This window comes from Ictidomys tridecemlineatus, chromosome 14 (genome assembly GCF_052094955.1).
Source record: "Ictidomys tridecemlineatus isolate mIctTri1 chromosome 14, mIctTri1.hap1, whole genome shotgun sequence".
In the NCBI taxonomy this organism is placed as follows: domain Eukaryota; kingdom Metazoa; phylum Chordata; class Mammalia; order Rodentia; family Sciuridae; genus Ictidomys; species Ictidomys tridecemlineatus.
The window spans coordinates 51,930,024-52,218,381 of NC_135490.1; the positions used below are offsets into that span (position 1 = coordinate 51,930,024).

A 288,358-nucleotide genomic window follows, 5' to 3' on the forward strand; every position below is an offset into this window, starting at 1 on the left:
TGGGGTTGGGGTTAGGGTTTGGGGTTTAGGGTTAGGATTAGGGTGAGGGTAGGGTTTAGAGTTTAGGGTTAGGGGTTGGTGTTAGGGTTAGGGTTGGGTTAGGGTTAGGGTTTAGGGTTTTGGGTTAGTGTTGGGGGTTAGGGTTAGGGTTAGCATGTATTATGATTTTATTCCTTTTTATTGGTGAATTTACAGTATTACATTGTATGGCTGTCTCATGTTTTATGTGCCTATTCACTCATTAGTTGGTTGACATTTGAATTTTGGTTATTATCAATAAAACTGCATTGAACATTCATGTCAATATTTTATGTGGACACATTCTTCATTTCTCTTGAATAAATACCTATAAGTAGAATTGCTGAGTCATATGTTCAGTTTGTAACTTTTTACAGTAGCTGTCAAATTTTCCAAATTGGGTGTACCATTTTATATCTCTACCAGCAGTATGAAGGGGTTTTCTGTTTCTCTGTATAGCAGCATTTATTATTATTTTTTTGATTGTAGCTATTATCAGTATACTTAACTATAGGTTTAATTTACATTTTTCTAATGTCTAATAATGTTGAATGTCTTTTCATATGCTTATTTTTCCCTCTGTAAATCTTCTTTGTGAAATGTCTGTTCAAATCTTTTACCTATTTTTTAAATTGAATTATCTCTTACCTATTGAGTTGTAGGTGTTCTTTACATTTATGTGGTGCTGAGGATCGAACTCAGTGCCTTGTGCATGCTAGGCGAGCACTCTACCACTGAGCCACAACCCCAGCCCTGATTATTAGTATTTAAACAGGAGTTGAAAGCTATACTTTTTTTTTCCTGACAAGAATCCTGCTTAGGGGCTGGGGCTGGAGCTTGGGCTTATTGGTAGAGTACTTGCCTAGCATGTGCAAGGCACTGGGTTCCATCCTCAGCACCACATAAAATAAATACATAAAATAAAAGGTATTGGTTCCAACTACAACTAAAAAAATAACAAAACAAAACTATTTAAAGAAAAAAAAGAATCCTGCTTAGGTTGATAGCCACACTAAGCAAATTATATGTAGAAATATTCAAATAAAGAAACTATTACACTATAACTTCCCTGAACTCAGGGATGTATAGTTGACATTGCTAAGGGTGTATAGACCATGAATTCCTTTAAGAGTCCACATAGGTCAGCAAGAGTTTAAAAAAAAAGAAAGCAAATCCAGAAAAAGGACAATGGGCCATATTTATTTGTACCTTCTCCTGCATAAGAATTCATAAAACTGTGAGACTGTGAGTAAGTGAATGACATTTTAGGAAAATATATTGTGTGGTTTCCAGCTTTGGAAGCAAGTAAGTAAATGGATGAAAATTTGACTAAGTAACATGGTGGAGCTATCTTAGCAAATGTTAAGATTTCTTGTAAGAATTTATTGCTTAATGATAAAGGATGCAGACTTTTCATAAAGAGGATAGAGACCATTGAGAATACTACTTGATCTTTAAGGATATGATTGCATAGAGTAGAACTCTTATCTAGTACTTGTTTTTTGGAACTGTGATGAACTCTCTTTTTTAATTGCCTTTTTCTAGCTAGCACTTGCTGCCATTCCTACTCCTATACCTCAACCAAAATAGCAATCTTATTTTCAAAATCTTTTGCTAGCTTTTTTCTTGCATTTTTTTAGCATATACCATAAAACTCACTATTTTAATGTGTACAGTGAAGTGGTCTTTAATGTATTCACAGTGTGTTATAACCATCACTATTGTAATTCCTAAAAATTTCTCCTACTCCCAGAAGAAAATTCATACCTGGTGTCAATCATTCTAAATTTCTCCATATCCTGGCAACCACTCATCTGCTTTCTTTCTCTATGAATTTACCTTTCCTGGACATTTCATGTAAATGGAATCATATAACATGACCATTTACATCTGACTTCTTTTATATAGCATAATCTTTTTGAAGTTCATTCATACTGTAGCTAGCATATTATCTGAGTTTCATTCCTTTTTAGGACCAAATAATATTCTACTGAATATATGTACCACGTTTTGTTCATCCATTAATTGATGGACAATTTGGTTGTATGACTTTTTGATTATTACAAATAATGCTGCTATAAACATTTGTGTACATGTGCTTTGTGCGAACATTTATTTTTAGTTTTTTGGATATATCCATCTAGGAGTTGATGGAGCATACAGTTCCTCTGTATTTAACTATATTAAACTTTTCCACAACGGCTGGCACCAATTTACATTCCCATCAGCAATGCATGAGGGTTCCACTTTTTTCTGTACTCTCCCTACGCCTATTATTTTCTTCATCTCTTTTTTTTTTAAATTATATCCATCTGCATGGGTGCTAAGTAATTATTTTATGATTCTGATATGCATTTCCCTGATGTCTAATGATACTGAATATCTTTTCATGTGTTTATTGGCCATTTTTATATCTTGTTTAGAAACATGTCTAATCAAATACTGTGTCTAAAATTTGTCTTTTTTTCCCCTCTTTCTTCATAAGAGTAAATTTTTGCCTTTTACTGTCTCAGAAATAGCTTTGGATCTTCACTGTTGAGCTTGGACTAGCATCATAAATTAATCCTGGAAAACTCACTCAAGGCCTACCTGCCATTTTTAGATATGATGATAACTGGGCAAGCAGTATTTTCTGTTTTTGATTGGTGGACGGCTTTTCTTTATTTTCCATTAAAAATGTTTCAAAAGCATATTTTGATGGAGTTATTGTCATGGCTGTAATTTGGATTTGGGCAAATCTTATTGGGAAATTAATTATGATAGAATGATAACGTATCTATGGTTGATACTCTTATCGGTGCTCACTGGAAGTATTAAAGTAGAATCTAGAAAACTATTTATTGGTTGTTTATAGAAAAAATTAGTGCATAATAAAGAAAGTTGAATTATGTGCTTTTTGAGATTCTTTTCAGCTTTAAGATTCTGAAATTTGTCCCAGTGAAATGGTATGAAAAGTATCTTATTGCATCATTATTTTGTACAAACTTTTTTTTGTAAAAAGTTTGATTCTCAGGGTAATGTAGATTTGCCTTGAAAATGTGGAATTACTTCAAAAACAGAACGAAGTATTATGTACTTTATTGTTTTTAAGAGATTTAATTTGTTTTACTTTGTTGCAGTTGAGATAGTTTGCTTTCAGTCCTTAAAAAAAAATGTTTTCTTACAGATTAGCAAGACATCTACAAAAAGAGGCCCAAGCTCAACACAACAATTCTGAATTCACAGAAGAGCAAAAGGTACCATCAAATAATATCTAGATATATTCAATTCCAAATGAAATTGCTCTTGAGTCCATTAAGCAGAAAAATAAACAAAAAACTGTTATATTTAAGTAAAAAAAAATCAGATTGATCATGCTTTGCCTAACATTAAGTGAACATTTATACAGATATATAACTTATCACTTAATGAATTTCTTAACTATTTAGGCCTTATTTAACTCTAACGGAAGTCATCCACACTTTAGTTGAAAAGCATGGGTAACCCAAAGACTGGAGTTTGTTCCGAGTCACTTGAAAAAACAGAAGGATTGGGAATAAGTGCATTCCACCTCAATGCTTAACTCTGAATTTTCATAACTCTTTATGTATCACCTCTCAAAGCAAAAAAGAAAACACACACAAAACCCCCCAAACCAAAAAACAAATGGAAAAAAAATTAGGTCAAGTCAAGAACTTGGCATACAGACCTGTCAGCTAAATAAACATATAAGATTGCAAAATGTTTCACTACTGTTCTTTCTTCCTTGAATTAAAATTTTTGTATGTCAAGTTGATTCCCTGATAGAGATTATGTAAAAGGGGATACTTTAAAGTAACTTATTCTAAAAGAAGAGAAGAAATGGGAGGAAACAACACCCATTTTCTCCTGGCTCAGAGTAAGTAGTGTTAAGTCAATTTTTAATCTTGTAGATAGTGAAAAGTATGTGTTAGTCTTTTCTTCATCTCTTGTTTTTGAATAAATTTTATTTTATTTTTATTTATTTATTTATTTATTATTGGTTGTTCAAAACATTACAAAGCTCTTGACATTTCATATTTCATACATTAGATTCAAGTGGGTTATGAACTCCCATTTTTACCCCAAATACAGATTGCAGAATCACATTGGTTACACAGCCACAATTTTACATAATGCCCTATTAGTAACTGTTGTATTCTGCTACCTTTCCTATCCTCTACTATCCCCCTTTTCCTCATCTCTTAAGAAAAGGCAGTGTGAAAACCCTGGTGACCTAATTCAGTCTTATTAATACTTTTCTTTTTTTGCACAAGGGGAAATGGGAGTAATTTTTTGCATAACTTTTTAATTAAACTTAAGCAAGTTTTTAATCCATAGGCCTGTGTTTATTGATTCTTAGTTCCAGGAGTTTGGGGAGAAAAAGCCCCCAGAGGGTTAGCCGTATTTCTTGCCCAAATATATTTGTATTTTTAAAATATTTAAAATCTACTTAAAAAAATTATGTTACTACAATTTGAAAGGGTGTTTTTCGTCTTTCCTTAGTAAGTGCTAATATCCACAATAGATTTAAGAGACTTAGGATGTTAGTCCTGGAAAATAATTATCACAAAGGAAATAGCTGATATGCTTAAGGAAAGGAACAAAGACTATACACTATCCCACTTCTGTAAGATTTGTGAAATCTATCTAGGAACTGATTAGGAAGTGATCAGCTGGCATCATTGAATTAAGACTTAAAATATCTAAATCTTGATGAATAGAATCTTAGATATCCAGGTACATAAATTAATAGTTAATGAAGTATGTTATGAATATGAAGACAATAAAAAATGTAAAAAAGTTTTAATGATCCCATATTTTAGTCACCTATTTGCCTTCAATTAGTTAGATTTCTCCAGCATTTGTTGCTCAGGAGTAGAACCTGTGAGCCACATGGCCTGAGATTAAAGTCTTTTGACCTCCTAAAACATTTTAAAATTACAAAACAAACAGGTTAATATCAAAAAATGAACCTTGTTAAGTGATGAGGAAAAAATTAACTTTTTCTTTATTTTCTTTATTATTCTGAGACTAGAGTTGTTGTTGAGAATGCTATTGATTCTTTAATTTATAGCTGTCCAGCTTGTCTTTGGTTATAAAGACCCCCAGATCTTGTACTCCAAAAGATCCAGGAGGCTGCAGGACCTAGGGGAGAAAGCTGAGACCTAGAGTCAGAAGACTTAAGTCTTGCATCCTGGCTTTGGCTCTGGGCCTGGTTTTCCTTATATAAGAAATGAGGGATTAGAGAACTCTTAAGTGACTTTAAAAGGTCTTTCCTTCCTAAAACTCCAGTGACCTCTACCTGTGAAGTGGTCTGTACCTCCTCCTTTCCTGGAAGCCTGATTTCTGAGGAACATATTATTTATAATACCTGCCCAGGAGGCATTTCTGGCTGCCAGGTGTAACTGCAGACCATATCTAATTAAATTATATATAATTAAATTATATATAATTAAAATAATATATAATTAAATTATATATAATTAAATCATATCTAGACCTATCACCAAACCAAACTTGATTTAGAATTGGTTGTGGCATATTAGTTTAGAAGAGAATATATACTCATCTCTCTCCCACTTCTCAGCCCTTTGTCTTCTGATTCTCTTCTCTAAAACCTGCAAGGTGCTAGAAAAGGAATAATAATTTATTTAAAGAAGTATAGATCTCTTTTGTAAATTTTTTAAATTGTAGATGGACACTATATCTTTGTTTTATTTATTTTTTTATGTGGTACTGAGGATCGAGCCCAGTGCCTCACACATGTGAGGCAAGTGTTCAACCACTGAGCTAAAATCCCAGTCCCTATAGATCTCTTATAAATAAAAATTCTTGATTTTAGTAACTGACAGTTAAAATTATCTTGGGATTTATAGCATTTTTTTTCCTACAGAAAACCATAGGCAAAATTGCAACATGCTTGGAATTGCAAAGTGCAGCTTTACAGATAAATGGATTTTTTTTAATGAATTATTCTAAATTGTTCTGATAAAATATTAGACATTCATGCCCAAAGCAATATTATCTCAGAAGGGTTTTATAACAATTGGAATTGATCAGTTGAACTCACACTTAAATGATTTAGTTCATACTTTGTAAACGGTAGAAATAAAAGATATGATTCTAATTTTTTCTGTTTCTATTAGCTTGAATATTCCAAAAATCAGTTTGGAACTTTTCATTTTCTACCTTTAAAACAAGAAATATATTTATTTTAAATATTTTATTCTTGCCATTTAAAAGACATAGGGTGCAGTGAAATCTTTGTAATGAAAAGATATAATATGCATATTTTAAATTTAGTCCACACAGTCCCAGGAAGAATTTAAACTGGAGGACCTGAAGAAGCTAGAACCAAGTAAGTTTTGTTTTATATTTTTTAGTGATATTCCTTTAGGAAGAGAGTTTTATCTGTTGTGAATATTAAGATTGTTTAGCACAGAAAGTGATTGGATTTATTTCTCTTATTTTTTGGTGCTTTTAAAATTCCTACAATATTTGTATTTTTAATTACCATTTGGATTTAATCTTTATTATAGAATATATATGTTGTACTTCATCTAAATATCCAAATTAACCTTTAATTTGTCTTAATGGCTTTAATAAGATTATAATTATTTTGATAAACATTTTCAGTAGAGTCCAGTAGAGAATATAAGGTTACAGTCATTAATGCCCATTCACATTACATGTTATTGAAAACTACAGTCTGAATGTTGGGAATGCATTACAAAGTGTTTTTTTTTGTTGTTGTTGTCTCCATTTTTTTCCCTTTTTCAAAATTTTAAAAAGTAAACAATTCCTTCAGTTATCTTGTTGGTTAGGATATTCCCAAATAAAGCCTTTCTGCTGTTTCAAATGATTGCTCTCTTAGAACTGTCTGCAGTATGGGCAAAGGCACAGTGTGAATAACTGAATGAATGTAAGTTAATGTAGCCTTTTTAAAAAACTTTTTAGTTGTAGACAGATACAATACCTTTATTTTATTTATTTGTTTTTATGTGGTGTTGAGGATCGAATCCAGTGCCTCACACATGCAAAGCAAATGCTCTACCAACTGAACTATAACCCAGCTCCTGTACTCTTTTTTATTGAGATAAGATTGCACATCGCAGTGCATTTATGTGACTAGGGAATAGTAGATTTTATTTATCCAACTAAGTAAGATTTTTAAGTAGGGAATCATAAAATCAAAGCATTTTCAAACAGAAAGGAGTCTCAGACTTGTGATCACATTCTCTATTGAGGAAAGAAATGAAATGATTTGTTTGTCCTGTTTCACTTCAATCTCCAGTAACTGAGCAGGGCCTAAATCTCAGAACATTTGTCAGTGTATCTCAGTTCACACTAGTGCAATCCTTTTAATGTAAACATGCTTTGAGTAAGAGGTAAAAAATTAATTTAAGAACTAAAGAGAGCCTTGCACAGTGGCACATGCCTGTAATCACAGCCGCTCAGGGGAGGCTGAGGCAGAAGGATATCAAATTCAAAGCCAACCCTAGCAAATCAAGGCACTAAGCAACTTAGTGAGACCCTGTCTCTAAATAAAATACCAAATAGGGCTGGGGATGTGGCTCAGTGGTCAAGTGCCCCTGAGTTTAATCCCAGTAACTCCTGCCAAAAAAGAACTAAATAGAATGTTCCTATAAATTCCACAAACTGCCAATATCTAACTAATTATAACAATTCTAACAAAGACATATATTATTGAGATAGCTGAAATGTGATTGTATTGCAGATCCAGGATAGAAAAAGGATTCTCAGAGTATACTGAAGGGGATCTGATTTTCTGTTGTTTGGGTTGGAAAAGAGAAGTTAACAACAACAACAGACAACAACAAAGGAATGCATAGCAGATTTGTTGTGATTCTGGTGGCTTTTCCACAGTTTTAGATGATCATATTTCATTTCTTCAGAACACCATCCTTCTGAATATGGCAAGAATTCTGATGAACTCTGTCATTTTAATAGTTTTGGTTTCTTTATGTAATCCAGATCATAAAGTTTTGTTTTCTTTGTGGTTCTGGGGATCAAACCTATAACCTCACACATGCTAGGCAAGCGTTTTACCACTGAGCTACATCTCCAGCCCTAGATCATAAGAGTTGGAGATGTTATAAGAGACACAACTTATATTCAGAAATAGTTCTTATGCCTATATCCAATGTATATAAGGATACTAATCAATGTAATATTTCTCACAAATTTTGGGGGTTTTTTGTACCTAAAACTTTATTTTTCAAAAGCATTAATAAATACTTTGTATAAGATTGAGATATAATTTATATAAAGCACAATTCACCAATTTAATGTATCATTCAATTTTTTTAGTAAATTGGAAGAGTTATGCAGACATCACCACAATCAATTTTAGGACATTTTCATCACCACAAGAAGAAACCCTATTCCCATGAGCAGTCATTCACTTCTTGCCATCCCCCTAAAATCCCTTCCAATTCCCAGCCCTAGGAAACCATTAGTTTGATTTCTGTCTATAAATTGTCCTATTGTAGACATTTTATTTAAATGGACTCATATGATATATGATCTTTTATGACTGACTACATATAAGATTATTTTGAGAAAAACACATTGATGGCTTTAAATAAAAGATTGCAAAAGTTGTTTATACGGTGGTTATACTGAAAATTATGTTTGTGTGTGAGTGTGTGTGTGTGTGTGTGTGTGTGTGAGAGAGAGAGAGAGAGAGAGAGAGAGAGAGAGAGAGAGAGAGAGAGAGAGAGAGAGAGAGAGAGATATGATGCTGGGGATTGAACCAAGGGCTTTGGGCATGTTAGACAAGTGCTTTACCATAAACTATGTCACCAGCCCTCAGTTTTTTATGATAAAAATTATTAGGATTTTGGCTTCTTATTCAGTCACTATTTCCTATTAGTTGTTTGTTTCCAAACAAAATTTAAGAATCTTATAGATACACAGAGTGGCCGTAAAGACTGTGGATGTTTATTTCATATATTTATTATCTCTTCTCTTCCTCTGAGCATGCTCAAGTACTTCTATTGCCTCACAAGATCTTTCATTAATTGCCCTTTTTTTTTTTTTTTTTTTTTTAGAATAGCATCTATATGCTAAGCACTCGAATCCTCTCAGTAACATTCTGCTAAGGACAACACTGACACTAGCTTGTAAATCCCAGCAATGAGTTTTAGGGTCACCAGGATTGGTTCTTTCACTATGCTGTTAGTAATACCTGTAGTGGTGCTGTACTACATCATTCCTAAGTACAGCTCTCCAGTTCAAATTCCTGAGAAATTATTGACCCATGTATTAGTTGAAGATCAGGTTAAAATCTATTACTTTTTTGGCTTTTTAAAAAAGATTTGGAATAGAAATGGAAAGAGTATTTTGGAGATTCACTTTATTATACTTTATATAATGTTTTTCATTTGTACTTTTCCCTTCTTGATAGTTATCTTTTTAGATGATTTTAATTTGCTGTTGCTTCTCAAAGAAACATAAGTGAGTATTCTGAATTTCAGTAGGGTAGACTCTGTAATTTGGAATTTATCCAAGCAGGGCACTTGTTGTGAGTTAATTATTGAGTTGGAATTAAATATTTTCTACAAATTGGTATTTAGTAATATTTCAGATTAAGTATACTTATTCAAGCTTTCTTTTTAAAATGTTAAGCCTCTTCTAAGGAAAATAGTGAATTCTAACTTTTAATATGTTGAACTTAACTGGTTTCCTTTCTTTTAAAAAAAAGTTTTTTTTTTAAATTTAATGCGTGTGTGTGGTGCTGGGGATCGAACCCAGGGCATTTCCCATATAAGGCAAATCCTCTACCACTGAGCTACATCACTAGCTCTTGGCTGGTTTATTAGGCTGATGTATTCTTTACTTGAACATTTTGAAATCTTTTAAATTCTGCTGAAAATACTAAAACTATGATTGTGAAAGTCTGAGCCATTTTTTCTTATGTTAATTGCAGTAATGTACTGCTGCTTACTCAAGCATATCTCCCCACCGCCACCCTGCAAAATTCCCTTCTGTTAAGCCACCCTTCAAGGCTTCACAGAAATCCCACCTCTCCCTGAAAGCTTTCTCTGCTGTCTCTATAGAGGCATAATTAAACTCTGCCTCCTCTCCTGTATAGAATCATTTTAACTATCCATTGTCAGATTCTCACATGTGTTATTTTCACTTGTATTTGTTTTAGTCCTCAAAGAGATTTGAATGAACTCTTCCCCCACCCCAGAGCCTATTGAATGCTTTAAGTGTAGTATGAACTTGGCAAGATTGTGTTGAGTTAAATAGATTTGAATGTTTTGAAGGAATCTTTTCCTATAATTTAAAAAATAACCTTTCAAAATTGAGGCAGCTGCCCATTTTCCTACCACAAAAATGAAACACGTCAGTCACCAAAAGCAAAATGCATTTTGATATTTGCCTGTGTGTCATCTTTTGAGGGTTAGCTTCAGGAGGTTGGTAGGTCTGTGCTCCAAGAGAAAGGCAGGGAGTGCTGAATTTTCCATGGTGGAGTAGCATCAGATGTCTGCCATGTAGTGATCCAAAGTGTGTAAGTCCTACCAAATCAGCCAATGAATCTCCAACCCATGACATGCTTCATACTTATGATAATGTCTTTTGTAAAATTCAAGCTCCTCTTCAATTCCTCCTAAGACATCATTGCTAGTATTGGTAGAAAGAAAACTCTATGTAAAGTTTAAGCTATTTTAAAAGAACAATAGAATCTGTTATTCCATAGTTGTTGAAAATGTAAACCTATAATACAGTTATAGAAAGTAAAACAGAATTTGTTTTAAAGCTATTTAAATTTGTTCTAAAGCTATTCACATAAATTAAATGTTTCATAGTACTTTAACTTGTAAAAATAATATAACAAAGCTATTATTCTAAAGCAAATACTTCCTCTTCAGAGCTTTGATACCAAAGAAATGAAAATACTATTTAATTATTCTGTTACAATACAAATGCAAGATAACCACTGAGCCACATCCCCAGCCCTATTTTGTATTTTATTTAGAGACAGGGTCTCACTGAGTTGCTTATGCCTCACTTTTGCTGAGGATGGCTTTGAATTCTTAATCCTCCTAAGCCTCTGGGATTACAGGTGTGCACTACCACACTCAGCCAAGATATTCTTAATAACCAAGATATTTTTCAACTTTTTTGTTTGTTTTTGACGTACTGGGGATTGAACCCAGGGGTGCTCTACCACTGAGCTATATTTCCAGTCCTTTTTATTTTTATTTTTTAAAACATTTTTAGTTGTAGATGGACACAATACCTTTATTTTATTTATTCATTTCATGTAGTGCTAAGGATTGAACCCATTGCCACATGTGCAAGGCAAGCACTCTACCACTGAACTACAACCCCAGCCCTTTTATTGTTTTATTTTTATTTTGAGACAGGGTCTCCCTACATTGCTTAGGCAGATGAACTTCTAGTCCTCCTGACTCAGGCTTTTGGTACCTGGGATTACAGACACATGCCACCATAACAGGATCAGCTTTTAAAAATTATTGTTATATACATTTTTAATGGTTGATTTTTTTGCTCATTTCATTAAATTCTTATTACAATATGATCATTTCTGTGTGTTTGTTTCTGGTATGAGTGAGACATGATCTTTTTGTTACCTGCTCCCCATTCTTGGTATCTATTCCATTGTTGTGTAAGTGATCAATATTTATTAATATTACTTATTAATATTGAGTTGATTTAATAGTTTAGTAACAATGATCATGCAGAAGTATAGAAAAGATGTTCTTGTATTAAAAAATAAACAGTACTTCTTAGTGAGATAAGAAATATTAGGATTCTAGTCAACTAGATCAAAAAGGTCATGGAGAGAGTGAATGTCCATTTTAGATTTTCCCTTGCCATTTTGTATACATTTATTTAGGCTGTAATTCTCTCAATAGCCTGTAAAGGAAGTAGCATTCTCATTTTAGAACTGGGGAGATTAGAGTATTTATGTAAATGTTCAAGTTATTGTTGTAATTGTAGGGCTAGGTTTTGGTTTAAACCTTCTACTTTGATCTCCTGCTGCTTCCCCTTTGCTTGTCAGACTTAAGTTCCCACAGTCCTTTCTGTGCCTTGAATAAGGCAAACTGTTTCCTACTTGGAACCTTTGTTGTTGCTCCAGCCTGTTCTTTAATACCTGGGAAGCCTTATGCTAGAGCCACTTATGGATGATTCCTCTCATCTCAGGTCTTGGCTCAAATGTCTTCTTACAGTTTAGTTTTGAAAGGCACCCTGTCTACCTTAGCTACTCTACCAGGTTCTCTCTGCTTTTACACAGCATCCTGCTTGTATCCTTCATACCACTAATCACATCTTACATTATCTTGTTTATTTGTTGGCATATTTATTGTCTACTTTTCCTTAGTAAGGTCTAAGGTCCAAATATGAGTTCTGATTACTGTGTATCTTTAGCACCTAAAACAGTGATTGGAACATTGTGAGTACTCGGTATGCATTTGTTGAGAAGAAGAAAGAGATAAAGGATGAAGAAGAGCTAAAGGGAGAGAGAATAAGAGTGAGTAATGAGAATCTGGGTACAAGTTTCCAACTTCTTTCTCACTGTATGATTGACTCCTATTGGAATAAGTTATGTAATTACAACCTGTTCTTTTTGAATTTCCTTATTTAGGAACCCAATATGCCATACTCTTTTTAACTGAAATCTGCAAGACTCCAAAATTAAAGTCTGAGTAATTAGAGTAAAAACCATGGGTTGCCCAATTAATAATGCTAAATATTCACCTTGAAATAATTGCAGGTAGTCACTAGGAACCCATAAATTGGGAAATGAAACAATAAATTTCATAAAATACTTTTCCAGATACAGATAGAATTGTAGAACATCTGTCTGTAGGCTTACATGCCAGAAAGTAATCAACCAGGACACAAGAGGTGATAGCATTATGTTGTTTGATGACTTCCCTGAGGAGAAAGTCTGCTGTGTGTGTGTGTGTGTATGTGTATGTGTGTGTACACACGTGTAAATATATATATATATATATATATATATATATATATATATATATATACACAAACACATATATATATATATATATATATATGCATGTATATATGTGTGCACACATATACAATAAATTTCATCATAAAAGGAATATTGGAATTATAACCTTGCTGCTACAAACCTTACCAGTGTGATAAGTATTGAGGGAAATCTATTTAGGATAAAGAATAAGATGTGATTATCTATTTCTCTTTAATTAGTCATCTTCAGTATCAATCTTTTAATTAAAATACTTCAGGAGAAGAGGTATTCTCTTTCACTGGTACCCCATATCACCTAGGACCTTGTACATTGGAGAACTATTTTATGGTTCATTTTCTATGAGGGCTCTGAGACTTTCCTTGGAGATCTTACAGTACTCTGAAAATACTGGTACCTGCAGTCCACTATGGACATTTTTATTTTGCTAAGACACTCAGTAGTCAATTGCAGAGTCTTAAAATGATAGTGAAGCTCGGAATTTAAAATACATATATTAATGTGTGGTTAATACACTATAAAATATGATTAAAAGTATCAATTTAAGATATAACATATAAGACTAACTAATATGTAAGACTTACATAACATGTAAGACTAAGATATAAGACTAATGTTTGTCTATGTCTTTATTCTAGTCCTAAAAAATATTCTCACATATAATAAAGAATTTCCATTTGATGTTCAGCCTAGCCCATTAAGGTAAATAAATAAGCATCCATATTTTGTCTTCTGATTTTATTATCTATTTTATGCCTGTTTTTCAAATATTTCTGTATTTTTTTCCCTATCAAATTTGGTATTGGTGATATGACTGGTAGCAATGAGATGATTGACATTGACATTTATATCAACATCAACCTAATAATCAGCATCTTATCTGGGAAGTTAGTGGCTATGAGGGTTAGCTGGTGTATTAAGTGGAGTAGCTCACTAATTTTTCTGTCCTTTTTTATATAGGAGAATTTTAGCCCCTCGTGAGGAAGAGCATTTGGAATTTGAAGAAGATGAAGAAGAAGGTGGTGCTGGAGCAGGGTCTCCTAATTCTTTTCCTGCTAGAATGCCTGGTGGGTACAAAAAATGTACATTATATAATTCAAGGTCAGGTGTTTGGAACTTACTTTTGTACTTGTTAGTGGCGGGTAAAACATCTCCAGGTTTGCCAATCTTAAGCAAATTATCATGGCCATTCTGTTAGCGGTAGCTATCGGTTTATTGTGAAAGTATCTTACTATTTGTGTCAGGGATCCTCAAAACATCCCATGCTTAGTGATTGGCTAGGAAGACCCACAGGACTCAGCATATAGCTGTACTCATAGTTGTATTCTGAGTCATTACAACAAGAAAACACAAGAACAAAATCAGCAAAGGGTAAAGGCACACAGGCAAATTCCAGAGGAAACCAAACTTCTAAGAGTCCTCTCCCAGCAGAGTCAAATATGTATTTGATTCTCTCAACATTCTTTCACACCTGTGAAATGAAAAAATATTGTCTATTGGGGAAGCACTGTAGAGATTCAGTGCACAAGACACTTATTGGGGTTAGCATGAACCAAAACTACAGACTCCAGGAAGAAAGCAAGTGTTCAGCACAAACCATATTTTTTGCATGGACGGTTTAGGCACAGTGATCTTCTTAACAGGGCATCATGGGAATCCTGCTGAAATCCAGGTTCCCAGATTCTAGCCATAGACCAACATTGTAAGTAGGCTTTCTAGAGTAACTGTTTGCTATGTTAATTCTTTTCTTTATATATCTAGCTGTTCTTTAAATAATCATATATGATTGTGAAACCTGGACCTGGAGGAATAGATACTAAAGAGTTGCCCTTAACAGGGAAATAAAGAATACATAGCAAGTCCTTTTTATTTTTGGAAGATCTTGACAAGGTTGTAAAATACCCTAGTCAAGCACCCTGAGTAAATTATTTGCCTCTTCTACTTCTATACTTTCTTCTGTTCTTATACAGTTCACAGTTTTTACTTCTGATGAATTAGTTCATTTTTGGAAGTGTAGAAATAGCACTGTACTATTGTGATGCATTTTTTTAAAAGACTCTATGCTTTATGGTATAATTAAATATAATATACATATCATCCAGAAAACTTCATAATTAAAGTCATATTCCAGTAATTTAAATACTCTTTGGTAGAAGACGTTTGAAATATAAACAGTATAGGCTTAGACCAATAAGATACCTGCGCTTTTGAGTCTAACATCTGCCAATCAGTAGTTAAGTGACTGTACTTAATTCTTTATAAAAGGAGATGTTGACAATGTCTAATTCATAGGGTTACAATGAAAATTAGGCACCACATACAAATCATTTGGCATTATACTTTTCATTTGCTGGGGTAGTGGTGGCTACTGTATTTTCATTATCACCTATAAATGATGCTAACAGTCCTACACCATAGGATTATTAGAAAAATTACAATCACTATAAAATGTTATTGTTAGTGTTTCTTTGGTACAAGGTAATTATTTCCAATCTGCTTGTCTTTATGAATAAAGAGCTATATTTTACTTGTTATATTTGTAGGAAATTCAAGATTGCTGAGATGATGAGGTAAATAAATTTGCTAAAATTTTTCTGCATTTTTTATTTCCTTTTCAAACCACATGCTGTAATTGAAATAGATTCCAGTTCTATAAATTTCTGGGTTTGGTTATTTGTTCACTAGTTATACTTCTGTAGCAAACAAGATCCTTAAAGCAGATGATGTAAGTCATGAAATGGACAGGTCTTTATGGGGTTCAGGTTGCTGAGTTGAAAAGAAACTCTGTAAATTAAGTCTATTTGCTATGAAAGATTAAGCCCAAAGTAATTAGATTTTTTTATTCTGATATAGCATTTTGGTATTTTATTTCAGAGATACAGAAAGCTCACTAAACCTTTCTATTCCATGAATTATTTTCCTCAAAGTAAGAAAGAGTACATATAGTTCAATTGGCTATATTTGATTTTTGATCATATTTTCCAGGGCCTGTGTCATTATAAAATTGAAAATGTCATTGAAGGACAATTTGACCTTTAACTTAATTGTAGAATGGGGAAAAAATTGTTATACTGTGGACATCCAAGATTTCATTCGTGATAAGGCTGTTGTGTCTACATTATCATGGCAGGGTGCTTCTAAGAATTATAACATTTTTATTACCTTTATTTTATGTAATTTATATAATTGTAAGTTTGTTGTACTTTTTTTTTTTTGGTACTGAGGATTTAACACAGGGGTACTTTACCAGTGAGCCACATCCTCAGCCCTTTTTATTTTTTATTTTGAGACAGGATTTCACTTAGTTGCTTAGGGCCTCACTTACTTGCTGAGATTAGTCTTAAACTTGGGATCCTCCTGCCTCAGCCTCCCAAGTCACCTGGATTCCAGGCTTGTGCTATAGCATCTAGCTTATTGTGATCTTTTTAAAAAAAGATTTATTAAGGTGTCCCTTACATATATAAAAGGCATCTTTTTTAATGTACAACTTTATAAGTTTTGACAAACACACATGGTAAACACTACTACTGTTAAGCTAATGAGATAAAGTATAATATATGAATATGGTATGATCAAGAGTAGTTTATTCCCATTTAAAATCAAAAATGGATTTTTATCCAACCTTTCTTGAAAAGAATAAAAAATTGTTGAACCTTTCTTTGACATTATTATCATTTTCAAAGCCTTCAATTCTCATAAGACAGCAACTTTTTTGTACTGCTTTAAACACTAACTGGCTTAAGTCCAAATAGTAGTTTAATTTTCTTAAGGTAATCTCAGTAGATTTCATTTAAATAGAGGATAAAAATTTATAACCTATTATTTATTACCTGAAAATTTATTTATCATGTTGAATATTAAAGCTTCTAAATGATAAACCAAAGTAATACAAATTTAAAAAAAACAGCTGGCCAGGATTATATGCTTATAATCCTAGCTACTTGAGAAATTGAGGCAGGAGGATTGCAAGTTTGAGGCCAGTGGGGGCAACTTAGAGAGACTTTGTCTCAAAATAGAAAGAACTAGGGATGTAGCTCAGTGGTAGGGTGCTTGCCTCACCTGTGTGAAGCCCTACATTCATTTCCTAGTACCACGTGCACAAATAGCCATGTCACAATTTTAGACAAAATTTAAAAAAACGTTTCTGAGTGACCTAAACATAAGCCTAGCAATCTCAACATTATTCTAGATTTGTATTGGTTATTCATCTTTTATATAGTCTTAGATATGTACAAAAAATGTTTTTTTGAAACTCAAAATGAAGAGTGAATCTTACTTCTTTAATATCAAACCTGTACTTGTTTCTTTCCTGCATAAATATTCAATTCTGAGTTGAACTTGAGAGTTAAGCAAATATGTATTTCATTTTCAGCTAAAGTGCAGTTTTTTTCTTACCCATGCATATAGGAAGTTGAAAACTGCAACAAAATATTCATTGCTGTTCCATGAATATTAGGGCATCCTTATTTCACAGAATTTCAGAATATATTTAGGGTTAAACAGTAAATACCACCAAAGTGTGCAGATAGACTCTGGCTCTCTGAGCACATCCTTTCTCTCAAAGTCTCAAATTCTCAGACTGAGCCAAACAATCAGAGCCAGAGTCCCTCATCCAGTCATGTACTTATATTGAAAGGAAAGGAAAATACCATTCAATGTTATCTGGTAGTTCTCCTAGCTGTTTTTCAATAGTTTTAAGGCTTGTTAATATTCTATTACTCTCAAGCAGTTTTGAAAGATTTCTTTTTTATAATTTGTTTCTACATGTTTGTTTGTAGTACTGGGGATTGAAGTCAGGGATGCTCTACCACCTAACTACATCCCCAGCTCTTTGATTTATTTTTTTATTTTGAAACAGGGTTTTGCTAAGTTGCCCACGCTGGCCTCTCTTGCCTTAACTTGCCAAGTTGTTGGGATTACAGGCATGCAGCACTATGTCTGGCTCAGTTTGTTTTGTTTTGTTTGTTTTGTTTTTTAATCCATGAATCTTGTCACTTGAAGTCAAAAGGTTTTCTCCAGAGCTTTGCAGAAATTGGTTCATAGGAAATGTCTATTGAGTAGGCTCTTCATCAAGGCTCTAAGCAACATCTGGCCTGCTTTTTCTTTCTTTTTTTTTAAAGAGAGAGTGAGAGAGGAGAGAGAGAGAATTTTAATATTTATTTTTCAGTTATTGGCGGACACAACATCTTTGTTTGTATGTGGTGCTGAGGATCGAACCCGGGCCGCAGGCATGCCAGGTGAGCGCGCTACCGCTTGAGCCACATCCCCAGCCCCAGGCCTGCTTTTTCTTGAAAGTCCTCTGGCCACTCAAATTTTTAACCCAACACCTGTAGTAACTCTTCCTTGCATGCTAAATGGCATCTGTGTATGAAGCATATACCCACTGATTCATCTTAGGTTTTGTGAGAGTATTTATTATTTTTTTCCAGATATGATGGTGACAGTTAAGAATTCAGCCATTATCCAAATCACATATTTCTGAACACAGAAAAATACATATTTCTAGTACCAGTCAATAAAGAAAATAAAAACAAGAATATACTCATATAACCTATATACAAACAACTTTAATAAAGTATAATTTTTGGCAGACCTAGAAATATTATTGTTTGAATGCTAATGACCCCTAAGATTTTTATCAAACTTTTAATATAATTTCAAAGTGAATAAACTTCTTATGATTTTACTCTTTATCTTGAAAGGTTGGAGCAGTTCCTCAACTACTAATCAGTTACCAACCAAAAGAAATTGTGCATGTGTTTTCATATTTTCACACAATTTGTATGTGTGTACAAATTGCAGATGTGCAGTACAAATTGCAAAATTTTTCTCTTGCTAGATTTTTAAGACCCATTTCATGTTTTGTGCCATTTACAAAATGTTATGACCAAATAATGATTTGACAATACCATTATTTTAAATTATGTTAAAATTATCCCAAAATAATAGAAAATATTATTTTATATATATCCTTTTTATTGGATTTTAAAATTACAAAGAAATGTGCACTTAAAAAATGTGTGTGACAGACTTTGAATTGGTAGTATCAAACATCTGAATTTAATTGCAAGTATGATAAATCTAAAACAAAGAAGACATAAATATATAATCACACACATATGATAATGCTTAGTTTACATTTTAGATATCAGGTCCATCTCTGTCCTAAAAGTATGGACAACAAATTTTGTACTCCTTATTCATGACATTTAATTCACCAAGCACCAAGGCAAAATGAAGACTGACTCACCTCTTATTGAAGTAAATGCCTGTGACAAACATTTGTACAATATCATGTAAAAAGCAAATTCAAATCAGTGTTTTAAAAATAATATAATCTTTGGTAATTTTCCTCTTTTAATGTTCTTACCTAGACAATAATGTACTATTTTGGAACAAAGACTGTCATGCCATTTCCAATTTTGGACTAGAAATTGTCCTTATGGTATGATATGAGATATAAACAATAGAAATTTTTAAAAAGCAAAAATAAAAAGTTGAAAGAAAAGAATGACTTCCTCTTCTGCATGTGAGGACAGGGCCTTAAGGATCCCACTGACCTTCATATCCATGTCACTCCAGACTCATCCTCGGGTTGGTGGTCCTTTTATTGTCTGATTCTCCATGATCTCTATGGCTACACAGAGACTATTGAATGTGAGGCCATCCTACTTGATACTTAGACCTTCATTTTTCTCAGCACCCTCTTGGAACAAAGACGTTATGGGCGGGGGGGGGGGGTGAGGGGCTTCAGATGTTCTCCCATTGTTTTTCTGTACCTGTTGCAGGTACAGTGGTGTTTCATTGCTTGGTCTGTGTCAGTGCTGTTGGGTGCCCAGCAGAGGCAGAGGCCTTACTTGCACAATTCCCTTTCCTCTCCACAGTGGCAGTGGCTGTAACATTCTTGGCTAGGTCAGATGCTTTTACACAGTTTTTAAAACATTCTTAAGCAAACTTGTCTATGTTTAACAAACAGCCATTTGGGGGATCCATAGCTACCTTCATAAATTGTTTTCCACAGATGAAGCACAATGAAATAGAGCAACTTAAGTTTTTACCCAAGTACCACCTGTTAATAAACAGTTTCCATCAACAAGATGGACTTTTTGGTATCCCCTATTACAGTAGTGTGGTTAAATGGTTCCAAACCTTCCAATTCATTGTCATTATTTTATCAGAGTTGTCTTTAGGTTTAGGCTTAGAATCTTCCTCTCACAGAAAATCACACTGAATTCAGTAATTCCTTCCAACTCTTTTTGACACCAGTGAGAGCATGCTTGCTCTGGTTGGTGCATAAGAGGTGGTTGGGGGCAGATAAGTCAGAAAAAGACGTGCTTTCTGTGTTCAGTACAACTTGGGGCTCACCAGCTACCAATGGCTTCCTTTGTCTTGCAGTAAAAACTGAAAGTGGAATTAACCAAATGAACACAGTCCTGCTGCTCACTGCTATATGAGTGTTAAAGACCTATCATATTGCTATCTGGGCTACTCAGTCTCTGTCCATTTCTGTGAATGTGCACTGCTCAGTGTACAAAGTTCAAATGTTACTATTTTTTAATCAATCCCTTACTTGGGAGTTCTTAGTGACAGCTCAATAACATCCCTGGGATGTTATTGAAAACTTGGTTTGGACAGCTGTAGCCATTTAGAGTTTTCCATATTTAAAAGTATGAGGCACAAATAGTGGCCTCACAAAAATGTCTATATTCTAATCCTGGGAACCTGTGACTGTTATGTTTACATGGCAAAAGGAACTTTGCAGAAGCTTGAGATGGGGAGGTTCTCCTGCAGTTCCTTTTAAGGCTTTAGGGACAATTAAAATAAAAATGTTAAAATGAGACATGATGGTTAAAAGCATGGACTCTGTAGCCAAACTGCTGTGTGATTATGGATAATTTGTTTTTCTATTCCTCACTTTTCACCTCTGAAAAATAGAACTAAACTATTGTTGTGAGGATTAGATGAGAGGAGTAGGATAGTATGTGGCACAACACAAATACTCACAAGTGTTAGCTATTTCTTATTTACATAGCAGTTCCATGTGGAAGAACATTTCTTCTGATCTTTGCTCTAGATCTGAGAGCAGATGATCTAGCTGGAATAGCACAGTTTACACTGGATTGTGTGTAGTGATTTCTTTCTTATCCTTGTTAGTCTTCGAATTTTATGAATGTAGTTGACTTGTTCTCATATTACACTATGTAATTGGATATGTTAATTCTTCACTTAGAATCTTCCTTTTAATGCATTGGCTCAATTTACAACTATCATGGTTCTATCTTTGATGCAAAAACATGCACCCTTTTTCATCTACCTGGGAGCTATAGATGGTATGGTATTATTCTAGTATTTGATCTTCTTTTATGTTTATTATTTCTTCACTCATTGATATAGATTCTCTAGTCATTTGTTTACTAGAGCATGATAACCTCTAGAACTGGAAATTCAGTCATTCATTCAATAAAATATTTCTTCAACAAAGATCTGTTTATTCCTTGTGCATACCACAAAAGGAACAGTTCCCACACCTTTCAGGATGCTTATTGTGTAGTCAGCAAGACAGAGCCAAAAGCACATGATTATGATTAGAGATGTGCACCAATGTCGTAGGTTGGCAAAAAAGAAGGGCTGAGGGAGTTCAATAAATCTGGCCAGATTTAGGACTCACTGAGTATGTAGGAGTTGACCATGTAGAGAGAGCACATCATAGAGCATTCTGAAACACCTTAAATAGGCACCTTTCTATGTAATCTATGATCTTAATTACAGTCAGCTTCCTTCATTATGGAACACAATGTTTGACATTCTACCTTGAATTAAACAAGAAATTCAGACTTGAAATCACTGCCTCCATATTAAATTATCTGAAGCATAATGATTACATTAAACCTTACTGTGTAGTCTCAGGCAAAAAGATTGTTGGTAAGGAATGTAGCATCAGCCCTACCATTTCAACTGAAAGATCTAGATAATGACAGCTTATAAAATTGACTCACCCCAAAGTAACAACAAGTTTAATATCAACTTGGCAAAAAATAATCTTAACATCAAAAAGACTTTTTGAAAGTTGTAAAGCAATCATCTTTTGAATGTCAAAACAGGTAGTAAAGAGGTAATACATAAAAGAGGTAACATTCTTGGGGGTTTTTGGGGGTGGGGTGGGGTGGGTTCTTTTTTGTCTTTTTTAGAACTGGGGTTCGATTCCAGGATTTTGCAAATGCAAGGCAGACACTTTGCCACTGAGCTACATCCCAACCCAACATTCTTAATGTATAAAGAAAAATTTTAATTGTAATAACCAAAGCAGAATACATGAGAGGAACAGACAATATGAGCAAGCGCGTGAGCGTGCACACACACACACACACACACACACACACACACACACACACACATTTTAAAAATACCCGTTAAACATATAAAAAGATACTCAACTTTATTTTTAATAAAAACATAAATTAAAGCTACTATTGGAGAGTCTTAGGGGAAATAGATACTTATTAATCACTGGTGGGAATAGAAAAATGGTACAGTTTCTTTGGAGGGGAATTGAGCATTCTCTAACAACATATAAGTACATATTTTTTCCTTAGCAATCCCATTCCTGAGAATTTACTCTGAAGATGCACCCCCAAAATACAGGAAAAAGAGGGGAAAACATATGCATATACACAAGATTCTCTGTTTAGGTGTTTTTTATAATGATAAAAAGTTAGAAATAATGTAACTGCCAAATGAAGATTGACTGAATAAACATAGGATGCTGTGGAAAATAATTCAGAAAATCTCCCTGAACTAATGAGTGATTTTTCAAATTATTGTTAGCAGAATTTATCAAGGTAGTTCACATTAGCAGATTAAGGGGAAAGATTTCATAAAGTTGTCAACAATGCAGAAAAAGTTTTCAGTTAAATTTGAAATACAGCCTTGATTTTAAACAATTCTTGGCAAAGAACAGAAAAACATCCTTAACTTGATAAAACATGGCTACATGACATTTACAGCCCAAAATCATTTAATGATGAATTTGAACAAAACAAGATTATCTATTACTTCTTTTCATCAGCATTGTTTTGGAAGCCCTAGCTACTGCACTAGGACAAGAAAATGAAATATAAAAGGGGGGATGTTCTTTATTTGCATATTTATGAATATATAGAGAATATATGCAAAAACCTATTCATAACTCATTAATAAGATAATGCAGTTCCTGGATATAAAATCTGTACAGACAAATCAATTCTATCTCAAACAAGTAATAGTTGCTTAGAAAATGAACTATTATAATATTTATAGTAGTATTAAATAATATCAAGGACCTTATTATAAATTCAACAAAAGAAATATAAGAATTTTATGTAGAAAATAAACCTTTGTTGAAAAAATAAAAGAATATCAAAAGAAAATGAAACTGGAGCCATCTTGAAATTAGAGAAAAAGATGGAAGAGTGACTTAATAATTGTTATGGTTTGTGAAATGTTGAATTATACATTCTCTCTTACTTTTTTCATTTCTCTCAGTTGAATTGTTTATGAGAATGCATTTTATAAAAACAGTGAAGTCATTATTCTTTTTTTCATTTGTTCATAATAGTTATTCTTGACATTAGATTCATTTGGACTAATTATAAATGCATGGAATATAATTTGCTCCAGTTCAGTCCCTTCACCCTCCTCATCCTCCTTCCCACTGTTCCCTTTCATCCACTTTACTGATCTATTTATTTACATTTTTTAAAATTAGTATCTTATAGATATTCAAAATGATGAGTTTCATTATAGTATATTCACATATGTGCATTGGAAAGTTAGTTTGGGTTCATTCCACAGTTTTTCCCTACCCACTCCCCATTCCCTTCTTTTTCTTTTATTGATTTTATTTTTTTTAATACACGACAATGGACAATTCTTATTACACATATAGAGCACAATTTTTTTATCTTTGTATAAAGTATGTTCACGCCAATTCACGTTATTCATGTACTTGTTTTTTTTTGCATTACAATTCTTATTACACATATATACCACAATTTTTCGTATCTCTCTATATAAAGTAGGTTGACACCCAATTTGTGTCTTCAGACATGTTCTTTGGATAATGATGTCCATCACATTCATTAGGAGGCTAATCCCCTGCCTCCTTCCTTTCCCTCACTCCCCTCTTCCCTATCTAGAATCCATCTATTCATCCCATGCTCCTCCTCCCTACCCTATTATGAGTCAGCCTCCTTATATCAGAGAAAACATTTGGCATTTGTTTTGGGGGGATTGACTAACTTCACTTAGCATTATCTTCTCCAATGCCATCCATTTACCTGCAAATGCCATGATTTTATTCTCTTTTAAAAACATTCATAGTGTATATATGCCACATTTTTTAAAATCCATTCATCCACTTAAGGGCATGTAGGTTGGCTCCACAGTTTAGCTATTGTGAATTGTGCTGCTATAAACATTGATGTGGCTGTGTCCCTGTAGTATGTTGTTTTTAAGTCCTTTGGGTATAGTCCAAGGAGAGGAATAGCTTGGTCAAATGGTGGTTCCATTCCCAGATTTTCAAAGAATCTCCATACTGCTTTCCAGATTGGCTGCACCAATTTGCAGTCCCACCAGCAATGTATGAGTGTGCCTTTTCCCCCACATCCTCTCCAATACTTATTGTTGCTTGTCTTCATAATAGCTGCCATTCTGACTGGAGTTGTATCTTAGTTTTGATTTGCATTTCTCTGATTGCTAGAGATTTTGAAAATTTTTTCATATATTTGTTGATTGATTGTATATCCTCTTCTGAGAAGTGTTTGTTCAAGTCCTTGGCCCATTTTTTGATTGGGTTACTTGTTTTTTCAGTGCTTAGCTTTTGAGTTCTTTATATACCCTAGAGATTAGTGCTCTATCTGATGTGTGAGGGGTAAAAATTTTCTCCCAGGATGTAGGCTCTCTGTTCACCTCACGGATTGTTTTCTTTTGCTGACAAAAAAACTTTTTAGTTTGAATCCATCCCATTTATTGATTCCTGGTTTTAATTCTTGTGCCATAGGGGTCTTATTAAGGAAGTTGTGGTCTAACCCACATGATGAAGTTTAGGGCCTACTTTTTTCTTCTATTAGACAAAGAGTCTCTGGCTTAATTCCTAGGTCCTTGATCCATTTTGAGTTAAGTTTTGTGCATGGTGAGAGTTATGAGTTTAATTTCATTTTGTTGCATATGGATTTCCAGTTTTCCCAGCACCATTTGTTGAAAATGCTATCTTTTCTCCAGTGCATGTTTTTGGCACCTTTGTCTAAAATAAGATGATTGTAATTTTGTGGGTTAGTCTCTGTGTCCTCTATTCTGTACCATTGGCCTACCAGTCTGTTTTAGTGCTGAAACCATGCTGTTTTTGTTACTATTTCTGTGTAGTATAGTTTAAGGTCTCATATAGCAATACTCCCTGCTTCACTCTTCCTGCTAAGGATTTCTTTAGCTATTCTTGGTCTCTTATTTTTCCAGATGAATTTCATGATTGCTTTTTCTATTTCTATGAGGAATGCCATTGAGATTTTGATTGGAATTGCATTAAATCTATATAGCACTTTTGGTAGTATGGTCATTTTGATAATATTAATTCTGCCTATCCAAGAGCAAGGTCGATCTTTCCAGAAATAGTAAATGAATTCAGCAAAGGAGCAGGATATAAATCAATACCCATAAATCAAAGGCATTTCTGTATATCAGTGACAAAGCCTCTGAGAAGGAAATGAGGAAAACTACTCCATTCACAATAACCTCAAAAAAAATGATACTTGAGAATCAATGAAAGAAGTCAAAGATCTATACAATGAAAACTACAGAACCCTAAAGAGAGAAATCAAAGAAGATCTTAGAAGATGGAAAGATCTACACATTCCCTTCTTAAAAGGAGAAAGGGAGGAGGAGGGAGAGAGAGAGGGGGAAGGTGGGCAGGGTCAGATCAGAATATGATAGCCCAAAGGGTGAGGTTTTGGCCTGCTGAGAACTTCTAACTGAAGGAGATTGGAATCCCAAAAGCAACCTCAGCAGCAAAGCCTCTGCTCTCCTCCTGCCCTCCTGTCCATTCACCCTTCTCTCCCAAATCCAGTCATAAAACCTAGAAAGTGCTCTCTCTCTCTCTTTCTCTTTCTCTTTCCTTCCCTCCCTGCTATTCCCTTACTGTCCCCCTACCCTCCCTTACCCCTCCCTTACAAACCCTCATTCCAGACAGGACCTGCCTTAGGTCCAGAAGGAAAGAAAGCTATACAGAGAGGCCAAGAAGAGGCCACCCTGGCAGCCTTTTACCATTAGCTCACACCCCCTTTTCCAGTCATTTCTACATGGCCATACATTCTTCATGGAACATAAACAAAAAAACAGGAGTTTTCCCTGGATCTGTAGGTCTTTATTTATGAAGGCTTTTAGGTCAAATAGAATTCTATTAAATAATTGTTATGATTTTTAAAATGTAAAGATATATACTAGTTCATAAATTAGAAGAAGCAGTTTATAAGATAGACTCTTTCTGAAACTCATCTGAATTTTTATTGCAGTTCCTGGACCTTTTATACAGCTGTAGAATTAAGATACTGTATTAGTGGTAAGAGGATAAACAGTCCGGTAAGACAGAATAGAAAACTCAGAAAGTGATTGCCACATGATTTATGATTGAGGTGGGACTGCAGATCAGTGGTGGAAAATGTCAGTCTTTTTAATGAGTAGTGCTGAGACAATTGAGTATTTATGTGAAATTGAATAAAATTAAAGCTCCTACTATACACCGTAGTCAATAATTCTATGTGACATATAGAATTAAGTGTGAATGGCAAAACTATGCTTTCAAGATAATACCTTTATGATTTTGGAGTGGGGTAAGTTTTCTTAAATATGACATAAAAAGCACTGATTGTAAAGGAAGATATTAAGAAATTTGAATATTACTAGCAGTAAGTATTTATCATAATCAGAAGACACCATGGCAGAGAAAAGTCATTCTTAACATTCAAAACTAACACTTGGTGTTAGAAGTTAGCAATGGTTGCTATCTTTTGGAAGAGTGAATTGGATAGGGTGGGGGGAAGGACACTCCCAGGAGGCTGATCATATCTTTCCTAGATCTGATACTAGTTATACAGGTGTATTCACTTTGTGGAAGTTCAGCAAACTGTACTAACAATTTGTGCATTTTAAAATGTATATGCTCTACTTCAACAAAAAGTCTTTATAAAGGAAAACTACTAAGAAGCTATTTGTAAAACATTTGTCCAGCAAAATAATAGAGACCTCCTACAGCTCAATAAGATAGACATCTCAATAGAAAATCGAGCAAAATAATTGAACACACTTCAGAAAAGAGGAAATCATACATTTGATTTATTCTAAAAGGTGCTCAACCTTATTAATCTTCAGAGGAATGCAAATTAAAATGATTGATCTCTTTATACCAAAATTGGCTAACATGAAGAATCTGAGAAAACAGTACCTAGTGAGGATGTGGAGCAATGGGAACACTACTGCACTTGGGCTAGGAATAAAAGTTGGCACAACCACCTTGGGAAATGGATTGTCATTACATAGTAGGTATGGAGGTAACATGCCAGGTGACTTAGTGATTCCCCTGTTTCAGAAATGGGTGCTTATGGGCACTAGAAGATGTTAGAAGAGTATTTATAATAGCCTGTTAACTATATCCAAACACTTGAAGTAATTCAAATGTCTATCAACACAAGAATGTGTACATAAACTGTAGCATATTTATACAGCCATGTACTACATAATAGAATGAACTTTTCTGCAGAAAAATTCATATATGATATACATACATATGAATATGTATGTATATATATAAATATAAATGTATACATATTCACATTTTTCATAAAATTTCAGAAGTGTTTCTTAACTTTCTGAAGTTCATCCCAGATGTCCAGGTACAAGCCCCTCTTCTAAAAGTACCCTCATTTGTCAATCAAAGAAGATGCATAAAAGGTATTATGTATATATTTAATGATATCAGCCTGATCCCATTTAGGTTTGTTAATGCAACAGTGGAATGCAGCCTCCAGGCCTTCCTATTATTGCATTTGTCTGTATTGTCTTCATATTTGTTTAAATTAGAAAGTAATACATTTTTAACAGCACTGTTGAGGTACAATTTGCATTTCATAACATTTCCCTTCTGTAAGTATAAAATTCATCGATTTTTGACAGCTCTATAGAGTTTTGCATCTGCCATCACTATACAAGTTCAGAACATTCCCATCACCTCCCAAAATTTCCTCAAGCCACATTTGCCATCAATCAAATGTGTATTTTCAAATGTAGTGTGTTGATTACTTCATGTATTTCAAATAACTCATCATTAAAAGTAGCATAACACATTGTTGAATAGAAACTTGAAAAACATCAACCAAAATCTTTTGTTAAGTGTATTTTGAGGTTCTGTATACATACTTGATTAAAATCAGCTTATTTGCATCTGTTCTCTATTGGTAGTTTCAAAAAAGGGAACATACTGAACAGTTGATTTCTTCCTTCATATGTTCTTGGTGGGTGAATGTTGTCATGTTGTTCTGGGTGGGTTTTAGTTTTAAAAATTTTAGTTGGTTTTGGAAAAAATGTTCAGTTATACAAATGGCCATTTTATATGTCAGTCTGTATAGTACTAATTTCTGAGGGAATAAATCATACAAAATAGAATGAAGAATAGAAGTTAGACTATATAGTTAAATTAAAACATAAATATCAAATTGTAAATTATTTTCTTTATTAGGAGTAACTAAAGAGAAGAATGTATTGATCAACTGTGATATTAAATGTCTCAGACTTTAGAACAGTATAACAAGTATTTTAAAAGCTTTTCTTGTCTTTGTTCTACCACTTCATATTAAGATGCTGAATATAATATAGAAGTACATATTGAATATAAATATTATGTGAGCATATTATACTATTAGGTATCATTGGGCTTCCTCAAGTGATGTTTTTAACATACTTTTATTATACATACTATATACTATTATTATAGAAATTATTATTTCTGCTTATAGGTGATTGTATGGTTGGGAAATGCAGATATATTATGTGTAAATTTAAATATTTTTCTAAAAATGTATAACATCAGATGTTCATGAATTTTGGAAATAAAAATACATAATGCCTAGCTAGTTCCTAAGAGGTAGGCTATATCTTCTGTTTGTCAAAGTATTTACTCTGCATTATTGGTGGAGCTAACTTTTATTGAGGTTTCTCTGTTGCCAGGTACTTTATTACCAAGGTTGCCATCAGAACCGGGAATGACATTACTCACTATCAGGATTGAGAAAATTGGTCTGAAAGACGCTGGACAGTGCATCGATCCCTATATTACAGTTAGTGTAAAGGGTAAATAACTGGCAAATTGCATTATGTTTTTTCTCATATGGGACAAAGTTTTTGACAGGGGATGATCTTGTATATGTGACAACTTACTTTAATGCATTCTATAATGAGGCAAAATCCTAGAAGAGATCATAACAGAACATAGTTCGAAAGACTTACAAAAAATATTTCCTACTTATACACTCACTTTTGCTTTTGAGTTTGTATAGATTTTTGCTCTTTAGATTCCATCTAACGTGCAGACTAAACATACACATTGTCCTTAAAAGCAGCTACAGCCTTCAGGATGTAGATTAACAATAGCACCCCTCACCTTCTCCTACCCAGTCTATATTCATTTCTCTCCACAAAGCCCCATGTCCTATTTTCCCATCTCTCCTGCTTCAACCCCTTCTTCTTCCTGTGCTACTGAGGTATCTACTTAGGTGAGTCCTACAGAGGCAGATGAAAATCAGGGGACAGGGAAGTAGGGTGCATCCATAACACCCATGCCCTGAAAGCAATCCCGTGGGATGATGATGTGATTAAGGAACAAATTATACCATTTTACAGAAATAACTATAGTTAGTACAAACGGCTTATTTTAATCTATAGTTTTGCACCAAAGGAACAGATTGGTGCTGAAATTAAATGGAGGAACTTTTATCAATTGACCACAAAGAAAAACATTTATTTAAAGAACAGAATCCACAGCACTAATACTGGTACACTTTTAAATTCCGATGTTACCAGTTATCAAATATATAGTATACTGGAAAATATTTACATTGTTTGATAGGCCATTTGTAAAACTGCATACTCATTCAGAAAGTATACTTAAAACACAAAAATATTTAATGATGTTGTAAATGTTAAATTACCTTTGCATATGTTAAACTGAAATATTTTTATGTAAATATTTTTTAATTATTAAATGTACTAAATTGTTTTTGAGCTTTTTGAGACACATAAATGAATAACACATAAACACTGAGGAGTTATTAAATGAGTCCATGTTGCATTTGACTAAACTGAGATTTTAAAAACCAGAAAATTAAAACTATATATAACGTACCATCTGGTTGTTGTAAATTCAGGGTATGTTTTAAACAGTATAACCAGAATTTAGATAATATATATGAAAAATTATTCATTAACAAAAGGGTTTTTGTTTGCTGTTCTCATCCATTTTTGGTTCTTAACAGGGAAATTATGATAAGGTTAGGTTTAAAGGCTTTTCTAAATAAGTCATACTTGATCAAATTAGAAATTGGTGGCAGAGCTCCATTGTGGCAAATTAAATACTCCAGATTTTTTTTTTTTTGCATAGAAAAATATAGTGGGCTATTCCCTAAGAAAAACATGTTTGTTCTTTTTACCACTTCACTATGAAGATCAAGTTTTGTCCACTTGGCCATGTAAAGGCTTCCTTGTCCCCTTCATGAGGTCTCCTATCCAGTCTATATTCATTTCTCTCCACATACCCCATGAACTTCAACAACTGTCACATACTTGCTCACACCAAATAGGAATCTCTTAACCTGAGAATCTCCTCTCAGCTCTTTCCATGCCTCTTTAGGAACTGTAACCTTTGCAGTTTCTATATTTTCCGTCTGTATATGTGAATGCTCATAAGCAGAAACTTTTCTCCAGATCTGAGTGGCATAGATTTAACTCCTGTGCAAGATACTCCTGTGGCTTCAAGAAAAGAAGATACATATGTTCATTTTAATGTGGACATTGAGCTCCAGAAGCATATTGAAAAATTAACCAAAGGTTTGTAATTATCAGTTACTGACTTCTTAAGGACACAGTACTTATCTGGGTTTGTGTTCATAGTGTACTTAACACAAGATCTTATGTCACATAGTTATGAATATTGACTTAAAGTCAAATCAATTTTTTTAAAATATGAGAATTAGCAGTTGCATTATCTAGTTGTGTAATAATGTGGTTAAATATATTATTTGATAGGGAAGTTTTTCTCATAATACAGAGTTAAGGAAGCAGGTTCCCTAATAATTACCTTAAGTCCTTTTAGGAACCTAATGATTACTTTCTAACAGTTAAATTATTTTTTTTCTTTCAATAAGATGCATTGGGTAAAAAGATAGTATAACTGGCAGTTAGTTTGTAAGAATATGGAAAGGACAATCTGGGCGTGGTTGTTTCAGGAGGGAGAGAAATGCTATAAGGTAGAAATTTTTTTAAAGGAACTCTTAAATTTCTATTCTATCTAATATAGGTGCTTATTGAAACCATTTTTATAGGTACTGCTGATACTTAAGTAACTTCTGTTTTTCTTGTGGTATTTAATATTTTATATTCTTTGGTAGTTTATGATTCTACCTGTGTACATAACTTACATTCTTGCTATACAATTTTGTTGTACTTTGTAGAATTAAATGATATGGAGAAATGTCACTCAGACATGCTAGTACCAGAGCTTGGAGTGACAGCCACAGTGAGTTATCAACAGTTGTGTCATCAGACTGTTTGACACATTACTTTGTAAAATCATAGGCTTCTGGTGACACATAAGAAATGTGTGGTCTCTGGCTTATGTTGTTTGTTTTAATTCCTTAGGTGCAGCTATCTTCTTTGAATTCAAACACTATAAGCTTACAAAAAGGTTTACCAGCACCAAATGTTTTGCTTTCATGGAGATGAATGAGATTAAACCTGGGCCAACTGTAATAGAACTGTAAGTGATATACATATAGGATTCATACTGTTCTAATGGTTACTAGTTCATGTTTCTTCTTAGTCCCTCTTATCGAGAATGTAACATTGGAGTAGATCAATCATCAAAGTATTTAAAATCTATTGTGGTTACAGATACAAGAAACCCACTGACTTTAAAAGAAATTGCAGTTATTGACCAAGAAACCACTTTATCTTCATCTACATCAAACTTTGCACAAGGAATGATTCTGACATGAGTAATGTCTAATTTCTGTGAATTTTACCACTCAGTAGAAACCATCATAGCTCTGTGTAGCATATTCATCCTTCAGGAGGCAGGAAGTGAGCCGTACCTATAGGCCAGTGAGTCCATTGCAAAGCTGTACCACAGAACTAAAGTCCAGCACCTCATTGTTATGACTCCTTTGGATACAGGTTTATTGTAGATTTTGAAACTTGTTTTTACTTTCCTATTAATTGTGCAATTAATAGTCTGTTTCCTAATTTACCACTGTTCCTACCCTGCTTCCTGGAACAATACTGCTGTGGTAGGTATGCTCATCTTCAAACTTAATACAGCAATAAGAATGTGCTAGGATTTACACATTTGCTCACTTTTGCTCCAATATGGTCTTTTGATTTGAATTAACTTCAAACTTTTGAATTGAAGTGGGTAGGATAGTACCAGATTGCTTTGAAAGGAAATTGGATTAGTTATGGTCTGTCTTATAGGCTGTTCCTTAGAGCTGGCCTAAATTCACCCTCATCTGATAGTTCTACTTAGAAATAGTGTGCCTTGATCAGATCAATATCCTATATGGGAGTGTTCCCCAGATTGTAGCTGTGATTTTTTTTTCCAGATGACCAGATTGTTTTTCTGAAAGTGAGCACATTTTTAGTCATGTTGATTAGTTGTTCTACATCACATTGCTATTGTTTCTAGGGTTAACATTAATGATTCTAGGGTTAACATTAAAACCATCTCAGAATAATTACAAATTTGGGGGTGGGTTTACGTCTTCTAAATCATGTCATCTAAAAAATTGAGTCAGATGCTAATGAGATACTTTAGGAACAACTGCTGTTTTTCTGACAACTGATTGTGAAACCTTAAAACCTGCATACCTTGTCTTTATAAAGTGATGAGTATGTGTTGAGAGCCACAGCCAAAGGGGCCCCAGCAAACTTCCAGCTGCCAGCAAGCTTCAGACTGCCAGCTGATGATTGGCTCACAGTGGCCCCAGCAACATCTAGCTGATTGGCTCCTCTGCGGTGATGTTCATTGGGCTGTTTCCCTGCCCGTCAGACTGCCAGCTGATGATTGGCTCACAGCGGCCCCAGCAACATCTAGCTGATTGGCTCCTCCACGGAGCTGCTCATTGGGTGACTTCTTTGGCTCTGCCCACGCAACCCAGCCAATCGGCCTCAAGAGCAGGAGGATTGTGGGAGGCTGAGAGGCTGGTGTGGGGGTGAGAGGCTTGTGGAAGCCGGTGGTGGCAGTTGGGCTCTGAGGGTTTTTTCCCTGAGGAGCTGTTTTGTTTGGGGTTTGTAGTTCTAAAAATAAAGTTAGTTTCTTTTTGACAAGTGGCTCCTGATTTGTGCCAAGCCAGACTTCAGCAAGTATGAAAAATCTGGAAAGATATTTTATTTTTTTTAATATAGGTAGATATGACTGCCATTTATTTCCTATTTACATATATTGACATTCATATAAAAATATGCAGGTCATTAGCCTATTATAATTTCACTATTTACATTACTTTTAACTTGATGAGACATAAATAAAACTTTCATAGTACACAAGGTGCATATTTGATACACAGAACATAAAGATTTGTGAGGAGCTTTTTTTTGGGTTACATGTAGAACCCACGTATTTTAATATTCACTATTTTAAATGAACAATGCATGAAGGGAATGCAATACTTGGCCTATTTTTAAACTAGTGTAAACCCTAATCATACCATCCGTTTGCTTTTTAAAACAAATAACAGTTGTTTTAGCCCTTGCACTTCAAGAGATCTAGTCTTTAATTTTTCAGTTGTCTGTTAGGTCAGTTTTGTTTACTAGACTCATAAAACTATATGAGCCTGAAAGAATTATCAACCAAATTTAGTCTTTTCTTTCATCTGGATTGGGTTAATTTCACAAGTGCAAAAATAGTTCAGTCTACAGTAGTTCTAGGAAATGAAGAATTTGCCTTAATAAAATGTTCACTCAACTGAAACTCTGAGTAGTCAAAATTTCCAGACTGTAAACTTCTCAAGAGAAGGGCCTCATCTTCTCCATGTCATGTAAACTTTCCAAGGTGCTTGGCAGCAGTCTGTACCCTGTGGAGTACTCAGTACCTTTTTGTTTGATGTTACTGATGTTTGATATTGCTCCCTTAAAATCTGCTATTAAAATGTAGCAAAACGGATACATTGTTCTTTCTGTTCTCTCATACTATAAAACATGTATATCAAAGTGATAATTTAAAAAAAAACAAACTTTTTTTTTGGTTGTAGATGGACACAGTACCTTTATATTTATATGTGGTGCTGAGGATCAAACCCAGTGCCTCACATGCAACCCCAGCCCCTCAAAGTGATAATTTATATGAAGAAGCATTTAGCATCCTTCACATAAGAATGCTTTTTTTAACCTCTATTTATTTATGTGGTGCTGAGGATTAAACCCAGGGCCTTGCCTGTGCTAGGCAAGTACTCTACCACTGAGCCACAACCCCAGCTTCCACCAAAGAATGGGGTTATATGAAAAAAAAAAAGAGGATGCTTTGTATGAATGTCTTTCATCAGCATTAAACAAACTTAAATTGAACATTGTCATCAGCTTAGCTTTAATTCAGACCTGAATGACCAAACCTCCCCCCCCCAAAAAAGGTGATTTTATCTTGAAGCAGTTAACACAAAGCAATCTGTATCTCACAAATTAGTTGTTTAAATTTACTTTCTAGTGTGGGAGGAGATGAGTTACTGGACAATAATTACAACTATAGCAATAATACTTTCAGGTTGAAACACTACTGCTTCACAAATGAAATGATTTTAGTAACTAAATTCAAACACAACTTGCTGGAGAGGACTTCTAAAACTTTTGAGATACAAAAGTATACTTGAATCAAGGGACAGTATTCTCTACACAACCTGTATATGGGCAGCTACCTTGGGCTTTGCTACAGAAGTGGTACAATCAATCAGATGGATGTAAGGAGAGGCAACTATGGGTGGGTTCAGAACTGCTCAGATAAACTACGTAGAACGCATTATAACTTACTAATAGAATAAATACAAAAAAGGCTTTAGAGGGAAAACTACTGTTGCTTTGAATAAAATAATAAATCTGCCTTTTCTTGAAAATCTATCTTCCTAGCTGACATCACCTTTATTTAAATGCTATTTTAAAATTAGAAGTAACTTCAGCATTGCCTTGTGTCCTGTAGAGGTTGAAAGATACATTCAAAATGTGTTTGTGACTTAAATTTTATTTTACATGGTTAAAAATGGCATAAGCTATTATATGGTTTTCCTCTTACACACAGCTGCTGCTTCTAATATTAAATGGAGGTTATGTAGATAGAATTCGAGTCCTTTAGGAAGAATTCATTTTTATTCTGAGTTATCTTCAGTAGTTTAGAGATTTTGTTTCACAGAGATTTTGTTTCACACTGAAGCTTTTGCCCCTATTTTGAGAATACTTAGGGGACATAAAAAAACAATGATATGTTATGTTCTAGGTTTCAACAATCCTATTACTTTCTAGAATTTAAAAGAATGGAAGAATATGGTCTAGCAGTAAACAAAAGTATCAGGCTTTTATAATTTTATTTAAATCTTAAACCTCTTAAAATGTACTGTTAAAATTGCCGTAATTAAAATTACAGTTCTGGAGAGCTAGTTCTTAGAAACATTGTTTTAAAGACAGTAGTTACAGATTCAGGACTTGCTTTAATTGTTTTTTAAATAAAATATGTTTGAGTATCTATCAAAAAAAAAGAATTTAATTCAGCCCGTAGTTGCTGAGTAAAGACATTATAAGCCTTGGAGTTTCATTCATTCTTAGAGGATTATACTTTTCTAATTTTTTTATCATATTCCTTGAAAATCAGTGGGAAGGTATGGGAAAGAGAAGAGTGTGTTGTGTACATTTTTAAAAAGAAATTTCCATATTTTTTATAGACACAACATACCACCTTATATTTTACTGTTACAATGCAATAATGGCAAAAGCAGTAGCTCTTGCTACTAATGTAAACTCATTCTCAGAAAAGCATTCTCACATGGACAGTGGTTAGAAAAAAGTACATGAATGTGCTACAAAAATAGAGCCACAAGACTTCTCACAAGTAAAAGAAATCCTCTGTAGAAGTCCACAGTTGACCAAGGTCCAGCCTCCTTAACAGTGAGCAACAGGGAATATGCTGCCAAGTCACTATCTTCAGTTCTGAGAGTGCGTTTACATGCTTCCCCAATGGCACAAAATCTCATGACGATCCAATGAATCAACAGACACTTGGGAAATATTAATAAACAATTTTTATGAACTATTACAACAAAGAACTTCAGCAAGAAGGAAAATGATGTTTATGATCTTTGAGTAAACATTTTTAGCCCAACAGTCTCTGCGACCAGATATTGAAAGAGAAAAAAAAAATCAAGCTTATAAAACACCATTTCTCTGTTATCAACTGGAATACACTAATAATAGGATAATGGAAATACATGTTCTTAAAGCATTTCCACAGGAAATGTCCATAATTATGACATTCTAAATCATTTAGCAATTGTATATGCTACATTAACTAAAACAAAGGTATTCCTTATTGCACATTTTTAAATTGGAAGGATACTCTAGCTTAAGTGGGGGATATTTAGGGGGAAAATATTTTGGCTCAAAATGTATACTGCACCAAGGCAGCTTCATTCTGAAAACATAAACCATTTAAAATAAACTTTTATATTTTGAAGCCAATAATCCTTTAACTCTGATTAAGTGTCAGAGGTTAATTTTATGGGCCCTGTTTTTAAGGCCTGTGAACAGCCCTCACTACTCTTGAGAATTAGGTGGAGTTTCATCTTTAAAGCCTGAAGGCATTAAGTCTTTTGCAGCAGGTGGTGGCCCATAGTCTTGGGGACCATGAGTTGGAGGTGGTAATGGGGCACCAGGAATGAAGTACTCTCTTGGGCCAAATGAGCCTAAAGGTCTAAATGGTGCTGGTGCAGGTCCTGGAAAAAAATCACGAGGGTCAAAAGGCAAATCCCATTTTCCAGGTGTAACACCTGGTGCATATTCTCTGAAGCCTATTGGTGGACGCATACCAGGACCTGGAAAATAAAAAGGAAGTTATGTAAATACCAGAATTTTCTGAACTAGGGTGATTTCAAGTATGTTAATATAGTCTTTAATTTCTCCCAAGCCTAGAACATCAGCTGGTGAACATCCTGACTTGCCAGATGAGGCAAACTGAGATGGAACAAGTTTAGGTTATAGCCTTTGACCAACCAGCCATGAAGCAACATATTAAGGATTTAACATGGCTCTACCTAGCTCCAGGCTTGTCTTTTTTCTTTCCCTACTATATAATTGCAGAATTATTTCTATCTCACAAGAGCTCCATTTATATTTGGAAGTATTACCATGACAAGATGATAGATTATGAAATAAGAACTTTACTACATCAAAGAAATTTTGATAAAAGAAAATCTCACTATCTATTACTGTATCCATTAAAAATTCATGAAGTATTTCAGCATGGACTTTACACATGCCATCAGAATCAAGGTGCACGCATGCCCTCCTGGAAAAGGCCTTCCACAGCCACCTAATTAAACCAGGAACATTTATTAGGTAACTGTTAAATCCTCTTTAACACTTCCCTCTGACTTTTTTCAAGGTAAGGAGGGTTTGACTTTTCCTTTTCTATATTCTATAACCTACTGCTTATGCTTCCATTATGGGTGATTACAAACTTTATGTTATAGGATTTTCATATCTGTGACAAAATTTTAAGTTATGGCATGCGTCTCATCCACCTTTCCATCTATTGCAGTGCATATCAACAGATTTTCAACAAACATCTGCAGAAGTAATATTTCTGGCTTTTCTGTATATAGCCCCTTATCCTTGTCTATGAGAGATAGCTATTGCCTATCTCAGTATAAGATTATGTAGTGTCCCATATGTCCCAGAAAACTGGAGGAAAAGTTAAAATGTACTCAGCTTTATCCTTTCATTGTTAAGACCCGAGATAGCAACCAACTGTTTTAGCAAGCAATAGAAGTGGAAGATGAATGTGATTTATAAGTCAATCACTACTGTTCAGATCATCATACCAAATGGTGGAGGAATTGGCCGAGGCCCAAAAGGCCCACCGAGCTGAAGTGGCGGTCCATACCAAATGGGAGGTGGTGGAGGCCGTCCCATCGGGGGTCCCATGAAGGGTACCCCTGAGAAAGGAGGGGGCCCTTTCATAGCCATATGAACCTGCAATTTAAGATTTGAAAGCAGTTAAAAGTTTTAAAATTCCTATGTATTAAGAAAAAGTACCAATACCTATAAAAGCTAAAACCCAAAACCTGTCCAGAGAACACCATCAGTGCAACAAAACTCTACCCACCCCTCCTGTGTATTCCCACTGACAGCTTACAGAAGTTGGAAGGATGCCACAAGAGGGAGCAGTTTGTTACTGATTATATCTGCACAGGAAAGGGAAAGGCAAGAGGACTGGCAGGGGTTATTAACAGAGGTGATTTCTGACCAGTATGTCATGCTGTATTCACTACAATCTATTTCAAAGGGAGTCCCCCCATCCCCATCACTTCCCTTTCATCACAATAGCTCATTACTTCCATAATAAGAATGAACAGAATAAAATGAAAAATCCATTCTCTACTCATGTAATAATAGCTACTATTCTACTATATCTTCAGTAAGTCTTTCATATATTATTCAACCTCTGAGATCTTTAAGTAGACTGTCTTGTTTTAAATAAGAGGGAACAAAAGCAAATGGGATATCATAATTTGTTGAAGGCCACACTGCATATTAAAGAACTCAATCCCAGGTTTGCCTCCAAGCCATGCTTTTCCCACCTCTATTCCTCTCTAACAATGGGTCTTTGCTCTCTTTTAAATCTTCTACTACAAAGGGGTTTGGGGTCTTATCTAAGCTGCCCTTAGATTTCTCCAGAGATGTATATTCCTGGAATATATATACACTGGAACTTGAGAAGTATTTTCCATCACAGTGCTATATACACAAATTAGGAAGACAAGCCTTTAATATTTACTTTCATTTACTGTACACCATTTGAGATATTGATTTATCATTTCCTATGAGTAGTAGGTTTGAAACTAAACAATTAAAAATTTATTTTATTATAGAGCTGCAGAAGACCTACTAGATATAATAGCAACACAGTTACAAGAGAATACACTTATGTGAACAAATGAGACCATTTCTTGGGAGTGGCTCAAGAGGTCATTTCAGATGATCATTGTTTCACAGAAAATCTGATACCAATCTAATTCAAATCACTCAAAATAGGGTTTGCACAAATGGAGGAATTCTTAAATAACATTCTTCCAAACAAAAATAAAAATGATGAATTATATAATTTATAATGAATTTACTTTGCCTTAGAACATTCAACACAAAACACCATATAAAGTTAGAGTGATAACTTTTCACATTCTGTAGTTCATTATAGTTGTACACACTTAAGCAACATTCCCAAGTTAAAGAGAAAAGTAAGCTCAATATTGCATGCAGTTTAAAGCAAACAAGATCAGTGTCATGCTCTGAATATCCTTCCCATAAATGCACAGAATAAAACCCAATTCAGTTCTCAACCTCTAAGTACTTACTCCAACTGGATGCTCAGTCAAAGAAGTAAGGGTGGAGACTGAGGGGGTCTCAGGTTCTTGGGGAACAGTTTGCTTTTTAAAAAACAAATGGGATAGTACAAATAGAACACAAAGAAGGATAAAGCAAAGAGCAAGTACTGTAGGAAAGCTACATGTTCCTGCATGACCACATGATTCACAGTAACTACAGAACTTACCTTGCCCTCATTCGTCACCTTAGCTGGAGAAGAACTTCTGGAGCTGCTGTTCATGTGAGCTGGACCACATCCTGAGTCTGTTAGAGATCAAAGAATGGATTCAGACTATTCTAACATGAAAAGAATAAAAATCCTCCATCCACAATTACAGATTCTTTGAAATTACTTGGTCCCTTTACCAGAGGCAACGGGTTTCCCAGATGCCTCAGAAGACCAGTACGAGGTAAAGGTCCATCCATTGACCTTGGGAAAGAAAGATCAGAGCCCTTGTATGTATTTTTTAGAAGAAATAAACCACTGGTGGACAGGTCAGGGTTCAACAATAACTAGAAAGCAACATGAAAAATGGGTTGCCCAGGGGTTGGTGTCATAGCTCAGTTGTAGAGTGTTTGCCTAGCATGTGTGAGGCACTGGGTTTGATTCTCAGCACACATTTAAAAAATAAATAAAGATATCATGTCCATCTACAATTAAAAATATTTTTTAAATGGGTTGCCCAATACATAAATCACAATTTATGAAGAGACTTAAGTAAAATAAAGAACTGCCTTGGGTTGATAGAACAGGAGATTAATAAGTACTGGTCCTAAACTTTAAGCTATAGACTTAAAGTATGTGTAGGCTGGCTTTTCTTTAGTCTGTATAACCTGACTTCCAATCTTACCAAGACTACAGTCCTATTTAGAATTTGAAATAAGATTCAGTATTTCATGTTGGAAATATGAATGCTACATAAAGTTTAAGGCTACTTTTATAATATTTGGGAAAGGAACACCATAGAGATTTAATTTAAAGATAAAGGTTTACACTTCGCAGTGTAAAATTTAAAAGAAAAAAACAATACAGGGACCTCCAGGGGGAAAAAAAAATGTTTTCTATTCTAGAACAGATTTTCCAGAAAACATTCACTAAGATAAAGTAAGAAACTATCTTCTATATATTGTACAGGCCCAAATTCAATGTTTTCATTAGAATATTCAAAAGGGGAAAAAAAAACCTTGAAGCAGTTTACTATAAAGCAACATGTGAATGCTCACCAAATCCGTTTCTAGGCATATCTTTTTGATTAAGAGTAGCAGAAGGAGGTCTCCCAGCTGGCTCTGCTGTCAGTGGAGGGGAACATTCTCCACCACTCATGGGGGATGGACCAAAAGAGCCATTATGGCTCAGTGGACCTAAAGACCTTACTACTTTAAGGCAGCCTTCTCCCTGACACCAACCCTCACCTCCTGCTTTAGCAAATCATTCAGATTATTTCATAACCATTACACACAGAAATAAAAAGTAATTTACATACATTCTGCACCAAGAAATAAAATAGCTCCTTTTACAAAGTGCCCCCTACCTCTCTGAGGAGGATTTTGTAAATCTGGTCTTCCCAGCATAGGTTTTACAATCCCGGGTTCATCTTGACGCACTGCGATCTTTTGGGTCATTTCCAATAGTCTTGAATATTGAGAAAGAATGGACTGAATTATGAAACAGCAATCTATTCCTTCATAGATAATATCTAGCATAACCTTAAAACACTATAAAACATATAGGAAGATACCAAAATCACATACTTCTGTCTCAAATTAGCAACTTCCCTTTTCTCTTCAGCTATAGCTCTTTCTGCAGAACGAGCTTTGAGCTATTAAAGAGAAAATATTCAAATTCAGTAGCAGTAGGCTATGCACAAAATAAAGAAAAGGGGGAAAAAATCTTACCCAATTATCATGAGCTTTCTTCTCATGCATAGCAATCTGAAAAAGACAATACATTAAAAAATATGTTTTTAGGGACTCATTATAATAGCCTATAATTGTCTGTATTAGATATCAAGAAATTCTGCAACTACAGGACAGTATTAATTACTACCTGGTTTTTAAACGAGTGCTTGGTTTTCTGTAATGCTTCTTCCATCTCTTCAATTCTCCGACTAAGAATTACAACAATTGAATAACATTTGAAACATTTCTGACCATTTTCCCTTTATTCCATCAGCTATACTTTTAAAGACTTTATCATACATAAGAAAAACATTTCTATAGTTATATGAATCCAGTGTGATCAAAACTAATACTACAGGCCAGGTGCAATGCCACATGCCAGTAATCCCAATGATTAGGAAGCTGAGGCAGGAGGATCACAAGTTCGAGGTCAGTCTCAGCAATTAAGTGGGAACCTATGCAACTGAGACCCTGTCTCAAAGTAAAAAAAAAAAAAAGGTCTAAGGATGTAGCTTAGTAGTAAAGCACCAAAAATAAATAAATAAATAAATAAAATAAAATAAAGACCCAATACTAATAACTTCTTTATCATTTAATTGCTAGAGATTCTGAATGATAAATTATAATTTCCTTAACTGTTCATCAGTGTGTTCTCAAGTAATTCTGCTAGAAATATCTTCCTCCTTAAAACTTTTTTTCTTTTTTTCAAATTATATCCATAAAAGATTTCCAAGGTCTATCAAATGCCACACTTTTGTGGGTCTTGATACATCACACAGCAAACTGATTTCTTAAAGAATTACTACAACATACAAAACCCCCAGAACTGTTTGCATTGACCAAGTTCCCTATGGTCTTGCCCATTGGGTATAAGTAAATTTTTGTTAACATTTTTCATTTGTAAAGTTGAAATTTATTTTTTCTCCTGTGTGAATTGAATGTATTCATATCCTCTCGTTATTTATACTTCCATGCTATTTTCTTCTATCTACATAATGTAAAAAAAGATTAAAAAAGAAAGCCACCACTAGTTTATTAGACATTGACACCCTCCTTTAGAAACTGAACTCACTTGTAATTTTTAACTTCCTGTACAGCGGAAACCACCTTTTCATCTGCAGCTGACAGCTGCTGCTCTTTTTCTAGTCTCTCATATTCTTCTTGGCTCACTTTCCTAAAATAAAGCCAGTTATCAAATCAAAAGTTTCTCTCTGTGAATATCACTTCCCACAATTCTATAAAATGCTTAGGCACATAAAATAGGAATTCAAACCTGCAATTTCGTAAATCAAACTCTGGCAAATCACTTACATTTTCTAATTTTTCCTCTTAATTCTCTATTTACCAGTAAATAAAATAAATGTGAAAACAACATGTGCCCCAAGGGCAAGTCTCCTGTGTGTAAGATAATAAAAACTCACTTTACTTCAATGTGGAAGATCAGGACTGATAAACCTAACATAATTAAACATATTAGGATAAAGCAAGGGATAATTCTTTTCTCGTTTCTGCCATGGGTAGGACACTAAGTATATCTTTGTCATGGAGGAACTCTTTTCTCAATCCAAGACTGGTACCATAATAAAGATATAGTCAATCAAAGAAAAAATCTTCTAGAATATGTCTTTTAGCTATGCAATTAGCCACAGAACATTTTTCACACTTTAGATATATATTTCAAAAGAATTGCAATTAAGCAAAAAGACAAATCTGAGTTTTGATAATGTCTGTCAACCAGAAAAAGAAGCCAAACTGACCCACGATCAGAGTATTATCTACTGACAAGTTTTAACTCTGATCATGAAACTCAAGATGTTCATCTACTGAGACAAAGGTAGCCACATTTAATGATTTTAAAAATACTATTTTCTGCTATCCTTGTACTACTTTAGCCATAGTTCCAATTCAAAAGATAATTAACTTGAAACTTAATTTTCCATAAATCAGAAGAACTATAGTAAAAAAGGATTATTGATACCAAATAGAAAAAGGGGATTATATATTCTTATATAGCTTCTCATTTAATTCTTCAGCAAGTATTTTATGAGTGGCTATAATATACTAGTTACCTTGTAAGATGCTAAAGAATAAAAGAGCTCACTGTTTCAGGTATAAATGACGCCTAAAGGAATATAATAATTTTCCCCACTGGCTTAAGAAGGAATATGGAGAAAACTGAATCTTGAAGGACAGAGAGAATTTTGTTTCCAATTACCAAAGAGTTAGTCTGAGAGCACTAAGAACAATCAAAACATCTTTATAAGAATATAAAATTGTGTTTGAAAGGATACAAGCTAAAAAGGCAGTGAAGATATATGTATGTGTCCAAGATCCATTAGAAAAAGGAATCTCAGAATTACAAGTAAAGCTGGCACTTTAAGGTACTTTTCTCCTAGGTTTACCCACATATTGAAGATAACACAAAGATATAATGAGTCTGAACTAAGCCTTCATCAAATTCCTGGGCTTAGAGGAAAAAAGAAGTGTTTGGGGCTACAAATAAAGGGACCCTTAATAAAAGCCCTAGCCTTTGAGTTTAGATTAGAAAGTACTGCACACTTAAGTGATGAACAGGCAAAAAATCCAAAAGGAACAATACTGAAACATTGAAAAGACAAGTCATTTTTGAATTATCTTAATTGCTGACTAAGTTTGAAGTGACAATCTTACTCAAGTAACCTCAACACTTTTCTATAAGAAGATAACTTCATCTTAGTCCTCAAATTTCATGTATAATTATCACAACAATGTTAGCCAATCAAAACTGACCAGGCACTCCATAAGACAAAATTCTGTGAGAAAAAATCCCACAGAAAAGGAAACCACCTAATGGGGTTAACCGCACATGTTTTAAAATCACTGTGCTTTATATAGTCAAAAAAGTAAAGTCAAGATTATGAATTTCAGGTCTGGGAATATAGTTTAGTTGGTAGAGTGCTGCCTTGCATGCACAAGGCTCTGAGTTCAAACCCCAGCACCACAAAAGAGGAAAAAAAAGATTATGAATTTTGTCAAAGGATTAGAAACTATAAAACCAAGAAATAGTTGGGTGTGGTGACCTACATACAGTCGAAGATACTTGGAGGCAGAGGCAGAATGATGAGATTAAAGATAGCTTGGAAAGCAGTAAGACACTAGTCCCTTATGAGAAAAAGCAAGGAGTCTGGGGAGGTAGCTCAATAGTAGAGCACATGGCTCAAGGTCCTGGGTTTGAGCTGTAGTACTGAAATAGGACTGGGGTTGTGGCTCAGTGGTGAAGCACATGCCCCACATGTGTGGGGCACTGGGATCAGTCCTCAACACCACATAAAATAAATAAAATATTGTGTCGGGCTGGGGATGTGGCTCAAGCAGTAAGGCACTCGTCTGGCATGTGTGCAGCCCGGGTTCAATCCTCAGCACCACATACAAACAAAGATGTTGTGTCCGCCAAAAACTAAAAAATAAATATTAAAATTATCTTTCTCTCTCTCTTAAAAAAATCCTATAAAAAATAAAATAAAATATTATGTCCATCTACAACTAAAATAATATTTTAAACCCTGAACTTTTTAAAATCCTAAACTCAATGAATGATTTTAACATCAGATTTGGGAAGTAAAATAAATCCTACCGCTTTTAAGACAGGTCAGAAGAAAATATCCAGAAGAAGTAAATCCAGAATGTAGGAGGCAGGGGAAATCAAATTCTAATATGCATTATTATAATCAGAAGAGAGAATGAGGTAAAATCAACATTTAGAAAAAGACTCGAAAATTCAAGAAATGTTTAATGGTCCCAAGCAACATAACTGCAAGAGGAAAAAGTGGGTGGGGTGGGGAAAACTACACCTAGGCACTTCCCAATACAACTGTTAAAAAAAGAGAGAAATGACTACAGGAACTAGGGGAGGGAGATAAGACCAAACAACAATGATAATGGACTCTTTAAAGAAAAAAAATTAAAACAGATGGTAATTAATTGGATATTTTCAAATTGCTAAAACTAAGTAACAGTCAAAATTCAGTAGCCAAAAGAAATATCCTTTAAAAATGGAAACTGGTTTTAACTCTAATCATGAAGTTCATGTCAACCTAATACAGACTATAAAGGTAGCAATATTTAGTGGATAAAATACTATTCTCTGTTTATCCTTGTACTACTTTGATACACTAATCAAATCTATCATTAAAGGACAATGTTCAAATAGAATGAAAATAATTTCAAATAAGAAACCAACAGTGTAGAATGCAGAACTACAGAAACTTTAAATATGTGTATAAATTGAATGAATGTCTTGTGGAGTTCAAAGTATATGAAGTACTAACATACGATACCACAACAGTTATCTGATTCAGGAGCTACTTAAAGCGCATAAAAACAAGTAATAAGCCTATTAATCTATGTCAGGTTTTTATTAAATCCAGAATATATACCAAGGCCTTTAAATTATGAGAAGATGAATAAAATTATAATTATAATTATATAATTATAATTCCATTATAATTTATAATTACATCAAGCTTATACAGGTGATGAGGAAAATAATTAAAAATATTTAAACTATTAAAAAGATACAAGGAAGAAAAAAGAACAGGTCATCAAATAGAAAGCAAATTCTTCATAAACCACAGGCACATATTGACATGGACAGACTTATATTTTAGAAAGTCCACTCAAGCGGCTATAGAGAAAATTACTAAGAATTTGAAATAAATTATATAAAAATATAAATAATGGAGAATGAAGACAGATGACCTAGGTTAGAAACAGAAAATATGACACAGGCATGAACTAACATAGTACCTGGGGATGAGAAAAAAAGAGTACAAACCACAGATGATGACTGAATTAATTTTGGAGGAGTTGAGGAAAATAGTGCTACAATTTAACTGCATTACAAAGAAAATTAATTGCCATTTAGGTCATTCATATTACTAGTAGGGACAGAGAAAACAAGTGTTCTTTTGAAAAAAAAAGTGATAAAATGAGAAATGTTTCTTTGAAACAGGCCAGGCATTTAGAACTGGCCTGAACAAAAATTTGAGATTCTAAAAAGGTCACTTGGAGATCACAGAATTTTAGAAAAGTTAATGGAAAGGTTTCAATATTTAATGCATTAATTAGGCAACAGAAGTCAAAATACCTAAAAATAGTTAGGTCTATAAGAAGGTCTGTATATATATATCTTGTTAATAAATCAGGTGCAAACAAATAAAATCTGACACAAAAAAACTATTTTTAGAGAATTCAAGTATTTTTGTGGATTAAAAACTTCAAATGAACTTCCAAAAAATAACTAGCTCCACATTGAGAAGATTAATATATAAATATATACTACAAACAAGTACTTCTGTAATCGTAACTCCTAAAATCCTTGCCACAGTTCAATTTTTAGTGTGAACATCTGAGATACTCAAGTCCAAAACTTGTACCATCAATAAGTAAATATTATTCCTTTTTGAAGTTTTTATTCTACTAAAACATGTCATTCCAAAACACTCAGTATTTTTAAAGGTCCAGAGTTAGAGATACAAGTTCAAAATATTAGAATTACATAACTGATCACAATGAAAGGAAATTAAAATAAATAGTGGGATCATAGAAAGGGTCTAGATCTTTGAGAGGTATTTCCACATCAGTGACTGTTAATACCAGTTTACCACTTCTTGCCTTCATATGAATTTGACAATTGATTACGATGTCCTCACAGCCTTAGTTTATGGTTCCAACTACCTCAGGACTCTTAAGACTGATGATGGAAAGAAAAATGCAACTTATAGGAAACAAAACACAAAGGAAAAAAGACAAATCTCTACTAGATAAAATTATCTGTTAGTTCACACAATGATAACAATAACAAACAATGGAAATCTTACTTTTTTAGTGCTATCTCATTTTGCTGGTAGAGTTCATTTAAAATCTCCACTTTCTGCCTAAGAGTTTTGCATTCCTCTTCCAGTCCAACTTTAGAAGACCGCAGTGAATTGCAGTCACTTTCTAATTTCTTTATTTGGTCTGTAAAGGATAAAACAGCTTATCTCTATATGTGTACAAGGACTTAAGAACTTGTTTGAGGGAGTAGTGCCAAGAAAAGTAAAAAGCATGAAAGCAAGAAGCCATTCTTTATCTTTCCAATAAATTTTTAAGTCTTTCCAACATGGCAATTTCTTCTCAAGAAGAACCCACCTTCTAGATTACATTTTGTGGACATTGAGGCTCTTAGCTTAAGTTGTAAAAGTTTTAGATCCTCTTCAACTACTGATATTGTAGTTTTTGTCTAAAAATTGCAGAAAAGAGAGGTATTCTTAAAAGTGAGGCACAGGAAGAATTCACAGGTACTATGGGACTCTTACAAAGAACTATACCTGAGAGACATCCATCATCTGCTTAATTTGATCTTTGATCTTCTCGTTCCGATCACCTAAAAAACAAAAGACTTTAGCTTTTTCTTTCCTTACTTTTAACTCTATATTCTCCTAACTTCCCTAAACTAAAGAATGATTGTGTTCAAACACTGGAAGAAAAAAATCAATTAAATAATTATACTGATTAGACTAATGACTTTTAAGAGAATTGCAAGCTTAGATTTAAAAAAAAAAAAGAGAGAGAGGTGAATTTCAGACTGGGGTTGTGGCTCAGTGGTAGAGTGCTCACCTAGCATGTGTGAGGCACTGAGTTTGATCCTCAGCATAAAAATAAATAAAAGTACTGTGTCTGTCTTAAAAAAAAAAGGTGAATTTCTAGTTTGCACAACTAAAATGTTATCTATGCTATTCTTGTAAGATAAAAAGCTTTTCTTCTCTCTCAGATCTATCTTCACCTGGGCAATAAGTGTCTTGTTTAGAAAGATTCAATCCTCTATTTTCTCCCTGAATCTACTACCAGGTGTGGTTTGAAATACTTGCTATGTAAGCAATATCCAACTTGGGAGAAAACATCTGGAAATATTTTCCTCATCAGTAAACACTGTTACACTCCCTCTCTAGCTTTCTGATAGTCTCTAGCCTCTGTTCTCACAGCCTTAGTTTATGGTTCCAACTGTCTCCGGACTGACTGTGGACCTTAAAACCACAGAGCCATAGAGATGATGAGTATCAAAATCAAGTATCATCTGCATAAGTTAAGAAATAAATTTCTCTTACTGTACAATGTTCAATACTTAGAGGTATAGGATATGACTATTGTAGCTGCAGTGTACTTACTAGTTTTCAATAGGATAGAAAAAGTCAGTGTTCTTCACATGCCTATTGCTACATTATACCCCAACAACCCACCTCTGCCAATGCAACAGACATATCTATAGATCCAGTGATATGTGTCTACAACCCTGAAGCTTAAGAAGAAATTAAGCCAGCTGAAAAGTGGCATCTGTATACTTAATTAAAGACAGGAAAGCAAAAAAGGATTCAACCTCCCTGAGACTGATCTTACCTGCTAACTCTCCATTGGTTAATTCATCTGACTCATCTCGACTTTGATCCTCAGATTCAGATTCACATTGAAACCGATTCAACTGTGTGATGTGATTAGTCAAAGCCTAGAAAAGAAGCAAAAGGTTGGAAGACTCTCGATTTTAATTCAGAAGATTTCAGGAGAATTCATGAGATGAAACATGTATTTGGAGTATAAACTTACTTTAATAGTATCATCTTTTTGACTAAGAGCTACTTGTAAATCTTTCTGGGTCTTCTCAAATGATTTCATTTGTTCACTGAGCTCAGCGTGTGATGTACTCCAGTCTTTTACTTCCTGCTGCAACTGAAAAGTCAAAACACATGAATTCCTATGGGTTAGGGAGGGGTTTCTGCACTGGATATATCAGGACTACAAGACTTAGACAAAGAAATAGAGAGCCATACTCCTCGGTGGCCTGCCTCAATCGAGGGGGTTGAGACCTTGGTTAAGGAAGAGGGCAGAGTGGCCCCAACTCTCACAGCTGCAGTAAGAACATCAGAGCTATCAGGAAGTTGAGCCTGTTTATTGCATTCCCCAGAAAATTGCTGCCAATTCAAATAATTTATCTCCAGCAGGAATGGCTGGGCACATATGACTGTCTCCTAAATTTAGATTCCTTATCATGTAATCTTCCCTTGGCCGGTGAATCAGTAACTATTCAAAAGAGGATCATAAAATACTTAATTTTCTGGTTTAAAAAGTTTCTTTGAGGCTATGCAAGTTAATAACTGATTGACATTTGATAAGAAAAGCAATAATCCAAAAATCCAAAACAGATGGAGACCATATATATGCACTCAATTTGGGGAGCATTGTTTAAACTTTGCATATCTAGAAAAGGTCCTACATGAAAATTCCTTACCTCAGAAACAGATCCAAGAAAGATACAAGATAATGATATTCACTTCTCTAGTTTACATTATGTATGACATCAAATTTTCTTTACCTGCTCTTTCTCCTTCTTAAGCATGGTATTTTCTTTCTGAAGCTGACAGCATTTCAACTTCACCTTCTCTTCACGAAGCTTAGCTTCAGTAAGGAGAATTTGAAGCTAATGAAAAACACTACAGTAAGTGAATTAATTCCAAAGAAGAAACAAAGTTATACTTTCCCAAACAAGACATCATATAGTTCTCATTTTTTGCACATTTTAGCACACCTCAAATTTTTGGTCCGCAACAAAACTAAGATGTAGTACTAATATCCGTTAGCAATAGTTGGCAGCTTTACCTCTGAAAGTTCAGAAGTATTTACTGAAATGACATCTTTAAGCTTCTCTATAGATTTCTTATTTTCCATTATCTGCCAGGTAAAAACAGAACACAAAATATGCATTAGGATTTCAGTAGAAATACTGATATGTGTGTGTGTGTGTGTGTGTGTGTGTGTGTGTGTGTACGTACACATACATATATATACTAAAAAAGATAAACACAACAAAATTTTTGTCAAGCCATCCCATTACATTTCAGGTAAATGCAGGGGATCCAGCTTTGGACTAAGCAAAAAATCAAAAACTGAAAGAGATGAGGGAAAATGAAGTCATAAATATTTCATGGCATCCACAACCTTACTGTTTATGAGATAACCAGAAAAAAAGTTCAAAGTATAGAAAATCATAATGCAATAAGTAAATAAAATGTTTTAAAGCATAGAAAATTAACTAATTAATTACTGTTTCAAGTAAACCAGTTCAAATTAGTATTTTTTTTTCTAGTGATAGAGAAAAAAATTTCCCAAGATCATTTTTAAAATTTTCTTATCATAAGTAAAAAATGATAAAAATTTAAGGAAGAATAGACTAATCTCACATACAGAAGAATTCCAAAAAAATTATAAAGATACTTGCTCCTTAAGGAAGTGGACATAAATCTGCAATCTTTGTTTGCAATGCCTGGGATTGAATCCTGGGCCTCATGCATGCTAGGCAAGTGCTCTACCATGAGCTGCATCCTGAGCTTGTAACTCTTCATACTTTAACTGTGGGCTGTGCATGGTAACTTCCAAAGAATACAATATGAAAAGGATTGGAAAGAATTTTTACAGTGGAGAAATCTGATAAATACTACCTCAGCTAGGTGATCAAGCTTACTTGGGGGTAGGATATTTCAGAACACACTCTCTACCATCTTTTGCAACTTTTATGTAATTACAGAAACTTATAGAAATTGAAAATGAAATATGTAAGTAAAAATTTTTTAAGTTGTTGTATCAGTACTTAAAAGTTCCACAAAATGGGCAGAAGTGGGTTCAACTTCCTTGACTCCTAATCTTACTTTAGTTAACAGCTGGACTAAGTTCAACTTAACCAATTTTACAAAATATTTCAAAAGCCAAATTGCAGTAATACTTAGCAGCAAAACTCTTACCAAGTCCTGATTCTTAGCTTTCTGTTCTCTCTCAGATTCTAACATAACATGAAGACTTTTAGCTCCCTCATCCAGAAGTTCTTTAGCTTTTTCAAGAAGCTTCATTTTATCCTGGAAAAAAAAGGTGTCAAGATTACTCACTCATTACATTTACTTTTGAGTTTAGAATGTAATTCCCCCCAAAGAAGGGATTTTTACCTTATAATTAGTTGCTTCATCAGAAAGAATCATATTTTGTTTCATGGTCTCTTGAACCTGTTTCTTTGATTCCTTCATCTATGTAAATAAAGCATTCAGAATTAAGATACACAAATTATAGTGCTACCATACAAGTTACTTCCAGACAAGTGACCCTTTCCAGAAGAAAGCAGTACTTAATACATATGACTGTTTAGAATTTGGATGATTTGTAGGAAATAATGAAACAAAAATTTTAAAATATGATTTTTAAATTAAAACAGGTAGGAATGATTCAAGCTAGAACCAAGGGAGAAGAAAAAAATAATTATACCTTCTGTTCATAATTTGACAATTTCTGCATTAGTTCTTCATTTTCTTTCATGAAATTGTTCACCTTTTTGGAAATTTGCTGTTCATTGACTAAAAGGGGGAAATACACAAGATTATTACAATCACTAAATGAAATTCAATTACTCAATCTACTAAAAGCAAAGACATGTTATATGATACTATGAGGAAATACTTCTTAGCATAACTATTCTGCTTTTAAAAAGCAATCTATGCTTATTAGCAATAAGAGTATAAAAATTATTAGAATTTAAGAAAAATATAAGAACAATGATATTTTGCTGGGTGCAGTGGTGCACACCTGTAATCCCAGTGGCTCAGGAGGCTGAGCTAGAAGGATTCCAAGTTCAAAGCCAGCCTCAGCAAGAGCGAGACACTAAGCAACTAAGTGAGACTTGGTCTCTAAATATAGGGGGTTGGCGATGTGGCTCAGTAGAGTGCCCCAGAGTTCAATCCCAGGAACCCCTCCCATCCAAAATGATATTTCAATTTAAGCTTATTTCACAGATGGGAAATACAGTAAAGTGTTGTAGCTTGATATTCCCCCCTTCTCAAAACACTTTCTTTTCCGAAAATGGAATCATTTAATTCTTTGCAAAGAAAAACAGAAATGAAAACATACTGATTCACATTACCATTCTTCAAATTATCTACTCAATTACTTAATGCATGATTAAATCATTAGCATAGAAATACTCTTCAAATGTAATACATCTGCATTACATCAATACTCAAAGTTAATCTGCCCCAAATTAAAACTTATCATCATCTCCCTATCCACAATTTGTTCCTCCTCTTTATCTCCTATCTCACAGTTGGAACCATCATCATCTACTCTATTATACATGCTAGCAACCTAGGAATAGTAAAATTTTCAGGAGGTTAAAAAGATAATAGACATTAAAAGTCACTGTATCTACTTCTAACATACATAAAACACACATCAAACACCAATACAAAGGGTTATTACAAGTTTAAGAAACCTAAAAATTTACCTTGATATGCTCTATCTTTTACCTAGAAGAGAGAAAAAAGATTAAATTTGATGTCAAACATCTGCTCAATAGAAACAGCATTCCTAAAACAACAGTCAGAATCATAACCAAGTGAGAATTTAATAACATTCTGGTTCAGGATAATAATTTATAGGATTAAAAATAAGTAAAGGTTAACAAGCCTTTTAAATTTAATTGGTAGTGATATTTCATAAATAGCCTCTGACATAAAAACACTAAGATATGTACCTTATTTCACAGCAAAGATGTGTGTATGTGTGTGTATGTGTGTGTGTGTGTGTGTGTGTGTATACTCAAAATCATTTACTTGACAATTCTAAATAACCAGGATAAAGTCTAGAAACAATGACTATTCAAAAGAAATCTGAGGAAACAATATTAAATGCATAATCTTTGTACTAAGATATGCCACTTTCACTCACCAGAAAACATCTTAGAACTCCAATTTAAATTTGGCTATTGGCTGAATTTAGAAACTAAGAGGCTACATCATCTTATTTCTGCAAACCACTAAATATATAGCAAGAAATCTGAAAGGAAAGACTGCTTGAAGAAAATGCACAAGCAATAAGAGAAATGACAATTAACATATTCTGGAAAGGACAAAAACAATCGTTTCCAAAAAACAGCAATAAACTACCTGATAATAAAACCTAAGCAGAAATTTTTTTAAAACATCACTAAATTTCTTTGTAACTTAGCATATTACTTGTCCTTTCAAATGTTATAAATGGTGATGGGATATTCAGATGTGTCCACGGATCATCCAGGGGATCTTCGTAACAGGAAATTGCATTCAGAAAACTCCAACACAGAAAAAAATGAACATTTCTTTAATGTCATAGCCTTGCTAACCTTTTACTCAAAATGACAACAGAGGAAAATGGGAAGTAGCATAAAAGCAGTCATCTAAGGTAGGGAGACTAAAGTTTTAAAGTCAAATGCTGAAACTGAGGAGCAACAAGCTAGGAACCACATCCCACATAACCTAGTGAAAAGAGAAACAGGTACCAGGGTTCTTGAAATGAAAGAAACAAGAGAGAGAAATATAAAATGTTTTCATGTTTTTCCCTTCTCTTTATCCTTCTATTTCCTTTTTACTTTTAGCTGAGAAAAAGTTCAATGAGATTAGAAAATTCCTCACAGGAATCCAGGCAAACAATTCTTCTATTTAAGAAGGGAATACTTTTTAAGAGATTTTACACTCAATTGTACAAGGAGAGGAAACTTATCTTAACAATGATGTGTCTGAAATAATTAAGAAATCAGAAAAAGAACACTCAGATTTGAAAAGATTTGTATCCAATGTTTTTGGCCTCTTTAACTGTTAGGCTTTTCATATGCAAAGTCCATTTACCTAAAATAATTTTCTTCCAATTATGTTAAATAACTATGAAACAGAATGACCTACAGTACAAACATAAGTATGTATAAGCGCATATATATATATGTGTGTGTATATATATATATACACACATATATATATATATATATACACACACACACACACACACTTATACATATATTACACACATACACAGAGATAGACTAATTCTGCTCAGGAAAAAAAAAAAAAACCTTAATGAACAAAACATTTAATGGATTTTTGGACAACACATAATCTATACTTCCAAATAAAAAGGTATTTTCTGTACATATGATCAAATCATAAAATCTGGGAAAAATTTATATAAAAGACTGGAAAAATTATATCATCTCCTTTTTCTCATTTTACTGTATTTCTTTGCAGCATTTCCCCCTGTTTGTATGTTTATATTAACATAGAGTTCATCAACATTTAAATCTTAGTTTCTGCTTTTTTTTCCCACTTCACATTTAATTGTGAGCATTTTCTGTACCTCAAAGCTTTGAAATAAATAAATCTGCCTACTATTCCACTAATCGAACATACAATAACCCCTAAATGAATTATGTTGTGCTAAGTCTTCAATCTAATACACTGTTCCATTGAAAAACATTACCAAAATCTTCAAAGCATAGTTATTTCTTTAAGATAGATTACTAGACATATATGCTACATAAAAGGATATTTATCTAACCTATCCCATCTTTTATCCCACTTTTAAGACTTCTGATACATATGAAACTACTGGTCAGGATGGCTGTAAGAATTACCAGTTCTACCAACTGCACCCACACTAAATTATTTTATAATTTTAGTTTGACTTAAACCACTATTTTGTGTTTTAGCAATTGAAAAAGAAAAAAAGGGGGGGCAGTGACTATATAAAATAATCCTTGTGCTTATGTGCTAAGGTATAAGTAAGTTAATTTACTCACAAAAGCAGTTCTCCAAGAGAAAATGACAAAGGATACAATCCCAAAGAAAACAGTGAATACTACAGGCTTCCATGGTAGTCCATAAAAATCAGGCACAGGTTGAGTATCATCAGGCAATGTAGTAAACAGCTTAAACAGACAAATTAGAAGAAATGGGAAACCTTAAATTTATAACAAAACAGTCACAAAGAATCATGGCAATTCTAAACCAACTTCCTCATCAGAAATCCACCTCCTCAATATTTTCCAATAGCTTCTTCAAGAGAGAGGATACTGGCAGTCTCATATTTTTTGTTCGCTTCCAGTGTTTTCAAGTATAATGAATCTAAATACTTTTTAAAAATATTTATTTATGTATCTTTAGTTTTAGGGTGGACACATTGTTTTGTTTTTATATGGTGCTGAGGATCGAACCCAGTGCCTCATGTATGCTAGGCAAGCGCTTTACTGAACCACAACCCCAGCCCGAATCTAAATACTTTAAATTGAGCATACATTTCCTGTTTGTAATAGGCCCTATATCATCACATTGTCTAACACCTGGCTAGAATCCCTCTGGATCATTCTTTTCTCTTAGATAACCTGGTTTTTATAATTTAAAATATTCATTTAAGACAAAACTTAAATATATGAAAGAACTAATTAATTTTATGGCAACAAATAAAAACAATGACGATATATGTATAAGATTTTAAATCTTACTTCCATTCCACTCTTATATACAGATACGTGACATGTAATTTCAGACAACTCTTGAAAACTGGCTTAGATAAACTTCTCTGAATTTAACATCCTTCTATAAAATTCAGAGCCTAATTTTAAATGGTTGCTCAAAGGCAGTGCAGTAAACACCTGCCTACTCTTCCCTGTTTTCACCGCCCTCTACACGTAATAGGAGATAACTGTCACTTGGGCCCAATTCCCCAGCAGTCTCCTTAGGGAAAAGACCTGTAGTAACATTAGCTGTTTGGATTGTTGGCTGCATTTCAGAACATACCATGAGGTTGTCACCTCTATTCCGTCAAAAAAAAAGTGCAAGTGGGGAAAGCTCAAGTACACTCTCACCGGCCTCGCTTAACCATACAGTCACGTCCTGCCTGCCTTGGGCCTGACACACTCCATTTCTCCGTTGCCACGACAGTCAGTGCACCCACTCTGCCAGAACTCAGCCACCCGACAGGGGTCCCAGGAGCTCTGGGTCCCCCAGAGAAACAGTGACAGAAGGCACAGTGGCAGGTACTCAGTCCATGGTGTAGGGACAGCTGAGTGGAAGCGACGCTTCCCTGCAGAACAGCACAGGACCCTCTCTTTCACCGCAGGGGGCGGGTACTGGGAGTGAACTTTGCCTTCCTCCACCACAGGCGCTTTCCGCCCAAGGCACGTGAAACCCGTCATCAGAGGAAGCCCCTGGGTGAACTGCAAGTGAGCAGACAGAGGATGCTAAGGGGCGTGGCGGGGAGCGGGAAGAACCAACTGCGGAGCCTGGTGGGGGACAGCGCCAGTAGAGCCAAGCGGAAGAGTCCAAATGAAAGGACTCCAGAAGGAAAGAGGCTCACCTGTCCCCGGAACTAGGAGAGGACCGGCGATTTAGAAGGCCCTGGAGGAAGCCATGGAACTAGCAGAAGGGGATTATAGGCAGAGACTAGGAAAAAGGAGAAAGTCAGGCCTCCCAGCCCCTCCCAGAGCAAAACCCTTTTGTCAACGTGTTGAGACACCAGGTACCTACCTGCCCCAAAAGTGCAGACAGAAGAGGAGAAGCTTCTCCTGCTCCCTTCTAAAAGACTACTGCTGGGCTTTCCTTCCCTGCTCACTCTAGTCCTGTTACTTTCTCCAATTGTGGATGACACTCTTTTTAAAAAAGCCTAACCCTAAGGAATCATGTTATTATCACCCCACGCCGGTGGCTTCATTTCTGGATGCCACATTTTAGGGTTGCATGACTTGTGGAAAAAAACAGAATCATGAATAGCCCGAAAAGCACGTGCTAAAAATTGAAGAAACTGGGGACATTTAACTTGGGGAGAAAATGAACATCTGTGGATCTTTAAAAATCTGTCGTCAAATTGAATGTAGTCAATTCAAAAGAACAAGAATAAGCAGGAAAGCACTGAAAAAGAAGAGCAATGAAGGGTACAGGGAGGGCAGACTATATAATTAATTCATGTACCCTCGTCCAAGCCCAGGAATACATAGAGATTGTGGGACAGAATAGAGAATCCAGAAACAGAACCAACTGGACATTTGGGGTACAATAAAAGTTAGTTTGGGGAAAATAGACTTTCTAATAAGTAGCGTTACCACATGGAAAATTATAAAATTGGATTTTTCTCTACTTATTCAAAAGATAAACTACAAATGGATAAGAAACATGAATGTAAAAATAGAAAATAAACAAGTACTAGAAAATATTAAGTGAAATTTTCTATGTATTATGAGTGGGCAAAACCTGCCTCATTGAAAAAATCTTTCCTGGCTGTATCTAAACCTGCTACACACACACACACACACACACACACACACACAGTTTGACAATGACAAACTGAGAAAAAATATTTGCAGCATATTATTGTCCAAAGAATCATGTTCCTGAAATATAAAGAACATTATAAATAAAATGGCCAGCAAACCTATACAAAAATGGGCTGAAGAAATAAACAGATCTCAGGAAAAGAAATGCAAATAGTTATAACATATGGAAACATGCTCTGCTTAGCTCATAATGAACAAAATACAAATTAAACCACACCAAGACACCATTTCTCACTTGCATTGGCAAGATCCAAACGTTTGACAACATACTCAGTAGGTGAGAGAATGTGGGGGAATACAAATTCTCAGACACTGCTAATAAGTATACAAAATGATACAACCCTTATGAATGAGATTTGGCAACATCTCCCAAAACTGCTTATATATTTACCTATTAACTCAACAATCCCACTTTTTTTTTTAACTTTTTTAGTGCTGGGGAAGGGTATCTTGGGCAAGTGCTCTACTGCTGAGCTATAGTCCACCAGCCCTAATTTCTAAAGATACTGGGAATACAACAACAAATGTTTAAAACTTGTATTTACAAAACTATGTTATTCAAGCATTAATTATAACAATACAAGATGGTCACAAAAGGCTGAAACTACAAAACCGTCATCAATGAAAGTTGTTGAATAAACCAAAGAAGAAAGAAAATAATTTTAAATACTGCTAAGAGCTGGTTTCCGGAATACATTTTTTAAAAATGAAGTAGAGAAAAATATTTATAGAATACTATTTGTATCTTAGAAAGTGAAAAAAGATGAATATATTATTTCTTATAGCTTTGAGGTAAAACTGACATGCAATAAATTACATGTATTTAAAGTGTGCAATTTGATGAATTTTAACATGAAATTATGAAATCACCATTATAATCAAGATAATATACACATCCTTTACTTCCAAAAATATTCTCATTCTCTAGGTAATTTTGCCCTTTGTCACCCTTCTTTCTTGCCCCCCACTTTCCCATTCCTCCAGCAAAATGTCTTATCTTAATAGATTGCTTTGTATTCCTCAAGTTTTATGTGTATGGGATAATATATTGTATTTTCTATGGCTTCTCTTATTCAGCATAATTTGAGATTCATCTACATCAGTTTATCTATCATCTATTTTTATTGCTGAGTAGCATTTCATTACATGTACATACCACAATTTGTCTATCATCTATTGATAGACATTTGGATTTTTTTCCAGTTTGGGGCTTTTACAAATAAAATAGCCAAGAACACTGATATAAAATTCCTCCTATTGCTATATAACTTATCTTTTCTTTGGAAAAGAATGGTTGGATATGACTGGTGTATGTTTACCTTTTTAAGAAGGTGATTCTACCACTTTATATCCCCACCAGATGTGTACCCATCCAGTTCCTCCATCTCTTCTCCAACCACTCAGCACAATTGTCTTTAATATTAGATATTTAATAAGTGTGTAGTGGTAACTCTTATGCTTCAAAATTGCATTTCCCTGATAATTATGTCAAGCATTTTTAATGTATTTACTATCTGTTTATCTTCTTTGATGAAGTGTTATTTTACAGGACTATATTTTTTTCTAATGCGTTCTAAGAGTTCTTCATATATCCTTGATGCAAGTCTTGATAAATGCTTTACAGTAATTTCCTCCCAGCTTGTGTTTTGTCTATTTCATTGACTTCAAAGTGTATTTTGAATTACAGAGGTTTCAGTTTGATGAATCCCACATTGTCAAATCCTTTTTAATGCTTTTGTTGTCAAATTTAAGAAATCTTTGCCAAACCTAAGTTCAACAAAAATTTTTCTCTTATTTTTTTTCCTAGAGGTTTTGTAGTTTTGAGTTTAATATTTAAGTCTGTGAGTTAATTCAGGTGTCTAATGCAAGGCATGGATCAATATTTTGCATATAAATATGCAGTAATTTCAGTACCATTTGCTGAAAAAACTTTCCATTCTCTACTTGTCTTTCCATCTTTGTCAATGACTGTTGCCATATATATTGTGTATCTATCTCTGAATTCTTGGCTCTGTTTCAATATGTTTTGTCTGCAATCCTGATTACTGTAGCTTTAGAATATTTTTTTCTTTTTTTCCTCTTCGTATGGTACTAGGGTTTGAACACAGGACCTTGCATATGCTAGGCAAGTCCTCTACCACTGAGCTACATCCCCAGCCCTAGATTAAGTCTTGAAGCCACGTTGCAATCAGCTTGTCATTTTCTACAAAACTCTGCAGGGATTTTGATTGGAATAATGTTGACTCTGGTGATTAAACTGGGATGAATGGACACCTTAGTCTTCTGACTCATAAATTAGGTATATCTCTCCATTTAGGTTCTCTTTAAATTCTATCAGCAATATTTTATAGTTTTTAATATATACATTTTAGTTTTTGCCACGTTTATGTTTAAATACTTCATATTTTTATTCTATTGTACATGGAAATCTTTAAAATTTCAATTTCTAATTATTCATTGTTAATATATAGAAAATATAATTGCTTTTAGATGTAAATTTTATCTGTCAACCTTACAATAGCTTTTTTCTAGATTATACCAGATTGTATCTATATATATTCATGTTATCTGAAAAGAAAGAGAATTTTATTTCTTCCTTTCCAATCTGAGTGCATTTTATTTCTTTTTCTTGCCTTAGTATACTAGCTATTTCCTTACTGCACCCCAGTACAATGCTGAATAGATGTAATGAGAGTAGACATCTCTGTTTGGTTTCTGATCTTGGGGAAAAGTATTCAATTATCAACCATTAAGTATGAGGTTAGCTGCATTTTTTCAGAGGATGTTTTAAGCTCCCTTCTATTCCTAGTTTGTTGTTTGTTTTTCTACATCAATAATCAATGCTGAGGGGCTGGGGTTGATACTCAGTGGTAGAGCACTTGCCTAGCATGTGTGAGGCAATGGGTTCAAATCTCAGCACCGCATATAAATAAGTGAATAAAATAAAAGTTAATCAACATCTAAAAAATTTTTTTAAATAATAATCAGGGCTTATTTTTTTTTACATGTCGATGCGATTTATTGTCACCTACTTGTACATGCACACAAAATAACAATATAATTTGGCCAATATTACTCCCCAACATTTCCCCCCTCTGCTATATTTTTTAAATGCTTGTTTTGTATCTCTCGAGCTAAACACAAAGATTGTGCTTTTAGGTACATCAATGTGGTAAATTTCATTGATTTTCAAATGTTAAATAAATTTTGGATTCTTGACATAAATCCCCATCATCCGTCTAGTTTTTGTCTATGATGTATTTTCCTTTTACATATTGTTGTATTTGACTTAAATTTTTGTTTAGAATTTCTGTACAGATTCATTGGAGATCCCATGAGAGGTATGTGGTTTTCTTTTCTTATTATATCTTTGTCTTGGTTTGGTGTAGTGATAACACTGGATTCATAGGAGAAATATTTCCTTGCTTTAATATTCTACAAGGGTTTAGTATTACTACTACTATTAGGAATTAGTATCATTTCTTCCTTACAGGTTTAATTGGATCACCAATAAAGCTATCTTGGTCTTATATTTTTTTCTTTGTAGAAAGGTTTTTACCTATACCTTCAATTTCTTTAATAGTCAACAAGGTTTATGAAATTGTCTGTTTTTCTTGAGTGAACTTTTGCAATTTGTGGCTTAAATAGAATTTCTTCATTTCATCTAAATTGTCAAGTTAATTAACATAAACTGTTCATAATATCCCCATTATCAGTCTAGTATCTGTGAAATCTGTAGTGATATCCCTTCTCTGATTGCGAATATTGGTAACCCGTGTCTCCTCTTTTATTTCCCTCACTAGATGTTGATCAATTTTATTCATCTTAAAGAACTAGCTTTGGGTTTCATTGATTTTCTCTTATTTTCCTTTTTTAAAAATTTTACTGACTTATGGTCTTTATTATATCTTTTTTTCTTGCTTACTTGGAGATTAACTTATTTTTCCTTTTCTAGTTTCTCATAGTAGGAACTAAGTCAATGACTGGAGACTTATTTTTTAATAAAGCTATCTTGGGCCTGGTAGTGCTATAAGTTTTCCAATAACACTTTAGTGACATTGCACAAATGGATATGTTGTTTTCAGTTTTATTCAACTCAAAATATGAATTTCTTCTCTGATTTATTTGACTCAAAAATTATTTAGCAGTGGGGGCTAAGGTTGTAGCTCAGTGGTAAAGTGCTTGCCTCACATGTGTGAGGCACTGGGTTCGATCCCCAACACCACATAAAAATAAATATACTGTGTTGTTCATTTATACCAAATATATAAATATGATAGATAGATACAGATATACATATAGATATAGATAGATAGCAGATAGCAGCCTGGCACTTAAGTTTTCAAATATTTGAGAATTTTCCAGATTTTTCCATTATTGATTTCTCATTTTATTGTGTTCAGAGAATAAGCTTTGCCTGACTTTGAATACTTTTATATTTACTGATAATTTTTTTAAGATCCAGAATATAGTTTATCTTGGTAAATGTTCCATGTGCACTAAGCTCCTTGGGGGTTTTCTATAAATGTCAATTAATTTCAAATGGATGGATTGATTATGTCATTCACACTTTCTACAACCTTACTTTTATTTTTCGTTTTCTGCCAATTGCTGAGGAGAGGATATTGAAATCTCTAAATGTAATCTATAGGATTCATCATTTTCCTCATAATTCTATCAATTTTGATACTTCATGTATTTTGAAGGTCTAATATTAAAAGTACAAGCATTTAGGTTTATTATATAATCTTGACTGATTCGTTTATCATTAGGAAATAACTTTCTTTAGTCCTGATGATATATTTTGCCCCACAACCTCTTTTTGTTTAATGTAGCTACTCCAGATTTCCTTTGACTAGTGTTTAACATGAGATACCTTTTTCAATCATTTTAATTTTGACTTCTTTGTGTCTTTCTATTTACAGTGTTATTCCCTTAGACATCTATTTGGGTCTTGCTTCTTTAGGCAATATGACAATCTCTGTTTTTAACTGATGTATTTAGATACTTTCCACTTAATAGGATTACTGCCGTGCATAGGTGTAAGCTTAATATAATCTTCTATTTGTTCCTTCTGTTCTTTGTTCTTTTTCTTTTCTTTCTGTCTTCTTTTGCAGAAATACCACTATCAGTATTTTTAGTGATTCCTCTATTGGCTTATTAAGCTATAACTCTGTTTTCTAATCTTAGTGCTTCAGGGTTTAGAATATACATCTTTTATTTGTCACAATCTACCTTCAGATGATACTATATTACTTCACATATTCAATAAGAACATTACAATAGTTACTACCCTTCTGAGATTTATACTGTTGTCATGTATTTTACTTTACATGTTTTCTAAGTCCCATACTACACTGATATTTGTCTTTAAACAGTCAATGACTTTTTAAAATGTTCAAATAAGAAAAATTATTTTAAATATTTATGCACACAGTCACCATTTTCAGTGTTCTTTACTCCTTTATTCCATTATTTCCATCTGCTGTCTTGGTGCAAGTGTAGGTGAATTCTTTCAGCTTGTATGTCAGTACAAGTCTTCATTTTAGAAAGATATTTCACTGGGCATGATATTATCGGCCAACATTATTACTCTTCAAATATATTAAAGGTATCACTCCACTATATTCTCTTATGCCTAATTTCTGACAAGAAATCTGATGTCATCCTTAGTTCTTCTCTACATAAATGTCTTCTCTAACTGCTAAGATTGCTCTTTATCACTGGTTTTGAGCAATTTATTTATGATATAATATACCTTGATATAGCTTTATTCATGCTTTTTGTACTCTAGTCCCATTTAATATCTTGGATCTGCAGATGTACAGTTTTCACAAATTTTTGGCCATCATTTCTTAAAATATTTTTCTGAATACCTCTCATAGCTCAACTTGAAACTGTCCCACAGCTCACTGATGCTCTGGTTCACTTTTCTTTAACAGAAGAAATTTTCCCTGTTTCATTTGGGGTACTTCTCCTGCTATGTCCTCAAGTTCACTAACAATTTCATCACAATGCTTATTCTGGCATTAATCCCATCCACTGTGTTTATCATATATTTTCAACTCTAGAAGTCTGATTTTCTTAAAATATATCTTCTATATCTCTTTTTACCTTTTTAACACACGAAATATAGTAGTAATGACTTTTTAAAAAATGCCATTACCTCATTCTAACATCTCCGATAGTTCTCAGTTGGCTTTGATTGGATGATTCTTCTCCTCATCATTGTGGAATGTATTTTTCTTGCTTCTTTGCATGCCTGGTAAGCTTTGAATCGATGCCATACATTACGAATTACTATTCTTAATATTTCGTATACAATTAAATTACTGGAAACAATTTGATTCTCTTGGGTCTGAATATTTGTTAGGTATGACATAAATTGTAATAGTCAGTCCGAGGTAACACCCTTCTGATTATTCTACCCAACTTCCTTAGATAGTTTTTTCCAGGTGCTATTCTGGTCCCTGTGTTAAGACCTGTTCCTTCTAATCACTTAAGATGGTTTCTCTGACTTGCTAAGCAGTTTCATCACACTTATGTGCAGATCAATACCCTGCTGAACACTCAGAGAGCCTTTCACAGATTTCCAGAATTGTCTCTCAATGTAGCAACCTTCTTTTGGTACTCCACCCTGTGAATTCTAGTCACTTTGGTTTTCCTGGAATCTCAGCACCATCTCTCAATTCATGGTATCCTCTGGTTCTGCCTGACTTCCCCTTCTTTGTCATGGCTTGGGAATCTCTTAACATAGTAAAAGCTGGGGCAACTAAAGAGCTCATAGCATTTGTTCTTTATGTTTCCAGAATCATTCTTTGTTGCTTGATCTTCAATGTTACTGGATCTTAAAATTTTATATGTTTGTGGGTTTTTTTTCATATTTATTTTAGTTGTTTCAGTTGGGAAGGTGAAGCCAGTACCTATATAAATCTATCATAGCTAGATGTAAAAATCATTTGCTTTTCTTTTTCTTTTTATGGTGCTGGGGATTGAACACATGGCCTCCTGTGTGGTAGGCAAGTGCTCTACCACTGAGCTGCATATCCCTTTTCTCATTTGCTTATTTTTTTAATAGCAGAATGCATAATGAAATAAATTTTAAAAGTTAACTATAAAAGAGAGTAATATCAGGGTAGACAGAACTGGGACAAAAGCTAGAGTTCTTTCAAAATCAGGCAGGAGAATCACAAGTTCAAAGCTAGCCTCAGCAACTTAGCAAGTCCCTACGCAACTTAGTGAGAACTATCTCTAAATAAAAAATAAAGAGCCTAGGTATGTGGCTCAGTGGATAGGAGCCCTGGGTTCAATCACCAGTACCAGAAAACAGAAACAACTTATTTTCACAAATTAACTTTGGCTCTTCTAAATATTTAAATAATTGTAAAATAAATAAAAAAATCTTTAAAAATTAACACCTAAATATTGAAAGCAAAAATGAAACAACCTGTGATATCATGTTGGTGACAAACCACAGAAATGAATTATTTCAAACATACCTTAGTGGGATATAGCTTAAAGACAAGAGAATTTCATTTCATTTCAGGAATACATTCCTGAAAGTATTTTAAACAACATAAATATAGTCGTGTGTTGCTTAATAATGGGAATAAATTCTGAGAAACACATCTTAGGCAATTTCAGTGTGTAAACATCATTGAGTATACTTATACAAACCTAGAAAATATAGCCATTTCCACACGTAGGTATTCATATATGGTATATCATCGCTTTGGGGATAAAAACCTATAAGATATTATTATACTGAATTCTGTAGACAATTGTAACATTGTAAATGTTTATATATCTAAACATATCAAAACACAAAAAAGATTAAAAATACTAGGTGTCAAGAATTTTTTAGCTCCATTATTATGCACTAATGACCAAAATGTCATTAAGTGGCACAAGACTGTAAACAATTATATTTATGTCATTGAAAACTGGAACTCCAACATCAGAGAAAGAAAACACAAATCTAAGATAGATGAAGTGAAGTAAAATCTCTCTAACATCCTGAATTTTCATGGGAATTATCTAAATGACATGATCAAAAATCCCCACATATTTCTGAGCTTTGTTCACTAAAAAGGCTTACAAATGACAGTCAATTTGAGCAATAAGCAATCCTAGTACTTGGAATGTATCCTCTAAATACCATTTCCTATTGAAAGAAACCAAAGTTCTTTTAGAGAAATAGTTCCTTCAAGGTCTGGACAGGGAATGTTTAAGATGAACTTGGAACATTTCATAGTTCAAAAGCAAGGGAAACAGGTAACAATGACCACTAGGTGGTGGCAAAGGGTCCCAGGAGCCAAGATAAAGAGGCTTCTACAAGGCAAAAGGGGGAGAAATTGAGCATCAGATAAGAACAATTACTATTCCTAACTGGATTAAACACACCAAATATTTTTAAATGCATGACATCATATTGACTCTTAAATAAAAGTTAAAAAGATTTCAAAAGCCCCTTTGGGTATCATTTGATAATGCTAGAATAATACCTTACTATTCTGAAAAGTGTTTAAATGAAGAAAAGGAATCAAATGTTTATCTCCTGCCTTAACTATACAAACCGAATATCTGTGTAAAGAATAATCAATCATAGCCAGGCGCTGTGGCACACACTTGCAATCCCAGTAGCTTGGGAGGCTGAGGAGGGAAGATAGCAAGTTCAAAGTCAGCCTCAGCAAAAGTGAATTGCTAAAGCAACTCAGTGAGACCCTGTATATAAATAAAATACAAAATAGGGCTGAGGATATGGCTCACTAGCCAAGTGCCCCTGAGTTTAATCCCTAGTACCAAAAAAAAGAAAGAATAATCAATCATAAATTTTTATTTGTATAGGCATCCCAGCCTTTAAATGAAGAAAGAAAAATCCCAGCAATTCAGACCATTGCTATTTTGCAACCTGTAATATATTAGCAAATCTCACCAAGGTCACTGTTGACTAGTAGTCAACATCAAAGGAGAGGACATGCAGATGTCAATGCAATAATTTCCTATTAAATTTTCATAAGAAACAGAATTGAACCTAAACCTGACTACCAATTTCCAAGAAATATAAAGCAACAGAGAGAGGCTGAGGTTGTTAGCTCAGCACTTGCCTAGAATGCATGGAGCCCGAGGTTCAATCCCCAGCACCACCAAAAAAAAAGGCAATAGAGAAAACAGGTTAAATTGTTGTACCAGGGGGATGTCATTTATTCACCCAAACTACAATATATCCTAGAAGTCCCACAAACATATTTTTTTCAATTATTGCAAAAAGTTACAACAAAAGGAGTAATCAATAGAGAGTAACTTATATGAGACTTGTTCTCCCACTGAAAGCAACCAGAAAGTTGGAATATATATATATTGGTACCAGGGATTGAACTCAGGAGCACTTGATCACTGAGCCACATCCCCAGTCTCAGCCCCATTTTGTATTTTATTTAGAGACAGGGTCTCACTGAGTTACTTAGCACCTCACTTTTGGCTTTGAACTTGTGATCCTCCTGTCTCAGCCTCCCGAGCCACTAGGATTAAGGCATGTGCCATAATGCCCAAAAGATTTTTAAAGAGCTATTTTTCAGATAGAAAGCCACAAGGAACATGCAACTGTCACCCCTAAGAGCAGGAGAACAAATAGGTGAGCATTCTACCTGGAGGCACCCTCTAGACCTCAGTTTGAAAAGGGGAACACAAATGGGGCACAACAGTCTCACTGAGGAGAGAGAGACCAGAGTTCCAGGAGATTAAGCAGCCAAAAATATGTAGAGAAAACTACCAGAAACATGGGAGCCACAAAGAAAAAGAGTTCCAGAAATCTGCATGGAGGTGGTCTTCAGTTTGGGGCTACATTCTAAGCAGTACCTGTGAGGGCCAAGAACAACTATAAGCTAACCAATCCCACAGTTGGCACTGAGCTGGGAGAAGTCTGGATTCCAGCTAGCCAGAGAGAGTTGACGTACAAAAACAGTATGGTCAACAAGCTCATGAAGATTTATTTGATCCTGGCATCATGGCACATATCTGTAATCCCAGCAATCAATCCCAGGTTGAGGCAGGAAGATCCCAAGTGTGAGGCTGGCAACTTATCAAGGGCCTAAGGAAGTTAGTGAGACCCTATCTCAAAAGAAAAAAAATGTTCACTCAATATCATTAATTATCAGGAAATAAACTCACAAAGACATACCCACTAGAATGGCCCAAGTGCTAGTGAAGATGAAGTCAAGTGGAAGTCTCCTAAATTGCTGGTGGAAGTATAAAATGATTGTGGTCATTTTTTAGCATGGCTTGACAGTATCACATAAGACAAAAACATACATTAAACGTAGGAGGCAATTGCACTCCTAGATATGAGTCCACTTATAGTGGCATATATATGAAACAATACTGTAGGAAAAATGAATCTATAGTTTAAAAAAAAAGTTATCAATGGTTGCCTGGAACAGGTGGTGAAGGCACTCACTGGGAAGGATCCCAAGGAAACCCCTTTTCTAGTGAGAAAAAAAAACTGTTCTATATCTTTATTATGGTAGTTTTTACATGGGTATCTACATTTGTTAAAACTCAGAGTGTGCTTGCTTTGGCAGCACATATACTAAAATTGGAACAATACAGAAAAAATCAGCATAGTCCCCGAGCAAGGATGACACCCACATTTGTGAAGTATTCCATAGTTTTGTGGAACCAACCCTTCAGCAGATGAATGGATAAAGAAACTGTGGTACATATATGAAATGGAATATTACTTATAGCATTAAAAGAGAAAAAATTATGGCATCTGCGGGTGAATGGGAATATCAGGTTAAGGGAAGTAAGCCAATCCCCAAAACCAAAAGCTGTATGTTCTCTCTGAAAGTGGATGCTGACCCATAATGGGGGTGAGGTGGGTGGTAAGGGGCATGGAAAGAATGGAGGAACTTTGGGCAAAGAGGAGGTAGGACAGGTGAGGGGGCAGAGGGATAGGAAAGATGGTGGAATGAGATGAACCACATTACCCGAGGTACATGTAGGACTACACGTGTTGTGTACAACTAGGAAAAGTTTTGTTCCATTTATATACAATGAATTGAAATGCATTCTGCTATCATGTATAACCAATTAGAACAAATTTAAAAAACTCACTGATATTGGCTCTCAAGGAATTACTGTTAAGTTGTGTGATGGCCCATGGGTTCATTATACTATTCTCTATGCTTTTCTTTAAAGCTTTTCTAATTAAATTTATTTTTAACTAGTACATAGAAACAAACATTATAATTATTGAAGTAGGTAACATGACATTTTGATGCATGTATACACTATGTAACGTTTAAATCAGTTAAATATATCTACCTCCTCAAACATCATTTCTTTATGGTAAAACTTTCACAATCTTTTTTTCTAGTATTCTAAAATATACAGTATGTTATGGTTACCTATAGTCCCCTACTATTCTCTCTGCTCTTATTTGAAAGTTTCCATGATAAAAATACTAAAAATAATTTTTAAATTAAGATATAACTTCAAATATTTAAAGGATTTCTATGTAGAAAAGAATTCAATTTTATAGAGGAAATCATGTGGAGGAAAATTTGGAGTCAATACAAGGATGAACTAGACAACAGAAGAACATATAGCCTTGTAAGAGAGTGACTCATGCTAGGAAATACTGGTGTACAGGCCTCATAACTATTCGTCAGGGCCACAGTAAAGAAAATAACAGCAATGAGTGAGAAACTAGACTAACAGCCTTCCAAGGTTTCTTCTAACACTAAGATTCTGCTAAGATTCCATTGATCAATGAATCTGATTGGTGCACATCTCCCAAACACATCAGAGCCTATTACTCTCCAGTCCTATCAGATATCATACTACTTGTTTAAGATTTTACATTGACTTGTTCATAATTTTTGCATATATTTGTTAAGTCCTTTTCTTAAGGCTTTCAAAAATCACAATCATACCTTACACCTGTTAGACTCTTTTAGTCCTCGCACAATGTCCTGTACATACTGGGCCATCAAAATGCCTTTTTGAAATCTCCTTTCAAATCAGTCTCCTAACATTGTGCCTCTTCTTTGCCACTCACGTCTATGTCTTACCTATCACCGTACAATCACTGACCATACCTGCACCACATTCATGTCCCCTGACCTAGACCTAGAGGAGGGCTCTGTGCATACCTAAAAAATATGAATAAAGAAATCCTTCCCATATCATGAGGCTGTTAACTTTCCAAGTGATGCTGATTCATTCTGATAATCAAATTATGACTGTAGAAGACTGCTTTAATCACTGGAAATATAATTATTCTAACTGCCTGGCTCGTACATACCCCTTACCCAGGTGGCTGCCACCATCATGAACAAACATGGAGCCAACTGAAAAATGATTTGTTTCTCCCCACCACATCTTTTCCACCCTGGTGGTCTTTCCTCCCCAGGTATTCATTGTCTTTATACCACCTTCTGACTGTCTACATGAGAATTAGGGCGTGTGTAGGGGTAAAACCCTTCAAAATGCCAGACACCTCACCAGACATTTTACCTTGTCAAATCATTTAATTCTTATGATTGGAGTAAGCATTATCTACATTTTTCAGATGAGGAAAACTTTTTTCAAAAGTTTAGTTATTTGCCCAAACGTCTAAATGATAACCTTGGGATTTGAAACCAGATCTACCTGGCTTCAAAATCTACACATTTTACAAGGAAAACAACAACATCATCTTTCTTACACAAGCTCTGAAATAACACAACCTACAGGAAATAACTTCAGTTGAGGAGGATTACTGTCACAATGGCCCTAGGACCATCTTATCCTCCAACCTCTAAAAGCTTTCTCATTCCTATAATTAAACTCTTAAAAGTCCAATATCAACAAATACCAATAGGGGGGAGGTAAGTCCTAAAATGCTTAGATAAGCTTCTAGACAGATTAAATGTCTTGTTTGGATCATGATTTTCTTTAGAAAGATCAGCCTTAAGTGACTCTTTCTAAGAAACAGATCTAACCTAATTCCTTTCATTCTTAAAACTTTCTAAGGATCCCCACTATTAATGGTCTAATGCTACTTTGGCTCATGACTTCCTTTAAGATTTGCTGGCCTCTCCAACAGGCCCATCCCCCTCCAACTTCACACTTTACAATACCAACTATTCACATTCTCCTGCCCTCCCCAAATATCCTTTCTTCATGTTTCCATTTCTCTGAACACATTTCTGACTGCCAGCTTCCCCCACCACCCCAGCCTGTCTAATCAACAACAAACCACATGTCAGACTCCTGTTTGCCCTTTGCCTGTGCTTCAAACACATCTCAACCACTTTCTGACCTTACTGATCACCCTTCCAACCATAATAAATGCATTTATGGACAATAATGTTCTACCATCGAATAAATACCACTCTTTCTGCCATTATCTTACTGTGTTTCAAGTGAATGCTGTTATCTCCCTGCCAGAATGAAAGGTTCTGAGGGGAAGAACCAAGTTTTTACAGGTGTGCAAATGTCTAGCCTTGGTAGACAGCAAATCTTCCTCATGTGCTAAACCAAGTAGCCATTAAAGCCACACCCCTATGGCTTTTGTTTCAGGAGCTATCTACTCAAAGGGTCAAGAGTCATTTTCATAAAGACATTTTAAGTTTTTCACTTCATGACCAGAAGCCACTTAAAAACTAATAAATAATCAACATTCTAATTGAAGAAACTATGTCAAACTTACCATCTTAGACAAATAAAGCAAGAATGAATATAACAAGAAAAGTATGTTGTCCAAAAGGGTGGCATCTGCTGGCTCTTCGACCTTTATCTCTAGTTGGTTTTCTGTATCAGCAGCATCAACAGGAGTACCTTCTGTTATAAGTAGCTCTAAAATTGAAAGGGGAAATTGCTATTTTATTTTATGCTATAGAATAAGAATTGTCTCTCTTCAGTTTCAATATTCATCGAGTGTTTCACTAAATATATGAGTCACAGTGCTTGGAATATGTGGCTCTCCTAAAGACAATTAACACAACAGAGAAGAAAACTTCAAAATCCTAATTAGAGCTGTCAAACCCTTCAATTATAAAATGAACAATCTCCAGTCTACTCTCCACTACTTCCATGGCCATACAACTGCTACCAGAACAATATTTACTCAAGGAAAAATTTTAAAACCAGAGATATATAGACAGGGTCACATTCAAAAAACATGGATTTAGTGCTGGTGAAACTTTGTGTTTAAAATTTTAGGAAAGCTGAAAGAGAGGGAGTCTTGGTTTGCAGATTTGCAGGTGGAATGGGCCAAGGCTTAACACAGTATCTGGCACCTGGCAGAGATACTCAACAATTATTTATTGAATGGACAGATGACAACTATTTAAAAAGAACACAGTAGTACCAAGAGAGACTAAAGGGAATTGGGTACAGACCTGCATTGAGGCTCTGTGAATGAGGTAGAATTCCAGTTAGACCTGAGAGCTTGTAGGGGTGGAATTTCAGTATGAGTTACATGAGTCTGGGGTATGTTTGATTAAACAGCAGGAGTCCAGCATGCAGTTATTAAGAAGTTGGACCAGTTGCCTCTAAGGTCTTTCTCAACCCTGAGATTCTATTCACTACTATTTTTTTAAGCTTTTGCCTAATTTTTTTTTTTTAGTTTTTGATGGACCTTTATTTTATTTATTTGTATGCAGTGCTGAGAATCAAACTCAGTGCCTCATATGTTAGACAAGCGCTCTACCACTGAGCTACAACCCCAGGCCCTCCATTCACTATTGGTCTATGAATTTGACTGCTGGTGAAGTCTGCCCCATTGGCTCAGCATCTCAGCACCTGAGACACATTAAATGACATTTGGGAAGATTTTACCTATTAAAGGTCATTGACATCATTTTGTGGTGGAACTTAAAAGGCCAGGGAACTAATTCATTCTTAATTTTGTAAGTCAAGTTTTCCCTATTCTTGAAAGTTTTGGAGCATGAAAATAACAAATCGTAATGGTGCGTGATTCATTTTCATAACCTTATAGAGTTAAAGACAGTTCAGAAGTCAGTAGTGTTCATATATGGATGCAATGTCTTCTGGAAAATGGGAGAACTCATATGTTATTCCTTCTCAAATTAACTGAATCCCCCCTTGCTATGAGTTCTCCTACACTCTGTGTGTGCAGATGGTGGGGGGGAGGTTCAGATCAGTGCTGCCAAGCCCTGCACTGGTGCAGGATAATGCTTATAGCTATGCTTACAGACCAGAACCTTTAAAAACACAAAATACAGTAATTATGGCTTCATAGCACCACACTGGATGGATTAAAATAAACAATTAGTCATCATCTAATTTACTGATAAAATGAGAGTGAGCAACACAAAAGTAGAATGCTGTTGATGCCATTATTGGGGATTTTTTTGAAAAATTGTTTCTCATCTCCCACTGGATACTGTGCACTATGATGAAGTATTCGTAAGTGTCAATCTAAAATCGATTGCAGTTCTGTACTGTTTGCTGTAAGTATATAGTATAAAGATCTGGACCATTGACTGCATTTGAAAAAGTTTAATTACCATGTCCAGGAAGCAAGTCAAAACAGGACTTGAGCTATATTATATTCCATTTAGAAGAAAAGGGAAGAAAAACACAGAATTTATGAGACTATGAACAGTGATTATTCAAGCTAACTTGTACTAGGCCAGACTTTCCTGGAAGGCCTGCTAAACACAGATTGTGGGTCCCACCCCTAGAGTTTCTGGTGCTGTTGGTCTGGTTGAAAACTACAGTTTTAGAGCATAAGGCCTTTGAAGAAAAATATTTTAGTTGTAAATGGTTTACACAAGCTAGTCATACCTAAACATTTGCTTTTAGGTGAGTTACAGTCTCTGGCCTATTTTTGATTTCTAGTCATCTTTATTCTTGCTTTTCTCTCACTTAAGATTTTTTTTTTTTGAACTCACATGTACCTATATCACTCTCTGCTCTATTTCGTACCTTTGGCAACAAATATCCTTGAAAGCCTTCATTATGGTAATGCCTCTACTTTGTAGAGAAAAATTGGCAAGCTTTACCTGGGTCTACTTTCTCAGTATTTGGGATCTGAGACACTTCTGAAACACCCATGTCCTCAGTCACAGGTTGATTCAAGAGGCTGGGCTCTTCAGGATGGTTCATATTAAAATGATGACGCAGGAGGTTTGGCTCTTCATGAAGATTTCTATTAAGACGATTTGTGTTCTCTTTAGGAAAATCATCTTCATGGGGTGGCTGCATCTCTACAAGGGAGAAGAATGCATTGAGCCAGATGGATGACACTATCTACCCCCACTTAAGCCCAATGATCAGCACTCCCTCTCAGCACACAGTTCCAGATACCTCAACACTGCCCTCCATGTCCTGGCATGAGCCCATGAGAACAACTGGGCAAGGATACGGGAGGGTTAATTGTTTTCATCCCATTTAAAGGATGACTGAACTATACAGTCAAATTTATAAAGAAGCCTCATCTGCCAGAGGACTTTCCACCTTTCCCATTTCCATATCACCTTGTTCCTTGTCCATCATGTCTACCCTTTTGGCTGTGGTTTCAGTTTTCTTTAAAATCTTCCAAATTATACTCGTTTCTTGTTTGTTTTCTTTGGTTTCTAGATAAGGATTGATTTCTTTTTTCAAAAGTTTATAAGCATCAGTCTTCTCCTGTTCGTTTGAGACCTGAGAAATGTCTACCCTTTTGGCTGTGGTTTCAGTTTTCTTTAAAATCTTCCAAATTATACTCATTTCTTGTTTGTTTTCTTTGGTTTCTAGATAAGGATTGATTTCTTTTTTCAAAAGTTTATAAGCATCAGTCTTCTCCTGTTCGTTTGAGGCCTGAGAAATGTTGCTGGTTTTGTTTTTTTCACTTTCTGGCACTTTCAATTTATCTGGTAGTATTTCTTCAAAAAGTTCAAGTGAAGTTTGTTCACCCTGAGCATTATCTGTTTGACTATCTGCATGAGGATGGTTCTTCTGAGCCAAAAATTGTTCCTCAAGATCCACAGTGTTTTCTGAGAATGCACTTTCAATTTGTTGTGAGTTTGCTACTACTGGTTTAGGTTCAGGTTCAACATCCTGGGAGACTTCAGGAAATTGTCCCACTTTTTCTATAGCTTTCTCAGAATCTTCATTTGCAGAATCATACAATTCCAAAAATCCTAGAAGTTCTTCTACGTTATAATTATCAAAATCATCTCCTCCAACATCAAAACAAACAAAATCTGTCTCCTGTAAGGAAAAGAAAACCATTAATGTGTCAATAACAAAGTATCACAAAAGCAAACTCATCCACGCTCCCAAATTCAGGATTGGTTCTAAAGAATCTTTGAGGTCAACCAGATTACCCTCCTCCAACCCCCACTGCCTAACTCCATCTATGGCTGAGTAAATCTGTCTTTTTCTAGACTACAGTGTTAGAAAGTCTATTCTTTCTTTCTTTCTTTTTTTAACATGGGTCATATTCTTTAAAAAGCATAATGAGTAAAAATGGTGACAATTTGGTCTCCAACTGCCTGACTCTTGGGTCTCTCTCAATTTGCTCTGAACATAAGTAGGGAAAGGCAAGGTATCACTTATAGGATCCTCCAGCTCTTAATATCTACACCTATGTTTCAGAAATTTAACTCTTAATCATTTGCTCAGGAGAAGCTGGAAGATCCTGCAGCATTGAGAAAAATGAATCAGTTTTAAAGTATCTTACTGAGATACAAGTACATTGGATGGAATAAAGAATGATATTAAGGAGGCTCCTCACATTATTATTACCACAAGAACAAACTGAAAACAAGATTCAACAAGGTATACACCTTTCTCTTCATCAGGGTTTCACAGTCACTAAGATCTCTCTCAGGATTATGTGTATATTATCTAGTCTTCCTTCTTGCTACTAGTAAGCAAATTGATATAAAAGGAGCCATAGTATGAATGGACATGTTTTTAAAAAATTTCCATTCCTAATTAAATCTTCATAATATTCTGCGGGGGTTCCGGGGGTGGGGGAGGCAGTTCAATGTAGTAGGGATGAGTGATTTCCTCTCCTCATCACATGCATTTCTAAGCCATGAGGGATGCATGTAATGGGAAATACAATGAGAAGGCAGAGTTCAAAACAAATGAGTTCTCTGTAATCAGTGAACTGCTGTCACAGCTTAAATCCCAAGAACTCTCTTTACCAACAATGAAGTCCAACAAGCAACAGAACTGATTTTATGGCCCCTGAGATTATAAAGAAATTTTAGGAACAGCAACAACAAACAGGATGACTTTATCCATTCAGTCCATCTAATCTAAGAACTGTCCTAGCCTAGCAGTTTGCATATTCTACAGCCACTACAAAGAGCTGCCCAAAGATGTTTCAGTGTTGGTGGGCATCAATTACTATACAATTTAAAACTCTAGAAAATAATCAGCTGAAGTGAGAATTCTAGAACACGAAATCCTTTCAGTCACAAAATCAATTTAAGTCAGAGCACCATACAGGAATGTTGTATAAAGGGAGCAGTTGGGGCCTTAAAAGATCTGAGACTGAACATCACCTGAAATGCTCAGGTCCCCTTTTCCAAATCTATAACATGACTATGATCCCGTATATGACTAAGAATAAGAAAACCTTTGTAAGTACATATTTCTAGCCTAGTATAAAAGTTAGAGTTTATTAATTTAACCTAAATATACTTAAAATGTCTAATAACTATCCAATGAGTTTTGCCTGTAAAATGAAATTATTTGCCTCTTAGAATATCTGTTTCAATATATTAGACAAATCTCAGATTATAATATAATCACCCTAGAATGCCTTTCAAACTTTTTTTTTTACAGGTAGTCTGATTTCAAATGAAAATCTGACACACAAATGTTAGATTGCCCCCCAAACACATTATAAAACATTCAGAAGCAGTTAACTGAATATAACTGATGGATTTATAAGCCAGTTTACAATTGAGAACAAAAAAGAAATCCATAACTTACATCTGTTGGAATTTGTAGCTCTTCTTTAGTATGTTCACGAACTACCTTGATGAAATCTTTTGGAAAGTATCCAAACATATGGCCAACCTATAGTGCAAAAGAGACAAATATCAAATAAATTCTGTACAAGGAATATAAATAAGAGATTTCTCAGAAGTGGCAGGAAATATACACATAATAGATAGATATATGGTATAACCAAGAAAGAAAGTTGCTATAACAATTACACTGAGTTTATTATTTCAAATAAAAATTAAGTACAGAACTATTAAAGCAACATTTCCAACCACTGAAGTTTTCTTTTTTACATTTAGCTTAATTCTCAACACAGAGCATATAAAGTTAAGACTTCTGAAGTAAATAAAAGATCTGCATAGAAGATTATTGGATACTATATGGTTAAAACTATGTAAATCAAAGCTGGTTATAAATGCAATTCCAAATAACCTCTAGCAAGAATTTACCTGTACATTTTGTAGCATTGCTCATAAACCAATATTTATGTCTTTCTTAACCAATACACAACAGTCATAAAAATTAATAAGTAAAAACAATACAAAAATCTCTAAAATGTATTACCACTATAGCAGATGTATTCATAGTATATGCTTTCCTAGCTTTGTCCAAATCTACTTTTACAAGCACTTGGGGAGTGCTGAGGGCCATTGTCAAGTAGGAATGAAGCTTCAAAATTTCCTTGCCAGCGTACCCCATGTTAAATGGATTTTGCTGTTGACATTGCATGTAAGATGACCTTGCTCAAGGACCAAGGCAGATCCGGGTTTAGAGCTGATCAGGTTTGAGGAAGTGTCCCACTCCTTAGGGTGTTCCCGGTTTAAGACAAAAGGAGTTTTAGGGAAGTTGGAGGTTGAAGATTATTGCTGCTGGGAGTAGGGCGTGCCTGCAGCCTGAGTTCCCACTGAGTTCTCCTGGAGAAAAAGTTTTTAGGAGGTGAATTGTTTGGGAGATTGGATTGCCCCTGAACCTGTGTGGAGGTGGTGTGAGTCGGGAATAAAGAATTGCTGTTTCAATTTACAAGGCTGTGAGTGCCTCCTGATTCTGTGCCCAGCCAAGACTGCGGCATTATGGTGGCCCGTACGTGGGATGTCTGAAGCTTGGGGGTAAGTGAATTTGCTCGCTCCTGAAGGAGAGCAAAAAAATGGGTGACCATTTCAAAAAACAATGTGTTCTTGTTTTGATTTATTTTTTTTTTTTCATTTCAAGTGGCCTGTTCCTAGAACTTTCTCAGGCAAACTAAGGAAAATGGTTGACTCAAGGTTTGAAGTTGTTCGCCTCCGAGGAAGAAAAATTGTTAGAGGAAGGAGATACCCCAGTAAGACCAAGAAAAACTATGGCATATGTTGATACAATACAAAAATGTAGCCCATGGCTTTATAAAGATGAGTTATTAAGTGTATCAATGGGACCATTATGGTATCCTGTAGAAGGATTTTTCTTCAACAAGAAAGAGATGGCTAGTTCTGTTCACTATACTTGTCTTGGTTTTTACAGACAGCTAATTCATTTACAAAGCTAAAATGTTAAAATATCAACCACTAAATATGAAATCAAGTACTCTTTACTTATTAAGTTCCATAAGGTAATATATTTAAACATTATGTGTGTTTTCATAAATTGGCAAATGGAAAAATGTTTAATATTGCTTTGGTCTGTGTCTTTGCTGAAACAAGGTTACTAAGTGTTAAGATTCTATCATGTGTAATTTATATACAGAGAGTATAAGAAGTTTCAGCTGGGTTTCAATTACAGTATAACAGTACCTTAAAAAACATGAAAGTATTTCATCTTATTAAAGTGGAGTAATTTTATAAGGGTTGTTTTAGAATGTGAATTTATAAAAAGGGTTAATGGTTAAAAAAGAGATATAAAAAGATTCAAGATGTGGAAATATATTTTAATATAAAAGGTTAAAGGAAAAAGAAATGTTTCTAGTTGAGATAATCTCTGTGTGTTAAAGTGAAAAGTTGTAAAATGCCATTTAAAAAGATTTTGAGGAAACTAGATTTAATTTAAAAGCTTGAGAAAGGTAGAAAGAAAAAAAGGTATTTGTACATGGCAGATTGAGACAAAGCTTCTTAATGGAGTAAAAAAGAGCCTTTGGTTGAAGGGCAGCCATATAAACTAATATTAAGCGATTTAAACAAAATCTAAGCCTCGTTTAAAAGAGTGAAGCTGTAGGTGGTGAAAAAGTACATTTAAAAGTACAGTATAGATGATAAAGGAAATGCTTTAAAAGGTTAAATTGAAGGTTGTTGAGATACCTTCATGGCGGGAAAAAAGATTGCTTTACTCATCAAACTATTAAAATGTACTTATTAAACTAAAAAGAGGGAGATGAGATAATCTTTGTTTGGTAAAGTAAAATGTTGTAAAATGTCTAAGTACATTGCAAAAAGCTTTAAAAGGTTAAATTGAAGGTGGTTAAGATGCCTTCATGATGGAGTAAAAAAAAAATATAACCCATGAAAATGGGAAGATAATAAAAGATTTAGATAAAGAAGATTAAAAATTTGAAGTGGAAAACTTCAAAAACAGAAGTACAAAAAGGTAAAAAAAGAGAGAGAAGATGTAGAAAGATAAAGATATAGGAAGATAAAAAGATGTAGAAAGACAAGAATTTTATACCCACAAAATAGGAAACGAAAGAAAACTAGGAGAGAAGAAAGCAACTAAGGGTAAATATAAAAACCTTAGAAGAAAACTAGAAGATAGAAATAAGATAGAAAATGGTTAAAAATGTCAAGTAAAGGTATATCAGATAGAAAATACAAAGGGCTAAGACAACTATGGTTTCAAACCACATCTAAAAATTAAAAGGACTAAAGTAATTCTAAAAACTAAGGCAAAATGCTTTTGAAAGACTTAAATTTAAAAGGATCTTAAAGGGGTATATATCCCCCAAAGATAAACTTAAAATAACCCTTTTTTTACTCTAAACTTTTTAAATTTGGATTCATCAGGACTTAATGCTGCGGAAAGACATATGTATCCAAAAAATGTACATAAGCCTAAGGTACTTTGGAAAGATATTCTAACAGGACATTGGAAAGCTCCTGACCCAGTGTTTGTCTGGAGTCGGGGTTCTGTTTTTGTGTTTCCACAGCGAGAACAGCAGCCGATTTAGATTCCAGAGACACTAACTAAAACAATTTCTACAGACCAAAAAGAAGATAATTTGACTCAAATCCATAACAGCTGATATCCAGAGCTCCAGCCTGGCTATTCTTACATCTGCGACAGTGATTAACCACGGTGCCTTTTTTCAATATCTATTTTATTATTGCATTTTTCCCACATCATAAAGTTCTATTTTATTTTTTGAGCTCATACAAACCTAGGTTAATGTTTTTCTGATCAGCTTTGTTTTTTGACTGTGTTTTATTTTTTGACTGTGGAGTTTTTAAACATTGCAATGGAGATTTTACCTAGGTAAAGCTACAAGGCTGTTATTATTGTCTTATGTGTTGTATGTTATGAGTGCACTGTTTTGTGTTGCATGTCAGTATGTGTGTATGTCCATATTTTTATATGAGGAGCGCTCATGAAAAAATGGATCCGAATTTTCTTTTTTTTTTATTCACGTGATTTAAGTGGTTTAATCTAAATTAGGTAAACAGCTGTTAATGATTGTTTTCAAAGGTGGTTAACAGATCTGTTTGCTTACTATTGTTTTTAAAGGTGATTAACAGATCTGTTTGTTTACTTTCACTTTTCGTTTTCATTATATTTAATAATTCTGTTCAGGATAATGTCTCTTTAACATCATTGCCAGAATTCCCATCTCCATCCCAGTGCCAGTGAAGACTAAGAAAACCAAACTACAGCTTCTATGATAGCTATCACAGTAAACTGTATAAACTGATGCATCAATGAATATAACTCAACAAGTAATGCTCAATCAAGGACTTGATTTACTTTGGGAGGAAATGGACATATTGATAGATTCCTCCGATTTGAACTGCTTGCAGAACTTGCTTGGACTATATATGAGTTGCATGCATTGTGAACTATCGTCTGGTACAGCGAATTGTGGTACTGCTGGCATATCCTTGCTGATGGTGTCACCAGTGATGCAATTTCCTTGCCAGCGCACCCCATGTTAATTGTGGTAATGCTGGCATCTTTGCTGATGGTGTCACCAGTGACATAATTTTTCCAAAGGAGCCGTCAATTGGCTTGGTGTCGTGGCATTTCTGTATCCTCCTCCCTTCTACTAGTGATGGTCTAAAATTTGGGGGCCAATAGAGGTGAGGCAAGAACCTCACCCCCCCACTGGCACCAAGGTTAAATTTGGGGGCCAACAGAGGTGAGGCAAGAACCTCACCCCCCCACACACACTGGTGCTTAAGGCCTATCCACAAGCATGGCTGAATGCTGGACCGGTAGTCAGTGACGGGTTGATCTGGTTGCAGTGGATTCAACCCAAGACAGGAAACTGACGTCTAAAGGTCAGTTCTCCCATGACAGGTAAGAACCATATGTTGAATTGGACAACCTACCAGGCACGGTCCTTTAGCCACATTGCTTGTTGTTTAATTAATCAGAAGGGGGGAGAAAATTAATGCTGCAGTCTTGGCTGGGCACAGAATCAGGAGGCACTCATAGCCTTGTAGATTCAAACAGCAATTCTTTATTCCCGACTCACACCGCCTCCACACAGGTTCAGGGGCAATCCAATCTCCCAAACAATTCACCTCCTAAAAACTTTTTCTCCAGGAGAACTCAGCGGGAACTCAGGCTGCAGGCACGCCCTACTCCCAGCAGCAATAATCTTCAACCTCCAACTTCCCTAAAACTCCTTTTGTCTTAAACCGGAAACACCCTAAGGAGTGGGATACTTCCTCAAACCTGATCAGCTCTAAACCAGGATCCGCCTTGGTCCTTGAGCAAGGTCATCTTACATGCAATGTCAACAGCGAAATCCATTTAACATGGGGTACGCTGGCAAGGAAAATTTGAAGCGTCATTCCTACTTGACAATGGCACTCAACAGGGAAGAAAATAAAATTACAATATAATGCATATGAAACCACATATCAAGCTTCAGTTTCACCCAAAATAAATCCTCTGCAGAAAAGAACCCCATTTATTTTCAGCACCAACATTTAAATTATATGAAGTTACATAAAGTGTACAAAAGGTATATAAAGTTCCCCTTGAGAAAGACACTCCTATTACTAACTACTGACTAAAAGGAACAGAAGATTCTTGCCAATAATTAAAGGAAACTGATAGGCAAATCAAATGCCCAAAAAAGAAAATTAAAAAAGGCATCTTATCACTACCTCTAAAATATCCCCATTCATGAATGTTCTTGTTATATCTAGAAACCATCTGAGAACCAGTATTAGTGGTAGAATACTGCCATGAAGATTAGATAAGACGGAGCAATTAAAAGTTTCATCACTGCAGATAAAGTCTGAGACTCTAGAAAACCAACAACATTGCAGAATGAAAACTGAAAACTCAAAAGGAGAATCATTTTGAAAACTAAAGAGTTTTTAATTTCTTAAGTATAACACTTATGACATGAGAGGTGAGTCTGAGGGGAAATACACTTTTCCCTTCTGATGAAAATTCTATTAAGGTTAAATTTGGAAAAGGGAAAGAAACCAGAGATGTATGGAGAAAGGGAACACATTTATCTCTTCTTAATCTGTGTCAAATGAGACCATAGATTATATAAAGCTCCATAATTACACACTGGGTGGTATCCCATTTCTTGTGATATGAAAAAAAAAATGATGCAGAATCATGGAGGCTCATGACTGGAAATAATTTTTATATCTAATTTTGCTTCCATACATCATCCCTGCCAAGGTGCTATTGATTTGATTTGTGGGTGGGGAGCCAAGAACTGCCACAAGAGAACAAATTCTGCATAAGCTACTATCAGAACAAATGTACTTAAGTGCCACTGCCCTGAAAGGAAATGTTCGAAAGGAAGATGGATTAGACAGGGGTCCTTTCCTAACTGAGTTTTTCATTTTATATGGAGCTAAGATAAAACACAACCTGACTGAAGGCAAAGAAGACAAATGAATGCCAGAGGAGCAATGCAAACAAGGTGCCACCCAAACACTCATCAGTCGGCAAAGATCCTTTCTGGTCAGGTGCTGAAAGCAGGGCTCCTCAGGAAGACAGGATGAGTGCTGCCACCCAGAATGGCAAGAGTCCTAGGGATGAACAGAGTTAACAGGCTACAATGTGAGAGGAGACAATGCAAATCAAGCCCATTTATCCAAAAGCTCAAAGAAGGAAAGAAAGACGACTACTACATGAAAAATGCCACTTAGGTACATGGAAAAACAGTTCCAAGTTTAAAGGTTACCAATCCTATTTGGTATACTTGAAAGAAACAATAGATGGTTCTTTATATGGAGTACTGCAACTGGGACTCTGTCTAAATATAAAGTTTGTACCTAGAGGCACCATGTTTCAAGATCATTCCCTAAGAGTCAGAAATGGCAACAAAATGAAACTAGTTTTCCATAGGGATTACTCTTATTTTCTGTCTTATTTTCTGCTGTGTGGTGTTTTATTTACGGTGAGAACTTTCAAGGATGCAACCCGGAATGTCTCTAAACTGGAACATTCCTACAGTCATCAAAGACCCTTGCTACTATTTTACGTAAACAATCCACATATCACATTTTTTTAAATGAAAAGGACAATACTCATAAGCCACTAGGAGGACACTCCTAGTGAATCTCCCCATTTAAAATATCAAAGCATGATATAAACAATGTCATGTTTTCATCAGAAGATCCATACAACTGGCTGGAAGTAGAACCCCTGGGGGAACCTTCAGGCATAGAATATAGGAAAAGCAGGAAATGGATGACCCAGAAGTTGCAAAAAAGAAAAAAAGGGGGGAAAAAAGCACACAATGAACATAGTATTCTGCTTTTTTAGAGTAAAAACAGCACAAATGATTAGGTAAAATACACAAAAAAATCAACTTTAAATATGCATGCCTGAGTTACTATCTCAGACTTAATTTACAGGATTAACTCTAATGTCCATGAATCCTTCACTTTTGAAGCAGCAAAGCTAAGAATTGTCAGGTTTTCACCATGACGACCTTTATGATGTGTAGAGCCTTCTGGAACTTGATGTGAGGGGTAGCAACCACAACCAGTTCAGTTCTGTTTCAGAAAGTCTCCTGACTTTCTATGCTGTGCCAGGCCTAAGGTGTGTTAGGAGCACAGGGCCTGGCAAAGAGGTCAGGTTAACTCTACAAAGACCCCAAGAAATCAGTCATTTAAATCTACACTGCTACCCATCAAAAGTAAGAATATAACACCTGTCAAACTTTTACTTACACTTCCGGCCCAAAGTTCTGGTGATACCTCTGCAAGTTTATAGTAGACAAATACAGGGTCACCTTTTTTAAAATTTACAAAACGACAATCTGGTCCTGTGAAATCTTCAACAGCTTCACCTCGATACATTAACACTGTATATGAACATTGAAAAAAGAAAAAACAAACATTAGGATTTGATTTTTCACAGTCCATATTGACTCATCAGGAAATATGAATCCCACTATGAACAAAAATCAAGTTTTTCCAGTACTCTCTGGAATCACTTTTAATTCACCTGCTCAAAGTATCTAAAATCCTTAGATTTTATTGCTATAAAATACAATATTCCCTGCAATTAGACGAGGGAAAAGGAAGCTTCTCTATTTTTCTCTGTGCTGAGAAATAAAAAGCAAAGTGGCTACCACCAACCATAGCTGGTTTCAGTGAAACTCTTGGTTCTTGCAGGCCTCAATTTTTTTCTGTTTCATAATCATAGAAAGCTTCATTTTGCAAATATGTAAATCCAAGTGTAGACATGGACAGGCTTAAGTATGGCTTCATGCAGAGGTAATAGGGAAGAGGTTAGAATATCCAGGAACCCCCAAGGGGTTAATTAACTTGAACTAACTGCTAAAAGACATTACCTTTAAGTGGCTGCAAGTGCTACCATGCAGCCGTAAACACTGTCAATTTCATTTGCAGCAGAGTTGCTGTCTCTGAGTTCAGGATCTGGGTAAATAACCAGGAAATATATTTTCTCTGAGCAAATATTGTTGACTATATCCAACATTAAGATTGTTTCAAAACATCCTCATTCGTATTTTTTTTAATAAACAAAATCAAAAGTGGGTATCCTATCTGACAAGGAACAAGTTTAACCATGAGAAAAGGTCAGGCAATACCTTCATGCTTAAAATGCAGGACTAGGATCACAATTGATCTAGAAACTGGTAGAAGCAACATTTTTCTTTTGGTTGACCAAATAGACAGTTTCTGATTTAAGATGAAATGGACAATAGATGTATGTAAAAAGCACAAAGAAATGGAAATAACACTTTTTCTAAAAGCCAATTAGCAGTAAAATACACAAGAATGTTTGTTTTATAAAAATATATGTCTGAGGAACAAACACAGATTTGGAGAGGGTAACTTGTTTTTTTGAAGCTAAAATAGGACTATTTTCAGAACTGTCAGCATCCTAATTCATATATAATTAAGAGGCCAAGTTGAAGGTGAGAGACACTTTAAGGTGGGGAATTCTCATCACAAGTGGAAATGGCAATGTTTCTCTTGTTCCCCCTTAGGTCATAGAGGATTTATAAATCAGTAATATATTAGGTGACAACATAATGCATACTATGGAGCACCTATTAAGTTTTTTTTTTTTTTTGGAGCACTTATTTGGAAGGCACACAAGGACACCTTACATACACACCTCACTACTTCCTACAACACAACACAGACCCACCTGTTGTTTTTGGTCACATCTGTTTGGACACAGGCCATTTCTCAAGTTATGTTACCCCACTGAACCTAACCAACACCATGTCTTAGTACTGACGAAGCATCAGTGATGAGATTGTCCAGGTATCCCACGTAGGATAGCGCTCAATAGCAAAGAATAGCAAAAATGAAAGAAAATATCATGGCAGCTGCTTTGCTTCTCTGAGTGTTTATTTATTCCAGCCTTAGGGTTACCTCTAGGAACTTCTTAACATATATTGGAGACATCTTTTTTCTTTATTGGAGTGGAACAAACAATTCAAATTACAAAATTTGGTTTTGGTAACACCAATTTAGGCATAAAGAGCTCAATGGTAAACTTCTTGGCCTTTTTAGCATGAATATTTTAAAATATGTACTGCTTACAATCTATGGACAACACGGTCATCAAGTTGCAAGGTTACTAGAAACCAAGCGGGAGTCCATAAGAAGTATTCTGGGCCAGTAAATATATAGAGGAAAGAGGTTCCAACAACACTAGTGACTGAGTCTAAAACTGAATTGGCTTATAAAAATCTTGGAGTATTTATTATTGTTATTGCAACAAACCTCTTCATCTGAATCTGAATGGCTACATCCTCCCCACTGCCCACCTCCAATCCAGGACTGGGAAGCAATTCTGTCCGATTCCTGCGCACAGAAGAGGCTGCAGTTCCCAGGTGGCTGGTGCAGATCCTTGGCCTCTTTCAAAAGCAAAAGATTATTGGCCCACCTGCTACCCTACCTCAAATATGAAGGGAGGCTTCTATGCACAGAAATGACAGGATTGAAGCAGAGTCGGGGCCGAGACCTCGGAACACATTGCGTGCCTGGACTCGGTGCTCTTCCCAAGCCTAAACTCTAGTCCCTGTTAAAAGGCAAAACCAGCCCAATCCCCAGTGCAGCAAAAGGACAAAGGGGCCAGTGAGCCTTTCCCAAGGAGCCCCACCATCAACCTGCCGCGGGAATTAGGGCCACCGAGCCCTGGAGAGCATCTGCCCTGATACTGCACCGGCCCAGGTCCCTGTAGAGGGGGCAGAAAAGCGCTCTGCTACAGCGTGGGCACAACCCCATCACCCACTGAGATCCTAGTCGAATCCTGGAAGGGAATAAACTGAGAGCTGTCCCTGGGGAATCGTGTTTCCCAACCCCCGCCTCAGTCAGTAGAGAAAAATAAAACGCTGGCAACAAGTGGGAGTCGAAGCCCCCCACAACCCGAGCAGGCTGGCTGGGGCGCCAGCAGAGCCAGAGGGGACACACGCAGGGTCCCGAGGCTCTATCACTCCTGCTCCCCACCCGTCATCCTGCGACCCCCCTCACCCAGCCCTCGGGGCTGGGGACCGGGAGATCGGAGCCCCATGTGGCCCCAAAGAGCCACAGTGGAGACCCTGGGCTGCCCACCCGCCTGCGCACTCACTGCTGCATTTGTCGTCTGCACAGAGTTTGTGTTTCGACCAGCGCTGGCCGGTGTTTGGGTCCAGTTGGCCCGGCACTCGCCAGTTCGGCCGCAGCACGAACAGCCAGAAGAGCACCATGAACAGCCAGAAGACCAGCACCTGCGCCACAGCCATGTTGTGGTCACCTGGGTGAGCCGGTGAAGTAGGCTGCGGCGGGCATCTGTGGGCGCGTAGGAGGTGGGGCTCAGGGGGCGTGTGGGTAGCCAAGCGCAGAGGGGTGGCGCCCGGGAAGGCTTAAGCCTTTCCCGGGTGACACTTCAGCAGGGATATCTGGGGGTCGGTCCACAGACTCTACTGGAGAACACACGGAGCTGGAGCTCCGTCCTTCTCTAGTCCAGACCTTCTCCTCAACTGAAGACCTTCTCCTCTAGTCGCTGCCTTGGCAACTAGGACTCTCCTTCTCGTCCAATCACCTGCCTTTGCTTCTGTGCCCTCACAAGCGACCCTCCACATGATTCTAGTAGTCACCCACCCATCCCCCCCCTGCCAACTGGTCCTTTCTGGCTTTCCTCAACGTCTCATTTCTGGTTCATCCTGAACTAGCCCACTCCACCATCACTCCCATCCCCCATTCCTGGTCTGGTACCTCCTTTTCTGAACTACCAAATCCCACCCCTGACTTGTCACAGCTAGTCTATGGTTCCAGGCTCCCTCCCCTTCAAACTCCTAGAGGTTCCTTGAAGCCCCACCCCAAGATCCCTCTGATTAGGAAAGGGGAAGGTGAATGGAACTGTGAGTGAGGGTGTAAACTGGAGACAGTGGCCTGCTTTTTTTTAAGGCGGGGACAGGTGGGGGCAGAGAGATGGACATTAGTCTTCAGGCTAAGATCTTGAGATTCTTATCTTTATCCGTAAGGGAAGAAATTATTTAATTCAAAAGCATATTTTTAACTCTCATTTTGTGCTACCATTCATGCCAGACGCTGGACAAAGCCCTAGCATGGTGTGGGAGTGAATGAAAATCAAAAGACAAGATATCTGGTCCTGGTCCAAAAAACTCCACAACTTAGTGGGAACCAACTGACAAAACCGATTGTCAGAGAAGAAAGCTAGTAGCTAACATTTCTTGAATGCTTTCTTTATGTCCAGTTGTTATTCTGAAGGTTTTATACATATCAATTCATTTAATCTTCATAACAATAGTACCTTACAGTAGTAGTAGGTCCTATTCCAATCCTTATTTTAGAGTAAATTGAGGCAGTCACACATCCAGTGAGTAATGGAGCTAAGTATCAAGCCCAAGGAGTAGAATCCTTTTCATCACAACCTATCAACTAACAAGCAATTGTACTTTCTGACAAGAGGAGCAAAATCTGATTTAAATCATAATATAGCTGAATTACTGATATGTACAGTTAAGGGGGGAAAGGCACAAGCTAGCCAGCCCAAGGAAGAGTGTCTGCAATGCTCCCATCCTGGGTGGAGCCATTCTCGTTTGTCTGTGACCAAGGGCTTGTTACTATAGTCTCTGCTAAGGTTATTCATCAACCTCCAACAATGAACCCATCAGTTGTTTCTCCAAATTAACTGAATCTTTAAAACTTAGAAAAAAGAATGTATTCCACCATGTTCATAATGTTAAATAAAGAAAACGATGGGAAAAAAAGGTGTACACAAACATTTGTCTACAGGGGCCATGAGAGGTCCCCGTTGGTCCAGTGTACTTCTGCACTTTCTGGAGAACCAGTGGATCATACAGAGAAACTGTCTATCTGAGTCATTCTTCATTTCTTTTCTACCATGTATTTATTATGTTATAAAATGTATCTAGTAGGCATCTCTAACAACATGTTGAAAACTGAACTCATTTTTCTCTCAAAATCTGCTTTCAGTCTTCCCTATCTCAGAAATAAGAATGACAATTTAATTCCCATTATCCAGGTGCTCAAAGCCCAAAACTTACAAACCACCTTTGATCTCTTTTCTCTCACATTCCAACTCCAGTCCATTAGACAATATTATGTCTTTATTTTTATAATTTTATTGAGATATAGTTGACCTACAATAAATTGCACATTTAAGGTGTACGATTTGATAAGTTTTGACATGAATATACCCATGAGACTATCACCAAAATCAAAAAAGTATTTCATCCTTCTTTGTAATCCCTCCCCTCTCCTTTTCTGGGCTGTCTCCAAACATCTCCTGTCATCATAGATTGTTTTGCATTTTCTAGAATTTGATATAAATTATAAAGCATTTTATTTATTTATTTTTCTGACTTCCTTCTTTCCAAATAAGCATTTGAAACATGTCCAGAATCTGACCACTCCTCTGCATCTGCTAAGCCAATATACAGGCCAAACCCACATCATAAGTCAACTGAATGATTCCCATAGCCTTCTTCTGTCCTTGCTTCTGCCCTCATTTTCCCCAATATCTATTGTCCTGATGGCAACTAGAGTGATATTCTTCAATATAAATTTGATTGTGTCTCTCTGCTCAAAATCTTCCTATAGCTTCCCATTTCCAAATAAAAGGCAATGACTTTAGCCAGGCCTGGTCGTACTCATCTGTAATCCCAGCAGCTCAGGAGGCTGTCAGGAGGATCCTGAGTTCAAAGCCAGCCTCAGAAATGTAGTGAGTCCCTAAGAAACTCAGTGAGACCCTATCTCTAAATAAAATATTTTAAAAAGGACTGTGGGTATTGCTCAGTGTTTAAGTGCCCCTGGGGGTTCAATCTCTGGTATCAGGAAAAAAAAAAAGCCATGACTTTATTATGGATTGCCCTGCCTTATTATGGACTGTTCTTATTCAATGTGACTCCTCTCATCTTCTTCTCCCCATTTCCTAACATTCTTCTCTTGTCTGTTAGTTCCATTTAAATACACCAATCCCACCCCTGCTTCAGAGCATTTACACTTGCAACTTTGCCTCAACCTTAACTGCCCAAATCATCTAACTAGCTAACTACCCCCTCACTTTATCATGTCTCTGTAACAGTGGCATTTCATGTGATAAAGACTTTTCCTGGCCATCCTACACAAAATATAGCCTCTTGTCATGACTATCAAGCCCATTACCCTGCCTTTCTTTCTCTTCAGACTTGCCTTACCACTTTAGACTTCTCTTACCACTTGCCTTACATTTGTTTATCTACTTGACTGCTCTGACCCAACCTCAAACACAATTTCCAACAGGAGCAGGAAATTAGTTATTTTGTTCACTACTGTTACATCAGTGACTAGGGAAATGCCTAGAATGTATGAGAGAGTTAACAAATGATTTGATGGATAAACTCATGGTTCCAATAATATTATAAATATACTACACTATTAACCTAAACACATATATTAACTATTAAGCCCCCATATATAAATAGTACTGAGAGGAAATAAGCTATGAGAACAAGGCATTTAAGGTCCACCTCTCAGCAGCATGCATCCTCAACTCCAGGAATGTACCCCTGAATGTGTTTGTTGAATAAAAACATACTTGTGTGGAGAGTAGTTGTTTGGTTACATGATACTGGAATATTTAAGTAGATCTTTTAAAACTAGTTTTAATTTTTTCTTATTTTTCTTATTATAGAATATGGTATGTTTTAGATTTTTTCTTATTGTAGAATAGAAATTAATGATAATTCATTGGTGGAAAAATCAGAAGAGCAAAATGATCTAATTGCATATTACCTTCTTGATATTTACTTTGACTCATAATCAGATATACTTTTATATGCATAGTCAGTGCTTCCAGTTACTGAAGAACTAGCTGCTTAGTTTGTAGAGTTTTCAATATTTTGATTTATCAGTATTATTTTTTAAACTTATTGCCTTAAAGACATATTAACTAGTCTGGTGGATAATGAGAAGAAAATTTCTCAACTGGCCACAATAAGGTAGTGGTAGTTCTTTCTACCAGGATACATACAATTAGTGGATGAATCAGCATTCACTTTTACTCATAGCATTTAAATATGTGGCATTGATGTTTAACATGTTTAATATAAGGTTATATTAAAAACCTTCAGAAAAGGAACAGGATAGAATGTGGTGGTGATTGTTGGCATGGAGATAAATAATCTCAAGTGAATTATTCTTTAATACCTCAAAGGGAATTCTTACGGGGTAAGGGTTGAGTAATTGTTAAAGATAAATGTGACCAGTTTGGGTTGAGGGGACATAAAATTTTAAGATATGAAGGGTTCCTAATGTCAGAGTACAATCTAAATGAGACAAGAAAAACATATCTGAAACAAATAATTGGCAGCATAATAACATATACCATTGGAAATTTGTGAAGGCACTTGCCTAGGAGCATTCAGTAGGCCTACCGCTGCTGTTACCAGGAAGAACCTCATCTATTGTAAATGATGTGCCAGAGAATAGTGTTAAACATTTATGGAAGACTAAATCTCTCCAAGAGGGGCAACATATTTACCCTCGCATATGAAACATTGGAAAAAAAAGTGGACAAAATACAAACAACAGTTCTCAGATATTAGATAATAAGCAGCATAAGAGTGACCTCTAAGATAAAGTTAGGCATGAGAGATGAGTGCTAGGATTATCCCAATTTACTCCCTGGAAAGAATTTTTCAGGCCACACCCAGAGAAGGGAAACTCAAATAGAAAATCTCCTGAGTTGAAGAGATGGATTTTAAAGTCTGAAAAGACCGATGCAGCTAGAAGTCCCAGAGCAGAATAAAGGAGACAGTAGAGAACTGCAGAGGCAGGGAGAGTGTATACATGCACTAGCTCTCTAGACATCTATGGAGGGTTCCCCTGAAGTCTGCGGCTATGTAACAGTGGGCTCACATGTAAGGCCAGAGAAAGAACCTTCAGAAAGGAACAGAATGGAAGGTGGTGGTGATTGTTGGCATGCAGATCAATTTTTGTAATCACCAGCTAGAATGGAAAATCTATAATAAAAGGGCATCAAGTAACATAGTCAGTAAAAGGGACAAAATAGCCCAAGATTTAAGGTAACTCCTGTCTAGCAGAATCTTAAAAAGATAAAAATGTTTCCAAGATAGTTCAGAAAAAAAGCTGTACACAGCTCAAGAATATTTAAAAGAATACAAAATGTTTCCAAGATAGTTCAGCAAAAAGCTGTACACAGCTCAAGAATATTTAAAAGAATACAAAATATCCAGTACTGAACAAGGTAAATTCACAATGTTTGGAATCCAATAAAAATGTATGAGGCATGCAAAGAGCGAGGAAAATATAACCCATGTTGAAAAGAAAATTAATAAAAATGATCACTAATTACACTGTGATAGAGTTATTATACAAGGAAATTAATACAGTTGTATACCATATGTTCAAGATGCTATGGAAAAGCATAAGCATGTAAAGGAGAAAAAGAAGATATAAAAATGTCTGAATTAGATAAAATTAGATAAAATCAGATAAAACAATGGCTAAGGTGAAAATTACACTGAATGAGATTAACAGCAGATTCAACATTGAAGAAGTCAATATCAGCAAACTGAATATGCAGTGATAAAGACTCCAAAATCAAACACGGAGAAAGAGACTGAATTGAACAAAGCATCAGTATGCACAGCTTCAACCAGTCCAATATATATGTTACGGTAGTTCCTAAAAGAGGTGGGAAAAACACATTTGAAGAAATAATAAATAAAAATGTTCTATATCTGATGAACACTCAGATTCAAAAAGCTCAATGAATAAGAAAAATGATAAAGATGACACAAATTTACACTAAATGCTTAAAACCAGTGCTAAGAAAAAAATTGAAAAGCATCTACAGAAAACAGATACCATTATGTACAAAGGAGTGAAACTAAAATGTCAAAATTCATTCAAGAACCATGCAAACCAGAAAACAGTACATCAACATTTTCAAGTTCTGAAAGAAAAAAAACTGATATCCTAGAATTGCATTCCAAATGAAAATATATTTCAAAATGATATAGTCTTTAATGCAAAAGAATTAAGTTAAGCCCTACCCCACATAAAAATTACCTCAAAATGGACCACAGACATAAATGTAAGAATTCAAAATGGACAACACATATATATGTAAGAACCAAAACTAAATGTAAGAAAGCATAGGTAAGTCTTGGGGTAGACAATGACTTTGTATTTAAGACACCAAAGGCCCAAGCACCAAAAGAAAAAATAATAAAGTAATGAACTTCATCAAATTTAAAACTTTTAAAGGCTACCATCGAAGAAAGTGAAAACACAATCATAGAAGAAAACATTTACAATTCATGTAGTTAGAATATAACTACCTAGAATATACAAGCAATTCTTATTGTTCAATATGAAAAGACAAATGGCAAGAAATTAGAATAGACATTTCTCCAAAGAAAATATTCAAAAGCAAATAAGCAAATGAAAGTATACCCAGCACCATTAGGGAAATGTACAACCTCAGTGAGATACTACTTCACATCTATCAAGATGGTTATAATCAAAAAGATAATAATAAGTTGGCAAGGATGTGGATCAATGGGAGCCCTCACACACTACTGGTAGGAATAGACTACAGACCTAAATGTAGCAGCTAAACCTATACAACTTCTGGAAGAAAATATAAAAAGCTGCTTGGCAGAGGCTTTTAAAACTAACTAGCTCTCTCTGCCTCATGCTCTCTTTTTTCCTCTCTCTCCTCAAAAACTTTGTCTCATGCTGGGCGTGGTGGTGCATACCTGTAATACCAGTGGCTCAAAAGGCTGAGGCAGGGGGATTGCAAGTTCAAAGCCAGCCTCAGCAAAAGTGAGGCACTAAGCAACTCAGTGAGACCCTGTCTCTAAATAAAATACTAAATAGGACTGGGGATGTGGCTCAGTGGTGGTATGACCCTGAGTTCAATCCCCAGTACCAAAAACAACAACAACAACAAACTTTGTCTATTGTATATTCATTGTTATGGAAATGGAAAGGTAAGCTGACAGACTAGGAAAAAGTATTGGCAAAACATATCTCTCTCAAGAGAATGATATCTAGGATATACAAATGATTCTTATATCTTATTAATAAGAAAAATCACCCAATTTGAAAAGATGGGCAGAAGACTTTTTTTCTTCACCAAAGTAGACACAAATATGGTGAATGTGCACATGAAAGGATATCCAACATAAGTTGAAATGTAAATCAAAACTGCAATGTTATTACACATACAGTAGGATGGACAAAATTTAAGACTCATCATAACAAATGTTGACAAAGATGAAGACTATGGTATCTCTCTTAGAACTGCAGACTATAACATGTAGTATAAACAATGGCACAAACTGTTAGAAAACTGTTTGGCAGTTGCTTTAAAAATTAAATCACATCTGTCGAGATATTTACTCCAGAGAAATAAAAGCATACATCCACACTGAGACTTGTGCACAACTATTCATGGTGGTTTTATTTGTAATAGTCAAAAAATCCCCAATGTTGGACTGTGGGAACATGTCTGTCTTACATGCCTCAGAACCCTTATACTCATATTAACCATATAGTAGACATTTGATTACTAACTATTACATGAATGTAGAGATTGATTTTTTTACTGTTAATAGAGCTTCTCTTTTATTAAATATAACAGACAAAAGAAAATCACGTATAGCACAATGAATTATCACAAAGTAAACATATCCACTGAACCCTAACCCAGGTCAAGAAATTGGACATCAAATGCACTTTCATGAGCCCTTTCTCATTGCTCCCCTAATTATTCCCTCCACTCCCCCAGAGGTAGGCACTATTTTAACTTCTAATAACAAGGATTAGTTTTGGCTGTTTTGTTACTTTATACAGTGTAATCATACACATGTGTTCTTTGGTATGTGGCTTTTTTAGCTCCATATGTATTTTTATAAGATTTATCCAAGTTGTTGAATGTGAATGTACTTCTTATTTTCATTGCTTAATAATTTTCCACTGTATAAATATAACCTGGTTTACTTAAAAAAAAATCCCCAATGTATATCAATAGGAAAATAGATAATAAATTTTGGAAACATACTTAGCAAGAATAAAGAACTATTGATAATAGCAAAAACAGGGAGATTCTGAATGAAATAAACTAGACAAAAAGTAATATGTATTGAAAAATCTTTTTTTTTTTGTACTCCCTAGTACAAATATCCAGGGGTGCTCTACTGCTGAGCTACATCCCCAGCCCTTTTTATTTTATTTATTCATTTATTATTAATTTTTTTTTGCTATCAGAGATGAAACTCTTGGGAACTAAACCACTGAGCCACATCCCCAGCCCTCTTTTGTATTTTATTTAGAGATAGGTCCCAATGAGTTACTCAGGGCTTCATTAAGTTGCTAAGGTTGGCTTTGAAATCCCAATTCTCCTGTTTCACAATTCTGAGCCACTGGGATTACAGATGTGTGCCACCATGCCCAGTTTAGTTTTTATTTTGAAACAGAGTCTGGCTCAGTTCCCCAAGTTTACCTCAAACTTGCGATCCTCCAGCCTCAGCCTCCTGAATATCTGGGATTACAGACTCTGCCACCACCTTCCAGCAGATTCAGTTATATTTAAAGGTAGAAAGTTATAAACCAGGTGAATCCTAGTAAAGGTCTTAGTAGAAAAATAAAATAATAGCACTATGCTTGGTCACAATATGGTAAGTCAGAAAATGACAAGAAATATCCATTTTCTGTGAGGTTGACCAGAACAGTATCATTTCTCAATGGATTTCAAAGGGTCTCCTTCCTTCTTCCCCCCCCCGCCCGCCCACCTTTCTTTCTTTCCTTCCTTCCCGCCCTCCCTTCCTTCCTTCCTTCCTTCCTTCCTTCCTGAGTTTTGGCGTGTGTGTGTATGTGTGTGTGTGTGTACATCATCCTCTGTGCCAATGTAAGAGATTTAGGCAATGGATCAACCTTTACACCTGTGCCGAAGGACCCCAATCTTGGATCTATCTCCAAGGGTGGAGGTGACTCTAGATCCTCATTATAATCTCGAGAATGGGAACTCCTAAATTATAAACAGGTCTTTCTTGGTAACACCAGTTTCCTCCTTGGTAAAAGTTAGTGTAGTGGGAGGGTGGCAAGGGCCCTACCCTGCCACAAAATAAATACTAAAATGTATTTTGGTACAAATTGTAAACACTAAAGAGTTAAAAGTAAGGGATGAGTCTTGGGATTTGAGCTAGACCTGGATAAGTACATAGGATTCAGATTCTAAAAAGAGAATAAAAGGCAAGTGAATTAAACAGCATAAAAGACTCAGCAGAAAGAAGTATGTTTAAAGGACAGTAAGGACACCTCATTTTGCTAAGAGGAAAGGATTCTATAAAGGATGACATATTTGTGTGCTTATGTCAGACTATGAAATTCCTTGAAAATCAAGCATAAGGATTTAGACTTAATAGAATAAAAATGCATAAAATATTAGACTTTAAGTAAAGGGATCATATAACTTAAGTGGAATTTAAACAAGTATCTTGTCCTTAAATCCAGGGAAGATGGAGGTTTAGGCTGGGCATGATGAGTAGGGCTGAGGCACTCCCCACAATTAAAAAGTCATGTCGAACTGTACTGTACTAATGGAAGTGAGTCATATACAAGGCAAGGTCTTCTGCCAGCATCTACTGTTTGTCTAGCCCTGACAAATATTATTCCACTTTCAACTGTACAAAGAAAGAAACTCAAACATCTGAAATTGCCACTAATATATGGCATGTATATGAGTTCCTGTTTCTGGTTCTGCCTAATTTACCTTGGCATTCTTTTCACGGAGGTCAAATATTTGGTGTGTTGAAATAAATGCAGAACAGACATTGGTGACTTGTGGCCTGCACATCTCAATTTCCACAGTGCACTGTTGGGATTTATCCATTTAGTTTTCAGAAATATAAATTACTTCCTTACCAGAACAACAGCAGAAGTAAGGAATACAGCCAAAAGGATTGTAGTCAGAAGTCTAATTGTGTGACTATAGGCAAATCATTAACTTTTCTGAGTCTCAGATATTTCATCTATACAAATATGGGTCAAAGTTAAAATTTTATAATTCATTTTTAAAGAAGAAATAGAGATAATATATGAAAGATTGCCCATTTATGTGGTTTAAATAATTAAACAGCAAAATCCTGGCGGTTACAGCCAATATAGACAATTGACAAAGCAACAAAAGTCTTGGCAATAAATGCTTTCATTACTAAGGAGACATTTTTAGATAGTTCCTACTGTGGAAACTGTTCTCTTCTCACTGAAACAAAGTAAGGCTGATAACATCCTCCCAAAGTGTGCTTGGAAGATCACAAGCACCTCTTGGAGGAGACAGGGAGAGTGGAGGAGAAAATATGTTCTTCGGGATAACATATAGTCTACCAGAGCATACACCGAAGCAAAGCAAACCCTCCTGAATCTTCAGCATTTTAACTGATGCATGCAGTATAAAATTAGAAACAGGACCATAAACACTATTATGAAGACTATACTCAGTGGGGGACACTGAACAAACATATATGGGAAAGTAAGTTCTCTGTGATTAGTATGAAAGCTCAGTCTTACCCAAATCCACATGAAATTTGAAATGGTTTGGAATACATAAGAAGATCAGTGAATGACATCAAACCCAAATGATGAAATAGAGAATCTGAACATGATCTTTCTCTTATTTCTCACTGATCCCTTAGAACCACCAATAGAAATATAATATTAACTCTACATGTAAATTAAATTTTCTAGAAGTCATATTTTAAAAAATAAGACAGATGAGCTTCATTTAATAACACATTTTACATAATTCAATATATTTAAAATGTCATCCTTTTAACTTGTAATCAAAATAAAAATATAACTGTTATTTTACATTCTTCATAATAAGTCTTTGATATCTGACTTATGGCACATCTCAGTTCAAACTGGGCACATTTAAAGACAGTCGCAGCATAAGAAAGTAGGGATTGTAAATTAACACCAGGCCATATCATATACTTGCACTTATTTTAAAGAAAAGCCACGTTTAATAGTATGTTTTAGGTTTTAAAATATTTTTGGCCAACCTCTCTTGGTACTTACGCAGAAGTGAGAAAAGATGATTGAAGGTATCTCAACATCCCTCTTTTTTTTTCACTCAGAGGTTAAGATTTCTGTTGCAATAGCTAGGGATTGCATTGTCATTTTAGATGAATCTCAAGTCTATAATCAAAAAGTGTAAGTCATCATTAGGTTCCTATACTTGTCATTCTTTTATTATTTTTCATTGTTATCTTAAATATATTTACTTCTTGACAAACATAAAGAAATAAAGAATTATATTTAAATGGATAATAAAAAAATTTGACTGCATAAAATCCCTTTTCGTTTTAGGTAGACCTACTGGTACAAACAAGTCACCTGGGTGGTCTATTTTTCTTTGGTAACAGGGATTGAACTCAAGGGCTCTAGACCACTGAGTCACATCTCCAGCCCTATTTTGTATTTTATTTAGAGATAAGGTCTCACTGAATTGTTTAGGGCCTTACTTTTGCTGAAGCTGGCTTTGAACTCATGATCCTCCTGCCTCAGCCTCCAGAGCCACTGGGATTACAGGCATGCAGCACTGCACCCGGCACCTGCTCTGTTCTCTTACTTAACTGCAACTGTGGTTTCCTTGGTAGATTACTTCTTTGCACCAGGGTTTCTTGATAGAACTCTATTGGTACTTTGGTTTGGACTGTTCCTACTAGCTGAAGGTTATATACTATCTATGGGCCTGGCCAAAAAATGTTAGTAGTTTCCTCAGTGATGGTGAAACAACAACAAAATGCCCCCAGGCATTTCTAAACTTCTCTTGATAAGACTAGTATTACTCTCCCAGTTTGAGAGTCACTGCTTGAGAGTCACTTGCAGAGTTAGTTAAACTCTGATCATTTAACAAAGCACCTTTAGTTGTAAGTATCCTATATTTTGTAGTTTGCAAGTATTCTGTATTTTGTAATTTCTCTTATCAGCTAAAAAGAAAGGATTATAAAATCAACATTTAAGGCCGGGCTTCATGATGCACATTGTAATCCCAGTGGCTCTGGAGGCTGAGGCAGGAGGATATTGAGTTCAAAGTCACCCTCAGCAAGTTAGCAAGGCCTTAAGTAATTTATGGATTTCCTACGTCAAAATAAAGAAAAATGTAAAAAAAGGGCTGGTGATGTGGATCAGTGGTTAAGCACCTAGATTCAATCCCCTGTGCCCATCCTCCACAAATCAACATTTTAAAAACCAGAATCACTAAAACATCAAAGAAACTCAAAGGTCCTTGTAAACACAACTGACTTTGCTTCAAAGGATTTTTGCTTTTTGTTTTCCACTTCAAGTTAACACTACCTTTAAAAAAAAAATCACATTTTTTAATTTATTTTTTTCTGACCTCTAAGAGGAATCTTACATTTTTCTACTTCCCTTTCCAAGACTATTCCCTCTTTTGCACTGTGTAATCTTGAATTTAAATCTGAATTAGTTGCATTGATTTTCCCTTGTGTTAATAGTCAAATTATAATACAATTTGAATTATTGAAATGCATATGGAGGGGTTTCTTTTCTTATTTTTAATGAAAACTCATATCTTTAAAATTAGCACCTAGGGGACTATAGGTGGAGACTTAATATGTAGAGTCATCAGCATGATAATTGTAATTAAATAAACACAAATCAGTTCATGATAGCTGATTTCATTTACTATTATAATCAGCTTTCTCCTCTATAAAACAGCACAATTAGTCCTAAATTGACATTCACTAATTGTATATTAGAGTTTCAAGGAAAACAATGAAGAGTTAGTGACTATCATAATGATTGAGATGTGTTTTGACATCAGTAATTATTATTATTTTTAAGATGGGGGTCTTGCTATTTTGCCTAACCTGATCTCCAACTCCTGGACTCAAGCAATCCTCCTGGCTTGGCCTTCTGAGTAGTTAGGACTACAAGTCACCATACCAGCCCAGTAATTATTGTTTAGTAGATCTCTTTCTGGACACTAAAATCACTACTAATATGATTGTATATGTTTGAAATTGGTTTTATGAGCAACATACAGATTTGATGCAATTCCCATCAAAATACCCACGAATTGGTGTGAATATACTTTGTATACAAAGAGAAATATGAAAAATTGTGCTCTATATATGTAATATAAATTATAATGCACTCTGTTGTCATATATAAATTTAAAATAATAATAATAATAATAAATGTCATTTTTCCAGACCTAGAAAAAACAGTCCTGAAATCCATTTGGAAGAATAAAATATTCAGAATAGCCAAAACAATTCTAATTCAATAAGCAAGCTGGAGGCATCATCACAATACCTGACTTCAAATTATAGTACAAAGCTATTGAAATAACCACTGCATGGCTCTGTCATAAAACCAGATACATAGACCAATGGGAAAGAAGAGAAGACACAGAAAAAGATCCAACACAGTTAACAGTCATCTGATTCTTGACAAAGATGCCAAAAATATATTGGGAGAAAAGACAGGCTTTAAACAAATGGTGCCAGGAAAATTGGTTATCTATATGTAGACAAATAAGACTAGACCCTGTACAAACTTGAAAGAGATCAAAAGCCCAGGAATCAGACCAGAAACTATGCAAATCCTTGGAAGAAAATATAGGTTTGAGACTCCAGCATATAGGTACAGGCAATGACTTTCTTATTAGAACTCCTAAAGCTCAGAAAATAATGAAAAGTTAATAAACAGAATGGCATCAAATTAAAAAGCTTCTGCACAGCAAAGGAAACAATTAGTAACATGAAGAAAGAACCTACGGAATGGGAGAAAATATATTTGCTAACTACTCTTTTTTTTAAAAAAGAGAGAGAGACAATTTTTTAATATTTATTTTTTAGTTTTCGGCGGACACAACATCTTTGTTTGTATGTAGTGCTGAGGGTTGAACCTGCACTGCATGCATGCCAGGCGAGCGTGTTACCGCTTGAGCCACATCCCCAGCCCTGCTAACTACTCTTTGACACAGGATTAATATCCAGACTATATAAGAAACTTTAAAAAACTTAATACCAAAACCTCAAATAACCTAGCTTAATTGGGCAAATGAATTAAACAGATTCTTCTCAAAAGAAGAAATAAAAATGGACAACAAATCTATGAAAATGTTCAACATCATTAGCAATTAGGGAAATGCAAATCAAAACTACAGTGAGCTTTCATCTCACTCTAGTCAGAATAGCAGCCACCAAGAATATGAACAATATGGGGCTGGGGTTATGGCTCAACAGCAGATTGCTGGGGCTGGGGATGTGGCTCAGGTGGTAGCGCGCCCGTCTGGCATGCGCGCGGCCCAGGTTCGATCCTCAGCACCACATACAAACAAAGATGTTGTGTCTGCCGAAAACTAAGAAATAAAAAAAATGTTAAAATTCTCTCTCTCTCTCTCTCTCTCTCTCTTTCTCTCTCTCTCTCCCCACCCTTAAAAACAAACAAACAAAAAAAACCCCAGCAGATTGCTTGTCTAGCACGTTCGAGGCCCTGGGTTCAATCCTCAGCACCACATTAAAAATAAATAAATAAAAATAAAGGTATTGTGTCCAACTACTTAAAAAAAAGAATATAAACAATAATAAATGCTAAAGAGAATGTGGAGAAGAAGGGACACTTTTTTCTCTGTTGATAGGATTGTAAATGAATATAACCACTATTGAAATCAGTATGGAGGTTCCTCAAAAGACTAGGCAGGAAACCACCATATAACCCAGCTATACAACTACTCAATGTTTATCCTAAAGAATTAAAGTCATAATACTAGAGTAGTACATGCATACCCATGTTTATAGCAGCACAATTCACAGTTGCCAAACTATGGAACCAAACTAGGTGCTTATCAAGGATGAATAAATAAAGAAAATGTGGCATATACACACAATGGAGCTTTATTCAGTCATAAAGATGAATTATGTCATTTGCTGGAAAACGGATGAAACTTGAGAACATTCTGTTACACAAAATAAGCTAAACTCATAAGATCCAGGGAGCATATGTTTTCTCTCGGATGTGGAAGCAAGAGAGGAAAAAGGAAAAGAAAGTGAATATCAAAAGGAGATCAGTAGAGTGTAGGAAAGGGACCAGGAGATGGAGGAGTGAAGGGAAAATACTGGGGAATGATATAGGCCAAACTGGAGTGTTATATTGCGCATGTGGAAATATGTAACAACAAATACTGCCATGATTTACAACTATAATGTATCAACAAAAAAATGGAAAAAATAAAAGAAAGCAAACAAAAGAACAGAATTGCTTTCATGTATGCATGTATGTATGTATGTATACAGCCTAGCCAAACATCTATTGTGAGCATAAACATTAATACTTTGGAACAGTGATGAGCCTGACACTGGTTTTTTTTAATTGTTCTCTTTATTCCTTTTTTCCCTCCCTCCCTCCCTCCCTTCCTTCCTTCTTTCATTCTTTCCCCTCTCTCTCTCTCTCCCTCCCTCTCTCTCCTCTCTCTTCTCTCCCCTCCCTCCCCCCCTCTCTCTTATTTCCCAGGCTGGCCTAAACTCCTAGGCTCAAGTAATCTTCCTGCCTCAGCTTTCTGAGTAGTTGTGACTGTTGGAGCACACCACGATGTCCAACAATAACACTTGCTTTTGTAAACAAAGTTTTATTAGAACACAGAAACTTATATTATTTACCCACAGTCTAGGCTGTTTTGTGCTACACTGGCACTTGAGTGGCAATGAAGACTTGCCTACAAAGTCTAATATATTTATTATCAGTCTCTTTTCAGGAAAAGTTTGTTGATCCCTGATTAGATTATAGATTAAAGTCAGCAGAATAAATACATAAACATTTCTTTTCTTACGACTAAAATTGGCTGTATGAAATGAGATAAATGATCTATTAATTGCCAAGATAAAAGTCTCTTCCCTATAGAAAGTGTGTATTCAGAACTAGAAATCTTGGCACTGTGTCATGTCAATGTAGGAAAAAACCTGGCAGTTCATTTTGATGAGACTTAAGAAATTTCTTTTCCAGGGCATTTTGAGGTTTATCTAAACTTTGTAGATAATACAGGGAAGAACATTTTAATCTTCAAATAGATTATGTTCATTATTAGTTTGTAATCATTTCACAACTATCATATAATATTAAAGCATCATAAGAGACTGCCTATCATAATAGAAATTTTATGACTCTAGCCATTAACATGTATTTTTCTAGTTATTGTAGACTCATACTTTTAAGCTAGTGCTATTGGTAAAATATATGATTATTTAAGTCTGATTGTCTTACTAATTTTGACCAGTTTATTTTTCAGATATCCATTTTGGGTTTACTCTTTCAATTAATTTTTCGTTCCATGGACAATGAAATTGTTGTTGAGTATATAAGATGTTGCAGTTTCTATGTAAGTTGACCTAAGTGTCTCTACCACTATTGATGGGCAAAGATATAAGTAAGTTAGTATTTTTACTTGAAACTGTTATAGATCTAATGTACTTGATTTGTTTTCCTGACACAAAAGAGTATAAAACTAGAAAAACTAAACATTTTCAGGTATTAATTTCAGACATGACTGTAGGCCTGGTGCACAAAACACAATTAGGGAGATGAAGCTCAAGTAAGATGGTGGTCATACTTAGTTAAGGAGAAAATTATCAAAGTGCAAGATTATCATAGTGGTTGGAATTTTGTGGACAAGAATGTCTGAGCTATTTATGGTGGGTGCAATGTAATTATGTGTGTGTTAGAGAGAGAATACTAAAAGCCTGGAGGAAATTCATTTTTGATAGGAATGTACCAGATGAGACTCTTTAAGGCTTAGCAGAGTTTGACTGCTATAAAGGAGACTGAAGATGATGCTAAATGGCAATGTTGGAAGAAATGGTTTCCAGCAGAGTCAGGTTGCAACAGCTTCACTAATATATCAGGTACTTAATTAAGAGTTCAGGAATAAGCCTTAGCAAAAAGAACCACACACAAAAGAGTAAAGGGAAAATGGTAGACCTAAATTTGAAATCAAAATTGATTCATGCTGAAAATGTATGTGGCAGCCAGAAAGGAAAAAAGAAAAGAAAGGTGTGTGTGTGTGTGAAAGGAATCTGATGACAATCAAAGGGAGATCAGTAGAATAGAGGAAAGGGATCAGGGGAGAGAGGAAAGCAGGTAAAAGAGAAATACTCGAGAATGATATTGGCTAAGTTTTATCACTATATTGTACATATGTATGAAAACATAACAACAAATCCCACCATTATGTACAAGTATAATGCACCATGAAATATGGAAATAAAGAAAAATACCAAACCTAGTGAGGCGAGGTGGAATATGCTTATAATCCCAGTGACTCAGGTGGATGAAGCAAGAGGATCACGAGCTCAAAGCCAGCCTTAGTAAATCGAGGTGCTAAAGCAGCTCAGCAAGACCCTGTCTCTCAATAAAATACAAAACATGTCTGGGGATGTGGCTCAGTAATTGAGTACCCTGAGTTCAATCTCTGGTACCAAATAATAATAAAAATAATAATAATAATAATAATAATAATAATAATAATAATAATAATACCAAATCTAATATGATCAAAACAATTCACCAGTAATTAGCCTGCATGACACATAAAACAGAATATCCTTTATAGGAAGACAATATAATCCAGACTTCCTATGATGTATCATCTATAAATGACCAGAATATAATTTAAAATTTTTTTTGGTACCATGGATTGAACCCAGGTGTGCTTAACCATTGAGCCACAACCTCAGCCCTATTTTTGCATTTTATTTAGATACAGGGTCTCATTGAGTTGCTAAGTGCATCCCTTAGTTGCTGAGGCTAGCTTTGAACTCTTTTTTTTTAACAATTTCAATTTTTAATAATGGAAACATTTTGCTATACCAGAAAAAATTTCAGGGGAGAAAAATCTTCCCTATAAAAATAAACTCATCAAAATTATAAATATTATAACTTTTTTACTTCTTCAATATAAAATGCTCCCCTGCAATACCACCCCTTCATATAACACCTTTCCTGTACCATCACATTTTGAAGAGAAAACAGTATTACAGCAAAGCTCAGTTTTAATTTAACGTAACATTTGTAAAATGACTTTTTAAAATCTTTGGCCTTCAGAGCCTTTATTCTTATTTTACAACATTAAAAATGCTGCTGTAGTAACCAGTGTTTGGGAGAGAACATCACTCTTCTAGAACCATGAACAGACAGAATTTTAATACAGTAACTTCCAAATTGTAACTTGTAGTGCACATGACAGGGAGGTTTGGATAAACACAGAGGAGAATATGCCTGTTTCAGACAATCTACTACAAGTAAAAAAAAAAAAAAAAAGAATTCACAGATACCCATCAGCTACTACTTCAGGTTCTAACAGTGTCATGAATCTGAGAAACAAATGCTTCACAAACTATAAGTTTACTGGGATGAGTAATTAAAAGACCAGGTGGTTGATAACAGTATATTCAAACCCAATCCACAGTCTGAATAGGAAAACCAGTATTAAAATCATGAAGGCATTCCCTGAACAACAAAGGCCAAGTGTTGGATGACAATGTCACTAAAACCTCATTGATGCACTAAAAAGAAGTTACATGCAAAATTAAACAATGTGTGCCATGCATAATTTATTAGCTTTGAACTCTTGATCCTCCTGCCTTAGCCTCCTGATGAGATGGGATTATAGGCATGTAGAATATCATTAAATTTTGCCAGAATGCAAAGAAGATAGAAAAATGAGAACCACAAGAGAAAATGTTACATATAAAAAAAGTTCCGTGAGCTGACCCAGATGTTAGGATTAGCAGAAAAAAAATTTATAAAGTTTTTATAACTAATTTCAAGGAATTAAAGAAAAGCTTAATCATAATGAATAAGTAGATATGGGTGTCAACATATAAATGAAAAATTTCTTTTAAAAGAAATAAAGAGTATAGTATTTGAAATGAAAAATTCATGAAACAAATCTATCATCAGATTATATAGTGCAAAAACAGCAAAAAGTTAACTTGGAGATAGACCAATAAAAATTATCTGGTCTAAAAATCAGAAAGAAAAAAATAGAGACTTGGTTACTATCAGGACAAAGTGACCTAACATACATATAATTAGATTTCTAGAAGAATAGAGGCATAAATTGTAAAGAAAAAATATTTAAGACAATGATGGCTAAAATTATCTCAAATTAACAAAAAAGATGTTAACAGATTTAGGAAACTCAGTGAATACTAAAGTTAGTTACAAAGCAAATCACATCTAGATGCATCAGAGTCAACTGTAAATAATCAATTAGGAAGAAAAAGGTCTTGAAGGCAATTAGAAAAAAGTGGTGTGTTACACATAGGTAAAAATGACTAAAATGATAGCTGACTTCTTATCAGAAATGAGAGATTAAAGTTAACGGAAAGGTTTAAGGTGCTAGAAGACAAAAACTGCTAATCCAGGATAAATACTCTTCAAAACTGAAAGCAGAATAGACATTTTTAAATAAATAAAAAGTAAGAAAATTCAATACCAATAGATCTCTACTATTAACAATGCTAAAAGAACCTCTTCAGGATAAAAGGAGATGATCCATCAGGTAGAAACAGATGCACTGTGTGTTTTAGTTCACTGTGTAATAAACTTAATGGTTTAAAATAAAAATTCTTTGTTATGTCTCCTTATTCTATGATTTGGCTTTACATAATTTTCTGATGGGTCCTTTGCTCTAGGTATTTATTAGTGCTTATGTGGTTTCCTTTAGCAGGGATTGTTTAACCAAAGGTAGAACTGACAAAATAGCTTTGTTTACATGTCTGCTAGCTCAACTGGTTGGGTCAGGCTTATCTCCTCAAATGCTTTTAGTCATTCAGTCATTCTAAAATTTTTTATTTGTTGATTAGATTTCTAGAGGATAAAAGTAGAAGGTATATACCTTCCCAAGGTGTTAGGTCTAGGATTGGCATGGCATCACTTTCACCAAAAATATATTTTGTTCATTAAAACAAGACAAAAGACCAGCCCAGACTCAGCGGGTGGGAAATAGATATTACTTCATAATGAGAGAAGCAACATGATACAGGAATGTGGAGAATTTGGGGTAGATATTTTTAAAGACAATGCACCATAAACAGAAATGAAAAGTACTAGAAATACTAAAATGTAGGTAAATATAAAAGGAAATATGTATACATATTTATTCTTTTAATTTCTTGGAAACATGACTAAGGTAAAAAACATAGGGTATACAGCTGTAATATGTATGACGACAAAGCACAAAGGACTTGGGGAGATGTGAGAAAGTATCACAATTTAAATTATGAAAACTGTGATAAATTAAAGAATGCATTTCATAATTCCTGGAAACATTGCTAAAACAATAATGAAAAGCAATAAAGCTAAACGCTCATGGATAAATTAAATAAAATTTAATTTTTATTTAATGTAATTTTATTTAATTACATTAAATAAAAATATGAATAGAACGAAAACAAGAAATAGATAAAAATACATCATGAATAGTAAGCCAAGAAGAATGCAGAGGCTATACTAACATCAGATGAATTTAATTCAAGATAAAGAGTATTATAAGAGATAAGAAAGACATTTCATAATACTATAATGTGTTTTTAAGAACACAGAAACATGACACCATACAACCAAACATTTATATGCCCCAAATATATGAAAGCTGACAAATCTGAAGAGACAAATCTATACTTTGAATTTTTAACACCCTTTTAACAACTGATAGTAACACTATAAAAAAAAATCACTAATGATACACAATAGTCTGAACAAAACTATCAACCACCTTAACCTTATTGACATTGACTGACAATGCCCAACAACTCCAGAATATATATTCTTTTCTAGTCCTCATGGAAACTTGCAAGATAGGTTATATTCTTGGCAAAAAGTTTTAAATATTGAATTTCAGTTTGTTTGCTGATCACAGTAGAAATAAATGGGGTATTCTTTAATAAAACTGGTCATTAAATAAAAGCACTACAAATCATCAATAAACAGCGTTTTAGTTATCTATTGTTATATTTTTAAAAATTCCAAAATTTAGTGGCTTTAAAAAATAACCATTTGCCGGGAGTGGTGGTGCACACCTGTAATTCCAGTGGCTCAGGAGACTGAGGTAGGAGGATCGAGAGTTCAAAGCCAGCCTCAGTAATGGCGAGGCACTAAGCAACTCAGTGACACCCTGTCTCTAAATAAAATACAAAATAGGGCTAGGGATGTGGCTCAGTGGTCGAGAGCCTCTGAATTCAATCCCCACTACCAAACAAACAACCATTTTATTTCTCATACTTTTGTAAGTCAAGACTTTAACCAAGGTTCTGCTCCAGTGTCACCTAGGCTCACCCATACAGCACATGCCTGATTTAGACTACAAGGTCTGAGATGGCTTTGTATGTCCGGAACTAAGGTGCTGACTGTTGGCTTTATGTAGTCTCCCTTTCCATGTGGTCTTTCATATGTCAGGGGCTTTCTTCAAATGAACTCTCCCTCCAGCAAGATAGCCTGGGCTTCTTTACAGTGTGGCACAGGGTACCACAGAGAAGAAAAAATGAGTTTGTGCCTTTAAAGGATACAGTCAGTCCTTCCTCAAGTCTCAATCTTGGGTAGGATCTTGGTCTATGCATTTTAGGGGAATTTATTGTTGTATGACATTTTAATCTACATTACTATGTGAAATCTCTTTGTTTTTATGATTTCATTTTTGCTACATTGTTTCTTTTCCATACAATTAACTACAATATAGGATAATCTATTAACAATAATGTCTCTTCAATTGGTTGTGTGAAGCTTGCTCTATAATAATTTATATAGAAAGAACTTATGGGAATAATATTCTCTAAATGACAATTTCCTGATTTAAAAACATATAATTTGTAGCCAGTACAATAGTGCATGCCTATAATCCTAGCTACTCAGGAGGTTGACAAGTAGGAGAATGGTAAGTTTGAGGAGAGCCTGGGCAACTTGGTGAGACTCTGTCTCAAGAAAAATAAAAACAAAACAAACATTAATGACTGCAGATGTAGCTCAGTGGTAGAGCACTCCTCAGTTCAATCCTCAGTGCTGGGGGTTAAAAAAGGTCATTCATCAGCATACTAAGACACTCCTTAGAGAAAAGTAATTGCAAGAACATTGTTCTCCTTCCTTGGGATATGTTTTTTTTTTTTTCTAGATTGGAATCTAGAAAGCCTTTTGTGTGCTTTGTGCTCTCATTATGGTTATGTGGCTTTTTAAATCTTGTTCATGCCATTGGATGTAATATCAGATTTTGGGTTTTTTTTGGTGGTGCTGGGGATTGAACCCAGAGCCTTGTGCGTGTGAGGCAAGTACTCTTCCAACTAAGCTATATCCCCAGCCCCAGTGGATTTTTTTTTTTTTTTTTGGAGGGGAATCTCTTCTCAACACATTTTGTGCCAGATTGTACTTGAGAAAGGGAAGTGATATGTACAGCATGGAACGATATTAGTTTCTGATTTTCCCACTTTTTAAAATCTTTTTTAAAAAATTATTTATTTTTAATTCTAATTTGTTATATATGACAGCAGAATGCATTATAATTCATATTACACATATGGTACACAATTTTTCATATCTCTGGTTGTATACAGAGTCACATCAGTTGTGTCTTTTTTTAAGAGAGAGAGAGAGGGGGGGAAGGGAGGAAGGGGAGAGAGAGATTTTTAAATATTTATTTTTTAGTTCTCGGCGGACACAACATCTTTTTTTGTATGTGGTGCTGAGCATCGAACCCGGGCTGCATGCATGCCAGGCAAGCGCACTACTGCTTGAGCCACATCCCCAGCCCCTAGTTGTGTCTTTATATGTGTACTTAGGGTAATGACGGTAATCTCATTCCACTGTCTTTTCTATCTACTATTTAGATGTATTTGAAAACTTTAAGAAAAATCAGAAATACTCTTTCCTATTTTCATGAAAGCATGAATTTTTAGCCATATAAAATCTGTCCTGATGGGTTTTGATTATATTTTTATACCTCATGAAAAGAGAAGAAATGTTCGCCAGGACAAGCCTCTAAACTGGAAGCTAATAGCCATGTTATCTTGTGTGCTCTCTTCCTCCACATCATCACTTAGGTTTGAGTGAGGCCAAGAACTAATGACACAAAGAACAGAAGGAACTTTTCTTGTGATTACTGTATATTGTTTAAAGACAGCAAAGAATCAACTATTTGTAGCATTTTGAAAAATCCACATATAAATTTTTACTAGACTTTAAAATTTCTTCTTTGATACTCTGGTTCTACTCAAATGGTCCACTCTCAGAGGGGAAATTCAGAGAATCCTGGGAGAGTCATTATTTGTGAAGTCATAGTTATGAACAAAATCCTTTCTTGCAAAGACTTTCAAGCTGCCTCCCTTTAGCTTTCACTCATTAGTGCTGGTTGATACCTGATGCTATTAAAAAAAATCTGATCCTTATCTCACACATCCCTCTCACAAATATTGTAGAAGTACATTGTGATCCCACTAATCTTTGTCCATTGCCATCTTTCCCAGAATTCCCCAACTGTCTCTCATTTCACAGGGTTTAATCAACCTCCTTCCATCCTATTTCATATAAAGTAATCAACATTCCTTATAAAAGCTGACAGCACTTGGGTCCCCAGAACAATCCTTGTTGAGAAGGAAAAAAAGAAATTCATGACCAAATAGTAGAGAAGGCAGCCGAGTCACTTAAAAGCTAAAATTGTAATAAAAGAGAAAAGAATGATCAAGGAACCAATTAAAAGACTATTCATGTATTTTTCTCCTAAGAACCATCAGCCATGCTTCCGTTTGCACAGGGCGTTGGAAAGCGAAGCAAAATCCAAAGGACCACCAGGAAAAGTAACATCTTACTCCTCTAGTCCAGCTGCTGACCCCTCTCCACAATCTCTATTTGCAATGGAAATCTTACACCTTCTGGATGAGACAGAATGATGTAAATCGCTGGCCAAACAAATGGGAAGGCAGTAGCCTATTGTCAGTTCCTGGTTCACTTCCATTAACCAGTACCGGCTCAAGGGGAGGGCAACTCCATTTCCACCTTCAAAGGAGGAGTTGGGCGGGGCTAGGTTTTGCACATGCTCCCAAGGCAGGTTTCTGGGCATGCTCAGCTTACCATATAACTGTGCTTTTTAAAAAACTTGGCATTAAAGATAAAGCAACCTTACTTTATACTTAATTGTGAATGGGCTGCTCTAACTACTCCTCTTTTATATTCATTTGTTATTTTTAACCATGCTTTATGTCTTCACTCTGTTTCGAAGAGGCAGCTGGATCCCACAGGTCTAGACCCTCATCTGGGTCCTGCCAGAGGAACCATCTACCACAAAGAGAATCAAGACAGTCATCGAAGACAACATTCCAAATTTTTATCCAAGTAGAGAATCCAACAGTTAAACTGTCTGCAAAAATGTAACTTTTTTGTAGGTAGACTGAGATATATAATTATCTTTCTGAAAACACTGCAATTTTATTTTGTTCTAGTAAATAAAGTCAATCTAGATGAGTACAGAAAAGGGTGGAAACTTGGTACTAAGGTAATCAAATATAACTTAAAAATATGACCACACACATCTATTTTTTCTCTCACCCGAAACAGCTAAAGGACAATACACAGATTTCTAAAAAGATATATGAGGCAATGGTAGATGAAACAGTGCACGAATTCTTTGGAAGATAAAAAGTGGATAAGAAGAGGACAACAGATTCAAAAGAGCTGTGGAACCAAAACACTGGTATCTAGCTGGGGCTGACTGCAGGAACGGAAACCCTTTCAGTCCTCCAAAAACTCAGATGCACAAGCACAGGCACCACAGTATGGAGGAACTGAGAGGATCAGCACACCAAACACCAAGAGCACCATGTGCCCTCAGCTCCCTGTCTTTCCAATTTAAACCACCAATTTCACTGTAATGGTATAGGACTCGTCTTAGGATACAATGAGTTGTCCAGTGAAATCTTCAAATCTGACTCCCCCAGTGCAAGAGCTGGCTTGCCAACCAGTGCTGTTGGCATGAGGCCCAAAGGCCACCCACCTGTTCACAACAGAGCTGCCTGTCAGCTTTGGGGAATTTCACCAGCACGATGATCAGAGGACACCAGATGTTTCAGATAAACTGCTAACAAGAACGAGAGACTCCAAAACAAAACTTTTTAAAAGAGGAGGAAGAAGGAAAAGCAAATAGAGGAAAAAGAGATAATACAGTGGGCAGGGTAACACTTTCTGAAAAGATATAATAAATATCCTCCCTGAGATATATTTTAAAAAGCTATAATAAATGTCCTCGGGGAGGATATTATATCCTTGAAATGGGAATAGGATACGATTAAAACAACAAGCTGAGAACAAGAAAGAGTTCTTGAAGAATATAAATGTGATAGTATCATAACAAATTTTAAAGATAAAACACAAGAAAAGTCCAAGAACTGTGTTCTGTAAAATAATGCCAATTGCCTAGATTTTGAATTCTCCATATATTCCATAAAAACCACACCAGTCAACAAGGATAATGAAACCACCCCTAATCTAAGCCTACCACAAAATTAGGAGTCGGGAACTACTATAAACTTCCACTTGAGGTAAACAGAGAATGAACATCCCAAACCAGCTGAGCTCTGAAGCCCTCACTGGTCTGGGGAGGCAGACAGAGACTGCACAGGAGCAGGACAGTGGGGCTCTAGCAGTGCCAGACAGATGAAGTTCATCTTCCAGAATGAGGTCACCCCAGGATGACTGAGATTGGTAGTTCAGAGCAGTGGCTGCTTAGGAATTCAAAGGAAGGGCTGGAAGGAGACGCAGTCAGACATCTAGGGACGCTCTGCCCTCGGGTGAGAAAGGGGTAATGCAGACAGCCTTCGACAGTCTATGGCAGGGAGAAAGAGAGAAGCAATGGGAGAAAATTCAGAAGGACAAAACCAAAAGCCTCACCCAGCCCTTTCCCTACCAGTAAAGGAAGCACCCTACTGAAGCCACTGTGCTTCTCTGTATTGATGAGAGAAAGAACTCTTTTTTGTGGTGGGTGGGATGGGGTGGGGAGGGAGGTACTGGGAATTGAACTCAGGGGCATGAACTACTGAGCCACATCCCCAGCCCTATTTTGTATTTAATAGAGACAGGTTCTCACTGAGTGCCTCGCTTTTGCTGAGGCTGGCTTTGAACTCATGATCCTCAGCTTCTGGAGTCACCGGGATTACAGGTGTGCACCACTGTGCCAGGCTAGAAGGAACTCTTGAATTAAGAATCTCAGTAAGGGTGAAAGATCTATATAATGAAAATTACAGAACCTTAAAGAAAGAAATCAAAAAAAGACCTTAGAAGATAGAAAGATCTACCTTGCTCTTGGATAGGCAGAATTAATATTATCAAAATGACCATACTTCCAAAAGCACTATACAGATTTAATGCAATTCCAATCAAAATCCCAATGACATTCCTCATAGAAATAGAAAAACAATCATGAAATTCATCTGGAAAAATAAGAGACCCAGAATAGCTAAAGCAATCCTTAGCAAGAAGAGTGAAGCAGGGGGCATCACTATATCAGACCTTAAACTATACTACAGAGCAACAGTAACAAAACAGCATGGTATTGGCACCAAAACAGACTGGTAGAGCAATGGTACAGAACAGAGGATACAGAGACTAACCCACAAAACTACAATTATCTTATATTAGACAAAGGTACCAAAAACATGCACTAGAGAAAAGATTGCATCTTCAACAAATGGTGCTGGGAGAACTGGAAATCCATATGCAACAAAATGAAATTAAACCCCTATCTCTCACCATGCACAGAACTCGAGTCAAAATGTATCAAGGACCTGGGAATAAAACCAGAGACTCTGCATTTAATAGAAAAAAAAGTAGACCCTAATCTCCATCATGTGGGATTAGGCTCCAACTTCCTTAATAAGACTCTTTTGGTGCCAAAATTAAAATCAAGAATCAATAAATGGGATGGACTCAAACTAAAAAGTTTCTTTCTTCTCAGCAAAAGAAACAAATCTGTGAGGTGAATAGAAAGCCTACATCTTGGGAGCAAATCTTTACCCCTCACACATCAGATATAGCACTAATCTCTAGGGTATATAAAGAACCTCAAAAGCTAAACACCAAAAAAAAAAAAAAAAACAAATAACCCAATCAATAAATGGGCCAAGGACCTGAACAGACACTTCTCAGAAGATAATATACAATCAGTCAACAAATACATGAAAAATGTTCATCATTACTAGCTATTAGAGAAGTGCAAATCAAAACCACTCTAAGATTTCATCTCACTCGTCAGAATGGCAGCTATTATGGATACAAACCACAATAAGTGTTGGCGAGGATGTGGGAGAAAAAGGCACACTCATACACTGCTGATAGGACTGCAAATTGGTGCAGCCAATATGGAAAGCAGTATGGAGATTCCTTGGAAAATTGAGAATGGAACCACCATCTGACCCAGCTGTCCATCTCCTCAATCTATATCCAAAGGACTTAAAAACAGTATACTACAGGACACAGATGCATCAATGTTTACAGCAGCACAATTCACAATAGCTAAACTGTGGGACCAACCTAGATGCCCTTCAATAGATGAATGGATTAAAAACTGTGGGGTGTGTGTGTGTGTGTGTATGTGTGTATACACACACATACACACACATACAATGGAATATTACTCAGCAATAGAAGAAAATAAAATCATGGCATTTGCAGGTAAATGGATGGAGTTAGAAAAGATAATGCTAAGTTAGCCAATCCCAAAAAACCAAATGCTGAATGTTTTCTTTGATATAAGGAGGCTGATTCATAGTGGGATAGAGAGTGGGAGATGGGAGGAACAACAAGCTCTAGATAGGGCAGAGGGGTTGGAGGGGAAGGGAGGAGGCATGAGGTTATTAATGATGGTGGAATGTGATAATTATTATCCAAAGTACAGGTATGAATACAGGAACTGGGTGTGAATATACTGTGTATACAATCAGAGATATGGAAAATTGTGCTCTATATGTATAAGAATTATAATGCTTTCTGCTGTCATATATGAATAAAAATGTTTTAAAAGGTCCGTAAAACCCTCTCACACCAGCCCATACTGACTCCCTCTTGCTGATACAGGAGAACAGTCATTTTAAAAATAATCATGAGAAACAAAAAAAACCCTTTCAAGTCTGAAATTCAAATATTTCAGAACAGAAAATGGACAAAAAGATAAATATTGGGGCTAGGGTTGTAGTTCAGTGGCAGAGTGCTTACTCAGCATGTGTGAGGCACTGGGCTCGATCCTTAGCCACCACATTAAAAAAATAAAATAAGGGCATGCTGTCTATCTACAACTAAATTATATATATATATATATGAGAGAGAGAGAGAGAGAGAGAGAGAGAGAGAGAGAGAGAGAGAGAGAGAGAGAGAAGGGGGGGACACCAAATTTGAGAAAAAAGAAAAAGGAAGACAAAATGATCTCCTACACCTCATGGGTCTTTTTTTTTTTAATATGTATTTTTTTAGTTGAAGTTGGACACAATGCCTTTATTTTTACTTTTGTTTTTATGTGGTGCTGAGGATTGAACCCAGGCCCTTGCACGTGCGAGGTGAGTGCTCTACCGCTGAGCCACCACCCCAGCCCCCCACCTCATGGGTCTTAAACGACCTAAAGCACATGACATAGTCAGTACTGTTGATGAACACAATAAATGTCCATAAATATCAGTTGCAATTTAAAATACATTCTACTATTGAGAAGAGGAATCACTGTGCAAAGCACCATCATAAAGATAGGAGGTTTACCAAATAAACTCCAGAGAAGATGTCTGCGTCAAGGGAGAAAAGGTTCAAATTTAATCCTTGAGACTGACAGGACCATAAACATTAATATCATCACTTGGATTCAAAGTCCAGCTTCAAGGGAACAAGGATTACTCTGGCAGTTCTTGGACCAGGAAGCCTTAAGAATGTCATCAGATGACTACAGGGCTGGGTAGGAAAGAAAGGTCCCAGAGCAGGACACAGGACTTCCCGTGGGGACGCATCTCACTCACACCCTACCTTGAGGTGATGGAGTCACTGGCTCACCTAACCCCAACTCACTTCCTTCCTCCTGCTCTCTGATCCCTCCTCCAGCTGAAGGCAGGGCATCAGAGGCCCACTGGCTATTCTCTGTCTCTCCCAGGATGGACTCCAGGTCTACCTCCTCCAGGGTGCTCCCCTCAGAGGACAGCAGTTTATCCAAGCCAAATTTCAGTATGTCACTCAACTTGAATGAAGAAAACGAGAGACCCAGTTAGTTCTCATGAAAACACAGATGAGGATGTGTGACTTGCTAAGTGTCTAAATGATACCAGGTAATTCTTTCCCTGATGGACTTTCTTCTCTTCCATCACAAATGACACCTGCCAGGCTGTTTTGAAGTTGGATGAGGAATAAGCAGAGAGGTGATAAATGATGATCAGAGATGTTGACTTTGACAATTATTTACAATACCAAAAAAAATTTGGGCCTCCAATTTTTTTGAGGAGTGGGGGCAGATAAAATGATTCCAGCATCTTCTATAGCACTTCTCACCAGCAATTTTTACAGGCACTTCCAGCAGTCCTAAGAGAACTCAGAGAACCTGTTGGCTACCTTCTTACCTCTCCCACTGCCAAACTCTTATAAAGAGAAGGTGCCACTGAATACCTCATCTCACCATGAGCTGCCACCTGTCCTTGCCAAGCCGCTTTGATACTACAGTGGTTTATGGGACCCACTTTGGCAAAACCATAACCACCCTGATCACCAGACCCAAAAGCCCTTTCTCAATTTCAATCTCCCTGGATAATCCTGCGGCACTCCCCATCCTGCCCTCTTGCTCCCCCTAGGGAGCCTACTTCCTATGGCTACAGGAACCAGAATCTTAGATAGTGTTACCTGGCTTTCATTTGCTACTTGCAACTCTCCACCTCCCTAAGTACTATCTCTTAGGAATTCTGAACCAATTGGGATCCACATCATGGGACTTCATTTTCATTTTGCCCTTTTAGATTTGGTTAATTATCTCTAGATTGCCTATTCTGTAACTTGGAAACTTTAGCTTGAAAATACCCGAGATGAAAACTATGACAAAAACTAAGCAAAACCATACCTGTTATATTTATATTTAACTTTGGTGTACATATATATAACCAAGCCAAATGGCTTTGGCATTTAGTACCCAAAACAGAAGAAAGCCAAGTATTTATGATGAGGCTCAGTCCATACTGGGACCCTTCCCTCTTCCACTCCTTGGACTATGTCTCCTGGCTTCCCTCGCTACTGCTCACTCACAACATGTCTTTAAGGAACTACCCATTTTTTAAATGAAAACCACTTTATTATAGTAACTAAGAGCATGTAGTTGGAAGTTAAAGAGTGCTCGGATTAGAGTCATGAATCTGATGTTTGGAAAATTTCTTAAGATGGAGGTAAAGACAACGTCTATCTCATTTTTTTGTTATTCTTCTTCTAAAACAACTGGAAAAAGTGCACGTCACACAATGCTTAGCACACAGTACGCATTCAATAAGTGTTCACCGCATCTTTATCTGTTCTCTGTTTCTGTTGTGTTCTCCTTCTAAAACAAGGAACCTGCTTTCCTTTTTCAGGACTTCACTGCTCTATACTGCTTAGATTTATCAAACCAGAACCACGTCTTTTACTATTAGATTCTTTTAATAACTTAAAAAATGTCCTGCTGTATTTTGAGACAAGGCAGTGACAAGTTATTTATGGTTCCTGGCAACCATAAATAACTCACAGTCTGGTGGGGAGGAAAGAATCAAGACAGAACCAGAGTGTGATTTCTTGCCATGGCTTGGGCAGAAAGTCCCACCGAGGTCCTCTCCACCAGCCCATAGTTTGTACTGGCCCCAGGATCTGGTCCCATGGCAGAGTTTGTGCCTGTGCATTTCACAATGATGTGCTAGCAGCTAATGCCACAGGGAAACCCCTGACTGAATGCCTGGAGCTCCCTCCACTGGGGAAGCATCTCCTCTAACTCCTGACGCCTGTGCCTTCACAACAGCCCATGATGAGCTCCTCTCCCAAGGTCCTGTAAAGAAGTATATTTAGACACCTACAGTGTACACGCACCTCTCTCTCAAGCTTTCACCTTCCATTTGAAATTGCCTCTTCAATAGTGTGAAAATAAAATGCACAGCCTGCCCGGCCACCATGACAGATGAGCATGCAGAAGACTCAAAACACAAAAGGCCAAAGACTCCAGTTACTCTCTAAGATAAACTAAAGTCAAGCAAACAAACAAAACCTAGGGTTCTTCTTTCGGGTTCTAGTACCCCCAAATCTGTGACCCTTTCCTGCAGGTGAGTGACTCCCTAACAAAAATAGCGCTTTCCCTGTCTGCAATGCTGATGTGTAAAGATACAGATGTGAGAAAACTGCCATTTTTAAACTCATGCTTGGGCTAGTTGTAAATTTGATGATTCTGCTTGTAATACTGTGTAATTTTTTCCCTTTCATATACCTCTTGAATTTTTTGTTTGATAAGCTGATCCTTTTAAAGCCTGGTTTTTCTTGCAAATTTTTCTAATTCCTTTCTTTTCTGAGTCTCCCTCTAACAATAATGTATATTGATTTTTACTACAAATTCTGTTGACTAAAGCCTACATTATCTTCATCTTTCTAATTTCTATCCCTATCTTCCTACTTTCTACTCTCATCTTTCAGGCTTAAAGGCTTAAAGCCATCTTGGAACTTGCTCTCTCTCACTGCCTGCCTCAAAACAATAGCCAACTCCTGTCATTTCTCTGCAGTTTCCTACAGCAGACTTTCCCACAGCTACTACCTTTTCTCAGACATTTATTACTCTCTTCATGCTTGAATCATACTAGATACTAGGGGTTGATCTCTCTGCATCTAATCCCTCAGAAGGACTTGGGGTATATTATAATATAGGTTCAATTTTATCTCAAAGGCTGCTGCTAAGGAATAACTCTAAACCTCCTACCAAAAGAGAGTTCTCTAGGATATTCTAAGACAGCATTTGACTCCCATCTAATTTTTCCTTCTTCAACAAATTAACTCTAGTGCTTTCATCCCTATATCCTATGGCATAATTTTGAATTCCTAATCTTGTTCACTCATCTCTGAGTATGGAATGAGTACTGTAAGTCACTACTCAAAGCGTCTGGGATTAAAGAGGAGCTATGGAACTAATCATCACTGATTGAAAAAAAAAGGAAGAAAAAAAAAGAACTTAAACAAATTCTCTCTGAGGTAACTCGTGGCACACTCATCTTTAGAAGCCATAAAGAGATTAGATCCTTGATGTTCAGTTACATGCTCAAAGTCATACATCCAATAAGGGATAAGATGTGAATTTCAATCCAAGTTAGATGGTTCAAAGCTCATTCTCTTTATTGTATTTTCTCCACCTTTAAATGCCACCCTCATTTTTAGCTTGTATGGCACCTTGCATGTAGTTAGGTAAGAATTAGGCCAATGAAAAAAATGTGTAATTTGCAACAATGGGTGGTTAATGCTGGTCCTTTTTATTTGCATTCTCATCCAAAGATAGTACTGGTTATAAATCATGAGACTCTAAAAAGAACACATTTTACCTGGAGGTCAGGATCAGCCAAAGGTTTCTGGGCTCCCAGAGTAAAATGGTCTCTTTCTATGATCGTGTTGGTGAGCTGCAGTTTGGAGGCTGCTTTCCTATAAACTATTTCTTCCACAGTGTCTCGGCCAATCAGCCGGATCACTTTCACAGCCCTGTACGGGAGTCAAATGAAAGCAGTGTTTGAAGTCTGCAAAGCTGGGGAAAAAAGCATGCCAGGAAAATACACCCAAAAGGAAGCAAAACCAAATGCCACATTCAGGGAACAATGAAAAGGACACTGCTCATTGGGACCTGAGCATTTGTTAGAGAAATCTGGCCTCAACTTCTTCCTGAACTTTTCCCCAAAAGAGGAAGAGGAAGGAAGATGAAGTGACCACTATTGGGCCTTCATCTGTAGCCAGGATAACCCCTGGCAGGCATGTTACCTCAAGTCAAAGGGTAGCTGAACACAACTTTGTTTCCTCTTTGTGATACTGTGAATCAAACCCAGGAGAGCTTTACCATGAAGTTATAATCCTAGCCTTAAAAAAAAAAAGTTTTGAGACAGGGTTTAGGTAAGTTGCAAGGTTGGCTTTAAACTTGATCTTCCTGCTTGAGTCTCCCATGCTGATAATGATTACAGGCATGTGCACCCACTGGCTTTAACTTCATTTTTAAACTGAAATTTAGTTCATGAGAAACTTGAACTAAATAAATTCTAAGTTTCTTCTAATCATTTTGGAATTTAACTGTTCTTTTCAACAAAGTGAGTCTGAACTGATCATGGGACCACTGATCCCCCAACATAACTCTACAAGCCAGCAGCACAACGGGGTTCAAACCCAGTGGACTCTAACTCCAACGTGGCACTGTTGTCAGGACTACACGGTCCACCTTCCTCCCCAATCCACAGCTGCAAGCCAACAGAGCAGAAAGGTGCCAATGACTAACTCACTCACTTGTTCTGGCCAATTCGGTGAGCTCTGGCAGCTGCCCGCAAGTCATTTTGAGGATTAAAATCACTGTCAGAAAAAATAACAGTATCTGCTGCTTTTAAGTTCATGCCAACTCCACCTGAAAACCATACAAAAAAGGAGCATGATCAGCAACACACAAATAAGGAACTAGAAAACACACAAGGCAGGACTGGGTCCTACTGAAAATCTGAAATCAGTCCACTTGACTGGTTTCATCCTTCAAACTGAAATTTCTGCCCCAAACTTCAGGTTTTGACCACCTTACAGTGGTCAAAAGTGCTACCTCACCTTTCATTGCGTGAACTGGGAAAATTTAATTATCAAATATAACAGAATGAGAGGTAAGCAGAAGAAAAGGATGCTTAAGTTAATTGCACGAAGACATTTAATATTTGTTTGAAAACCTTGATTGGATTTTGCTTCAAACAGTCTGTGAATAAGGACACAAGTTCTTTCAGAAAACAGCTCCAAAAATAAGAGGTCTGGGGGCTGCAGTTGTAGCTCATACAATATGATAGGTCCTAGCTTAAGTAAGTTCTCTCGACTTTGTGATCTTTCATCCAATTTTTAAAAAATTACAGAAATGTCTTAGATGCCAAGGGCAAGGGTGGGAAAAAACAGAAGGTGGTAGACTCTACGGGGGAAAGGGGTAGATTCTCGACTTTCTTCAAAGGAATTCTCAAGAAATTTTATTCTAAGAAGAAACTAGGAAGAAAGGAGAAAGAGGCACAGGTGGAAAACAGTTTGATTTTTTTCCTGAAAGGGTAGGTGTATCAGGAAGCCCACGGGCACACAGTTTCAGGGAAGGGAAGAACCAGTCTCACATCATACCATGGGAAGACGCTGAGAGCTAAGGTTCTAGAAGAAAACTAGAGAGTTCCCACTGGTCTTTGACTAGGTTCTGAACACACACGCATTTTCTCCTTATTTTTCCATTAAAATGGTGAAATGTTTCATTTGTAAATGGCAAACACATTAAAATGTTTGCTTTGGCCTATGGGGGAAGAAAACTTCATTTGACAAAGAAAAGAAAATACTCTGAAAATGCTTTGAGATTTAATTAGCAAGTGACCTCACTCAGCACAGCACAGTCATTTGTCAGAAGCTTCTCTGGCTGTCCTTCCCCACCCCATCGCCACCCCTCCAATGCACACACTCTGTGTTATAGTGTGTTTTATGTTACCGAAAGGGCTCTTATATATAAATGTTTCCTTTCAAATACAAATAACTCTGACATGGTTACAGATGTTTAGCTTCCAATTAGCAGTAACCCTACACTCAAGAATGCCCCTCCTTTTGCTCCTGACCTTTTGCAAATGATGATTTCCCAAAGGAATCTGGCATCCATACAGGAGAAAGAATGGAAAGTGGGAAAAGTGCCAGAACTTTCTGCTTTCAGATACCCTATACTAGGGTACTCTCTAAACCCCATAACCTGGTTAAAAAGCAAAACAGAACTGCTCAAAAGGTAATGTAATTGCCAAAGAAGAAAGAAGCCATTTTTTAAAGTAATATTTAATTAAATGACATTAATTATAAAGCAATGATTAAATGTAATTTCAAATTTCCTTCTAGTACAAATTGTTTAAATGGAAGGTTAGATGATAGTTGGATTTACATATATATATATATATATATATATATATATATATATATATATATATATATATATACACTAAGCAAAAACACATTTCCAGGTTACCATTTTGCAAGCTATTGAGAGGAGGGAGCTGGAGTAGTGAGAAAATTTAGAACCTAGTGACTACCAGGATAAAAAATTGGAACATCTGGGTTTTCACTCTGCTTTGGACACTGAGTTTTTTGAGTTGGCAAGTCCCAGTAACCTCTGAGTCTCAGTCCAGTTGAGAGGCGTGCAGTAATCTACATCCAGCCCTTTGATGTGCTCTCCAGGAAGCACTCCAAGAAGGTACTTTGAAAACACAAAGTTGTTTCGATGCACTGTGCCCATGGCTTGCAAAGTGCTAACACACTGCTGAACTGCTGGCCTCTAGGTAGCCCCAAAGAGAGATTTAAAATCATGGGGTAATTCTACATTGTTTTAAAAAGATATGATAATAAACTGATGACATGAAGACAAACAGATTCTTTTTTTGTCCTCTATTAACAATGATGAGGAAGAGTTTCCAGCCTCTGTTTGTGCTGCACTGCTGGGGGTTGAACTCAGGACCTCACACCTGCCAGGCAAGTACCACTGAGCTATATCCCCTGCCCATCTACAGCCTTTCTGAAAAAAAGAATACCTTCCATCTCCCAGACTCCACTTCTTCTGTAAAGTAAAGCAAACAAATTGAGGTCTTGAAGGTCTTATAAACTTTTATCATTGTCTGAAAATCATTTCCTCAATAGCCCTGTGTGTACTCTAAGACCGTTCTGGGCATCTACAAAGCCTACAAGACATGCAGATACTAATGCCTTTCAACTTCTAGTCTCTCACTCCAATAAATTCATTCCATGTTCACTTTATGTATTTATTTAAGATGTGGTTTTGCTATGTTGCCCAGTTTGGCCTTGACTTTCTGGGCTCAAGTGATCCTCTTGCCTCTAGCCGGGAACACAGGCCTGTGTAACCACACCTGGCCCAATGTTCATTTTAATCACATATTTGTTATCCTGGCATTGTGTGACAAGAAAAATGATGTATTTTTAATTACAATACTTGTATTCTGCAATTGTATAGTTCTTGGCAGTTTATGAGATGCCTGTATACCTGTAATCTCTTTACTATGCAACATTCCTGTAGGACAAGAGGGAATTAACAGGTGAAAAATAAGATAAAAATCAGGAAGGTTAGGTAGACCCCCTGCCAGGATGTGTAAGCAGCAGTGCCCAGGACAGAATTGTGATCCATGGCTCCAAGGGAGAGTTCCTTGGCTACCCCAAGCTGTTGCTCACAACAGGAAGTTAAGAAAGCATAAAAGTATCTACCAGATATAAAAACACACGCTCATGCCAGGGGCAGTGGCACTCATCTATAATCCCAGCAGCTTGGGAGGCTGAGGCAGGAGGATCCAAGTTCAAAGCCAGCCTCAGCAACAGCAAGGGACTAAGCAACTCAGTGAGACCCTGTCTCTAAATAAAATACAAAATAGGGCTGGGGATGTGACTCAGTGGTCGAGTGCCCCTGAGTTCAATCCACCTTCCCAAACACATACACACACATTCATTTACAAGAATATGGAAAATCTCCAAATAAGTTCAGTTTTTTATAAACATTTTCAGGATTATGAAAACACACTGGAGCCTAATATAAACTATGGACTTCCTCAAAAGAGAGACTTATGAACATGTATATGTACACACACACACACACACACACACACACACACTTTCCCATATAGTTTATCCAGGTCAAGAATCCCCAGATTCTTTAGCACACACTGGATGGCCACACAGTGTGGCAGTCAGGTGTGTGCTCTATTTCATGTGATATAACAATGGAATTAGGACACTGCTCACGGGGAACCACTAGCTCAGGGAATACATGCTGGTCACAAATCTGTGGTACCCACAGAGACACACATGCTATGGAGAAGGATAACAAAGGGAAGTGGGAGAGAGAGTTGGAATGGCTTTCTGGAGGAGAGAGTACCAAGGTATATATCATCCTTCCAACCTTTGTACCTAACACTTCAGATACCAGGCAAGTTTAGAATGCAGTATTCTGAGCACAGGAAAACTATTCTGCCGAGACCATTCTAATTTCCCCTTTCACAGGGCGCAGCGGAGTACTTATAAGGTGTTTCCCCTTGTACATTCACCCTTTGAATTGTTCCTTTCCTAAAGAATTCAAAGGTTAAGTGGCTGCAGAGCACCAAAAGTGTTTCTGCCCACCCAACCTATAGGGAGATCCGCTAAGTACCCACAGGAACCTCAGTCTTTGAAAGTCTTAGTTGGTTTCAGGCTCTAGCCAATATCCTCTTCGACTCTTCCTCACTAACATAATTATTAATGCTCCCCTGGTTCCTCCTTAATCCAAGACCCTACCTCCAGTGCTGAGCTTTGATTTTTAGGCTATACTCTCTATATAGTAGAGGTCCCCAAAGTTCAGATGATGATGGACAGGAGCCTCGACTTAATGAAAGTTAGCACTTTGGGAGCTGAGCTGAGTTCAAATAAGCTGTGTCTGACTACCCTCACGATACCTACTGAGGGAATTCAAGAATGCCTGATCATTAATATTTCTCATATGGTATGGCTGCCTGGTTTTGGGAAATGGTCACCCACTGGCAACCCACAATTGGGATGACCCTTTTGCTGAAGGTAGGGTAAGACTAAGCAGCCTCCTGGTCATACTGCTCATTTTGGTTTTTGTTTGTTTTTTAAAAAAACTTTCTTCCTATATTTATTTTGTCAAGCCAACTACCGTTTAATCTGTAATTCCCTGAACACTTGCAATGAATGTCCTTTCACCCTTGCATCCTTGGGAAACATCTCATCTGAACTCTGCTAAGGAATGACCTCAGAGTCAATTACTGTGCAGGTACTGCACTTGAACAGTTGGCTTTCAGAGCAGGGGAGGACTCATCTACCTTTCCCACAGTATCCCTCGGGCCATCATGTCTACTAGAATGAAATAATCTTGAGAGCAGAAACAGGATCTTCATAGAGCACACAGGACAGGAGTCAAGAACATGTTCTGGAATCCAGCAGACCTAAGTTTAAATCCAAGTCCTACCACTTACTACTGTGTGACCCTGTACAAGCGAGTAAACTTTCTAAATTCTTTATATACCACATAGGGCCTTGTAAAAATTAAATGAGATAAAGCATGTAAAACACAATGCCTATCAGACAGTGATCAAAAAGTGGTAGCTATTATCAAATCTAGTAAGTGGAATAATGTGAAAACTTAAAACCTCCATTAACATATATACACTCTCTCTATTTTTCTCCAGTGTTCTGTCTCAACAACTGTCCAGGAAACAGCCCTGCCTGTACCAAAGAGGCTCTTCATGCTTACTACACCTACCCTTCTCCCTCCTCACCAAATGAGCTGCAACAAGGGGCAGGAAGCTGGGGTTTCTTTGGCACCTACTGACTATTCTCTGGGTTCAGAGTCCAAATCTATTTTCTGTTGATTCTGGTGATATTCCACCAGACTTCTTTTTCATGTGGTTTAAATCTTGTATTGAGGAAAGCATGTGCTTTTAAAAGCATGTGTATATACATATACATGTATAAAAAAGAGAAATACTAAAAAAAATGTTTGTATCTAGTGAATGTGAAAAGGCAGTCATTCTCTGTGTTTTGGTACTATTAACCATGTTGCAATTCCGGGCATCCCTAAAACCATTCTCTGCATTCTTGGAGAATACAGCAATGGTCAAGGTTGCTAGATTCTCTACTTGTCCTTCCTAGACCCATTTTCAAGTCATCAAAAGATCTACCACCACCTGAACTAATTGCTCCTTTCCTGTAACTCAAAAAAGTTGCATTTACTGTAATTGTGCACTCTGCACAGCTCATGAATTTCCTTATTTAAATATATTTCTTAGAAAAGCAGTGGGTTCAGGACTTTTCAAGTTTGATTTTCTAAAGCCCTTCATTTGGGTATTAAGGGGAAAGTAAGAACAGTAGAGAGTACTGAGCTAAAAACTGTACATCTCCAGAAGTCTGGGTGGAAAGCCTTCTAGATCTAACAAACAAAATAAAGCAAAAATTATTATGCTTTTGGGGCTGGGATTGTGTCTCAGTGGTAGAGCGCTTGCCTAGCACAGGCGGGACCTGCGTTCAATCCCCAGCATCACATAAAAATAAAGGCATTGTGTTGTGTCCATCTACACCTAAAAAAATAAATATTAAAAAACAAAACAAAACAAAAAAAAACCTATTATGCTTTTGAGGTAGAATGTTTAGTGTAAATCTCTGGACCTACCAAGTAGCTCAAAAGTAATACTGATCTTTAAAAATTAAGACTCTTCATCATGTTAAAACCTTTCTAAAGTATACTTTTATGGCAGTGACATTTTATGCTGACAATAATAAGCCATGATAGAATATTTTAAAACTTCAGTGCATGACCAATTGGGACAAGCTAAACAGCAGCCTGGGCCTTAGCAGATGCATGATTTTGAGGCCACCTTGACTCTGGCTCTCAGTTACCAAGGCTTTTGTCCAGGCTGATCTGCCACAGAATATAAATTCTAGGCTATGAAAATGGAGCTGCCAGGAGCTGGGAAGTGGTTTCCATCACCTTGATATATCTCTCTCTTTTTTAAAAATTAATTAATTTATTTTAATTGGATATATATGACAGAAGAATGCATTTGGATTCATTGTACACAATTGCAACACAACTTCACATTTCTATGGTTATACATAATGTAGCAAGAACTGGGCACAACACTCAGCCACATAATGTGGCAAGGACACAAGGTCACAGAGATAATGGCTGCTAGCATTCATGCCATTCCTTTTAGTGCAAGAAAATAAAGTAAGGGAATTTTTCCACCAAAGAAAGGGAAAGGTTTACAGTGTGGTAGTTATTTTTAAAAGCTTTTGGAAGAATGTGCTTTAATTATTTAGAATTACAGCCAGGGGCTGGGGGTGTAGCTCAGGAGGTAGAGCACTTGCCTAGTATGTGCAAGGCCATGGGTTTAATCCCCAGTATGGGGGCTGGATAAAAAGCCACAAAACAGAATTACAACCAGGTATAGTGAAACATACCTGTAATCCTATCTATTCAGGAGAATTATGCAGGAGGATAGCAAATTCAAGAGCAGCTGAGGAAACATAGAGAAACCTGTCTCAAGCTCAGTGGAAGAGCACTTGCCTAGTATGCCAAGGCTCTGGTTTCAACCCCCAGTACCCACCCCACACACAGAAAATCGGAATTACTAATATTCCTTCTCCTCCTTCTTCTTCCTTTTTCTTTGTGCAGAATTGGGAATTGAACCCAGGGGCACTCTACCACTGAGCTGCATCCCCAACACTTTTTGTTGTGTTGTTATTGTTGTTTTGCAGTAAGGGAGATTGAACCCAGGTGTGTCTTACCTCTGAGCTACTTCCCTGCTCCTTTTTACTTTATATTTTGAGACAAGATCTCACCAAATAGCCCAGGTTGGCCTCGTACTTGTGAACTTCCCACCTCAACCTCCAGAGATCCTGAGATTATAGGCATGTGCCTAGCATGATGCCCACTGTGTCAAATATTTCTTAAATAAATGAAAGAATGCATGATTTCTGTATATTAATCCCTTATTACTTATTCTTATCAAAACAGAGATGAAGTATGAAAATTATGTTTCATTTAAATTTTTCATCATTTTTTGCCTAGACAACAACAAATGCAATTTTGAAAATAAATCCATTGGTTATCATGGGGTGATACTTTTAAGTATTTTATCCCACTTTTATACTCAGATAAACCCTATACAACAAGTACACAACATTATATAAATATATGTTGGTTTTTCACTTTAGTGGGAACATGTACAAAATGATGAGTCCAAATAAAACATAACCACAACCAAATAAAAGGCCTTATACTGATTTCTTTCTGTCATGACTGTGGATGTGGAATCCTTTACAAGCAATTTAGCCCACTAATTCCAATGGTTAGAATTCGTATTTGCAGACCCCATTCACAATGAATTGACAGCCTAAATATGTTTTCTACCAATCCAATTAGTCTTTAACAAAACAAAGCCTTACAGCTTTATAAAGTACTACCTTTTAAAAGGCAAATCAGTCACAGGACTTTGAGCCAAAGGCATCCACCAAATTGTAATCTTTCTTCAAAATATAGAACCCATATCATACTGGGCTAGGTTCCACAAAGGATTTGGCAATGTCCCCTGCTGTCCTCTATCATCATTGATCACTTCAGGTCAAATTACCCTTCAGTCACTTGAAGTATCATATTTATTTAGAGAGAAGTTCAAAATGCCTGAATAAAAATCTTTAATATTTTTAATGAAAAGCAAAGATAAACATAGGTCAGAATCTTCATGGGCTTAGGAAAAAATAATAAGTCATCAGCTTTAAGGGACTATTTTGGTCATGTGAAACCTTCTCATGAAGCAGAAACACATGGTTCACTTTGTGTCTCTTTTAAGTGAGATTACTTTTGCAACATCCTAAAATTAAAATATTAGTCCTCTCATATTCCCTTCTGTAAAAGGTTATTTTAGGAGAAGTGATCTCTACAGTTTCCTTCAATAACAAGATCCTATAAATCAATGGGCATTTAAACAGTCCAGGCAGATGGCTATCTTTTTTTTTTTTATTCTCACATATCTTCATGGTCTCTCTTGACTTGTTCCATTGCTTAATCTCATAATAATGTTGATGCTGATAATAAAAATTTTATGCCTAACACTAACCATACTCAATCTCCTTATAGTTGGAGCCAACATCCTCCAGTTTGGGCAATCTGTGGAGTTGGAGAACAAATGACCAGTGTTTTCTACATACAGGAAAACCTTTCATTAGCTCTACTGGAATCCTGTCATTAAAGCACCCCTGACTCTTCCCATCCAAGGGCCACAACAACCCAAGTCCTTTAATCACAGAAAACCTCCTCTCTAGAATCTAGTTAATTATTTTACCTCTACAGAGAGTTGAATTAATCTGTCCAATACCATCAGCAAAAACAATGATTGGTGCTACTGCTGGATGAGAGAAATTTGAGCATTTCTTTTAATATGATTGCTCTGTAGAGATTGCAATTGTTTTTGCTGAAGTTAATTAATGCCCCGAATGACCTTCCTCATATTTCGTAGCAACACTTCAAGCTAAAATCAGAAAGAATTACTTTTTAAAAATCATAAAGTACAGGAAAAGTCTTGAAAAATCCCAAGAAATTGCACTTTTTTTTTTGCCTGGAAAAAATAGCACAAAAGAGCAAGGGATACTAAGATGTTAGCAAGAGACCCATCCCAGGGAAGATATCTTCTCTCAAATGAAAACTTCAGTTAGGTAAACTGAGTCATACTTCTGCATGCCTACAGTATCCCAAATAGACTACAGCCAGCCCTTTTTAAAATAAGTCCAGGGAAAGTTTTACATCCTCCTTTGGTTGACCCATGCCCACGTTTAGACTGCCACAGTCAAAAAGTACTTCCTTCTGTGTAAGTAGACTCCTTCTTGCTATAATTTAATTTTGTTTTTCTGGTTCTACATGCCAGAGAAATAAATGAATCTATGCCTAAAAGACTTGGTCCCAGAATACACTCAAAATAACAAAACAAACAACCCAGTTAAAAAAAAATGGGTCAGGGGCTGGGGATGTGGCTCAAGCGGTAGCATGCTCACCTGGCATGCATGCGGCCCGGGTTCAATCCTCAGCACCACATACCAACAAAGATGTTGTGTCCACCGAGAACTGAAAAATAAATAGTAAAAATTCTCTCTCTCTCTCTCCTCTCTCACTCTTTCTTTAAAAAAAAAATGGGTCAAAGCTCTGAACAGACACTTCAACAAAGAAGATATATGGATGGAACATAAACACATGTAAAAGATGCTCAAGATCCCCAGTTGTTTGGGAAGTTCAAATTAATACCCCAAGTAGACATAACTACATACTCACTAGAAAGGCTAAAATGAAAAACATCGAGCACACGAAGTGTTGGCTAGGACATGGAACAACTGGAACTCTCATACTCTGTTGGTGGGAATGTAAAATAATACAGTCACCTTGGAAAACAAATTGTTCAATTTCTTAAAAAGTTAAACATACACCAACCATATAGTTCACCCATTCCACTTCTGTATGTTTACTCTAGAGAAATGAAAGCATGTCTAGAATATGACTTGTACATGAAATCTTCATAGCAACTCATTTATAATGGTCCCAAATTGGATACAAGATAAATGTCTAAAATGGTTGAGTACATAAATAAACAGTTGAGTACATAAGTAAATATATGGTAGATCAATATGATGGAATTCTATTTGATGATAAAAAGAAAAAAAATTCATGGGTACTTGTAACAAATGGCTGAATCTCAAAATAATTAGGCTGAGTGAAAAAGTCAGACAAAATAGAACGCGTACTGTATGATTTAATTTACATGAAATACAAAGAAGTGCAAATTAACTTAGAGTGACAGAACCTGGAACAGCCAATGCCAGCAATGGAGTGGCTGTGTAAGGACTACAAAGGGTGAAGGATATGTTCACTATCTTGACGATGGTGATGGTTTTAGGTTGTATATAAACTTATCAAACTATACATTTTAAACATGTGCAGTGTATGTCAGACCTCACTGAAACTGTTCTTAAAGAAAATCCTATCATATCCACTAGAAAAGTTGAGGTATAATCCTGTCTTCTTTTCTCTTCTCTTCCTCTAGCCCTATCTCTGGAACATCCTGTCTTCTCTCCCTCAGATTAAACAAGTCCAGTTATTTCTTTTAAACTTTTCCAACCAGAATTAACTTTTCCTTGTGCTCTCTTAAAAAATCAAATCAATAAATACTTAAGTCCTAATAATCACATAAGAACTAAAAACCAAAAATGTTTTTAGGACAATGTTCTGAAGCTTCCACATGCTCTCTTCTAGACAATCTCAGAGAGATTAAGTAACTTGCCCAAGCTCATAAAGGAAGTGAGTGAACAAGCTGGATTCAAAGTCAGGTGCCTCTAACTCAAAAGCCTACACTAGGAGCTGGGGTTGTGGCTTAGCGGTAGAGCGCCCGCCTAGTATATGTGAGGCCCTGGTTTCCATCCTTAGCACCACACAAAAATAAATAAATAAAATAAAGGTATTATGTACAACTAAAGAAAGAAAGAAAGAAAGAAAGCCTACACTAATATTGAAACTGATGCACTCCAATTCTAAGGCATTTTTACCATCAAAGAATTGAGCAATAATATATATTAAAAAAAATTCAGCTGTATTACTTTTAAGTGTACATACAACTCAAATTATTCAACCAAGAGATGCCAAATCTGATGGACCGTCTTCAATAAACTCATCTGCATTTGGTGGTACAATTTTCCATGTGAGCTATTAAGGTAAAACAGATTTTCTCTTCTTCTTGAGTAGATTAAACCAGTTTTATATATTAAACACCCCCCAAAGTTGCCTTTTCCATAGCAAAAAGGTAACTTTGATTCAAACCAGTTTGAATCATCCCAAATTCTGAAAAAACCAAGCCAAATCAGTGACTGTCCTCACTGGATATAGTCCAAATGAATGCACAATGGAAACAGCTGTGCAAAGTCCAAAGATGAAACAAAAATGAGCACACACACGTACCCTGCCACTAATTTAAAATGTACTAGTGTTACAAGTATACAGTTTCAGTGGTGGTGTTATCTTTGTTCAGAAGCATGGTACATTATTGTAAAGCTGAAGCTATCTAGCATTTAATTAGGTTACTAATTATGGGGAGACTCATATTACCTTCAAGTCTTTTCCTGGATTGTGACCATGCCTTAATGTATTAATTTCATGATGACTATATTTTAAGATGGGGCACATTTAAATGCAGAGTACTGGTCACATTCTCCAAAATGTCCACATGATAAGATTTTAGCTATGTATAGTTTGAGACATTTATTAGAAAAAATCACTGTTAATTCTCACTCCTAATTTTAATAGTCAAGAGATATTTTACATTGCATTTTAAGTATAAGTTAGCATTTCACAGTCTTCACCCAAAGTATACATACAAATATCAACAGAAACAAAAAAACATTAAGTGACATTCTGTATTTCCATTTGTGTCCAATCAACTAATAAATTCAGCCTTAATGCACTATCATCTTACTCCCTAGCTCTCCTTTATGCCTATCAGAAATAAAATAAAGTCAGTGTAAAATGTATGAGTCATTATTCTTCAGTCATGCCAAAGCCATAACCTTTAACCTAAGATTACAAATAAAGTGCTATGTGTGAAATTCAATACTGTTTAACTTTGGGGTGTTGAGGTCTAATAAATATAACATTTCGGAAGAAAATTAAAACATTCTGGATCAATTCCATTCATTTTCATGATTTCCTCAGTAGATTTCTACGGCTTTGACTAAGCTTGCTAGTGTGCAGATCTGGGATAAACTGATGAAGTTTGGCATCATTTAGTTTATAATCTGTATCACCAGTTAGTACAAGGCACAGAAATGTTCATTCCCCTATCCACTTCAAAGTACTTCATTTATTATCTAAACAGTTATTCTGACAAAACCATTAGTCAAGAAGAAAGTAAAGATATATTATTTTTTAAACGATGCAACTTTCACACCAGACTCCTTTAACCACCCGTGCTATTTCTGGCAAAGTTTTTATTTCCTAAAGAATACATCCCCTGTCGCCATTCCAATTTTTTCTTGCCTATGAAAAGGCCAGGGCTTGTTTTTAATTAGTTTTCACTCAAAGTGAGCTTTTATATATTTCAAGATTTACCTTAACTTTTCCCTAAGTCCCTCATTTTTCTAGCCTCTTCTAAGGAAATACTAAATTTAAATATGAGCAAGCGCCTGCAAAAATCAAACTGACTTTATCAGCTAACTTCAAGTGATGACAGTGATGAACCAGGAGACATGCACACAAGGTAAAAACAAGACACTTTACATTGGAGCTCTGAGCGAGGGCTTTTGGAGTTAATAAGTACTAACTTTCATGATTTAGAATGAGGTATATTCTCTTATTCGCTTTTTCTTTCTTTTATTCTTCAAATTCGTACTGCAGGTATATTACCAGATAACATGCTTGTAGGATTTTGTCTTATGAAAAACACAATGTTCTGGTCTTCAGAAGCCCACATCACCAGTGAGCTGAGAGGGTGGGTTGAATTATGTCCATAGTCTTGTTAGCAAAGATGGGTTTGGCTGCAGACCAAACCGAATAAAACAACATGAGGTCAGATATGAACTTGTTTAGTAAAGAAACATAACTTTGTCAACCATTTTAGCCATTTTTAGGAATACAGTTCAGTGGTATCAAGTATATTTACTAAAACTACCAAGTAGTATTACTTTAGATTCAACTGGACTCCAGCCTCAATGTCTGGATATACAGTCAATCACTGCTTGATGCTCATGGCTTCACAGAGATAAATGCCATTCTATTTCCAGGTAACCTCCTCAATATTCAGAGCCAGAGCTCAATCAGCACAGTATAGTTGTCTACTGAGGTGAGGAATAGGCTGCCCAAACCAAGCATTTGTCTATTTCCTTCCAGATGAAGATAGAAACTTTGATCTTCTCTTCCTTGCCATTAAGCAAAGAAGAAACCCACTATTTCCTGACCTTTGGGAGTTTTGCAAACTTCAGACTGCAGTTCAGAACACAGACAAGAAACTGTCCAAGAAAAACATGCCCCAAATGAACAGGATATAAACAAAGCTGTAATGAGGTAATTAATGGTAGGGACTTGACTCCCCTCACTTTGCTTCTCTGATAACAATCTGGCATTTTATAAGCATCCTCTTTATCTGGAAGGATTCACTATGTTCTGCTGCCTGGAACTATTCTGGGAGGGGACAAAGACATGCTTTCATCTTGGAAAGGAAATGGAACTACATCTAGAAGGGGTAAGGAAGAGTCAAAGCCGTAAAAAGACCTCCAAGTCTTTGTTTGACAGAAGGGAGAAGTAAATGGAAAATAGGATGCCCTGTTTCCCTGAAAGCATAGAAGCAAGTTCTAATGGGAAAGAAGTCACAGAGTCCTCAGCCAGGCCACAAGAGTGATGACTGTGCTTCCCGCCTTTGTTCCAATTCTGCACCTTCTCCCCATAGTCATCTAATTATCTTTCTTTCAAAACCAAAGAAACTTAAACTAATTTATATCATGGCATAAGTGACTATAATAACATAAAAGTCATTTACCTCCCACTGTGATGTCCATTTTCTTAGAAGGGATGAAATCCAAATACTAAAAGAATAAAAGTCTACCTGGGTCTTTAAGACCTGGCTTAAGATGAAGGCTGCATTTGAGATATCTGGGTGGGGAGAGGGCACTGCCTAAGATTTCTCAAGTCATTTCACACAGGTTGTTACTACATTGGGCAGGGTGTGTGATAAAGCTGGCCCTGGTCAATGACTAGAGTGGGTTTGATCTGGCCCCTCTAATGGTTTCACTTCTAAGAGAAAAGGGAACTGCTATGGGAGAATTAATTTATAGTAAAGAATGATGCCTTGTTTCCCCTCCAAAACATGGCCTCTCCACTTAAATCTCACAACAAGCAGCCAAGTTCTTCCCAGTTATGGAAGAACTTGGGAAAAATAGGGCTTTGAATTCCCTATCCTATTTAGGCCTCAGGAATATTTATTCAAGGTTGAGCCAGGGTATCTGGCCAATTCCAAACCCACAGCCTGGGGTTTCTAAATCAGAGTGTGGATTGCCCAGTGACACTAGTTCCCTTCTGTCAGGCTGAGTAGCAATCCTGTGGAGTCACCCATGTTCATACTCAGGGCCCTGGTGACAATTCACAGTGCTTCAGGTAAGGAGTAGGGCATAAAGAAGTGGCTCTGCTGGCTGGCTTTCAATAGGGAGTTCTATCAGGACATGGTATTCTAAGGCTGCCACTTTAGAGATGTGTTCAACCAGGTAGCAGAATGCTGATCCTTCTCTAGTCTTTCTCCTATGTCCAGTTTCAATCTCTTATGAATTAAATTCTTAAATATCTTAAATCATGTAGTTTTTAAAAAAAGGTTAAAGAAAATAATTGTATTATATTAATTATATAATACTGAAGCTTAACAAGAAAACCTGTTTCTCTTCACTAGATTTATACAAGTTATAGTAAGTATAAATAAATTCTACTTTTTGTTTAATCTACACCGAAATGGAGCTGCACCTTCAACTCTCATTTCACAGGAAAGAAGGAGTCTTTGTGGGAAAATAAATAAATAAGTAGCCCGGCAAGAACCAAACCAATACTACTCACCCATCACCCACACAGACAGCTCAAGGGACTCCCTAGATTCATGTTTGAAAATAGTTTCCAGCCACTGCTTTGAAAATTATTTCTTTTCTGTGTGACACATCCTTCAGTAACAATTCAGTTTTTCCTTGGCTACCTAGATATATTTCCATAGTTTGTGCCAAAACAGATGACTTCTTCCTGTACAGTTCTAATAATCAAAAAAGAGCAGATTTATTTATAGAGCAGCACCTTTCATACAAATATATACTTTATTAATGCTCTCACTTTATATACTGAGCAGGAAAATCTCACTACTAGGGTCATGCCTAATTTTCATTCTAAGGCTGAACTAAAGTTTCCCTATGGGGGCTGGGGTAGTGGCTCAGTAGTAGAGTGCTTGCCTAGTGTGAGGCCCTGGGTTTAATCCTCAGCACCACATAAAAACAAAAGCATTGTTTCGATCTACAACTATACACACACACACACACACACACACACACACACACACACACACGATATTTATATAGAAATATAAAGTTTTCCTATGTGTCTAAGAGTTTTCATCTACAGCTGAGAGAAATCTTTGATTTCTTGTAGCTGGTAGTCGGGGCAAAATGGCCTAGCCAAGTGTTCTCCCTGCTGCCAAAAGCCTCAGAGGAGCCTACCTCGCCCTCAGTGTGCCCTCACCTCAAGTTGGTGAAGGAGGGAAGTGGGACTAAGCACAAGGAAAACTCAAAATTAAGGAACCAAAGGAGGTTTTAACCACTTCATAGACCTTACGGTCAGCCAAATGCTCCTGCCATGTATCTGTCAGAGAAGTTCCTCAAAGTTACTACCTGTAATTTGGAGTAACATTAGTAATTTAAACACATCACTGATTCAGATTTGAGTTTTTCCAAATCAGTTCAGAATTACCATATAAGAAAACATAGGTAATTTTATAAATTTTCATTGAAAGCCTTGTGATTCTATTTTCTAAGAGAATAAAAACAGGGATGATCAGAAAGGTTACTGTATGTGAAAGTACTTTGTAAATTCAAATTCTACATAAACTTTTGTTACTATTGCTTTTTTCTTTCCTTTTAGCAACTCTGGAGATTCTCAAAAATTATGTAAGATTTCAACAGTGGAAACTTAACATGACACACTGAAGACAGATAGGAAACATTTTTTAATGGTTTAAAAGGTATGCATAAATAGCAACCCACAAATAATCTCATTAAGATTTTATGCTTCTTAGCCTCAAGCCACATTTTCTATTTACTAAGACACTTATAACTGCAATGACCCATGATTTCCTATACTAAGGAAATTTTCTTTTGTAAGAAATTCTCAGAACTTCAGTTAAGCCAGTTTTATTTAGCAACCTGTCACAACCACTTGGACCTAACTGCAACTTTTTCTTCTTTTTCTGTGGATTTCAGATTAGAAAAAGAGACCACTGCCAATGCAATGCCCAAGGGGGCAAGTGTTTCAAGAAAGAAAAGTCTAAATATTTGTTATTTAAAACCACAGGTTAACTCTGGCACGTGGAGAACTAGCTTGTCTTACATCACAGAGCATCATGGATAGCTAGTGGAAGGACTTGCTATGGGGTGAGGAGTTAGGATAGCCAAGACAATGGCAGATGGGTTCTAGAGTCAGATCACCTGGATTCAAATCCATGCCTTATCACTTACCAGCAGACTGAGGTAGGGCATATTTCTAATTTTCTTCTGCCCAGCCTTTGCCCTCCCTCAGTAATAATAACAATGATAATAAGCTCACAGTGACTTTTGTGATGATTAAATGAGTTAGTATGTGTAAGGTTCTAAAACAGTGCCTGGCCCATGGTAAACATTTGCTAATTGTTATCATTAATCACTAATTAGGATGAAAAAAATCAGAGTACAAAAGATAGGGACAAGAAGTGTCACAGCACATCATGACAGAACCCTGGGTCTGACTCAACACTGCATTTTTCTAGTGCCTGACACTTTGATGTTCCCAATAAATATCTGTTGAGTGAGTGACTCATAGTCCCTGATTCCTTCCACAGTCATTTTTTCACTGTGGACACATTAGATTTATTCCTTCTGGACTCTGGAGTGTCATCTTTTTTTTTTTTTTATCTCCAAAGAATGTTACCAATGCCTGCCACTTGCTACCTCAAACTGATGATAATCAATATAAGAAAAAAAAATCATTTCACACTCCCTAAAGGGCTTTGGGAAGAAAGTGATATATATATTTTTAAAGACAAATGTTCCTTTGTTATTGAGTAGGCAGGAGGGGTGGGCGTGTAGCTCAGTGGTGGAGTGGCCCTGAGAGGTACAGTGCCTAGCAGGCATCAGGTCTGGGTTCCATTCCCAGCACTAGAGGGACAAAAAAATGAAGAAGAGAAAGAAGAAGGAGGAGGAAGAGAAGGAAGAGAAGAAAAGAAAAGAAAACCGAGCAAGCATGAGCAGTCAGTTACGGTGGAGAAGCCTCTGTGAGTCCAGATTCCATCATTTTCTTTGGAGAAGGGAACTTCTGCCAGGTGGATGGAGTGTGATGTCAGGCATTACATGTGACGAGGAGAGGACTGGATGTTCAGCCCTCAGTGTGCCAAGGTAACTGAAACTGCTAACTTATGGGTGCCTGTGGCACAGGCAGAAGAAGCTGTCCAATAGGTGGTATATCACTATAACCCCAGTGATTTGGGAGACTGAGGTAATAGGATTTCAAGTTTGAGGCCAGCCTCAGCAACTTTGTAAGATCCTAAGCAACTCAGTGAGATCCTGTCTCCAAAAAATAAATAAATAAAATAAAAGGGCTGGGGATGTGGTTCAGTGGTAGAGTACCCCTGGTTTAATTCCCAGTTGGTGGGGGGCAGGGGGGTGGGCAAGCTTCATTTGATTCTATGAGTTCCAGATCTAGAATTGACTTATCAGTGTAGGTGTGTGGCAACTCCAGAGTGCATAAGATCGAAAAAGAAGTGGGCTGAGGGCAAGACAAAGAGGTGCATCAATATCTGAAAGGCAACAGGAGGAAGCAGAAAGAAGTGGCCAGAGAAGGTCACTGAGGAAAGAGTATCATATGAAAGGAAGTTTGCAATAGTGTCAACTCCAGATACAAACCAAAAAAGATGACTGCAAAGCATCCAATGGCTTTTTTAACTAGGAGGTCACTACAATTTCACCTTTCTAGATACAGTTTCAGCGCAGTGGTAGAAGGAGTTGGCTGCAGTAGTCTGAGGAATGATTAGGAGGGGAGGAAGTAGGAGCCTATGAACACAGAACTTTTTCTAACATCTGACCACAGAAGATGGACTGCAGACCTCTCTTCTCTTTCAAACAAGAGATGAGACCCAGGATGTTAGACAAGGGCACAGAACAGGCCCTCAGTAAATATATTTAATGGTGATGAAGAATGGTCACAAATTCAAGTGAGATGAGAACACATGGTAAAACAAATGCTTATTAATGCTGACCTATGACCATTTACTCTTTTCTCTCTTTCATGAGAGGGGTCCATCCAATTTCATATATATTTTACATATTTTCAATTCATGTAGTCATGCAATAGTGCAAACATTCTCCAATGCCAATAAATAAACTTCTTGATCATAAACATAAAAAAGAGAACATATACTATAAAAAAGAGGATGTCTGTAACTGGCTTGGAGGGAGACAAGCAGCGGAATGTCTCAATGTTCCAGGTGAGTGAGAAAAATAAGCTAAGGAGGAACAAGCAAAAGCATGCAGGTCACAATGCATCTAGTCCAGCCAATGTGACTAATGAAGCTTGTTTTAACTAGATTATAAATGAAGGAGTCCCTGCTTAGCTAAGGTTTTGCTTTCTGCAATTTCAGTTACCCATGGCCCAAAAATACCACATGGAAAATTCCAGGAATAAACAATTGATACGTTTTAGTTTGTGTACCATTTTGAATAGCATGAATAAATCTCATGCAACCCTGCTCTGTTCCACCAGAGACGTGAGTCAGCCCTTTGTGTAGCATATCCACAATATAGATGCTACCCACCTGTGAACAGCCAGCCACCTCACTTATCAGACTGACCATGGCAGTAATGAGTGCTTGTGTTCAAGTCATAACAACAGTGATGCTTGAAATTCAGATATGCCCAAGATAAGATGATTCCTAAAAAGTAGAAGTTCTCAACTTAATAAGGAAAGAGAATAATCAGGTTGGTGGTAAGATTTATAAGAACAAATGAAGTAGTCCCTGTGAAACTGTAAAGAGAGAAAAAAGAAATTCATGCTAGTTTTTCTGCCACAATTCAAGTTACAGCTATAGTGTGTGGTATTATAGTAACAAACATAGTACACGTAGGATCTGGTACTTTATAGTTTCAGGCACCAGTGGGGGTTTTGAACTTGTCCCCTGAGAATGAGGTTGGGCAGGAGGGTTACTATAGTCTAGCAAGGGTCAAGACTCAGAAGCAGAGTAGAAAAAAACTATGCCAGTCAGGGAAAGATAACCAAAACATATTACAATGTTATTTTTCCATGTCTTCATTTGAAGCCTACTATAATTAATCTTTGTCTGCCTATTTATTCCCTAATTCATATCTGTTTGAAAAGAAAAATATACATATATACTTCTGGACTTAAAATGATCCCTACTACATAGGATAAAAAACTGCATATTGTCAGCATTTGGAACTTGGTACTGTGAAATTCTTAAGTTAGAATTTAAAATGCCTGCTGAGCACCTTGTCTACTATTTTTGAGAAAATATTTATGGCCAAGAAAATGACAGTTCCTTTTGGAAAAATATTGCTAAAGCATTTAAAAATTTTAATATTACTAAATTTAAACTTTCCCCCATTACTATTCAGTATTCCCACAAGAGTAAAATGCCATCTTTGGGGCAAATACTGTTCTTATTCCATATCAATGATTTCTCCTGTTAAACAATAAGCCATTTATTTTTGTGAATTTCTTGGGTCACCCATGGTTCAAGTAGAAGCAAAGCTCTTTATGATGACTTCCAAGTTATGAATCATAAAGCTCTATCACAATCTCCCCCTTGTTGGGCCCCACTGTCTGCAGAGTGCATGGCCTGACTTTGTTCTCACATGAAATCACCATGAGTGACTTCTAAAAGTCCTCGAGATGGCAAGCTGAATTTCCTTTTTTCCCCTGCTCTGCTACTTGAGGAAGCTTTCTGGACTTTCTGGAACCCACTAAGCCTTATCCTTAGGATAGATATCCTATAAGGAAGTGGTTAATATACATGGTCAGGCCTACAGGCTGTTGTTCTATCTCACCAGCTAGACTGGATATTCTTTTTGAGGATGAAGACCTTTTTCTTTACTTAGCATTTTGCCCAAGACCTAACACCACTAAGTACACAAGGAATGTTTAGCCAACAATCAACTGATTGGATTCTAAGTTTTAGAGTGAATGGCAGCAATAGGCCACAGATTATCATCATTGTCAGAAATTTCACCTAAGAATGAGATTGTTTGCAGATCAAATAACTTGTTCTAACATGACCTGAATTGGCCTGTTAAAGTAACAGATAACATTTAAGAAAAGCTCTTCCCTACAAGTTTTGTTTTTCTAGCTTGCTTTGTCAATGCATTCCATAAGAGGTGAACTCCTCATTCCTCTTGCTCAAAGACATACTTAGAAAAAGGTCTTAAAGAGATCTGTCATCAGAGATGAAATTGGCTGGGCCCTCTTTAGGAACCGAGAGGGGAAAAAAAATTGGTGTCAGACAACAGAATATATTTTTATGCAAACAGCCATAGAATACAAAAAACATGATTTCATTTCACATGCTGAACCTCAGCTACTGCTACATAGAACTCGGAAGGCCACAAGCACAGCTCTCCAAATAAAAACTAGGCAGAGCCACAGTAAGGAGGCAGAGTAGGCAGTTGCCCAGTGTGATTCCACCAGCACTGGGAAAGAACCTTCCAAACGCTGCTTCTATGTCTTCTTTATTTAAGTCCTAAAATGCCATCACCAAAGTCTCATGGCTTTATTTCAAATATATGTCCCTGTGATACAATCAGCCTCAAAGAAACTAACACTGGGGTCATTGACATGTCTGTGGAAAAAAAAAAAAGAGTGGGCACAATTTAGTCTATAGGCAAAGAGGAAAAGTGAGCAACTGAAAACCCCTTGAGCAGAAATGAACATCTCACCTTGACATCTGGCCCAAAGCCTGGCCTGGTGTCACACAGTCACACTACTTAAACCAAGAGGTCAGGGTTTCCAGACTGATGAGGTAGCAGGTTCCTTCTTTCACCAACTCTTAGCAAATGAGGATGGTGTAGGGAGACTCATTTCCTGTACCCTGTTTCCCTAAGCCTCCTGGAAATCAGTGGTAACCACAGGAAGGGTGGAGTCTGGGAATTCTATGCTGGGGGAAGAGGATATTCTACATTAACAGTACTGGGAAAGCCCTATTCTTGAGTGTTTCTACTTTTGTAATGGGCAAGGCTTGAGGACTCTGCTACTCTCTCTGCAGGGATCTCCGTTCAAAAAGTTCCTCTGGTAAGTTTGGACCACAAAGAGTTATCTATTTCAATCAATTCAGAAAAGCATCTCTAACTTCTCAAAGACTCAGATATTTCTTATGCTTCTCAGAAAACAAATGTGGCTTAAGCCAACATCTGGAATAGAGAAAAATATAGCAACCACACACACAAAAAAAAGATAATTAAATTAATAAGGAATGCTTTTCAGACATAACATCACATAGGCCAAAAAATGTTTTAAGAACAAAGTTATAGAAGTTATTTAGAAGCTAAATTTAGGTGAATTAATTCCTGGAGGGCACCATTTAGGAGCAGATCACCATAACCTTGCAGGCCACGTTAAAAACTGCACCCCTTTCTTTGGGAAACTGAAGATCCATTTAAAAATCTGCAAATATGCATCAAATATGCTTCCATTAAAGGAAGATTCTATCATGTAATTCACTGCCCATTTAGAATCTACTAAATTCCGAGTGGTTCCACTGTTTTGAAATAAGACATCCCAAATAGATGCCTTGGATAGTCATCTAACCCAAATACAGACACACTGCAGAAACCCTTCACAAAATATTCTCAACGTATGATCAGTTTTCCTCAAACACTATGGACAGCTCAGCATTAGGAAAATTTTTATGTCCTTGATGGAGAAGGCTGACTTTCACAGAACTCTTTTTTATATTAAAAGCTGAAATCTCCAACTATTTTATCGAGAAGGAAAAAAAAAAGAAAGAAATTGTGTGCCTTCTGCCCTCAAGTATGTAAAGACAATCAAGTATGTAAAGACAATCACCACGTTGCCTCTAAGTCTTCTCCATTCTAATGATTTCCAGATGTTTAGCTTCCTCCTTATGTTGGTCACCTCCCCTGGATAAATATTAGTTTATCAATGACCCTTCTAAAATGGGGATCCCAGAGCAGAATAATAAACAGAATAATGTGGGGTTTAGTTTAAGCAACAGAGTTCAGGGGGATTATTGCCTCTGCTATCAAAAAGTGGCAATTGTCACACTACAATTGTCACAGGTCACAAGGAAATCCCATTCCACAAGACTTTTTTGTTGTTTACTTTTCATAAAAACTTCCATGAAGCCAGATATCCCTCATTTTGCATGTGTATGATTTTTAATTGAAAAAATCAGAATATGATACATATCTCTATTAAATGTTATCTTGATAGTCTCAGCCCATCAATCTAAAGCTATTTTGAATATTACTTTTCAATTATGGACTATATCAGACATATAAACAATCAAACAAAAACAACACATCACAAATTAAATGGAAACTAGAGTATATGGCTTTCAACTGAACCCTTCCCCTCCAGCCACACAGAAGTAATAGCCACACAGAGGTAACGGCCACAAGGCTGAAATTGTGTTTGTCATGCCTATGCTTGAAAACTATTTTGATTTTCTATTCCCTTGCCTGTAATGTTTACTTCACACACAAATTTGATAAACATGCAATCTAGTCTGTTTTCATTTAAGTAAATCAAATATTAAATAAAGCTGCACTGTCTATATCCACCATCCTAGTAATCCCATTAACAATGAGGTGACTCAGGCATGACTTACTCTTAGGGAATCCTTACTAGTTCTCTGCAAGTGATACATTTAATGATCCAGTCTGATATCAACACAACTGGTTTGGTCATTAATAAAATATTTTCCTTTCTAGTGAAAAATCCTTCTGTAGGCCCCAGGCATAACATTCCCATCCTACACTTTCCTCAAATTACTGACATGATTCTGGGCTCACTTGCACATCATTTATCTGGGTACAGGTATGTGGTCTCACTCATAGGCCACGATGTCTCTTTTCTAGCAGTTTACCTATATCTGGCCTCAGGAGTTTCTAGTTTATTACCAGAGACATGCCAAAGCAGGATGAAAAAGCCTGTTCTCAGATTTTGAATGTTACCAACACAAAGAAACATAAGGTGGTGGATACGCCACTTACCCTGATCTGATTATTAACTCTGTATACATGTATACATGTATTGAAAGGATACATTGTTGCCCTACGTAAATGACATATACACATTTATCAACTGAATATTGAAGAAATATATTTAAGGAAGTGCCCTCTCTCTCCATTATACTACCAACTCCTTCCTCTCTCTAAAATTTTTCTTAATAAGCAAACTTAGGAGCACTATTTCATAAGCAGAATTATTTATTCCCATCACACTGATCTATAGCCTGAAGCACACAGGGCTCTCCTGCATGAGTCTTCCATTCAAGCTGCATTAATCTGAGAGGATTTTCCCACCTGTTTTGGCTTACTTATAATTCTATGATTTTAAACAGAAAAAAATACCCCCTCTCCTACTCTTATCAATCCAGGCTTCTCTCATATGGCTCTAAAACATGCAGCAGGGGACAGAAAGATGGGCTTCCACAGGAGTCCCTAAAAAGCAATCAGGGGAGAGAAGTTTACAGTCCAGGAAGGTCTCAGGTCACAGGCTCATGAGGCCAGAGCAGACCTAGGTAACAACAAGGCCAATATCTTAATTTGACAGAAAAGGAAACAGGGTCAAAGAGGGGAAGTCACAATATAAACAAAATGTCAGAGCTTATATTAGAACATAATACTCCTCAAAAGCCAGGTAAAATATGAAAATTATCAGGGCCTCTTTTCTACATAACTAGTAACCAGTGGGATACAAAATGTGGCTCTAATATAGTAGGACTAGGAATCCCTTGTGTACTTCAGAGATACACAACTGCTCAGACAAAAAGTCACAATTTCAAAATTTGATTCATTTTTACGTGACTCTGTCTAGCTCTGCATCCAAACCTGAACAAATTATAGAAAAGTACTACAACCCACAAAAAAACATAGAAACCCCACAACTATTTCTGTGTGCAAAGAGATTAAGATTTACTTGGGGAGACTGAGCATGATAGCACATTACAGTTGTGATGAATGGCAAGAAAAGAGGTTTAATGACAAAGGCTATAGAGGAGGGGAGGTGATCCGGAGCTGAGATGGACAGAAAATGAGGACTTTTCTGACTTCCAGCTCAGCAGTGCTGTAGCCACTCTGCTTCTTTATTTCTCTGTAAAAAAAAAAAAAAAAAAAAAAAAAATCTTGTCCTTTATTTATCTACAAGGATGCTGGGAATATGGCCGATAGAAATGTGATGTGCAATCTTGAAGGAGAGTTTCCAGTGTTACAATCACAAATAGAAGGAGAAGTCAGCTACTGCCTCCTGCAAAAGCCCCAACACACTACCGTGGAAAATGAGCTGTTTCACTTCATAGCCTGGGTAAGGACTAAAGTGGTAATACCTGAATTATATAACTTTCAAAGAAAACAAAACAAGAGTCAATATTACTTCCCAATGACACAATCTTTAAAAAATCAACTCTTTTTTTTGGGGGGGGGGAGGGTTGTAATCTTGCAGAGGATTTTTTTTTAACCATACGATTCATTTTTATTTTTTTTTAGTCATACATGACAGCAGAATGTAATTTGACATATAATACATACATGGAATGTACATACATCAATCATAATGTCTATTCTATTCTGCTGCCCTTCCTATCCCCACTACTCCTCCCCTCCTCTCCCATCCTTTTTCTCAATTTTTATATTCCCACCTTCCTCTCTTATAAGAGAGGAAGTTTCCATGAAATATTTCAAAAATACATAAAACATGTATTTTTCCATTCTTTGTCAGCTAGATTTTCATATTTCATCTTAACAAGTTTCTACTACATAGGTCCCTATAGGTAATCCCTATACCATGTGTTTAAGACTGTATTGCTATTTGTACTTTAGTGTTTGTCAGAAAAAGAGTAGATTTCACTGAAAACTTCTTTAAGAGAACAATGACTAAAATGGATTGGGAAAAAGAGGTGCTGAAAGTCATTTGTAATGAAAATAAGCCCAAAGGTGTAGTGCTGAGGGTGGGAGGGAAGACCTTTTAAAAGCAACCACAAAAGCAAATGAAAGGCAACGACAGAGTTTCTACACAGATATTAATCAGATGCTCCAATTTCAGTTTTCAGCAACAGAGCCACTTTCCCAACTGCCCCAGCTCCCTCAAACAGATCACCAGGCTGTTGCAGAGAATAAAGAGCCTTGTCCAAGTGTCACAACTAGTAAATGTCAGAACCTGGACAGAACCCAGTCTTTTGAGTCCTGGGTCTTTGCTCTGTTCAAGACTCCAGGATCCTAGGTTTGGGGCATATGTGGTTTCTTACAGTTCTGCAAGGGAAACTTGAAACTTGCCTGTGAAAAGGAATTCAAAGATGCATGTCAGGAGACATTTTAGTCTCTGAAAAGACTTCTAGTGTCTAGAAAGCCCCAGACAGTGGGCACTAGTGAGCGTGTCAAAAAGCCAGACACATTTCCTTTGAAAACATGAATTACTATGCTCTGTGGTATTTCAACTGAAGGGTGAATAGTCCTAAATCGGAGTTATCATATTAGTATATTAAAGGACTGCGGACCTGGATCCAGCAAAACATCAGGCACATAAAATACACTGGATTAAAGAAAATTTGTAAACAAGATGTTGGGATTAATATTATTATTTCTGTCCCTAAGATGTTGCAACAATTATAACTGTGTGCACGCAAGCACATACACGCAACTAGAAAATCCAAACCAGAGATTTCTAAGATTTCAGTCAACAACAACAAAAACCTTAATCTTGGATATATTCTTAAATGTGGAGCAAAGGACTAAAAATACAAATGGTATTTAGCAATGCAGAGAGGATAGAAATAGCAGGTAAGCATACATAAATCAAGGGAAATAAAAGCTGTTGTTAGGCTTTTAATAGACTTTGCATTGTAGGATTCACTTTAGTATGGTCAAAGCAACTGTGCAACTCCCACTACCTGAAAATTTTCTCTTTAGCTAGATTCAGAGTATCCTTGGGTCTAATGAGAGCTCTTCTAAGTACTTATGTTCCCATTAAGGGTGCTATCAAGATAAAACTCCACCTATTTCCCATGTGTACATCCATATTTTCAACAGCTACCCCAAATCAAAACTGCTCAGTATTCATCAGAACCACAAACATTGCTTTGGAATAATAGGATTCATAATCAATCTTTTACATTCTTAATGAGTAATGTTCTCTGAGGTCATTAAATCAAATGTGTGCAATTTTATCAAATTTGCTATTTTTTAAAGATACACTTATAGTTCATCTCCCCAGTGAACATTTTGGGGTAGCATAGGTTGTTGCTATAGCAAATTGATGCTACTCAGAACTGGATATTCTAATTTTAATCTAGGCTCCTTCCATTTACCACAGTAGTTGGTCAAGGGACAAGAGTGTATTTGGACATGGACCACCATCCCACAGATGTGTGTCTGATTACATATGGCTGATCAACCCAATCAACTAACCTTTAGTACTGGAAAAGCAAAATGATGCGCAATTTGCTAGAAGTCATGGTAAACAAAAAAAAAAAAAAAAAAAAAAAAAAGCAGGCTTTTTTCTAATGACCTCTCTGCTCAGAATACATCTTTGCTTATTCTACACTCCTGAGTCAAAATCTACTTTTATAAAACTCCTTAAATAGCCTAACCAAGTACATCCAAGTGTGACCCTACTCCTGTCTAGTTTATTAAATGTCTCCATGTACATGACTCTGATGATGTTTAATATCCCAAATGTAATCCCGCTACTCAAAGTGTGGTCCTTCGACCAGCAGGATCATATTACCCGGAAGTCTGTTTGAAAGGCCGATTTTCAGGCCCATCCCAGACTCTACTGAATCAGAATTCATGAGATTCCCAAGTGGTATCTTTATAACTTAAAATTTGAGAAACATTGCTTTATGACACATGTACCCTCAATGAATCCCAGCCTACTGACCAACTAAGGAATCCACTGCAGAGCTTCTCCTCTGGTGGTGCACTATAAACCTGTATTCAGGCAGAAAGCAACTATTGACTACAACATTTTCATCAGGACAATATGATTAAAAACTTCTTACTTTGTGTCTTTTTAGTTTTTGTTTTTTTTTAAAAACACACTAAGTACAGTAGCTCCAAAGTAGTATTTAAATTTTCTATATTAATGCAATTTTGTTGTATATAATATTTGCTTTTAAGATAATAAGTAGTATGTGCATTCTGATTATATGTAAACAAATAAGTTTAGAAAGATATTTTTAATGCAGTAATTTGTGGCTTCCAGGATCCAACACATCATAGTCTGATAGAAAAAAAAAAAAAAAAAAAGAAAAAAAAAAACTCCTGCAAACAATGTTTTCAACACAGACTGATGACCAAGTTCCATGGCATATTTTTTTTAAGAGAGAATGAGAGAGGGGGGGAGAGAGAGAGAGAGAGAATTTTTAATATTTATTTTTTAGTTCTCGGCGGACACAACATCTTTGTTGGTATGTGGTGCTGAGGATCGAACCCGGGCCACATGCATGCCAGGCAAGCGCACTACCGCTTGAGCCACATCTCCAGCCCTCCATGGCATATTTTTGTTTGTAATGTACACTGGGATTCTCTGCGTTTCCCCCTTACATTAACTTTCTAAAACTATATCTTGGGTTTTTTCCCCCAGATAGTCATAAAAGGGAACCTGAAAGTAAAACTGACCACCCAAATTCCTAAAATGAATCACCAAATGCTGAATGAAGGAGACTGGTAACTTTGTGTATCAGGAAACAAAACCAGCTTGAGTGAGTCATCTCTGTGATCAAAGATAACAGAGCCACAGCCAGGACTTGTTGCAAGCAAATGGCCACAGCAATCACACGTCAGAATCTCATGTTTAATGGTTTCTCACAATAAACTGCATAAGTCGGCTCTGTGAAACCAGAAGTAGAACCCAGAGCACCACATAAATAATAAACACACTCTCTTGAGTTTGGTATTCTTATCCTTCTGCTCCAAGTCCATTTCAATTTTCAGTGGATACAATAAAATGAAGTTGCCGTTTTGTCAAGAAGTAAGCAGAAAGGTAAAAGTTAACCAGTACTATAGGCTTCCAGAGTGTTTCTCAAGAAAATGTGAATACTTTTTGAAGGCCTGCTTATTGTGGTGTTTAATACAAAATGAAAACTGGGGCCACGGGCTCCCGAAGCAGGAAAGCCTGTTTCTGAATTCCATGCATATTCTATGTTCATGTTTCATTTTTTAGGCACTCCAAGCTTGAAGGAGATGAGTGGGAACTTGTACTACATGGCATTGCCATCAACAAGCCACCCCTGCATGCCCTAGCACATTCCTCCAAGTGAAGAACCAGGTGTCCTGATGTCCTCTTGAACTGCTCAACAGGGGCTATATGCCAGGAGCAAGTCTGCACCATGCTGGGTGAGCTCAACACAGGGATAATGCAAATATCCAGGCTATGTTTTCCAAAAGAGTACCTTGTATCAGTACCACACACCCATTAGCAGGCATGTCTCCAAGGAAAACACTACTTACACAGTGGGTGCACCCATGAGAGAAGAACCTTCCACTAAAACACTGGAGGGTAGTCTGGGACAGGGGCAATAAGCCTCCTGCTCCTGTCTATCCAAGAGCCCTCCCAAGGAAAAACATAAACTAATTAATTAACATCTCTTATCATATAATAATTTCTGAAATAAAAACAAACTGAAATATCCTCACAAAATTCCCATGACCACCCCCAGTATTTTCACTTAGGATGATACTACCTCATAATGAAGGGAACAAAAGGTACCATGCTGAGAGCAGAAAAGGTGCCATCCATCGGGGAGGGGTGCAGTCTCTCCAGCACCAAAAGTAACAGGAACATGCTGGGGTGATGGTCCAATTGCCCCAGATCACTGAAAAAAAAGTGGATGTACACAAAAGATCTGAACTTTAATAATTGAGGCACTATCTTCAAACCCTTTCTCATTAAGTAATTAATTAATTCTGTATATGAAGTGAGACTCTTTTGAGTTTTCCTTTTTTTTCACTTTTTTCTCCATTCATTTCATATCTTCCTAGTATTCATCAAAAGGGAAAAAACTCTAGGAAAAATCAGGGATTGGGCTCTTGCACATGATTTTCTTCTCAAAGTCAGTCATTTGCTTAAGCAGAGTCTACTACTCTTGAGTATGAAATGTGAAACTTTTGGTGTCCAAATGTATTTAAGGCATGAACATACTAGGGCCAAAGTCTGTCTGCACAAACTACTAATATGAGGAAATGTATCATAAACAGAAGAAAAACTCATTGATATAATTTTATTTTCCTATTACAGACTATTCACATATATTCACACAATATGCAAATACCCCTGGCAGAATATAATGGCACATGTTCTAATGTCCATACTAAAAATCCCACTACCAGTGATAGGGTGTGGTTGAAAGGGCAACGATGAACTTCTCTAACTGCCCTGATGAGACTGGAAGCCCTCTTTTATGGGGGATTCTGGGGGTGGTACTAGGGGTTGAACTCAGGGGCACTGGACCACTGAGCCACATCCCCAGCCCTGTTTTGTATTTTATTTAAAGGCAGAGTCTCACTGAGTTACTTAGCACCTCACTTTTGCTGAGGCTGGCTTTGAACTCGAAATCCTCCTGCCTCAGCCTCCTGAGCTGCTGGGATTATAGGCCTGTACCACCGCACCTGGCAGAAAATAACTCTTAACAGAAGAAATCATCATGGGCTTCTGAAAAACTTTTTACCTGTCCACTGTACTGGCTACAGCTTCCAGCTGTTTGAGAAGAAAGGGATAGAGTTCTGGGAAATGAGAGAAAAACTCTCTGCCTGTCATTCTGTGGAGAAAGAAAAAAGATCAATTACTATCATGTGTTTCCCCTGATCCATTCCCCTCACATACACTTTAAAGAACAGTGACAGAGGTCATTTGTTTGGATACTTAATGCAAGTTAAAAACAAAACCTATAGCAACTTAAATTTAACAGAAATGATACATATAATTTTGACTTTGGACATGTTTGGATTTCTGGACTTTTAACTCCAAATTTAAGATTACATTTATTTATTTATTTATTTATTTATTTATTTATTTATTTATTTATTTTGAGAGAGAGAGAGAGAGAGAGAGAGAGAGAGAGAGAGAGAGGGAAGGAGGGAGGGAGGGAGGGAGGGAGGGAGGGAATTTTTTAATATTTATTTTTCAGTTATCAGCAGACACAACATCTTTGTTTGTATGTGGTGTTGAGGATCGAACCTGGGCCGCAAACATGCTAGGTGAGCGCGCTACCACTTGAGCCACATCCCCAGCCCAGATTACATATATTTATGAAAATTTGATACTAAGTCTGTCAGGAAGAAATACTTAACATGTGAAAATGCCAAGTCTGAGCCATTGATTTGGACTATGTGTACAGTCAAAAATCTGATTGATGCTGACTCAGCTTTGGTGATAAGGGTAGGTTCTAGAACAAGGTTTCCCAACCTTGGTACTAATCATTTTGGACCAAATAACCCTATGTTTTGGTGGGCAGTGCGGAGCAACATCCTGTGCACTGCAGGCTATTTATGTCCTGTGCCCTGCAGCCTCTGTGGCCTCTACCAAATAGATGCCAATAGCATGACACTCCTCCTTCCAATCATGACAATCAAAATATTTCCAGACATTGCCAAATGTAGTCAGTGAAATAAAATGGTCCCTGACTGAATGGCAATTATCAAGAATATAAGTAACAATAAATGTTGGTGAAGATATAGAGAAAAAGGTACACTCATACATTGCTGGTGGTACTGCAAATTGGTGCAACCACTATTGGAAACAGTATGGAGATTCCTCAGAAAACTTACAGTGGAACCACCATTTGACCCAGTCATCCCACTCTTCAGCATATATCCAAAAGACTTAAAATCAGCATACCATAGTGACACAGCCATATCAATGTTTACAGAAGCTCAATTCATAATAGCTAAGCTATGGAACCAACCTAGGTATCCTTCAACAGATGAATGGATAAAGAAAATGTGTTACATATACACAATGGAATATTAGTCATAAAGAAGAATGAAATTATGGCATTTGCTGGTATATGGATAGAAATGGATATTATCATGCTAAATGAAATAAGCCAATTCACCCAAACCAAATGTCAAATGTTCTCTCTGATATATAGATGCTGACTAACATTATTCAAGATTTTTGACCATTTTAAAAACAGGTTGCTTCTTTCCTTTCTTATATAGTCATAATTATGCACTGCATATACTTTCTCCTAGTTTGTAGTTTGCTAATTTATTTTCTTCCTAAAATCTTTTGATAAGCAGAGGTTTTTAGATATTTGGTAAAGTCTAATACTTTACCTTCTTTTCCTTCCTTTATGTCTCATGCTTTTCATGGCCTAAGAAATCTCTGGCTACTTCAAAGTAAAACATTTCTTGTTTTCTTCTAGAAGCTTTATGGTTTTAGCTTTTATGTTGAGGTCTATGATCCATCTAAAATTAACTTTTGTGTATAGGGTGACAGAGAAGTCAGGTTCTTCCCCCCCCCCCGCACTGGTATATCATGTTTTTAAGGAGATGTTCCTCAAACAGGAGAGGTGTGCTGTGCTCATGGCTTAAAAGATTTAATATTATAAAGATGAAATTCTCCCCAAGTTGATTATAAAGACAATGCAATTCCAATAAAAACAGTAATGGGTGTGTGTGTGTGTGTGTGTGTGTGTGTGAGAGAGAGAGAGAGAGAGAGAGAGAGAGAGAGAGAAAGAGAGAGAGAGAGAAAGAGAGAAAGAGAGAGAGAGAGAGAAAGTGATCTAACAAAAGCAGATTCCAAAATTAATATAGACACACCAAGCGATAAGAATTAAGAAAAGCAAAGATAATTTTAAAAAACAAGGTTGGAAGACTCACCAATCAGATAGCCAGAAATATTAGAAAAGTTTAGTAATTAGGACAGTGTGGGGACAATTATTAAGCCAATAAAAAAGGATCAAGAGCACAAGGACAGACACATACACGGAAACTTGATTAACAGAAAAGCTGATACTGCAGATTATAGAAAAGGATGGTATGGTAATAGATTATCTAACAAAATTAAAATTGGATCCTGCCCTCTTACTATATATAAAATATAATTCCATTGAATTGAAGACTCAAAAACAGCCATAAAGTAAAATAACAAATAATAAATAAAGTTTTTTCCCTATTTTGGAAATTTATGGCTCTGTCCTGATTATTCCTGGCCTGCTTCCTTTTTTCCAGTAAGGATATCCTGAGACAGCCTAGTTGGTACATCCTCTGCATACTCTAGCCAAAGGGTGTACAGAAGACTCAAACTTCATTCTGTTCAACCACATCTGAATTCTCCAGAGGCTGAGTTTTGTATCATAATAACCACTTTTTTGAGTACGCTGTTGATTCATTCCTTGATCCTTTGGTAGCCCTAGTGGGATAAAGTGGAGTTTTATAAAAGTTTCTTGCCCCTCTTGTACATGACCATTCCAGACAAAAAGCCTTGCTGCAGTAGAGAATGATGGGGGAAAGGTGACGCTACGAAGTGGGGCAGTTGATTCTCTGGAGGTAGAGGGAGAACAACTTGGACACCTGGGAGGGGAACATCCCTGACCCTAGAAGATACAACAGAAGGAAGAATGCCAATGTTCTGTGTCATTTGAAACTGCTACAGGAGGAAAAAAAAAATCAGTTTCCAAAAAAAGGAAAAGCAGAAAACAGATATCGTGGAAGAAAAATTTTAAACAGAAGCAGCAAAAAGAAGCATCCTCTATAAAGTCAACTGTGTCACACCATATAAATTCCTTGCTGGATTTAGATTAGCAGGTACGGACACAGACTGTAATGAGAAGAAAGTGTAGGGTTCTCATACATATAACTCAGAGCACAAAACAGAAACTCTGTAGCTGGCACTTATACCTATATTATGCAATCGGGAATAATAAATATCTCTTTTAATTTTTTTTAGTTGTAATTGAACATAATACCTTTATATTATTTTATTTATTTATTTTTATGTGGTGCTAAGGATCAAACCCGAGCCTCACACATGCTAGGCGAGAGTCTTAAAGCTGAGCCACAACCCTAGACCATAAATATCTTTAATAATTAAAAAAAAATAAGAAAGAAACTGCCCCTACAGTCTTCCTCACCTAGGAAAATGCTCTGCTATGTCTCTCCCAAACTGTTGTGACCACTTTAAATTCACCTGCTGGGTCTGTCATCCTCCATCTGCTCACAATTTGACTTCCTTTCCCCTTAACCTTACTGAAAAATCTATCAAAAACTGTACATAATGGCCCTGCCTCCAATGGCTGACCCTTCTATGCAAAACACCTGTCAAAAACTCCGGATGTCTTCCCCTTTTCTGAGGCCACCACTCAAGCACTGTCTGAGGGAGGTGAATGCCTCTCAGCTGGTGGTATAACAAAACAACTTAGACATACCACCTACAAGCAGTATCTCCAAATCCAAAGACTAGAATTAATTACTTGGACTCACTGATAAACTCTAAAGTTTTTTGTTATTTAGAGCTTGTTGTTAGGTAATGTTGGAAGGATCCTGGAGAGCTCCAAAAAGTCCAAATGCTATCTTTTTACAGGGGCATCATGTGTGTCCTGGGATTGTATTTCTTTTTTGAAAGCAGGCATTAACTTGCCTCACTCCTCAAAATATGCACTTAGGGGCAGTTGTAAAAGACTTTCAAGTGTTTAAGGGAATGCCACCAGTTGATCATGTGCCCTCCAATGATTGTGAAGATGACTTCAAAACAAGGCCATGCTGGTTATTCACAGAAGCTTCCTAAAGATGTAAGTCACTCAATTTTTACACATACTACTATGAGAGTCCTCCAATTTAAAAAAACATGTTTTTTTTTAAATTAAAAAACAACATATTTGTCATCTGACTTCAACTGAAGTCTTCATTGTACCTCAACTGAGGTCACTCAGGTTTGCTTCAAATCATGAACAGGGTTCTTATGGATGAAAAACTGTCCTTGACTTCCAATTTACATGTTAAGACAAACCCTGTGCAATCACTAATACATTTTAAGCTATCTAGATTAATGCCTTGGGCTAAGTGGAAAGGTCAATACAGAAAATTCAAGAGAAAACCAAAGACTCTATTGGCTTATTAAATTTGTGCAACTGATTGGATCTGAGATGCCGGTGGGCATGGTTGATGTTATACTGAAAGTTATACTTATCCGGCTGCTTGGATCCCTGTTGACAGTAACCTAAACTAAATGTTGTATGAGATAAAATAAATGGGCTTAGTCCCAATTTGTCAGTCAAATTAATCAAAAGAGCTGACAGCATGACGCACTCAAGGGAAAATTCTGCAAAAATCAAGATAGTATAGAAATGAGGGATGGATAAAATTGAGAGAAAATTCTCCTTACTACACATCTTGAAAAGTAAGGCAATGGCTACTTATGTTTTGGACTCTATTCAAGGATGTTTATGTAATGAATAGCCTTAGGAGACAGAATATCTCCATCTGGAGCAAAGGGCAGACATGTATACTACCCATTATAAAAGATTTTGGTTCCTTAACTCTGAGATCCACTCCTGTGATGTAACCTACTGAGCATACAGGTATTTTCTGTCTCTCTTCATACTTCCTGTGGTTACTGGAGTTCAGGACACTAACATAAAATTGCTGACCATATGGTTACTAGAGGCTGCTAAGACAGCAACTTAATATTATGAAAGTTAAAATGAAGAAAATTAGTAATAAAAGCATTTTCCTACATTCCCTAAAAAACCTGCATTATATACGAACAAGTAATTGATGAAAAATAGTTCCTTTATAAAAGAATTCTGCCAGGTGCAGTGGCCCATTCCTATATTCCCAGCAACTGAGGCAGGATTTCAATTCCAAAGCCAGCCTGGACAACTTAGTGAGATTCTCAAAAGAAAAAATGAAAAAGGTCTACAGAAGTAGGTCAGTGGTAGAGCACCCAGTACTGGGAGGGTATGGGTAGAGGGGCATCCAGCTAATACATGTTGAGAGAAAATACAATTATACAATCATCATTTTACAACACCTGATAAAAGAAAGAAAACAAACTAATGAGTCTAGGCAGAGATTAATGATGGACGCTAAAACTATTAAGTGAAAGGAATTTTGTAAAAAGATCAAGATGACACAATCTGCAATAAATCCACTGATCAACCTCAGCATTACTAAAAATGACATATGCATCTAAAGGGTTCATGAATTAGGAAGCATACATACTATCTATAAAATATTTTGGGTACAGTGGTGCACATCTGTAATCCAGCTGCTACTGAGGCTGAGAAAGAAAGATCTACACGTTCAAGGCCATCCTCAGCAATTTATTAAGACCCTGTCTCAAAATAAAAACTTTTAAAAGGCTGAGGACATAGTTTAGTGGTAGAATGCCTCTGGGTTGAAACCCCAGTACAGTGAAGAAAAGAAAAAAAAATTTTAAAGACTAAAAGCGATGTGTGGAAGTTGTTTCGGTTCCTCCTCAACCCAATAAATCAACTGTAAAAAGATATTTATAGAACAAAAGGGAAATTTTGAATATTAAGGAATTATTAACTTCGTTAGGCATGATCATAGGACGGTGGTATTTCTTCTTAAACTTCTTTATCACTCATTAATACATAATGAGTAAATTTACAGGAAAAAAAATGACATGGATCTGCAATCTCCTTTATGAGAAGGTAAAAAATGGGGGAAATAAGATTGGCAAAATGTTGCTAACTGCTGAAGCCAAGTGATGAGTATGTAAGGGTCAATTATACTACTCTCTTCATTTTTACATATGTTGAAAATTCTCATAATAAAACTGTTTTTAATTAAAAATAAAAGTCAGGTCACAATTAAGGAGATAATTTATAATAAATGTATCTAAGAGTTACATAATCAATACCCAAAATATATAAAGAACTTTAATGAATCAATAAGCAAAAGATGAACTCAATGTAAAGATGGACATACCTATCAAAATCACAACTCACAGAAGGATCTCTAAATGCACTTGCCCAATAGAAACTCTTCATATACAACTAAAAAGGTCAGTGGACATGTCCTCTTGAGGACTCAATTATTAATGTCTAAGGGAATAAGCCACTTCTTAGTTGCCTGGTATCTCTTGATTGAGAGAGAGAAAAATAAGCAATTGTACATGTGCAGATCATATGATTCTCGCACTTTGATTAAGAAAGTGTCCTGATAGGTAACTAGCTCTGTTGACCACAATACTGCCATGAAAAAGGGCTGCAGAACTACTATTGAAGATTGAAGTCATTAAAACAACTAAAACAACTAACTCAACTAAAACAGCTGAATTAAAGCTAACTGTCCCAAATAGTAAATTACTTCATTCAGATACCTTATCAAATATTTACCAACTAGTTTATCTTGGAAGATTATATATATATATATAAAGAAGGTATATTACTCAAAGGTAAACATTTGGTGGATATTTTAATTATTTTAGAAGCTAAGTAGGATTTTGACAACATTTTTTCAAAAGTACACAGTTGTATCTCAGTATTCATGGTGGGTAGGTTTATTTCAGGACCCCCACAGGTCCCAAATGCATAGATGCCTTATATAAAATGGCATAGTATTTACATATAACCCATGTACATCTTTCTGTATTCTTTAATTCATTTCTAGATGATTAATAATACCTCATACAATATAAATGCTATGTAAATAGTTGTTACACTGTATTGTTTAGGGGCTAATAGGAAGAAAAACCTGAACATGTTCAGCACAGATGCATTTTTCCCCAAAATATTTTCATTTTATCCTTGGTTGAATACATGAATGCAGAACTTGTATATACAGAGAACCGACTATATACTGTTAAAATCATTGTCACCATGCTAGATGGCATAGGACTTTCAAGAATTAACTATGCACTTATCAGTGTTTAAGGAAAACCAAAATTATTTTCTAAAGTGAATTTTAACTTCATCTGAGCACTCTGAGAACATATGAGGTGTTCTTCAAGACTACCATTCTTAGGTTCCTCCATCCTGTAAGACCCTATTTCTGATTCGACTCACTTGAAAGACCAGGATTCCACTTTACTACAAACAAAAGAGCTGAGCTCTGTGTGCTTGCCAGGGAGCATCATCTCAACTCTGTATCTGCCAAAAGCTCCTAAAGACTTGGCTAAATATTTACATACTGTGCCTGAAAGATATGTAATATTAACAGTTATGTGTATTATAAAAAGCCCCAAGAGGTAGAGGACAGGGAGATATTGTTTTTTTATTTTTGAATTTTTAATATTTATTTTTCAGTTCTCGGAGGACACAACATCTTTGTTGGTATGTGGTGCTGAGGATCGAACCCGGGTCGCACGCATACCAGGCGAGCGCGCTACCACTTGAGCCACATCCCCAGCCCTGAGATATTGTTATCTTAGGGACTTAATTCAAACTTCACTCATCTATAACTTTCAAATCCAAAAGTCTACAGCACCTTGAATACAGAGCTTAGAATGATAATCTGCTAATAACAGATTCCAAGTAACAATGGCTATATTTGTTTTTATGGCCACACTGAATGCAAAGTCACTACTTACAATAGTGCTTCTTTGTGGACGTAGTTCAAAGGTTTGGGGGTGTCTATGAGTCTGCCTTTTTTTTTGTACAAGGAATTAAAACCTGGGAAGATTACCGCCAAGGGACATTCTCATCCCCTTTTTATTTTTTATTTTGAGATAAGGTATCACTATGTTATTGAGGCTGTCTGCAAACTTGCAATCTTCCTGCCTTTTCCTCCCAGAGAAGCTGGAATTATAGGCAGTGTGACCATACCTGGATACAGGTCTGTAATACAGTCTTACTTTAAAAGGCTAAGATCACGGTACCATTTTAGGTCATATACGAATCTTTCTCCTCTGAATCCTGACTGTTGTTTTTCACTTGCTACTTAATTAAAATTATCATTAGATTGTAATTTTCTCACAAAGGTAGTAAATATTTTTTAAAAGTACCTACAAGCTTCCTATTGAGCACTGTACTAGATCCTGTGGGAGATAACTAACAATATAAGATAGTTACTGCTCTTGGAGCTTAAAATCTGTTTAGAAAACAAGATATATATGTCAGGGTCAAATGAATGATGTTTATAATAAGAGTTCAGAGTTGGAAAACATATCATTGGGGGTAAAAAGGTTAGGGAAAGTTTTGTGGGAAAGAGGGAAAACAAGATGAGCCTTGAAATACTAGTAACACTGAATTAAAAACAAGATAAAACAGAGTGGGTAGGCCCAGCTGGATGTAAGACAAAAGGACTTTGTGACAAGAGAAGGTAGAAAAGGTAGACTGGCAAAAGTTTCTTAAAAATGTGAATGCCAAGCTAAGCAGCTTCACTTATGTTTTACTGGCTTTGAAAGTTTCCCTTGTAAAAAAAATTCTAGTTGACACAAGAGTTATACAAATTTATGGGATACAATGCAATGATTCATTACATGTGTACACTATGTAATGATCGAATCAGGATGATTAGCATATCTACCCATCACTCCAAACAAGTTATTTCTTTATGATGAAACATTCAAATCCTCTCTTCTAGCTATTTTGAAATATGTATACATTATTTTAACTATAGTCATTTTACTGTGCGATCACATACCAGGACTTATTTCTCCTATCTAAATGTAAATCTGTGCCTGGCCTGAAAAGTTTATGAGCAGGACACAGAGAAACAAAGAAGATGGACAAGGCAGGGAGAGAGCGTAGAAAACTGCTGACCCAACAGTCACTCACTAAATGTTTACCTTGCTATCTCAACTATGGCTGAATTTCTGAAGACTGGAACTCACACTTCTTCACGTCCCTCCTGATACACAACACAATATTACATAAATGCCACTGGGCCAGAAAATATTTTGGCAATAAATGAATAAATAAACTTAGAGAAGAAAAATTTTCTAATATGGTTGATCTCAAACCTATCCTTCAATGCCCTTTTATTTCTCTCAGTGACTGTTACCCACCCAGTAGCCATCTGACTCCCCAAGTCAGAAACGAAACACCCCATGCACAATCAACCAGCAAATCTTGCTGCTTCTACCTCCAGAAGGTCTGTTGAGTCAACCTCTCTCGATCCTTACTGCTACTGCCCCAGATGCTATAATACCCTTTTTGCTTCCCACCACCGGCTTCAATCTAACTCTGTTGTGATAAGAGGTCTTTCTCTAAAACACCAGGAAGGAAGCCAGAGAGTGATTTGGGGGTCATATTCACTCTTACAACACTCACTCTTTGGAGAATGACCTCAATCCTTTTTGAGGGCAGTACCCCCAAATGATTTCACTCTAAGCTCTACCTCTTAAAGGTCCTACCACCTGTAAACACTGCTACAGTGAGGTCCAAGCTCCCCACACATGAACCCCTAGAGGACATGCTCAAACCACATCCAAACCACAGCATCTGGGTTAGGTACCTGTCCTTGGTTTTGCACTGCAACCTGTGCTCTCCCCATCACAGAACTTGCAGCATGTCATACACTGAACTTCCTCTTTGTTTGTGTATTTATCCCACCAGATGATAAATTGGGCCCAGGCAGAGATTCTAACTAATGTTTTTTCCATAGTCTCTCTGATACTAAGTATGATGTCCAGTTCACAACTGTATCCAATGCAAACTTACTGCATGAAGCAAACAAAAGGACAGAGTCCTTAAGACAGACCAAGAGAAAGAAATTAGGATGAAGATGGGAACAGAATAATTTCATGAAGCTCACAATTAGCCACATCTAATGGCATTCAGAATCATCATTCGGGTCAATAAACTGAGTATCCTGCCAGGGCTTGACATTTTCTTAAACACAAATAGACAAAGCTTGTCTCACAGGTTTATAAACAGTTCAATTTGATTTCATCCAAACAAGCAAACAGACTGATGTTACCACCACAAGATATAACAAGCCCTGGGGGTGAATACTCCAGTGACAGCCATTTCAAACCTGTTTATTTATATGGTCAAAACTAGTTCAGCAGCTTCATGAAAACAATAGAAGTGATAACCAAAAGGGAAAAGCTAAACCTCTGTAAGTTCAAGCTCCCAGGAAGAGAAAAGACAACCAAAAATTGTAAATGGGATAAACAGGCAGACATAGGTGAAAACACACAAGCCAGGACACAGGGTGAGAATAAGGCAGCTTTAAGTTGAGGATGCCAGACTGTGAAAGAGGTGCACAAACCCCTAGCCCCCCAGGGAGGATACACAGGCACAACGGGAGGGAGAACTGCTGGGCCCAGGGAATCCCACCCAAGAGTATGACTATACGTATGAGGACAGATCAGACACCCCACACCACATACGCTTCACTGCCATATTTTCATCTGGTTATTCAGAGAAACTACAGTCACAGGAATAACTTTAAAAAGCTTTCATAAAATAATTTCTGTCCATAAAGGAAATCTACGTTAGTGAAAGGATCTATTTCAGGAAGAGGGCTGCTCAGAGACAATTTTTATTACCTGAGACACTGCTGATCTGCACACAAGACAGTCTTTATTCACTATATAATTTCTCCTCTCACCTTGCTATATTTGTTCCCATCTCACCAGAATCCCTGATCCCTGTTCCTCTCTGGAGCTTGGGAAACTTCATAAGTTTCGGTCATCTGGCCCAGTCTCATATTTTGTGGGACTCTCCTATGTATATGCACATAATTAAAATAGCATTTGTCCTGCTAATCTGTCTTATGTAAATTTAATTCATAACCCAGTCAAAGAACCTAGATTGGCCATAAACAGAAAAAGTTAAAATGCCAGAAGTATATGCTTCATAACAAAAGCATTATTATGATGAAAACAATTATGCAATGAAAAAAACAAAGAATTTGCAAAATGTGTTAAGGAAAAAGAAGGTATTTTCACCCCTAGTCCCTATATATATATATACATCCCACATCATTCTCAATCATCCCAGGAACCAAGATCAATGGAGCAACTCACAAAGATATAAAAGGAAAAAACTAGAGAAGGCAAACAAAACCCCGCAGGCTCGAGGAACTGCTGGGCAACAGCAGCAAAGGCATAGGTGATGCCCAGCTTTGAAAAGGACAGGACTTATTCACAGGCCATGGAGCAAACACTATAAATCTAGTCATTAGATGGAAACAATGGCTAAAGGCAAAAACCTAGAGCTTTTCAGTTGGTGTTTCAAATAGAAACCAAATAAACTATTAAAACGGAGCAACTCCCTAGATTTGGGCTAATAAAACCAACTCAGAGGACAGAAATCAGCAAAAGGGCCTGTCTCCTTGCCACACTGATTGCTGATAAAATAGCAAGCTCATCTTAAGAAAAACAACATCCTCCAAGTGGAAACAAACCTACAAAGGAAGACAAAGCACACACAAGCATTTCAAAGGACATGATCAAATGCAAAATAAAAAAATAGAAACAACTCATAAAAGAGAAATCTGGCTTTGGAACCTCTCCAGGAGGAACATCTCTGACTCTGTTCTTGGAATCCTATCCCTACCTCTGACTAGGCAACACCATCACATATTCCCCAGAGCAGCAATGAGTAAAAGAAGGAGTGAATAACAATTACATAAGAATTTTCTTTTAAATGAAATGAAATGAAACTGAAAAGAATGATTAGAAAGAAATCAGGAGTCTCACAATCAGAATCTCATACTCAATAAAACCCTTGGGCTAGAGACATAGCTCAGGAGTAAAGAGCATCGCACACAAGGTCCTAGGTTTCAACCCTAGCACCAAAAAAGCAAACGAAAAACCAAGCCCTTGTACCCAAGCAGTGGTTCTACCAGGAAGTCCCTTTATTCAGCTACAGGAAAACCATGTAGGAAGCCCAGGAAAGGATCTGCCCCAGGGTCTCTAAGTGCTGACGGATTAGCTGTCCTCCCAGTCTCTTCATTTCCCTTCTAATCCTCTGCAGACGACTGAGAAATTGCTGGACTTGGTGAATGCTTTTGTAACCCTTCCCTTTCAGAAGCTGCTCTCAAGATGGGGAATTTCCAAATGGCTAAACTGGCTATCACAATACCATATCCAGGGAGGGAGTGAAAGGTTTTAGTTCTGGAAGGGCTCCACCACTTGCCAAGAAAGTCACTGGTCCAGAAGCAGTCCTAGAAACATATTTGCACTCACTTCACTGGTAGCTGTTAATTTTGACACAGGTTCTTGCTAAATTGCTGAGGCTAGCCTCAAACTTTGTAATCCTCCAGCCTCAGCCTCCAAGTCACAGGGATTACAGGTAAACACCACTGCACCCAGAGAAAACATGCATCTCTTAAACGCCTCATGTGTGCAGGTTTCTATTTAGGCAGTTTCTATGGATTTGTTTTCACACCAGAAATTATTTCTTAGAAAATGCTTCTTGCTGAAGGGGCTGGGGTTATGGCTCAGTGGTAGAGCACTTGTCTCACATGTGCAAGGCCCTGTGTATTCGATGCTCACCACCACATAGAAAGAAAGAAAGAAAGAAAGAAAGAAAGAAAGAAAGAAAGAAAGAAAGAAAGAAAGAAAGAAAGAGAGAGAGAGAGAGAGAAAAAGAGAGAAGGAGAGAAAGAGAGAGAAAGGAAGAAAGAAAGAGAGAAAGAAAGACAGAGAGAAAGAGAGAGAGAAAGAGAGAAAGAGAGAAAGAGAGAAAGAAAGAAAGAAAGAAAGAAAGAAAGAAAGAAAGAAAGAAAGGAAGAAAGGTATTGTGTTCAACTACCAAAAAATATTTAAAAAAAAAGAAAGAAAAAAAAATGTTTCTTGCTGAAGTCCATTTTCTAAACAGTCTGTTGTATACTTTCTGGAGATGACTGGCAAATTCCTACCTTCCCTTGTGTAAACCTCCTTATTTATTTATTTATTATTTTTACTCGTGTTGGGGATTGAACCCAGGGCCTTGGGCATTTGAGTCAAGCACTCTGCGAACTGAGCTATATCCCCAGCCCCACAATCCTCCTTTCTGTATGTTTGTTTCATCCCTGTTCCTCAACTTGGGATGCCTTGTGATCTGCTCTAATCAACAGAAAGCAGCAGAAGTGACACTGTGTTAGTTCTGGCTTAGGACTTAATAAGCATGGCAACTTCCATGTTTATCCTCTTAAAGCCCGGTCAGTCCCCAGTCACTGATGCCCGCAATTCCAATTGCAGCCACATAAGTGTGAAGTCATCTTGGTCTTTCCAACCTTGGTTGAGGTCTCAAATGAATGAAGCTTCTGAGTGATTCCATAGGACATCACACAGTGAAGAAACCACCACCACCCCCAGCTGAATCTAGTCAGCCAAGAAAAATATAGAAATCATAAATTGTTGCTATTTTAAGCCATTAAACTCAGGGATGGTTTGTTATGCAGCAATATGTAAGTGAAATAGTCATAAAACTGAAAGCATTGTGTTAAACTTCAGGGAAAAGTAATAATAAATAAAAGAAAAGCTGATAATAAGGAACACAACTCCAGAGGCCAGCAGTCAATGGTATGAAAATCAAGGTGTCAGCATGACACCTCTGGAGGCTCTACTGGAGAATCTTATCTTTACCTCTTCCAGCTTCTAGTATCTGCCAGCACTTTTTGGCTTATAGCTATGTTAATCAGATTTCATTTCCTGAACAAAATACCTAACCAGAACAACTTACAGGAGAAAACATTTATTTTTGGCTTATGGTTTCAAAGTTTTAGTCCACAGTCAACTCAATTGTTCTGAGCCCAAGGTGAGGCAGAGTATTATGGCAGAGAGGTGTAGCAGAAGGACACTGCTCAGCTGATGGCAGCCAGAAAGCAGGGAGAGAGCAGGAGCCAGGGACAGAATACATAATCCCTATGGGCACACCTCTAGTGACCCACCCTCTCCAACCTTTACCTGCCTTTAGCTACCACCTAGTAACCCATTCAAATGATTAATCCATTGATTAGCTCACAACTCTCATAATCTGATCATTTTACCTCTGAACATTCCAGGATCACGAGCTTTTGGGGAACACCTCATATCCAAACCATAAGAAGTCGCATTGTTTCAATCTCTGCCTCTGCAATCATGCCATTTTTTCCTCTTCTCTCTCTGAAGACTCCCTCTACCTCATGTCTATAAGTGATTACATTAGGGCCCATCCAAATTATTCAAAAGAGTCACCTGCTATGGCTTGGATATAGTTTTAAAATATTACCCTCCAAAGGTTCACGTGTTGGAGATTTGGTCCCAATGTGGCAAGGTGGGAGCTGAGACACTATTTAAGAGGTGGGGGCTCTAATGGAAGGTCCTAAGGATATTAATATTAAGTAGCTGCTCCCAGAATTCATAAAACCCTGAACTCTCCTGAGAGTTGTTAAGAGCAAGCCCAATCTCTAGACCCCTAATCACTCTCTGGCTTCCTGTTTGGTGATGTGATCTCTGGCTCCCACACATGTTCCCTACCATTTCATGCTGTCCACGATTAAGCCCTCATCAGAAGCGGAACCAACTGGGCCACCTGAACTTGGACTTTCAGCCTCCCAAATATTAGTCTGCCTTAGGTATTTCTTTGTAGTAACAACAAAAAAAAAGACTAATACATCACCCTATCTCAAGGCCCTTAAGTTAGTTACATTAACAAACACCCCACTCCATCTATTCCATACAAGGTAACGTTTACAGGTTCCAGGAATTAAGACTTGGTCTCTTTAGGGGCCATTACTCTGCCTGTCACAACTGCTCAGACAAGAGTTAAGCACAAGAATGAACATACTAGTTTAGTCCAAGGCTGTTGTTTTCTAAAGCTTTAAAGCAATAGACTACTTTACTCAAATATAATCCCAATAGTTAAAAACAAAAATGAAATAATAAAAAAATAAAAATAAAAAATAAAACTCTTTAAAAAAATGAAGAGAGGATTCTGGGAAGATAGCTGAGTAAGAAACACCAGGAACTTGTTTCCTCAGACAACAAATGCACTGGCAGAATGTATCTAATGTAAGTATTTTGAAACTCTGGAGTCAACCTTAAGATTTGGAGAGTAGTAAATTTTGGCCAGTTTCAGTTCACAGCATTGTAGCACCTGCCTATGCACCAGTCTCATGACAGGTACCTACAGATCTTCTCTGTGAGAGCCTGCACAAATTTATAGGACAAGAAGAACTCTGTCCAAAAATTGAGGATCTACATACTGATTACTGACAGATACAACTCTGATTTTAGAGACACAAACCCATGGGCAGGCAGCCATTGTTGTAATCCTCCCCCAACTTAATCAAGTTCCTCCTCCTCTGATTGAAGAAAAATCTAGGAGATTTAATGAGCCAGAGACCTTTTTCTTTCTTTCATTAACCTACCCATTCATTTTTTCTACCCATTCATTTTTTACTTCTTGCCCTATTGAAAGTCAGACATTTTTTTAAAAAGCAACTACATATACAAGGAAATTTAGAAAGTCACCACACACATCCAATAAAAGGTGCAGGTTGAAAAAGAACTGAAAAGAACTTAAACTTATACTTCAGGGTAATCTCCAGCACAGCAACAATAAAAAAAAAATCAACACATTCTGGAGAAGAGATAGAATCTGATTTCTAGAGCTACAATATTAGATTTAAATGTCCAGATTTAAAAAAAAAAGAAAAATCCCAAGAAACAGGAGAGTGTGGCCCATTCAAAGGAAAACAACATCATCACAACAGAAACTTTCCTTGAGAAAGACCATATAGATGGTGGGTTTGCTAGAAAAACCTTAAAACAACTGACTTAAAGATACTCAAAGAAGGGCTGGAACTGTAGCTCAAAGGCAGACTACTTGCCTAGCATGTGTGAGGCACTGGCTTCAATCCTAAGCACCACATAAAAATAAATAAAGGCATTCTATCCATCTACAACTACAAAAAAAAAATTAAAAAGATGCTCAAAGAATCAGTTTATCCTGCTAAGCGAATTAAGCCAATCCTCAAAAAATCAAAGGCTAAATCTACTCTCTGATAAGTGGATGCTGATCCATATGGGGGTATGTAAAAATGGAGAAACTTTGGGTAAAGAAAAGGGAAGGGAGGGTGGGAAGGAAATATGGGGGTGGGAAAGATGGTAGAATGGGATGGACTTTATTATCCTAGGTACATGTGACAATACATCATGTATATATATATGATGTGAATATATATATATATATATATATATATATATATATATGATGTGACAATATATCATGTACAATCAAAAAACTGAAAGTTGTGCTGCAATTGTGTACAATGCATTCTATACAATCAAAATGCATTCTGCTGTCATATATACCTAAAGAAAATAAATAAATTTTAAAAAAATCTTAAAAGGACTGGGAATGTGGCTCAAAAAATAAGAAGATGCTCCAAGAATTAAAGGAAGACATGAGCAAAGACAAGAAAATGATACACTAACAAAATGGAAATATTAACTAAGTTATAGTAACCAAAATGAAAAATACATTACAGGGATTCAAAGACATATTTGAATAGGAGGAAGAAAGATCAATGAAACTGAAGTTATGACAATTGAAAGTATTAAGTCTGGGAAGCAAAAAGAAAAAAGATTCTCTATGTTGATCTTCAAAATTAAAAAAAAAATACTGATGCACAAAATTTCAAAATCTGGGTATCTTACTCAATACTGTTCTAACACACAAAACCATCCAAGTAAACAAATGGATGTCCCCAGTCTTCAACTTTTACTTCTCATCCAGCTACAGTGTATCATCCATGCAGCTGTCTAAATTATTATACTAAACAAAGCTAATCCTGTTATACCTGTGCTTTGAAATACTTTCTTTGCTCTCAGCTGGCTAACAAGGTCTTCTGTTCACCTCGGGCTGTCCCTCCTTGCATTGTGCACACCTCATCCCCAGGCTTTTACACAGAAGCGGTCACCCCCACCTTCACTCTCTCCCAGGCAAACATTTCCTGGCCTTCCTCTCTGCCATTATCTACTTCTTTCTCTGGGTGTTTTCCTTGATGCCCCAGACCATTCCCATGTGCTCTAACATACATTCCCACATGCTCTCATGGCAACACTTAAATCCTTCCTTGAAGACCTTCATTCATACATTTGACAAATACTGAGCTTCTGCTCTGTCAGACCCGGCCCTTGGTGCTTGAGATACAACAGGGAATAAGACAAAGAACTCCTCCCCATGGAGCTGATGACATTCTAGTAAGAGGAAGCAGACTAGAAATTAACGTCAAAATAATAGCAAAGAAGTAGAATATTTGGTGATTGCTCATCATTATATCCCAGGAACCTAGGACAATGCCTTGCTCCTAGCCAGTGCTCAAAAAATACTTACTGAATGAATAAATACAGCAGTGTGAAAAGATGCTATGTGAATGTGAAGTATTGTCTACTGTATGGCCTATGAAAACCTCTTCTCAGAGTCTGGTCTAAGCTTTCAGAGGCCTAAAGCATGTTGTGTTAGTCATACCAGGCCATTCACTACTTAGACTTGGTTTTACAGTTGGCAAAAGTCATAATTTTACCAGTAATTTTCGGATCAAATGAGTTAAGCACTGAAGTCTCGAAAGTCCCAACTTGGCATACTGTGCATCTTCCTCAAACTCAAAACACAAAATTAAAAGAAAGCCAGTTCCTTATATGGTTTGGACACCAGAATGCTGGCTTCGTGCTATATATAAAAGGTTAATACTGGAAAAGTCAATAACTACCATGAACAAGGACCCTGTCATATCACTGTCAAGGCCTAATCCTACCTAAGTTATCACCTGCTGAAGTAAATTAAAGTCAAGAAAGTAAACATTTAATGAATATTCACTTGCCTTTGGTCCAAGAAAGTCTTAGAAATAAGCTTTCCTTTAATTAAAAATAAAAATAACCCAGAAAGCTGAAATAAGCTCTGAGGAACACTCAACACAGGTCAGCCAGTCAGCATAAGTAAGAGTTGGCAGTGCCCAGGTGAAACTGCTCCAGGATGTGACTGTAACACCATTCTGTTCATGCAAAAATTTGGAAAACAGATTTTCTGGGCAGAACTGGGGCCTAACATCTCCACTACCAAGTTCAAAGCCAAAAAATAAACCTGGTACAAAGGTACCCGTGGTTCTGAAAATAGCTCACTATCTTTACAGACAGCAAATACATCAAGCCTTGGGACTGAGACACGCACCAATCCATCAACCAACTGACAAGCCAGTATTATGTACTATGCTAAGTGCTCTGAAGCATAGTCACACATATAAGAAAGACATAATTCTAGGCCTTAAGGAACTTTAAATCAAGTTTAAAAAATAAGACAGAAATGAATGGAAAAACAAAAAAAAATGCAAACCAGATTGAAAGGCTGGCATTCTAAGAGCCAGAGAAGTGGTAGATTGTTGCTCTGGAGGCCAAATCAATTGGGGAGAGCCCAAAGAGGGACGCTCAGCAAGGCTGGTTTCACAAGGAGTGGGACTCACCAGGATGTGTGCAGACTGAGAAAAGCAGAGAAGAGCCCTACACTGTTCTAGGTGCCCTTCAGTCTTGAAGGACAGATGGGAATCACCTCTCCCTGGGCCATGCGAGGCTGAAGGAGGAAGAAGAGAATGTGTGGAGAAGGAAGAGACTGACACACTGCTAAGGCAGAGATGTGTAAGGCAGCCATGGTGGGGAAGGCTACAGCAAAAGGCTCTGGTGTAGAGCAGGCCAGACTGTGAAGACCTCAAACTCCAAACTAATGAATTATTTCCAATTACTGGTAAGACACTTGATGATGTGGCCCAGAAGTATCACAATGAACTGTGTTTGGGTCTTCCCTAAACAGTTTCATGTAAGTCTACACTGTCCACACAAAATAAGTAGAGCAAATTTTTTTTAATGTGTTAAAAGTTGAAAAACCAACATATTTTCATAGATATTTAAATAAAGTCATATCACTGTGACTAAGTTTTAGATCATGCAGTAAATCATACATATCTGAATAAGAGCTATAACTACTGAAAGATCCATTTTAAACAGCACTAAAAAATGACTTCTGAAAGGCAAATCTAATCCTCCTACACCTACTCCATCACTTCACCCTCCCCCACAAACCTGACTAGGGTCTTTATTTTCCTTTAAGCATTACAGGTTTCTTTATGTACCTGGAAGGAAGAGCTGTTAGTCATCAGTCTGGATGGTGTGGGTTAATAGGGTCTTTGTTCAGAAAATTTAATTATAGGTTTGAACCTTGGATGAATGCAAAAAAAAAAACACTGGAGGGGACTCTCAGCTAATCTGCCAACTAAGTGGACCCATGCGACTTCAGGAGTGTCCCTGGGTGCATTGTAGAGGCAGTTTCTTCCCTGTTGTCTGTAGCATGTCCTTCCCTAGTTTACTCCTAATTTGCTTCTCTGGCCTGATCTCTGACTGTCCTACAATAACCATTTCTGACAAAGGGCTCTGCAACCAAAGGCCCAAAGATGCTAAACCATAATTTTGGCAGTTTTATACCCTTTAGAGTTTTATATACCCTTCTGCCTCAATGCAGGCAGCACAACTAAGACTGCGCTCCTGTGCACTGGCTCCAGGCAACCTCAGAGCTTTCCCACCTTTGACCCCAAAGGCTTTGCAGAGGAAACAAGAGTTTAAAACCTGGCTTTAACATACCTCTACATTCACCAAATACTTTGACTCTGGCAAGTGATTATCTGAGGAAAGCTGCTGAACCAAGGGTATTTGGGGCTGCATTTTATACTTTGTTATCCTAGAGATACCAGTATTTAAAAAATATGAACTAGAAACAAAATAAAATGCAATAACTGTTAAAAGACTAGAGTTTGAAAGTTTTCTGAGCAAAAAGGGAGAAAACTGATTAATAAAAAACCTGCTTTTTACTTCCACAGGAAATCTAAAATTGATGCCAGTATTACAAAAGGATAAAAGTGCTGACCAAAAAATGTCAGCGAAATCAACACAAAATGCATAAAGAGAACCTCCCAAAGTAGTGGAGCTCTGAATGCCTGGAAATCTCGTTTCCTCCTAAAGCTCAGTTAAGTGATGATAAAATTCCTAGTTTAAAAAAAAAGTAAGGGAAACTGTTTTAATCAAACTAAAATAATCAAATTAACATGTCCAAACATTCAGATTCCTAAAGAAAAGTAATATGTGAATATAATGCATAGGAATTGTTAGGGCTACAATTAATTGAAAGGTGAATATGTTATTCTGGAACCAAGAACTCTGGTTTCTCTTTATTTCCATCATTCTTTCATTCACTGACTAATATGTATGGCATTCTGAAGGATTAAAAAAAAAATTGAATCAAGCATTCAATACCCTCAAGTGCTGGGGAAGTCAAAAATCAAAATCTTAAAACAACTAATCCAAAGCTCTCCTGTTTTGAAACCTCCTTTAAACATTAAAAGGCATTTCCAGTTCAAAATTCAAAGGTAATGATTCCCACTGAGCAATGATTATTTGGATAGAGACATGTGGTAAACATTTCCTAGGGAAATGAAAAAAGGTCAAAGGTAAAAGACAACTGAGAAGAGCTGCAACATCTCGGCAAGTTACAAATTTAAGGGGTAAGGGACACACACACAACCTCCATCCATTAGAAGCTGAGATTTAAAAGAAAAGCTGAGGCTTCTCTGGGGTGAATATCATGACATCTGTTCTCTTCTCATAATAGCAACTAAGTTGATTTAAGAAAATATTCTCTCTCTCTTTTCTAGAGCTGTTGGTTCATAATTACATGATTTTTCTTGAGCTTTGGTTTCCTTAAGATGTGTTTATTCTGCACATCTGCTCTCCCCATACCTGATTACACAAAGGTATCATAAAGAGCAAACCAACAGGTATAAAGAGACCAGCCCTCAAAACAGATCAAAGCAAAAAGCCCATGGAGTCCTTTGGAAATCTTGGCTGGCAGCTCTTGTAAATAAAAGTGCTTCTAAAACAGAAAGCATTAAACTACCATATTTATATAGGGCGTGATTGACAGGTCAGTTATTAACTTCATAAAAACACAGGCAATGTTAACTAGCAAGAATGTTTGTTCTAGCTGTTCTATCTGAAGGAAAATGAAATCCAAGATAGAATGGCTTGTTCTCTGTTTCTTTTAAGTATTTATTTTAGAACCGTGCAGTATAAAAGAATGTTTTTTCAAGTCAGTGAACTTAAGCTATTTTGCTTACTGTTCTGGAATTTAAGTATGTTGTTATAATTCTTTAGAAAACAAATGTTACATTTACTAAAGTCAAATTCCAATGGTGCACCATGATCTTTTCAAGCCCTCAACAATTTTTTACTCTTCTGAGTTACTAAAACTAAAGAAATTTACATTAATTCATTTTTCTTCCAGTAACTAACATGTATCAAATCAGGGAATCAAAGTGCAGGCAGACTTCCTCCCAGTGCTCTGGATGCAAGCATGTGTTCCTTGAACTGCTTATGGCAACAGACCTAAAATCTGCCAAAAGGAGAAAAGAATGAAGGGTCTGTATTTTATTAATATTATTTTGAGGGCTTATTTTTATCTATACATTCTATCATGTGTGATCACTTATTGCAATATTACAAGGCAGTATATTTTATTTTAAAAATTCTCTCAGAAAATAATGTCAGCTGCAGGTAAATATACAGTCAGGAAATCCTGTAGAAGAACTCAAGTCCATTTCTGCAAGCAATAACTTTTATCTTGAACTTACTTAACATGGTTAGTGCCCACACCCATCCCAGTGGGTACTGACAAAAAAAAGAAAATGTCAGCTAACTTAAAAAAATGTTTCTCCAATTTGAAAAGTGACTTCTCTAGTAGTTGTTTTGAGCAACTATATAGCAAGGAAGTATACAAAACTTCTATTTACCCAGTCTATGCTCTTATTCATTTATATGATGATTTTTTTAAAGTAACAAGGAAAAGGTAGAAGGAAAAGTTAGAAGGAAAAACAAGGTTTTGCTTTTTAGAATCAATCAACAAATACTTTTAAGATTGGAGTTACATAAATTTGGCATTTCCTAGCCAAATAAATGCTTATGAAGTGGACTGGTGTTTATGTGCATGTTTGTTTATGTGTGTTTAATATTCTCAAGCCTCAGAGTTTTTCCATGTAAACAAAAGTTTTGTTAAATGCCTCTTGAATTAAATTTAAAAGGCTATTTGTTATCAAAATGTTTCGCTCATAGTAAAGGCTGTCATATGAGCTGCACACTAAACACAAGAGCAAACCCCAAATTCCAGAAAAACTATCCGTGCTCATCAGTACATTTAATGCAGCACAATCCTGATTCCTCCAGAGTTCCTACAAACAACAGTCCTTCAGAACACAGAATTCTTATGAAATAAATACTCAATCTTAGAACATGCCCTGGCCTCCTCCACTACCCACACATCCCCGCCCCTCCTGCAGGACTATATTTTCAAACTAGAATATTTGTTTTGACACACTTCTGCTTACTTAATTCTCTGGTAAAGGATTTCTTGTGCACTCCTAGCCAGTAATGAACTTTTTGCCAGAAAATATGCAACTCTTAGCATGACAAGAATAAGGGGGTAAAAAACCCTTCCATCGAGACTTCCAGAATTGAAGATAAAAGCAGGTACACTGGAGGGTTCCAACATGGCGGCCGGCGAGCAGGCAGCATTTTCTGTACCTCCGCAGTAACGGGATCAGAGAGACACATAAATACAGTTGCATGGGACCTGCTGAGGAACTTCTAACAATATTCCATTGAAAGGAGACCTGCCGATAACTAGTAAGTCTGTGGGAGGGGTCAGTTTGTCTCAGGCGAGTGAATCTATGCAACGCGGATCAGGGACACAATCCCGCCGGCCGCGGCTGAACTGCAGTGAACTGCAGCAAACGTACGGCCGCGGCGGACTGGGCCCCCGCAGGCCTGAGTCTGTGAACTGCCTCTGGCGGTTTGACGCTACAAACAACACCCCCACCCCCCCATCCCACCCCCAGCCGGTTCAGAGCTGCAAACCACACGACCCCCAACCCCCACCCCCACCCCGCTCCTGTGAACAACTCCTGCCCACTGGGCTCTGCAAAGGGCCCCGACCACACGGCAAACGGACAAATAGTCCCGACCACTGGGCACTTCGAACAGCCCTGCCCGCACGGGGGAATCAGGAGTGGCGCGGGACCCACCGCACGGAACTCCCAGCTACGGCTCCCACCAGAGGTAACATCTGAGGTCTCTTGCACCAGTTTCTGGGGGCGTGACTACCAGAGGGCAAGCAAATTCACCGCGGGTCCTCAACCCCAAGCCCTACAAACTTAGGATTCCAGGGAATGGCAAACAGGGAGAGCGTGCCCAGGTGGCCATGAAAACAGGGCACACAGGAGCAGCAGACCTGGCATGTAGCCAGTATTGTGGTGAGCATTACCGGTGAGCAGACCCGCCCAGTCCGGGAGGAAAAGCTGCTGCACAGTGACAGGCTCCCGCCTACTAAGAAGAGAAGCTTAGCCTGGTGGGCACAGCTTCACCTAATGGAAGAATAGTGAATCGGACTCTAAGACTGCATTTATTAATTTTTTTTTCTTTTTTTTTGTGGATGTTGTGGTTGGGTTTTTGTTGTTGTTGTTGTTGCTGTTTTTTTTAAAAAAAGTGTTTTTAAAATTCATTTTATTTTATTTTATATTATTTTTTAATTTTAATCCTCATCTCTATTATTACTATGTTATTTTTTTAATTCTTTTAAATCTTCAATTTTTTCTTTCTCTTTCTTCTCTTCCTCTGTCTTTCCATTTCTTTTCAATTCTCTTATTCCCCCTTCCTTGAATTCTACCTGGTTACTCTCATTCTCTTTGGTGATTTCTTCCCTTCCCTGCTAATACCTTTCCTCCCAAGCATCAAATAAATTTATAGGAGTAGACAGTAACTCAACAGTCAAACAGAACAAAAAGCAAAATGAGCAGTATGAAAAAGCAAGGAAGAAAAGGAGTACAAACAACACAGGACAGCCCAAATATTCAGAACAACATAGAGTCATCAGAAAAGTGGTCATATAAAGAACTCAGGGAACACCTTAGACAGATGGAATGGAACCTTAAAGAGGACACAAGACAGCAAATTCAAGCAGCGAAAGAACACATTGAGAAGGAATTACATAAAATGATAAAAGAAGAAGTTAAGCATCTATATCAGGAGATAGAGACTATAAAAAAGAATCAAACAGTAATCTTAGAAATGAAGGAAATTATAAACCAAATTAAAATCTCATATGAGAGTATCACTAATAGAGTGGAGCAACTAGAAGCCAGAACATCTGATAATGAAGACAAAATATACCAACTTGAAAAGAGTCTAGCCAACTCAGATAGGATGGTTAAAAATCATGAGAGAAACATACAAGAGATATGCGATAATATAAAAAAACCAAATTTAAGAGTCATTGGGATAGAGTAAGGGATAGAAATTGAAACCAGGGGAATGAGTAATTTACTAAATGAAATAATTACAGAAAACTTTCCAGAAATAAAAAAGGAAACAGATATACAAATTGTAGATGCATACAGGACACCGAGCATACAAAATCACAGTAGACCAACGCCAAGACACATTGTTATGAAGATATCCAATATACAGAACAAAGAGAGAATATTAAAAGCTACAAGAGAAAGGAGACAGATTACATTCAGGGGTAAACCAATAAGGTTAACAACGGATTTTTCAACACAGACGCTGAAAGCAAGAAGATCCTGGAACAACGTATTCCAAACACTGAAAGACAATGGATGCCAACCAAGAATCCTGTATCCAGCAAAATTAAGCTTCAGGTACGACAACGAAATAAAAATCTTTCACGATAAACAAAAACTAAAAGAATTTGCAGCCAGAAAACCAGCATTGCAAAGCATCTTGAGCAAAACACTCCACGAGGAAGAAATGAAAAACAATAACCAAAGCCAACAGTGGGAAGTACCTCAGTAAAGACAGACAGAGGGGGGAAAGCAAATCATGGAGAAACAAACTAAATTGAAAAAAAAAAGAGATAAATAATAAACATGGCTGGAAGAACAAACCATATATCAATAGTAACTCTAAACATTAATGGTTTAAACACTCCAATAAAGCGACATAGGCTGGTAACATGGATTAAAAAAACAAATCCAACAATATGCTGCCTCCAGGAGACTCACCTGACTGGAAAAGACATACACAGGCTGAAGGTGAAAGGTTGGGAAAAAATATATCATGCACACGGTCCTCGCAAGCAAGCAGGTGTGGCCATCCTCATATCGAATAAAATCGACTTCAAGACTAAATTAATCCAAAGGGATAAGGAAGGACATTATATTCTGTTAAAAGGAACCATTAAACAACAAGATATAACAATTATCAATATTTATGCACCTAATAATGGTGCTGTGAAGTTCATAAAACAAATTCTCCTCAAGTTCAAGAATCAAATAGACCACAACACAATAATTATGGGCGACTTCAACACACCTCTCTGACCATTGGACAGATCCTCCAAACAAAAGTTGAATAAAGAAACTATAGAACTCAATACCACAATCAATAACCTAGACTTAACTGACATATATAGAATATATCAACCATCATCAAGAGGATATACTTTTTTTCTCAGCAGCACATGGATCCTTCTCAAAAATAGACCATATATTATGCCATAGGGCAACCCTCAGTAAATATAAAGGGGTGGAGATAATACCATGCATTTTATCTGATCATAATGGAATAAAACTGGAAATCAATGATAAAAGAAGGAAGGGAAAATTCAATATCACATGGAAAATGAACAATATGTTACTGAACGATCAAAGGGTTACAGAAGACATAAAGGAGGAAATCAAAAAATTCTTAGAGATAAATGAAAATACAGACACAACCTATCGGAATCTATGGGACACAATGAAAGCAGTTTTAAGAGGGAAATTCATCGCCTGGAGGTCATTCCTCAAAAAAAGGAAAAACCAACAAATAAATGAGCTCACACTTCATCTCAAAGCCCTAGAAAAGGAAGAGCAAAACAATAGCAAATGTAGCAGAAAGCAAGAAATAATTAAAATCAGAGCGGAAATCAACGAAATTGAAACAAAAGAAACTATTGAAAAAATTAACAAAACTAAAAGTTGGTTCTTTGAAAAAATAAACAAGATTGACAGACCCTTAGCCATGCTAACAAAGAGAAGAAGAGAGAGAAATCAAATTACTAACATAAGGGATGAAAAAGGCAATATCACAACAGATGCTACAGAAATACAGAAGACAATTAGAAATTATTTTGAAAACCTATACTCCAATAAAATAGAGGATACTGAAGACATCGATAAATTCCTTAAGACATACGATTTGCCCAGACTGAGTCAGGAGGACACACACAATTTGAACAGACCAATATCAATGGATGAAATTGAAGAAGCAATCAAAAGATTACCAACCAAGAAAAGCCCAGGACCGGATGGGTATACAGCGGAGTTTTACAAAACCTTTAAAGAAGAATTAATACCAATACTTTTCAAGTTATTCCAGGAAATAGAAAAAGAGGGAGCTCTTCCAAATTCATTCTATGAGGCCAACATCACATTGATTCCGAAGCCAGACAAAGACACATCAAAGAAAGAAAACTACAGACCAATATCTCTGATGAACCTAGATGCAAAAATCCTCAATAAAATTCTGGCGAATCGGATACAAAGGCACATCAAAAAAATTGTGCACCATGATCAAGTAGGATTCATCCCTGGGATGCAAGGATGGTTCAATATACGGAAATCAATAAATATTATTCACCATATCAATAAACTTAAAAATAAGAACCATATGATCATCTCGATAGACGCAGAAAAAGCATTCGACAAAATACAGCATCCCTTTATGTTCAAAACATTAGAAAAACTAGGGATAACAGGAACTTACCTTGACATTGTAAAAGCTATCTATGCTAAGCCCCAGGCTAGCATCATTCTGAATGGAGAAAAATTGAAGGCATTCCCTCTAAAATCTGGAACAAGGCAGGGATGTCCTCTATCACCACTTCTATTCAATATAGTTCTCGAAACACTGGCCAGAGCAATTAGACAAACGAAAGAAATTAAAGGCATAAAAATTGGAAAAGAAGAGCTTAAATTATCACTATTTGCGGATGACATGATTATATATCTAGAAGACCCAAAAGGGTCTACAAAAAAACTACTAGAACTAATAAATGAATTCAGCAAAGTGGCAGGATATAAAATCAACACACACAAATCAAAGGCATTTCTGTATATCAGCGACAAAACTTCTGAAATGGAAATAAGGGAAAACACTCCATTCACGATATCCTCAAAAAAAATAAAATACTTGGGAATCAACCTAACAAAAGAGGTGAAAGATTTATACAATGAAAACTACAGAACTCTAAAAAGAGAAGTAGAAGAAGATCTTAGGAGATGGAAAAATATACCCTGTTCATGGATAGGCAGAACTAACATCATCAAAATGGCGATATTACCAAAAGTTCTCTATAGGTTTAATGCAATGCCAATCAAAATCCCAATGGTATTGCTTGTAGAAATAGACAAAGCAATCATGAAATTCATATGGAAAAATAAAAGACCCAGAATAGCAAAAGCAATTCTAAGCAGGAAGTGTGAATCAGGTGGTATAGCAATACCAGACTTCAAACTATATTACAGAGCAATAGTAACAAAAACAGCATGGTACTGGTACCAGAACAGGTGGGTGGACCAATGGTATAGAATAGAGGACACAGAGACTAATCCACAAAGTTACAACTATCTTATATTTGATAAAGGGGCTAAAAGCATGCAATGGAGGAAGGATAGCATCTTCAACAAATGGTGTTGGGAAAACTGGAAATCCATATGCAACAAAATGAAACTGAATCCCCTCCTCTCACCATGCACAAAAGTTAACTCAAAATGGATCAAGGACCTGGATATCAAATCAGAGACTCTGCATATGATAGAAGAAAAAGTTGGTTCTGATCTACATATTGTGGGGTCGGGCTCCAAATTCCTTAACAGGACACCCATAGCACAAGAGTTAATGGCAAGAATCAACAAATGGGACTTACTTAAACTAAAAAGTTTTTTCATAGCAAGAGAAACAATAAGAGAAGTAAATAGGGAGCCTACATCATGGGAACAAATATTTACCCCTCACACTTCAGATAGAGCCCTAATATCCAGAGTATACAAAGAACTCAAAAAATTAGACAATAAGACAACAAATAACCCAATCAACAAATGGGCCAAGGACCTGAACAGACACTTCTCAGAGGAGGACATACAATCAATCAACAAGTACATGAAAAAATGCTCACCTTCTCTAGCAGTCAGAGAAATGCAAATCAAAACCACCCTAAGATACCATCTCACTCCAGTAAGATTGGCAGCCATTAGAAGTCAAACAACAAGTTCTGGCGAGGATGTGGGGAAAAGGGTACTCTTGTACTTTGCTGGTGGGACTGCAAATTGGTTCGACCACTTTGGAAAGCAGTATGGAGATTCCTGGGAAAGCTGGGAATGGAACCAACATTTGATCCAGCTATTGCCCTTCTCGGACTATTCCCTGAAGACCTTAAAAGACCGTACTACAGGGATACTGCCACATCGATGTTCACAGCAGCACAATTCACAATAGCTAGACTGTGGAACCAACCCAGATGCCCTTCAATGGATGAATGGATTAAAAAAATGTGGCATTTATACACCATGGAGTATTATTCTGCATTAAAAAATGACAAAATCATGGAATTCGCAGGGAAATGGATGGCACTAGAACAGATTATGCTTAGTGAAGCTAGCCAATCCCTAAAAAACAAATACCAGATGTCTTCTTTGATATAATGAGAGCAACTAAGAATAGAGTAGGGAGGAAGAGCAGGAAGAAAATATTAACATTAAACAGAGACACGAGGTGGGAGGGAAAGGGAGAGAAAAGGGGAATTGCATGGAAATGGAAAGAGACTCTCATTGTTATAAAAAACTACATATAAGAGGTTGTGAGGGGAAAGGGGGAAAAAAAACAAGGAGAGAAACGAATTACAGTAGACGGGATAAAAAGAGAAATGGGGGGGAGGGGGGATAGTAGAGGATAGGAAAGATAGCAGAATACAACAGTTACTAGTATGGCATTATGTAAAAATGTGTATGTGTAACCGATGTGATTCTGCAATCTGTAGTTGGGGTAAAAATGGGAGTTCATAACTCACTTGAAACTAATGTTTGAAATATGATATGTCAAGAGCCTTGTAATGATTTGAACAACCAATAAAAAAAATAAATAAATAAATAAATAAATAATAATTAAAAAAAAAAAAAGGCAGGTACACTGGATGAAGAGAACCCTTTCCCCTAACATTATAACTTCCTCTTGTTTTCCCTGCTTCACACCACTGTGAGGAGGAAAACCTTCATTTGGCAGTTTCACATATCTTCTCTACACTATTTAAAGCAAGGAGAAACTATTACTCCAATCTTGCTTTCTAATTAAAGAACTACTTATCCAAATGAAAAATGTAGGTTAGCTAATACTACTCAGGGAGTAAATCTCCAAAACAATTTCTTAATAACAGTTTATCGAGAAAATTAAAATCCATTGAATTCATTTAATCCAGTGGAATACTTACTTCTCTTTCATTATTTCTCCAGTTACATTTAAGGAACCCAACACTCAAAAACTTAACAATGCAAGATGGCTCCACCTTTCCCACTGAATTCAGAAGGGCTGGGTGGGAATCACACTGTGCTCCTTGGCGAGCTTAGGGTGTGGGTGAAGCACCTCCTCCACGACTACCCTGAATCTTGAGAGGGCAAATCCACAGAATAGACTTCCTTCATGGGTGGATTCAGGCACTCTGTAACAAAATAAAACACAACTGATGGATCTTGAAACAGAAAAGCATATCCCAAACAATTTTAGATTATTGAAATGCTTGTGAGCTGACAGATCCTTTTCCTGCACACATCACTTACTTACTGATGTCTCCTGGCATCTATCCTCACCCCACTGGTGATCTCATTCACTCTTGGTACGGTATATCATCTCCACACAGATGATTCCTTCATCTAGCCCAGACTCCACTCACAGATCTAACTGCCAAATGGATATGACCCACTCCACATGCCTCAGTATCTCAAAACATAGTTGCAAAACTGAACTTGAAATCTTCCCTCAACAATCTGTTCTTTCTAAATCTTCACCTTTACAAATGGTCCCAGAAACTATCCAAGCCAAAACTCCACTATCTTTCCTCTTCCCTGGTCCCCTCATTTTCCATCAAGTCCTATCAAATCTACTATTATACTCTCTCTTGTAATCAATATCCCTCTCAATCCTCCTTGCCTGCCTCAATTTTCCCCAAAGCACAACTTTCTTTTCTCACCACTTGGTCCATCCAGTTTTCCAAAATGGGTTCTTTAAAACACAGTTCTTTGCAAAATATCCCACAAGAATAATTCCATGACTCAATATTTTAAATGAGTACTCACATTAAAGTGCTCAAGAAAGCCTGGGTTGAAGATACACATTCACACCAACCCATCTATGCCACACCTGTTCTCCTGGCTCCCTTTCTCCACACAGTTTTTCTTCATCTAGCTAATCTCTACTCATCTTTCAAGCTCAGACCCTGACTCTTATAGGAAGCCTGTCTGAGAGATACCATTTATCTCCATTTCAAGCTTTTAAATTTCTTCTTGCCATCTCCATACCGTACTATGGTCATGTACTTTGGAACATATCTGCTCTGCTGGATTCTGAGATGCTTAAGAGCAAAGATTTTCCACTTATGTGCCTTTTAATGCTTAGCACATTGTTGGTACACAGGAGTACGTCAATAAACCTACATGAGCAAATGAATGCTAACATGCATTTGCTCATGCCAACTCCTAACTTACTCAATCAAACAAAAGCCCTACAGGTAGTTTCCCAATTCTGTACATGAAGCAACTAAAGGAGAAAAAAAATGGATAAGTTTCATTATTCCTCTAATATGACACTTTTTTTATCTCCTGCAGGGTATACATGAGTAATTCTACTCAACTTCTCAGGAAAGAGGACATGATTAAACCACTGGAAAACTGCTTGGCAAAACTCTTGTTACTTTTAGAAATACTGTATATTATTGAACAAAAAAAACTTTGATGTAATGGAAAAATAACTGGGTTAGGAGTCACATTTGAATTCAAACACCAGCTCTGCTTCACACTAGGTATGAGGCATGTAGCAAATTAATCATCTAAACTCCAAGTGTGTCATCTAGAATGAGGACAATAATACTTTCCATATTGAACATTCCTATTAGGAATACATAAGATAAGTATAAGAAACCCCTCTGCAGGCTTTGTTATAAAGTTGGATATGCCAATGCTGTTTCCACCTTGAACAATATAATGGAATGATGTTTACCTCCCCATCTAGCAATATTTATGATTGATTACTATATATTTCTATTTTTACTTCCCTTGATGATAACTAGTCCAAATAACTGGAAAAGTTTTTAAATCTGCATACTGAAAGTTAAGAAACTTTCTACTAAATTGAACCAATCAAAGCACATCTGCTTTGAGGCTTGGAGTATAAACTGGGAAATAAGAAAAACCATTGAGTATTTAATAAAAAGCTCGACAACAGTCTTAAAAATTTCAACAAAATCATGACCAGTACAACTGGCTAGACTATCTACACTGCAGAGACTGTCCACACTCTTCTGTCACTAATGGAATCTTATATAATATAGTCAATGCTCCCAGCCCTACAAACTATGAACAGCTCAGTAGATAAATCTCAATAAGCCTCCACATCAAACAGACTGGAAGAAATCAAAAGACCACTGAGCTAAGCCAGACCAGGCTGATATTTTGGTTTATTGGTTAACTGTTATGCTTGGAAAGACATAAAGCTTAATTGCAAGGCTTGAGGTGTATGTAAAAAATGCCTGACTTAAGTAGAAATAATGATCAGAGCATCTGTCACTAGCTAAAATACGTGGAGATCTTTACCCGGGATATTTTTTGTTATTTTTATTTTAAATAAATGAAAATAGCCAGTTACACAGTGACTAAACATGAATCATTGTTTCAGCTTTTTGAGAATGCTAGGAAATACCAGGTGTAAATGAGGGAGTAACATTGCCATTAATCCAGGGCATGTGAAAGTTAAAAGGGGAAAGAATCTGGTTTAGTTTATGGCTTCTTGTGGTATTAACTGAAAGGGTAAAATTTCTAAGCTGGAAGGCTTGAATTAAAATGTAAAAGATTAGGTTATTATTGAGTTCCTCTGTTACACCCAGCTTCCTGAGATAGTTAAGACAACACCCTACTAGCCATTTAGCCTAAGGCCCTGTGCAGTTTGTCACAGGGCCCGAACCAATCAGTTTGAATGTGTACCCCACTTAGGAATGACCAATCACCCCTGCCCGAGCTGTTCCCGCCAATGGATTTGCCAATCACGTCTCAGAGTTGTTGTTCAATTTCCCCGCACCTCATGATGATTTGTTCTGATGTATGCAAAGCCCACCGCCCTCTCCAAAAAGTGTACTTAAGCTCTGCTTGACCTTTGCTCTGGGCTCTGGGCTGCTCTCCCTCCTTGAGTGAGCACAGAGCCCCAGCGCACTGGAATGGATCCCCAATAAATCCCCTTTTGTCAATTGCATGGAGTAAGTCTCTTGTGTGGTCTCTCCCTCCGATGATACGCTGGACCCCCTTTACATTAACCATAGGTTTCTCACAAATTTTTTTTTAAAGAGAGAGTGAGAGAGGAGAGAGAGAGAGAGAATTTTTTTTTAATATTTATTTTTTAGTTCTCGGCACACACAACATCTTTGTTGGTATGTGGTGCTGAGGATCGAACCTGGGCCACACGCATGCCAGGAGAGCGCGCTACCGCTTGAGCCACATCCCCAGCCCTCTCACAAATACTAATGAATACAACACTTTAAAACACTATATGGAAAAGTGAAATCCGGTGGTATAATCTGGATCTCTTAAACATTTTCTACTGAGTAACTCCAGTTGGCTGAATAAGCAACAAAAGCTAACATTTTTTAAAAGGCCCTAGGAGAAAGTTCTCCTAGTAAAGGTCTTATGAAAAGCTGAAAATGAGGTCCTCATCACTGCCTTCCTCTAATTTCCACCACTACCAAAGCTACCCAACTATACTCAAGCAGCATAGTGCATTAGGACATGCAAAGACTTAAAATGCAATCCCTCCCCTTTAGAACCTTGTGTTCACTTGAGAGTACATAACTAATTTACAAGAAAGAGACAGTACACAGCCTCTGGGGTGGTACAGGAGAATCCTATGGAACAAAAAAAACAACAAATGCTGAGATGACAATTAAAACAATGGGCACTAAAGGAGAGTTTCCTATATACTAAGCACCAGCCTTAGGCCCTCTACACCAGCCTTAGGCCCTCTTAGCTTTATCACATTTGCTCCTCACAATTCCAGAGGCAGACTCTATTGTCATTCACATTTTATAAGGATGCTGAGACAAAGAAATGGAGGCTCAGGGGACTAAGTCACTTACACCAGAAATCAAATGTAGACATGCCTATTTCTACATTCATCTTCTTTGCCTGCTCCTAGGGCAGAGCCTGAAGAAGGCAGTATGGACTACTACAGAGCTGCAGCCCCAGAGTCTGCTCTCCAGAAAACCAGTTTTAGGAAGACCATTGGACTGAACCCAAGGATGGAAATCAGCATAGTTTAAGAAGAAGGGAGAGGCAGGCATTTAGGAGCAGAAAAACCATGAACAAAAGCACTCAAAGTAAAAGCTTAACATTCAAAGGAACAATAGGGAGATTAGCTTGATTAGTGTGTGGGTATATGTTTGGAATGGGAGAAGGTAGTTGGCAGGCTTTAATAAATATTTGTAAGTTTGAATAATGCGAGATAAGGTGAAAAGGGCCTTGAAAGCAAAGCTGAAGAAAATGCAATTAACCAACAAATAACTTGAGCAAATGTTCAGCCTCCCTAGTAATAAAAGCAATGTAAATTGAAACACCAAGGTCTTTTCCTTCTCACATTCCCTGAAATTTGCACTAAAAAAAATACTTATTTCTGGGGCTAGGGTTGTGGCTCAATGGTAGAGTGCTCTCCTAGCATGCATGAGGCACTGGTTCGATCCTCAGTACCACATAAATGTGAAACAAAAATACTGTGTCCACCTAAAACTAAAAAATAAATATTTTTAAAAAATGCTTACTCTTAGTACTAGGAAGATTGCACATGCTGGTAAATGTGTTAATTGGTATCAGTTAAAAGAAACTTGGCTATTAGTTTCATGGAATGTTTATATTCTTCAGTCCAGCAATCTCCCTTTCAATAATCATAAAAACATGGACAGGGGCTGGGGTTATGGCTCAGTGGTAGAGTGCTCACCTCACATGTGCGAGGTCCTAGGTTCGATCCTTAGCACCACATAAAGATAAATAAATAAAATAACGGTATTGTATCTAACTACAAACTAAAAAAACAAATTTTTTTTTAAAAAAAGGACAAAGATAAAATTCATGAGAGAATATTCCTTGCATCACTATCTATAGTGGGGAAAAATCAGATAAAATGCTCAAGATTGTTGATTAAAATAAAAATAACTCTTTTAAAAAGAAAAAAGGCCAATTAGAGCAATAAACTTTATACTATGTGAAATGGAAAGTGAAACGTGTGAGTGGAAGTGAAATGGAACCTGTTTTTTCAAGAAAATTAATTTATTAAGAAATATGACAGGCTGGCGATGTGGCTCAAGAGGTAGCATGCTTGCCTGGCATGCGTGCGGCTCGGATTCAATCCTCAGCACCACATACAAAGATGTTGTGTCCGCCAAAAACTAAAAAATTTTTTAAAAATTCTCTCTCTCTCTTCCCTCCCTCTCTCTCTCTCACTCTCTCTTAAGAAAAAAAAAGAAATATGACAACTTGTGGGTTGGGGTGTGGCTCAGTGGCAGAGCCCTTGCCTAGCACAAGTGAGGCCTTGGGTTCGATCCTTGGCACCACATAAAAAATAAATAAATTATAAAATAAAGAACTCTGAAAAAAAAGGAAGAAAGAAAAGAAATATGACAATATGTAAAACCTAACAGTATAGAATGCAACAACAAGTCGTGTCCTGTGACCTAGAAATCACACACAGGAGACTCTACTTGCAGAAAGAGGCTTACACATTAAAACACTTTATAAACAAAGATACACAGCAGTCTGTTAATTTTTTTTAAACTAGGAGGATTATAAATTATCAAACAAAAATGAAAAGTGATTCCTACCAGTGAAAAAAGAAGGGTGTGTGTAGAATAACTACAAATACATTTTATAAAAACTAAATACTCATGAATTTAAAAAAAGGTCCAGAAAACACAGCAAAATGACAACTGCAATGCAATAGCCTAGGTGAAGACAATAAAACTGTGTAACTTTTTCATATTTTTCTTAATAAGCACATATTACTTTCAACATACAAAGAGAGAAGAAGAGTGAAACAGAAGAGTAGGAGTGAAGTCCTGGAAACCACAGCGTCATCTTCCCCCCACCAAGGTTCTGCCCATACTTAACTACCCCATGTCAAATTGACACACTGGCCACAAAGAGGAGAGATGCTAGTTGGAAAGCAAACCTTTTGACTATAAGAAAACTCAGCCATGGCACTGAAACCAGGAAGTACCTGAAGGACCAAAAAACAAGGCTGACTGTTGGAAAAGAAAGAGTGTAGGAAAAGATTTGGGAGTCCAAAGACCTACTGAAAATGTACCAGTGTTTTCTTTTAATTCACAAATGCACCCAGGTCTCTGAAGATTCAAGATTTTTCTAAGAAAACGATCAAAAAACACAGAACAAGGAGAAGAGAAAATACTCTGACATATCATTTATTGTTCCCCATAGAGAATAAGATATTGCCAATTACAGAGTACCTCTGATTATAAAGAATACACACTAGAAATCAGGGAGTCCCTCTGAGAAATCTCCTTAAAGAGCTGGCCTACCTCTAAGCACTTCCTACCACATGAGCTATATCACATATACCATAGAGAAAAACGGGAAGAATCCTCAGATGCTCGCCTCTTGGATTATACCAGAACAATGGTATAATATTTGATTCCTCTCTCTTCTTCTTTATCATTGCTGACACTTCACAATAAGACTGACCTGTTCCTTGATTGTTTTAGTTTATTTCATTGTAAGCACACTATATGTTCCGTGAGAATAGGCTGTTCTTAGATCTTTTTTTGGTGTCACCTAGTACTAAGCCCTGTATACAGTTGATAGTTAATACATATTTATTGATAGATATCAGGCTAGGTGCTCAAAGTCATTCCAGACTAAGGTAAATTGAGAAACATGATTCCTTCTGCTACTGTGATTTTTTAAAATAATTCTATGAAGAGTGACATTACTCCAGGTGTCACTATACATGACTGTAATCCCAGCTACTTGGAAGGCTGAGGCAGGAGGATCCCAGCCTTGGCAACTTAACAAGACCTTATCTCAAAATAAAAAATAAAGAAGGCTGGGGATACAGCTAAGTGGTAGAGCACTTGCCTAGCAGGCATGAAGCCCAGGTGTAGTCCTTAGGACTACCAAAAAAAAAAAAAAAAAAAAAAGAAAGGAAGAAAGAAAGAAAGAAGAGAGGGTTATTATACAGAAGGCCCTAAAAAACCATTAAAAATTCTATTTAATGGGGAGCAGGAAGAAACGTCCACAGAAAATGCCAGGGATTCCACGGGATTCAATTTTCATGGACAAGCCAACCAGTTTGGCAATGCATGAGGGCATAATTTTAAATGGAGCCAGGGCTGAAAACAGGAAGGATATACACAATCAAGTATTTAGGGACAGTATGTTCCTTGGTGGAAGGCCACAACTTATAGTCATATGGCAAATGAAATACATGATATTATAAATGGTGGCATTGCAGGTAGCCCACAGAAGTTATTTACTTCACCACTGGAACAATATACTTTTATAATGATAAATAATTGAAAACTAGTTCATTGAAATATTGGAAAGCAATCAAGGAGAACACCACTAAAAGAACTTCTTTTCTCTGAAATATAGAAGCTTCAGGGAAAGTTCTCAATTAAAGCATTAAGGAGTTGGAGATGACCTGTGCTGGGTTTCTGGGGGAAACTAGGCACTTGTGACCCTTAGAAGTCAGTGACACAATATTTTTAATACACATAATTCCATTTCCAAATGCAGGTAGGGAAGGCAGAGCACCAATATTGCTCTGCGTTGACCACATTTTCTAGCAGCAATATAAACAAAAGGTGAGGGAAGATTTTCCCACATTAATGGAAGAACTGGAAGAGACACAGGGAGAAAGTGTGTTTAAAAGACATTAGCAAGAGCTCTGTTACAGCCACGTCTGCACAGTGCAGCGGGAGTGAGGCTCTTCCCATGAGGAAGAGCAAAGTCCACAGTTACCTTCAGCTTCCCACCTTGCTTTATAGGTAACTTTACAGTTGAGTCCAAGTCTTGCCTCTCCTCTTCCATTGTTCTTCAGAGATTTGCATCCTATTTTATAAATGTGTGTCATCCCCTCATCCCCTCAGTGCTTGAACCTACCTCGTATACTTGCTGAATGAATGATGAAGAAAAAAAATGTCAGAATGCCCAACCTGGACACCAGTTACACAGAAATGGAACCACAGGCATAGGAAAGCTTTGATTAAAGGGGTGACAGAGGGGATCAAGTGAATTACGGGACAGGGGTATGTAGCTGACCATTAAATGGATCTAAGTCAATTATTCAGATTTGAGAGGTTGTAGAAATAGATACAACTAAGATGAAGATGTCTTAAGAGCAAAAGAAAGGCAAGATGTCATGGAATTGTGCTTATAGAATGGAAAATTCTAGTCTTCCAAGATTTAGCAACTGGATCAGACGTACTGATCCTTGTCAAATGAAGCTAATCTAACCCTAACTTCTGTCAAGCCCAGCTGGTTTGCCCTGACCCAGACAGCCTCATGTTCCAATTCTATAGAGGCAGTTTGTAGAGAACAAAGCAGTTAGAGTTCAGAGGACAGAAAAGAAAGAAACTTGACAGAAAAAGAAAGAGAGATTATTCAGAACAATTGGCCTAATTTGAGTTCAGAGGCCAAAAAAGTCACATCAAAATACCACATTCAATTGAAATAGAACAGGGATTTTTGACACAGAAACAAAAATAATTAAATGCCAATTCCCATAAATTTAGAAAGATCATTTGACTTCACACTATTTGGCCTTATGATAAGAAAACCAATATATGGTCAAATTCCAAAAGTAAACCAGAGTTTGTGATAACAAACATGTTAACACTGTTATCTTATTAGAGATTAGCTGTGAACCAGGAAGATAATTCATAATGTCAAAGAGCATTTTCAAGCTTGGATTCAGAATCTCTATTTTAATGTTTTACAAAACTTGGTTCATGTGTGAAGACATACATATACTTTGTTTCTGGGTGCTATGGTTTTGGATATGGTTTATCCCTCAAAAGGACATATGCTGGAAGATTGGTATCCAATAAAATGATGTTGGAGTAGTCAAACTTTTAAGGGGTAGGGCCTCATGGAAGGTAACTAGGTTACAGGGTTACTTATACCCTCATGAATAGATTAATGATGTCTTGGAATAGGTCAAACCTCATGGGACTGAATTATTTCTTGATAAACTGGGCTATTGGAAAGTAAAGCCACACCATGCAATTGGCCCTTCTACGCAGTCCATTGGTTTCCTTTCTACTTCCTGACCATGTTGTGATAGCCATGGGTGTGGGGGAGGGAACTTTTCCAGAATACTAGCACCATGCTGTTTGGACCACCTTCCACCACCAGAATCATGAGCCAAATAAATCTTTCTTTATGCACTACCTAGCATCACGTATTCTGTTATAGCAACATGAAATGGACTAAGAAATTACATGAAAATTTTTTAAATGCAAGCTATTTACAAGAATGAATTATAGCCACATCAGTGTTTATAGCAGCTCAATTCAAAATAGCTAAGCTATGGAACCAACCTAGGTACCTTTCCACAGATGAATGGATAAAGAAAATGTGGTATACATACAAAATGGAATGTTAGTAAGCCATAAAGAAGAGTGAAATTATGGCATTGGCTGGTAAATGGTTGGAACTGAAGAATGTCGTGCTAAGTGAAATAAGCCAGTCCCCCAAAAAACCAATGGTTGAATGTTATCTCTAATACGTGGATGCTAACACACAGTGAAGGAAAGTGGAGAGGAGAAGAATAGAAGTTCAATTGGATTAGATAAAGGAGAATGAAGAGAAGGGAGTGGAGAGGAGAATAAGAAAGACAGTACAATGAATTGAACATAACTTTCCTATGTTCATATGCGAATACATGACCAGTATAATTCCACATCATGTACAACCACAAGAATGGGATCCTAATTAGAATAAGCTATACACCATGTATGTATAGTGTTAAAATACACTCTACTGTCATATAAAAAGAATAAAAAAAATAAAAAGAATGAATTATACAGAACCGAATATCTAGACCCTTGTACTATTTCATATTTCTTTACAACTACATGTAGGAAATATGTAAAGGAAATAAATTTTCATATTAGGCTAAAATATATTTATTATCTTCCTATATTTAAATCACTGTTCCTAATGAAAACATTTTCAATGCTTTTGAGATGACCTTGAACATCAGACATCAATGTAGTAACACACATTGCTTAATTCACACTCTTTCCCCGACCTTGTCCTTCCTTTTAATGGAACTTGACTTTTAGAATTTACCATTCTCAGACTAGTTATGTGCTTCAGGAAGAGCTAACATATATTCCAGGCCCAACTGAAGAACCCTGATTTGTCTAAGCTAATTATGGCAGATCTATTTCCCCCACCCGGGTTAAGCTGGGACATGTTAAAAATTAACTTTGGTCAATAATATGTGAATAAAAACCTGTAGGATGTGGAGGTGGGGACATAGAAACACACACAGGAGGAAGTGTCATTGTTTTCAAAAAGAAATAAGAAACACGACTTCTAAATATTGTGTTTCAACTCTAATATCTGGAGGATGGCTCCAACATCTACATAATAGCAGCCATCTTGTAACCATCCAGAAAGCCCCCTTGGTCCATGCCTTCACGTCTAGGATGGCACAGTAGAAACACAGAGAAAACACATGCTTCAACCTGAAAGAAATAAATCCCCCTTAAAACATCCTGGTTACATATGTAATAACTTTTCCCTGTTTAAATTCTGATTTGGGTTTTTTATTAGTTGTATCCAAAAGCATTCTAACTACTATTAAGTCTGAACTATTTCAAACTTACATTTAAATATTAAAAAATGGAGCTATTATTTGAGGGATGAAAAATGACAATGACAAGAGTATGCTACTTAATTTTTTTAACCACACAAATATAAAATAAAGATATTGTGTCCACCTATAGCTACTTAATTTTTTACTAGGACATCTAGCCCAAGGTACAGAACTCAGTACTTCTAGTGAATCCTAAAGTCTATTATATTTCAAAGGTGTTTACTACTCTATTCCCCCTTCACTACTTGCCTCCCCTCCTTCCCCACTTATAAGCAAACACATAAGTACACATACCACAGTCTGACAGATTAGGTCCTCAGCCTGCTGACCAGTTCATCATCCAGACTGGCGGTGCTACTTTCCCCATGTCATGACTTTAGGAAAATGGAAAGTATCTTCTTCTAATAACAGTAAAGACAAACACCAAAAAAGTAATATGCTGCTCATGACAGGCTCTGTGTACTGGTGAATAAATGCTCTGTACATGAAAATAATTTGTGTTCCAGTCCTGCCACTTTCCAGCTATATGACAGCAGGCAAATAACTAAAATTCACTCCCTGTCGTTTTACTCCATTGTGAGGTGATGATGATATTACTCACCTTGCAAGGATCTCGTGAAGGTTAAATTAGACACACATAAAAAATTTTATTGATCATATTTTTATCAAAAATAGTTTTGTGTGTAACAACAATTGTTGGAAATTTCTGGAATTTCAAAACTATATGTTACTAAAATCAATAGTTACTAGGACTGAATTCTGAACAAATTATAAATGTTATCTTAAGTTCTAAGAAAACCATTCCCTCTGGCCTTAAGTTCTTTGACTCCATTTTCTCATTTGGAAAACAGCTCTGTGGTGTTTCTCTACAGGTAGTGAATGGGCAACAAATACAGCTTGTAAACTTCCTGATAAATGAATACTTTATCTCATAGCCCTGGAAGCAACCCTGACGTCTTAAATTATGTAATCCTGGTATTACATTATATTAGTCTGGCTCATATAAAATGTAAGCTACAAAAATATCAAAGCTAAGAAAAAATATTTACTCATGCTTTTACATGCAGAAAGAGGATGCATGCATTGCCAAGACTCCATAGAACAAGCTCAAACGAGAGCAACAATGCCTCAGTTATTAGAGAGGGCAATGGCCTGAAGCAGTCCTAAGGAACAAAGATTACTTGGTCCATGCAAGAGTCAATATTTAAGCATACAATGAGTAATTCCCGCTTTAAGTTCATGAACATATTTCTTTTCAAGAACTTCTTTTTGGTTACAAATTTCATTTGTGGTCTTCCTACCTATAATCCATGAACCTATGAATGAACAAAACGTTGAAATATGAAACTCTCCAGTAAACAAAAATGTCAATACAGACTTAATTCTGACTAGACCATCTCAACAAGGTTACACAAGACTTGTACTGTACTTCTCAGTCTCCAAAAATACTCATTTATCTACCCTGGCTAAAGCAACAGATTGAATGTTCTACAAAGATCTGTGGTAAATGCATGAATGACACCTCCAGACTATATCAAATCATGGGGCTCTTAACTTTAAATCATTATTATTTAAAATCCTCTGACAAGTAAAGTGCCTCTTTGGGAGAATGAACCTCATATTCCACATTAGAATCATTTAAATTCAAATGAATATTATTGTTGCTAATAGAAACTTCATTTCTAAATATTTTTTTCAAATGTTCTAGTCATCCTATAAGCTAAAAATAACCATTAAATTATATTAATGCTAGCTTTGTGATCTTGAGCAAATCACTTAATTTTCTGCACCTTAATTTTCTTATCTGTTAAATGAAAATGGGATTGGGTGACTTTTTAGGTCCTTTAGAAAATAAAAACAAATAATAATTGTTTTCATTTATGTCATTTTAATTAAAGATGTGAAAAATGTAACCAAAGATTCTGTAAAACATTAAGTCTAAAAGAAATTGAACCACAGCCAAGAATTTTTGTAAACCCCAAATCCCCTCTCGATAGCACCAAACAATTGAGTTTTACAGAGTTAACTATGAAAAAGGTAAATTTCTTATTAGTAAAACTGATAACCTCCTGGGCTAATTTAATTCATTCCCTACTTGCCAACCAGAAAAGTATGATTTTTACCTTTCTGGTTTAACAGCATAATATTAGAAACTTTAAGGCCTACTCTTGTCTCATCTCTTATATACATGAAAACAGTGAGGCTCACTCAAAAAAAGAATACTTATGGGCATTCTCATCCATAGCCTACCTGCCTGCCCCTCTATCGGGTATACTGTATTTTCTCTTGCCTTTGTCTTACTTGCAATAAACTGCTCTAATAACCTCCCCACCAAAAACATAAAATCCACGAACGAAAAAAACTACATAATTCATATTGTCTTCCAACACCCACAGAAAGGGTCTTAGAGTCAACTCAAGCAAACTTCTCCCCTGCGCCCCACCCCCACTGAAATCAACATACCATATTAAAAATGTGTGATTATTGGTCCACATTCAGACTTTGAATGAACGAATGAAGTGGCTTATCTCCCACAGTTAGGGCAATGTAAAATCTAAAGACATACACCAAAAAAGTAAAATACTACTCATGACAGGCTCTATGTATTGATAAATAAGTGCCCTGTACATGAAAATAATTTGTGTTCCAGTCCTGCCACTTTCTGGCTATACGACAGCAGGCAAATAACTAAAATTCACTCCCTGTGGTTTTACGCCACTGTAAGGTGATGATGATATTATTCACCTTGCAGGGATCTCGTGAAAGTTAAATTAGACACATAAAAATGGCCTGGCACAAGCCAACCATGGAATAGGCAAAAGACACTAAAAGACATGCCATCTGCCTTACAAAACTTCTCCCTTCCCTCAAGGTAAGTTGAACAGAATCCAAAGCAACAGATAGCTGCCATATTTTTCACTGGGCTGTCAGTTCCCCTTAGGCACAGAATATTTCTGATTCATCTCTGCATGCTAGTACCCAGCAGATTGAAAACATAATGAACGTTATTCAATGGGGAAAATGAGAATTCTTTGGGTCTGAGGATGTTAATATTATACCAGACCCAGTGAAAGAAAATTCCAATTTTCAGTTTGGCCAAATAGGTAAGTGTTTACTACAAGCTTCTATGTGGTTCAAAGCAAATAAGCTATTCTGAATTCTAATAATTACATTCTCTAAAATATAAAAAACTCAATTGCCCTAAAGCTCTCAATTTTAGTCTTGAAAAACCAATTCTTTCCTAAACAATGGAGTGGGTAACCACAGAAACTTGTGGAATCTCTTTTCCTAGAAAACACGAAGAACAGGAAAGAAGCCAGTCAGTCTGGAAATGGCTTCAAAATCTGCCGATAAGCAAGAAGTTGGGCTGAGTTAGATGCCCCTTGAAGGGTTCCTCCAGACCTATGCCACTAAGAAAAATAATTCTAATAATTCTGTCATTTATGTCCAAGAAAATAAAATAAATCTAACATCTCCCAATACAGTCATTTGAAATTATTTTATTTGGATCTAGTGATGCTTTTACAAACCCATTTTCTTCTTAAATTATAGTAAACTGTACTAAGCTCTTAATTTGAATATGAGCTCTTCTTAATAATACAGAATAGAAATTGCACTTAACACAGTAAACAAAATTATTTATTCATTTCTCTTTTTCAGTCTATTTCATGACCTTAAATCTACTCATCCCCAAAGCCTTATAAGAAATACTATTTCCCCCAAAATACATCACTCTATTTTTTCCATTTACAGATGTCCAAGGCATTCATTACCCAAATCACATTGCGCAGGTGATTAGTATATGATATCTTCTATTTTCATCTGATTCATAAGTAACAGTTTATTTCTCCCCAGCTGAACTGTAAGCTCAAAAGCCCAAGTTTTGGAGCCCTCATGTTTAAACTGAATTCAAGGTAAGTACTTATTCATCATTAAGTTCTTATTGGCTCACAGGTTGAGTTTAAGCAAAAGGAAAATGTAAAAGCAATACTATTTAACTCTGCACACTGAGCACCTGTATGAAGTTTTGGCAAAGCAGACACTCCACAAAGTCAAAAATAAAGCTTCTCAGACTACTATATATTGGCACTTGCCACTTAGCTGCAACTAACATAGTTGAAGGTTAAGACACACAAGGGACCCAGAGTTAAAGATGCAATTGGTTTAGCTGCTACCCTATAAAGAATGAGCAGCTATCAAGGACGGTCCATTCACATACAGATGGCAGCTACTATAGAAAAGCAGAAAGCACAGCACCTTCCCCAGAAAACAGGGCTATGCATGTTCCGATTTTACATGGAATCCATTATTCATTCTGTCAGACTAAGTCAGTTAAATGGCAACAAACAGAAAGGAAAGAGTGTTAGAAAATTACAGTGTAATAACATGACTGTAAAACTTGTATTTTCTCACTGTTCATAATCCAAAGAACACATCTAGATCAGACCAATGGGCTCAAAAGCTCAATCTTAAGTGCATTCCACACACTCATAGAGAGAGGCAGACCCCTGGTCCTTTCTCCACATATTAAATGAAAACTTCTGGTCCCTACTATGTGTCAGGTACTGTCTAAGGCATTGGCACTTTATCAAACATGCAATTCTAGTAACATTATATAAAGTCTCAGCTTCATATTTTAGAGGGAAGACACCTCAGGCTTGGCCCAACCTCTTATTTGAGCAAGAAGAAACTCAAGGCACAGAGAGGATAACCTCGTTGGTTATTGTGGCTTTATGAGAACAAAGGCAGGAGTAGAAAACAAACTTTTTATCCATCCCTCCCCAGTAATAAAATTTACTTTTTCTACTAAGCAAGTATTTCTATATGCTTCCTACACACCAGACAGTATACAAGGTACCAGATACACAGGATTCTGACCCTGGTGCTGTCCTCAAAAGGCACAGTCTAACAACAAGGCAACAGACAGAAACAGCAAACCATATCTCTAATTGTTTAGGACTTCAATTTTTAAAAAAATTAATAATAAAGTTGTAATAGTTTGTTGTAGACTCTTAATAACCCCATGAAGATAAAATCTAGATCTTACTACTCCTGTCATATAGATTGAGAAACTGAAGTATGGAGTGAATAAGGGACTCTACTAAGGTCATCTCCAGTGGCAGCAAAATGCCTAGAAACCAAGTTTATTTACTCCAAGGTAAACATTCTTTTCACACTAGATGGAAAAAAAGCAGATGTTCTTTTTATGTTCAGTTCCTTTCTGACCAAGAGCACACATTTGCAAGACTGCATGCAGAACAACCTGTGGTTGTGAAAGCAAATTTAACTGGCTGTGAGGTGTCATCAGCTGAGGTTAGTTATTTGATGACTGAGTAATCACCCAACAAGACATTGTAAGTAGCATTCTTAAAGTGCCCTTTATATATACAAAGAATAGATGGAAACGGTCCTATTTTTCGGGGAATTAATATGTAGAAAATGGGTATATAAATATTTCAACAAAAAGTGACAAAATTAAATAAACTACAAAAGTAGAATAATCACAAACAATTGCAAATTTAACAAACTAAATGTTTTGCAGAACTTCTAAGAAGACCTGCCAAGAAACTGATAATTCAAGAGTTAAATAGAAAAGAGAACCCTGTATAGGAGATGACACATGCCAGTCTTCTGATTATTGAAATACAGGCTCTTACTAAAAAATGTTTACCACACTTAAGTAAAATATCAACTTCCTAATTCCTTCATTTCACTTTCCACCATTAGTCAAAATAATTATACAAATATTCCATTTCCCTTCTTCTAGGAAAGTTATTAATTTTGTAATCTTCTCTATTCAAAAGAAATGAATTTCCATCAGTGTGACTTTAGCTAAAAGGGTAAAACTGTGTGATCTCATCGCCCTTTTATTCTTCTATCCTCTTTTAGTTGCAACCTAAATGAAATTAATGATCATTTTTCTCTGGTGCACAGTAAAATTTATGTACACATTCAAGAAGAGCAATTTTAACATTAACTTTAATTGTTACTTAATATCATATTTTATTCATACTACTAAACATCATCATGGTCTCATAAAAAGATACAACTATTTTAAACTTAAGCACACTGTAGAATTATTAACAAATTAGACAAAGTTAAAAAAAACAAATACTAGTAATTTTCAGTTAATGACAGGAAAAATTACTTTAAGAATGAGCTAAAGGGGCTGGTGTCATGGCTTGGTGGTAGAGCAGTTGCCTACAATGCGTAAGACACTGAGTTCAATCCTCAGCACCACCTAAAAATAAATAAATAAAGGTATTGTGTCCATCTTCAACTAAAAATATTTAAAAAAAATAACAGGCTATAAAGTAAAAATTATAATCATGCTACCAAAGTAGTAATATTTATTTTAAAAATACAACTCAGGGGAGAAAAAAAATCTCTTAGTATTCCTGCATTTACTCAGGGGATTCAAACTTAGAGCCAGTTACCTTTCTTTGAAATATTTGGTGAATTTTACAGGCTGATAAGTAGCAATTTCCAGAACCACCACAGCAGGTTTCACTAGAATTACCACAAGCATATCAAAAAATTATTTCATCATATCTTTTATTTCTTAAAACTTAATTTCATCACAAGAAGACATATTTTAATAAATACCAGTTTAAAATCTAAATTTGAAGCAAAAGCATAGTAACTTGTTTAGGGAAGAGAGAAGCTGGGCTTGAATTCATGTTTAGGTCCTTAAGACAATGACTTGTATGTCAAATTGGATTCTAAAAGTTTAAGGGAGTAATTAAACATGCAGCGACAGTGACATCTAGTGTTAACAGCTGCAAGCCAACTACACTACTATTAAATCCTCACATGCTGAAGAACTATCCAAAGCTTCTCTTTAATAACAAACAGAACTTCTGCATTATATTAAAAAATAATAATAATAATAACCAAAATGGTTCCATAGATTTCCTTCCAGACATTAAAAAGCCTTACTGAAAAAAAACAGAGTAAATTAAAGACCAAAAAGTAAATGCATTATTTATTTCACACAGTCAACATCTCCAACTTTCTCCCTTCGTTTAGGAGAGTAATGAATGCACAGGTAGTCTGGAAGGTGTTCTGATAAGAGTTTCACAATCTTTTAAACTTTCGCCTATATGATTAAAGATACTGCACAGATAGTAAATACTCGATAACACATCAGGAAAAAAGAATGTAGGACATTTCAGGAATACTTGAAGAAGACACAAAGAAAAAAGAATAGTTACTGCAGTGAGAAACAAGTCTATATTTCAGCCCTGGCTTCCTTGCTTTATATTTGTTGATTTGAAAGGTCAACGTTGTAATCAGTTGATATTTTTGCCCAAGGATTTAGAATTTGGCAGCACAGGTTAATTCATTATACCATTTTTATAGTTTTATGCTACAGATGAATCTGTAATAGTAAGCAAAATTTCGACAATTATTTTTCGCCAGGACAATTTTGTGTAAAAAGAAAAGTTAGCATTAGATGAAGCTTACTTACCTATTTGTTTTGGAAAGTTCATCCTTTCCCCTTTTAACTCCAAAAATTCTTGTGATCAAGGAACTAAAGAGAAGAGTGGATGAATTTCTCACCTATTATAAAAATAAACACAACATGGGTCAAGGAATATTTATAGCATGAAATCAACATGTATAATGGTCAACTAGGTATTCCAATCATTATACCATTGGCTAGTGTAGGACTAAAGAAAACATGGTTTGTTTTCACAAAATGAGACAACTTAAAAAAAAAAAAACTTAATAGGAATTGACTCAATGAACTCTTAAATTAAGCCCTAACTCCAAACACAATATAGTTTTTTCCTATTCTAATATTATCAATTGATTTCATTTTGTCCTTGAATTGAATCATCAAACAGTACTTTAAGAAAAAAAAACTATTTTTCATATCCTTCCTGACAACGATTATTCTAGACCTCAACTCTTTTCACTTATTTTTCTGTACTTACCTACCTGTGAGAAAATACTTGTAAGACTTAATTTCAAAGAATCCATGTAATAAATAGTCAAGAAAATACTTAATATTCCAAATGCCATTAACTTCACAATGCCAATAATATAGCCAAGGGATATTAACCCTAAAATTATATGATAGAACTGATTAATAAAAACAAGAGGCAAGAATAATGTTAATAAACTTGGATCATTTCTCCAAGACACTACAGAGTATGTTTTCCAAGCCAATGCATCAAGATACTTTGGAATTTCACGACAATGTCTTGAATATTCTAGCATTATTGGTCTTCCTCAATCACCTTGCCAAATCAGAGTAGAGAGGTTTAAGTATGTACTTGCCTTCCTTATGGTGTGCAAGGCAATATACCAGCACCACAGAGAATACCTAGAAATAGAAGACACACAATTGCTGCCATCATAGAGCTTATTTTCTAATTAGGTAAGTGATCATATGGTATGTTAAGTAGCAATATAATCAGAAAAGTCATTAAAAGTAATAATGCAGGCTGGAGCCATAGCTCAGTGGTAGAGCTCTTGCCTCACACATGTGAGGCACTGGGTTTGATCCTCAGCACCACACAAAAATAAATTAATAAACAAAGATTTTTTTTAAAAGTAATAACTTGAGATTTAGAAAACCACTTCCTGAAACCATTGCATAAGGGTCACAAACTCAAACGCCCAGTAGAAGCAGGGAGCAACAGAGGCAGCAGTGGACTGTGTCTAATGTAGTCCCTGCTCAGCTTCAGCTGACTAGCTGCCATGAAGGAATGCAAGCCTAATGTTGCCAGATCTTCTGCTTTTTTAACAGAAGCCAGAAACATGATTTTTATGTGAAATCTCACTATTTTGAAATGTTGGCAACAAATTAAAGAAAAGGGGTGGTGGAAAAATGACCATAGAGTCCAAATAAAATTCATACCAAAATTGCAATGAAACCCTAATCTTGGACAGATCTACTTAGGTCCATTCAATAGTCAGCAAACATTAATGGAGTCCCTACTACATGCCCTGCCTAATATGCCCAAACTGTAACAAATAGATCCATCCTGTCAATATCAGTATCACCTCTGCCTAGCACAGGTCTTGATTATCTTACCCAGTCTCAGAAGGCTTGGTAAGGACATTTAGGACACCATTACTTCCCTCAAATCATAACAATGATAAAACACAAAAAGAAAGGTTAAAAGTAGGGCTCAGTGATAGAGTGCTTGCCCAGCACCACAAGTAATAACAAAAAAATAAACAAAACACAACAGAAACACAATTCCATTTTGCCCTAAACCAAACTCTCTGACAAAGGCTGCCAGATGCACTAAAGTTAAACATCTGGAGATGTTGAGAATACACACTTTAAACAAAACCATAGGGGCCTGTTTCACAAAGTGAACAGGCACAAAACAGAAATAAAATTCTTTTTTTTTAATCAATAGACTGAGGGCAGGAGACAGATAATGCATTTTAGTAATATTAATATGGACAAATGGAGCCGGGTGCAGTGACACATGCCTGTAATCCCAGAAAGGCAGGGGGACCACAAGTTCAAAGCCAGCCTCAGCAACTTACTGAGGCCTGAGCAGCTTAGTAAGACCCTGTCTCTAAATTAAAAAAAAAAAAAAAAGATGAACCAATGGGTATCAATACTATCAGCTTGATCCATCCTGCATAGGCTGAATGTTTGTGCCTCCTTCCCCAAATACATATGTAGAAATCCTAACCTTCAAAGTGATGGCTTTGGGAGGTGGGGTACTTAGGATATGATTAGGTTATGAAATCTTTACCCTTATAAATGGGATATTAAATGCTCATATTAAAGAGACGAGAGAGAGAGAGAGAGAGAGAGAGAGAGAGAGAGAGAGAGAGAGAGAGAGAGAGATCCATTGCCCCTTTTAACCTTTTACAAGATAAGGCACCTTCTATGAACCAAAAAGCAGGCCCTCATGAGACACTGAATCTGCTGGCACATCGATCTTGGATTTCCCAGCCTCCAGAACTATGAGAAATAAATTTTTGCTGCTTATAAGTCACCCATTCTGTGGCATTTTGTTATACCAGCTCAAACAGACCAAGAAATCCATTATAAAATTCCTCCATTTAGTAGCCAATTATGATCAATACCTATTCTGATACATATAGCAAAACGGTGATACTCTATCAGAACTTCTGCATTAATTACTTAACATTCCCAGAAAAAAATTTAAAAACTTTCCCTAATCATCTATTTGGTTACCCTGTTCACTCAATACAGAATTATTTGCATGTATTAACCAATTTTCCATTCAGGGCAGAGCAAACCTCCAAAAGTAATCAATTGATGATACTTGGTTTTAATATTTTAAAAATGACTTTCCCTTCTTTGAGATACAATACACATACTGTAAAATTCACCATTTTGAAGTATACAAGTCAGTGGTTTTTACTATATTTCTAAAGTGGGAGACTATCACCACTAAATCAACAATATTTTCACAGCCCCAAAATGAAACCCTGCACACATTAGTCATCATTTTCCCTCCACCCATAGGAGGAAAGCACTGATCTATTTCTGTCTCTAAATATTTGCCTATTCCAGACATTTCATATACATAGGATCATGAAACAGATGGCCTTTTATGTAAGCCTTCTTTCACTCAGCACAATATCCTCAAGATTCACCCATATTCTAACATTTTTTGATATGTTCTTCCTTTTTATGGTAATATCCCATAATAGAGATATATCACATTTTTTAAATCTGTTCAGCATTTGATGGGACATTTGGCTTGTTTCCCATTTTTTGGCTATTATGGATAATGCTACTGAAAACATCTGTGCACAAATTTTTGTATCAACATGTTTTCATTTCTCTTAGGTATACATCCAGAAGTAGTATGGTAAATTATTACAGTAACTCTGCTTGTAGGAACTGCCAAAATGGTGGTACCATTTTATATTCTGATTAGCAATATATTAGGGCTTCAATTTCACCAATTCTGTGATTCTGCACATCTTCCTCAATACTTTTATTGTCCATCTTTTTAATCTTAGTGAGTTCAAAATGGTATCTCATTGTGGCTATGATTTGCATTTCCCTAATGATGCTAAACATCTTTTTATGTACTTATTGACCATCTGAATATCTTTTTGGGGGAAATATATTCAAATGAATTGTCCATTTTTTTAATTGGGTTGTCTTTTTATTATTATTGAGTTCTAAGAGTTTTCTGTATATTCTTAATTTTGATCAAGTCTAATTTACCTATGTTATTTTCTGTTGCTTGTACCTTAGGTGTTGTATCTAAGACACTGTTAACCCACTCCAAGGTACAAAAACTTACACAAGTTTTCTTCTAAAATTTTTATAGCTCTTACATTTAGATTTTTGATCCATTTTTAGTTCCTCAAACATGAAATTCATTCCCTTGCATTACAGCTATCTAATGGTACTAGTACTATTGGTTGAAAGAACTATTCTTTCTCCATTGATCTTTGAGCACTATTTTTTAAATTTTTTGTGGAGATTTATTTCTGGACAATCAATCCTATTCCATGATTTATATGTCTATCCTGATGTCAAATCCATAATCAAATTTACTACTGCTTAGTAGTAATTTTTGAAATTGGGGCCTATGAGCCCTTTGACTTTTTTTCAAGATTGTTTTGTCTAGTATGGGACCCTTGTATTTTTTTTAACATATATTAGGACCAAAATATTAATTTATGCCAAAAAAATATTCAGATGGAATTTTAACAGAAATTATGTTGAATCTGTAGATCAATTTGGGGAATATTATCATCTTAATGATAGAACATCTTCCAATAATGAACATGGGATATCTGGTCCTCTTGCATTTCTCTGAATAATGTTTTCAGATTTTCAGTGTGAAAGGTTGCACTTTTTCTGTTAAATTAATTTCCTTTAAAAAAATATTTTTATTAGTTATTGATGCGCCTTTATTTATTTGTTTATATGTGGTGCTGAGAATAGAACCAGTTTCTCACACATGCTGGGCAAGCACTCTACCACTGAGCCACAACCCCAGCCTCATCTTCTGTTAAATTTATTTCTAAAGTATTTTATTCTTCTTTATATTTTTATTAGTGCATTATAGTTATACATAATAGTGGTATTCTTTGTGACATGTACATACATGCATATATTGTAATTTACTCCATTTCATTCTCTAGATTTCCCCTTTCCCTCCCTTCCTCCTTTCCTGAATCCCCTTTCTCTACTGATCTTTCTTCTATTTATTTTATTACCTTTATTTATTTAATTTTTAATAGGTACATTATAATTATACATAAAACTGTGACTCATTGTGATATATGCATACAGCACATAGCATAATTTAGTCCATTTAGTCTTCCTCCACTCCACCCTGCCCCTCAATGACTTTCTTCTATTATACTATTCTCCCTTCTGTTTTCATCAGATTCCCTTTTATTATTCCTTATTTCTCTTCACTTCCACACAGGAGAGAAAAGATTTGACCCTCGTCTCCCTGAGTCTGGCTTATTCACTTAGCATGTTGTTCTCTAGTTCTATCCATTTATCAGCAAATGATATAATTTCATTCTTCTTGATGGCTGAGTAGAACTCCATTGTGTACTGCCAGTGTCTCGGCTGGCACTGAATCATGAGCCACTACACAGCTTTGTAGATTCAAATAGCAATTCTTTATTCCAGAACTCACACCGGCCTCCAGCTAACACATTCTGCTCCAATCTCCCGCCACCCCCAATCACCTACTCCACAGAGGCTTTTTCCAAATCCAATTTGAATCTCAATGGGAACACGCAGCAGGAACACCCTAATCCCAGCAGCAATAATCTTCAACCTCCAACTTCCCTAAAACCCCTATTGTCTTAAAGTGGGAATGCCTTAAACCCAAATTATCTTAAGCCCCGATACTTCCTCAAACCTGCAGGATACTTCCTCAAACCTGGATCCACCCTCGTTCACCTTGAGCAGGGTCGCCTTTCTCAAACACACATGCAAGGTCACAGCGGATTTCAAAGGAAGTCCATGTAACATGGGGTACGCTGGCAAGGATTTTGAATCGTCATTCCTACTTGGCAATGGCCCTCAGCAGTGTACATATGCCATACATTTTCTTCTCTTCTTTTATTCTTTTTTAAAAATTCTTTTTGAATTAATGTTTGAACTATTCATTGCTCAAGTAAAAATGATTTTGATACTTTTATCTTGTATTCAGCCACCTCATTGAACTTGTTTATTAGCTCTAATTTATGTGAGTGTGTTCCTTAGGATTTTCTACATAAAAGATCATGGCATCAGAAAATAAAAACAGTTACACCTTCCTTTATTACATCTTATTTTGGCCTGATTGCCCTAGTTAGGAGTTCTAATGTAATGCTGAACATAAGTGGCAAGAGTGTATACCCTTGACCTTTTACTGATCTTAAGGGAGAGCTTTCAGTTTTTCACCAGTAAGTATATGCTATGTTTTCCACTGCTGTTCTTGATCAGGTTGAGAAAATTCCATTCCTAGTTCATTGAGTGTTTTTAATCATGAAATGGAATTAGATTATTGTCAAATGCTTTTTCTACATCTGCTTAAACATCATTTAATTTTTGCCCTTTATTCATTACATGTTACATTAGCTGATTTCCTATGCTGATATGTATACTGTTTTAAAACTGTAGAAGTTAAAAAACAGACCACTAAATAGTTATTATAAAGGGTCAGTTGGTCCCATTATTTTTGAGACTGTGGCAAGGCAAAACATCATGGCAGGGAGCATGTAGTAGAGCACAACTGTTTACCTTATGGGAGTCAGAAAGCAAAAGAAAAGAGAGGAGGGGTGTAGGTCCCAAAAGGATTTTCGAGAGCACGCCTCCATGACCTAACTTCCTCCCACTAGGCCCCACCTCCCAAAGGTTCTATTACTTCCCAATAGTACCACAGGATGGTGATCAAGCCTTTCACACATGGGCCTCTGGGGAAATTCTTAGATCCAAACTATAGCAACAGTAATACAATAAAAGCAAATTCCTTTGGGGAAAAATGAATGAAGGAGTATGCAAGTTAAAAAAAGATTAAAGACAGAATTAGTGGTAAAGTTGAAAATGCAGACATTAGAACAACTGTCAAGTAATTCTACCTATAAACAATTCTTTTTATCAGGGAAAACCAGAATACTTCCTGCTCTCTACCTCTTTCTTCACTGAGTCTCCAACATATGGTTGGCAGGGACTTGGTAGTCAGCTGCAAAGTGACAACTGTTACCAAAGTATTTCTCTTCTATTCATTGAATAGATAATTTTTTTCTTTCTTTCTTGGCATAAGAAAGCTTCTATATATAGAATTGTATAAGAGAAGAATTTATTAGCTCTAATTTATTAGAAAATTAGGTTACACCAGGTTGTATGCGTGTGTACAAGCACATATGTACACTCATTTTTTAATTACATAACATATAAACTCCCTTAACAAATATTCAAAAAATATGAAAGGGGAGCCCACCCTGTGCAATTGCTATGTAGCATGATCACTGACACACCATACACCCCTAGTAGGCAGTCAAGGATAGGGTCAAGATACAACATTTTAATATTCTGTCCAGGGTATGTGATACAGGTTTAGAGCAGAAAGAGACATTTTTTGAAAAAAATTAAATGAGATTTGAGTTCTAAGCCATGTGACTTTGAAGAAATCCTACACCTATAATCCAGAAAAACCATGCCATATTTTCTGGGCTTCTAAGGAGAAGACCAGCAATACTTGAGTTCTTGGTAACTGTCTTCCAAAGCTGTAAGATACTTCTCCCATGAGAGGTCAAAAGTAAAGAAAGGGTTTCCACTAATCCATACAGCATCTATAAGTGAATTAGAAAAATGTACCTCTTCCTCTGAGTAAATGAAGCTCCATTCCAAGGCACATAGCATGATGAGTGGAGCACAGCTGGATTTCAAGACTACACAGCCCTAAGCCTGGAACCTTCATAGCAACTTCACAACTGCCAGAGGGCAGAGTCACTGGTGCCAACAAGACACAAAGTAACCGTGGCAGTGCTGCCAGGAAGATCTGAAAGTGTCTTTTTTGTATATTCCTCTGATATCCCCTGCATGCTGTGAATCAGAACTGACTTGAGAGAAGCAAGATAAAACTGTTCTAGATGAAAATATAACCTCAGGATGGGTCATAGGAGGACCCTAGTTGGGTTGCTTGGCAAGCTCTATTGGAAAGGCTGAGAGTTGCCTAGGGAAAGGCAATCAGGTGTCCAACAGTCACTAAACATAATAAAGAGAATCAGATTCTATTTTAAAAGAACAACTGCCCAGAAAACTCTAAGGATCTATGCATATGTATCTATAAGTCATTTTATGTAACTTAAATTTTGACTAAACTAACTTCATCTACAAAATGTACGTCAAACATAATCATTTCTTACCATCTTTACTAACATTTCTCTATTCTAGGCCATCATCACCTTTTGGCAGAAATATTATAATAGCTTCCTGATTGGTCTTCCTCCTTCCTTCTTGCCACCTTAGAATCAAGTCCCCATTTATCTAGATTAATAAAAAACCCATCATTCCCTGCTATAAAACCCCCTTGTGAAGAATTTTTCAATAGGCTTTTCAATAGCAGAAGGAATCACAGTTGCATTTCAAGTGTTTATGCCAACACTTGTTCAAGTTGGGTTAATGCCCCAAGGGGTAAACTCTGACCAACAAGAAACAAGCAATGGGACTCTTCTAAGAGGTGGTAGTTTCACGTAGTAGAAGATGTACCATGTGACAAGACAACCAGCTCAGTTTACTTGCAAGGTTAGGGCCTACTTGGTAGCATCTTTCCTCCTTTCTTGCCTTATTTATTGTTTTCTTTCATTCTTGCTGCTCTGGGTTTGTACCACTCAATAAAAACTTACCTCCAGTTGCTTTCTGAGGACACAGGGCCCAAGCCCTACAAATCAGCTAAAATGACCTTTTCTGCAATCCTATCACACACAAAACTGCTTTACCACACTTCAGATTCTGAAGTCAGACAGATAATAGTTGCACATTCTTAGACAAAGGTATTTCACGTCTCTTAGCCTTATTTTATTTATATATAAAATATGAAGTATAATAAAGTTTACTGAAATTAATCAATGTAATATAAATGATGCCAGGTACATTATTTATATTAGTATTTCCAGTGCTTAATATGTCATCTACTACACTGTAGGTATGCCTAATGCCTACAATGTTTACAATAGTACATTTTCTCTGTATTTAAAAAATTCCAACCAAGTAGCAAAGATTGAAAGACCTGTAAGGTCTCAATACAAATAGCCAGTAATCTTTAAAAACACATTAAATCTATACATGAATGCTCTCTGAAAAATGGCCCTTTACTGCAAATAATTCACTTTACCTGGGTTTTTGCCTCTCCAACTTATCACGAAAAACAATTAAGTCAAAAGTACAGATGTCGCCAGCTTTAGGCACAATATATTCCTGAGAGGATGCACACAAATCAAATTTCTGTAAATCAAACCATATTTCACAAGCACTAGGGGAAAAACATCCTTTAAAATGACTTCAACAAATAATGCTATAGTAAACTGTTACTGTAAAATGAAGGTTTCTTCATAGCCGGTGATTATGTTGACTTATAATTTCATTAGGTTTTCATAAGAAAGGAAATACAGCAATCAGCATATGGCAACATGAGCTCCCTCCCACCCCACATGAAGTCCCATGCTTGCTCAGGACTCTACAAGCAAGAAGATCATCACCAGAACTGAACACAGCCAATGCTATGCCTGGAGTCTGTGAAACTGTTGTTATAAAGTTAAAAAAATTTATGGCAACAGTATAGATTGTCACAGGTATGATGTTACTTTGCTGACAAAGCAAGAACAGCAAATAGAAACAAAATATTCCTATAAAACCAGTGTTCAAAAGGAAGATTCCAGTTAATAAAATTATCATAAGCATTTATATTATTACAAGCTTTTGTGGATATATATATGGATATTGATAGTATTCATGCATAAAACTCACAGGATAAAAAATATGCATCAGAATCATGATAACTCTGTGGTGGCTTAACAGGTAACTCATTTTAAAGGTTTCTCTTATGTTTTCCTTTATTTTAAAAAAATTTTCAGGCATATGCATTACTGTTTTGGGTCTCACAAATGGACTTCCACAAAGGAATCATTTGTTTCTGACACTTTTGGCTTTGGCAAAAAGTTGGGAAAATCACCACATTTCACACTGCTAAAGCCCTTTCACAGAAAATATTTCTTGTATTATCTGGATTAGACTTGAAGAAAACAATATTAATATTGTTGGCAATCAGTTTTACCATCTCTAATTTTCCTGATGATCAAGCCACATTCCTACATCTCTGATTACACTGATGGTATACGGGTATTGTTCTACTTCCTATAAATGTAAAAGGTAAACGCTGTGCCTTCAAGGGCAGTTATGCAATGCTCCTAGACACAATTCCAAAAGTCTGCATCTCTTACAAGAAGATGCCCAATTGTCTAGGCAAATGTTGGCAACCTTGAGGAGTGTTCCTCACACTGGGAGTCTGTGCCTTTGGCAGCCACTGCAACAGACTGAATCTCAATTAGAGGCTTATCATATTGGTACGGAATGGTTTGTGCAGCCTACTAATTGGAAAGCCTGCCTGTCTAGTAAATACTCCACTCTGTGGATTTTGTTTTGTTTGTGGGAGTTGTGGGTGGAGAGTTACAAAGGATTGAACTCAGGGGGACTTAACCACTTGAGCCACATCCCCAGCCCTACTTTGCATTTTATTTAGAGACAGGGTCTCACTGAGATGCTTATGCCTCACTGTTGCTGAGGCTGGCTTTGAACTCATAATCCTCCTGCCTCAGATCTCCGAAGCTGCTGGGATCACAGGCATGCGCCACCACACCCCACCACTCTGTGGGTTTAAGACCTAGGTTCTTTGCTCCTCCCCTCCCCTTTGCCAAGCATTTTTGTAAAGCCACATGTCAAGCGCCTATGAATCATAGGTTATTGTCCTTTACTCTAGAAGACACAATGACATAGGAGAAAAAAAATAAGGGTTTCTCCAAGGAATCATGAAAAAAGACACATGAAAGTTTCCTTTCTTAAATCTAAGAAGTACACTAGGTACTGCTCACAGTCTTTACAGAGTTCTAAGTCAAATGGTTTCTGGACAGTGTTATATTGAAAAAAAAGTGATTCAATATTTAGACTTCTATTTAATGTTTTGTGCTTGATTTTTCAACTTTTGATAGAATATATTGGTACCACTCACTCAACATATGATATACAGAATCTACAACATCCAAAAAGAGATACATTAAGATACTAAGAAAGAGTTGGTCTGCTTCTAGATCAATATTACTAATCAGTAGGGAAATGCAAAGCAAAATCATAAAGGGATACCACTTCACACCCATCAGGAAGAACAATCATTTTAAAAAATGAAAATCCTAAGTGAAGACTTAAACAAATTGGAACTCTTGTGCATTGCTGATATGAACGTAAAATGATACTGTCTCTATGGAAGAGTTTGATGGTTCCTCAAAAAGTTAAACATAGAATTACCCTATAATACACCCAAATTAACTGAAAGCAGGGACTCAGATAACTTGTATGCTAATGCTCACTGCTGAATTACCATAATAAGTAAAATGTGGAAACAATCTATCAACAGATGAGTAGATAAAGAAAATAAAGTACACACATACAATGAAATGTTATGCAGACTTAAAAAGGAATAAAATTCTGACACGTTACAACTTGGTTGAAACTTAAAGACATTATATTAAACGAAATAAGCCAAATATAAATTAATAAATATTGTTATGATTCCACTTATAAGAGATATTAGGTCAGGTAAATTCATAGAATCCAAAGGTATTACAGAGGTTACCGGGGATAAGAAAATACAGGAAGTCAAAACTTAATGAGTATAGATCTTTTGTTGGGGATGACAAAAAGGTTCTGAAAATGTGTAATGTGATGAATACTGTATACACTTATGCCAAGTTAAATGGTTAAAATGGCAAATTTAAAAAAAAAAGATAACTGACTTTAAACAAAAGTAATAACAACCTAGGGTAGGCTTACAACACACAAAAAAGTAAAATGTATAACAATAGCAGCATCAAGATAGGAAGAAGAAAAGGGAAGCAAAATATTAAGTTCTTATACTTTAAGTGGCACAGCAAAATATCACTCAAGGGTAGACTGTGATAAGTTAAAGTTATAGCTTACTGCACTAAAATAAAAGACTTAAGTCTAATAAACCAACAAAAGAGATAAAATGAAGCCATAAAACATCAAGAATCAAAATATAGTCTGATCCAAGAATTTATTCCCTAGAGAAATTCCTTGATAAAATGCAATATATATTTTTTTATCATCCAGTGAAAGGTTTATTAAAACTTAATCAGAGGTATAATTAAATCAATGAAAGTAAATGGCAAAAGCACTCACTGCCCAGACTGGTGAGGTAAAACCCAGAATTGCAGCCTTAGCTCCATCGGCAACATACGGAATGATATTTTCTCCTAGAGGTGTATCTCTAAACAAGGCTCTGAGGATATTCAAAGCATGAACCTAGGACAAGAAGTTCAAAATTAGCTGTGGGTTAATAACTATGGCGATTCTAAATCTGTATATAAAATTACAAGAAGAAAGTAATAATATGCAAGTGAAACAGTAGATTTAATAAAATAATAATTGATAAAAATAATTTTTAGACATTAGTAAGAACAATGTAATAAAAAAATTTGATCCAACGAACCTATAAGGAATCCTGAATCTAACAAACACATTCTTTTCAAGGAACATTTATTCTTTAAAATGGCCTCAAACAAGGAACATTTATTTTTTAAAATGGCCTCAAATATAGGATTTCATTTTTATAACATTAAAGTAAAAGGTAAAACTAAAGTGTTAGAAATTTGGATTTTGGTTACTGTCAGGGAAACAGTGCTGATTAGAAGAGAACATGAAGGGGCCTTGGTGTCCTAGAAAAGTTCTGCTTCTTTCTTGTTACACAAATGTAATCACTTTGTGAAGCTGTAATGACTTGCACACTGTATATTATAATTAAATCTAAAAATGCATATAAAATATGACAGGGACAGCATGAGAAAGGAAGAACATAAGCCAATCTCAATTATGAACCCAGTGAGAAGCATAAATGTATATCCTTTCTAAAGAAAATTTAATAATGTATAAAAACATGTCAAAGTTGAGTTCATTCTCAGTATGCAAATATATTATATTTAAAAATCAGCATAAGTGCTGGGAATGTAGTTCACTGGTACAGCAATTGCCTAGCGTGTACAAGGCCCTTCAATCCCCAGCATTGAAAACTACAACAAAAAGAATAACATGTAATTCATGATATTTGAAAATTCTAGGGAAAAACCAAACGTATTTATCTCAAATGATGCAGGAAAGCACTCAACAATTGTTTTTTTTTTAATCAGATAAAGGACAGATTAAAAATTTCAACAAATAACAACATAAAGATGCCTGCTATCTCTATTTCTAGCAAAATTGTGCTACAGGTTCCAGCAGCAAAATAAGATAAATACAAATTTTTAAAAGACTAAGCATTAGAAAGCTAACAAACTTAGGATTACCTACTAGGGATACAATTATCTATAAAGAAAATCCTAAGAATTTATAGATAATTCATTAGTTGTATTATAGCAGTTCAGGTAAGTTGCTAAACATAAGTACAACAATCACCAAAAAATCAATTTCATTCTCACAGAGAACAACACATAATATAAGATTTTGAAATATCATTTATAAGAAAAATATATAGAAATAAATCTCATAAAAGATTCATAAGACTTTTATGAGGAAAATATATGCATTCCTACCCACAGGTATGAGAATTTCTGTTGCTTACCAGCACCTTGGTATTATGAGATCTTTACAGTTTTTACTTTTCTGTATGAAATGGCTCGGACTCGGGGGCCAGAGGCTGCACGATGCTGCGGGGGAGTGGGCAGCGCGGGCGGGCCAGGGGTCGGCGGGACCTGGGGACTGGAGACCCGGCACTGGAGCGCAGCTTGGGCGGGCAGGGGGCTCCGGCGCAGGGGGAGGATGCGCGGGCGGAGGGGCTCTGCCACCGGCGCCAGGTTGGTGCGCGGAATGCCGGGAGCCGCGCCGGGGCGGGGGGAAGGGGTCCACGGGGCGGCGGGGGGGGGGAGGGGTCCGCGGGGCGGGGGGGGGAAAGGGGTCCGCGGGGCGGGGGGGGCGGGGGTCCGCGGCTCGGCGGGAGGAGCCCTAGGGCCGGGCGCGCTGGGAGGGAAGGTGCGGCGGCCTCAGGCGCGCCGGCCCGGGTCGGGGTTGGGTCCCGGAGGCCCCCTCCTACCTATGCCGGGCGCCACGTAGACGGAGTAGAGCAGCGAGGACGAGAGCGAGAAGAAGAAGAGCGCAGCGAGCAGCGAGCGGCGCGGCAGCCACAGCAGCCCCCCGGCGGGCGCACATGCTGCAGCCGGGCGGCCGCTCGAGGGCCGGGCCTGCTCCTGCCGCTCCCGTGCGCCGCTGCCTGGCCCTCAGCCGCCGTCTCCGGAGCCTTGCGGGCCGCCGCCGCCGCCGCCGCCGCCGCCACCGCCGCCGCTGCCGCCTCGCGGATCCCAGCCAACGGCCGCCGTGGGACGGGCCACATGAAGCTGGCGGGGCCGCGTGGCCCAGAGCAAGCGCAGCGACGGGGGCGGGGCGGGCGGTCGCACAGGGGCGGAGGGGCGGGGCCAGAGCCACCGGGCACCGTCGCAAAAGACCCGCGCGCTAGCCGCCCGACCCCAGTCGCCCCCGAGGCCGCACAGCGGCTTTAGGGAGCGTCACTAAGTGACGACAGCCCCTCTCCCCGCAGGGCCACCGCCCAGGCTTGCAGGGAGCGTCTCTCAAGAGCCAGCCGGCTTTGTGCTTGGGCTCCTCAAGAAGGGGGCCAAGGGGCCATCTGCAAAGTCTGACCGTCTGATAGCCCACTGCAGCAGAAGAACTGGGATTGTAATTCTTGGGGGGACTCGGCTTTCATTCATTCGTTTATTTATTCATTCAATCAATTCATTATTTATTTATTGGATGCCAGATGCAGTTGTTGGTGCTGAGAACAAAACAGATTAAATCTCTTGTCTTATTTAAACTTATATTCATGTGGAGGAGAATAAACGCAAGTCAATCAATAATTATCTGGTACTAATAACAGATATGAGCAAAATAAAACAGGAGGATGTGTTGGCAGCAGGCTACAGTAGACAAGGAAGGTCTCCCTAAGCAGCTGACATCAGCTGAGACCAAGGGTGAGAAAGAGCCAGCCACAAGTGAGGACAGAACAGTGCCACCAGGGGGAACAGCAGGGCAAAGGCCCTGAAGTGGAGAAAGCCCACCCTGGCCCCAGGTTGAACCCAAGGCCAGCAAGTAAAGTAGGAGACCTGTAGACAGGTGCACATCCCACGGAACAGGGAACCAAAGAGGAAACTGACATTGCTATAAGGAGAAGCAAGTCACGCCCTTCCACGCAAAACTGGCCTGACTCTGAAGGCAGGCCCTTGACTACTGAGCCGTAAACTGCCTCAGTGGTCTCTCTGGACCCTGCAGCTCATTCTGTTGGCAAATTGGTGCCCTATCCCATCACTTTAGCACGGGACCATATCTAAAGACCAGCCTTGATCCAGAGCACCTCAGAAGGCAGTGAGCAATAGCTAGAGACCCATGGGGAGTGACAGTAGCACCCCACCATCTTCAAGAAGCTCCCAGATGAATCCAAGAGGCAAGTGTCCCCCATGTGGGCACATCTGAAACCAGAGCCCTGTCTTGGAATATGTCAGAAGCCAGGAGTGGGGAACTTTTCAGGGATTCTGTGAGAACCAAAATTAATCCTACTCTATATTCCTAAAGCAGTTTGAACTTTTTCCACTGTTAACTTGACCCTTTTAAGGGGAGGCTATACAGCCAGACTGCCGGGGTTCTTTAACTCCCAGCTCTTCCATTCTTAGCTTGTGACCTTAAGCAAGTTAGTTAAACTCTCTGTACCTTAATACAATGGGAATGTCATTAGTAATGACCATATGAGATTGTTGTGAGGATTTGACTGATACATGCAATGCCTGACACATGGTAAATGCACATGGGTCTCGCCTTATCCAACAGCCCTGGGAAATGGGATGGGAGAGAAGAGGCTTTAAAAAGAGAAGCAGAGAATTTTGATTTGGATAGATGTGGGTTCAACTCTCGGCTTGGCCTAAACTTTACTGTGTGACCTTGAGCAAACCTCTTATCTCTCTGAGTTTCTGTTCATTTGTGAAATGCACCCCACCCGGTGCCACCTACCCCACAGGGATGTGATGTAGATTAGGTGAGGTTAGGGTGGAAAGGCCCTGAACCAAACTCTCTAAACTAATCTGATTTTGAATACTTTTTCTTAAGCCAATATAATAACCCTTTTTAACACCCATGTCTAAGAAATATTTTTAGATGCACAGAAAAGTTTTAACTTTTAAGAACAATACAAGGGCTGGGGATGTGGCTCAAGCGGTAGCGTGCTCGCCTGGCATGCATTCGGCCCGGGTTCGATCCTCAGCACCACATACAAACAAAGATGTTGTGTCTGCCGAAAACTAAAAAATAAATATTAAAATTCTCTGTGTGTGTGTGTGTCTCTCTCTCTCTTTAAAAAAAAGAAAAAAAAAGAACAAATACAACACATTTGTACACTCTCCACCTGAATTCAACAATTGTTATCCTTGCTGGCTGTGATGGCACATGCCTATAATCCCAGCAAGTCTGGAGGCTGAGACAGGAGGATCACAAATTTGAGGCCAACCTAGGCAATTTAGCAAGACCCTGTCTCAAAATTTAAAAATAAATAAATAAAAAGGATAAAGCTTGGTGGTACAGTGCCTGCCCCTGGGTTCAATTTCCAGTGGGGGAATGGGGGCAGAAGGAACAAGTAAATTAGCAATCGTATCATATCCTTATAATTTCTGGTCTATTCTGGAGGCCTTGACAAGGAGGCCTTGCTACATCCAGACTAAATACTGATGACCAACCTCTGTTACATCTCTCCCTCTTTTTCTTCCTGTTTGGCAGTACTGGGGACTGATCCAGGAGCTGAACTGTATCCCTAGCTCTTTTTATCTTATTTTATTTTATTTTGAGCCAGGGTCTGACTGGCCTCAAACTTGCAATCCTCCTGCCTCTGTCTCCTGAGTAGCTAGAATTACAGGTTACTTTTTTTTTTAATGGAAGAAGGGAGAAAAAAGATATCGGGGTCCCTGTCTCAATTCCCCCCATCATGCTCCTTTTTCATCTCCAAGTTAAGTTTCCAGCTCACCTGGGTATTCGTTTTTCATTCATTCCTTCCCTGGACTGCTCAATCCCTCCGTCAAACAGACTTGAATTCTGCTTCCTGCTCGAGTGTTACCTCTCCCAAGACTTTCCTCCAAGGGAGCTTCCCTGTCCCCAGCCTCTCTGTCCATCCCATCAGTTCAAACTCCAGGAGCAGCAGCAGATAAAGAGCACAAGCATGCATATAACTGCAGCCATCAAGGGCTCCCAGTGCCAAGAACTCCTGAAGGCTGAGCAGTGGTTTACCCTGAGATTCACCCTGGTAGCCTAAAGCTGAGCTATGGCTAATCGGTCACTCTCAGGAGAAATGAGACTCAGAGCAGAAGGGACACTTATCACTTCCTGTCAGCAGCTATAAAAGTCAGTGGGTCCTATGCCATTCTTTTCTCTCTACCAAATAACCATCATGTTCTACAGAGCAGCTGAGTTCTAGAATGAAAAGGAATCCTCCAACTGCCTTGGACTAGCGATGAACTCATAGCATGAACAAGAAAGAAAACATTGTTTTAAGCTTTAGATATCAGGGCTGTTTGTTACTGCAGCATAACCTGGCCTATCCTAACTGAATATAAATATACTCTTCTGCAACTTGCTTTCTCTTGACATCATTTCTGTAACATGTATCCATAATGATACATGAAAATTGAGTTTATTTATTTCTACTTCTATATAGTATTTTATCATATAACTAGGTCACACTTTTTTAAAAATCATTTTTCTGATGAGGTCTATTTAAGTCATTTACAATTTTTTGCTTAGTTTTCTTTTTTTTTAAAGAGAGAGATTTTTTTTAATATTTATTTTTTAGTTTTCGGCGGACACAACATCTTTGTTTGTATATGGTGCTGAGGATCGAACCCGGGCCGCACGCATACTAGGCAAGCGCACTACCGCTTGATCCACATTCCCAGCCCTGTTCTTAGTTTTCTATAGCTCTGTAGCCAAGTTCTTTTGTAAAAGGCAGATAGTAAATGTTGTTGGTTTTAACAAGCTGTACAATCCCTGGCACAACTACTTAAATCTGCTATTGTAGCATAAAAGCCACCATCGACAGTAAATGAACAAATGTGCATGACTGTTCTGATAAAATTTTATTTACAAAGACAAGTGGTGGGCCAGATTTGCCCAGAGGTGATTGTTTGCTGAGCCTCACTTTAGAGGATGAGCCTTTATTTCATGAAAGTATTTACAATAGGTTATTGTACTTAGTAAATATCGATTTTCTGTTTTGTCTTTAAAATTATTTTTATAAACTACCACCCTTCAGTTTATTTGATCTATTTCTCTTACCAGATTAAGCTTCTTCAAATATAATTTGTTTGTTTTGTTTTTGGTGCTGGGGATCGAACCCAAGGCCTTGTGCATGCAAGGCTAGCACTCTACCAACGGAGCTAGCCAGCCCCAAGCTTCTTCAAATATAATTTGCATCACATCATTCTTCTACCTCAAAACATTGGTGGCTCTTTATAGTCTGTAGAACTATTCCTAACCTTCATTTGGTCTTTAAGACCCTCCATGATCTGGCCACGCACTTTGTATCCTCTGCTTCTCTCCAACATGTAATAGAGCACAGCCATGGCCCATGTCTGCTCTCTTCTTCCAGCCCTCCTGAGGACTTCAAGATTTTATACTGAAGAATGTCCTTAAGTATCAGCCTGTGATTCTACACCACCAGGAGACCAGTCAGCATTTCGGGAGTCTCTCCATGGTTGGGGACTCAGTCAGCATTTCAGGAGTTCCTACAGGGTTGGGGGCTCAGTCAGGGTTCCCGGAGCACATATGTGGCAGAGAGCTCAATCAGCCTCCCATAATTCCACACAGAAGGGGTTTCTGCTAACATTCCAAGTCCACACAGATGAGGAAGCTCTGCAGATGTTCCATCATGATTAGGAAAGCGGTTCTGTGGACGTTCCATGATTTCCTACCCAGGGAGGCGGTCTGCAAACAGAACAAAACTCAAGGCACAAGAAGGGGCTCTGCAAACATCCCATGATTAACTGTTCTTCAAAATTCTATATACAAGAAGAAGTTGTTCTATGACCCCAAAATTCTATCCTCAGGAAGTACTCAGGAGTGTTTCGTGATTTCATAACGAGGAGGCTTTATTGTATTTCATACTTCTACAGACAGAGACCGGCTGTGGAGACCTTTTGTCAAAGCAGATTCCACACTGGCGATCCTAAGACAGGAGAGAACTCCTCACAATGAACAACTCTGCCAAGAGGAAGGTGTTCATTTGCTCGACTCTTTTAGATCTGGGATCCCATGGTATGAACCTGGGGGACTCTGTGTGCATTCAGGATGTGAGAGATAGGAGGCCATTCTCTAAATATGCCCCTCACCAGAGGAGGAGGCTAGCCAACAGGCCACGGCTGTACTCACAATCTGAAAGTCTGCAAATATCCTGTGGTTTTATCCGTACGTAGAAGGGGGTTCAGACCCCATTCCAAGATCTTACACAGATGAAGGGGTCCAGCAAGATTCCTTGATTCTGCCAAGGGGAGAAAGAATCTCTGCAATATCCACTTACTCTGTATAAAGGGTTTTGGAAGCAGCCCATGATTTTAAACCCAGGAAGGTGCTTGGGGAATCCTTGGCATTTCTGTGGCTATCAGGATCTTGGTCAGTCTGGTCTGATGAACGTTGGTGGCTGGACCATTTCACCATCAGACTCCATAAGTCAGAGCCTGACTGTGTGAAAATTTCAAGGACACATAAAGATATGGGAGACCTGGAGACCAAGACTGACTCAAAAAAAAAAAAAAAACCAAAACACTATAAAATTGAAACTAACCAATGTTTAATTAAAATGTCTACAAAATGTAGTATTAATCAACTGCCTCTGGATTCAGAAGATTGTATCTAATTGCACCTATTGACAACGTGAAGAGGCAATTTTCTTAGGCTTAATAGGATGTGGTAGGGACTTAAAAGTAATGCAAGGGGCCCAGGAAGATCCTGAAATGTCAGTAGAGGTGGAAGCTGCGGGCAAGTTTCCATGGGAAGTTCCCATTTTGAAGCCACCCATGGCCCCTTCTCCAACCCAGTCCCTGAGAGCTGACAACCCAAAGCCAAGCCCAGTTCATTCACCACCGAGTGACTCTCAGGAGATGGACCGAGCTCCAGATAGCACCCAGCTTCGAGGAAAGGCCATCCCTGTGGCCACAGTGGAAGCCGATTGGCCAAGGACAGTATGCTGTGGCAGGTGTCTGAAGGAATCAGATATTGTCACGGTCTCAGGAAGGAGCAACAGCTGTTTCAGCTTCTCTTTCCCTTTCCCCACAAGTGTCCCACGAGTCCCAGGGGAGGGCTCTGAGCCAGCCAGAGCATTGAAATGGGGCCAGAGCGGGGAATTATGGCCCAACTAAGCCCCAGGGTCACAAGCGGGAATGAAGGCTGTTGATCAAAGGCAGGGAAAGAGAATCGAGTCCAGGGTCTTAACATCCCAGAGCCCAGCCACCATCCATCAAACCCACATGACAGCGAATACAATTCTGGCCTTAGCTCGAGGTCTGTAGAGAAGAAAGCTTTTCCTCTACCCATCTGAGGCTCCTCACTGGACGCTTTAAACTAGACCAGTCAAGATAAACTAACAAGAAGCAGGAACACAAGTTCATTAACGTGGGCATCCATCACGTGTACGCAGGAGCTCCCAGTGCTGTTGACCTCAGGGGTGAGTGGAACTTGGGCTTCAGTGACAACATGTGCTAAACATAGAACAAAGGGCTTGGGGGCTACTGGGGGGGGTGAGCGGAGGCAATTTAAAGGAAAGTGACTAAATTTCCTCTATCGATGTAAATTTCCTCTACAAAAGGAAAATGTGGTTCCTATTTTTAAGCTTTTCTGATGGTTCTCAGTGACCTTTAACTAAGAATATCCATATGCCAAAGAAGCACATTTCAAGTGGCGTATTCTGGTACCCCCCAGGCCCGAGGATGGAAAGAGGCGATCACTGTTGCTTCTCAAGTTTTTAAACCATGCGCCCTTTTATGGAATATAAGAGCATCTTACAGATTCCTCTGGCATCATTAATGTGATTTTATTTTCTAGCCAGGGTTATGCTAAATTGCCCAGGAGAGTCTTGAACTTACCTCCTGCCTGGGCCTCCCAAGTAGCTGGGATTATAGGCACACACACCACCAAGCCCACCACATTATACTTTTAAAAATTTTGTCTTCAAAAGCTCTGAGATGATTTAAGGAAGGCAAATCCAGAATATCTTTAAATTAACTGAGACAGAAAGAAATTTGTTTGTTTTTGTTTGTTCGTGGTGCTGGAGCTAAGCAAGTGCTATACCCCTGAGCTGTACCCCACTCCAAGAAAGGAATTTCTTAAACCAGGCACAAAGAACATAAACTATGAGGGGAAGAATAGTACACTTGCCTACATCAGAGTTCAATATTCCAGCCAGGTGAGGTGGCACAAGTCTGTAACAGCTACTCAGGAGGCTGAGGCAGGAGAATCGCAAGTTCAAGGCCAGCCTGGGTAATTTAGGGAGACTCTGTCCCAAAATAAAAAATATAAAAAGAGCTGGGATGTTGTTCGGTGGTAAAGCACTCATAGATTCAATCTCCAGTACCTACCCCTTCCAAAAAGAGAGAGAGAGAGAGAGAGAGAGAGAGAGAGAGAGAGAGAGAGAGAGATATGAAGAGAAAGCATCAGTCCAATCACAAATAATAAAGGATTTCAAAAGGCATTTTGTTGAGACTAGGAAACCCAAAGGGCTCATCATCGTATAAAAAGTTGCTACCACTCAGAAGTATTCAGAGAAATGTGCTTAAAAACATAATGAGATACCAGCTCACATCTAGAGATTGACAGAAACTCTGCTTCTAGAAATGTGCTCCAAAGAAACTCTGGCCAAGTGAGCAGAGAAGAGCCATAGAGGGCTGCCCCCCCTCCCCACCCCACCCCACCCCCACCCCCACCCCCCCTTCCCCGCACAGGGTTGAGCTCGGCAGTAAAAACTGCAGGCAGCTGAAATCCCATCCCTGGGGAATGGTGAATGAAATATGGGTTGGTCACTTGGTGGCACACCACGCAGCAGTTACAATGAATGAATTAGAACTTCCTGTGTGTCGGTAATTGATATTTATAATGTTATGAGAAAAGAGGGGGCTCAAAACGAGACATGAGATGCACAGCAGGGTGACATTGGCTGGCCTGGCACACACCAACAATGAAACCATCAATATTAGAGAAAAAAAATGAAAGAAGGCCCAGCCCTAGCCTTGCCTGGCTTGCCTGCCTGCACCTCTTCCACACCTTGTTCACACAGCGATGCTGTGCACAAAGGAAAGCAGGGCCTGGGTTGGGAGGCAGTTCAGGGGTAGAGCTCATGCTTACCATGCCAGGGCTGCCGCAACCCCAGCAGGACACCAGAAACTAAAGTAAAAAGTATCAAAAAATTAGAACCTTCCTGCCCTGCTGGGGGGAAATGTAACAACATCATGGAGCTACTTTGGAAAATAAACTAGTGCTTGTCAAACAGTTAAAATCAGCTACCCTGACTGCCATTCTGCTCCTAGGTGTAGACCCAAGAGAAATGGAAACTCACGTCCACAGAAAAACCATACATGAGAGTTGAGAGTAGCATTGGATATCACAGCCAAAAAGTGGAAGCAAGTCAAATATCTATTGACTTCAGGCACCGTGGCCGAGGCCTGTGATCCCAGCGACTCAGGAGGCTGAGGCAGGAGGATTGAAAATTCAAAGCCAGCCTCAGCAAAAAGCAAGGTGCTAAGCAACTCAGTGAGACCCTGTCTCTAAATAAAATACAAAATAGGGCTGGGGGTGTGGCTCAGTGGTCGGGGTGCCCCTGAGTTCAATCCCTAGTACCAAAAAACAAAACAAAAACATAAAACATAAAACCAAATATCCATTGACTGATGAACAGATAAATGTGTTATGTCAGTGTAAAGGAATAATATTCAGCCAAAAAGAAAAAGAAAGAAAGAAAAAAAGAAGAAGAAAAAGAAAGAAAGAAAGAAAAGAAAAGAAAGAAAGAAAGAAAGAAAGAAAGAAAGAAAGAAAGAAAGAAAGAAAGAAAGAAAGAAAGAAAGAACTGACACATGCTACTATGGGAATGATCTTGGAAGCTTTATGCTGGGTGAAAGAAGACACAGATTGTGTGAGTCCATTTAAGGCAATGTACAGAATCTGCAAATCTATAGATAGTAGTCGTCTAGGGATGGGGGATGCAGGGAGGTGGGGGGGGCTGCTAACGGGTGTGGGGTTTCTTGGGGGGGTGATGCAAATGTTCTAAACTTGATTGATCTAAACTTGATGGTGGTTGCACAACTCTGTGAATTCACTAAAAAGCATTGAATCCTATGTTTATTTATTTTTTAATTGTATATTTTAAATGGATTCATTGTATGCTATGGGTAATGTTTCTCAATAACATTTATATATATATATATATGTGTGTGTGTGTGTGTGTATGTGTGTGTGTATAGATAGAGAAAAAGAGAGAGAGATTGTGTGTGTTAAATCCAGTTTAAATAAATCAACTTCCACACTTATGTTTTAGTTGTTGATGGATCTTTATTTTATTTGCTTATTTATGTGTGGTGCTATGAACCGAACCCAGTGCCTCACACGTATAAGGCAAGTGCGCTATTGCTGAGCTTCAACTCCTGCCCCATCCCACACTTATTTTTTATTGAACTGACTCCCATCTCTACAAGTCTCTCATGACACACACACACACACACACACACACACACACACACACACACAGCTAACCACTATTGTTCATTTCTCTTTTTTAAATTTCTTTTTAGTTGTTGGTGGACACAATATCTTTATTTCATTTTTTTAATGTGGTGCTAAGTTTCGAACCCAATGCTCACATGTGCTAAGTGAGCACTCTACCACTGAGCCACAGCCCCACCCCACTATTGTTCATTTCTTGTGGATTTTTCCAGAGTTTTCATGCATATAAAAGTAAATATAAGAGCTGGGGCTGGGGCTCAGCAGTAGAGCTCTCACCTAGCACGTGTGAGGCCCTGGGCTCCATCCTCAGCACCACATAAAAATAAATAAATAAAATAAAAGTATTGTGTCCAACTACAACTAAAAAATGAATATTTTTAAAAAAAGTAAATATAAATATAGATTCTCCTCTCTCACCCTGGTACACAAGAAGCATCATCTTGCTTTGCCCTTCCTATAATGTGCCAGTGCATTTACACTTTCCTGATTCCTCTTATAGCCATGTAGCATTCAATTTTATGGATAAACTGTAATTTGTTTAACTAGTCTTGGGATAGACATTTGGGTTGTTCCAAACTCTGTTCTGGTGCTGGGGATAGAACTGGTGGCCTAGTGCTCTACAGCAGAGCTATACCCCCAGCCTCTACTCCACCCCCAGCTTCTAACCTACCCCCAGCCTCTAACCCACCCCAAGCCTCTACCCCACCTCTTTTTACCTTAACAATGTTACAAAGCATAGCTGTTCTATGCTTTGTAGCATATCCTGCAGGATAAATGACCAGAAATGGACTTTCTGAATCAACAGGTGCATCTCCGTAGTGGTGATTGACACTGCCAGATGGTGCCACACTGGCCCTACCATGCACGTCCCCAGCAGCAAAGTGCGTGGTGCCTGATTTCACCAGCCACGCTGAGGGAGGCAGCGTCTCTGTAGTTTAGTTTGCATTTCGTTTTCTGTGAGCATTCTTTCGACATGTTCAGGAGCCATGTGTATTTTTCTGGTCATTCTCTCTGTCGCTTCCCCACTGGATGCACACTTTTCTTTCTATTTCTGAAAAGAAGATGCTCTCTACTAGGAGAACTCAGCCTTTTGTAGTGAGCGGATGGTGCTTCTCCGTCCCTGTACTTGGGTTTCTTGGCCTGCCTAGCTCCTCTTTCCTGTTCCCTGTGTGGCTCAAGCGGTAGCGAGCTCACCTGGCATGCGTGCGGCCCGGGTTCAATCCTCAGCACCACATACAAACAACGATGTTGTGTCCACCGAGAACTAAGAAATAAATATTAAAAAAAAGAATTCCCTTCCTCAGGACTGGCACAGTCCTCTCCTGTGGAGTGTGACTGAGGCTGCTGGGATGGGTGAGTGGACCAGCTGCCAGGGTGAAGGTGTGGAGGGACTGCAGGGGCCTCCCATCTGAGCAGGGCTGAGAGCTGGAGCCACCAGGAAGCCACCTGGATACCTGTCGGAAATAATAATAAGTAATAACGACCCACTAAGTTGCTGAGGCTGGCTAAAAACTTGCCTCTTGCCTCAGCCTCCCAAGTAGCTGGGATCACAGGTGTGCACCACCCCACACACTTTAAATGCATGCCCTCAGTCCCCATGGTGATAGGAGATAGGTATCTACTATCTTCCTTTGCAGGATATTGATTGAGCAGATTAGCAATAATGGATCTCTTCCTTCATTTACTCATGCAGTCGTTCCCTCACACGGTGAACAGTGAATGATGACTGAATGCCAGTGGTGCTAAGCACCAGGTGCATTATATATTGAAACAAAAATAGGCCTGCCTTCATGAAGGTTGCAGTCAAGTGTTAGAGATCCTGACGGATAAGTGGTCATTAATTAGGCAAAGAGAGGGAGGGAAAAGCATTCCTGGTAGAGGGAACATCATATGCGAAGGCCCAGTGAGAGGAGGGGGCGTGGGAGTGGGAGCAACGGGAGCAGACTGATTGATGGATTGCCAGGAGGCAGAGAGCCCAACAGTTCAGACCTACCAAGTCTCCGACTGTGTTGGTCAGCTTTCTGTCACTGCAACAAATAACTGGGATGACTGGCTTATAAAGGGAAAAGGTTTGTTTTGGTCACAGTTTTGGAGGTTCAGTTCATGATCAGTGGGCTCAGCTGTTGAGGCGGCGCATCATGATGGAGGCCGATGCTGGAGCAGAACCCTCACCTCAGGGCTAGGAAGTGAAAAACAGGAGAAGAGGGCAGAGCTGGGCCCGCAGTCCCCTTCAAGGGCATGCCCAGGGACCAGAGGCCTCCCGCGAGGCTCGAGCTCACAAAGTTTCAGTCACCCACACCTTCACCACGCCAGGGACCAGGACTTTAACACCTAGGCCTTGGGGAGACGTTCCAGTCTGAAGGACAGCGCTGACACTTCCAGCCATCCTGCAAGACAGCTGCTGCAGAGGAGCAAACCCAAACACAGAGGGGTAAATAACCTCCCCAAAGACACACAGCACTACCATCAGTGACGTGACAATGGAGCTGGGGTAGGACCCAGACCTCTCTGGAGTCCTAAGCAGCTCTCGTCCTTAAGTGAAAGTGAGAAACTAATGTGACTCCTTTTTTGAAAATAAATAACAGCAGCTTGTACCCAAGGCCTGTCCTGAGGAAGGGGGGGCATGATCCTTGTCCTTGGAAAAATCCATAGAGCTTTTCTAGGCAGATAGCCACCCTGCTGAGTTGTTTGCAGGAGAGATCTGCAGTGCCAGATGTCCCTGACTCAGGTTAGGTGAGGACCCATAGCAACCTCTTAGCAATCACCAAACAGCATGAGACAGGGAAATACCTGGGATGCCAGATGACCCCCCAGTAGTTTATGGTGGTTGATAACATGTTGGGAAACCATGTAGTTTAGCACGTACTCCCCTCATGGCCTAAACCCACCAGTTCAAAGGAATCCCCTTCTTGTACTAACCAATCACCCCACCCAACTTGTTCCCGCCAGTGAATGTGCTAATCAATGTTAAGAGTTGTTTGATTTTCCCGCAGTTTGGAATGATTTGCTGTATGTTGTTGTTATGCATAGAGTATCCCCCCAAAACCTATAAAATCTCACTGAACAAAGGACTGGGACTCACTCCCTAGGACTGCTGTGTTGGGAACGGTTGTGAGTCCAGGCTCAAGCTTGCAATAAAGACTCTTGTGTGACTGCATCAGATTCAGCTCCTGGAGGTCTAATGGGGTCCCACGAATCTGGTATTACAAAAGAAAGCAGATGTGGGGCAGATGTGTCGTCTGGGGACCACCCAGGACTATTACTTTTTTCTTTTTTTGTACTGGGGATTGAACTTCTGGACATTTACACTCTGAGCCACATCCCAGCCCTATTTTGTATTTTATTTAGAGACAGGATCTCACTGAGTTGCTTAGCACTTCACTGTTGCTGAGGTTAGCTTTGAACTTGTGATCCTCCTGCCTCAGGCTCCCAAGCGGCTGGGATTACAGGTGTGCGCCACTATGCACGGCCCCCATTCAGGACTTGCAGCTTTAACCACATAGGACTTTCCATAGTGGAGGGAATGAAGAGTGCACAGTTTTCTTGGCCAAGGGAATCTTAGTGATGCTCAGTCAAAAGAGATGCCATGGGGGATGGGATCATGGCTCAGTGGTAGAGCGCTTGCCTTGCATGTGTGAGGCCCTGGGTTCGATCCTCAGTAACACACACAAATAAATACAATAAAGGTCTATCAACAACTAAAAAATATTGAGAGAGAGAGAGAGAGAGATAGAGAGAGAGAGAGAGAGAGAGAGAGAGAGAGAGAGAGAGAGAGAGCTGCCACGGTGAGACACAGAGGAATCACCCAGCAGAGGCAGAGGACAGGACTGACCCTGGGGGCCTCCTTCTAGCCAGGCCAGCTTCAGGTCAGATGGCTCTGCTGCTTCTTTATTCAAGCAGAATAAAAATTCCTAGAAAAAGTAAGTCTCCCAACTGTCCCTCCGTCCCCCATCCTCCTGCCATCTCTCTGACCCAGAGGCCAGGCTGTTGACTAGTCTCAGGCGTATTTAGATAGATAGACAGATAGACAGATGTGTAGAGCTGGACACGATGGCACACACCTTGTAAACCCAACTACTCAGGAGGCTGAGGCAACTTCGAGGCCAGCCTGAGCAACACAGGGAGAACCCATTTCAAAATAAAAATTTTAAAAAGGGTTGGGGAAGACCCAGAGACAAACCCACATAATTACATTTGTATTAGATAAAGGCGCCAAAAACATGCATTGGAGAAAAGATAGCATCTTCAATAAATGGTGCTGGGAAAACTGGAAATCCATATGCAACAAAATGAGATTAAACCCCTATCTCTCACCATGCACAAAACTCAAAGTGGATCAAGGACCTAGGAATTAAACCAGAGACTTCAAAGTAGGCCCAATCATCAACATAAGACTCATATAGCGCAAAAATTACAATCAAGACTCAATAAATGGGATGAATTCAAACTAAAATGCTTTCTTCTCTGCAAAAGAAACAATCAGTGAGGTGAATAGGGAGCCTACAGAATGGGAGCAAATTTTCACCACACACACATCAGATAGAGCACTAACCTCTAGGATATATAAAGAACTCAAAAATCTTACCACCAAAAAAACAAATAACCCAATCAATGGGCCAAGGAATTGAACAGATACTTCTCAGAAGGTGATATACAATCAGTCAACAAATACATGAAAAAGTGTTCAACATCTCTAGCAATTAGAGAAATGCAAATCAAAACTACTTTAAGATTTTATCTCATTCCAGTCAGAATGGCAGCTATTAAGAACACAAACAACAATAAGTGTTGGTGAGGATGTGAGAAAAGGCACACTCACACATTGCTGGTGGGACTGCAAATTGGTGCAGCCAATATGGAAAGCAGTGTGGAGAATCCTTGGAAAACTGGGAATGGAACCATCATGTGACTCAGCTATCCCACTCCTAGGTCTATACCCAAAGGACTTAAAAACAGCATGCTACAAGGACACAGCCACATCCATGTTTATAGCAGCACAATTCACAATAGCTACACTGTGGAACCAACCTAGATGCTCTTTTGAGGTGAATGGATAAAGAAAATGTGGTATATATTCACAATGGAATATTACTCTGCATTAAAAGAGATTAAAATCATGGCATTTTCAAGTAAATGCATGGAGTTGAATATAATGCTGCATTAAGTAAGCCAATCCCCCCAAAAAAAACAGATGCTGAATGTTTACTCTGATATAAGCAGGCTGATTCATAATGGGGTTGGAATGGGGAGCATGGGTAGATTAGATGAACTCTAGATAGGGCAAAGGGGAGAGAGGGAAAAGAAGGGATTATGGGGGTGGAAAGACAGTGGAATGAGGTGGACATCAATACTCTAAGTACATGCATGAAGACACGAATGGTGTGACTCTACATTGTGTACAACCAGAAATATGAAAAATTGTGTTATATGTGTGTAATATGAATTGTAATGCATCTTGCTATCATATGTAACAAATTAGAATAAAATTTTCAAAAAGGGTTGGGGATGTATCTCCATGGTAAAGCACCCCTGGGTTCAATCTCCAGTACTGTTAAAAAAAAGAGAGGCATCTACATGTATATGTGTGTGTAACATGCACGCGCGTGCACACACACACATATGCATATACTGCATTTGTTGGGAAGCTTTTGGCTACAAGTACAAAAACAACCTACAAATGTGTGATGGACTTCTCAGCAAGAGAGGAGATAATAGATGCCCGGATTGCCTGTCCAGAAGCTGTCTAATAGGAACCTCAATTTTTTTATTTGAACTTTTGCTTTCTGATTCCCCCAAACTGATTTTTTTTCATTTTCTAAACAACTGGTTGCTTAAGCCAAAAAAAAAAAAAAAAAAAAAGAAAGAAAGAAAAAACACATTCAAATCACTTTGGATTTCTCTCTTTCACTCACTTTTCACATCCGATCACTCAGCCGGCCCAGCTTTCCTGCAAATGTGGAAGTAGATCAACCCTAAAGAAACGAAGCTTACAAGCTTACGCCAGGACTTCAACTGGTGAGAGCTGCCAAAGCCCTAGTCAAGTGTCCTCAGGGTCATAGGCTCCCCCAGCCCCCCATAGAGGTAAGGTCCTGCAGCTGCAAGCAGACCACTCCCCGACTGCCCCGCACTCCCAGGACAGGTGTCAGGTGGCACTGGGGGGCCATGGGCAGTGTCACCTAAGGGGAAGCTGAAGTGGGGAATCCATCTCATTCAGTTCCGTGGGAGGGGATCATGTCGCTCACGATCTCTTCGGTATTGTTCATTGTCCTGGTGTAGAGGTGACTTGCAGAACACTCCTGCTGCACATGGTGCTCACTCACCCAGTGTCAGGATTCACAAGTCTCACTGCTACAATGGCCAGAGCAAAGGAAGGACAGAATCTGGTTCTCTGGATTTACATGCCCCTGAGTGCATCCATGGGGACTCCTTGACAGCCCAAGTACTTATGTGGAAATCATGCACATATAGGTCACGTGTGGCTCTGTGCCTGCTGCCCAGAGCATCCCAACAGCACTCACAGACCCCAAAAGTGTTCGGGGAAGGAGATGTACAGCTGGGCGTGCCTCTGAGGAGGGGGACATCAGTCCCCGAGAGGGACCAACTTATTTTTCCTACATATTTTTATTGTCCTTGAATTTTGTTTATCTTGGGCCAGTTTTCACCATTTCAAAACTAGGTAATAAAACTTCAAAAGACAGTGGAACGATTGGGTTTTACATTTCTTTTAAGTGTGTGAAAGAAATCCATTCAATCTGGCAAGACTGGCTCTTGCTGAAATAGCCTCAGAAACCTGGGAAAGTAAGAAGGCAGTGTCCTTGGCAGGTTCACTCACCAAGGGGTGGAGACAATGACGTGGCACTTGCATCTCAGAATCAAGGGACATTCAGAATTCTTTCTGCCTGCTCCTTAACCCCCATCCCATAGACTCCCCCAGCCCAGCCTGACATTTCAAAGGATTTCCAGGACGGGACCTGGCGCCACTGCACCTCCCCAAGGGTCTGAATGCCTACTTTCAATGTGACAGGCGGGACTCCTCTTCAAAGGCTGTAGAGAAAATGTGACCAGCAGCTAAGGGACCTCAAAGACAGTGTTGTCAGTTGTTTTACAAGTCAGGAGGCACAGGTCCTGGGAAGAGGAAGGGCTTTGTCAAGGTCACTCAGAGTTCATTGGTGGCAGGATAGGAGTCACCAAGCCTTTTCCTGCTCAAAGGGCCTCCCTGATCCTCAGAATGGGGGCACCAGGCGATCCCCTAAGAAAAAGGACCTAGACACCCATGGAGTCAGCCCACCCAAGTTCAAGTTCTCAGTCATCCATCTCCTAGTTTGGTGGCTTTGGGCAAATTGCATCATGACAAAAGAAAAACAAGATTCATGTCAGGACTGTTTCCTTGTCAGGAGCCTGTTTCCTTGTCTACAAAATAAAGATCTCGTAGGGCTGGCCTAAGGGTTGTCATGAGGATTGGTATCACAAGTCCATAATCTTTGGGCAGAAGTCATTGTTTCCAAATTTAGACATGTTTAGATTTCAGAGGGGGGGGTGAGGATTATGATCCTACCGTGTTCCATCACCATTTCTGTGACTCGTGATTATTCAAACTAGGGCTCCACGAGAGTCCAAGTAGCCTCAGAGCAGCCCGGGATTTGTCCTAGAATGAGTCGTAGCATCAGACTTGGTGGAAGCTGTTGGTTTTCATAGTCTTTTTTGGGCTTCAGAATTGAGGGATTGTAATAAAAAATGACAGCCGATCTTCACTGTGCGGTTCCCTGGAGCTTGGCACCTCGTGGGTGAACTTGCTGAATCCACAGAACAAACCCACGTAGTGGATCCTAGTGCAGCCCCCGCGAGGCAGGAGAACCCGCGAGCAGGGCCAAGGGATGCACCTGGGCAGCATGGGGTTAAGTGAGATCATGATGTGAACTGCCAGTGACAGCACCCAGCCCATGAGGACAGCGCCACAAACCCTGGCTGTCATTCCCCTTGTTCAGCATCCATTTATGTTAAAAACATTAGAAAAACTAAGGATAACAGGAACTTACCTTGACATTGTAAAAGCTATCTATGCTAAGCCTCAGGCTAGCATTATTCTGAATGGAGAAAAGTTGAAGGCATTCCCTCTAAAATCTGGAACAAGACAGGGATGCCTTCTATCGCCACTCCTATTTAATTTAGTCCTTGAAATATTAGCCAGAGCAATTAGACAGACAAAATAAATTAAAGGCATAAAAATAGGAAAAGAAGAACTTAAATTATCACTATTTGCGGGCGACATGATTCTATACCTAGAAGACCCAAAAGGGTCTACAAAGAAACTACTAGAACTAATAAATGAATTAAGCAAAGTGGCAGGATATAAAATCAACATGCATAAATCAAAGGCATTTCTGTATATCAGCGACAAAAGTTCTGAAACGGAAATGAGGAAAAACACTCCATTTACAATATCCTCAAAAAAATAAAATACTTGGGAATCAACCTAACAAAAGAGGTGAAAGATTTATACAATGAAAACTACAGAACCCTAAAGAGAGAAGTAGAAGAAGATCTTAGAAGATGGAAAAATATACCCTGTACATGGACAGAACTAACATCATCAAAATGGCGATATTACCAAAAGTTCTCTATAGGTTTAATGCAATGCCAATCAAAATCCCAACGGCATTTCTTGTAGAAATAGATAAAGCAATCATGAAATTCATATGGAAAAATAAAAGACCCAGAATAGCAAAAGCAATTCTAAGCAGGAAGTGTGAATCATGCGGTATAGCGATACCAGATTTCAAACTATATTACAGAGCAACAGTGACAAAAACAGCATGGTACTGGTACCAAAACAGGCGGGTGGACCAATGGTATAGAATAGAGGACACAGAGACTAATCCACAAAGTTACAACTATCTTATATTTGATAAAGGGGCTAAAAGCATGCAATGGAGGAAAGATAGCATCTTCAACAAATGGTGTTGGGAAAACTGGAAATCCATATGCAACAAAATGAAACTGAATCCCTTTCTCTTGACATTCACAAAAGTTAACTCAAAATGGATCAAGGAGCTTGATATCAAATCAGAGACTCTGATCTGATAGAAGAAAAAGTTGGCTCCGATCTACATATTGTGGGGTCGGGCTCCAAATTCCTTAATAGGACACCCATAGCACAAGGTTTAATAACAAGAATCAACAAATGGGACTTACTTAAACTAAAAAGTTTTTTTCTCAGCAAGAGAAACAATAAGAGAGGTAAATAGGGAGCCTACATCCTGGGAACAAATTTTTACTTCTCACACTTCAGATAGAGCCCTAATATCCAGAGTATACAAAGAACTCAAAAAATTAGACAATAAGATAACAAATAACCCAATCAACAAATGGGCCAAGGACCTGAACAGACACTTCTCAGAGGAGGATATACAATCAATCAACAAGTACATGAAAAAATGCTCACCATCTCTAGCAGTCAGAGAAATGCAAATCAAAACCACCCTAAGACACCATCTCACTCCAGTAAGATTGGCAGCCACTATGAAGTCAAACAACAACAAGTGCTGGTGAGGATGTGGAGAAAAGGGTACACTTGTACATTGCTGGTGGGACTGCAAATTGGTGCGGCCAATTTGGAAAGCAGTATGGAGATTCCTGGGAAAGCTGGGAATGGAACCACCATTTGACCCTGCTATTGCCCTTCTTGGACTATTCCCTGCAGACCTTAAAAGAGCATGCTACAGGGATGCTGCTACATCGATGTTCATAGCAGCAGCACAATTCACAACAACTAGACTGTGGAACCAACCCAGATGCCCTTCAATAGATGAATGGATAAAAAAAATGTGGCATTTATACACCATGGAATATTACGCAGCACTAAAAAATGACAAAATCATGGTATTTGCAGGGAAATCGATGGCACTAGAACAGATTATGCTTAGTGAAGCTAGCCAATCCCTAAAAAACAAATACCAAATATCTTCTTCGATATAATGAGAACAACTATGAACAGAGCAGGGAGGAAGAGCAGGAAGAAAAGATTAACATTAAACAGAGACATGAGATGGGAGGGAAAGGGAGAGAAAAGGGAAATTGCATGGAAATGAAAGGAGACCCTCATTGCTATACAAAATTACATATAAGAGGTTGTGAGGGGAATGGGAAAATAAACAAGGAGAGAAATGAATTACAGTAGATGGGGTAGAGAGAGAAGATGGGAGGGGAGGGGAGGGGGGATAGTAGGGAATAGGAAAGGTAGCAGAATACAACAATTACTAATATGGCGTTATGTAAAATTGTGGATGTGTAAACGACGTGATTCTGCAATCTGCATTTGGGGTAAAATTGGGAGTTCATAACCCACTTCAATCTAATGTATGAAATATGATATGTCAAGAGCTTTGTAATGTTGTGAACAACCAATAAAAAAAACAGAAAAAAAACTCTTCTGTGTTTCACATTCAATTGTTTTATTTCATTCATTGATTCATATAATAAATATCGTTTGAGCAAAACCTCATATTTGGTCATGACCAGAGAAAGCTGGACTTTAGAGAGGAGGGCTGCAAGAAAGTCATGAGATCCAGGAAGAGCAGCAGTGAACACTCACATGGTGTGTCTGAGTAGGCTGGGGCGGGGGGAATCTCTTGGCTTAAGTATTAAAACTAACATTAATTGTTTTTCAGATGTGGGAAGGGAAGCCACACCACAGAGGCTTGTGTCATGCAATAGTAAGTAAGTCTTGGGCTCTAAATTCTAAGTACTTTGGCTTTAACAGGCCATGCTAAAACAGGATTCTATAAAACTGCACTTTTCATCCTGATTTTAGCTTGAGAGCCCATGGTCACAGGTCCTCTGCACTTCCACAAGTGACACCCTAACTATTTCACTAAGGTTCAGATCTGTGGGTCCCTGCTGTTACAAGATTTTCCCCTTCAGAATTATAGGGAGGTTCAGAAACTTGGTCCATGCACTGGGACAAAGAAAGTGCCTTGGGCATCTGGGGAAAGTTGCCCTTTGCCGACCTCATGGAAGCATTTTGCATTGTTGCTGAATGTGTGTCCTCCTTCTGGACACCAGGCTGGAGGAGGTAGGGAGGAAAAGGGTATGGGTTCCCTGCCAGTAGCGCTTTGGCTCTTCTGTCTGGGAGAACATTCTCCCTAGACACTAATGCCCAAATCTTACTGGACAGAGTAAGCCAATGACCCTCACTTGTTACAGAGGGGCTGGCCTTACCATTCTGCCTCTCATCCAGGGAGGCAAGGAACAGGCAGGAGTAAGTGGCTTTGGAAAGCCCCATCCTTTTTTTGCTGCAGCAGCTTGCCATTAGGGTTTGGGAAGGCACCATATGAGGCCAATCTATCTAACCCAGAGGTAGACAAATTGAGAATGAGGATCTCAGAAAACAAAAAATTCAACTTAAAATAATGCATTATATTTTGAACACTGAATGCTTGACAGTACATTTCATATCTCATCTCCTGGTACTTGCAAATGCTAGTCAACACTCAGAGGGAAAATTCATGTTTCTCATGTCAAATATCCTTGCAGCTCACATCTCCTCCTGTTGTGAACAGTTAAACTGATCCCTATGAGGACAGTCTGCTCACACTATAATCTTCTGTGACACTAAACCTTAATCTGTCTTAAAATTTTCTATTGTTTTTCACTAAAATATTCTCCTGGAACTTTTAAGTGCACATTCATTTCCATGGATGAGGATAAATTGCATGATCAGAGGTCCTCCAGCCAATGCTGACGTGCCTGCCCAGCCCAAGTCCAAGGTAATCACTCAGATTACTTGTTGCCATCTATCTAGCTAATTCAATGTCACTATTCTTCCTCTGGTCTAAGAGAATTTACCCTTTCCTAAAATGAGCTTTATCTCATATTAAGATATGAGGGGGGATAGCCCATGTGGGGGAAGTTGGCATCACTGAGGCCCACCCTTCTGCTGCCAGGCTTCCAATAAAGGGGCCATCAAAGCCTTGCATTAGAAGAGAAAGCCCACTTTTAAAAAGTGGCTGCAACCTGCTACTTAATAAATGAAAATCATGATGATTTGACTTTGCAAATGGTGGCCTTCTCTAAATACCCTGTTCTGCCTTCAAGTTTATCCTCCAACCCCACCACTGACCTATTCTTGGCCTAAATCTTACTTGCCATCCAAATGACAGTTTTGTTGTCACATCCTTCTGCAGGCCTTCTCTGTCCCCGTGGCTGGAACCCCCACTCATCCGGAGCATCCTGTAGAGTAGATACAGCTGTACCTCTTTCAAGTACAAATGGAATGTAAGCAGCCTGTGACCAGAGGTCTCTGTAGCCAAGTGCAGAAAAGCAGAAGGGAGAAGGGAAAATCAGTTTTAACAATACATCTTGTCTGACCAAACAGCGTTGGCCCTCCATACTTGTGGTTTCTGCAACTAAGTTAGGATTAAAAAATATTCAGGGAAAAAATGGCATATTTATTGAACATGTGCAGATTTTTTTTTTATTATTATTCCCTAATCAATGCAATATAATATGTAAATATATAATAACATAATATTAATTTATAATGGGTATTATAAATCTAAAGGAAATTTAAAACATACAGGAGGATATGCATAGTTTATGTCCAAATACTTTTATATAAAAGATAGAAGCATTCCCAGATTTTTAGTTTGGGATGAGTACTGGAGCCAATCTCCTTCAGATACAGAGGGATGACTATATTCAAAGTAATGTGATTGGATACAATCAGCATGAAAAAAATAGCACTGGGAATTTTACATCCTTTGTGTAATTCCAGTGAGTGTTTTATACTCATAGCATATCTCAGTTAACACTATTTAACACTACTCAGTTAACACTACTTCAGGTGCTGGGCAGCTACATATGGTCCATGGCACCTGTACCACATGGCCTACTTGGAGTACATTTGTGCTTCTAACCCACTACCCTCAAGAGTGGGGTTAGACTTATCCTTCACTACTGTACCTCTAACAGCTTCCTAAAGCCGCTGCTCAGCCGCGGGGGCGACGGAGTCGGATGGCGAGCGAGCGCGCGGGTCTTTTGCGATGGTGCCGGTCGGTGCTGGTCCCGCCCCTCCGCCCCTGTGCGACCGCCCGCTCCGCCCCCGTCGCTGCGCTGGCTCCGGGCCGCGCGGCCCCGCCCACTTCATGTGGCCCGGCCCGCCGCGGCTGTCGGCTGGGATCGGCGAGGCGGCGGTGGCGGCCCGCGAGGCTCGGGAGGCGGCGGCCGAGGCCCAGGCGGCGGCGCACGGGAGCGGCAGGAGCAGGCCCGGCCCTCGAGCGGCCGCCCGGCTGCAGCATGTGCGCCTGCCGGGGGCTGCTGTGGCTGCCGCGCCGCTCGCCGCTCGCGGTGCTCTTCTTCTTCTCGCTCTCGTCCTCGCTGCTCTACTCCGTCTACGTGGCGCCCGGCAAAGGTAGGAGGGGGCCTCCGGGGACCCGACCCCGACCCGGGCCGGCGCGCCTGAGGCCGCCGCACCTTCCCGCCCGTTGCGCCCGGCCCCGGGGACCCGCCCGCTGCGCCGCGGACCCCTTCCCACTCCCCCGCGCCGCGGACCCCTTCCCCCCCCACCCCCTGCGCCGCGGACCCCTTCCCCCCCGCCCCGGCGCGGCTCCCGGCATTCGGCGCACCGACCTGGCGCCGGCGGCAGCGCCCCGCCGCCCGCGCATCCTGCCCCGGCGCCGGAGCCCCCTGCCCGCCCGAGCCGCGCTCCCGCGCCGGGTCTCCGGTTCCCCGGTCCCCGGGTCCCGCCGACCCCTGGCCCGCCCGCGCTGCCCACTCCCCCGCAGCGTCGTACCGCCTCTGGCCCCCGAGTCCGAGCCCAGGGAAGCGGGGTATCCGCGCCCTCCTTTCTTCCACTCGCCGGCTCCCAGCCTTGCGGGCGGGGAGGAGGCGGCTCCTCGTGTCAGCCAGCCGGTGCCTGCTTTGGGGACCGAGGGGAAGTTTGAATTGGCCCCAGAGGAGGGACTGTGAGTAGGGTCTCCCGGGAACCGCTGCCAGGTGGAAGTGGCGGGAGCGTGGTGAAGACAGGGAAGGGGACTGGTTCTTCTCAGAGGCTCGTCCTCCAAGGAAGACAGCCCCGAGGAGCGCACCCCGCCCGCACGCACTGTGAGAACCCAGCAAGCGGAGGACAGAGGACATCCAGGTCAAACCTGGATCCCAGCCCCTGCCCGGGATGACCTTGGGCAGGTGACGGAGCCTCAGCTTTTCTTCTCTGTAAAATGGGGGTACAAACCCCAACCCATAAAGATTTAAGGGTGGAAGTAGGTAAATGCTTTTTAAAGCTATTATCACTATACCTGGTGCATGAGAGTTTTCAAAATAAGTAAAAACATTGATTATGTGTAAGTTTCAGAAAAGAAGGGAGTAGGTGGAAGATTTAAAGAATATCTTTACCTGTCTTGGCATCACCATGGAACTCAGATAAAACCTCAGTATTGGGCGAAAAATGAGCAGAAGATGCTGTTGGGGGGTGAGGCAAGGACACTAAATTCTGCTAAAAAATTCTGATTATTTGGGTGTCAGAGATGATGGTTTAGCTATAGGGAAAATGCCTTTTAGTATTGTAGTAGTAATGAGTGCCATTGTCTGTTGACTGCCAATACTGAACTAGCAGAACAGAGAAATTTCCAGATAGAGTAGGAGATTCTCTCCTGATTATTTAAAGAAGCATATTTTCCCTTGATGGTTAATATTGATGTTTGGTACTGTGAACTGGATCTGGGAAGCTGGAACAGGCAGCATGAGATTACCCTAACCATTTATTTACCCAGTGTAAATGCATCCCTCTAGGGAGGTAGAATATGTGGCTTGTTGGCAATGAATGATTAGATGGTAAAAAGATAGGGATTCTGGCAGAGCAAGAATAGATGACTAATTAGTGGAATTAATTGAGAAAATAATTCATTAGCATACTGGATATTAGATTTCTTAAAAGTGGATCCAAAGTGATGGGTTTGGACCCAGAGGCAGTGGTAGAGCCATTCTCCCCCTCCATTTGTGAAAGTGACAGGTATTTCTGGTCTGGTTCCATAAGTCAGCTGTATCTAAAGGGGAGACTGTGTCCCATGGAGGAGATAATCACCCTTTTGATTGGAAAGGTTTGGAGCCAAATTCTTCTACAGAGTTGAAAATTAGGATTAAAAATCCAAGGTCAAATATTTTCTCTGATCTGTAGAAGCTAAGCCACAATGGGAGAGGGGGGTGAGGGGGAAACTAGAAGTTCTGTAGATCAGACAGAGCCCACGGATGAGCTGCCAATTAGCAGTGCATCCAGTCCCTGCAGGATAGCAAGTCCTGTCAAGGAAACTGGACACGGTAGGCCTGTCCCTTCCTATCCTGTAGGCCCAGGGCTCCCCTCTCCCACCCAGGTTCTGGAGGGGCCCAAGGGACAGAATCTTTATGTCCAGGTGGAGGACCCCGTGGCTGTGCAGATAGTGCAGTCCCTCCACCAGCTGCTGGAGGTAGACCTTGACCTGTGGCAAATGCTGTGCTCAGGGAGGGGCCGCGGCCCTCCACCTTGACTCATCCTGCTTGAGTGCCCCAGTCTAGCACCTGGGACAAGCCCAAAGGGGTTGAGGAGAGGTAGCACCCTGAGCCCTAAGTGCCAAAGGGTAGGTGGCACCCTGAGCCCTAAGTGCCAAAGCCAGAGAAATCCCTAGGAACAAGCAAGGTGTGCAGGAAGCCAGGCAGTGCAGCTGGGCACAGAGCCTGGGTAGCCACGGGGCCTGGGATCCAGAGAGGCGGGGCCTGGGCCACATTTGGGGCAGCTGTGTCTGGGTGGGGCTGGGACCCGCATGCAGCTCAGGCCAGTGGCAGGCAGGTGCAGGGTCACCTCGGCTTCTGTCACCACTCTCTTCTTGAAGAGGCGATCCAGCAGCTCCTCTGATGAGCACCTGGGGCCTGGTCAAGGAAAGCAGCTGAGGCTGGAACCCACCAGGAGGTGGCCAGGACAGGGTTCCTGCGGTCTCAAGGGTGGGGTACTGGTGCTCAGGTTGAGGGGAGGTGCCATGGGCCCCTGGAACCCCAGACAGCATCCAGCCCAGATGAGGGGGGCTGCCTAGGGACTGAGGCCACAGGGCAGTGGTAGGGTGGGGGCACCTGGCCTGTCTGCACAAATCCCTCCTCAGGGGAGAGACAAGAACACAGGAACAGATCCAGCCACAAGGCCCTCCACACTGAGACCCCAGTCAGGGACCTATGGGCAGTGGGCAAAGACCTGGAGTAACCTGTGTAGGATACACCTCGCCTGACATCTGAGAGGTCACCCATGGGAGGAGACCCCTGGCCATCTCCACTGAGGACATCTGGACCCTCAGGAGCAGCTCAACCACTGACCCTGCCTGGTGACCCCCATGGACAACCCTCAGAGAGAAAGAACCCCCTGCCCAATACCATCAGGAGTGTCAGGAACAGGGCTGCTTGTCACACAGCATTGGCCACAGGAAGGTGGGCTGAGGCCGTCACAACCTGCCAGGCCCAGGGAGCATATGCTCCTCCAATCCCCAGCCTGGTGGCCACTGTACCCCTCCTCAAACCCCAAGGGGTCAGGAGAAGAAAGGATACAGTTCCAAAATGAGGATGAGGGTCTTCCGGGTCTCAAACTGGTCCAGCAGCCCAGTGACCAGCGGGTGGCTGACCGTGGCCAGGATATCTTGCTCCTGGTACACCTGGGCCCGAGTTCTGCTCTGCAGGGGGATGAACATGGCAGCACAGAATACCTTATTTCCTTTGTGCTGTACCCTTTTTACAAAGCCAAACACGCCTCTGGGGAGGAGGGAGGGGGATCAGGATGGTGACGCTGTGCCACAGGTCCTGGGCATCCCCGGGGCCAGAAGGGCTGGAGTGTACCTGCCAATCTCCTCCTTGACCTCGTAGAAGGAGTGCAGCTTCCTTCAATGGCTCTGCTCTTCTGAATCTGGCTCACTGTCTCCTGTGGTCAGCACAGAAGGTAGTTAGGACGGCAAAGGCACTGCCCTGGCCCTCGTCCCCAGTACTGTGGAGCTGGCAAGCTGTTCCCTGGGCCTGGGTCTGTGGCCCATGGGAACCTTGAGCTGGGGTCCCTGTGGGGACTGGGGATGCCATGTGGAGACCGAGCGGCCCTGGGCCTGGGAGGCTCTGCGGCTTACCCCCATGGACCAGCAGTTCCGCCTTGCAGAGCACCTGGCCAGCAGCATTGTGTGCGAGACAGGTGTAGACGCCTGCATCTTGCTGGGCCACATCCTTCAGTAGCAGGCAGTGAGTGGTGCCATCCTTCTGCTGGCTCAGCTGGGCACTGTCCTCCATTTGGACACCATCCTGAAACACCAGCAGGCCAGGACGCCATCAGCCCATCCCAGCATCAGGCCCACCTGCCCTTCCCTGGCACCTGCTGTGTGTCGGCCCCAGGTCCAGCCCCATGCCCAGCCATGATGGGCTTGGGGATTGCAGGAGGGGCCACACAGCTAGGATTGTGTGGTGCGGTTTTCGTACACACATGCACACACAGGTGCCTCCGGCCTCTGAGGGTCCCACCCTGCCTCCTTGGGCCAGCTCTTACCTTGTACCATGTCACAGTGGGCTGTGGGTGCCCCTCAATGACAGCCTCAAACTGTGCCGTACCACTCGCCTGGACCTGCACATCCTCAATGGTCACCTGCATGGTTGGGGGCCCTGGGAAGAGGTGGAAAGGGGGACATGAGGAGGGATTCCCAGGCTGCACAGCCCATACATGTGGTCAGTGAGGCTCTGAGTACACTCCAGGGCAACAGGCAACAGGGCCCCCTGGTAACTGGGAAGTTCTTCCTTCCATCCAACCACTGTCTCCCTGCTTTGCCCTCAGCTGGCCCAGCAGTCACGAGAACAGTCAAGCCAAGGCAGGCAAAACATGCTAGGGGGTGATGGCTCTCTCCAGGACTGGGTCCAGCAGACACCGGATCTGTAGTGCCTGCCTCTCCTGGAGGAGAGCTCCAGCCCCCACCCCATTGTGGCACAAGAGAAGGGGTGGGGAACCTGGGCTGAAGCAGGCAGGGATCTAGCAGGCCCCTCTACCCTCCAAGCAACTGCCCCCAGCCCAGGCACTGCAGAGCCACCCTCACAGCACGCCCTGACCCCTGACCCCCATACTTGAACTTGTAGCACTGGTGTCTAATTAATTAGCAAATAGACACCAATTAATTACAGGGTCCCTGTAGCCTTGGTGGGCAGGCTGGCCAGGAAGACCAAGCTTTGACAGGAAGCCTGGAAAGGGCCCCACCCCATCCACTGGGGATGGCGTGTGACACAGCTGGAGTAGGGTGCCCAGGCTGTGGGCCTCAGGGAACTTCGGCCTGATGGAAACAGAGGTGCTAGCAGGGGCTGTGCCCACCAAAGCTTGCCCGACATGATCTCACATCTGGCTGCTCCTGAGGTGTCCTTAAAACACCTTCAGCCTAGGCAACAGGACCCTTGGTTGGCTTCTGTGAGCTGCCCTGGCAGGTTAATCCTGCCCCAGGGAGACCATGGGTCCTGATTTATATCCACTGGGTCCACCCCAGCGAGGAGCCTGGGCTTCTTACTAGCCTCTGAAGCAGGTTGTCTTGCCTGTCCCCAGGCAAACAGGGTCAGAGCTGAGCTGGGCTAGAGGACATGCAGCTGGCAGGTGCCCTGGCCACAGAACTGCTGCTGGTGTGTGTGGGGTCGTGGTGGAGGCTCCCCTGCATACAGGCATGCTTGGAGCTGTGGCATGGTGGGCACTGATGGCTGGTCTCCTTCCAGAGCTGAAAGAGCTCTTCACGTGTTTCTGATTCCGGGCTGCATCAGAGGCATGACCTCGGTCTTTCCCTTTCTTGGCCATGTTTTGGGGGCACTGTGTCTGGCCTGATGAAGGCTAGGGTCTCTGCTCTTTCTTGCCTGCTTGGGCTTTGCCACACGTATGCAAGTGCTGCCTGATGTGAGTCATAAAGACCCACATGTGTGCTTTCTTCTGGAAACTTGGTGGTAGCTTTGAAGTTGAGGTCTTTGGTTCCCTTGGAGGGAATTTGTGAGTTTGAGGTAAGGCTCCAAGTTCACTCTTTCTTAACACCATTTGTAAAAGACTATTTTCTTCCATTTTATTGTCTAAGAAATCTTGTAAAGTCCCCCAATTTTACCTGAATGTCACTGAGAACGTGGCAAGAAGGGCCAGGGGTCTCGGGTCCTTGGCTAAGGTGCAGCTGCCATTCAGCTCCCACTGGCCCCAGGCCCAGAGCCCCACCTCCCAACCATCCTGCTGGGGTAGCGTCTCAGCATGGGCACTCTGGGGACTCTCGCTTGGCCCACAGTGGTGGAAGTCCAGCTTGTTGCCCCTTCTTGGCCAGAAATTCAAGTCTCTTTCTCTTGGTTTTGAGGCTTGTGTCTCCAACCTCTCATGCCCTGGTGGGATGGAACCAGAAGGTTCTGCCACTGTCCCTGTCTGCTGTTTCTGGAGACTCAGGTCATATGACATTTTGTGCTGGGCCTAAGAGGCTTGCAGTTAGTTATTGGTGTGGAAGAACGAGGCTGGGAACAGCAGGGGTGGGCAGGCCCAGGAGGGCGCGTCCCCCTGAAATCCCAAAGTCCTGAGCCTCCTCCACTCACTTTTCCTCCCCAGTGACCAGCACAGACTACGACACTGCCACAGACGCCACGGAGACCTCATCCTACTTCAGTGCCCAGGGATACCTGTCTAGGTGGGGCCACACAGACAGCAGCCCAGGGCCTCCCGGGAAGTGGTGATCTGGACTGGGTGGCTTAGATTGACTTTCCCAAGCCTGCAGCTTTCAGTCAGACCCTGTCCGTTTCTGTCCCTCTGCTCCTCCACTCAGGATACAGGGAACCTCAAACCTATCTGCCTCTGACCTTCACCCCGTGGGCCCTCCTGCCTGGACCCTCAGCCTGCTCCACTTTATGGCTACCCCCTTATTTGTCTTTTTTGCCAGCCGGGAGCAAGAGGGAACCAAATCAGATGAGGGGCAGCTGCCCCAGGTGGTGGAGGAGCTGAGGGACCTCCAGGTGGCCCCTGGTACACGCCTGGCCAAATTTCATCTCAAAGTGAAAGGTGAGGTGCTGGGGAGTGGGCACCGTAGCTGGAGGGAGGCCAGGAGCTGTCTCCCATTGGTCACACGTGGGAAGGGCCTGACCAGTGGAGGTCAGGAGGTCATGTGTGCCTGCTGCTGGGCAACAAGAGGCTGCGACCCCACCCCCACACCAGAGGCTCGCTGGCCTCTGAGCAACCTCTTTTCTGGGCCTTTGTCTGTCTCCCATCGAAAGAGTATAGTGCCCATTGAGAATGGTCGTGTGCTGACCACTCTCCTCCATGGGGTAGGCTACCCAGTCCCCAGATTGTACTGGTTCAAAGATGGCCAGCCCCTGTCTACATCTGCCCACATTCGCATGGCTGACAAGAAGACACTGCACACCCTGGAGATCGTCTCTGTCACCCGGGAGGACGTGGGCCAGTATGCAGCCTATATCAGCAATGCTGTTGGTGCTGCCTACTCATCTGCCCATCTGCTGGTCCGAGGTGTGTGCCCTGAAGGAGTGAGCAGTGCCATATGTACTGCATGCCAGGCCCCATCAGGCCGGGGCCCAGCCCATTGCCCTATGCACAGTGGCACAGATGGCAGAATTGCCCCACAGGAGCGGGTGCCCAGTGGGGCTTGGACGCCCTGAGTGATGAGCAGGCTCTTGGGGGAAGCGGACGAACACTGGGCCCAGCAGACCTGCACAAAGCCCCAGTGGCAGCTCTGACAAGAAAACTCCTGTGTCTTTATTTTCCCAAACGTTCTGAGCACTGAGAGCTGACTCCTAGTTTGACCCATACTGGTCCTGCGGAGAGACTGTTGCTGGGTCCTCCTCCTGCCTCTCAGGGTGCAGCCCCAGCTGCCATCTCCCAGTGCCCATGTGGTTCTAGGCGGGGCCCCAGATTCCCAGTGGGCACAGGGAGGGTGGGGATGTCACACGGATGTACACTGGAGTGTGAGTTCTTTGGCCTCCCGGCCAAAGTTTCAGGCAGGGTAATGGACCTTTGACCATGGGTGGGGCCATGCCCAGGTCCCCCCACTGGGCAGTAGGACCAGGACCTTCCCACATGTAGGGAAGCAAGGGAATCTGTGCATGCTGCACATCTGACTCCCTCTGCACTTTTCAGGTCCTGATGAACCAGAAGAGAAGTCAGCATCAGGTGAGATGGCCCTGTGGGCAGACAGAGGCTGGGTGGATTGTGGGCGTGAGGCCAGAGTGGACCAGCCCTGGGCCTGGTAGCGGTGGAGGTGCAGGAAGAGGGCTCTCTGGGGCCACAGGCACAGGTCGCAGAGAACTACCTGGGGTTCCCAGAACAAGGACATCAGGACGTGGGAGCTGAAGGAGGGGTGCCGGGTGTCTCCATGGCTGTCCTTGCTCTCCCAGATGTGTGTGAGCAATTGGTGCCACCCCGCATCCTGGAGAGGTTCACCCCCAAGAAAGTGAAGAGGGGCTCCAGCATCACATTCTCGGTGAAGGTGGAAGGTGGGCATCCTCACTCCCCGGAGAAAGATCACCCCCCCAGAGTCCCCATGCCACCCTCCCACAGTCCACCCATGCCACCCTGCGTGGCCTCCTGCTCCACCCCTCATATCACTCTTGCCAAGCACCCTCTTCTGGAGGCCCATAGCCAGTGGGGCTGTGTACCCACTGAGCCCTCTCCTGCCCACAGGATGCCAGGCCCCCACCATACACTGGCTCAAGGAGGAGGCCGAGAGAGGCGTGCTGTGGATTGGCCCAAACACCCCAGGCTACACTATGGCCAGCTCTGCTCAGCAGCACAGCCTGGTCCTGCTAGATGTGGGCCGGCAACACCAGGGCACCTACACGTGCATTGCCACCAAGGCCGCTGGCCAGGCCCTCTGCTCTGCCAGCCTGCATGTCTCAGGCAGTGAGTAGGGAGCCTGGGTGTGGTGAGGGACCAGCTTGGGATGTATGGCCTTCACCCACCTGTGATCCTTCTCCTGCAGAGCCCAAGAGCAGTCTGGGCCCAGTGGTGCAGGCCAGTTTGGCCTGGAACCTCAGCCCTGCCTGCATGGTGCACAGATGGCCTGCAGGCCCTGCCCAGAGCCCTCTGTTCAGCCCCTCTGAGCGATGGTGCTTGGAGGGCAGGCCTGTCCCCCAACCCCATGGGTGACCAAGTGCTGAGAGTGGACAGGGAGGTGGGCGCTTAGGCACAGACCCTTGCCAGGGCTTCTTAGGGACAGTGCAGGCAGGGCCCCCAGGGTGGTCTAGATGTCCTGGGTAGGGGTCCCAGCCCAGGACTCAAGGTATCGGAGTACAGGACTGGTCCTGACAGCTCCCCTGGATCTCTGGACAGTGCCCAAGGAGGAGGAGCAGGAGAAGATGAAGGAGGCTCTCATTTCTACCTTCCTACAGGGGTGAGTGGGTGCCCTGACTGACTTACCCAGTGGGCTAGGGTGGTGTAGCCCTGTGGGTGGCCACCCCCTTCCCTGTGCAGCTTCTCCACACTATCAAATGAAGTTTTTATGGGCCCCTTCTGGTGTGGAGCCACTGATTGTGGTGTCCTGGCCCCTAGGCCCCCCTCTATGGGGAGCAGAGTGGTGGGGTCCAAGCTGGGCTTGCAGGACACCCCTCCTCCCCTCAGGACCACCCAAGCCATCTCAGCACAGATGTCAGAGTCTGCTGGTCTCACCGGCCTTGCTGGGCAGAGGAAAGGTATGCCCGGGTTGGGTGCAGGGGAGGCCGCCCTTTGGACCTGAGCAGCCTGGGCTCTAGGTTCCTGCCCTCTCATGGCCAGCTCCCAGCTCTGGTTGGAGTCAGAGCTATTTCTGACCTCTGTGGTCAGGGGGCCCATGCCCAGTGGGCTATGTTAAGAAGAGCCACAAAGTCACCTTGGCCCCCACAGCCCCAACCCTGCCTCAAGCCTGATGCCAGGCTGGACCCTGCCCAGCCCTGTCCTCAGCTCCCTCACCATCTGCCTGCAGCCCTGCCTGCCACCTGCTGCCCCTTAGCTGTGCTTGCCATTCTCTGGCCACTTGCTGCCTCTTCTGTCCAGACCCGCTCCCTTCATTCTCATCCCTGGTCACAGGCTCTGCATCCTGCTGACCTCACTGGTCTCTTCCTGCTGGCACCACCTCATGGTCTCCCTGCCAGGGCCTGGTCTCCTGCTCACCATCAGCCCCTAGGAGAATTGCAGTGAACTTTTGGGGGAAGCATGACCCCACAGTGTTGTGTTTGTTCCCCCAGGGGAGGCCCTGGTGGCTGAGGAGGCCCATAGCCACCTGTCCCTCACTGAGGTGGGTACAGAGGAATTCCTACAGAAACTCACCTCCCAGATCACTGAGATGGTGTCGGCCAAGATCACACAGAGTGAGGGGGCCAGGATGGGACCTTTCCAACCACAGGGGAGGCTGGGACCCTGTGTCCTCGCATGGGGCCTAGCTAGGACTCTGTGCCTGGGAGCCCTGGAGACTGGCTGGGTGGTAGGCAGTAGGGGGACAGCCTTCCAGGGACATCACAACTCTTGTGTTCGCCCAGCCAAGCTGCAGGTGCCTGGAGGTGACAGTGATGAGGAGTCCAAGACTCTGTCCACCTCCCCCCGGCAAAACGGTCGCGGCCCTCCTCCAGCGTCCAGGAGTCATCCTCAGAGTCAGAGGATGGGGACTCCCAAGGAGAGGTGGGTGGGCTGGGACCCTTAGGAACAGGGCTTGGGGCCTGACTTGCTGAAGAGACAATGGGGGGCTGCAAGGGCCTGGTGCTACCAAGGGAGGGGCATCACCCCCAGAGACACCAAGGGACACCAGAGGTTAGAGCAGAGGGCAGGGTCTCTGCACGTGGGTTCCTGCAGAGCACTACCTCTGATGTCACTCTCACTGCCATCTGTGGAGAGTGCACCTTTGCCTCCAGAGCCCACCACCTCTTGGGTTGCAGGGGGCAGTGGGCAGCAAGGTGCTGTGAGCAACCACAGTCTAGGCGCCCATCCACGTTGGCAGGAGCCAGCCCTCTCACTGCCATCTGTGCAGAGTGACCCTGGGGGCTCCTGCCCTGTGGCCCTGGACTGGGTACCTCTTCAACCCCTGGACTCAGCACCCTCCCCTCTGTGCTCTTGGGGGTTTTAGGGGGTTGGGAGAACCTATCCCTCCTCAGAGGTGGGGGGCAATGGGGGGCCTTGGCAGGCCTCACCCCTCTGGCCCCAAGACTTAGGCCCATTTCTCTTTATCAGATCTTTGATATCTATGTGGCCACGGCCAACTACCTACCCCTGGGGGCCGAGCAGGATGCCATCACACTGCGGGAAGGCCAGTATGTGGAGGTCTTGGACTCAGCCTACCCACTGCACTGGCTTGTGTGCACCAAGCCCACCAAGTCCAGCCCCTCCAGGCAAGGCTGTGTGTCACCAGCCTACCTGGACAAGAGGCTCAAGGTATGGTAGTCCGGAGCTGGGGGAGGGTGCCAAGGCCCTGGGATCCTGGCCCTTCGCCAGAGAACCCTGGAAGTAAGGGACAGGAGCCCGGTGGCCACAGAGGAGGTGGAACAAACTGGTGCCCTGGAACAAACTCCTGTTTCTCAATAGCTGTCTCCTGAGTGGGGGCCCAGTGAGGCCCCCGAATTCCCCGAGGCCATGTCCAAGGATGAGTACAAGACCAGGCTGAGGTATGTGTTGGGGAGGGTTGAGAGTGGAGCCACAGCTGGCTGCTGGGCCTCAAGGGCCAGCTGGCGTTCTGCCGTGCTTCTTCATGGGGGACCTGTGCTTGCTGAAGCTGTGTGAGCCTCCTTGGGTCACGGTCCTGCCCCTGGTTTCTGCAGCTGTGCCCTCCCAGAGCCTCATTCAGGAGGGCTTCCTGGGGAAGAGGTGGTGCCCTTGCTCCACCACCTACCCACTTTCTGAAACTGGGTGACAGGCTCCTGATCACAGGAACCCCATTTAACTGCAGTGCAAGGGAGCAAGCTCTCCATGTGTCCCTAGTCCCCATGTGGAGACTAGGGACAGTGGGAGCAGGGCAGCTGCTGGGCACTCCCTGATGCCACTCTTCCACCAGCTCTGTCATCCAGGAACTGCTGAGCTCAGAGCAGACCTTCGTGGGTGAGCTTCAGTTCCTCCAAAGCCACTACATACAGCACCAGCAGCCGTGGCCAGCCAGAAGGCAGTCATTTTTCGCAATGTACAGGACATCAGTCGCTTCCACAGCAGGTAGGCAAGGCCACACACATACATGTGAGGTGCACGCACAGCTGTGGGTCAGGCCTCGTGGAGGGTGACACTCAGCAGCTGGGGTAGGAACTCGATTTACCCATGGGCACATCCCACTTGTGTGATGCCCCAGTGACAGACGCTCGCCATATGGGTTGAAGGCTGAAGAATACCTGCCACCCATGAGCACTCACACAGGCCCATGTGCATGCACATGAATGTACACGGGCACACGGGAAGTCCCATGTGCACACCACATATGCTCACGCACCCAGCCTCAAATGTGCATGGACATGTGCTTGATATGTGTGTGCACATAGTGTACATGTGTGCACACATACATATGTGAATCCTGTACAAAAATGTACATACATGCTGGATACACATAGATATGTGCACTCACATGCATGCTGATCTCCATGCACATGTACTCTTGCACACTCACACAAGAATTTGAGTGCATGTGTGTGCCATGTGCACATCCACAGACACATTCAGGCAAACACATGCACACATATTATACACACATGCCACACATGCATGGTCATATCTGCACACTTGTGTATACATGCACAGCCACATGCATACACACATGCACCCACACACGTGCACATGTACATGCATGTACCCACATATACATGCTCACATACTACACATCTGCACACTCGTGGGCAAGTGTACATACCCATGCACTTCTGTACGTGCCCACATGTCTGCACACCCAGCTTAGTATACTCAGTCTCACAGACCCAGAACCCACTCCTGGGCAAGAACCATAGCCTCTCAAGGACAGGGCCCAGGACTGGGCTGTGAGCTGTGCCTGACCCTGTCCCTGACCCTGTCCCTCTCTGTGGCAGCTTCTTGCAGGACCTGCATCGCTGTGACACAGATGATGATGTGGCCATGTGCTTCATCAAGAACCAGGAAGCCTTTGAGAAGTACCTGGAGTTCCTGGTGGGCCGTGTGCAGGCAGAGTCCATGGTTGTCAGCACGCCAGTCCAGGAGTTCTACAAGGTGCCCATGCCTGGCTCCATGGCGTTGGCCACGGTACCCCTCCCTGGCTACTCCCAGGCCTAGTGCTGGCCTTGACTCCCACCAGAAATCTCACTGACCTGAAAGTCCCCTGTGGCTTAGCCCTTGTCCTGTGCTCATGGCCTTAGTTCATATTCCCTGATCTCTTTCCCCACAGTCCCCAGTGACCCTTGAGCCCTGTAGCTCTGTGCTCCTGGGCTGGCCACTTCACTGCCCAAGTTCTGTGCATGCGTCCGGCTAGATGGTAACACAGCCATTGTCCAGGTTCAGGGCCAGGTGTGAGAGTGCCCCTGGGATGTCCTCTACTGTCAGGATGCCCTAACTGGAGCTGTGCTTTCTTGCCTGAAACCTGCCCTGTGGTGCCTACAGAAATGCACTGAGGAGATGCTGTCTGCTGGGGACCCCTCGCAGCCACTGCCACCACCACTGCAGCACTACCTGGAGCAGCCGGTGGAGCGGGTGCAGAAGTACCAGGCTCTGCTCAAGGTGGGAAGCCCTGTCCTGCCCCAGCCCTGAATGTCCAGGCCAGGCCTTGGGGCTGAAGCAGTCTGGGTCCTGACCCTTGGTCCGCCTCAGGAGCTGATCCACAACAAGGCTCGGAACCAGCAGAACTGCGCCCTTCTGGAGCAGGCCTACGCAGTCGTGTCAGCGCTGCCCCAGCGTGCTGAGAACAAGCTGCACGTGTCCCTCATGGAGAACTACCCCGGCACCCTGGAGGCCCTGGGGGAGCCCATCCGCCAGGTGGGGGGACTTGTGTCTGCTGCCATGTGGTGGGGTGTGGCTTTTGTGGGTGCTGGGCTCATAGATGACCCTGGGGTCTGCGCCCAGGGATGGGTCCAGGCAACCACAGTCCAACCACATCTACTCACACCCCAGGGCCACTTCATTGTGTGGGAGGGCGCACCAGGAGCCTGAATGCCTTGGAAGGGCCACAATCGCCATGTCTTCCTGTTTCGGAACCACCTGATGATCTGCAAGCCCCGACGAAACTCGCACACCGACACCTTCAGCTATGTGTTCTGGAATATGATGAAGGTCTGTGGTGCCAGGGGCTGGGGGTGTCATGCAGGCCAGTGGAGGTTTCCCTGTTCCTGGGCTCCAGGGTGGCCACTGGAGCAGAACTTGCCATTGTTCTGGGATGACCTGGGCATAGCCCTACTGGACCCTGTCTGTCTAGGGATGCTTAGCTCTGTCCTCCCACTAATGTTGCACCCCTCAACAGCTAAGCAGCATCGACCTGAACGACCAGGTGGAAGGGGACGACCTTGCCTTCGAGGTGTGGCATGAGCGGGAGGACTCTGTGCGCAAGTACCTGCTGCAGGCGTGCACAGTCATCATCAAGCACTCCTGGGTGAAGGAGATCAGCAGCATCCAGCAGCGCCTAGCCCTGCCTGTGTGGCGTGAGTGTCCCTGGTGCTGTGCTGGTGTGGGGACCTGAACATCACTTAGATGCCCAGCGGGCTGCACCCAGGCCGGGCACGTGGGCATGGGTTGCTTTCTGCACTGGTGGCTTGGTTCTCCCCTTTGTCAGATCTAGCTGAGGGACCAATAGCTTTGGCCTCCCAGGGAGCCCCATAGCAGGTGTTGAGCTGACCCTGGGACACAAGGGATGTAGTGGGGACATGGCATAGCTCCAGACTTGGAGTATCTGACCAGGTCATGTTTGGGTGTGATGGTCTTGTACCCTGGTCTGTCCCTGCCTCGTGCAGCCACACCCAGCTTAGTCAGTAACCAGGCCCTTGGATGTGAGGCCACTGCTGTTGTTGGGGGCAATTTGCCAGGGTGCACCCAGGGGACATAGGCCTGACATCCCACCCTCAAAGTCCTCAGACCCCCACATGTGTCCTCAGGTCCTCTGGAATTTGAAGAGGAACTGGCTGACTGCACGGCTGAGCTGGGGGAAACTGTAAAGCTGGCTTGCCGCGTGACTGGCACACCCAAGCCTACTGTCAGCTGGTACAAGGGTACCTGCTAGGGCCTACAGACTGACCCTTCACATGAACCCCTACCAGGGGTGGGCTGCACGGGGGCTGAGGACAGCATGGGGTCTGGTCAGTGGGCTGGGCATGGGGAACAAGAGACAGTCCAGGCCTGTTCAAGGGCAAACATCCTGGGGATGGACAGTGAACAGGTAAGTCAGGTGGTGCCATGGCCACCCAAGGGAATGAGCAGGGTGAGGAGTCAGCACAGGGCCGAGACAGACATGCCTGAGGGCAGCCGAGAGAGCACCAGGACCACAGAGGGGGCCACAGGCAGGCACCTGGGTGCAGGAGAGGCCTGTAAACTTAATGGGCCAGGAAGGGTGCTGATCACACTGCGCCTTCAGGGTCACAGAGCACAGGCCTTACGTGGCTCACGGATGGGAGCTGCCAAGGTCAAGGGAAGTCAGGTGTCTCCCAGGCCCGTCTCACTTGACACTGCCACAGGCTTGGGGTCCCGAGACCATCCTCACTTCCTGCACCTCCATAGGCTTGGGGTCCCGAGACCACTCTCACTTCTGATGTCCAGTTCACTGGTCCCCAAGGTTGCCTTCAGGTTCAGTGATTCACCAGAAGGTCTTGGAGTTCAGAGCTATTATGCTCAGGGTTAGGGTTTACTTCAGCATAAAGACAAGACTGCAGCCCCTGAGAAAAAAGAAGAGCACTTCGGGAGGGTCCAGTGTCACCACTTATGAGCTCCCAGCCTCCCGCTCCCAGTGCAGTGAGGAAGAGCACCTTCTTCTCCCAGTGACACCTGAGAACACAAACAGACCTATGCCAACCAGGAGGCTTAATGAGACTTGACGTCAGCATTTGTCACTGGAACTCTGTCAGACCTGCATGGCTGACCACTCATGTGGCTGACCTCAGGCTCTAGTCCTCCTGAAGTCAAGATTAATGGCCTGAAGCCCACTATGAATCTCACGTTAGCATAGAAGACAGCATGGAGCTCCACTAGGAAGCTCATTGTTAGTGTAGACGCCAGTGTGGCCTGGGTCACCTACTAGGAATCTTGTTGGCGTAGTGCTGGCTTGGCCTAGAGCATCCATCAGGAATCTCATTATTGGTAGAGATGCCAGCATTGCCCTGGTCACCCACCAGGAATCTCATCATTGGCATAGAAGCCTTCGTGGCCTGGAGCATCCTCCAGGAATCTGTTCATTGGTGTAGACACAGCATGGCCTGGGTCACCTTCTAGGAATCTCGTCGTTGGCATAGACACTGGCATGGCCTGGGTCACCTATTCTCAGAATGGCCTGAGAATCCCCCCAGGAATTTCATTGTTGGCATAGATGCCAGTGTGGTCCAGGTCACCTACTAAGAATCTCCTCATTGGCATAGATGCCAGCGTGGCCCGGGTCACCCACCAGGAATCTCCTAGTTGGTATAGAGGCTAGCATGGGCCAGAGCCTCCTCCATGAATGCCATTGTAAAATAGAGTGTCCAGTCTGGTCCTGAGCCACAAACCCCTAGGCTAGCCCATCTTTTGTGGCCTAAGGTTCCAGAAAATCCGAGGCTCTTCCCTGGCAGACTGTTCTCGGGTCCCAAGGCACCTTGCTGGTGCCAGGGATCAACATGATTCCTTTGGGCAGCATGGAGCATTGACTACATGGAAACCCCATGGTCTTGTGAGCAGCACGGGGCATGGTTCAGATCTGTCATCTGTCACCTTGGCTGTAGTGCCAAGGGCCTGCTTAGGGACATGGCATCATGTTGGTGGTGGCCATGGTTGCATCCTGGATGCATTTTGAAGGCAGAGCCAGCCAGATTTGCTGATGGGTTGCATGGGGTGTGTGGAAGAGAGATGTCATCCAGGGAGCAGCACAGGGGTTGTGGACACCAGAGGCCACTGGTCCTATTCACAGAGGTGGGGCAGACCCACAGGGAGGCAGGCTGGTACATTCTGAGCTGGGCAGGGAGGAAAGAAACCCAGATTTGTGAGATTTTGAAGAATCCAGGTACCCATTGGGCTCCAGGTGGTTATGGAGGGGATAGCTTGAGAATAAATCTAGAGCTTAGGAGAGATGTCTGGCTGGAGGTGAGAGATGGCAGGCAGGTCCTTGGCATATAGTGTGTCTGAAACTATGGGTCAGGTCTAGTGCACAGCCCTCAAAACATTCCCAGCAGCTCAGGAGACTGAGACAGGAGGATGCAAGTTCAAAGCAGCCTCAGAAACCTAGCAAGGCCCTAAGCAACTTAGTAAGACCCTGTCTCTAAATAAAATGTAGAAAGGGCTGGGATGTGATTAAGGCCCTTGGGTTCAATCCCTGGTGCGAGAGAGAGAGAGAGAGAGAGAGAGAGAGAGAGAGAGAGAGAGAGAGAGAGAGAGACTGAGGTCAGTTTGAATGTGGAATGAGTGTGAAGAGATAAGGCAGGCTTCAAGGCTTGGGATCTGGGATTCACAGAGTCAGAGAGGTGAGGAACATAAGTGAAGGGGCGGCAAGCCAGAGAGATGGGAGGGACCCCAGAAAGCTAGCGAGGAAGGGCAGCCAGGCAGAGAGGGCCCAGGAGTGCCAAGAGCTCTGGCCAGCCCCCAAAACAATGAATGAGTCCAGCTTCCTTTCCTGGGTGATGAGGCTAGCGAGCTGCCGTGTCAGTGGGCTTCAGTTTAGCTAGACCATGCGAACCCAAGCCCATGAGTGGAGACCCTTGGATCCAGATTCTCATGGAGTCAGCTGCCTTGCATCAGGGAGTGGAGTGGAGAGCAGAGCCCACCCTGCCCTTGGGGGACATCCACTCATTCACAAAGCTCTCTTCCTTTTGATGAATGCTGGGCAGCCCTTATCTCTTGTTCCTCAGGGAGTCCAATTGGCCTATCCCTGAGTGGAAGATCACAAGGCCTCACTGGGTTGGGCATCTGGTTTCCTCCAAAGCCCCACTGCATGCTGAGAGCTGATTTTCAAAAGTGGTATCTGACAGCCATGTCTGGCAGGGGATAAGTCCCAGACCCAGGGGACGCTTCACTCATCAAGGGCTCTAGCCGTGAAACGGTCTGTCTCAGGAACGTGCGACGTGTCCATTTCCTGATGTGCCAACAAGACACCTGAGTCTGGGTTACTTATAAAGTGAAGAGATTGTTTTCAGATTGAAAGTCCAAAGGGCATGGTGCCATCTGGTGGGGTTCCCCTTGGTGGCCTCATGACTTCTTGGGAGTCTTGCCAGGGGGAAGGAGCAGTTGCAGTGACAGGAAGACAGGGGATCAGGACCAGGCTGGTTTTATAGCAGCTTGCTGACCTCTGGAGACCAGCACCCATCCGTTCCAGTCAGTGCCCTCAGTGACTGAATTCACTTCTGCTGGGGCCCCACCTCTCAGGAGGGGAGCGCTCCCAGGGCACCCCATTCGGAGCCACCCATCTGGAGCTGCTGGGCTTGCACGACCTATGTATGTGCCTACAACCTGGGCCCATGGGGGCAGCAAGTAGATAGAGCTGGTGGTGACCACTCTAGTAGCCAGCTCTCTTTGACCATTTCTGATGGCCATACAAGGATATCAAGTTGCGATTCATCTTCTCATTACCTTGGCTGCCTCTGTGCTATAGCAAGGCCTGGCACTTCCTCTGCCAGCCACGCAAAGGCTGGAAAGTTGGGGTGTGGCATCCACGCTTTACTGCCAGGTGTTTGCGTGGAGCTGTCCCAGCTTAGCTGGTTAACTGTCAAACCAAATGGCCATGCCACTTGCAGCAGCCCCTGGGTCAACAAGGGCACATTGCACTAGTGGCCTCAGGAAGACCAGCAGGATGCCTGGCTCCCCCTGAGCAGAAGGCTGGTGTTAAGGGTCCACTATGTGAACTCAGAGTCACGTGCAGTTTCAGGCCAGAGTTCAGATGCAGACATCATCGCCATGGCACCCAGAGGTCCCTGTCCACAACTGGGTGGCCTGGTGCCTGTGTCCAGCACAGCCATGGAAATTTGAGTTCCTTCTCGAAGCCCCCTGCAGATTGGATGGGTAGAAGGGCCCTCCATCCCTCTGCATGCTGTGATGAGGGACGAGGTATGGGTGGGAGGGAAGGGGTGTTAGGCAGTGGATTATGTATGTAGCTGTAGGCTTGGTGGGATTGAGTGAGGATGGGCCCATAGCCAGGGAGCTGGGCGTGATCAGCACATGGGAGGTCCGCAGGGAGTCACACTGGGGCGGTGGGGTGACCATGGACTTAGCTGTCCATGTGGATGTCTTCTGTCAGGTTCAGGTCTCTTCATTTGGCCCTGCCTCTAGCTAATGTCCAAGGTGGACATAGAGACACAGAGACAGAGGTCTGGGCCACACCCTCTGTGTAGAGAGGGTAGAGAGAGAAAGAGAGAGAAACAGAGACAGACCCAGAGAGGTACAGACCAGCCCCAGCCTCTCATCCATCTGGGCAGGCTTACAAGGTCCCTGCCTGACAACAGCCCTCACTCCTCCTTTCTAGATGGGAAGCCAGTGGAAGTGGACCCTCACCACATCCTCATCGAAGACCCAGATGGTTCCTGCACCCTCATCCTGGACAACCTGACTGGGGTCGACTCTGGCCAGTATATGTGGTTTGCGACCAGCGCCGCTGGCAGTGCCAGCACCCTGGGAAAGATCCTGGTGCAAGGTGAGCCTGGAGGCCCGTGGGGCAGGGAGACACCCTGACCAAGCCCACCATGTGGCTCTGGTGGATGGGTGGAAGGGCCCTCCATCCCTCTGCTCACTGTGATGAGGGACTGGGTGTGGGTGGGAGAGAAGGGCAGGCAGGCAGGCATAGGAGGGTGGAAGCCCTATGTGGTCAATGGCTCACTTAGGGCTCAGGAAGAATGTGGGGGCTCGGACACCCCCAGCTCCATCAGAGTGGCTCTTTGTGTCTCTCCACCCTGCAGTCCCGCCACGGTTTGTGAACAAGGTCCGGGCCTCACCCTTTGTGGAGGGAGAGGATGCCCAGCTCACCTGCACCATCGAAGGTGCCCCACACCCTCAGATCAGGTGGGCCAGCACATGGTGGGGCACCAGGGAAGGGGCTTCAGGCTCCTGTCTGCAACACAAGGGTTGTGCAGCTGTACGGGGCTGGGCACAGTGACTGTCTGATCACTGAAGAGAGGGCATTGTGGGGCTGAGACCCACTGGGCATGGGGCCTCTGCCACAAGATAGCATGGCCAAGCTGGATGTGGGCATCCAGAGGGTGGGTTCACCAAGGACTATAGCATCTGGGCCAGGGCAGCGGCTCTGCAGCACAGGAAATGTCACACCCTGCCTCATGGACTCTTGTGACGGGTTCTAGGTGGTACAAAGATGGGGCCCTGCTGACCACGGGCAACAAGTACCAGATGCTGAGTGAGCCCCGCAGCGGCCTGCTGGTGCTTGTGGTCAGAGCAGCTGGCAAGGATGACCTGGGACACTATGAATGCGAGGTAAGATGGGTGGGCAAGGAGCCTCATGGCCAGCTGTCCACTGGGGCTTGACAAGGGAAGGGCCTGGGCCCTTGGCACAGGCCCGGAGACACCAGGCCACTGTAACCCATCATCCCCAACCCACCACACCATGTCTGGCCTTGCTCCTCTTCCACACGAGGCTGAGCCCTGCCACCTGCCATTGTTCCCACCCTCTCAAAGAAGCCCTTTGGTTTTTGCCTTTCTAGGGAACCCAGTGCTGACCTCAATTTTCATCCATTTATGTAAAAAGTAGTGTTAGTTTCCACCTTTGCCTGGTGTCACATAGGTGGGACCCTACAGAAGGAAGAGCTGCCCTGTCCCTATTCATTGTCCAGAAGCCCAAGGCTGGGGCTCCTGAAGGCAAGGCCCAGTCTGAGCCTCTGGTCTTCAGGGCCTGTCCTGGCACACCGTGACATTGAGCAGGTGTGTGCCCGTTACAGGGCCTCCGAGAGCCCCAGGCTCCAGTCTCTGGCTCTTGTCTAGAGGCCAGCCTCCTGCATGTGGGCCCCACATGCAAGTTCCAGGAAGCAGGGAGACCCAGCCAGCTCTGCACTTCAGGGGCTCAGAGCCACACACAGCCAGCAGCCATCTGCACAGTGCAAGATGCCTGGGCGAGGCCCTGGCTGGGAGCCCTGTCCCCTTTGAGGGACACAGTCTCAGTGGGGACCTAAAACTAAAGACCGCCAGAGTGGTCGAGAGACAGCTATGTCCCTTGAGGATAGGGGTCCTGAGTGGTTTCTGTCCATCCTGCAGCTGGTGAACCGGCTTGGCTCCACTCCTGGTGGTGGGGAGCTGTACATGCAGAGCACTGTGCTGCCAGCCCAGGAGCAGCGCCACAGGGAGCAGACTGTGGCTGCCATAGAAGGTAGGTGCCACCAAGCCTGTTGCCCATGCTGCCTAGGTGGGTCCTCAGGCTTGAGCCTTGTGTCACAGCTGCACAGCCAGCCAGGACTGGGGGGCAGCAGACCCACCATGTCTCAGAGCGGGTGCACTTCCTGCAGGGGTGGCTGGGCAGGCATCTTGGGCAGATGACCTGGCTAGAAGAGGAGGCTGTGGGGAGGAGCCCAGAGGCTGCAGGCCACGTGGTCTCAGCACCTGTGGGGCAGGCAGAGATGGCCAGGAACCCAGAATGAGTGCTGGAAAGGCTGCTCTGTGTTGGGGAAGTGTGAGCCCTGCCCCTGGCCTGCAGGACAACCCACAGAGTCACTTCTGACCCAGGGCACCCTGCCTGGCAGTGGTCACACAGGCCTCCTGCAGGCAGCAGCTGGGATGGGCTGCACTTCTAGAGAAGGGGGTTTCCCCCTGAGGGCAGAGGCAGGACAGTAGGACATCTGGGGAAGAGCGTCTACACTGAGGGCAGAGGGCAGGACAGTAGGACGTCTGGGGAAGGGCGTCTACACTGAGGGCAGAGGGCAGGACAGTAGGATGTCTGGGGAAGGGTGTCTCAACTGAGGACAGAGGCAGGACAGTAGGATGTCTGGGGAAGGGTGTCTACACTGAGGACAGAGGACAGGACAGTAGGACATCTGAGGAAAGGGCATATCCACTGAGGGCAGAGGGCAGGACAGTAGGACGTCTGGGGAAGGGCATCTCCACTGAGGGCAGAGGGCAGGACAGTAGCACGTCTGGGGAAGGGACATATACACTGAGGGCAGACGACAGGACAGTAGGATGTCTGGGGAAGGGCGTCTGGGTAGAGGCAGCACAGTAGGACGTCTGGGGAAGGCATCTCCACTGAGGGTAGAGGCAGGACAGTAGGAAGTCTGGGGAAGGGGCGTCTACACTGAGGGCAGAGGGAAGGACAGTAGGACATCTGGGGAAGGGGCCTCTACACTGAGGGCAGAGGGCAGGACAGTAGGACGTCTCAGGATGGGGTGTCTACACTGTGGGCAGAGGCAGGACAATAGGATGTCTGAGGAAGGGGCGTCTAAACTGAGGGCACAGGCGGACAGTAGAATGTCTGGGGAAGGGCGTCTACACTGAGGGCAGAGGGCAGGACAGCAGGACATCTGGGGAAGGGCGTCTCCACTGAGGGCTAAGCTGATGAGTGGAGAGTCAGATATTGGTCTGGCCCTTTCCCACCAGGCTGAATTGGCCTTGGAGAGGCCAGAGCATTTGTGGTTTAGTGTCCCTGCCCTGGCCTAGGTCACTCCCAGGGTCACAACAAGTCACTCCTACAAGGCCCCATCTGGGTGAGCCAGTGCCCAGGCCACCAGGATGGGAGGAGGGCCACTGTTATATATCTTGGCTCCCAGGTGGAGTTGCCCCCCTGGAAGGGCTGCCTTGGCAGGTGGGGAATCCTTGTACCTAGGGCCATCGAGCAGAGGCTGGACCCATGTTTGTGGAGCCACAGCTTCCACAAGAGGGTGGTTGGAAAATGTGTCGTCCAATTCCTGAGCACAGGCTCCTGTGGAGTGTTCCCACTGCAGTCTGTCCATCCCAGGGACCAACACACAGGGTCTCTGTCCCTCTGGACCTTCAGAGGACCGGGCCAGCCAAAGCCCTAGATCCCAACCCTAGGAACTTCGAAGCCCCTGTGGCCCTCATGGACTCTTTCTCCAAGGGCAAGTCCCTGTGTGAGGGCTTGTGACCCTCACCTGCCATATTGGACCTGTGTTCCTGGGGACCCGTGACATAATACTGTCCCACAACCCGGGGACAGTATCACCATACATATATGCTTTTACCGCCACCGGCTTGTCCACTTCCTCTGCATTGCGTGTCTCATGGTTGGGGACGTGCCCTTCTCACTGGGGCAGGAGTGTCCTCTGCAGCTGTTCTCTAGTTGGTCACGATGGGTCCCTTTCTGGAAGAAGGCAGGTGTCAGCGTGAAGAGCAGGCCTCCAGAGCCCACTGGGGCCAGGCACATCACTGAGCGCTGGTTCTTGAAGGCCATGCAATCAGAGCCCTGTGCCTCCTGCTTCCTAATCCTGTCCTGCTGCTTTGTCTTAACCAGTGGCTCCGCAGCCAGAGGGGCCCTGGCTGTCTCCTGTTGGTGGCACTGACCTGGCTTGAGTGTCTGCACCAGGCCAGGATGCTGCTTTGCACGGCTGCAGCCCTCCTGTAACGGCAGACTCACTGGGGCCCACAGCTGGTCTGGGGAAGTTGGGGACCATGAATAAAGTGCCAGCTTAGCAACCCAAGGTGTCCTGGAGCAGCAAGATGGAGCAGTAAGCCGGGTCCCTGCCAGGGAGGACCCAGGTGGAGGCCCTGGGCTTTCCTGTCCTTCTGTGCACAGGAGCTTGCCTGCAGATGGCACACAGGTTGTCCCTCTTTGTGCCCAACTTAGTCTAAATACATACAGCTTCCTGACTGGATTCCTATTCCCGCCATCAGTCACTTCCCTGTAGAAAAGCCTGTGCAAACAATTCACACATATAAATGCACACATGCCTCAGCACAGCCTGTGCAAGCAATGCACACATATAAGCACACATGACTCAGCACAGCCTGTGGAAGCAAAGCACACATAAATACACACACACCTGAGCACAGCCTATGCAAGCAGTGCACACACATAAACACGCACACACCTGAGCACAGCCTGTACAAGCAATGCACACATATAAGCACACATGCCTGTGCAAACAATGAACACATATAAACACACACACACACCTGAACACAGCCTGTGCAAGCAATGCACACATATAAACGCACACATGCCTGAGCACAGCCTGTGCAAGCAATGCACACTTATAAATGCATACACACACGTGAGCAGACTGTGCAAATAATGCACACATATAAACACACACATGCCTGAGCCCAGCCGGTGCAAATAATGCACACATATAAACACACACACACACTGCCTGAGCACAGCCTGTGCAAGCAATGTACACATATAAACACACTTGCCTGAGCATAGCCTGTGCAAGCAATGCACACATATAAACACAAGCCTGAGCATAGCCTGTGCAAGCAATGCACACATATAAACACACTTGCCTGAGCACAGCCTGTGCAAACAATGCACACATATAAATGCACACACACCTGAACACAGCCTATGCAAGCAATGCACACATATAAATGCATACATGCCTGAGCACAGCCTGTGAAAGCAATGCACACTTATAAATGCATACACACATGAGCACAGCCTGTGCAAGCAATGCACACATATAAACACACACATGCCTGAGCACAGCCTGTGCAAACAATGCACACATATAAACACACACAAGCCTGAGCACAACCTGTGCAAACAATGCACACATATAAATGCACACACACTCCTGAACACAGCCTGTGCAAGCAGTGCACACTTATAAATACACACATGCCTGAGCACAGCCTGTGCAAGCAATGCACACATATAAACACAAGCCTGAGCAAACACATGTACATGTGCTGATGTGCACATACATGTATACACACTTGTGTGTGTGAATGTGTGTGCAGCATGTCTGAGCATGCATATGTGTGCAGACAAGTACACCTGTGTGCACATTTGTATGCAAGGTACATCCATGTGCAGGCACACAAATGTAGCCAGTGTGACCTCCAATGCACACACACAGAGACAGTGTCTAATTCTTATGCTCATCATCTGAGACAAGCTTGAAATGCCATAAGTTGCCTAGGGAAAGCCTATCTCAGTGTTGCAGTGCAGTGAAGCAGAAAGTCCCCTGGTCCAGGAGATGTGGGACCATGTCCCAGTACAGGCTACTTGGCTTTGCTGGCCACCTCCTCCACCTTCCCATTGAGCAGTGAGAGGGCTGCTGAGCCTGGAGATGGCATGTAGTAGTCAAGCCCAGGCCTGCCCAGAGGTCAAGGGAAGAGGCCTCAAGGTGGTTGGGAGTAGGTGCTGCCTGGTTCCAGATGAGTTTCATCCTCCCTGGAACTCCAGTCCCCAGCAGCAAGATGGAAACATAGGCCCCATGGGCTGGCTTTGGTAAGGGCAACAGCTGCGAAAACCAGGAAAGGCCACGCAGTTGAAACAGCTGACCTCCACACTCAGACCTCAGGCACCCACCACATGCAGGGGGCTCAGATGTGCCACATGCAGCACTCTGGTGCCCCCTCCCCTGGAGACCACTCACCACATGCGTGGGGTCCAGATGTCCACATTCAGGACTCTTGTGTCCCTCTCCCCTGGAGACACCTTTTGGACTTGAACTTGTTTTGTGGCAAAGGTATCAACCATCCTGGCCCCATTGTGGCTGGTGGCCCACTGCATGGCCACAAGCTACTCTTCCATTTCCCTAGGCCTCAGGGCTATGTTGGGCTACATGTTTGAGGAATTCACAGGCTTATGTCAGCATGAGGAAAAGCCTGGGCCCTTTTGAGTAGGCAACAGATGCCAGCTCGTTCTCCCCACAGCCCCTGTGGTGCTCAGGAGAGAGAGTGGGCTATCCTTGTGGTGCCTGCTGTCACATCCCAGCCCCTCGGGGCAGATGCTCTCACCTGTCTGTAGCTGAGGAAACTGGACCTCCTAGCTGAAACAGACTGCCCAGGGACACATGGCCAGTGCTCCTAAGCCCAGCAGATGGCTGCACTGCAGTGCCATCAGGGAGTAAGCCCCAGGCACTGGCTTCTCTGTAACCCTTGCTATTCTGACTGTTTTCTTTGTAGTCACTGAGCAGGTGACTAAAGTCCCCAAGAAAACCGTCATCATGTAAGTGCAGGCGTGTTCCTAACCCATCCTCGGACTGCAGTGCCCTGCATGCCACTAACCTTCCTGAACCTTGCGGTGTGTCTTGGCCACTTGCAGTGGCTGCACTAACAGCCTGGCTCACTTCTGGCCACCAGTGCCTTGCAGATTTCTCACACAGCCGTGGCCTTAGGTCCCTCCACACGTCATGGCTCTCTTGCTCTGCACACAACACAATGGCTCACCAGAGTTGCACCACTAGGGTGGGGCTGGAACTGAGCCACTTCCCTCAGAAGACTAGAGACAGACTCTTATCCCTTGGTACCCCAGGTCTGGGACGGTATCATCCAACAGAACTTGCTGCAGTGGTGAGAGTATTCTCTCTACACTGCCCAGTGTGGCAGCCACTAGCCACGTGTGTCTGTTGAGTACTTGAAGTGTCTAGTGCAGCTTAAGAAATGAATTTTAGGGGCTAGAATTGTGGCTCAGTGGTAGAGCACTTGTCTGGCATGTGTGAGGCCCTGGGTTTGATCTACAGCACTGCACATAAATATATAAATAAAATAAAAAGATCCATTTACAACTAAAAAAAATTTTTTTAAATGAAGGAATTTTAGCAGTCTCCAAACCCAAGCCTAACCAAGGTTCAAGGAAGTGGTGAGGCTTAGGGTGGCTCCCAGAAGTCAGCTGAGAGCCAATTTCCTCAGAGCCATGCCCGTGGGTTCTTTGTCCTTCAGTACCTTCATGCTGTAGAAAATCTGGGCATGTTGGTGAGCTGACTTGGGCGATCAGAGCTGGGTGAACTCACAGAACATAGGCTTGCTTATGACCTGGACAGTCCTGGAGACTTGCAGAGGAGGTATGCAGGTGGAGGTGTGGGGAGCTGTAGGCAGGACTGGCTGAGGATTTTATAAGTTACAGGCTGGGATGCTCCAGGATAGAAACCTCCATTCCTCAGGGGCTGAGCAGCCGCCAGAAGGGCCTGAAGGTAGATGTGCTACAGAAGAATTCTGTCATCAGAATTGATGAGGCCCTGGGTTAGCTCTTCCCTGACCTCCCTTCTCCCCAGAAGTAGGCTTCTCCTACTGTGCCACCCAACAGATGGGAACAGTTGGGTGGTAGAGTGCCATCCTGGGTACAAGCAGGTGTTCTAGGGCCTCAGACAGGTTATTGCTCCCTTCCCTCCACAGGGGGAGCATTGTAGAGATGGAGCCAGATCCCATTTGGGAAGCTTCAGAGGCAACCTGAGGGGGACTGGGGGTCAGAAACATTCTGGGAAGTACCCACCTTTGTCCTGCAGAGAAGGCTGTGCCCCCTCAGCTTTGGCCCTCAATAGGCCACCAGGAGCCTCAACCTCCCCACCAGTCAGTGGAGTAGGAGATTCCCTTCCTCCTGGACAAGGGATAGGGAATGTAGGGTTCATCACTGCTGTGCACCTTGAGGGTGCCCATGTGTCTCTGGGCCCGTCCCTGGGAGCAACTCTTCCTGGAGCCCCGAAGTTAGAGCAAGAAATAAAAATAAGTGCTGAGAGAGAGAGAGATAGGCAGTGCCTTGGTCAAAGCACCAAGTCCTGACCATGGACTTGCCTCCCTCAACTGGAGTCTGCTCCCTGCTCATGGCCCACTTTACCTCAGCACCTGCTAGAGCCAGGATCACTGGCAGCAGAGGAGGATCTGGGCTAACCAGTGCATTGCTGACCCTTGGATCTGGGCATTTTTGAGCCTTTCCCCCTGTCCATGCCTGTAAAGGGGATCAGAACCACTGAGGGCCCTTGCTGAGACAGGCCAGGGCTGCAGAGTCGCTGGCCCTCCCAGCATGCACTCCTGAGCTGTTGGCCTTGAGCTCTGCCCCTCCCACCTTGGGAGATGCCAGCCAGGCGGGGGACATGGCCATGTGGAGCTCAGTGTTCAGCCATCTTCCCCTTGGCCTGATGGGGCCTCACTGGCCCTAGATCCAGAGGCCAGGAGCACAGGCCACAGGCCAGCAGCCTGTCACTTGCCAAAGACTTCACGGCATGCGGGCACTTCCTGGTAGCAGGCTGGGCACCCTGCCTGAGGTACAGAGCAGAAAGCCTGCTGAAGAGGGGGACGGGGAGACAGTGCAGTCCTGGTGTCCAGAGGCTTCAGCTTGGGTGATGTAGCATGGGCCTTCTAGGTGCCTCCACATGTCTTGAGCAGAGCAGAACTTGAGCTTAGCCATGTGAAACACTGTGCTTGGTTTCCTTGGCTTCCTGCCAGGGGCTCTGCAGGTGGGGCTGAAGAGCATGTGTAGGAGTTTGCACACTCACCCTCCTCACCTGTTTGTACCTTAACTTGGTCTCTGGCATGTGCTGATGGCTTGGAGCTGGGTGAGGCTGCAGATCTCTGTGCCCATCTCTTCTTGGGCCCTCTCCCCTACCAGAGAGGAGACCATCACCACCGTGGTGAAGAGTCCCCGTGGCCCACGACGATCCCCCAGCAAGTTCCCCTCCCGCTCTCCTTCCCGCGGCTCCACCAGCCCACAGAGGCCAGTTCTGTTGGCCCCTGACCTGCTGTTCCTGCCGGGGTCCAGGCAACCTCACAGGCCTGAGACAGAGCCAGGCCAGAAGCCCACTGTGCCCACACTGTACATGATGGAGGCTGAGGCCCCCTCCGGAGCCCTGCCAGGGGGCACAGGGCCCCAGCCCAAGTGGGTGGAGGTTGAGGAGACTGTTGAAGTCCCAGTGAAGAAGTCGGGTCCTCAGGCTGTGTCTCCCACCAGGGAGATGCCCAGAGGCATGGGGGCACTGCTCTTCACACTGCCTGGTGGGACGCCAGGTGGGGACCCCAACGCCAACAACTCCAACAACAAGCAGCTGTACCAGGAGCCCCATGCCCAGGGTCTAGCTGTGGTCTGCATTGGGGAGCCCCTCGTCTTCCATGTGGATGCTGGGGGAAGTGTGGACTGGGCTGCTTCTGGAGCAGTCACCCCTGAGCCAGAGGAGACTGGGGCTTCCCTCAGGGACAGCAGCACGGAGTGGGCAGGAGGAGAGGGTGATGGGGAGACCCCTTTCGTGGTGGAGGAGCCCCAGGACACGGATGGCCTTTGCAGCCGTGACCCCAAGATCCTCACACACAATAATCGTGTGCTGACCCTGGCTGACCTGGAAGATTACGTGCCCCAGGCAGGGGAGACCTTTAGCTGCCCAGTAAGCAGCACCTCCGACGACATGCCCTGTGAGGTCTCCGTGCTCCAGAGAGAGATCAGTGAGCCCACCGTGGGGCAGCCCATCCTGCTCAATGTGGGGCGCCCACCCAGACATGTGGGTCCACCTGGCTTCTTCAGGACGGGATCCCAGGTCCACAGCCCTGAGAACCTGTCCTTTCACGTGCGAGGGGTCTGAGCTGGGCCTGTGGGCAGTGCTCCTTGGACCTCCTACTGCACCCGGGTCCAGCACTCTACAGATGGCAGGCAGAGCAGCTTCAAGACGGAGGTTTCCACCCAGATGGTCAGCTTGGGTCTGTGGGAGAGACTGTCACTCTGCATATTCCCCCAGATGGAGATGAGGCCCCTGGCCCCTCCCAGGGATGAGGCCACATACCCTGGCAAGACAGGGAGGCCAGGGCACTCTTACTGTGCTGTCCTTGCAGCATGTGTCCTGCACCCTGCTGGGCAGCAGCACCTGCTCTTCTGAGCTCGGGGTTCAGCCTACCATGCCCTCTGTCCTGGGCCCTTCCTACCTCACTGGACTTTGGTCCTCAACAAAGAGGACCACAGTGCCTACAATGCCTACAATGCTGGATGCACTGAAGTCCTTCAAGAGAGCCTGGCCAGGGGCAGCTCAGAGACCAAGCTCTGGGTTGTCCCTTTTGGCCTGCAGGAGCCTCCAGGCTCTGGAAACAGATGTGGACTTGGGCCTGTGTCCTGCTCCTACTGGGCACAGCCTTGCCTGTCCCCAGGCTAGGGATGGGACCCAGACCCCCAAAGCCACACCCAGGGCCTAGTGGCCACCAGCGGCTCTGCAGGGTGGACACAGGGTCTGTGTTGGGAAGTGCACCTGTATTCTGGCTGATAGAGCAATAAACCAGTCTGCGCCTCCTCTCTGCTCCTCTCGCTCTCGCATTCAGTACCCTGGGATCCCCTCCACCCATAGCCCTGGTTGGGCCTAGACCAACTGCCCTGTTCCTTCACTCCAAGGTCAAGCTGGGAGCCACATGGGTGCCCTGTATTGGCTCCTGTGTGCCCAGACGGGCTGTGGCAGCACATGGGCCTGTCTTGTTCCCAGGCAGGGGCTGTGGGGCTGGTCCTGTGGACACATGATATGACCAGAATCACCCATAATTGTCCCTCTGGCCCACCAGGAGCAGTGCAGGCTTTCCTCTACCTGGCAGCTGAGGCTAGTGTCAGGACAGATGTGATGTGGGGGTGTGATATGGTGGTCCCAAGTTCTTGGCATCTAGAGGTTTACCCCTTTGTCCCCAGCTGAGGTGACCCAGGACAACCTAGCATCTGTCAGAGGGGTGGGAACCACTCTGTGCCGAGCTCCAACCGTGAGGCTTCCCAGGGATCCACTGACCTCTTGGATGGGGAAGGGGAGGGTGGGTTCCCTGACCCCACAGAGGGCATCCTGGAGCTGCCTCTCCATTTTGGGTGCCCCTCCTGGGCAGGGGCTCAGGAGGGTTGGGGAAGGTTCTGGGAAGGGACCTTCTGGGGATGGGAGTGGTCAGCATCCTCAGGCTGCAGATGGTTGGCAGGTGGGAAGGGCATGGGCCATGCCAGGCAGGGGCCTGGAGAGTTTTTCAGGGATAGGTGGAAGGGGCCAGGGAAGGGTAGCATGGCCTGGACTAGCTGTAAGTGGAGGGTGGATGGTTACTATGCAGATGGAGTTGGGTAAGGATAGGGCAGTGGGTCTGTCCCCAGGAGGGGGGCCAATGGCTCTGGCCACCTGGACACCAGCCCCATGATTCCCTTGGACCTTAACATGGTATCAGGCTGCCCCCAGGTTTAGAGCTGGGGTTCAGAGTCAGCCTTGCAGGACAGCCAGCCTTGGGATGAAGTGTGTGCTAGGATTTGGGGCACATGAAGGGTGAAGGATGGGTTCCTGGTCCCCTGGCCCAGGAGGTGGAGGAGTTCTCCATGGGACACCTGGGTGAGGACAGGCCTGAGCTCCAGGGGAGGAAGTAGCTGTCCCCAGTGTGGGTTCTGGGGCTTCTCTCTCTGTGCCAAGCCTCCATTCCTCACAGCCTCCTGAGTGGGTGGGTGAATGAAGCAGGTGGGAGAGGCCAGCTGGGGGTCAGCCCACTGGACTGTCTCTGACAGGGACTGGTCTCTGGAGGCCCCTACCTGGGATCAGGCCACACCAGACCCTGGGCCTTACCATCTGCTGCTAACCCACCTCTTCATAGGTGTTACCCAGGAGGGCTCCGCCCAGCCCTCCCTTGGAGTCGACCAGGAAGTCCCATCTGTGCTGCAGAGACTGCTGGGCCCTGAGGCTCCAGGCCCTTCTGCAGGGGACTTTGCCAGCCCCACCCCCGGCCCCAGGGAACCACTGGCATTTCAGGAGGCTGGCCCCCAGGCTCCAGAAGCCTCGGGCACACCAGGTAAGCCCTGCAGGGAACTGGCTGCAAGGACACATCCTGTGCTGACCCTGTCCTGGCCAAGGAATGTCCTTGGGCTCTGAATTTGCACATGGCCACCCCAGCGTTCTCAGCATGGTGTAAGTTAGGTGTAGGTCTGGCCCAGTGTCTCTCTCAGGACCAAGAGTAAGGCAGCTTCGTCTTGTCTGTCACCACCACCAGCTGTGACAGATTGGTGCCCACAGGGGATGGAGAGGCAAAGGCTAGGGATGGCATCTCTGTGGGAGGCTGCTGGATCAGAGTGGCCACAGAGTTCTGGTGTCCAGGAACGCGGTGATGGAGCAAACCCCTGGTGTTGCTTGGCCTGCCTTGGCACTGGTGTTCACTTTCCCTGCTGCTGCTTTGGGGAGCAAGCCGAGCCCCTTCCCATCCTGGGCTCCCTTTCCCTCCACTCATTCCCTGTGTCCTGCCTGAAGATGGAGGGGTTCCCCTAAGTTCAGCCTCCATCCAGCCCTGTCCTTGGAGGCCCAGCACATTGCCCCTCCCTGCCCACCCAAGTGCTGGCTCCAGCCTGAGATGCCTCAGTTCACTTGCAGCCAGCCTCAGGGCCCTGGAGAACCTCCCCAAGGGCACCACCGCCTGCTCTAAGTGACCACCTGGTCACCCTAAGCCCTACTTTTCTAGCCAGTCTGCTAGGCTATCCTCTGTTTTGTCCCTGGCCACTGATAGAGTGGGCCTTGTCTGTGTGCTATGGCCACAATACAACTTGTAGTGCTGGGTGACGTCACCTGCAGTCTCTCCTGCCCGTAGGAAGCTGCCAGAGCCTATGGCACCCATGGCGTGGGATATAGCCACTTTCCTGGGTCACCGACCTATGCTGTCAGGATGTTACCTGGATGGTAGCCTAGCTGCTGGGCAGGGACACTGAAGTGGGTGTCCCTGGTGGGGCAGGTGCCTGCAGAATGGACCCCAGCCAGCATGCACATGCTGAGCCATGGGCTGAACCTGGGCTTTGGGGACAGTCTCACCCATGGCCCCCAGGTCCCTGCAAGCAGTGGTCTTGCTGAGCATACACACACCCTGGCCTGGTGATGTGGGGGACAGCTTGGCAGTGCAGGGCCGAGGAGGGTCCCTTGAGCCCCAGCCCAGCTCTGTCTCACGAGGCTCCTCATCTCCCAGCAGCTGAGATCCCAGAGGTGCCACAGCCTCTCATCCAGGAAGTCCTGGAGCAGGAGACGGTGACTGGTTCTGGGGCCCAGGGACAGACCGTCCCCATCCGGTAACCTCCCCCAGTTAACTGAGTCATGAGATGGGGGCAGTCCTGCCAAGGACAGCTCATGGGTGGGCAGGTCCATCCACTCTGGCCGTGTGGTACTCAGAGGTAATGGGGTGGTCCTGTGGCCTCCTGTGCACTCCTTGACTGCCCCAGGCCAAGCCAGTAGGCAGGAAAGAAGGCCAACCTTAGGGAAGGAGGCGCAGGAAGCCCCCACAGCAAGGACCAGGGTCTTCCATCTGCACACCTCATCCCCCCGCATGTGGGGAAAGCCTAGGACCCCATCTTGTCACCTCTAGCCAGCAGAAGCTCACCTAGCTCTGTGATTCCAGGGTGGAGGGTGCTGCCTGGCCAGGGGCAGGTGCCGGGCAGATGCTCTGGGATGTCCACAGCCATGTAATCACAGAGACCACACAAAGGACCTATGTGTACCAGCCCATGTGCTAATTAATTAGACAAATAGAATTTGTTAATTAATTAGACACCAATTAATAAGACACCAAATAGAATTCACACATGTGCAATTAATTAGACACAGTGTAGGCACTGGGCAGATCACCTCCCCTGAGCCCTGGTAGCAAGGGATGCTGATACATTTCTCTACCATCGTGAGACCATACCTAGAGCCCACTCTGAGTGGGAGGCCAGTGAGACCCCCCAGCATGTATGGATTGGCAAGCTTGTTCCTCCTGCCCACCCCTCCAGGGCCCAGCTTGGACCTCTCACAGGTACAAAGCAGGGGAAGGTAGGTGGTGATCTGGGGACCATGACCTCAGGGGGTACTCAGGGCTGAGCCAGGACACATCTGATCAACAGCAGCCTTGAGACTTTAGTGACCTGGCCCACACACCTGCAGGTTAAGCCACCTAGGAATGGAGGGAGCATCCTAAGACTCTGGGGGTGGGACAGATTCATAGCAGGACCCAGCCCAGGATGGTCATCCACCCTGGTGTCAGGAGTGTGACCCAATCTGCAGAGAAGGGACACACCTTCACACACACAAACCACCCACCCAACACGGAAAGTCGAGTTGATGTCACTGCGTCTTGGGCAGCAAAGGTGACTTCCCCAGCGTGGTGTAGCTGTGCATTGTGTAGCAGCAGGGTGTGGTGGCTGCCATCAGCAGTGACGGTCCAGTCGTTGTCAGGCTGCACCATAGTTCCGTTGATGTACCAGGTGGCTTTGCCCACTGGCAGGGCCTCTCTGAGCACACAGGTAAAGCAAGCCTGTGTGCCGGCTTGCACCACCACATCCTTGGGGGCCTCCAGGACTTCCAGGTGCCAGCCTGCAATCAGGGGTGGAATGAATGCTGGTGTGTAGGAGGGTCCAGAGAGGGCAAGCCCAGCATGGCCCACTGGGTCTCCCACTGAGTGGGAGTGGACAGAGACCCCATCTCCACCAGCTCTCCCTACCTGCAGAGCCCCATGCTGGAGGGGCCTGGGAGACACATGCCCTGCACTGGAAGCTGCACTCCAGTCCTGGGAGCGCTGCCCAGCCCCTGGAGGAGTCTTGGAGACCCCCTTCAGGCTCCCCACATCTCACTCCATTCCCTAGCCGCTTGTCTCAAAGACTGATATCCTGCCTCCAGCCAACTCTCCAGGCCCTGCCCTCTCCCAGGTGTTCACAGCCCGCAGACTCACACCACCCAGCCGGCTCAGTCACAGGCATAGACAAAACCTGTCCTCATGTCCCAACAGCACGCCTGGCCCTGCTGCTGTGCAGGTACACTCCCCCCATGGCCCTGCTGATGGAGGCCTCCCTGGTCCTCGGCCCCTGTCCCCACTCCCTCTCGGGTTCTCTTGGTCATGGGTCCCCCAGAAGCACAAGCTCAGCAGCAGCATACCCTGATCAGGCAGCTGTGCAGGACCCCAGCACTCTCCCAGAGGCCACCAGCCCAGGTGGAGGACTCTCCTGCAAGCTGCTCCTGTCCCAGGCCCCATCCCCTGAGTGAGCAGTCCAGACAACTCTTTTTGGAGGTAGAGTGGGGGTTCCCAAGGAGCAACTTCCCTTCTGGTGGGAGAGTCCTGGAAGCCACCTTGGGCTGCCCAGAAAGTGGCCCAACCTCCTGTGGGAGAGGTCTCACCAACCTCCGCCCCGTCAGCTCTCATTGCCATTACCTCTGACGGTGAGGAAAGCAGACGTGACCATGTCCCCAGCCAGGAAAGTCACCCGCCAACTGTCCTGTGGCCTCAGGTTTTTGAGCAGCAGTAGGTGTCGCAGGCCGTTCTCGAAATATACCACCTCCGCGTTCTCCGAGGTGTGCACGGGCTCATCGTCCAACAGCCAGGTGTGGGAAGCCACCTCAGGCCGGGACAGCTGGCACTCAAACAAGGCCTCCCCGCCCTCAGGCACATCCACATTCTCCAGGCCCTGGACCACAGTGTTCTTGGCTGTAGGGAGAGCAAGGCTCAGGGACTGCTGACCTCACTGTCCCTTGGGAGAGCCAGCATTTTCAGGAGGGCGGCACCCAGGCCTGTAGTGTTCCCTCCACACCCTGCCCCCCCTTTGGGCTCCTCACATCAACAGTGGTCTCCTGACCACAGGAAACTCACAGGTGTTCACAGACCGCAGACTCACACCACCCAGCCAGCTCAGTCACAGGCATGGACAACCCTGTCCTCGTGTCCCAATAGCACTCCTGGCCCTGCTACTGCTCAGGTACATTCCCCCCATAGCCCTGCTGATGGAGGCCTCCCTGGTCCTCGGCCCCTGTCCCCTCCTCCCTTTCAGGTTCTCTTGGCCATGGTTCCTCCCAGAAGCACAAGCTCAGCAGCAGCATGCCCTGATCCAGCAGCAGTGCAGGCCTAGGGCAGGTTGCCTGCCACCTCCCAGGCCTGTTCCCACTATGTAGGTCCCCTGCAGTGCAGAGCTGGCTGTTGTTGCCTGCCACTCCACCATTGCTGCATGGCCAGAGCCACGCCAAAGCCGTGCTGGACCTGGGCTGCCCGCCAGGTGGCCTCACCTTGCACTTGTAGCAGTGCCACCACGCCAGTGCCTGCGGCCTCACAAGAATAGATGCCACTGTCACAGGGCAGGGCTGGCCTGAAGGTCAGCCTGGCCAGAGTCCAGTCCTGCTCTATGATGACACGGTGCCCATCTGCGTGTACCTCCCGCTCGTCCATCTTCCATGTGTGTTGCGACCCCCCTTGCCCGCAAGGAAGACGCGACTCGGGAATCTTCTTTCAGCAGTTTATTCAGGCCCTTGATATTCTTCTAATAATTCTTCTACTCCCCGGAATAATAATTGGATGCCCCTCCCAGCCTTAATAAAGCACCTCGAACCCCAATGCGAAGCTGCCACGTGGACCCTTCTCACAGGGTGCTAGAGAACGACATGCCAACTTTCTCTGATAAGGAGTTGACAATACGCCAACTCTCTTTGATATGGAGTTGTCCTTCACAGACCACAATGGAGCCAGCGCCATCATGTAATGGCGACCACAGTCCGCAGGAACGGCTCACCACAGCTCCCCCTTTTTGTTTCACTAAGACAATACAGGCGAGAGTAGAGGTCCTATCCCACTGTGCAAAAGTGGCTGCATAGTATGGGCCAGCCCCAGGGGGCGCCTTCCCCAGATCTGACACCATATCAGCCGACGCCTTTTTTCGTGGGGCGGGGCAGAGACACGTCAAACCCGCATGCAATAGGACATGCTCCCCTTGAGGTCCCTCTTCTCAATGGATCACTCAAGTGCAGTGCCTTGCCTCGCATCCTGACGATGGTGAGTAAGAGGGAATAGCTGAGGTTGAACTGTGGCCATGCAGAAGTACAACTACAAACAAGTTGGCAGCACCCTGAAAGAAAGGCACGGACTTTAAAGTGATAGATAAAGACCAGTGTGGAAACCCTTCTGCGTGCAATGGCAACAAGACCCGCAGAGTGCAAGGGCTTTCCAGCACTAAGAGAAAGACAAAAGAAGGACATGTCGTACCCAGTGCAATGTTATAATAACTTGGGGTGCAACGACCATGTCAAAGGCACTAGTGTAGAAACCCATCTGCGTGCAATGGTAGCAAGACCGGCAGAGTGCAAGGGCTTTCTGACACTAAGAGAATAACGAGGAAAGACATGTCAATCCCAGTGCAATGTTATAATAACTTGGGGTGCAATGACCATGTCAAAAGTTTAGTGCTTAAGATGCGCAAGCCAGACCTGTGGCGAGTTGCCAGTTTCTAAAGCAATAAGAACTTGTATGATCATAGCCTTATCTTGAGCACTACGAGCTTTAAGGCGACAGAGAAACCACAAACAGAGGAACATACCAAAACAATACAGTGCACCAAAAATGCCTACTCCCACCCACTCTTTAAAAAAGGAAAAAGCAGAAGATATCCAATTGGTGAATTGACCCAGAGTCACGGGATCGACACGGGTACTATTCAAGACAGCTATCTGGGTTAGTTGAGACTGGATCATGTCTTCCGCTTCCATGGACCAATTTCCGGCCAGATATCCACCAATGATGTGGGAAGCATTCCTGGAATCATTAAATCTGACAGAGGTTATACATAAATGTGCACGTTGGTCAATGCAGCCTAAAAGTACTAGGTCAGCCAATTCTTCTACCTGAGCTTGAAGAAAATCTATTCTCTGGTTGGTAGCTAAAATCCCTGACAAAATATGTTGATTAATCGCATTTTGCGATTCAAGTATACTGGACGTTTGTTGAACAACTTGATTAATAGTGGCAGCAGTTTGTACTTGACTGGCCATGGCTACTCCGGCCGTAACTGCTGCAGCAGCAGATGCCGCCACGGCTGTCACTATAGCTGCTGTGATTCCAAAATCTCTGCGGACTCTAAGTAGCTCTACAATAGGAAATTTATCTGGATCCGCAGTGACTGGGATTGGGACAAAAGTTGGAATTTTCATAATCACTGCTACAGTCCAAGAACCATTCCAACACTCAGATAAGAAACAGGTAATAATAGAACAATCCAGCATCCCCGATGAGGTGTGATTAGCTAAAAGGAACAGGAACGGGGATTGGATACAGACCATTGCAGGAGGCAATGTGGCATAATGTAACAGAGAGTTGAAAGAAACAGATGTAAGCCTATTACCTCGTTCACTCTCCTTAGTAGTGCCAGAAACATTAGCCAGCCAACTTTTGGCTCCTAGTAATTGAGCCAATGCGGAAATATCGGCTGAAGCCCCCTTCTCATTGGAAATGAGCCATTGAAACCAGGACCAACCTGTTCCTGTAGAGGAGTTGGCATTGTTGTTAAAGTTATAAACATATCTCTTCAGAGGGGGGGAAAAGGAGAAACCTTTAGCAACTTGATGTTTCTCCCAAGAATGATCCCGACAAGGCGTAAATGTCGGGGGAAAACCAAAATTAGGGGTATAGTAAGGAGAGGCCTTGAAATGAGTGGCATAGCAAGTACTATTAGAAGAAGGAGGCATTGGGATTAATACCTCGGAGATAATAGCTAAAGTAGTTATGTTTAAAACAGAGTTAGTTGCGGGGGTCCCTGAGCCTGATTGCTTCCCTGAAACTACTTGGCTCAATACAGCACTGAGAATACTCCCTGAGACTCGACTGGACCGCAATGGGTCCTCCCAGTTAGTCAAATTTTTGGTCTTAAGGCTAATACAATTAGTGTTCCCAAGACTGAAACAAAAAACTCCTGTGAGATTAACTTGAGACTGATTAAAAATATTTTCCATGTCCCCTCTAGGAGAGGTACAAGGAGCAGACATCTCACATGAGGTAGAAAAAAGAGTGGGGAGGACACTAGAATTACTATGAACTGGCATTGGCATTGGCCATGCCTGTGCCACTGCCCACCACTGCATTGGTGCCATCTGTACCGTTGGCACCAGCATCAGAGCCAGAGCACTTATCAGAATGAAGCTCCTCATCATGGGACTGTTGTGGCACCTCCTGCTGCTGGTTAGTAGATCTCGAGACTCTTCTTGTCAGGCGTTCAGGGATCCACAGCGGCTCCGTGCGATCCTGGGGAAAAACACATACAGATCCTCATGCCCATGTCAGCACGGGGTCAGGGCCGTTCAATTGGCCCGTAAGAACATCCTTCCACTTAACATAGCCAGTCACAGAGGGCTGAGGGGACACATGTCTATCGGCCGCAGAGCGGCCATGAATATCCAAATTCAAAAAATTAATGGTAAAAAGAGCTAAGGACAGGCGTTCTTTAGGAGTGTGGTCAACTCCTATTCCCCCTTTTTGTTTTTCTAAGGTTTCTTTTAAGGTGCGGTGGGCACGTTCAACAATGCCTTGCCCTTGAGGATTGTAAGGCAACCCATGAGCAAGTTGTACTCCCATAGTAGAACAAAAAGATGTAAACTGTCTGCCCGTATAAGCAGGTCCATTATCGGTCTTAAGGGATGCAAGTGCACCCCATGCTGCCCATGCCTCTAAGCAATGAGTAATAACATTACGTGCCTTTTCTCCCGATAAAGCAGAAGCATGAATAATTCCAGAGTATGTGTCAATAGAAACATGGACATATTTGAGGTTACCAAAGTCAGGCACGTGAGTTACGTCCATTTGCCAGACGACCAATGGCTTCAATCCTCGTGGGTTTACACCATAAGTAGGAGGATGAAGAAATGTGACACAATGGGGACATTGTAATACTATCTGACGAGCATCTGCTCTGGAGATGGAAAAACGTCTACGCAGTGTCATAGCATTGACATGAAAGTTGTGATGAAACAATTTAGCTTCTTCTAAGGAGGAGGCCAAGCATACCAACTGGCTTCTAGTTGCCGAGTCAGCACAGGCATTACCCTGTGATAACGGGCCAGGAAGAGAGGTGTGAGCCCGAATGTGCATTGGATAGAAAGGGGCAGTACGGCTACGGATAAGCTGTTGAAGCTGATTAAAGTAAGCAGACACAGTATGGGTGTCACTAATAGCTCCTACAGCCTCCAGAATTTTGAGCGCCTGCACCACATAGATGGAGTCCGAAATGAGATTGAAAGGAAAAGAACACTGTTTAAAAACTTCAATGACAATTTGTAGTTCTACCCATTGTGGATTTCCAGGAGCAAATTGATGCTGGACAGGGGGAGAGTCATTAATCACATAAGCTCCCATTCCAGACTTAGAGCCATCAGTAAAAATATTAACAGCCCCCGGAATTGGAGTGGGTGAAGTTACTTTAGGGAAAATGATAGGATGCTCTTTAACAAAATGGAGTAATGGATGAGAAGGGTAATGATTATCAATATCTCCTTGAAACGAGCAAAATAGAATGGCCCAGTTGTCTAGAGTAGCACACAAAACATTAATTTGAGCTTTAGAATAGGGTATGATAAGAGAAAAAGGTGCTTGTCCAAAGAATTGAATGCTCTGTTGAATCCCTCTAAGTGCTAACGCTGCAACAGCATCAGGATAGTATTCTAAAGATTTTCCTGGGGATACATGTGGGTGGATCCATAGTAAAGGCCCATCTTGCCACAGTACTCCAGTAGGCTGCCGCATAGTGGCAAGCACACATAAGTGGAAAGGTTTATCACTCTGGAGCCTGCATAGAGTAGCATGTTGTATAGCTTCTTCTACTTTTATAAGGGCCGCTCTGGCCTCTTTAGTGAGGGTACGAGGCGAAGTAAGATCTGGATCACCCTTAAGAATAGCATACAAAGGCTGGAGCACGATATTAGGAATATGTAAATAACCTCTTATCCAATTAATATCTCCCAACAGTTTTTGAAAATCATTTAAAGTTTGGAGATCTTGAGTTCTTATAGTAACTTTTTGTGGTTTTAACATGTCATATCTAATCGTCGCTCCCAAATACTGAATAGAATCCCCTGTTTGAACCTTTTCAGGTGCAATATGTAATCCATACTGAGCTAACAACTTCACCAGGTCTTTATAGGCCTCATAAACTGACTGTTCTAATTTGGCTGCCAATAATACATCATCCATATAATGAATAATCTTGATGGAAGGATATTGTTGTCTGAGAGGTGCGAGTGCCTTCCCTACATACATCTGACAAATCGTAGGACTGTTAGACATTCCCTGTGGTAAAACAACCCACTCAAACCTTAGATCTGGTTCCTCATGATTACACGAGGGAAGGGTGAAGGCAAAACGCTGTGAGTCCTTAGGATGCAAAGGAATAGAAAAGAAACAGTCTTTAATGTCAATAGCAATGATATGCCAGCCCTGAGGAACAGAGGAAAGCAGCGGCAGCCCTCTTTGAATGGGCCCCATAAGTTGCATTTGAGCATTAACTGCTCGTAAATCATGCAGTAGGCGCCACTTCCCTGATTTTTTCTTAATGACAAATATGGGAGTATTCCATGGAGAAGTAGAATGTTGAATGTGGCCCAAGTCAAGTTGTTCTTTAACTAGATCATGGGCTGCTGCCAGTTTAGCCGAGGGAACGGGCCACTGAGGCACCCAAACAGGCTCCTCGGTGAGCCAAGTTATGGGTATTTGAGCCCCAGCGGCCCCTATGAAAAACCCAGACCGAATCTGTCAAGTTTTTGATGACCTTGCACAGGGTGTTTACGCCCCAGTAGATGTTTTCCTAGTCCTAGACCTGGCCTATACCCCATATTTTGCATAATCTGTTGAGACATTAGGGAATAGTTATTACTAAGGGTGAACCCCATGTCTTCCATCAGATCACGGCCCCATAAAGAAATAGGTAAATCAAGCACATAAGGTTGAAAGGTACCACTGTGTCCCTCCGGGTCCTTCCAGGATAGATGTCTGCAGCTAATTTGAGGAGCTTGGGCATATCCAAGTCCCCTTAAGGATTGATCAGAAGTCTGTACTGGCCATCCCTTAGACCAGTCTTTAAGGGCTATAATACTACGGTCTGCTCCTGTATCTAGCAGTCCCACAATAGATTTACCCTCTATGATTAATTCCAAGGTGGGGTGGTTGCTCATACCCAGTGACAAATAGATACAATTCCCTCCAGTGCTACCAATCTCACTTCCCATCCGTGACCGTGAGTCAGCCGGGAAGTGGTTATGTAAACTAGGCAAAATTAGTAATTGAGCAATCCGATCCCCTGGGGAGATAGACACAATGCCTCTTGGAGCTTCCACCATGACTTTTACTGTCCCCACTGTATCAGGGCTTATGACTCCGGGAAAAACTTGAAGACCTTGTAAAATAGAGGAAGCACATCCAATCAATAAGCCCACAGTGCCAGGTGGTAAAGGCCCTTTGAACTCAGTTTCTACCAACTGGACTCCCATCTTAGGTGTTAATACGAGTCTGGAGGTGGAACAGAGGTCCAATCCCGCTGCACCTGCAGTGGCTCTCCGCGTCTCATGGGATGGCATAGAGATGGCCATGTCTCGGGTTCGGGTGTGACATTCTCCATTGCCCCATATATTTGTGGGCCCTGGGGTCGAGGGCCCCTCCGGCCGTTTTTTGACCCAGTTAAAATAGGCTGCCCATGGATGTCCCTCACTGATCTACACTCTCTTGCCCAATGCTTCCCCTTTTTATATTTTGGACACAACCCCGGTAAACGAGGGCCATTGGAAAAGCCACCATGGGGAGGTCCATTGAAATTGTCTTTTTTGGGACATTCACGCTTGAGATGACCAGGCTGACCACAACGGAAGCATGTTCCGGCACCAGAGCCGCCCCTTTTTGTAACCCGAAGGACAGCAGCTGCAAGACCTGCATTAGTTAAAGGTCCTCCAAGCTCTCTACACACCTTCATCCATGCCTCTATGCCTTTATTTTTATAAGGAGTAATCGCTGTTTTACATTCTTTGGTGCATTGCTCAAAAACCAATTGCTTGATAAGGGGCATGGCTTTATCAGGATCTCCAAAAATTTTTCCAGCAGCATCCACCATCCTTGCTACAAAATCTGAAAAGGGTTCTGTAGGGCCTTGTATAATTTTAGTCAGGTTACCAGACACCTCTCCTCTATTAGGAAGTGATTTCCATGCCCGAATGCAAATATTATTAATCTGGTCATATACTTCAGGAGGAAATCCTGTCTGTTGATTAGCAAATCTCCCTTGCCCCAAAAGCATGTCCCTGTCCCAATGGGGGTGTCCTGCTGCATGATTTTGGGCGGCTTGCTCTGCTGTGCCCTCTAGCACAAATGCTCTCCAGTCCAAATATTTGCCTGGGGAGACGCAAGCCCGAACGAGGCTAGCCCAATCAGAGGGAGTCATGCAGTATCTGGACAGATTCTCTACCTGAGTTAGTGTAAAAGCGGCATCAACCCCATAAGTGCGCACAGACTCCGCCAGGGTCTTTACAATTTTGAAATCCAAAAGCTCATGAAATCTTCCCCTATTATCATCCTGAAAAACTGGATAAGCAAGACCCATCTCAGCGTTAACAGCCCTCCATGTTTGGGTGTGGAAACTTCGTCCCGAAACACCCCCGCCATACGGAGGCGGATCGGGAGGCCGCCCGTTCTTGAGCCCTTGCTTATCTCGGTTTCCTGTACCTAAACTCCCTAACTGCCGGGACAGCGTTCTTATCTCCTCCTCCTCAGCATCTTCTGCCTCTGACCCACTTTCGCATGGGGGCGTGCGCAGCACACTGAGATCTGGATACAGTCTCCTCCCGTTCTCCACGCCCCGCACACTCCCCTCTTCCTGAGACACTTCGCTCTCTGTTGTTTCTGATTTTTCCTCATGCAATTTTTCTAAAACCTCCTGCCCTTTAACAAGCGCTTCTTGGCATCTGCCATCCGTAAGGCAACTACGGACCATCTTCCAGAGGGGTATCACCCCGCCCTCTAGCATGCCCTGCTCACGAGCAAAGTCAAGGTCTTTGCCTAATTTATCCCAGCTGGGTGTAGTGAGGCTGCCCGAAAATGCAAACCATGGTGCAGCTGTATCTACCCTCTGTAAAAATTTCTCTAAGGTACTGTGTTTCACCGCCAGTCCCTTGGAACGTAAAAGGCCATCTAAGGCCAGAAGAAGTGGACTTGAAGTCACGGCACCCATGACGCAACACAAGAAAACACAGAAATCGAAAGTGAAAGTACACAAAACAAAACGAACATACACAGAAAGAGAACAAAAATTCAGAGTGCAATTGCTATAAGATGTAGCGCCCTCTCTTTACAGAGGAGCTTCCCGCTTTTTAACAGCGGGTCCCACGTTACCTGGGACTTACCGGTGCACCTCCCTGACTGCTGAAAGTTCTGGTTCCTGGGTGTTTCTTTGTTTCTTTTCTCCCGGGTCTCGGCACCACTTGTCGCGACCCCCCTTGCCCGCAAGGAAGACGCGACTCAGGAATCTTCTTTCAGCAGTTTATTCAGGCCCTTGATATTCTTCTAATAATTCTTCTACTACTCCCTCGGATGCCTCTCCCAGCCTTAATAAAGCACCGCGAACCCCAATGCAAAGCTGCCACGTGTACCCTTCTCACAGGGTGCTAGAAAATGACACGCCAACTTTCTCTGATAAGGAGCTGGGAACACGCCAACTCTCTTTGATATGGAGTTGTCCTTCACAGACCACAACGGAGCCAGCGCCATCATGTAATGGCGACCACAGTCCGCAGGAACGGCTCACCACAGATTTCTAGAGAACAAACGGTGAGACTACTAAGCAAAGATACCACACTATTGCACCACATCTTGCTTTTAATGAATCACACCTTCCTAGGATGGGGGAACTTCAGTAACATTGGAACACATCCTTTGTTGTGAAAACTTCAATTGGATCCATCTGTCTAAAGCCAGGTGCATGTGGTTTCACAGGTTTCACAGCCTATTTAATGTTCATTTTTTTTATTGTTGGTCGTTCAAAACATTACATAGTTCTTAATACATCATATTTCACAGTTTGATTCAAGCAGGTTTTGAACTCCCAACTTTACCCCGTATACAGATTGCTGTATCACATCAGTTACCCTTCCATTGATTGACATATTGCCTTTCTAGAGTCTGATGTATTCTGCTGTCTGTCCTATTCTCTACTATCCCCCCTCCCCTCCCCTCCCCTCCCCTTTTCTCTCTCTACATGTTCATTTCTTGAAGAATCTGACAGCTGCTAAAGGTAATAGGCTTCCATGCCCCAGAAAGTAAAATTTGACAAGGGAAATATTAGTCAGATTTACTGCTCCATTCCATGTGTCTTGAACATTACTATGATCTGTGCAAGACATTTGTTGTAAATAAGCCTGCAGAGTGTACAGTATGTTTTCCAGGAGACCTTTAAAGAACAGCTTGCAGACAAGAGATGCACTTAGTTTCACAGCCAGCAAAACTCCATCCAAGAGGCTTTTGGCATGTCCCCACCTCTTGTTTGGAGCCGGCTTTAAGAAAAGTCCACCAAGCAAATTCCAAGGGTAAATACCAGGAGTCAGTCATGGCTAGATAGAAACTCGGACATTTAGCTCAACATTTAGCGAGAAAAAATAAAAGGCACACTCTCCCCCATACCAGTGTATTAAAAACAATTCAGAGCTGACTTTGCAAGAAACATCCTCTCATTCTCCATAGTAAATTAAACGACTGAAGCTTGTGCTTCTTCCAGAAAGAGAAAGAAATATGCCTCACCATAACCAAGTGTGTGGAATCAGTGAGGCTCATTTTTAAACCTTTCCTGCCCTTTAAAAAGCCTACTCCACTAAAAACAACAACAACAACTTTTCAGGAAATGAAATGCAAATACACACAGAACAGGATCATAAAACGGAAAAACCTCTATCCACTTTTTAAAAAATTTTTCTTTCCAGACAGTACAGCTGCTTTTAACACACCGTTAGCTTTCATAAAAATGAGATGATCCTGGTTCTTTTTGTGATCATCCTCACCCCTTCCCGCGGCCTCCTGGCTATTAATATATGTTCAGGAGACAGCATAGCAGAAGGTGAGGCGGTTAGCTCAGTTCAACCTCTTGCCAGACAAGCATTAAGTAAATCATTTAATGCAGTTACATATTCTAAACCTACTGGATAGCATGCAGGGAAGGAGACAGGTAAAGAAGGGCAGAAAAGAGAGGCTTCCGGATTATTTTAAAGGTAAAGTCACACTACTGAGACTATGCATGAAATGGCCCATGGTCATCTTCAAAGCAGGTCCCTGAGATTTATCTTTAAGTTGATGCTTCCTGTCCTCGCTCAAGGTGGAACTGAAACCAGTTGCAAAAATTTCACTCTGCAGAAGTGCAGAGGATTCAGGGGAAAAAAACGGAGTCTATGCTTCTAAGTCGGGAAAAAAGCTGAGGTCTCCGCGTTGCTCTGTGGGGCCCCGCGCTTCCTAGCTGGAGTAAGCACGAGTTAGGGAGAGGAAGCGCAGGGTGAGCAGCCTCTGGCCAACTGCTTATCCTCGCTGGGTACCGCAGGCATAGTTAAACCGGGAGGGTTTACACTACTCCCCCCAGCGCCTGCACACATGCGGCCTCCGTGAAGGAAAACCTAGAGCTGGCCAAGACCCAGGGTTAGGGGCGTCCAAGGGGTAACAAGCTTGGCGCAGAACGAGGCGACTAAAGCTTGGATGTTGTTCTCAGAAAGGAAAAGGCGTCATCAGTATTGGAGCCCACCCACCAGGCTCCTTTCGCTAGGAACTCTCAGACATCACTGTGGGCGCCCACCCATCAATGATCTCGCCTAGGAAGGAAGCGGAGAGGACCAAGGAGAGAGAGAACGGAGTGAAGATAGGGCTACTCCAGCCTGCAGCAATTGGGAAGGATTTGGAAAATTGAGCAGGCGATGAGTAAAAGGTAGGGGCTTGGGTCACAGCAACCTGTAGGACTGCAAATAGCAGGTAGCAAAATTGGGTTGGAAAGCGGTGGTCCCCTTGGAGGTTCTCCCCCAGACTCCCACCCAGTCGGGCTCCGAGCGCGGAGAGGTGCAAGGCTCAACTTAGGAAGCCAACGCCATAGGTGCAGGTCCCGCTCAGTCTTCTGACCTCCTTCCCACTCTGCCCCAGCCACCCGCTCTGCCCAGCGCTTACCTCGGGCAGCCGCAGCCCCTGCTGCCCAGAAGCAGAGCCCCAGCCACGAAAGCCACCGGCGCGCCCCTCCACCGCCGACTGCGGCCGACGCTCTCCCCATGTTCCTCGCCCCGCCGGGGGCACCGCTCCTCTTCTGCGCCTCTGGAGTCGGGGACAGGCACTACGATGCAGGGGCCGAAATGAGTGGGTCCCGAGGGTCTTGGGCGAGTGACTGCTCCAACGCCGCTCCCTACAGCAGCCGGGCAGCGCGCTCGGAGCCGCCGCTGAAAGGACCTTCGGAGGAAACGCGCATCCCCGTAGCTTCCCACTGCGCTACCGGAGTCACCCGCCCTGAGCGCCGCGCGGCTCGCAGCTTGGCTACCGGGCTCCGGACTACGGAGCTGAGCAGGGAGTCCGCATCGCTAATGAGACCCCCGCGGCCGCCCCTTCTCCTCCTCTCGGAGCGGCAGCCAATGACCGCACCGGGGCGGGGCAGCGGGCGGGGCGGCGGGGGCCACGTGGGGCGGGAGCGGCGAGGCGCAGGTGAGCTGGCGGTGCCTTCACGTGCCGGGAGGTTCCTCCGCGCTCCGCAAATACATTTCCAATTTCAATCATGTAAGAAAATGAAGAGAATTTTAGAATAGATTAAGACACTCTAATAAACATGCAGTAAGAGTCAAAGAAATGTATAATAAAGGGGATGATGGAGAAATAAGTTTTTAAGGAATGAAAGATAAATTTTTTCCAGTATTAAAGATAGATAAATATGCAGTAAAAAAAAGTAAATTCAAATTAATAAGTATAAGACACAGAAAGAAATCTACACATCAGAATGACATGAAAATATCAAGGATTAATAATTTTCAGCTGTTTTTGAAAATATAGGTTACCTAGAAATAAACAAATGACAACAGATTTGACATTGTCATGATGGATGACTAGACCATGGACTGATATATCATCAGAATGTTCATATGAAACAACTATTGATATAAAATTTAGTCAACCAAATCTGCAGTAAGAATATTTAAAAGGATGTTTTACACATGAAAGATTAGCATGTTTTATCAAACAAACGTAAATATACTATTAAAAAGATTAATAATTTTAATTAATTACATGAAAATATGAAAAATTTCAGAAGTGAAGTAGAACAACCAAAATATCTTAGTTTATATTATAGATGTAAATAATACAATAGTTGAAGTTAAGAAATATTTGAATGTTTATAATAATAGACAGATGAAATGATTGATGATATGAATGACACAAGGAATATCCAGAATTAAACCTCAAGAAACAAACAAATAAAAAGAAATAGACTAAAAAGTATAAGAGATATATTACTTGTTTAAAAGATTAAATTTGGAATTTCAACATCAGGAGAAAACAGATTAATTGCACTTGCAATATTTGTAAAGATAATACCTGAAAATTTTCTAAAATCAATGAAACTCATTACAACAAATATTCAAAAACTGCTATAAAGATGAAACAGTTTTAAAATGTTCAATAGAAAAGGAACCCATCAAGGAACATCAAGTAAAGCTATTGAGTAAAAAGAACAGTTAAAAAAAATTAAGGAAAGTAGTATTAAAAAAAGAATAGCAGAATGATGATATTAATACTGCTGATATGTCAACAAAATGATGAGAGATATAAGACAATGGAAGAGCATCATCAAAAGACTGAAAGAAATGTCAATTTAACATCTAATATAAGTGAAATTCCCTCCATCGTTTGGATCTGAAATGTTCCTTAAGGCCTTGTGTGTTGAAGACTTAATCCTCAATGTATTCATATTCAGTGAAATCATATTCAGAGGTAAAGCTTTGGGGAATTGACTGAATCATGAAGTTATTAAACTCATCAATAAATTAATCCACTAATTAGTTTAGAGTTGCATGGGCTACTAGGAGGTGAAGCCCACATGGAGAGAGTAAATTGTGTCTTTCAAGGATACATTTTGTCCATGGTCCCAACTTCATGAGGTGATCTATCCCGTGTTTCCTGACATGATATTCTGTCTCAGCACTGGTCCAAAGCAATAAGGCAAAGAAACCACAGAATAAACCTCTTAAACTATGAGCCAATATAAGTCTTTCATCAAGTAAGTTGTTTTTCTCAGATATTTTCTCACAGCAATAGAAAACTAACACACATCATTCAAAATAAGGCAAAGTGAACATTTTCACACAGAATTTTCATTGGAAGATTCAAATTAATGGAAGTACTAAAAAGAGTTCTTAAGTCAGAAGAAGAATGATATTATATTAAATGAAAAATATAAATTGGGGAAGAAAAAAACTTAAAAGATGACTTTTAATAAGAAGAATACTGATTTCATACAATAATAAAAATTACAATGAGTTCAAAATATGGATACATACATAAGTTTAAAAACAAACACAATTATGTCCTACATCTATAGCAATTAGAGAAATGCAAATCAAAACTTACACTAAGATTTCATCTCACTCTAGTCAGAATGGCAATCATCAAGAATACATACAGGCAATAATAAATGTTGGCAAAGATGTGGGGAAAAAAGATACAATCATACATTGATGGTGGGACTTCAAATTGGTACAGCCAGTGTAGAAAGCAGTAGGGAGATTCCTCAGAAAACTTGGAATGGAACCACCATTTGACTCAGCTATCCCACTCCTTGGTTTACACCCAAAGGTCTTAAAATCAGCATATTAGAGTGATGCAGCCACATCAATGTTTATAGCAGCAAAATTCACAGTAGCTAAACTACAGAACCAACCTAGGTGTCCTTCAATAGATGAATGAATTAAAAAATGTGGAATATATACTCAATGAAATATTATTAGCTTTAAAGAAGTATGAAATTATGGCATTTTCCAGTAAATGGGTGGATTTGGAGATTATCAAGCTAAGCGAAATAAGACAATCCCAAAAAATTAAAGGCTGAATGTTTTCTCTAATATGTGGATGCTAATTCATAATAGAGGGGGTGCATGGAGTAGAGAAGAATATAGTTACCTTAGATTAGATAGAGGGAAGAAAAGGGAGGGGAGGGAAGAGAATGTAGGGATAGGAAGTATAGTAGAATGAAATAGACATTATTACTTTATATATATATATATATATATATATGACTGCATAGCCAATGTGATTCTATAACATGTACACTCAGAAAAAAAAGAAATTATATCCCATCTATGTATGATATCAAAGTGCATGAATGCATTCTACTGTCATATATAGCTAATAAAACAACTTAAAAATTAAAAAAAAATACAACTAAACCCTGGTGAAAAATTGAGCTTGCTTTGGTCATGAGGGAAGGTACAGATGATAAAGTAAGGCAGTAGAGTGGTGTTTCTAGCAGCTAGTGTTGACCTATTTCTTGGTCTGGGTCATAGTTTCATAGTTCTCTTCACTTGGTAAAAAGTCATTCAACTGTGCAATTATGGCTTGTTTACTTCAAAATACAAATTGTACTTCAATATATGACTATTTTTATTAAAAGTTATGTCAAAACATAGTAAAAGGAGAATTTGGGGCAGCTCATATGACAAAAAAGTTACTATTTTGAATACTTATATGCTTATATTGATAACCAAAAGTAAAATAATTTAGTATAATTATAGTCAAAGAAAAGACAATTATCCCAAAGCAGAAAAAGAAATTAGATACGTGAAAAAGTGATTAGTCTCATCAGTGACAGAAAATTGGGGAAAACCAGTTAAATTTTTATATTTTCACATGGAATACAATGGAATACATGATTTACTAAAATATAGAGACATGATCACTCTCATATGTTTCTGATGGGAGTGTGAGATGCTATAACACTATAAGAATGTTTAGGTATATTGTACTATAACCCTACTTTGATGAATGTATCCTATAAGCCTAAAAACACTTAAAATACAACTTACATATACAACAAGATTTATTTGTTTTTAAGAGGAAATAAAAGAAAATTTAAAAAATCTGTGTATCTCATATGATATTTGTCTACCTGAGGAAAATTTGAATAAATTGCTTTTCATCCATATTATTGAATATTATATAACTAATAAAGAGCATATGTTGAATACATATATACCCACATACATACATACACACAGAAGGATATCCATGTTATAATATTAACTGAGTAAAATTAATTCATAAATTGTATAGTGTGATCCCATTTTAAAAAAATGAACAGAACACTGACAAAAAATTAAAAATGTAAAATATTTATATATTTTTATAAACAGAAAAATGTGGAAATGTAATGGGAAATGTTTAGGAATACAAAAATATTCCTCACTTTATTTTATGCCTCTTTATGTCATTTGACTAGATATCATGAGCATATCTTTCTTTTAAGTTCACTATTTCACAAAATATAAAACGAGGGCAATTCATGTATTAAAATGTAATATATACCAAATTTATTCTATATGAATATAGACACAAAGTCCTAATAGAAAGAAACACATTGTCTATGTAGGTATGTTGTGGTTTAGATAAGAAGTGTTCCCCAAATTCAAGTGTGAAAGTTCAGAGGTGAAATGATTGCATTATGAGATTGTTAACCTAATCAATGGATTAATTCATTTGAATGGATAAAACGTGATAACTGCAGGTAGTATGGTGCAGCTGGTGGAGGTGGGTCACCGGGGCATACCTTTCTATTTTCTTCCTCTCTCTCTCAGCTTCCTGTTTGGCTAGTCCTCCGTCATGATGTTCTGTCTCACCTCAGGTCCAGATGGAATCAGTTGTCTATGGACGGAGACTTCTGAAACTGTGAGCACCAAATAAACTTTGCCTCCTCTAAACTTGGTCTTGTTAGGTCTTTTGGTCACAGTGATAGAAAAGTGAATAAAACATATGTCTATTTGTAGGTGCATAACTACATACAGCTTAGTCCATTCAAATTACTCTAACAAAATATCATTCATAATCTATGTGGGTGAGAAGCAGCAGACATTGATTGCTCACAGTGTGGAGGCTGAAGTAAGATTACGAGATCAGTGTTTGTGGAGGTTCATTTCCCAATTCAGAGATGGCACTCCTCACTGAATCCTCATGGTAAAACGACAAGCAAGATGTCTCACAGCTCTGATAACAATCCTTTCCCATTTTCCTTCTACCCTCATGATATCATCTAATTCCCAGGCCTAATCTTCTGTGTTAGTCAACTTTTCCTTGCTGTGGCCAAAATATCTGAAAAGGACAATTTAGAGGGGGAAAAGTTCATTTTCAACTCATGTTTCAGACATTCAGCTCATGGTCAGCCAACTTCATTGAGTCTTAGAAGAGCTGGAATATCATGATAACAGGGTTTGTTAGAAAAAGCTGCTCAGTTTTTACAATGTGAGGTATGTTCCTACACTAGTTTTTCTAGTGTTTTCAACAGTGATGTATTTTGTCAAATGCTTTTTCTGCATTTTTATTGAGATGATCATATGATTCTTGTTTTTAAGTCTATTAGTGTGATGAATTATGTTTATTGATTTTTGTATGTTGAACCAACCTTGAATCCCTGGGATGAACTCCACTTGATCATGGTGCGCTATCTTTTTAATATGTTTTTGTATGTGATTTGCCAGAATTGTATTGAGAATTTTTGCATCTATGTTCATCAAGGATATTGGTGTGAAGTTTTCTTTCCTTAATGTGTCTTTATCTACTTTGGGTGTCAGGATGATATTAGTCTCATAGAACAAGTTTGGAAGGATTCCCTCCTTTTCTACTTCATGGAATACTTTGAGGAATATTAGTGTTAATTCTTTTTTGAGAGTTTTGTAGAACTAGGCCGAGAATCCATCTAGTATTGGACTTTTCTTGGTTGGTAGGCTTTTGATGGCATATTCTGCCGCAGTCTGGCTGGGCACAAAATCACAAGCCACTGAAGCAGGAACAAACTTTATTTCTGAACTCCACCAGCACACTCCACACACGCTCCCTGGGGAAAAAAATGCTGAACCATGCCATGCGGCTCCTCCCGGGACACACTATGCCAACAGGAAATCCCTCCTCTGGAATTCCCTCCTACTGCACTTCCCCAACCAATGGGAACTCTCCAGGAGAACTTCAAAGTAGCAGGCCTAGGCAGACAGCAGGGGTCTAATCTCCAATTGAATGTGCATCTTAATATAATCATTATCATCTCAATGGCTTGCTGGGGTCACCTTTCAACCAAAAATGCCATGAGTCATTCCTACTTGGCCATGGCTCTCAGCATTTCTATTTCATTACCTGAAATTGATCTGTTTAAATTGTGTATGACATCTTCAGTTTGGGTAGGTCATATGTCTCTAGAAATTTGTCAATGTCTTCAATATTTTCTATTTTATTGGAGTATAACTTTTCAAAATAGTTTCTAATTATCTTCTATATTTCAGATATGTCCATTGTTATATTATCTTCTTCATCTTTTATTTTAGTAATTTGAGTTTTCTTTTTCTCTTCATTAACAGGGGTTTATCTATTTTATTTATTTTTTTCAAAGAACCAACTTTTGCTTTGTCAATTTTTTCAACTGTTTCTTTTATTTTGATTTTACTGATTTCAGCTCTGATTTTAATT

The 288,358-nt window shown here is 40.1% G+C and overlaps 5 protein-coding genes, 1 long non-coding RNA gene and 1 other non-coding gene across 13 annotated transcripts; 4 read left to right on the forward strand and 3 right to left on the reverse strand.

Annotated features, from left to right (window-relative positions):
* Nucleotides 1–36,582: 36,582 nt before the first annotated feature.
* Nucleotides 36,583–42,065, reverse strand: LOC144370410 (transport and Golgi organization protein 1 homolog). 2 transcript variants are annotated; one of them, XM_078031141.1, is made up of 7 exons: nt 41,988–42,065; nt 41,837–41,872; nt 41,693–41,760; nt 41,473–41,573; nt 40,128–40,204; nt 38,398–38,548; nt 36,583–37,389 (listed from the first exon to the last, which is right to left on the reverse strand). In XM_078031141.1, the coding sequence occupies exons 1-7, from the start codon at nt 42,030–42,032 to the stop codon at nt 37,112–37,114; spliced, it is 756 nt and encodes a 251-aa protein (XP_077887267.1). In that variant the 5' UTR covers nt 42,033–42,065; the 3' UTR covers nt 36,583–37,111. The 2 variants fall into 2 exon arrangements, with proteins under 2 accessions (XP_077887267.1, XP_077887268.1); XM_078031142.1 differs by lacking the exons at nt 41,473–41,573; nt 41,693–41,760; nt 41,837–41,872; nt 41,988–42,065 and adding an exon at nt 41,165–41,339.
* A 326-nt stretch (nt 42,066–42,391) lies between these two features.
* Nucleotides 42,392–52,245, reverse strand: LOC144370409 (transport and Golgi organization protein 1 homolog). Its single transcript, XM_078031140.1, has 11 exons — nt 52,157–52,245; nt 51,844–51,921; nt 51,646–51,756; nt 50,507–50,578; nt 50,223–50,327; nt 49,457–49,579; nt 49,253–49,358; nt 48,187–48,242; nt 48,008–48,098; nt 47,698–47,836; nt 42,392–43,013 (listed from the first exon to the last, which is right to left on the reverse strand). The coding sequence occupies exons 1-11, from the start codon at nt 52,205–52,207 to the stop codon at nt 42,908–42,910; spliced, it is 1,038 nt and encodes a 345-aa protein (XP_077887266.1). The 5' UTR covers nt 52,208–52,245; the 3' UTR covers nt 42,392–42,907.
* A 3,187-nt stretch (nt 52,246–55,432) lies between these two features.
* Nucleotides 55,433–212,425, reverse strand: LOC144370411 (uncharacterized). 6 transcript variants are annotated; one of them, XM_078031144.1, is made up of 17 exons: nt 212,303–212,425; nt 210,400–210,522; nt 198,481–198,572; nt 180,352–180,579; nt 150,613–150,702; nt 149,629–149,760; nt 130,224–130,298; nt 129,950–130,019; nt 120,656–120,770; nt 119,716–119,869; nt 116,210–116,375; nt 84,311–84,444; nt 76,965–77,051; nt 74,510–75,224; nt 74,036–74,239; nt 71,716–71,861; nt 55,433–55,619 (listed from the first exon to the last, which is right to left on the reverse strand). In XM_078031144.1, exons 8-17 carry the CDS (start codon nt 129,954–129,956, stop codon nt 55,455–55,457), a joined length of 1,893 nt encoding a protein of 630 aa, XP_077887270.1. In that variant the 5' UTR covers nt 129,957–130,019; nt 130,224–130,298; nt 149,629–149,760; nt 150,613–150,702; nt 180,352–180,579; nt 198,481–198,572; nt 210,400–210,522; nt 212,303–212,425; the 3' UTR covers nt 55,433–55,454. The 6 variants fall into 6 exon arrangements, with proteins under 6 accessions (XP_077887270.1, XP_077887269.1, XP_077887272.1 ...); XM_078031146.1 differs by lacking the exons at nt 129,950–130,019; nt 130,224–130,298 and having other exon boundaries at nt 55,434–55,619; nt 149,655–149,760; XM_078031145.1 differs by lacking the exons at nt 129,950–130,019; nt 130,224–130,298 and having other exon boundaries at nt 55,434–55,619.
* Nucleotides 68,584–68,690, forward strand: LOC144370665 (U6 spliceosomal RNA). The gene has a single exon (XR_013430550.1). It is a non-coding gene; the product is annotated as a U6 spliceosomal RNA (small nuclear RNA).
* A 27,924-nt stretch (nt 212,426–240,349) lies between the features above and the next one.
* On the forward strand, nt 240,350–245,512 carry LOC144370533 (obscurin-like). The gene is made up of 10 exons (XM_078031338.1): nt 240,350–240,417; nt 241,905–242,023; nt 242,291–242,488; nt 243,116–243,148; nt 243,373–243,471; nt 243,659–243,877; nt 244,307–244,367; nt 244,595–244,665; nt 245,197–245,319; nt 245,493–245,512. The coding sequence occupies exons 1-10, from the start codon at nt 240,350–240,352 to the stop codon at nt 245,510–245,512; spliced, it is 1,011 nt and encodes a 336-aa protein (XP_077887464.1).
* Nucleotides 245,513–246,544: 1,032 nt separating this feature from the next.
* On the forward strand, nt 246,545–248,149 carry LOC144370617 (uncharacterized). Its single transcript, XR_013430524.1, has 3 exons — nt 246,545–246,603; nt 246,990–247,141; nt 247,999–248,149. It is a non-coding gene; the product is annotated as an uncharacterized LOC144370617 (long non-coding RNA).
* A 24-nt stretch (nt 248,150–248,173) lies between these two features.
* LOC144370534 (obscurin-like) lies at nt 248,174–249,088 on the forward strand. Its single transcript, XM_078031339.1, has 3 exons — nt 248,174–248,188; nt 248,543–248,659; nt 248,750–249,088. The coding sequence occupies exons 1-3, from the start codon at nt 248,174–248,176 to the stop codon at nt 249,086–249,088; spliced, it is 471 nt and encodes a 156-aa protein (XP_077887465.1).
* The last annotated feature ends 39,270 nt before the right edge of the window (nt 249,089–288,358 follow it).

Coding starts and splice junctions, on each gene's coding strand:
- LOC144370410 (XM_078031141.1), bottom strand. CDS start 42,032: ATGGAAGAAGCATTACAGAAAACCAAGCACTCGTTTAAAAACCAG. Junction 41,761..41,836: donor AGAAAGCTCATGATAATTGG/GTAAGATTTTTT, acceptor TCTCTTTAATAG/CTCAAAGCTCGTTCTGCAGA. Junction 38,549..40,127: donor AGGTGACGAATGAGGGCAAG/GTAAGTTCTGTA, acceptor CTTAAATTGCAG/GTTCATATGGCTATGAAAGG.
- LOC144370409 (XM_078031140.1), bottom strand. CDS start 52,207: ATGAAAGAAAATGAAGAACTAATGCAGAAATTGTCAAATTATGAACAG. Junction 50,328..50,506: donor ATACTTCTGAACTTTCAGAG/GTAAAGCTGCCA, acceptor GTTTTTCATTAG/CTTCAAATTCTCCTTACTGA. Junction 43,014..47,697: donor AATGAGATAGCACTAAAAAA/GTAAGATTTCCA, acceptor GCTTTATTTTAG/GAAAGTGAGCCAAGAAGAAT.
- LOC144370411 (XM_078031143.1), bottom strand. CDS start 198,502: ATGAACTTTCCAAAACAAATAG. Junction 120,771..198,480: donor GAACTTTCCAAAACAAATAG/GTAAGTAAGCTT, acceptor TATGGTTTTCAG/GTGGAGTTGGCATGAACTTA. Junction 74,240..74,509: donor CATGATGGACAAGGAACAAG/GTGATATGGAAA, acceptor TCTCCCTTGTAG/AGATGCAGCCACCCCATGAA.
- LOC144370533 (XM_078031338.1), top strand. CDS start 240,350: ATGATCTCACATCTGGCTGCTCCTGAGGTGTCCTTAAAACACCTTCAG. Junction 242,024..242,290: donor ATTTCATCTCAAAGTGAAAG/GTGAGGTGCTGG, acceptor TCCATGGGGTAG/GCTACCCAGTCCCCAGATTG. Junction 244,368..244,594: donor ATTTCTACCTTCCTACAGGG/GTGAGTGGGTGC, acceptor TCCTCCCCTCAG/GACCACCCAAGCCATCTCAG.
- LOC144370534 (XM_078031339.1), top strand. Junction 248,660..248,749: donor AGTACCAGGCTCTGCTCAAG/GTGGGAAGCCCT, acceptor GGTCCGCCTCAG/GAGCTGATCCACAACAAGGC.